This window comes from Mastigoproctus giganteus, chromosome 7, assembly GCF_048544385.1.
Source record: "Mastigoproctus giganteus isolate SK-2022 chromosome 7, ASM4854438v1, whole genome shotgun sequence".
Lineage (NCBI taxonomy): Eukaryota > Metazoa > Arthropoda > Arachnida > Uropygi > Thelyphonidae > Mastigoproctus > Mastigoproctus giganteus.
In genome coordinates this window covers 28,529,346-28,817,703 of record NC_143581.1, presented here as the reverse complement: position 1 = coordinate 28,817,703, position 288,358 = coordinate 28,529,346, and the positions used below count along the sequence as shown (strand labels likewise).

General features: G+C 36.4%; 2 protein-coding genes across 3 annotated transcripts; both read left to right on the top strand.

Annotated features, from left to right (window-relative positions):
• Positions 1–82,591: 82,591 nt before the first annotated feature.
• On the top strand, positions 82,592–180,193 carry LOC150082765 (endonuclease/exonuclease/phosphatase family domain-containing protein 1-like). Of its 2 annotated transcripts, XM_090377587.1 has the most exons (10): positions 82,592–82,745; positions 96,453–96,628; positions 106,189–107,228; positions 131,119–131,167; positions 132,070–132,186; positions 137,076–137,210; positions 157,947–158,052; positions 164,368–164,421; positions 173,795–173,920; positions 179,456–180,193. In XM_090377587.1, exons 3-10 carry the CDS (start codon positions 106,288–106,290, stop codon positions 179,794–179,796), a joined length of 1,869 nt encoding a protein of 622 aa, XP_090233713.1. In that variant the 5' UTR covers positions 82,592–82,745; positions 96,453–96,628; positions 106,189–106,287; the 3' UTR covers positions 179,797–180,193. The 2 variants fall into 2 exon arrangements, with proteins under 2 accessions (XP_090233713.1, XP_090233712.1); XM_090377586.1 differs by lacking the exon at positions 96,453–96,628.
• Positions 180,194–223,044: 42,851 nt separating this feature from the next.
• Positions 223,045–229,808, top strand: LOC150082764 (uncharacterized). Its single transcript, XM_090377585.1, has 2 exons — positions 223,045–225,688; positions 229,712–229,808. The coding sequence occupies exons 1-2, from the start codon at positions 223,484–223,486 to the stop codon at positions 229,715–229,717; spliced, it is 2,211 nt and encodes a 736-aa protein (XP_090233711.1). The 5' UTR covers positions 223,045–223,483; the 3' UTR covers positions 229,718–229,808.
• Positions 229,809–288,358: the final 58,550 nt, after the last annotated feature.

The following is a 288,358-nucleotide window of genomic DNA, read 5'->3' as shown; positions in this document are numbered from 1 at the left end:
CTCTTACCAGGATTAATTGCTCTCAGGAAGTAAGTGGATCTAGAAAAACTGGTTGAGATTAAAAATAATAATTGCACCGATGGAGGGGTGGCGAGCACGGTTTTTTATTTTATTTTTTTAATTTGCTGGTTCTGCCTGTGCCCAACATTGCTGTCAACTAATGGATAGATTCTAATTTCTACAAGCTCGGATTCAAATCCCAAACTCTTTCCAGTTATTCGAACACGTCAAAAAATAAATCCTATTTTTAACTATTTAGTAGAAGTAATGCCTCTCTCTCTCTCTCTCTCTCTCTCTCTCTCTCTTCACCGCGTGGGCAGAAGTTCACTTCGCTAATGAATGAATGTTACGTTGCCTTAAAGATAAGAAATGATGTAATGTCTTATCTAGTTCTTGTGGAGAAGGACAGCCAGTCTTGCTCTAGACGTCAAGATGTGTGTGATAAAGCCTTACTTATACAAATTGCCTTCCAATCCAATAAAAACGTGCAAGATGGAAGTTAAATAAAACTCCTTCAAAGAATTTAAATTCCACGCTGTTCCATTTTTGATTTAGAATCAAAAACTGTGCCTGATTAACATTTGAGAAAAATTAGAAACACAGAATATAAAGCCATTATTATAACTTTACATATTATTATTGTACTACATTAATTATATTATAATATTATGTTCTACTGAATTTTAAATAATTTGTTAATCTAAACCTCGTTTTAGTTTTTCATCAGAGGAGTTTAACCATACCTGAATGATTTCTTGACTGCTCCAATCAGATTTCAGCATATATTTATTTATTAAAAATGAACGAGTAAACCATCACTATAAAATATCTGTTCAGTCAAAGCCAATCCAATTAAAATAAATACCTATAAAACAAATTATAAAATAAAAAATTATATTTTAAATAAATATTTAAAACAATTTTCAAATACTTTTAAAAAATTTCTCCGTATATATTATCTGTAAATTGCGTGTGTTCTGTGGTCGATTTTCTGTTTTGCTGGATGAAAGACCCCCAGTTTCAGGGAGAAAAATCCATGCTATTCTGCTCGGGACTGATTAACTCAGCCACGTTGTGAAAATGGCCATAAAAATTCCTCGACTGAACTCGAACTCAAGTCTTTTCCACCCAGTATGGGAAGAACAGCGACTCCACCAACAGCAACAGAGTGCAAAAAGTCAGCTTTTACGTACAATCATTAAAATATTTTTAAAATTATTATAAATTATTAAGCAGTTCTTGGAGAGTGATTGTCCATTATGTCATCTGTTATAAAGACTAAACAAACTGGAAAGATACACATGTCAGATACAGCTTAGGAACTTTCAGTCGAAAACTGTATTAACCTTCGGAAAGACCCATTTTCTGTCCAGTTTATACTAGCATAAATTTCCATCCAGCCAAGAGAGGAGTAGTACAGCAACCTCTTCAAAGAAGAATATTCCAGTACATCGTTTCTTACATACGTTTATCTTCTACTACAGGATTCATTCTCTTGGAGTAATTCCTATCTTGGGAAAAGATTCTAATAAATATTCCTGTGGAAAGTTTATAATGCAAAATACAGTAGTAAAATTCCTTTGACGAAGAAGTCCCTTTATATCTGAACTCGAGATTAAGTAATGAGAGAATTAAGTTCAGTTGTGATGCAGTACTTGGTAATTCTGTCGCATGTGACGAAGTTGGTTGCACAATGAGTGCTAAATTTTTGCTATGACAGCCGACTGATATGCCCAATAACTATAATTACCTGCCAGTTGAAGTTAAAGTGAGGCCATCCTATGACAACAGCTCATTCGGTGAGTTACCACTAGCTGCGACTAAGGAGCCATAATATTCTGAATTATAGGTTGATTTAAAGCATTCCACACAGCGACAGCTAGTTAAAAAGACGCTGTAGTCATTAGGGTCTTCTGTCGGCATTTATCACAGACTCGGAGACACTTAATTATCTGAAAATGTAATATTGTAGGCTGGAGTTAATAAAACTACGTCAAAGTTCCCAGAAATACCTCTACAGTCTCTACTCTGGTGGACAAATGCATGCTTCCTTAACACTATGTTACACCTCTTGTCTACCTGAGGTGAAATGATTTAGTAATCGATATTTGCTGGGTGTACCCCATAACCTACGATCCTTCCTCCCTCTGCCCTTCTCATCGATGCACGTGTATTCCGGATTGATCTAATTTAATAGTCCCGAACAAGAAAATCAATTCCGAGAATCCAGTGGAGACCATGCAGATACTCTGGCGAGGAAAAAGAAATGTCTATTAAAATTAGAAGAGAGAGATCGAAGGTTGTTTGATGCTGGATAGCGAGAGTGGGTTTCTCATGATTTTAGCCATTTACTTTTCAGCCACTGAGTTGCAAGCAGGATGCACTATACACGGAGTGAGTTAAAAGTCTGGGCCGCTCCAAATACGTTCCTGGAGAAGTGAAAGCATTGCGGGAAGCGACTGTTATAACTAAAAACAGGTGTTTTGATTCCAGTGATGACCTGTACAATGTTGTACATGTTAGCGTCAAGGTCATGAATTTCCTGACTTTTGAAACGATAGCAGTTAGAGGAAATTTTAAAATCGAAAAGTTACAGAACTTGTCTCAATTAGCCAACAAACGTTTTCTTTCTGAAATATCAAGTGAATAAAACTAACTTCAACTGCCCCCTCAAGGGTGACCAGTTTTTGGTGGATTAATAGAGATTCAAATACGACCATCATTTTAAAATCATCTAATATATCCTGCGTCTTAAAAAGGGAAAATGTGTTTAAATAAATGTGCATTTAGTAACTAAAACCTTTAGAAAAATAGACTCAAATAGAAATATTTTGATGAAAATCACTAAAAATTTCAGTTTTTTTATGATTTTATTTTTCTAAAAGAGCTTTTGGGTTATGCTTTATAATTATATCCATCTGAGCTTTTTCATCTGAGCTTTTTCATTTAATAATTTCTAATGTAAATTTATTAAATTTGATATTTCGTTTTTTTATAATTGCAACTCTACAATGACCTTACATGTTTTCTGGTTTCACAGTCATGGCAGTTAAACAAGAATTTCTTTATTACAAAATTATGAAGCATGTCTAAATTATCCTAAGAACATTATTTCTGGAGGAAACCTTCAAATTTCTCCGTTAAAATTAAGGTAAGGTGAGTAACTAATGTATTTGAGGCATTACGTCAAAGCTAAAGTGTTGCGCGACCAGTAGATGTGTCAGAAATTGGATAAAAGAAAAACATAATAAATAAATTGACAGGCAGAACGAAGCAGGAACGGGGAAGTTTAAAAACTCAATGAGGTACACAATGAGGCCCAAGGAGTACACAGGCTTGTGTTCTAAAATAACGTGTCTAAAATATGTTCTTACTAAAATTTTCTATAAGTCTGTGTCAAAATTCCTGAGAACTGGAGAGAATTCTATCTTTCCTGTTACACAAATACAGAATCCAGCTTAATTTAAAGATTGGAGACTAATCTATATCTCCTCTTCCCTTCCAAACTATAAAAAAATTCTTCTGCAGTATAAAGTCCAAATGTTATTAGTTAATTCTTACCAAGTTCATTATGATAAAAAAGGGAATTCGCATATCACAAATCTTATCTACCACTTTCCTAAGTACTCAAGCTTTTAACTATCATTCTTAGCTAGATGATACTTTTGAAGGTATTAACCCTAAAACTCTTATGAGTTTTAAGGTTAATAGCTTCTTTGGCCTTGTCTTAAATCTACAAAAATCTGTTCATCTTTCACTCACGGGGTGATCTGCACCATTTCAGGTTAATCCTGTCATAGGAAATCTTGTTGTTTAGAAAAATTACGAACAGAAATACTTATTTAACATACAACTCCGTGATTTTACAGTCGGATTCTTTTACTGTGAGCGCCCTCTACAAAATATATCTCTTTTCTAAATTGTTTATATTTCTAGATTAAATTTTTAAAGCTGACATCATTTTGCACGGTAAATCTTCTTTTCTTTAATGATAATTCGGTTTTTATGTTGATATACGTGTCTTTGAGTTCTATAAAGGGAAATTACTTATTTTTACTCTCTCCGAAAACATCCTGCTAATGAGTCCACAACCAGTTTGCCTGCAGACATGGGGTACGTTGTCAGTAGTTCATTACGGGCTCAGTTGTCCGTGGCCTGCGTTGTAGACAATGATGTAAGCGTGTGGGATGGAAGGAGGCATAGTTTAATAGCGAGAAGGACTCCCACGGCCTCCTACGCTACGAGGTACCTACAAATAAGAGATTAGTGAACAATCTGAATGACCTGTAAACATCAGTCTTCTCAAATTTCTCTAAGGAAGTGGTAACTTTAAAATATCCTTCTTTCTGCAGATTCTTTGAAGTCACTACGCATGATTGAAGAGGATTATTATATGAGATTAAATTGTTAGCAAAAAATATAATCCAAATAGATATACAAAAATAAAATAAATTATATACACGAGAGTTAACCCATAAGTTCAGCCCCTCGAGGAAAGCACAATGTATATAAGCACCCTCCTTCCCACACCAGGTGGAAAAGGCCCAGGTTCGAATCCTATCAATAACGCCAGGAATTTTAAAGGGCATTTTTTCACAATGTGGCTGGGTTAGTCGATCTCAGGCGAGGTTTGCACGGTTTTTTCTCCCGGAAACTCTTTTGTCCAACAAACAGGCAAATCGACCACAGAATACACGCAATTTACAGACACTCTATATGCACGGCTTAATATGGTCTAAGTTACTGATGAACCTAAACCCAACAACAACAACAAACCAACCCATAAGTTCTAAGATTGACCAGGAAGAAATGTTTATATATTAATGGAATTAATATCATATAATAATCAAGCATTTTCATTCTTATATTGCCGGATCTGAAAGGCGACCTATTGCACTCAAAACTGGGAAATGGAGAAACTGGAGGTCACAAATTCCAAAGCCGGCTGTATAAGTGTAATGTAGGTTTGCAAGTGTTATGTTTGATGTGTGCTGGCATCTGGAGACTTCGCAGCCAGGGGGCAGCAGACACCTGGTCGATTGCCCCCTGCCTCCCAATCTCAGCCACGTGGAGGCGCTCCAGAAACTATCCAGGACGGGTCTCGCACCGGACTTTCCAGAAAATTCTAGAGAAGTCCATAAGAAACATTGAGCAGAAGAAGAAATAGTTGGTGAAGAGTGGGGTAAAATTGAGGGGGGGAGAGTAGACAAAAAGGTAAGGGAAGAAACAAGGAGACATCCCTAAGAAAAGTAGAAGTTACAAGATTAATGAAGGAAAGTAAAAGCAAAGAAAGTCTGGACAGTGGTGTCCGTTAATCTCACCCCCAAAAGGGTCAGCAGAAACTGGTCTCTTAAGAGGGTTGTCTATCTTCCCGCTCTGAGCCAAGCATCAGAACTAGCAAAGATCCCAACCCAGCTGGATTGCTGGATAAACAGGAGAGAGTTCCCACCTGTGGAGGTAGGGGTCAGCAGTTGATAAGTCCGGATGATCTGAAGTGGATAAAAATTTCAGTCCAGTGAGAAGTCAGTCCGGATGTGTCATTATAGGTGGTGAAGTCTCAGGTCAGTATCGTTTTGGATCAATGTTTGTAGTGGAGTTAAGTACTGATGTGCTGGCTACATTGGGTTCCATGCAAGCGAAATACGTTAAAATAAATGAATAGCGATTTGCAATATACATGTTATAATGATAGATGCGCTTCTTGAAAAAAAAAATTTAGTAAATTTTAAATACAACAGTTCTTAAAAGTAATAAGAAAGGAAATAGACTCGCATATTTTGCATAAATGGAATAATATACACGTATCTATACAACCGCATAACTAACAGCAATTACCATAATAATTAAGAAGTGGACAACTCTCGACCAAGGAAGCCTTCTGACATCATCATTCCAAAAACCATCACCAATGTCCATGATTTAATCGGGAGTGACTATAATCTGACGATTTTACAGATTGCCGAGAACGAAAACTTACCAACAACATTTGATCGGACTGTGACAAAGCAAGCATGTGGAGATGAGAATGGTTTCTATATACTGGGTTCCAAGACATTTGAGTCTCCAACAAAAGTTAATCAGCACAATGTGCCATTGGAAAATTTGCGCCTGTTCATCGAATCCAGAAGAATTCCTATGTCATTTCATAACTGGACAAAAAATGGGTTCACCACTTCTATCCCGAAACTAAATAAGTCACAATAAAAATAGTCATTCATGGAAGCTAAGTTGGCACAATACACCGCCGTTGCTACTTGTTTAGAAAGGTTTCAGTTCGATTCCATCGGGAACTGGAGGAATTTTTAAAGTTCTCTTTAACAGACGTCAGTATATTATGTCTGAAATTATGTATATTACTTGATTGGTTTGTTGGGCAAAAAACCCCGAGTTTGAGGGAGAAAACACCAAGCAACCCTCTCCTGAGACCGCTAATTCAGTCACGCTGTAAAAAAAGCCCATAAAAATTCCTCTCGTCCACCGGAATTTATAAAACAGGCAGTCAGATACCAAGGGATACTGTATGTGCACGCGTGCGCACAGTTCACCGAGAGGAAGGTTGATCCAACGTCATGATCTAAGTGACTTGGAGCGCGATATGTCAGTGGCGCCAGACGTGCTGGCGTAAGTATCGTAGACACTGACGCCGTGCTAGAGTTTTCACGCCAACGATGTTTAAAATGTACCAATAATGGACCATCAACCAGAAAACATTCAACCAACGGCAGTCCTGCGTCTGAAGACGACTTGTTGATGTGAGAGGCTGACAGAAGACGTAAAACGAGTCTAAGAGAAGGGCCACAAAGGGTCAAATGACAGCGCAGTACAACTCGCGTACTAAGAGGTATATCAGAACTCACAATGCTTCAGATCCTGTTAAGGATGGGGTACAGTAGTGTATGACCTCACCGGGTTCCAGCTTGCCAGCTGAAAGAAAAAAGGCAACTACGCGCACAGTGGGCACAAGGATCACCTACGCTGGATATTTTAGGATTGGAAAAGGTTGTTTGGTCTGACGAATCCCAGTTCCAGTTGCTGCATCCTGATGGTAGAACTAGGATATGGCGAGCAACATAAATGAATGACCATATAAATAAGGGTTGCCTGTTTGGATATCTAGAAAATCAAGTAAAATTAAATTATAATTTCCATTCGTTCGAAAGAACATAGATTTGTGATAGTTAGAACTGCTGTGGGGAGAACACTGAACCATTCGTGGACTGCTGATCTGTAAAAGTTTATTTAAGCACTAGATTTCTCCACAGCAGCCTTAGTTACCTACCCTTCCATATGCCAAAGTGCATTACGTCACAGTTATCTTTCAATACGTCACACATTTCCTAAAGAGACTCCAGTCTTTAGGAAATTAGGACCATTGGTCTCAATCGACCAATGAGAATCTTACTCGATGACGTTATTTATTTATTTCTGGATTAAAGTTAAAGTTCATATAAATTTTTACCGACTGATTTTATATATCCATTTGTAAACTGAATTTAGCTTTACGTCAAATTGAAATATATTTTTATATTAGCTCCCCTATGGGGGCCCAAAATATCTCTATCCATTTACTGTACAGAAATTTCCTACTTTCTTACTCTGATCTCAAAAAGGCCTTGTAAATGTCTTTTAATAAAAAAATAATTACCGTAAAAATGCAAATATTTTTGAATCGCTTTTTTCTTCGAAGACAGCCATGGAAGTAATTGCAAAAAGTATTGGAAACGTTATAAACAAGTGTGATCTCGAAAGTTGTGATAATGCACATTTAGGTATTTGTTGTTGTTGTTGTTGTTGTTTATCATTAAAATTCACAATATAGACTAAAATTGTACTCCTGTTAGTATTTGTCTTCATATTGTACTTTAGTGTAATAGTCATATATTCCTCTCAGAGCCTTATAAGCCTCAATCAGGTCACCTCTGAGGTGCCTGGTTGTCAAGCGCTGTAGCATAAGTCTTTCCTCATATGGTTGTCCTGCCGATCTCCTCATTTCAGTTGCCCGTCTTTGAACCTTTCAAGAAGCTCAATGTCTTTGTTCAGATGAGCTCTCCATACTTGAACACAGTATTCCAAACGTGGTCTTACAATTGCCTTATACAGGGGGACTATGACCTCCATATCTGTACAGGATAACGTTCGACAAATCCTGGGTGCCTGTTTACACTGCTCAGAAAACTTCATATTTGCCCGCATTATAACTCCCACATGCCTTTCTTCCTGTACTGTTTTTAATTCAACCCCACCAAAGTGTATCATTTATTTGTGGGTTGCTTGCATTTAGCAGCATTAAAACATAGCTGCCACTTCTCTGACCATCTCTGAAGTTCAAGTCATCTTGAAGGAGCACTGCTTGGTACTGATCATTAACTACTCTACCAATCTTTACGTCGTCTGCAAATTTTGTCATTAAACTTTCTGTCCCATTAAACTTTCTGTCCCATTGTCAATGTCATTATGAAAATCAGAAACAACAGTGGTCCAAGAAGCGATCCTTGGGGGACCCCACAACTGACATTCTGAAGAATATCCATTAATCACAGCCTTCTGCCCTGCAACGACCCAGCAGTCCATCTCAGAAATATAATAGCTCTGATTCAGCTCCCTTGAAAAAAAAAAAAAAAAAAAAATATATATATATATATATAAGCTAAATGTACGTGCAGAGCATCATTTTGGCTGGTGACAACGTTAATGAGTGGCAGTGACAAAGGACTTCAAAAAGTGACCTATTTTACTCAGCCATTATAATTCCTTGAAGCAGAACAAAAAGCAATTTGTATATACGCATATCTGGCTGTAAACCAAAACTCAAATAACCACCAATGCAATTTGGCCTGCCAAATGACTGTGTCCGCGTCTTCATATTACGACCCCATCCCCCACCCTCATTCCAAACGCTCATTTACCACGACAGATGACCTTTACGGTTCATTCTATTCTATCAAAACCCAGAATTTAGGCTTACGTCATCTTAGATCGATCTTTATTACCATTTCACTTTTTTCTGTTATCTGCTGCCCTCCCCCCAGGGAAAATATGCCCTCTTCCTGTTCTCTAAGCGAAAATTTAATATTCCCAGTAGATGTTTATTTAATTATTATATTTGTAACACTATTATATTTGTAATTATGAGGTAGCAGAGAAGGTGCCTTTGGTCTTTGCCTTGACTGGCTTTTTTTCTTTTCTTTTTTTTTTATTAAAAACAGCCGGCTTTAGATACTTAAGACGCCTGTTGTCTTGTTCCAGTGAAATCGTTTCTAATGTCCCCTTAATTATCTTTTGTTCTTGGAACCGGATCAAATTAACTAATCAGTTTATTTAACCTTGAAGAATTCTTCTTTTATTTTTATTATTATTATGTTTTTTCCATCATATAAACTTTTGACCTCGACCTCTTGTGGTTTTTCAAGTTCTTTCGTCAGTAAAGTGTATTAAATTATTTCCTTCTTTCTTTCTTTAATAAATATTGTTATCCTTTAGCCGACGAAAAACAAATAATTCCGAATCCATTCAATGTATAATGAATGAAGAGAAATCTCTAAAATAAAAACAATTTAAAGAAAAGATTTTTTCAAGATCTAACTTTGATGTTGGGAACATCGCAGATTCCTTCTATGGTTCTTAAATTCATATTCGATTTGTCTCTTATGTTCTGTGATCAATAACTGCCACGTTCCTCTGGTCACGTGACTTTCTTTTTCAATTTAATTATGTATACGTACTCCTGTGTACGTATACATAATTAATATGTACTGGCTTGGCAAATACAGAATAAATATTGCATTTCCCAACATTTCGCAGCAAAGTTAACTAGATTTCATGCTAATATGCACTCATGATCCAGAAAATTATGACCATCTATCTAATAGGGTGTTGGGCTGCCTTTCGCCATCATAGCTGTTTGCACACGAAGTGGCATCGACTCCACGAGACCGCAGAAGATGTATTCAGATGTCTTGGACTAGCTGGACAGAAACACGTCCGGAGTTCTGCAACGCAGAGAAGCATTGTCAAAGCTGAGTTTCACCGCATCCCACAAATGTTCGATGGAATTGACGTCGGAAGAATTTGGCAGCCAGGGGACACACGACAGGCTTGGACATGATCCTCAAACCATTCCTGCACAATGCAGGCCTCCTGACCAGGTGTGTTGTCTTGTTGAAAGAGTCCAGTGTCATCTAGATACACAGTCATTGTGTAAGTCAAAAGGACAAAACTTGATCCGAAACAATGCCAGGTAGGGTCTGGAGGTGAAGGCGTGTTCGATCGGGATGAGGGAACTGTTGTTGTAGAAGCAGGGTTTTAGAAGGATCAGCAACTACACGTCCCAGTTTAGGGTTTTAGGAGCATCATACACGGAATGATATGGCGAGGGCTATGAGAGAAGCAGTGATGTCCATGAAAATATCTTCCAAACCATGATACCACACCGCAGGCCTCTTTTCGCCCAACCATGTAGTCTGGTTACAGCTGTTCCCTTGATGTTCGAATACGCACCCGTCCATCGGCATAGTGGAACTGGAACCTTGGTTATCAGACCAAGCAACTCTTTTCCAGTGTCCAATGTCCAAGAACAGCACTCTCATGGCCACTATAGGCGGAAGTCGATGATGGTCGGTCAACATGGGCACATCAACAGGTCGCCTACACTGTAGGCCTATCGGCAGAGGGGCCGCTGATTGGTGTGCTCGGAAACGTTTCTCTGTGCGGCCTGGTTGTAGTCTTCTGTTAATTGAATGATCTTGAGCAGTCTATCGTGGTGGACAGCCAACCGCCGTTCACCTTTACTGTCAACCAGTGGTAGTCTCCACGTCCCAGCACTTTCGGTCGTTGTGCGTCCCTTTTCGGACCATTCCACCACACCTTCACCACGGCGCCTCTCGAACAGCCAATGCCTTCCAAGCGCCAGAAATGTTTCCCGTTTCAAACTCTATGAGGTCCTTTCCTCTCCCCCATTGCACGGGCTTCGTACTAACGAAATGACTAAGATTTCAAAGGTTTAAAAATAGTTTGGTGGATCAACAAACACAGATTTATGTCCATCCATATTTAGAGTCTTATAACAGGATGATCAGGAATGCGCGCATTGGGGAGGGATGCTCTTAGGATAAATAAATTTTAGAAATATATAAATATAACTAATATAATTAATTTTTAAAAAATATAAAATGTAAATAACATATATAGACATAAAATAAATAATAAATGTAAATCTATGTTTAAAAGCTGTCTCTTGTCGTTAATACCATTGTTCCGAGATTGTTATTTTCTAAACGTATGCACTTTATAAACACAACTTTATTATTTTTAGACAGCATGGGGCCCGATGCAATTGCACCATCGTAAAGCCGGCCCTGATAATAATCCAAAAGGACAGACACTTGAAGATTTCCTCGTTTGGAGATAAGCCAACTAAAATTATTAATGGTGTGTCAAGTCCATGAGCGCGCTGGCACAGTTTAAAAATGTAAATACGCTGATGAAAGTAATATCTATTCTCAAAATCCCTGTTAACATTTTCTAGACCGTTTGAAAAATCGTTTTTTCTTTTCTTTTCTATTTCTCTTTCTTTTCTTAATAAAAAACGGAATTATTGATCTTCAACTCAATGTTATTTCTAAATCTTATCAACATTTATGGATATAGAGGGTAAACGGAAATAGAGTCCCCCTCTCTTCCCCATAGATGGACACGAAACCCTGCATTCAATATTACGAAAGGCCGTCCCTTGAAAGAGATTTTACGAGCATATCTGTTTAATGTACACTAGTTCAACACAAGTTGCTTTTTTTTCCAAATCCGCTTGCCTGCAGGTGAAGTGTGTAAAGATTTATATGACATCCAGTAGTGTCCTATATTTAACTCGAGCGTAGATTGTATATTTATTTTTAAAATGCATAAATGTATACACACGGATGTTTCGGTTTCTATTCATCTTCCTACGATTTTTCGCAGTTTGCTAAGTTAAAAAAGGAAAAAAAATCATTCCGTTTATGTGTGTGGCGTACTCGCAAACCAACTTCACGAATCCGAACCCACACAGAAACAATTTCCAAAACTGAACACTTCAAGGTTAAGTTTTCTTTTTATTCTATGGTAGTACATAGTTCGTGTGTACCTGTCAAGGACGAAACTAAGTGAATATTCTAGTGCAAAGTGCAGGAGTTTCGAAAGAAAGATTTCGAAGCCTAAAAAGATTATCGTGTAATGACACAAATGCTCAAGACAGCACATTTTCCTTTTGTTTTTCCTTTGGCAAATATCCAACTGATATCTCAACAGGTTTGCGCGATAGCAAAGAAAATACAAGGATTGATTTTTATTTAATAGATTCATTTTACGCTTTAAATCCTCCTCAATAACTTAGGAAAGAGTAGAGTTCTTCCTTGTTCAAAGGTGAACTTTACTCCAGATATAATACACATTGGCGCATACAGTGTTTTTCAGTATGTACTGGTTCTGGAAATCTCTCAATCGGCTGATTGAAAGAATAAAATTAAAAATCTATTCGCAGTTAGCTCGATACACAACTTACCTCTCAGAATTAGTGAGATGGATAAGCTTGTATCTTTTTGCTATGTAACTCATTCGTGGCGCAGCACATAATGGCAGAGAGAACACCGCTTGAGGACCCCCTCCTTGTTTGCGAACAACAGTTTGCATCCCATTGATCTAGACAAATTCTGCGAACAGAAATCATATTCCGTAGAATCTATAAACTAATAAAATTAAACTGTCGAGGTATGTCTCAGGAGATCCACTGATTGTACCACTAACGTGAACCCCACCATTTGTAAATTAATAATAATACCATACCATACCCGTGGTATGGTATTATAGTAAATACGATAATTGGTCAGTACTATGGAAGGTTAAACTCAAACAATAAATCGTAAAAGGTACTGGGACATCATCAATTCATCCAAAACTTCATCAGTTCATCATTGAAGGAAATAAATAAGCAGGAATGGTGATTTCGGCAAGATTAAACCACCTGTAATTCAGCAAGAGCGACAATTGCAATATTGCGTGAACGTTCCTATAGTCAAATCTCGTAATGGACGCATAAAATAGTCTCCACGATCTTCACATTTATCAGAAGCAGACTCCTTTTCTTTTTGTTCGATTACATAAAGGAGAAAGTGTCCACAGCACACCACAGACATTACAGAATTTCAAAGCTAACACAAGAACATAATTAATGCCACAGCGAATGCAGTTTCGACCTCTGTAATGGAAAATGTTATTCTATGAACACGCCAGAGTATCATGGATCATGGTGGACACCTACCAGACATTATCTTCCATACTCAATTCATTTGTTTTTCATATATTTGAACAATGATTTCAGAAGCTTGTTCTCATTATTCAAAACACTACAATAAATCTACTAATCTCGGGATCGTTCTTTTTCCTGTCCACCAATGAGACTCCAGAGTTGAAACCGGGGTCTGGGTAGTGGCATACATTAAATAAAAAGCAATATACTTCTCCACAATCCATTTTTTTCAAAGCTTCCTCCTTTCCGAGAGAATTTCTGAAATTTATATTCTCTTCAATAACACTTTTGGAAAAATGAGGTTAAGGTAGGGTGACCAGATTTAAAATAATAAATAAATAACGAGACTTACCTGCCGAACCGGCAATGCGACACGTGAGGTTACATCATGCGAATGAGAAGGAAGTAGTCTCACGTGCAAATGAATGTGTTTACTGTAACTTAAGACAGTCTAAATTGTATAAAATTTCAGTAGTCTAGGTTTATTGGGACATGGCATTTGTGTAGATACTAAACAAACAACACACACGCATTTCCTAGAAAAGAGCCAATTTTATATTTAAACATTTCTTTGAAAAGACAGTTTGGTTGTTTAGTCTAATCTTTCTGTAATGCACTACGACGAAGAATACTCTTCATCTCTTTGAAAATGAACGCAAGTGTAAAGTTTTGTTTACATTTGATAAGAAAATGTAAAATATGTTACGTCCTATATTACTTCAATTTTGCAATAATTCTAGTTATTTACGAAATATTCGGTCAGTTTATAGATTGCGACAAGTAAACTATCTCATAGATGGCGCTGCATTGCACAACGAAAGCAATTGGTAAAAACAATACGCCATATTGAAAAAAAAGTTGGACATACGATGTAGGATAACAAAATTAGTCTAGTTTTAAGGCACAGTCTAGTTTTAGAAAGATATTGATTATTACCTGTAAAACTCTTCTTCTCTCTTCGTATAACCTTGAAAGACACTTGAACGTCTTACAATGACAATTATTATCGGATTTAAGATCCACCTAATTGGTATTATGTATCAACGACAAGTTAGTTGTAAAACCGTTAATAAAACTGATCCAGTGGGACGTTTTGTTCGAAAATATCCCACTGGATTGATAGTTCGAAATGATTTGAGATTTATTTTTTGAGTAGGTGTTATCTTGCGTCTAGACGAGGTGTGTCTAGACGAGGAACTTGATGGCACACTCCAAAAGTGCCACTTTCTTTAGTCTTACTTTTCGAGTGAATAAGAACAAGGAAAGTATTCGTCACAACTCTCGTGTTAATTAAAACTGAAGAGAAAGCTGTCTTTCCTCGAGACAAACTACTGAAGAATTAAATCAAGTATTAAATCGCGAATTAGGAAAGAAAGAATTAAATTACGTGTTCATAATGTCGGAAATAATTAATTTCACTACATAAAATATTCATTTGAACGTTTCCAAAGTAAACTTCACATCATTTTAAAATTTATGATTATTTTTAATGATAATTTAATTGATAATTATTTTTCTGTTGTTTGTCATTTTAGTCTGGTTCCTCAGTTTAATTTAATCCAATTCGAAAATTAAAGACAAAATAACTGCGCAGTTAAAAATATTTTGAAACGAAGTGCGCATGCTAGACTTTGATTGGATGTTAACAAACACGTGATTTTTTTTCTCGTTTTCAAAACAATGTTTGATGGTATAAAGTTATTCATGTTACCCATAAACTGCGCTATTTATTATCATTTATAATAAATGTTAATTAAAAGAATTAAAAGAAAAAGGAGGACTTAGTGATCTTACAGAATGTTATTGTAAATATTTTTAATTTCTTAAAGGAATAATGCATTTGCAGAAACAATTGCGTTCGAAATCCAATTTCAGAATAAGTGGGTTGAATGAAGCTGGATCTTGTCCTTGCATAAGTTTCTGGGACAAACATAATTTAAAATATGTAGTTCATGCAATGGTCATATCGTTCACACAGAACGAACTTTTTTCCTTTACAATGAGTTGTACTAGTATTGCACCACTTTCCAACACATCTTAAAGTAGTGCAATTGTTCGCTTAATCTTTTGAGGATGAAATGATATCTTCAAAAGGTTAATCTACCATTTATCTTCTACAATTTTTTTTTTTTAAATAAATGACAGATTAATGTGTTTGTTGAAAGTAGTGCAACATCGAGGCAACTCGTTGGGAAGGTCAAGTTCGTTTTGTTCTGCACATTCTGTATGCACTGATTTTTTTGCAATTAAATGAATCCTGCTGGCTGGGAAAAAAAACGGACAGGATGGTTCTCCAAACTTCATTGTTATTAATTAGATAAATTCATAATTTATTTTATTTAATTCTGTTCCCAGAAATACAGAATGGTATATAGTTATCTTTTATATACGTCATATTGAAGTCATTTTGCCCCACGATTTGAAAGAGGGGAAAAATTGATATCCTTAATTTAAATTTAGCTTTTCTTTTTGTGTGTTGTCTGAGAAAGAGCAAAGGTGCCATCAAGCGTTTAGTAATAATGGCATATTAATTAAATTCATACTGCACTCATTCATGTGTAACACTATAATAAGTGGCAAAATTATGCTTTGTATTCAGGTTCCATTGTGACGTTTGTTTTGTTTTTCCTTATAGTTATATTGGCCAGGAATGATCTCCTCTTGTTCCGCTGTGATCGATAAGAACGTAATGTAATGTCAGAAGCATTCATCTTTTTTTGGCCTGTAGCCAAAAAAGGTTGGACGCCCCTGATATCAAAAGAAAGACAGTCCTTCCAAATTCATGAAGTTCTTCAGAAAATATGTATTGAATACATTCTTATAAATTTCACATATACAATTTTAAAACTTAATTTTGAATCGTACTGCTCTTTTTGGATAAATCTCATATCTAATAAATGGGAGATATAATTGTGGGGGAGGGAATGGCGGCTCTTAATTCATACTCCTTAGGCTGTCTATACTTGCTTCGACTGGTGTCGTTTTTCGGAACTAATCCAAACACAATTTATATTTTTATTATATTATTAAAATAATAAAAAGAATATAGCTGGAGGTTCTTGTATTGACCATTTCTTTACGGTCAAGCAGATTCTGTAAAAGTGCCAAGCTACTGGACAGGATATAAGGATTAGTGTTTATTCGCTTGGAAAAAGCTTAAGACTGTCTCAAGAAAAATGCTGTAGAATGTCATGGAAAAAATGTCAATACAAAAACATAATTAGAAAAATGTACAAAAATAACACTTGCTGCATTAAAGTTCGGTCAGAAATATCAAAGAAATTCAAAACATCAAAAGGTTTGCTGTTTATTCCCCACCTTATGCAAGTTGTACCTGGAAGATGACTCTGGAGAATTCCTCCCAAAGATGCAGACCAATGGGATTAGTTGTGGATCAAAACGTTCACCTTTCAAATCTTTTGTTTGTAGATGACCAGGTATGATGACCAGGTTTGTAGATGATCGTGCAGGATGCTGACTATATGTGTAGAAAACAGGACAATAAACTTCGATAAGACGAAATATATAAATTCAACAGGGGACATTTTGAATATTAAATATCTAGGAGCTATTGTGCAAATGGACGGCTCATCTGAAGATGAAATTGCAAGAAGAATTAATGAGGGAAGAAAGGTCTTCGGAATGTTGAACCCAGTATTATGGAGCAATAATAATATTCTTCCATAAACCAAATGATTAATATATAATGCAATTTTCCAGAGTATCCTACTATATGGATCTGAGGTTTGGACTATAAAGGAAAGGCAAAAGAAGAAATTACTAGCTGTCGAGATGGATTTTGGAGAAGAGTTAGAAATGAAGATATAAGAAAAGCAATGGACCCTCAACAAAACATCATAAAACAGAAAAGATTAGAATGGTATGGACATGTTATGAGAATGAGAGAAGAGAGGCTACCTAAAGAAGCAATGGAAAAGAGAAGAAGACCTAGAAGCACATGGATGGAGGGAGTGAGGGCGGCTATGGAAAAAAGGAAATTGAAGAATGGGAGGATAGAAAAGAGTGGAGGAACAAAATTAAAAATATATATATAAAAAAGAAGTTAGGTCGAGGATGACCGTTGATACAAAGGAGAAGTCCAAGAAGATATTAAAATATATTTTGTGTATCAGCATCAGTTAACAGGTCTCCATATCTTAGCACGTGACAAGTTTCCCCCAACATTCGTAAAAGTGTCGTACACTACCGTAAAAGGACGAACCGTGAGCGGTTGGAGTCGATATCTTTGACACTGATCTTTTCCTCTGACAATGTGTAAACTGTCACGCAGGAAGTGGCAATCCATTATTCTCTCCTAAGAACATAATCCAAACTGACACGGGGTACTTGATAATTGATAAGTGACCTTAACGGTAAAGGAGACAGGGATTTGCACCTGCCACACAGAGTCAGCTTCTGTGTTTTTCATATTGGAGGTAAAATAAGCAAGGTTCCTCCAATAGTCAATGCAGTTCGAACGCAGACTTTTCGAGCATAGAAGACATGAAGTAAAATCCAAAATCCGAGGTCTCTCCACAGAGACCTCGGATTTTGAATAAAAGCAAAAAAACCTCAGGTTTTTTTTTTTGCTTTTATTCAAAATTTGTACTAAATTCTCCCTCACTGCTAATTTTCCACCAAGTTTTAAAGGTTACTTTTAATTAGAGGTATCGCAATTATTTTTATGCCTGCAATCGCTTCTCTAATCTAGGATCGATAAAATTTGTAAACTAGGAAGTGGAAGGCTAGATGAAGGAAAGTGCGTGCAGACAGGGAGACGCCAGCAGGTTGATAATTGACAAACTAGAAAAATGGAACTAATGGAGTATTGGGATAGAACTTTAGTCTAGTAAATATTTCCAAGTTTCTAACTGGTACTGTAAAATCAAATTTTTATATCAACGCTAATGTGTGAAAAATAAACTCTCTTGGACAGTTAAAAAAAAAAAAAAAGACAAGAAAAAGAAAGCGGTAAAAAAGTGGAAAATGTGTACTGAAACAAAAAAAAGTGATTATGCGCTCCAGTAAACATGAAAGGCTCAACGTTTTTATTTTTTACTCATGAACTTGTCCATTGAGTTCACTTAGCCTTGTTTACATACCAGACCTTGAAAATGTTTCGAGGTCTGGATTGACAGACCGTCGAGATAATTACGCGGGGCTAATTACAAACAAACAAATTTAAACGAGAATTCGGTTCATGCATTCAAAGCAAAATAAATTAACACGGCTTGAAATGTGTTCAAGTATTCTTGAACAGAAAAATTTGATTTTACTAGAATCTCTTGTTTTCAAGATCATATTGCTTCTCAGATTCGATTATTTCATTAATCATTTAATGTAAACGTTTTTATTAATTAATTTTAATTATGAATAATTCTATTCTCTTTAAATAAAAAATAATTAACCCGAAATTAATTAATACACCATCATTTGATTAATTATAGCGTGGTAGGCAATAAAATATTGAACGGATTATTTTATTTGAAAATCACGTAAAAAATTATTTTTTTATCTAAAAAAAAAAATTTAAATATCAAAATGCTGTTTTTTTTGCTGTTTTATTTTTTATAAAATAATATCAGATTAAAATTATTCTGCACAAATCATCTACTGCTTCGTAAGAGAATTTATGCAAATGAGATCAGACTACGAATCTTGTTTTGTACTTTCACTCTTTCCTTTTAAGTTAATCTTTAAAATACCATAATTAACTTTTAAAATATGTATTTATTATTTATTTTACACGTTTTTTTGAAAATCGTGTAAAATAAATCGTGTAAAATCGCAAAAAAATAAAAATGGGGTTTTATTTTTTAGAAAAGAATATCTGATTAAAATTATTTTGCGCACATTATTTTGTGTCGTTTTATTCTATCGCTTGTAAAGGAATTTTTTCCGTAATATGCAAATAAGATCAGACTACGAATCTTGTTTTGCACTTTAACTCTTTCCTTTTCGATTAATCTTTAAAATCATAATTAACTTTTTAAATATGTATGAACAGTGGAGATTTAAATCAATCTTTTTTTTTTTCTTATTTGTAATATTACCAAATCTTCAATTCCCTTCATTTCTTATTCTATCCAATTTTCTCCATATGCAAATATGCATCTTTTGAACAAAACTGTTACGATTTTCTGGACTGTGCAGACTTTCTGTTTTTCTCATCTGAAAAGTATATTCTTGAAGGAAAATGAATTGAAGGCGAAAGAAATACAATACTTGTATCTCCATCAGATCGATCTTAGGACATTTTTTATTTACTATTTCAAAATAAGTTTTCTGGTGAAGAAATGAAAAGGGGAAAAAAATGAAGAGAGAAGATATTGGAATAGCGTGGCAGATTGACAAAAATAAATAATAAGAAATTTCCATGCAGAAATTGCTCTTTGGAAACACAAGGAACCAGAGAATGCACTGGATTCTTCAGAAAGTGGTGAAAGAGAGAATTTAGCGGAGAAAAAATATTATGACTGTGTGGGAATAAATAATAAATCAAAAACTTCGAAATGGCTTTTGTATCTCATAAATTGGAAATTATATACTGGAATTTACATACACCACGCAATTTTGGTAGTAATGCATCAGAGCCGGCCCCAGGTCTATCAGCACCCTGTGCGAGATTTTTTGGTGCGTCCTCTTCAACTTCCTATTAAGTTTATGCATTATATTTTTACTATTAACTGAAAAATACTTTTTTATTTTAAAAAAGAAACAATGTATGAGAGCCTCTAAAGAATAGGATCAAATATATTTATTAACCACATTTTGCAATATAATAATGTTATTTATTATAATAGACGAGATTTACAGCAACTCAGTGAATTTGCGCCCCCTAAATGTTGGCGCCCTCATCGCACGAGCGCCTGAAAGCCGGCCCTGTAATGCATATCGAATTGGAGAAGCGTTATGCCGATAATGTCTTTCTTACTTAATTTAAAATACCATCATAGGTGATTAAAAGAACAAAATTATTTAGCAATTTAACCATTATTTAAATATCTAAACTTATTACATTTTTGGTAAATTAGATTTATCGTTAAAAAATGCAATCATACAATAAGCAGAAAGAAAATACGATGGGTGATCATTTAATTCGCGAACTGGTGCAAGATTTCATGTTGACCGCGCGAGCTTTTCATAACTACCGCTAGAGGCGCTTTCCCTGGTCGCTACTGAGCAGACTCTGTGTGAGCATGCCAGTACTTGTCGAGCTAGTGCTGCCTGAAGAGTTTTTTTAGCTGCACGTCACTAACGATCGTTTTGAAGCAAGTATCATGTCGGACATACAGATTGAACAGCGATATGTGATTGGTTATTGTGTCAGATGGAGCTTAAATACATCGGAAATAGTTAAAGAGATGAATGAAGCGTATGGTAATGAGTGACTTGGTAGGATGACCATATTCCGGTGTGAAGTGGTTTCTCCAAGACAATGCTAGGCCCCATACGGATAATATCGTGCAAGCATTAATCACTGCCATGGGTTCCGAGGTTCTGCCACATCCCCCTTATTCATCAGACTTAGCCCCGTGTGATTTCTTCCTGTTTCCACGTCTGAAGAAAGCTCTGAAAGGCAAGCGTTTCGAGCCCAACAACGATAGTACTTCGCAGTCTTTCGAAAAATGGCTTGCAAGAAGCGTTTAATGCGTTGGTAACGGTGACGAAAGTGTGTAAAGTTCAAGGGAGAGTATTTCGAGAAGAAGAAATCCACAGAAGATTCTTATGATGACAATTAAGATAAGATCTTGCACCAGTCCGAGGAATTAAATCACCACCCCTCGCATTTCATTATTTATATTACTATTTTTTTTATTTTATATATAAACGAAAACGAACTTTTTGCATCTGTTGGCAAACGACCTCAGTCGTTTGCCAACAGATGCAAAAAGATTTCTTTCGCCAAACGAATGAAATTCGCTTGGTTTTATACCTATTGATAAGAAGACTGGTCCTTTTCTTCTTCTTCTTCTTCTTTTATATGTTGGGGAAAAGGCGTAAAAAATAATAAAGTGCAGTCTTCAGTTTTATATTCCGGAAATGGGTTCGCATAAAAGAATGCTGGTTCATTTCAGTTCCTTTAACTTCTGAACTTCGTTACCCTTACCGCAGTAGATAACAAACACAGAAATTAGATAAGACAAACTTCTATCTTTTTTCTTTTCTGGACTGGATGAGAGAGCAGTTGTATGGAAGAGAGATTCAGCTTCCTGTCAAAACGCTACACTTGATAGAACTCCAGTAAAGGCAGTACAGCATTTAAAGATATGTGCTTCCACAGCATGACCGTATAAGTGGCGCGTTGCTTATTGATACGAACCTAAAAAAGAAAAAAAAAAAGAAAGTCAGAGTCCAAAACTATAAAAAGTGCACTAGAAGGTTCAATTTTAAAACACACTGCCAACAATTGTTACCAGAGGGCATTGCGTATTCACTATCGATTTGTCATTGTTAATTTATTTTTCTGTTTTAATTTGCTGACTCGTTATACATATTTAATGCACGTGCTGTATATATACAATATTAGGGGTTGTTGGCGTGCAAAACGTACTTCCGTGGAATATAACTCGAAGATAAACAGAAGAGAAAACACGATTTGCAGAAGCGTGATAGGTTTTGTGTTTTGTTGTTAGGACTAGCTGTCATGCAATGGTATTCTAACACTACAATGACGTGTAGTGGGGGGGAATAAAAATGTAAGGTCTCTTCCGATAGCCGAGATGAAAAGGAAACTGAGTTAGATATGTCTATTGGGGGAAGGGGGGAAGGAGGAGAGTGTTCGCAAGACGGAAATGTGAGTGCCATTGACCCTGACCGCAGGAAACAGCGGATAAACTTTCGAGTCGTGTGTGATGGTCTGAATAGAAGGATTTACGAAAGTTTGCATCATCTGGGCATGCGTCCAGCTATAAATGGTTTGGTAGTCACAAAAGTATTTGTCTAGTTCGTGGAAGGTTAATTATAATTGTTTGGAACCGTTTGCTAAAAGTAACGTGTGCTTGTCTGGTCCATCACGAATGTCTCCTCTTTTTATCTGATTCCATCACGCAAGGTCTAAATCTATGTGTGTAACAAGCAGTTTCACGAATATCGGCCTCGATATATAAACAATCTGTTATTTTGAGTTTTAGCGGGCAGATGTTGTTCTGATAAACAAGGAAAGAAACCCATTTTATCGTACAACAACTGCTGTGACCCACCAAATCAACCCTCGGAACCCCTCTTCATTATCCTTCACCAATGTGGCAGTTTTCGCCACTACTCCAAACATTATAACTATCTATACATGGCTAGACACCTACGGATTTTACTGTATATTAAAAACCGCAAGTGTCTAGCCATCCATTAGTTCTGTAGCTTTGTTCGTCCAAAGCTATATTTCTAGTTTTGAAATTCAGTCTACAGTTATCCAATCCTTTCAAATTTTTCTGAATAAAAAAATAAAATAAGTGAACGGGATCGAGTCCAGAAGAGAAAAAAAAATCAACCTACGTACATTATGCATTAACTCTGCAAACACACGTAGATCAACCAAATGGTACCACGTGATTATTTTTTCAAGTTTAACAAAACAAAAACTACTACACCTGTCAGATGATTTCTTAGTAGTGTGGCCTACAAAGATCATATATAAATGCCTCAAATGTGCAAATCAGTATGGAGAGAGAGAGAAGTTAAACATCCCATAGCATTTTCCTCTATACTGATAACTAGTTTCCTTTCCTACAGTTGGCTAAACATGTCGGACAGTTTTTCCTCATTTTTCTCCATTTTCAGGCGTGGAGGACACACACTACTGATGTTCAGGAATGTACTCACAGCAGGTTAAAAAACAAGAACAGGGGGGATGCTGCTGGTTATGACACATTTTCTATTTAACAGGGCTTCCTTTTTCAAAAAAAAAAAAAAACTTTCCTATTTTTTTTAAGGAATAAATTCGTGTTGGTTTTCCTGATCACGTGCTACCCAACCAAATGCCAAAAGGCTAAATAAAACGAAAATATATTATATCGTTATTAAAAAAAAAAAAACGGAAATGACGTCTAGAAAACGGAAGTGTATTCCTGAACAAGAAAGTTGTGGCTTGTATATAATATTGGAACAAGTTTTATTTAAATATACCAAGACATTAAGAGTGGTGTGTTTTGTGTTCCACTTTTAACAAAGGAACACGGTTCACATTCCTGTATCCTACCTGCGCGAAGGCATTGAAGCATGATATAGCAATCGAATGCATTCAAGGGCATGTTTCGCAAGATTTAACTCTTCTAAAAGAATACACTATCAGCTGAAAACGTGAGTAGGATATTCGACGCAGTTAATCGCTTTCCAGAAAGCATGGCGTGTTTGATGTGTCTACCAAAGCGTGCCAACTGTTTCAGAAATGCTAGCTTTATTACCCTCAGATTGTATTAAATATTGCACATAACTAGCGTGGATAAAAGGGGAGAAATCTTGGTCTTAGAACCGTGGAAAGTAAATAATTTAGTATCTAGGCGAACCTTTACAGGTGACCTTTAAATAACCTTTACAGTTGACATGATAGCCGTTAGTTGTGTATTTAAAATTCACACGCAACAAAATATTCACTCAACATTTTTGTAATGTACTTTACTTATTTCCTCTTGAATTTTAATAACAATTGAAAGATAACACTTTTTTCATAAACATAATAACAAAGTAGTAATAATTTATATATTTAGTAAACTGATAACAAAAAACTCTCAAGTTTCATCATGATATATATGAAAAAAGAAATAATAATTGCCGGATTGGTATAATTTTAATGAAATTTGCGATGGCGCGACAAATCGAACAGAGCCAATTATGAAAATGCTCCTTTTAAAATATAAGCGCATCTTATAGTCCAGAAAATACGGTACATATTACGAACCTTATGTAATAAAGTTGCCATCAGAAAATGTTAAATTTAATAAAATAAAATCTTATAAAAATCACTATGATCACTTTAAAGTAAACTGATTCGTTCTAGTCGGCAGAGATTCTAAATGTGTGAAGAATTGTGTTAATAGCGGAGGGAGGGAGGGGGAAGGGGCCCTTGAACTGTTCATAAAACTGCTTTCCCTTGAAATGAAGAAAGTATGTGCGCTCATAAATTTACCTTCATAAAATTTTAATTAATAAATCGTAGACAGAAATGCATTCGGGCAGATATATGTAGGTCATGCTTCAAGGTGCATGATTATAGGTTACTGAAGGTCTTTCTCAATGTACTAAGGGCAGACATAGTAGGCTGATACATGCTATTTCATGTCACAACTTCCCACAACTCAATAGCAGATTCTTTCAACAGTGGAAGATGATATGTAATCCCATGACTTCGCATTTCTCACTCCGAGATTGAGCTGTCACTTAAACACAGGAATATCGAGAAATTTCTGAAGTAGACTAGAACCAAGATGTTCCTTGGTATGATGTTTGAAGAAAATAAACTCAAAACCTACGCTGGTATGCATTATGTACTTTTCCGAATTGGAAATATGCACATAATGGGATCAAACGTTTCGTGGTATTTTCTTACCACTTCTTCAGTGTCTGCAAAGACACTAACTAAGGGTTATTATCATGGAATTCTTAAATTTTTTTTTAGTAGAATAATAGAATTAAAAGTTTTTAGTAAATCAAACGTAGATCTAATTCGAAGAATTTTGTTTTAAGGTTAATATTTTTATAGTAAATAATAATAACTCTAAAAGATCATATAACTAACCATCGTATATATTGTTGGTTATTTAATCTCATTATCAGGTGGTTTGGTGTAAAAGGATTAAAGGGATTATCTTTTACAGTCTCCATTTCGGGATTTACTTGTGCTCTGAGGAAAATGTTGATACACATCTAAGGACAAACAAACAAACTAAATTATATAATCTAAATAATATTGTTGGAAAACTTTACCAGAGATCTTCTTTTTTAGGTGGTTGGTAGGAATTGATCTAGGCTACTTCTTAGTTGGGGAGAGGGGGAAGTTATTTGTTTTGAGGGTTGATTAGCGGGTAACACAGATAATCACCTTCCTCCCCACACAGGTGTGGAAAAAAGATGTGGGTTCGAATGCCATTAATAACAGAGGACTGATAACGTTAATAACTTTGATGGACTTCATTTTTCACTTGACTGAATTAGTTGGTCTCCAGCGAGGAAGGCAAGGTTTTCTCACTCCAGAAAACGCAAGTTTTTCATCCAGCAAAATAGGCAAATCGGCCAGAGAACAACACGCAATTTACAGTTAGTCCCTTTGCCAACTCCTCTGACCTTCTTATGTGGTCGCATAGTATAAACAGAAAATTTATTTTTTATTTATCTTGCACCACACAGACTCAACTTCCACCTGAATTGATCTGATATGCAAACAGTGTGGCTACCCCTATCCACACTGTTCCCAAGCATGGATGCCTCTTGATTTTACTCTATCAGCATTGGCTCTCCTAATTAACGATCAACCCAAATTCGTTTAATTTATTTAAAATATTCCTGGCATTACTATTTAGAAAAATTAAATTGCAGAATTACAAAACTTCAGTACTTAGATCAAATGGACTCTTTTTAAAATAAAATCGTCAAGCAGGAGCATAACTTCAAGACTTCGGAAATGACACTGCATATCTACTTGGGTTTTGACCTATGGGCGCCATAGAAAAAAGGGTTACTGAATCCAGTTGGAAAATCTTAACGATGGTCTCCGCGATCCAAGAGAGTTATACTACAAATATTTTCTCCACTGCACGATAAGCCCCTCGTATACAAAATGTGCAAATAAGAAACATCCCCCGCCTCAACCTTCCCAGAGGTTTACGGATTCTTCTTCTTCAGAATCCTCTTTCAGAATTCAAAATTGCTTAAGATGGTCTAGATCTTACAGTAATTTCTCTTCACATAAAAAGTTTGTTATTAAAATCCTACCCACCCTCCCCAACTCATTAATACTTTTATACATGACAAACAAATACACTCCGTGAATGAGTCACTTTTAGTGCATACGCGTGCTCATGAATCATCCATTTGAAAGTACATTCACGAGAGTAATGCAATGGCAGCAGCATCTGGTAAAGAACAGCAGCTGTTGTTCCATAGATAGACACTGCAGTCATCCAGAGATCATTTTACAAGTTGCCGAGTTCTACGAGTTGGGGTATTGTCAATTTGCCATTGATACTAGCACAACACGCTCAACGAGTTTTTGTAAACCAATTTTGAGAAAAAAAAAACGATTAAAATCCAGTTAATTCAGAAGAAATTTTAAGGAACAGGCATTAAAAAATCGATAATTATGTTTTCTAAGATATATAAACATTTAATCGATATTCTTAATAAAGGTGTGCTTGGAGTATCAAAAGTAAGTAAATTTAACAATTTATATTCGATAATGTTTTTAATTAAAAATTTATTTCAAGAAATGTAGCATGCTAAGAGGATCATTTGATTTATTAAAACTTATCGATATAAAAATAGTGACTTATAACCTATATGAAAATATAGTGATTTATAACCAATTGAATGATTCACATGCATGCAGTTAACAAAAGATATAAATAAATAATTCTGGAGGTTATTAATTTCTTATATATATTTAATTAGCAACGTTTTATTCCTGAAATGTTTACGAATAAATTTCCAACGAATGGAAGTTTGTTTTTCTTTCCTTCAAGTGCTTTTGTACTTACTGTAGTAGAAATAACGATAAAAATAACCGTTAAATATTTCTAACTTGAGTGGGGGGAAAGAAATATGGAGATGATGCGCAAACAAATCAACACCAAGTTGCAGTCTAAAAAGCTCTACCTTACGACACCTCCCACATAAATTATGTTGTATGAATAGTCCTACAAGCGTGTGTCGAGAGAAAGAATAATTCAGTAATATTAATGAGGAAATGGCACCCGTTTTCCTGTAGCGATAAACAACAGTTTTTGGCAAGCAGTGATAGCAGTGTTTACTTTTTAGGACAATAGAGGGCGTTTTAATTAGATAACAATTTTGTATTTTTTAATTTTATTAAGAAATTAACTGTAAAAATGAATAATAGTTAAAAAAATTTATTCGTTTATTATTAAAAATAATAAATAAAATTAATTGAAATAAATTTAGCTCACTGCTGAATTAGAATTTTTAATTCTTTTAAGTATTTGTAAGGTGAGTGACTAGATTATGATCTTTTGCCTTTAGGGCTCGATTTGTACAAGTGTGACAAGGAGACCAACTTTTAGTTCTCTCTCTCTCTCTCTGTTCCGTTCTTTCTTTTACTCTGTATTTCCTTCTCTCCTTCAGACAGTTCATCCGGTGTTGCAAGACACGAAGGTTGTAGGCGTATGAGCAATTAGGGATAAAAGGGCAGTAGTTGAGGCAGCTATTGAATTGGACGTAAACAAGATTATGACATGTTCTCAGGTTAAGGACCTAGAACTCGAGGTTGATATACTCATGAAACTTTCACCGAAAGTGATTGTTTTTGACCTTGAAAAGACTCTTTGTAGTGACCATTTTCATATAGAACTGTGTGACAAAGGAACTTGAATGATCTGGGATTGAGGAAGGTCGATTCTGTTCTTCTGTTGCAGTGATGGCGAGGATTCGGGTAGGTCAACATATAACTTTGTGGCAGCTTCCTGGTGATATCAGGAAGATATTAATTGAGCGCTCTAGGGTGTTTGTAGATTGGAGTTCGTATAAGGTGCGGGATCTTATTGTTCCTACCCAAAATTATTGTTGCGTGGCCTTTGGCCATGTGGCTCGCTATTGCAGGATCGATGCCTTCTGCGATCATTGTGGGAGCAGAGACCATGACTTTAGGCAATGTCATGGTCTCTGCGAAAGTTTAAAACTGTTTGCGGAGGAAGATTCCTTCTCACCACACCGCTATGGATAAGACCTGTCCAGAATATGCTAGGGCATTAGATATAGTCAAGAGATGTACTGATGGTTAGGTCTAGCGGGATGTTGAATCACAGTTGCAATTGGTGGAATTACGAGAATTACCTTTTATTGTTGCCTTTTACTGGTGGGCACGAAGGTCGTCGCCTCTGTGTGGCTAGATTTTGATTGTAAGGCTCTATTTTAGGGGATTCTTTGGAGTGCAAATACAGTGATAGAGTCATGAAGATCTCTATGACGAAGCGCACAGGATGTGTAAAAAGATGACGCTTTGTGACTGTTAATTGAATGTGATTTGTTATATTATATTTATCTGTTTTTGCATATTATAAACTTATGTCACTTTAATTTTGTTAATTTAGATAGTAAAGACAGACATCTTCGTTGCGGGAGCGTGAGTGCCAGTCCCCGCCGATAGGCCAAAATGGTCACGATTCTTGTTTTTATTTCTGTTCATTTGGATTGATCCCAGTGAGGTCTCTGTTGATAATTCACCAACTAAAGTGTTTGAATTAATTCTACAGATGAGAAATAGTCGCATATAGGCGAATGACTTGGAGGGCGACTAACTAATAGCTCATTCAAATGAAATGTATTTCCTTCTCTCTTTCTTTTTCTCGCCCCCTTTTTTTCTTTCTCTCTCTCTTTATTTTCTCTCTCCCTCTGTCTTTCTTTCTTCCTTCCTTCCTTCTCTCTTTTTCTCTATCTTTCTCTCTCTCTCTCTCTCTCTCTCTCGTTCTTTCTCTCTCTTTCTGTACATCACTACATTTTTGATTATACCTTTCCATTCAATTATCAAAAATCCATAATCGATTATGTCCATCACTAACAGAAATCGCTTTGACTTAGTAAATTGAGCACATCGGAGAAGGAGGGGGGGGAAGGGTACGTATGTGGAAGCATACAATGCGCAGAAGGTTGTTAATACAAGGCCAACTTGTTAAAAGAACATTAAAATATACCAGCGAAGAAATAATATTTTGATTTTGCCGACTCTTGATCTCTACGAGCATACTTCCTCATAGCAACTAAGCATGAGGGTTCGATTAATTAATAGAACGATTAATTAATTAATAGAACAGTTAATTAATCGGTCAATAATCTCTGAGGGTGGATAGACATTAGCATTAGTAGAGGCATGCGATGCAATAAAGCAAGCTTATACAGCATCAGCCAAAAAAAAAACAAAAAAAAAACCTTCCCATTTCGCTCGTCCATTCGCTCCAAATGTTTGTCCACTCTTTCCTTGAATTTATTTAAGCTATCAACTTCCACAACGACAGATGGAAGTTTGTTCCAGCAACCAACTACCCGCTGCTGGCTAAAGGCAAATTTTTGCACATCTATTCGACAACTGTCTTTCCTCAATTTCAGTTTATGCCTCCTCAGGTTTGTAATCTGAGCAAGAGGAAAAATCTCATCAGTATTGAGCCTGCTCAATCCATTCAAGGCCTTATACACCTCAATCAGATCGCCTTGCAGGTGCCTTGTCTCCAGAAGCTGCAATTTGCAGAATTTAAGCCTTTCTTCATGAGAGCACCCCTTTGTTCCCCTCACCAGTCTTGTTGCCCTTCTCGGTACTCGTTCTAGCAACTCTACATCCTTCCTAAAATGAGACTTTCAGATCTGTACACAGTACTCAAGTTGTGACGTCTCTGAGGGTGGATAGAGATTAGCATTGTAGAGGCATGTGATGCAAGAAAGCGCATATGCCTCTACTAATGAGTCCAAACTCCCTGGATATCCTCTCTGCCCAGGGCCTCACCACTAACAGAAAAAGAAAAAAATCTATTTCATTATATTGAAAAAAAAAAAAAAACATATGAAGTATTTTCAACTGGACTTAACACTGCATTCCATGAATTCAACAGGTTTACGTAATCTGGAGGAAATGATTGAAAAGCTATGTTTTCTTCCCAAAACTGAAGTCTTTTCGCGTGGAACGTTATCTGACTTTCAATGCCGATTGTACTGCACTCAAAATAGTCACTTCGGAATGAAAAATGAAAGAAGTCAATAAGTAATTCCGGCCAGGAGTAGCCTCACGCCTGTCATTAATTCCAGAAATGGAACCAGGCCAGCGGTATATGGTTGTACGTTGTAGGTTACAAGCGTTCGTGAGGGATAATGATAGTCACGTGCCTACTGTACACACATTATTCTCGTTTGATAAAGACTGACGGAAAATAATCGACGTGAAGACTTCATTCAACGCTCCATTTCTTTGTGCCACTTGTTATAGAAGAGTGCCGTTTTTGACCCAACCGAATTATCGATTGACTGACGTGTTCGTTCAAATCCCAGCGCTCTTCCTGTTACTGATTTTGACGCTATGTCAGAAAACAAATCTGGATATGAATTAAAACAACAAAAAAAAAAAAAAAAAAACACGAATATATGTAACATTTTGGTTAATTTGGCGATAATTAATTAATGAATAAAGTCAGACGTATTAAATTTATTGTATTAATTAAAGATTTGATTTTCCTGAAGAATCCTCCTCAGGATGGTCAATATCTATCGGAAATCTCTGAAAGCTATACAGATGTGCACGATTTACGTCGTTTCAAATTATGTCGTCTCCATAGAACGTCGTTTCTAATTTAAAAACCTTTGATTCTTCTGCTTCTCTCCCCTTCTTTAAGGAGCTTTGTAACAAATAAGGCCCTTTGTAGGTCTTGATTGTTTTTTACCAAGTGCCTGGCCATCCTGTATTGAAGACCTACACTGCTCAACAAAATTAATAGAACACATAGAAAACGGGTGTAACTCGTGCAGCTTGCGATCAGGAGGGACAAATTTTGGTGTGGTGGTGTACCATAGAATAACGATGAAATGAAGAGACAGCAAAAAACTTCAGACGCGTATAAGGGACATTTATAGGAGTTGTATAAGAATTACCAAAAAAGATCCCATTATAAAAGTCAATATACCATGCTCGAAAATATGGTCACATGACATCATTATAGCGTATGGTCCCCGCCAACGGCTGACAGCGGGGAACTATGCTCGATATAAGGGTGTCTAAGATTCTGTGGCAACAAATCCCATTCTTCAACTTGCGCAGACCTTATCTCACCAAGTGACCGACGAGTTGGCTGTTGGCGTGCAATGCGAGGCCCAAGGGCCCACACATGTTCGATCGGATTTACGTTGATGATCGTGCTGGCCACGGCAATCTTTGGATATCTTCAGTTTCAAAACATTCCTCCCCCATTTAAGCTTCATGTGATGTGGCATTGTCTTGCGTGAAAAGAAATCTGGGCCAACTGCACTTCTAAAAAGTCGTACAAAGGGTTGAGGATCTGTTCTTGATACCTCTGCGCAGTTACGGTACCCCTATCAAAAACATGAAGAGGAGTGCGGCTGTTGATCATTATTCTGCCCCACAAGAGAACACCGCCTCCACCGTAACTATCCCTTTCTCTGATGTTGGAGGGATGATATCGCATTCCTCGTTGTCTCCAGATGAAATAACGTCTGGAATCTGTTTGTAGGCTAAAGCGGGACTCATCAGAGAATAGAACTGTACTCAATTTTGTCTCGCTTCACCGCAAGCTGCACGAGTTACAGCATGTTTTCTACATGTTCTGTTAATTTTGTCGAGCAGTGTAGATGACAACATAGAAGTCGCTTTCGTCCCGAATAGAACATCTTTGTTGCTTCCAATAGACTAAGAGGTCATATCAACATTCAAAACCTGTTATCTCTGGAGGTCCTCGCAGTAAACATTTACCGAAGTAGGCGGCAAGGACCAGCCAGCAGGATGGTGGAGATACAATATTAAGAAGCCCATAGACAACATTGCAGCATCTTCAGCAACTCAAGATTCATGTAATCAGAATTTCTTGTGATCGGAATAAATTTCCGAAGTAGAGAAGCGCAGTCGGGTTATTTTTGTTTAATATTTATTTAAAATTATTTTCTGTATTTTTTATTTCTGCATGTCTGGATATTGTCCAGTCCTACGCAATCAATAATTTCCCCTCCGTATATGGTGGGGTTTATGACCCAAAAACAACACTTCGACTGCTTCTCCTAGCGTGATAGCCTTTTCTACTAAACACTGTTTCTGAAAGAGGGTAGACTGTATTCATGTTGTAAAATCCTTTCATTTGCGTTACTGAAATCTGTGACCATCTGCGTGAATGCGCCACTCACGCAACATAGATAAGATTTTTTGCCTGAACGTTACTACATGGATTTCAGGAGTTGACCTCATCGCAGTAAGCTGAGACAAGAAAAAACTGCAGTCTAGCGAGGTTGTTTTGTGTCTTGAAAGAAGGCCATGAATTGTTGTGGGTTTTCTCTGAGGGCTTGACCCAACCGGACAAGTTCATTCACGAGTGAAGTAGGTTATCCTGGCTACTCTGCCTATAATTTACGAATTTGGGGTAAATTGAACCTGCAATAAACATAATGGCTTTCAACATCGTTTAATTTTGTAACTGGAATCTCATTAAAAATGGTGGGTTGCATGTCCCGAAGGAAGTAGCTGCCCACATGACATCATTTGTCGACAGCACAGAATCTCGTTCTAGTCTCTACTTGTTTTTTCAAAGAGTCCATAAAACTTTTGTATTATGGATGCAGATCCACTGGTGAACCAGGGAAAGAAATGGAAAATTTTTAATTAATTAAATTTAATTTATTATTAATTTAAATGTAAGTAAATTTTATTTTACATTTAATGCTGACCTTAATTATATTGATGATTGCTAGCTGCAAGACCTTCTTTTTAAGTAACTCAACTATCTGTTTGGTTAAATGATCATTTAACAGATATTTGAGATAATTGCCATTATTTTTTACCATCACAAATTTTAATAAGCATGTTTGATTAAAATTGAAAGATTTTTCTTAAATATTTAATTTTTTACTTTTAAAATTTTAAGAAATATTAAAGATATTTAAAGTAATATTTAACAGATTTATATTTGAAATATATTTTCAAATACACCATATAATACTACAGAACATCACAAAATAATATATCAAAAGAGGCAAAGTATACCACACGTGATTATGACACATTGGAATTAATTTCAAATTAAAATTAATTTATTTCACCTGCCCACCTACCGATGAGAGGCCAATAAGCTTCGAAATGGTCACCAGGGGAGCCTGATGCTGCCCACAGTTTCCGAGAATATGTAACCAGGGAAACGTTGTCTATTCGAGGAGTTTATGAGTGGTGTGAGTTGAAGGAGTTACTGTCCCTTTCATTCTTCTACACCGTTTCTTTTCTTCTTACCCTCCTACTATTACTTTCCTCTACTTTTTGCTTTCTAAGTCTAATAGGAACAAGTGGATAATAAAGATATTATCACCACACAAATACAACAATTTATTTCGCATTGATATCGATGTTCTTGGTAAATATTCTCGTACCAAACAAATTCCATTGAATACTTTCCTTGGATTTCCTATAGAAAAACATTAGAAGAATCTTTAACAATCTTAAAGCCAAGAAGTCGTCAGTTTCTGACAGTATTTCTCCACTTATTCTCGAAACCCATCCTCCATAACTCACGCTGGTGTTTCTCCTTCTGCTTGTAAATTTGCTCATATCCGGCTAAAAGGTGAAAAGTCTCTCTCTTCCAGTATTATTGCACTTACCTTTACTCCTTCCAAAGTAACAGGAAAATACATCAACTGCCAACTCTTAAACCATCTCGAAACTTTACACCTGATCTAAGATCATCAATATGGATTCCGTCAGTGTAGATCAACTCATCTGATAAGTTCGATGGAAGAATTCGATATCATTCGATGAAATCAAGCAGTTGGGCTTGACATTTTTATTTCTAAGAATTTTGATTGCGTTTAGCATAAAGTTCTTCTAGACGTTCTTCCATTTTATTGATGTCCTTCTGTTTTTCGAAACTGGGCAGATAGTTTTCTTACCGGCCACCAGTGGCGCATTATACCTTCATGGGTACCAAGGCAAAATGGAATTTGGGGACCCCATCTAAAGAGTGGGCCAAGAAAAAATGGAAGTTGGGGGCCCAACTTGTAAAATGGAATGGGATCCTCCATCTTTAGATCGGGCCCCCAAATTCCATTCCAAGGAAACAGTCTTTACTTTTTAAATTAACTCAACTATTTAAGGAAGAACTAAATATAAAATCATCAAAACTGGCTCAGTTTCCAATAAACATCACTTAAAAATATTAGTGAAAAACAGCAATGAGTTTTTGAAACAGTGATTTTGGAGCCCCCCACCCCTGATCGGGCCTTAGATGTCTTTTTTTTGCCTATAGGATAACTATAAGCTACTGCCGGCCATTCACTACAGTGAATGGTAGATGACGCTCTGTCTTTTAATTTCTCTACTAATGATGGTGTTCCCCAAGCTTATTTCCCACTTTCGCCTTGTATATTAATGACCTTCTTCCACTGACTGGAAATCTTGTCCACAGTTTTGCCAGTGATACTACACATACCTTCCAGTTTAACCTTACTTGCACATGCAGCTACAACTCGAATGAAAAAGTAAACTGCAACCCACTGCATCCTGCAGTGGGTTGCAGTTTACTTTTTCATTCCACCCACTGCAGGATGGAAGCCTCCTCTACAACTCAAGTTGAGGGAAAAATGGACCGTAATCTGCCACGCTGGTCCAGTGCGGGTTAACAGATCGACCGTATTTAGCAGTCGGGACTTGAATCCCGGTCTACTCAAAGAGCGTGAACTACTGCACTCCCGCTCCTGACCACTCGGCTAAATTTTGACTTAAGTCCATTCTGTCCACTCCCAGTTACACGGATGTTTCATTTTCATTCGCACCCTTCATTTGAATCAGCATTTGCAATTCCACCTCTTCTTTCGAAACCAGTTCGAACACATTCCTCAATTAGTCAGTATCCATTCACTGTCCAACTGCAACCTCACAGAAATAACATTTTCTCTTAATTATTTATTCCTTTCAATGAACAGAAGGTCATGTGATGTTTACACCATACAACCTTCTGTTCCTTAAAAAAGCGGAAACGTTTTGGATTGGTTCCGGATGTACAGTTCCAGAAAAAAGGAACTGGTGATTATCACCAGTTCCTCGTAGTTCCTCGTATTCTGTACCACGTACTTTAATCTTGTTTGTAGTATACTTACCTACTAACTTTCATTAGATGTCTTCAGTTATAGGGTAAAACGTTCTCGGAGGGAGGAGAGAGAGAGATAAAATAAATGCGTGTTAGGATAGTTGCGTGTCAAAGTAGGCTACGTTTTTCTCACTCCAGGGCATAGACATTTAGTTCACGACAGAAAAAAAAACTTGATAATAACTCCAGGTGCCATTAGATAATCCTAACTCTAATGAGATTTCTGTAGGACTTTTCGTTTTCTTTAGTGAAAAAGAAATGCTAATTGTGATGATTACAACAAACTGGTTTCCTTTTTGTCGTCTTCGCACGAAATTCGTGACGTGGGAATAGTTGGACAGTGAGAGAAATGCGTTAAATAGTGACGTAACTGATCAACCTTGAAAACAGGTCATGGTAATGCATGATGTCGTAAGCTGGAAAAATGTTACCTGCCATTATTATTTGCGTTATAGGTAGATATAATCAGAGATGACAAAAAGACAGCGATTGAATGATTAGGAGATAAAGATAAAAGAAAGAAAAAGAAACATGGAAAGACCACTTTCAGTGAAAGCTTCTCCTTTGGTAGAAGAGGAAACATTCTCATGATAAAAACTGGGAACTGTATGTTCAAAATTCCATGAGGAAAAGAAGAGTAGATTTCTATCTTTCTTTTTCTTGGTTGTATTACTGTTTTAAATCTTCTGATGTCAGTGCTTGTTTAAATCACGTCAGTGAAATTATCCTTTAATCCACACTCCACCTTAAAATTTCTTCTTTTATCTAAACCTTGATTTTCCAAAAAATGTGCTAAGGCTTTTCTAGAATGTTCGCCAACACTAAAGCTCGCAGTAATTAAAGCAGTTATTAATCAGTCCAAGGTAGATTTTGAAGAGGCTGAGAGTACAAAACTTGCCTCTAGTCCAAACGGTAGTCTGGTCTCTTGGTAATGCTTCTTGGCCCCAACTTTTGTCCATCCTTACTCCCATTTCCGTTTAAAGCCTAATGGTTCTGTTGCCTCCTCAGCTAAAGATAACGTCGAATTACTAGCATCCTACTTTTCTTCAAAATCTTGTATTGATGTTCTTGGAAAACTATCCTCCACCATTCCCAATACACTTCACTCAATCTCTCCTGTGATCTTCCGTTCAAAAAGGATGTCAGAAGAATTTTTAACGATCTTCTTTCCAAGAAAGCTTGTATCCTCTTGTACATTAATGACCTTCTTCCACCGACTGGAAATCCTATCCATAATTTTGCTGATGATAGCACGTTACATTCAGTTTGAGAAACTGCAATCCAGTTTGAGAAACCTTGTCCTGAGTAAACAGTTCAACTTCGCGAATATCTACCACCAGTTTTTTAAATGCTGATCTCCAGATAATTCTCCAACAGGGCAAAGATACCGTAGTTAATTTCAATCCTAAAATTCAGTCCTGTCTTATATCTCACAAAAAGGATTCCATGTATCTTCAACGATACTCAGATTTCTACACAAGATCACATATTTCTATTAGGGACCACTTTGACTTCTAATTTCTCTTGGCATAAACACATAACAAATATTGCTTCCTTTGCATCTAACAAAACTGTGTTTTCTCTTTCGCTCTAGGTGTGTTACTTTTCTGCTACCATGGAGTCTCTCCACTCTCTGTCTCATAGACTGTTTCTTGCATGCCTTTTCTGTAGATAGATCCGTGGAAACTGTTCTTCTGAATTGGCTTCTGTAACTCCCCTCTCTCTCTCTCATCCAACCCAGCCCGAACACGTGCCACAACCAGTCAAAACTGTTTGTTGTCCAACTTCAAAATCACAGAACCAATTTTTCTCCTTCCTCATTTAATCATTCAACTTCCGTTTTCTGAAATGCCCTTCCTCCACACGTATTTCCTGACATTTACAATCTACAGAAATTCAAGTTCAATGTCAACAAGTATTTCCTTCTGTCTTTTCTTCTTCTCAACCTTCAGCCCACGCACGCTACTAAGTATTATAGGTTCTAATACCTTTTGTGTTTCGGATTTTCATTAAAAAAAATTCAATAAAGAAATGAATCGTAAATTTCCTTAAAGCTCATAGTATGCTGTATTAAAAAGAGTCGATTTACACGATAATCCGTTGGGTTCAATTCTCTAAATCAATAAGAAGTTGGTTACTTGGAAAAAGGAAGAAAGAACTATGAAATGAAAAAAGTTCCTGGAAAATAGGTTTGACTGTCGATGCATAACATTTTTCAGATGAAGAGAATCTTAATTATCCAGAGTAAAAATAACGTTTATTATTAATATACGAGTACAACGCATCTTCTTCCATTGAAAGAGTTATTATAACTGGGAGTGTGACCTTTTTTACCATAATAACAGTGAACGTGGGAGTTTAAATCACCGCGACTTGTTTCAATGAACACATTATTTATGCCCAATGTTTCATCATCTTGTAATGATGATTAAATGTTTGAAAACAGAGGGCATTGTATATGACAGGAGACACTTAAGAACAGCTCTTATGTAACCAACGTGTTAATCTTTCAAAAGCAACAGGTGTTGGAATATATAAACGCCTCAGTAGAGAAGTTTAGTGTGGGCAGAAACTGGTTCCATGAAAGTGGGAATCTATCAGTAAAAAAAAAAAGGGTACTATTAAGGGTCACTCTAAGATGATTGATCATTCAAGGTTTGTCCATGAACATAAAAGGTTAAAATTTGCTCATTTCGCTCTTGGAATATTTTCTATTTATCCGTATATGGTAGAGGATGATTAAATTCGCTCAACCCAAGTATCAGCAATTGAAATTTGTTGATTATTTTACTATTAAATTATGCAGTCAAGTAATTATAATAACTGTAATGATAATAATTATAAAATAGACAATAAATGCACCGAGACTTTCATCATATTCGATTACATCTTTAGTTCTTCATTCATCCTGGGAGAGTTGCGTGAATTTTGAATCCCAGTGTGCACACACTGGGAAAAAAATTTTTCTTCGATATCCAGTAGGACCATCTTTTATAGCCTGCTTGTACACTTTGTGGTAGTGGTATGGACTGCACTTGGATAAGGAGTAGTCTATGTCCATATTTAATCCCATCAAGGTATTTGTAAAACTGTTGTATTTTGATCAGTAAAGAACTGCGAAAACAAACTGCCCTTTCAAACGTATCGCAGACATTCTCAGTTGGATTCATATCCGGAGAATTAGGCGGCCAGTGTAGGTGTTGGAAAACTTGGGAACGTTCCTCGAACCATTCAGATACAATTTGCGCAAGGTGGATAGCTGCGTTGTCTTGAAAGAATCCGTCCTAATCCTCATTAAAATGTTGCATTGTATGGTGAAGTTAGTCTGATACAACAGAACGATGTTCATTTGAGGTGACACGACCTTCTAACGGCATGAGCAAATCCACTCTGTACCAGAAGAACATACTCCATATACCATCTCTGGCCGCTTGAATGGTAAACATGACATTCTGGATGCATGGTTTCATGAGGTTCATGCCACACTTTCACCCTACCATTGGTTAAAAAAAAAAAGTGTAAATCGAGACTGGTCAGACTACATGATCTTTTATCCACAGTCTGGTCTTGGCGTTGGCAGCACCATTCCAATTGAATCTTTTGAATTTTTACAGAAACAAAGTCACCAAATCCCAGATTCTTCAACTCGCTCTGCATAGTTCGGTTGGAAATGGATCTTTCTTTGCCTAAATTGAATTTTTCAGTCATTTGCTGCACACGCACTGGACCTTTTTTATTCTGATGCCGAATTCGCTTTAAATTCCTGAGATCTCGTTCTTGGAGTACTGACCTCCTGTCGCATTTCTTCCTTTTTAGAGCAGCATTCTCTTTTCCACTTCCCTCATTGTGTACTTTTCAGATGGTTGCTTTCGACACACCAATGATGCCTTTGTTTTCTCAATTAAGTCTCCTGTTAAACGTGTTTCAGCAATAACATATATTTATGAAAATCGGAAAGATCACCTGTCTTCCTCATGACTGAATCCACTAAGAAGCCCAGGAAAGCGTACAGTATTTATCTGATGCCAAGAAACTTTGTGATCGTGACACTTTACATTTACATAACATACATTTAATTATCTGTTGACGCCAATTGCAAAAGGTATCCAATTTTTTTTTTTGGCAGTGAGTGTAATACAAGGTATGAACAAAAGTTAGAAATCTCGTGGAATATACGCAAAACAATAATGAGGGGTGGAACATGTTACAATTACGCAAAACAAAGATTTTTTTTCAAGCAGGTGGTGCATAACCTGTACTCCCCAGTATCATTTCACCAATACTTCAATAAATAAAGCATTTAATAAGTCACCATTTTGAAAATTTCCAGTTGGACATTTGGTAATTTTCCTCCTACCTGAACATATTGACTATGCGTTCCAGCTGTTTCCTGGAGTTCATTAGTTTGGTATAAAGCTATCAAGTGATCGATGGACGGTATTTGTAAAGAAAGTTTCAGCTGCCAGCACTTATTTCCCTTAAAACGTTTCAAATAATCGTCCTAATGGTTTCGATTCATTTCTTGGACTTATTCCAAAGTCTTAAGTACTGGCAAGTACAACACTTACTTCCGGTGTCTGGTGCCATTCCCGAAATAGTTACAGCGTGTAGTGGCATAATAAACAAAGTGACGTGTTAATTTTCTTTTCTTTACCAAAGGTGAACATTCTGGATTGTTTTTCGTAAGTGATTGCTCATTAGGTGCAAAAGAGGATCTACCCTTTCATAATGATGCTGGAGCATAATGATGTTCAAGGAAATTAAAAACAACTCTTTTGCATCGCAAACCGCTAAAATGAGATGGAAAAAAGAATTGACCAAGCATCAACTCCATGGTACGAGTACGTTTTTTTTTTTTAAATATTTTGACAAAATTTGACGAGGTTTTAGAAAGCTAACTCGCTTGTCTCTTAATTTTAAAATTAGTTATATTAGTTATAAAATCAGTTATAAGCATTATGTTAAAAAAAATTGGTGTAAAATAGTGGGCAACTTGGTTTAATCTCAATCTCTATACAACTTATCTATTGCCTGGACATGGTTCCTTTTTTGGGAAAGTTAAGCGAATTTGGAATCACTGAGCGTATTCTACGTACTAGTGGTTTCCCAGAAGATTGGAGCCATCTTTTTTATGGATGTGTTGAGTAATGTGACTTGAGGGGACCATTAATCAAAGAAGCTCCTAATCTCCACTCCCTTACTCCTGGATGTAAACAATTGTAAGTTAGTACAAAATAAGATTTTTACGTAGTTCAAAATTTTGCCATCCAACTATTCAGACGAAGGAGGACCTTGTTGCAGTTGGAGGAGCACGAGCCAGATACTGAATGACAATTAAAAAGGAATGCCGTGCTACATTAGAACGGAATATTATTATGGTAGACAGGGCAGATGCAAGATGAGCGATACCGTTGTGATTATTGGTAGGAGTTTATCGTGTTAACACTTTGGCTTCTAAAGAACCTCACGATACATCTTCCAGATGCCTCTTCCACTAATAGATGATTCAGAGCAATTGTTGAGGAGACCGCTGACGCTTTTCGGGAAAGCTTGTATAGAAGAAATTGGCACTCCGGTGGAGGATTAGATCACCACGATGAGCCTGTTGGATTGTATTGTGGTTGCTTCCTCGACGGATGACCTGTGATGCGGTGGTGTTATTGTGATTCCAGGGACTACGTGGAGACTGATTGAGGTATTCTCATTTACTGTTAACTGCTGTAATGTTGAGACTGCTCAGCTTTGAGGAAAAGTTGACTTCTTCATTATGACCACAATTCCTGGTTTAGACATCTACTTCCTGGATTGGGCTTCTGCTCATTTTGAATCTTCATAGTGGACCTACAAGTGTCAATTGGATCCTTGGAGATAGCCACAACCTTATGTTGGGACTTTATCGTCTCGACTACTCTTCTTTCTTAAGATTTCATTATTGTGCCCTCCTATGCTTATCTCACTCACCAGTGAGACTATTCTATCCTTATTCATTTTAGTAATCCTCCCTCAAGTTCTTATATACTTCAATTAAATCTCCGCTAAGGTCTCCAACTGCCAAGCTCCGAAGATCACATCTTCTAATAAGGATAATATCTACAGTTCTTCGAAAACCGAGCTCGACATTAGCTTGAGTTCGTTTTTTGGAACCTTTAACCAGCCATTATTATACTGTAATTATTATTATGATAATTTAATATAAAAAACCACACACTACTTTCTCCAATCTATTAAACCTCTGGGGAAAGAAGTTCGCCGCGATAATCACCAGGTTGTTTTGCCACTAGGAAGCGTTAGTGTTTCACTAAATTGTTATTTTTCTGTATACGAATGACAATAAATACAGGGCAGGTGATAACACAACACGTGTTATCCTTCATAATGTTCGTCAACATTGGCACCTGCTCTCAGAGGAGGTGGTACCGTGATAATTACTTTATTTACGCTGTAAGGATTTTATTGCCCAGATCTGTTAGATGCTATCAGTATCTTGGCTTGTAGATGCCACTGTTAAACCACATACCCCCCCCCCCACTATCCACTTTGTAAAACAAATTATCTTCAGCAGGCCACTATCACAAGAATGATGTGGCAAGCGAATCACACTAATCCGAATATCTTGACTGTTTTCCTTTCTGGAAAACTAAACACTATCTGCGGCAGAGTGGCTGTTCTTTTACTTTACGTGTTAAAGTTCTGGATTTGATCCCCATTTCTCGTTATTGTTGTTGTTGTAGTAGGATTTAGGAGCATCAGCGACGAAGGCCATATTGCTCAATGTATATTGTCTGTAAATTGAGTGTGTTCTCAGGTCGATTTTCTGTTTTTCTGGATGAAAAACCAGAGTTTCCGGGAGAAAAACCATGCTATCCTAACTCAGCCATATTGTGAAAAGTCCATAAAAATTCCACGCATCATTGGCGGACTCGAACTCAGGTCTTTTCCCCCCGGTATGCGGAGGACGGTGATCCTACCCACTAGGGCTCATCTCCTAGAAGAAACCCTTATTGAGCGAGTTAATAGCTCCGGTAAAAAGACTTTAGTGCATCTTAAGTCATTCTTCTCGCAAGCATAAAGAATATTTTTGGTATATTCTGCAGAGCATTACCACATATCATCTTATACACGTACTCAACTTTTCCCATCCTTATTTAAAAATGTGTCCTGAATCTATTTTAAAAACAAAACAGCACTGCTTTCCGGTGGTGATTATAAGATTGCAAACATATGGATGACATCAAACCAAGATTCATACGTTTTACTTGGATTCGACTTTGGTCATGGAGATACATTCTGCTCTCAGTGTAGGACAAGGACCGACTTTGGCTTGTGTCCAACTTGGAGACAAATGCCATTATCCAGTTTTTTCTAAGTTGCTAATATTTTCTTAAAGGTATATAGCATCACTCAAAAAGATGGATGCACTATACATTTAAAAATATAAAATATACTAGTTAATATAAAATACTAGCCTGTTGGCCAGGAAACCAAAACACTTCTGCCATTACTGATTATGGATATACTGAATCCCTCTCTGCCACATACCACCTGATAGTATCCTCTTCTAAGAACATTGTCCGTATAATAATTTTGATATGTGATTTTCCTGTAGCATGGTCAGTTTGAGCCTCTTTCTTCAGATTATAAAAATTTTAACTTTCTCTTTCCACTTAGGATCGCTTACTACGTGCATCATAAATGGACACTAGGTCAATGAATCAAGTTCTAAAAAGTAGGATTCATGTGTCGTAATAATTGCTATCAGTTAAATTCTTCATTTCCTGAAAGTAGTTTGTGGAACTTTAGGTCATTCTGAACGTGAAAGAGGCCATACAACCTTCTTTCCCTCTGTTTGCCATTTAGTATTAGTTAGCCAGTTTTGCTTGTTTTGAAATACATAAATAAACAAATTTCTGCTGTAACATCCAGGAAATAGTGATAAACACATCTCAGTAATTATCCCAAATGATTTTATGATGTGTATTCTACATGAGTAGAGAATAAATTTGTACAAAATATATTTCATTTTTACGCTGTCGGTGGGGGGTACCTGATAATATTATCAAAGTACTCTTATCAACCGTATAGAACAGGAATAAAACTCTAAAAACAGAATAAAAACTGGTCTAGCTTATCATTTTAGGGTAGTCGTGATCTCATGATTATAGCTCAATAAAATAATAGACATAATTATTTTCAAGCTCATTATAATATTGTTCTGCCAAAAACTTGATAGAGAATTTAGATTTTATGTTGCAACTTAATTTTTTTAGACACTAGTGTATTTTTTATATTACTCGGATTCGAAATATCACAGTTGTGTTTTTAGGCTCTTGAATGTGGTGTCGTTTATGAATAGGTACGTGTATAGAAAAATAAAAGAAGCTTAAAAGTATACGGGAGAAGAGCAATAAATAGTATACAGTTGTAATAATCCTAGTAATTAATTGATAATGAGATAACTATATTTACTTTTCACCTCAGTTAATCATAGAAAAAGGGAAAAAAATCAATTTATTTTGATATTAACTAATCTGTTATTCAGATTGACTCATCCTACACGTCTACTGACACAGAATTATTACTTTGTATCATCTGCAGACTTGGACATTAAGTATTTAAAATAAACAACAATTTTTAAAATTACCAGTTAATCTTAAAATTGTGAGCTTAGGATTGCAATTAAACTCGGAAGTATTGCGTACATCTGGAAATGCTGTTATTTTGGTGTTACGAAAATACGATGTGATATTTATGACATGCGCAAACGTTGCTTGAACTTAGCATTAGCAGTGACAAATGATGTAACAAAGAAAGCTTATACAGCATCCTCCAAAAAATATACACCTCAATCAGATCACCTCGCAGGTGCCTAGTCTCCAGATGCTGCAATTTACAGAACTTAAGCCTTTCTTGGTAAGAAAACCCCTTTGTTCCCCCTCACCAATCCCGTTTCCCTTCTCCTGTACTTGTTCCAACAGCTCTGCATCCTTTCTAAAAGGAGTCCTCCAGACCTGTATGCAGTACTCAAGATGTGGCCTGACCATTGCCTTATAAAATGTGATAATCACCTCCTTATCTCTGAGCAATGCAGACTGGCAGCCAGTCTACATTGTTCAGAGAATTTCATATCTAACTGCAAAATTAACCCCAGGTCTTTTCATTTTCCACTATCCTGAGTACTGCACCCATATGCAGTACTTTGCTTTTATCAAGTTCAGTTGTCATCATTTCTTAGCCCATCTGCCTAACTTTTCTAGATCCTGTTGCAGTAGCATGCTGTCATTATTGTCATTACCCACACTGCCAACCTTTGTATCATCTGCAGACTTGGACATTAAGCCTGATGTACCTTCATCAATATTATTGATAAATACAGAAAACAACAATGGGTCCAACACCGAACTCTGAGGAACTCCACTAATGCAGTGTCCATTGATTACCACCCTCTGTCTTCTCCCACTCAACCATCCTTTTATCCATTTTAGCAACTTACCCTTAATACCATTCTGATCCAATTTGTACAGTAGTCTTCCATGTGCAACAATATCAAAAGCTTTCCTGAAATCCAAATATATGATATCAAAATTATTTTTTGCATCCAGTTCCTTTGTGACCACATCATAGTATCCAATCAAATTGGTCAGACAAGACTTTCCCTTAACAAACCCATGCTGTGTTTATCAGTACAATTGCAGCCATGATCCTGCCATACCTCTTTTACCAGTGACTCCATTATTTTTCCTAGAACAGAAGTTAAACTAACAGGTGTTTAACAACTCGTGTCAACCTTGGATCCTCCTTTGTAAATTGGGGATACATCCCACATCTCCAGTCCGCGGGGGTCTTCCCTGAATCCAAGGATGCTCTCATAATTATGGCTAAGGGTTTGCTTACTTCCTTAACTGCCTCCCTTAATATACTTAATAACTTTGGAGAAAAAAAAACCTTAATAATAACTTTTTAGAATAAATCTTTAAAGTGATGTCATTTTTACTTATAAGTGCTTTGTTAAGTGATTATAAATTTGTTCGAAGCTCAAGCTTATTGATATTAGTTCCGGGATATATCTCTGTTTTCTCACCGGTTTTTACTTGGATAGATGTCTTAATACCATCACTTGAAATTCAGAACCATGCACAGCCTTGATCTCAAATGACCACAAGGGTAGAGAATTTGTCATACTACTGTCATTTAAATTTATAGTTTGATTATCAGTAATTACGTCACAAGGGGAAGTTAATCATATAAGTAATTCAAAAAACTGTCCACAGGAATTTAGAAGTAAATGCCTAAAAGTCCAATACGTTCTGTAGATTTAAAGACAATTCTTAGTATGAGTCTAAATGCCGCTTTTAAAAATAAAATCCGTATTTCATTATAAAAAATTATTGCATGAATAGTCAGTGCCATGCTGTAAATAATCACTAGCCATGCTGTAAATAATATTAGAATGCACTTCGAAAATGCAAATACAAACAAATGTAATTTGACAACTTGACTTGTAAATCCTGACTGTGAGTGCGCTCAGAAGGCCAGTTGGGTTTTTTGCATTTACTGAACATCGAGTGAGGCAGCAAAGAGACCAATATCGTTGCCAATAATTGAGTACTTAAAGAGTCAATATCATTGTTCGGTGCATCTTCTCCCAAGATTACACAAATCCCATTCCACAGTTATCCATAATTGACCATCACGTGATAAACATGTCTTCAGTACGGTGTAGAAGTTTTTAACTCCTGAAGTACATCTTTTGACTGATTGCACCGAAAATATGACGTAACTTGTTAAAAGAAATCATAAATGTGATTTGTTTTTAGAAAAAACGATGCGCAATAGAATGGTTTCAGTTCCATTTCCTCAATCAGTTTCCAGAAAAAAAGAAAGAAAAAAAAACCAAGAAGAAATTGTTGCTATCAAAGATTGTCTATCTCAAGTGCAATATTTTCGTACTTAAGCTGCATCGAAGAAAACATTTCCAGCAATTTCTTCGGATATCATCTGTCATAAAGTTTGATTAAAAGCTATAAACAAACCAACCATGACTACAGAAATAGGACATCGGAGTGCATTCATTCTCCTCTTTTTTAGAACATCTCAATAAAATTTAATTTTGTTTCCAAAAATTCCAGACCAAATACCAGACATCGTATTTTACATATTAGTTCTGCTCTGAATATCCAAACGTTTACATTTAAAGATAAACATTTAAAAAAGATCCTGGAACTATCACTTGCAAGCCATCTCGTATTGAGGATCAATAATTCAGTAAAATAAACAGGTTTTAGTTTCGCATTCGTTAGTTATGAATTTCAGTAATTTATAGCTGTAGTTTCCTTAAGACTTTGATCGCTAACAGATGTTCCAAAACCAGGCTCGTAACATCGCAGGAGCATGTCAAAGCCTAATGATCGCTGCAGAGATTTTCCCTTTCTTTCTTTTCTTTTTTCTTCTATCACTGTTTGTTCGTAGCGGACGGCGAGAATAACAGAGTTAATAGCTCCAGGAAGTAAAAGAGTTGGCTGATGTTAGCTCGTTGAGAATTTTAAGAAGTTAGGCAATAGGATACGTCTTCAAGCGGATCAGTGTGTCCAAAAGTTACGCAGTAACCCTATCGAAAGAGATAAATGTTGTCGAAAGGCTTGCTGAATTATGAAATGGGATGAACTTCGATCATCTGTGAAAAAGTGGGTGAAAATAAAAGATGGAGGGAATATTTTTTAAAAGGTAAGATGAAATTTATATCTCTTTTTGCATAAAATTTAGTATAATCTCACCACAGTCCGAATTCAAACCATGATAGTACAGAAACGAGTGAATGTTAGCTCTCGTGCAACTACCTCTGTTTTAATTATTTTTAAGTTTATGTTTGGGCTGAAATTTTTGAATTTAATGCTAAAATTATTTACGATTTTAAATTTTAAAATTTTGCCTAATAAACTGCTTTTTTTCTCAATGGGAAAGTTGTTCCCCGTCCTCGGTTTAGTCTATAAACGTCATTGGTGTACTTCTGAAACGTAAACCGATCATATTAAAGAAAAGAAAACAGACAATAATTGTATGTTATGTTCTCTCTTCATTACGCGCATTTAGCTATGCGAGGGTAGTTGTGCTGCCATCTCCTCATGCTTAAAACGATTTTTTTCTTTTCTTCAAATAAAATCGGTCTCCACTTATTTCAAAAATACCTTGATTTCCCATTGATTACGAATTGTAAAATCCCAAAGGCAAATCCAAGTCGACAGATAAGTCTAAATAAGTAGACACACATCTAGTAGAATGTTTATTCACACAAGGCACGTGTTGCATTAAAATATAGCTGCCACTTTTCTGACTATTCTCGAAGCCTGTTCAAGTTATCCTGAAGGAACGCTACTTCGAACTGATCATTAACGACTCATCCAATTCTAATATCATTGCAAATTTTGACATCACATCCTCTATCCCTTCGCCGATGCAGTTCATGAAAATCAGAAACAACAATGATCAAAGGACCGATCCTTGGGTGACCCCACTTTTGACGTTACACCAGCCTGAAGAATATCCATTAATCATAATCCTCTGCCTTCTGCCCTGCAGCCACCCTGCGATCCATTTTAGAATCTTTCCAATAAACCCAACTTGTTCTAGTTTTTACGAGTCATGTAAAAACTAGAACAAGCTCATGAGAGACTGAGTCAAATGCCTTGCTAAAATTCCAAATAAACTATGCCGAAATTGTTTCCAGCTCATGAGTCTGTTTAAAAAAAAATTACAAGGTTAGTTAAACATAATTTTCCCTTAACAAAACCATATTGTGTGTCCTTCAGAATGTCATTTTTATCTAAATGTTCCTGGATTGAACTCTTAATCATTGCCTCCAAGATTTTTCCCTACCACTGAGGTCACACTAACCGGTCTGTAGTTACCAACTTCACTCTTAGAAAGAACTTTATATATTGCTTATACGTGTCATTTCTCCAATCCAAAGGAATCTCCCCTGAGTACAATGATACCTTCATACTTAATCTCAACAGTTCAATACACTCTCTGGTTGCCTCCCTCAAAATTATTGGATATTTGTACCAATTCCAGGAGCATTATTCGCCTTTAGGCTTTAAAGTTTTTCTAATAAATTATCTTTCGAAATTTCAGTTGCACAACGTCTCCCCATCATGAAGGGTCTTTTGTCAGTAAAGATCGATGCGAAGTACATATTCAGTTCATCAGCTGGATTATCTATTCCATACCCTGCAACAAGGGTCTGATCTGATTCGTTTTCTTCCTTGTATTCACCTACATGAAAAACTCCTTATCCCTGTTCTTTTCTCTCTTAGCCATAACTTCTCATACTCAGCACTTGTCGCCATAACCTTTTCTGTGGTATTAATACAGATCAACTTGTAGCTGTTGTAGGCTTCAGTACTGTTCCTCGCTCTGTAATTTTCCCATTCCGTTTTTCTCTGCGCATTTAGACTGGCCAGCTCCATATTCATCCATCTCCGCTTCTATATTTTCTTAAAGGTATATACTCGTTCATGGATTCTGTGATTATTGCTTTTAAGATATTCCATAATTAGCCTTCGTGGGTAGCACAGTTGGTAGAATCGCCGTCCTCCCCACACCGGCTAAAAAAGACCCGAGTTCAAATCCCGTCAATGATGCGAAGAACTTTTATGGACCTTTTTCACATCGTGAAAAAGGTCCATAAGTCTCAGGCGAGGGTAGCATGGTTTTTTTCTCCCGGAAACTGATTTTTCGCACAGCAAACAGCAAATCGATCACAGAAACACATGCAATTTATAGACATTATATACGACGCGATATGGCCTGAGTCACAGATGCACCTAAACTCTACACCAACCAACCAACATTGGGTGGAAAACACCTGAGTTCGAGTCCCGTCGCAGTAAGCTGGGTTCAGTCTCATATTCCTGGACCCTGTGTCTTTAATTCTGGCTTTATGATATCGCGCATTATCGTGTTGGAAGAATCCATTCACAGGTCGATAGAATGTAACCATGAAATGAAACGCCTGGCCGGAAACAAGTTTCCAGATAACTTGTGGTATCCAAATGTGTTCCACCTATTATCAAGAGGGTAAAATTTGCACTAGAAAACACTCCACACACACACCATTATACCGCCACCACCAATCTTCATTGTTGACACCTGGCAGAGCGGGTCCATGGACTCATACTATTTTCGTTGTATCCTAATCATTCCATCAGTGAAATAGCTGGAACCGGGTTTTATCAGACCAGGCAACGTTTTTCCAGTCATGGGGTGCTGTTGTCCATGAACCCTCTGTAACCGTACCTTCTTGTTTTTCGCTGATAGGAAAATGATGAAGTAAATTGACTGAGTATAGTCTTTCTGTCGCCTTGCACAAGTCTTGTCAGCCTCGTATTGCCTTCCTCACCAACGAGCTCTTTCCGACTAAAGGATTGCCGTTGGCTGAGTGTCATTTAGTTATCGGGGAAATCTCGATATATCCGAGACACAATGGCAGTTGAAAATCCTAGAAGGGTTGTAGTTTCCGAGATACTCATAGCGGCACTTCTGGCACCGACTACCATGGCCCATTTTCACAATCATTTAAATGTTTCGTCTTGTCCATTCTTGCACATATTCAACCCATCTATCTCCATGATATATGTGTCCATGTTTATATCTATGTAATGAACTTGCGGCTCTGTTACTGAATGAATCCTTCATTTCTTGAAAACGGTAGGTGTACCTAATAAAGTGCCCACTCGGTGTAGATGAACGTAGTGTATGTTAAAGAGAGTATGTTAAATTCTTGTGTAACAAACTATGGCATGCATGTGTAGAGTAAACACGATGGATTTAGACATCGTAATGATTTGGATAAATCCATTTCTGGATTTGGAGAAAAAATTGTGTATGTTCTGTCAATAAATTTCAAATGCTACTTCGAACCGCCATATCTGAAGCAGGAAGTAAAGACCAAACCGACCATTTTTCTACAAGAAGGTGAGTTATCTTTTCTTATTTAAACCAGTTGCCATACAGCACAAAATTACTACATCAAAAATTGCAATTCCAGTTGAAATATCACAAATCATCTTAGATAATAAATATCTGGATTTCCTATAACTGTTAATATTTTAGATAAAAAAAAAAAAACAGATACAGTGTTATAAAATATAGATTTTCGTGTTGATACCAGTCGCTGTACACATCATTCTGTACAGTTTTTGTACCATGCAGGTCCTTATTAATAACCAAGCCAAAAATGTAAGTTAATAATTAAAGTGTAAACAAGCTAAAATATCTAAACGGAACTTATTGTTCGATTTGTGAATACTGTATATTGTTTTTGAAATTTCACACCACAAGTTGTATATGCAGTTCTGTTATTTATTCTATAATTTATTTATGGCGTGGCAAAACGTTTGTTGACGTTCGGAACTTGGTTTTCGTGACTTGAATAAGAATTCATGATTTTTACATTTTATTTCGAAATGCATTTACAATCCTGCAGTCTTGTGTACTAGTCACAAGATGAACCGTACCATGTTGCATCATCATATTATACAATTAAATTTATCAATCCAGGATTCGATTCTTAACGGTTTCTAGGTTATCAATGGTAAAAAATAATAAAATCTATTTTTATTATTTTTTACCTTTTGAAAAGTCCATGAACTTGTTTCATCGTTTTCAGGTCCTGAATCAATCCTCAAAGTATATCCCACATGTTAAGAAACGCACTGTATGTAGCGAACAAAAGCGGTCCAAGCGAGGAGCCTATAGGACTCCACAGATTGGAATAAATGATTTAGACAGTTTTTCATCCAATAGAACCACTGGTTTCCTGTTGATTAAAATTCTTACATACAAATAGAAGCTAAGCTAACCTTGTGAGTTTTAATTTAGTTGCATAGGGACTTATAATCTTTATTATCTGTGCCATTAATAGGATTTTATGTATCACCTGTACCCTTGCCGAGTTAATCTCATTTTTATTAAAGCTCTACTGGATTTCTTTCTACCACACTCCAACATTCTCTCCAAAGCACAGCTCTTTCACAGCGTGATTACCATTTCTAGATTCCTTGGCAAAAAAAGCCCTTCACTTCCAATTTTAATCTTCAATGAAATCAAGAACAATCAAATATAAATTTAATGACAACCACATTATCTTGCGCATTCTTCTACTAAATGTATCCGGACACAGTCACGTTTGGAGAAACACTGGTATTAATAAACAGAAGAAACTACAATGGGAGAGGTGTCCAAATACTTTTGATAGGGAAGTATATGACTGCGATAGCCAGTCCAACTCGCTTGAATTAAAATTCGAGTGATATTGATACAGTTTAGTAATATCCATTTTCTACACAATAACATTGTTCAACCCAAGTAACGTTAGATCTCGTGCATATGTACGAGATCGCAAACTGAATTTTGTATTTTTCTTTTATTTCTATTTATTTTATATCTATTTAATTTGACATTTTTATTTCTATAGCTCCAAAACTGAGCTGTTTGCTGTTCGTTATTTAAGTAAACAACCAACATTCAACAATTCGGATATTTATTTGGATCTAAATAAAAATATCAAATTGCTAGTATAGACACTTATATAATTTTATGTAACGTATTTATATACATATCTGAGAGAGTGATCATCGCTAGGTTACTTTTAATTTAATTTAAAAATCCAAATTTATTTAGATACCTTTCTTTTTCTAAAGATGCTTATATATGGTATTAAAAGACCGTATTATACTTGAAATGGCCAGGTGATGGCGCTTTACCTAAATTAAAAAAAGAATTAAATAAATAAATAATAACAATTAAATAAATAATAATAAACAAATAAATAAATAATAACAAATAAATAAATACTATTAATAAATATAAATAATTATAAATAAATAATAACAAGTGCTGGTTAATGGAAGTTCAATAATACTAAGAAAATTCGTTGTTGAGGGTGCAGAGTTCTAATACAAATTTCGATTTCTTTCTGTTAAAGCAAAAAATGTCGTGTGTGTGAGTTCTTTAATAGAAACAGAAGAAGAGAGAAAAATATTTGACAAGAAACATTTATGTGATAAGAGAAAGACAGAAAAAAATAGTGATACTCCCCCATATTCTTCCCCTTGAAGTGGTTAACTTTAAGCTGAGATTCAAGTTCAAGGTAACTAAAGTAATTACGATGCCAAACTCTTATCTATTTATGTACAGGCAAACTGCCAGATAAAAGAAAAGAAAGAAATAAAATGGTCCCTGAGTAAGATAAGTTGGTTGAATTGGACAATACATAGGATTTTATATATATTATAACCAGTTTTAAATACACTTTGAACATTGCCTATTACATGCACGAATGCCTCCAGCATAGGCTTTCATACTAATTTTATTTTTCGATTTTCGAAATACCTTTTATAGCATTTATCAATCGAAATACAGAGCTTGTTTCACTATTTTATTATTATTTTAAAAATAACGTGGTGAGTTTTTGTGTGGCGCTTTATTTGATTATGCGGGATGAATGCCAACTTTATGTATAGATGTGTACAAAAGTTGTAGTCACATTGTGGTGCTTTGTTATGGTAACCGAAATATGCTACATGGGAATGTAGCTTAAACAGAAATGGCCCTAAAAGTTGAAGCTGTTTCCTTCGGGAAGTGGGACATCCATTAAGGGGCAATTAGCATAATTATGCCTATGGGAGAGGAGAAATTGTGACGTCACAGTGGAACTCGAAAATTCAAAACATAAAAAATAATTGATTTTTTTTTTCGTGATACAAAAAAGAAAGAAAATCTTAAAAATTTATCGAATTTTTCACTACTGATTGTGTACTAACGATATAGGTAAGTTAACCAGTAAATTGTATTTTTTTTTTTTTTAAATAATGAAACTAAGTTTGGTTTAAAATATTCTAATGGCCGTACCATTGCTACGGTTGTTCAAAAACAAAATAATTTCATTATTTAATTTGTACACTTGCATTTACAAAAATGCACAGTTTGTTAGTTTTGTTTGTTTGTTAGTTTGTTATTTAGTTTTTAGGAGCATTAGCAACTAAGGCCATATTGCTCCGGGATATTCGGTGGTCATTCCCTGACCTTTTCCGTATTTGGTGGTGACGGGTTCGAACCCCGGTCTAATCAAGAAGCGTGTAAAAATGCACAAAATAGATGGTAATTACTATAAAGGTAAACTGCAGCCATCATTAGTTGCAGTGCTATCATTGAAAGCTCCATGAGGAAGCCTCACGATATCCGAGCGCATGTTTCCCTCAACATGAATCGTTGAGGAGGCTTCCATCCTGCAGTGGATTGATAATGGCTGCAGTTTACTTTTTTTTAACTCCGGCTCAACAGTTAACAATTGGTAGCATATAGGATCGATATTGGAATGCCTGGTTTTATCCCCGGGACCCAATCAGTCTAAGATTCCAAGATCAGTTGCGAAATACCCGGTGAGTATTTTGGCGATTTGTGAGAGAACCCAAATTCAATATGCGGCTACAGTGGAGAAAAATTCTGTAGGCAACTGAAGATCATTCCTTATATCCTACATAATCCGTGGTACCAATCTTACTGTTCCGTAAGAGTTTACGGAGAAGGGGTTAAACTGTGGCATCAACCCCAGGGGCTCACATCTGGTTAGTATGGACTTGGCACACCCAGGGTCCTGAGCTGGATATCATCATTCTTCTCTTTCTTAGTGATTCCCCTTCTACTTCTGATTCTTGTTCTCTCTATCTCCCAGGGTAATTCAGAATTTTTTTTTTTTTTTTTTTTTTGGCTGGTGCAGCATAGCCTCAGGCTTCCTTGCACCATATAGTTAATAATAATAATGAACCTTGAACTGCCTAGTAATTATCTCTACTATAGTAAAAGCCGAACGACACCTCATAAAGAATTTTGAAGTTTACCTGATGAAATAATTAAGCCTCAGGGAGCTTATATAAAAAGTTCTTTTTGAATGTAGGATTTCACAGACAACGATAAGAGTTCTTTCTCTTCTGGACAAAGTTCGATTTGTAAGATAGCACATATGTCTTACACAGTGTGATAGAAGCGCTCTATCTTACTTGTCTAGTTACTAGCTAGCGTCTACAATCTCTTGATGTTGTACTACTTTCAAAACAAATAGCATCACAAAAAAGTTAATTTACCATTTGTTTAAAAACTGAGATTCTGCTATGACCTGTTTCAGATATTAATGGTCCTCATTAGGTGCTCTGATTGAGGTGTTTAAGGCTTTGAATGGTTTGAGCAAACACAATGCACATGAGGGGGCACGAATTCAAATTGAGGAAGGACGGTTGCAGAATAGATGTACCATGTACAGAAGGTTACCTTCAGCCAACGGTAGTTTGATGGCTGGAACAATTTTCCATCCGTTGTTGTGGAAGTGGGTAATTTGAATAAATTCAAGGAAGAACTAGACAGACTATTGGAGGGGGGTGGATAGGTGAAATGGGATTTTTTTTACTGATGCTGCATAAGCTTGCTTTCTTGCATCATTTGCCATTATTAATACTAGTTCAAAGAATGTATCTCTTGCGAAAATGAAGGAAGAGTAAGGCACACGTATAGGCTTTACTGTTCCATAGATTCATGTCTCTGGCCCATATGTTCCCAAACTTTTATACCTTACTACGAGGGGTTTCCGAAAAGTAAAGTAACACATTTTCTCTCTCAATGATAGTTAATAATACGAAGTTGAAATTACACACCAAGAAATAAGTTAACATGTACTACTTCTCCACAAAGTCTCCAGTTTTATTGATGCACTTGTCCCAACGATGGATCAGTTTATCAATACCAGTACTGAAGAAGTTGGTTACTGCCCACACGCAGTAACCAACATCGCACCGCCTGATAAACTTCCTCATCCGTGGTGAAATGCTTTCCTGAAAAGTGTTTTTTTTTCAGAGGGCCGAACAAATGGAAGTGTGAAGGCGCTAAGAGGCGCCTCCGCAGCCAGGTGGGCAGGAGCGGCAGTGCGTAGCACACGCTTCTTGATTAGACCGGAGTTCGAGCCCGTGACCACCAAATACGGAGGATGCGGAAAGGAGCAATATAGCCTTAGTTGCTAATGCTCCTAAAAACCAAATAACAACAACAACAAGGCGCTAAGTCTGGGCTGTAGGAGTGGGGGGTGACAGTCTCCCAACGATTATGGAGCAACCACTCACGAGTGGTGTGGGCAGTGTGTGGAGTTGTGTTGTCGCGCAACAAAATCACGCCGCTTGTCAGGAGTCCTGGTCGTTTGCGTCAAACATTGGATTTCAGTTTTCCAACATTGCGCAGTAAAGCTGTGCATTGATTGTTCCTCCCATCGGCAAGAAATCCACCAACAGAACGCCTTGGCGATCCCAGAACACTGTGGCCATGACTTTTCGGACACTTGGAACAGTTTTGAATTTTTTCCGCACAGGAGATTGTGGATGTTTCCAGGTCATGGAGTCTTGTTTGCTCTCCGAGGTAAAGTGATGAACCCACGTTTCGTCTGCTGTGACTATGAGAGCGAGAAAATCCTCTCCTTCGTCGCTGTATCGCAACAGGTTCTCCAGACACATCCCCATGCGTTTTGCTTTGTCCTCCTCTGACAATTGTCGGGGCACCCAGCGGCAGCACACCTTTTGAAAGCCAAGGACATCGTGGACAATCGACTTACTCACGTTCACTATTTGTGCAATTTCACTCAGTTTCACTCGCCTATTTTCAAGAACGATGCCCTTAAATGCGCGAAATGTTGTCTTCTGTCTTGCTCGATGAAGGCCTGCCCGCCCGCCCGATGTCGATCTTCAATGTCAACGGCCCGCATTAAATTCATTGCACCAAAAACAGATCTGCTCCTTTGTCATCACCTTTTCGCCATACACAGCAACCAGTTCACAGTGAATGTCACTTGGTGAAGATCCTTTTGCTTGCAAAAAGCGAATAACTTCACGAACACCTGTTTTGGATCACACTCGCATGATAGCCGCCATTTTGCAACTGGAATCTGCTGTGAGGCGACAGTACCACAACACTGCACTGGCGGTCTTTTTTTTATATAAATTGATTAAATGGATGGAATAAAATTTAAATAATAGTGCAATTTCTCCCCCCCCCCCATAAAAAAACAAGTATGTGCCCCTTGGGGGAAGCTCTGCTTTAGCCCATTTAAATTTGTAAATAAAGATAAAATATCATTTCTCAAAAAAATTTCCATAATTTTTATGTAAAATTGAAAAATTTAATTTCAATTTATTTTTCTTAATTTTTTTAAATATTTTAAGCTAGTATTTTTAAATTTATCGATACCTTTCAGTTTTTTTTTTTTTTTTTTTTATAAATATTTCATTCTCGGATATTGCTGACAAGTTTATTTTTAGAAAGTGTTTCTTCATCTGACAACCAGTGAGGTTCTTACATTGTGAATAATGGAAAGAACATTTTCCTTCATTGATTTTTCTGAGTCGGCTAGAGAATTAGTGGAAATAACGAAAAGTGGAATTCCTAGAAAGCAAAATTCCCCTTTTTCCGAAGTATTTATGGTGAAAAAGAAAACAACGCTGAACAGAAAAAAATAAAATAATCGTTGTTGGTATGAGGAAAAACACGTACATCGCAATTGGAGAACCTTTTTTCTATGATATAGAAAATTTTAATGAAAACAGTTTTCAAAAAGAAAGATTGATTCCAGGCTAACTTTTTTTTTATGTTGCCAACGCAATTTCTGTAATTTAATTCTAATATATATATATAATAAAAACTCTGTTGAGTAGTCATTTTTCTTATTTATCACTTGTTTTTGATAGAAAGCGAAAAACTACAAATACAGAATAAACTAAAAAAAAAAAAAAATTATACTTCAGTAGAACACAGAATACTGAACGTGAACTGTTTCTATGGAAAAAAATGTAAATACGTATTGGATTTATTACTTTTCGCAGTTCCAAAGAACCCAAAGTGCATTAATACTTTAGAATAACACTACCTCATAAAAATATTAGAGCATAGCGCTGTCATGGCGATGGGAGTGTAAATTGTGCATGACGTCAAGAAGGCTGGATTCCACAATAAAGCGGATTCCACAATAAAGCTAAGATCGTTGTCGAGTTAGTTTAAGTCCTTTCATGAAACAAATTAACTCGGCACGGTGTTGGGGGTGGGGGGAAGGTAAAAGTTCTTGTTTAGACAAGATTTAAACTCAATCCAAAAGGCCTAAGTTCAAATTCTGAGTTCTAGAGTATCCAATTTTGAGTTATAGATTATCTGGCAAACCAAATACTCTACAAAAACATTAGTTATACCCACTGTGCAGACTACAGTGGCTATGATTGCAGGAAAATTATTATTTATAAGCTCTTTCCACTATAGCAAGGAGAGAGAGAGAAACAACTGGTGGTTCTTTCACAACCCTCCACACTCACACTATGGAGCGGAACACCGATTGAAAAACATTAGATTAAAATAATCATGGCCAAATTTTTATTTGAGATAAAATCCAATATAAAATTTGGTTGAACCAGCGTTTCCAGAACCCTAAAAGACTTGTCCTCTTATGGTTGGCAAATTACTCTATACTGAAGGAAACGACTATCGTTAAATTCGACACCCATACTGACCTAGTGCTTTACTTAGATTGAGGAACTGACGTTCAGCGACACTATTAATATCAAAACCAAGACGTATGCTGCAATATTGGGGATCAGGCAAACAGCTTGTAGGCAACAGAAGCCCAGATCTATGCAAATGTGAGGAGCAGAGCCTCATTGACTTGTTGTGATGAGGAGAGAGGTGTATAATCACCGTCCTCCTCACACTGGGTGGAAAAGACCTGAGTTCGAATCCCGTCAATGACGTGAGGGATTTTTATGTGCCTTTTCCATAACGTGGCTGAGTTAGTCTGTCTCAAGCGAGGGTAGTATAGTTTTTTTCTCTGGAAACTCTGGTCTTTCGTACAACAAATCAACCACAGAACATATGCAGTTCACAGACGTATTATATATGGTGCAATATGGCCTAAATTGCTGATGCGAACACCATTCTGTACAAAAGTAAGAAAAACAAAATGAAAAGAATAAACGCAATAAAATAAAATGAAGAAATAAAATCTAATTTTAATTGCTTTTTTTTAAATTGCAAAACAAGAATTTTAACTAATAAGGTATATAGTAATAAAAGTATAGAAATGTAATAATTTTAAAACGAAATGGCATTTTTACTATATTGCAAATAAATGAAAACAGTTGAATGAAAAGGATATGCAATGAATTGCATCGCAACCACCAGGCAGTCCTCGTTAATAAAGGCAGGACTAATCAATAACCCAACGTCTCATTAAATTATAAACAAGGCTGCCAACTCGGACAGTTACGTCTGTTTGAGTTATATTAAGATGTGGGGGAGAAAGTTATCCACGACCAGTTATTAATCACTTGCACTAAGATTAGGTATCAGTGTTTATGACATAAAGGCTAATAATGTTAATAAACTAACTTTTCGGAAAAGAAGACCAATAGCGAAGTATAGAAATCAAGTAACAAGCTTCTGCCTGAAGTTCCTAGTTGTAAACATTCATTACATACTTCCGGTAAAATCAACTAAACCTGTGCTGGAAAGGTTGCTCTCGATTATGAATCACGTGGTTGTTGCCGTAGCAACCGTTACAGAGTTAGATTCTGTGAGTTCCGGTAAATGGTGATATACTATAAAACTAATATTAATTCATGTTGCTTTTCGATAACAGGAGGAAAATTAAATAATAACGATAAAGCAAAAATAGTTTAAACACAATCCAATATTAAAACTAGTATAAAAATGCACTGTTTTTAATATTAAACCAAATAATATCAGTACGAATTGAAGGCTTTTTTTTTTTGGCTGTCATGACAACGGTCACGCTTTGATTGACAATGGCAGGTTGCATATCGTCTGGTTGTATCTGGTAACTGCGTAGTCATTAATTAACAAAATTTCCCTTTCTGTATTTTTAATAATTTTTATTCGTGTCCAGTTGTATTAATGTTTATTCAATTATCCATAATAATAATTATTATTAATTGAACGAAATTATAATTTTGCAAAATAATGTAAAAAAAAAATATAGTGGTTCAAAATGTTGCAAAATGTTTTCAGAAAACACTGTGACGTTCCTAATAATAAATTTAATCTTATCATTTTGGAGGATAATTTCTGAGACAGGATCGTACCTTTTTAGTGATAAGATTTGCCTTTGCAAAGTTATTCAATAAATCTTCTTTAAAAATGGATATAACAGAACAGTAGGTGGACTAACGCTTACCACGTTTAACCTTTATTCCGTGATACAAAATCTTTATCAAGCATACTTGACAGACTACTGCGTCATCTTTATATCATCATATCGCTTTTTATCTTTTATCTTTCTGGAGAAAACTTTTGTGAAAACAATAATGGAACGAATTAATTGTCGCCCTGGTTGGTCTTCTGTATAGAGTCCTTCTTGAGGTAGTTAAAACTGCTTTGTACGAGTTTGACTATGGTTTCAAATAATACAAAAATTAAATAGTTAATGGTTTACTTGTGTATTATTTAATTTATAATTCCTATGCTTTCTTTGTAGTATGGAGGCATATAAAACTTTAGTTTACTGCCATTACATATTCCTCGCTGGTCTTGGCTGAGTTAGTCAGCCTCAGGCAAGGACATCAAAGTTTTTTCTCCTGGAAATTCGGGTTTTTCATCCAGGCAAACAGACCAGTGACCACACTTACTTTATGAGCGTATTACCTATGGGTAGATAAAGTTGTTCTCGGCTAATTCCAACATGGACTGTTTTTTTTCTCTTTCTGTTATCATGCTAAGGCATAGTATTATTTATTTATTCTTTTTCTTTCATATGTTAATGAATTTATGCAGATATTGCAATCATAACCTGTTGCATATCCAGTCATTATCGTATTGTAGTGACACACTGATTGCAGTTTTGCAACAGTAATCTAAAAATATTTGCAGACATCTGCAGGATTTTAAAAAGACGAGCATGATAATGTTATTATCATTTATTAGATTGACTGTTGAACTATAACAAGCCCAAATGACATTCGTTTCTAGAGATAATTTGAAAGTATGAGATAGTAATATTCGTTTATGTGAAATAGCAATTGCTTTATCAGAAACGCATTAGCAATAATTTGTGCCATTAATAAAAATTCTTTGTAGCAACTCAGTAAATGTGAATGAAAAATTTAGGATTACATAGTGTTTTGGAAACTGTATGTAATAGTTCCCCACTAGCAACGTTTTCGTAAAGATCCCAACACTCCACTTTAAATAATTATTAAATTAAGAGAGGAACAACTCTATCAAAAGTAAATGAAATAAAATTAATTAAGTCTAATGTTCAAATGTTCACTAACAATTACTAATTCCAGCAGAGTTGTAATTAATTGTGGAATTCAAATGCATTGATGTATTATTTCTGCATGTGTTGGATAGCCTTTTGAAAAAAAATAAAATAATAAAATCAATATATGTATATATATATATTTATTTATTTATTTTTTTTTTTTTTAAATATGAGCATCCCGTTTTAAGGTGTCTTGGCATATATGCGTAAAGCGCCTGTTGTCGTCACTTAAAGGGCCGCTGTAGCCTAGTGGTCAGGCGCGCGGGTGCATAAGTACACGTGCCTTGAATTACCGGGGTTCAAGCCCGTGACTGCTGAATATGGTGCTGTTTCTTGTATTCTGTCTACCTTGTGAACTCCTCTAACCGTTTGGTCGTCCCGGAGTATAAACAGATAAAAAAAAAAAAAAATTGTCTGTCCGTCCGCATGTAATGACTCGACTCCTAGTGGATATATTTTTATAAAATTCTGTATTTGACTCTTTTAAAAAGATTTGTCGAATCGTCTCCACTTTCATTAAAATCAAACCAATAGAAATCATGAAATTTTTATTTTTTTGTCCATCTGTCCGCATGTAATAACTGGAGGTTAGATTTATATAAAATTTTATATTTGGTTCATTTAGGAAGATTTGTTGAGCCGTCACAAATTTCATCAAAATCGAATGAATAAAAATCCGGCAATTATAATTTCTTTGTCTGTCCGTCCACATGTAATAACCCGACTTTAGTGAATTAATTTTCATGAAATTTTATATTTGGCTATTTTAGAACGATTTGTCGAGATTTACTAAATTTCATTAAAATAGGACCGATAGAAATCGGCAATTATTATTGATTTTTTTCATGCATATCACATAAGCTGTCCATATATGTCGTATATTGTAGCTAAAACAGTGGATATGTTTATTGCTATGCGATGATTTGAGGAATAAATGGGCAATGTGGTGGATGCACAGAGAAACGCTCTCGGTTCGCTCATAAAATTAGTTTTTTTGTTTTTTTTTTAAATCGTATTATTACTAATTGTTAATGCTCCTGAAATGTAATGCACTGTATACATTAACTAACTTGGGTACACAGGGTAAAAAGATGAAGAATTTTACGAAATAGAAAGATTGTTAGTAACATATCTTAATTTTAACCATCAAGTATGTACATTATGCTACTGGTGAATCCAATGTCATGTACACACCGGAATGGACGAGAGCGAACAGTAACATTACAAATGCTCTCCAGTTCATTACAAGTCCTGTGTTTATATCGAGAGAATAAAACCATTAACTTTGCCTTGCGATGAAGAAATCTCAACTTCAGGTATTGAGCAACATGTACCAAATCGATATCCTATCTTTCTTTTCGATTTAAGGCATAATGGCTTTTTTCAAGGTCACTTGGGAAAGCAATCTTTTGGACGATAACGACATTAAAAAAAACAGGCTTTTCCTGTGCCGTTGATGAAATCTGAATATTTCCAATGAATTTTGGAAATGTATTTAACATTTCATTCAGAGCTCAGCTTCATTTACCAAGACGACGAAAACTGAAAATGTATTATCCTGTGGTTCAACTGCACCAAAGTCCAAACTCGTCACAATTGGCGGTAATCGAAACCAGCTAAAATAAGGCACTCATTCGTTTCCAAAATCTATTTCATTTCAACGACCATTATATACCCTATTCCACGGTACCCTATATACCAGACAAATTAAAATGCATCCATCTTAAAATTAAAATTAAATTGCGCTAATAAATTTGATCATTTACAGTGCACCATTTAACAAAAACTCATTTACCACTTCTGGTATTAAAAGCTACTATAAGTGTAGAAACACCGGTATCACCAAAGACACACCCTAGCATATAAATCAGCTAAATACTGGTGTTACAGCAGTTGCAGGCTCAGCAGTTACAGCAAAAGGAAATTAAGGCCTGTCTGACCGAAAAATACCATCAGAGACTCAGAAGCCTGATGAAAGCAAAGCTCAACGTAGGGAACACAGTTAAAGCCATAAACATTTATGCAGTCCCACTGCTAACATACTCCTTCGGGGTCATAGATTGGACTAACACCGAACTGGAGGATATCATGACAAGGACAATGATGACCAAGAGCCGCCAACACCACCCGAAGTCAGCCGTGGAGAGACTGACAATTGCTCGGAAAGAAGGAGGAAAGGGCCTGATAGACCTCATCGAGTAACAGAAAACAGCGATTGCTCACCTGAAGGATTACTTCCAGAAACACACAGCACCAGGCCATAAGGAAGATGAACAAGCAGTATACTCCACTCAACCTAAGCGAGGAGTCCCCTCCCAACCAGGAGGCACAAATGAAGCTAGAAATATGGGCAGAGAAGACACTCCATGGCAGACACTACAATGATCTCCATCAAGATCACATAGATAAAATTGCTTCAAATGCATGGCTCACGAGCGGGACGCTCTACCTCGAGACTGAAGGATCCGTGCTCGCCATCCAAGACCAGGTAATGAACACCAGAAACTATAGAAAATACTTCTCCAAGGAGCCCGGAGTGTCCGATGACACATGTCAGCGATGCCACCTGGCCTCAGAAACCAACACATCACCGTGTTGGATCGTTGACACGACCAGGTAGTCAGGATAATACATCAGAAGCTAGCAAGGAAATACCAGTTGATCGAAGAAAGTGTACCGTACTACAAGTACGAACCCCAGGCAGTACTAGAGAACCCAATCCACAAGCTGTACTGGGACCGCGCCATAATAACGGGATAAGACAATCCCGCACAACAGACCGGACATAGCCCTTGTAGACAAGAAGGAAAAGGCTATGGGGGAAAATCAGGAAGTACACGAACCTAAGACAGGAGATCAAAGAGATGTGGCATATGCAACGTTACGACCATCCCGATCATCGTGTAAACCACCGGTATGGTGCCAAAGACCCTATATAACAGCCTAGCAGCAATAGTCTCCCAGCGAACACCTACAAGGAACTCCAGAAAATAGCAATCCTGAACACCTGTTGGATAGTCAGACAGTTCCTCGACCATCAATAACACCAGACACAACAACAACCATCCTGTGTACTTGGTAGCAATACCCATCACGAGATGGAACTCCCAATCAGGGAGAAATAATAATAATAATAAAAGCTGTGCCTATTTCTCGTGTTTATATACGGTGTTTCTTAACATATGGATCGATTCAGGACTTGAAATCATGAAAAAACGTACATACAAACAGTTATGGAACTATGGCTGTTTGAATTTTTAAAACAATGGCTATGAAACTTTCAACAGTAAAAAGTATAAAATAAGAAAACATGTACTTAGTATGGATAAACATTTTATTAGACATATGTCTGTTCATTATTTATAATCATTGTAAACTCCATAGCTATTTTTTATAAATCATAACGCCATGATCCATGGATCCGTAACAGATTCAGAATAGCCCACACGTTTATACGTTCGTGGCCTAAGTATGAAGGATTTATTTGTGTAATCTAGTAACGTGTTACTCTTCAACATAGTTCCCTTTGAAGTCAATATAATTTTGTGCTGCAATGCGCTGATTCCAGCTGGAAGAAAGTTTTCTCTTAGGCTTTCAAGAATGCATCCGCTGCAGCAATGACGTCACTGTCAGTTGGGAAAATGGATACCAGGCAGGCATTTTTTCAAATTGGCAAATAGGTGGAAGTCCAATGGTGCTTGATCTGATGAATATGGGGGATGGTCCAAGATTTTAAAGCTACAGCCATATAGTGCAGTCATGGCAATGACAGACTTGTGAGCAGGCACGTTGTCCTGGTAGAACAAGGCTTCTTTGTTGAGTTTTCTTCGGTGTCTGTTTTTGATGTTTTCACACAAACGCCTCACAAGGTGTGCGTAATATTCCTGTGACTGACTGGCCTTTCTGAAGGTAATTCACTCACAACACTCCATCAGCATCCCAAAAAATCGATGTCATCACCTTGCCAGCAGAAGAAATCCACTTGGCTTTCTTTGGAGGGGCGGGAGAAGAAGTGTGTTTCCGCTCTTTGGATCGCTTTTTTTCTGGCTGAAAATGATGGATCCACGTCTTGCCCATGGTCACAAATGCCCATGGAAATATGCTAGATCTTCTTGAAAATTATGCAAATGTTTACTTGGTTTGACAACTCTTGTGCGTTTTTGGTCTGCTTGTCATCAATTTTAGAACCTATAGTGCCGGCACTTTTTCATAGCGAGAGCCTCTGTTATTATGTGGTACAAACATTCAGATGAGATGCGCAAACCGCTGGAAATGTACTGAACTATTACTCGTCGATCATTCATCACCAAATAATGCCCAATTCAACAACTTCTGGAGTGATGGACGTTGCAGGTCTTCCACAGCGTGGGTCATCTTTCAGGCTCTCCCTCCCCTCGTTTATATTCTGCTGCCCACTTCTTAACCATGAAATAAGAAGGCCCATCTTCCCTGAATGTTGTAATCATATCGACATGAATTGCCTTTGGTGTTAGTCCCCTTTTTCCCAAATAATTAAAAAAAAAAAAAAAAAAAAAAGATGTTATTGAAACTGCATGAAACTTGATGGGTTACTATTTAATGTGTTATTCTTTAAGTACAGAAATGTTTAACACTGTACCAGTACCCTTTCATACTCACGCCACGAACTTTTCAAATGCCTCTCATATGAACTTTTGGAATTCCTGCCAAAGTATGATGAGAATATCTTATATTATACCGTCTTATTTTTATAATTCTTTACTGCAATTAGCAGGAAAAATTAAGAGTGTACAGAACTTATTAATGCAATACTCACACGGCTTTAACATGATTTAACATGAGGTTGTAAGTCAAGTTTTATCATTAGAAATATGCAGTATAATTGAGCTTAAAAATTTTAAATAATGAATACAGATAACAAATAAAAAATAAATGCCTTTGGAAAATTCCTCAGACAGGCACAAATGCTGGGTTTAACAGGAACAAATAGAGGTAGGTAGTTAGGCACTGTTAACATTAGTGATATTTCTGAAAAATGAGTCTAGTGGCTCTATCCCCAAATACTAGAATACTTTATAGAGTTTCAGTATAGGATGGTAGCGTCACTGTCAATACGGGTAAAAGTAACTTCGTTCTCCTTGTAATTTGAATAATGCTGTTAACAGGTGGACATGGTCCCCCCCCCACCCCAAGGTTCGTTTTTCCTTCTTGGTTGTTTTTGGTTGCTACCCTCTTCCTTTCTCTTCGCATCTGCATTCCATCCACTTTCGCGCCTCCATTCACTTTCCTTTTATTTTTTTTTTTCTTTTTTTCATTTTGCCAGCATCCGCTGCCTACGTAGCTCTCAGCCCTGTGAACTTTTTTTTTTTTTTTTTGTATTTGTATTTTATAACTGCCTTTACCACTTCAGTCAAAGTTTTTTTTTTGTTGATAAAATAGACGAAGCTGACGTCTACAGGTCTTTGTGTATTTCGTATTTACCCTATTTTATATATATTGTACCATTTAAAATATTTTCAGTATTTTATTATATATAAACCTTTATTTAACCTTTATAAATCTTTAACCTTTATTTTAATAAATCTTTTATAATCTTGTCAGCACTTACAACACTTCTGTATTCATTTTAGAACACATTTTCTATAATTTATAGTGGTCGTTAGAGGTCGCTTCAAGAATTTTTGGAACATTCTTGATTAACATTGATTTTAAACATTAGGTGGCGATTAATCCATAATTATCCCATCTCTTTTATCCCCATAATTATTTTTTTTATCCGAGTATTTTAATTTTTCGTAGAATTCGCTTTATTTTTTTTTATTTTATAATTATTTTATTTATTAAGTTTTTTTTTTCAGTTCGCTAAAAATGTAATAACATTTCCAATTAATTTTTTAAATCAGTAGTTCATTTGTATTTACGTACTTAAGTTGAATCGAGCATGCGTAGTTTGAGTTCTTTTATGTCAGTTCATCTGAGAAAAATGAATATAGAAATCACTTAGCAAATATACTTATGAGTTTTGGATGAAATAAAATGAATTTTTAGTGTTATAAACGGAAACGATTCTTAAATTTATTTCTGATACGAAAACAGAAAATGAACAATATGAAAAATCTTAGGTTACATACCGCTTATAAAGTGAACAGAAAATAAATATATACTCGTGTGGGTATATATACAGTGGCGGACAAAAAAACTCATCTTAAAAAAAAGTACATTTATAGTGAAACGTATAAGATATTGTTTGATTACAGTCATTTTGTTTGTCGCAAAGCAAAGGTATTGCGTCAGATAACGCTTCTGTTGCATCAGACAGTATTCCATCAGCCGTTTCTATAAATACGGAGTTGGAAGGGTATACGCCCGCATTAGTATCCTGTTTTGAGGAAGTGTAAGCATGGCTCCATATGTTCAGTTGACACCAAGAAAAAAAAAGTGTAGGTGTTGCTTTGTCCCAGGAAGGGCTTTCTACATGTGCTGTCGCTGATAAAATAGGCTACCATCAGTCAACAGTCAACAGTATCCCGGGTGCTGAAATTAAAGCGTGAAACCGGTGATGTGAACAGAAGACCTGGATCAGGCCGTAAGAGAGTGACTAGGCCTTACCAAGATCGATATTTGAAACGGCTATGCCTTCGTAATTGGCATGCTAGTGCTCCTGATTTAAAACTGGACTTTGAGATGGCCTCTGCTGTTGAAACAAGTGCACGAATTATCGAAAGACGCCTTTCGGAATGTGATCTGCATGCCTATCAGCCCAAGAAGAAGCCTTTGTTGACCCAACAAATGAGGAAGAATCGACTTGCTTTGGCTAAAACGCATGTTTCATGGACAAAAGAGAAATGGGACACCGTCATCTTTTCTGACAAATCGAAATTCAACCTCCATGGCTGGGATGGGAAGCGATATGTCAGAAGACGAAAATCGGAGGCATACCATCCTGACTGCTTAACACCGACTGTAAAAGTTCCCCGCCGGTCAGATGGTCTGGGGATGGATAACAAGCAAAGGGGCGGGGCCTATTAAGTTTATTAACGGAACGGTTAATGCAGAAACCTACACTTCTATCTTGGAGGAGTGCCTGAAACCCGTTATTAGGGATCACTACACAGACGTCCAAAACTGAATTTTTCAACAGGACTCAGCATCTTGCCACACAGAAACATTGGTAAGTTTTATGCTATTTAGATTTGATGATGAGTTTGTTTTATTTTCTCACAAGGCTTAAACATACTCGCACTAATGTTTTCCTTCGTTTTTTGTCCCTTAAGATGCAGTCTTACCTCAGAAATGCTGGCGTTACAGTGTTGGATAGGCTCGGCAACAGTCTAGATTTGAACCCTATTGAAAATTACTGGTACATAATGTCTAAAATTACTCAGAAGAAGCCAACAAGTAAGATTCAGATGCAGGAGAGCATTGTAAGGGTGTGGTACCACGAAATTGAGCAACCGTATACTTAGAAGTTGATTAACTCTAAGCCAGATCCTTTCAAGGCTGTAATTGCAGCTCGAGGAGGAACAACAAAATGTTGAGGACTTACAGTACATAATACTATTACGTTAAATTGTCATTTCAATTTGTACACGTAAATGCAATAAAATGTATGTTTGGTTGTCATGATTGCTATTTGCATGATTTCTCATATTTCCATTAATTACGCATTTTACCCTTTGGGAAGATATTTATGGCAATTAGGTATATCAGGTGGAGTCTTATTGGATTTCATTCACAGAGATATACAGTATATCCCATCATCTAAAAAATGCATTTCGTACATTTCTGCAACCCAGCTTATATATATATATATATATATATATATATATATATAAGCTCATATTTTAATTTTCGTACAATTCGCCTTGTTATTTTATTATTATTTTATTTATTATTTATTTTTTTCAGTTCGCTAAAAAATAATACATACAGAGGTTTTCTAATAGAAAAAGAAAACTTGCGTGTTTTCCTTCTGCAAACATAGACGCTTTCAGGGGATGCATAACGTACAAAAATGAAATATGTATCAACAAAAAAGAAAATGTTTCTGTATCATGTTTTCAATTCTGTATTTACTTAATACAATAGTTGGTTTTATACAGGGGCGTAGAGGAGAGATGTTGTTGTAGGGTATTAGGACTAGGACTTTATTGCTCCGTGTATATTGTCAAATCTAAATTGAGTGTGTTCTCTAGTCGATTTTCAGTTTGCTGGCCGAAAAATCCGAGTTTCCGGGGAGAAAAACCATTCTACGCTCGCCTGAGACCGACTAACTCAGCCACCTTGTGAAAAAGGCCCATGAAAATTCTTCATGTCGACAGGATTCGAACTCGGGTCTTTTCCACCCAGTGTGGGGAGCACCGCGATTCTGCCAACTGTGCTCACGAGGACTGGGGAGATGGGTGACAGCTCCTGAATAATAATTGTACAAAAAGGGAAGTGAAAATTTACTTTTTTTGCGATTATATTTCTAATGGAAAATAGAAAAAGTGGACGCAGGAATTAACCCATGTCCCCATCCATCGTAATCCCTCACTATCATACAGACTTTATGTAGAAGTCCATCATACTAGGATTAAATGCAACATTCTCTGTTGATGAAATTTCAGTATAAGACACGGAAATTGCTTCTTCTGAGAGAAAGAGAAGAAATAAGGTGTTATGGTTTTTTTTATCAAGTATGTTACATCCTAACATGTTCATTGAAAGATAGGCCGCTTATAACTGAACAGGTGTGCTGCACTTGATCAGTTATAAAAAATGGTTTTTTTCTCTAATGTGTTATAATGGCACTGTTGACGATTGAAAGAGAATCACTTCATTCAAAGAGACCCAATTTATTACTCACTAATGGAACAGTTAAGAGAAGAAAGAAACATCGGAAACAATTCTAAAACGTTGTTTTGACGATTACATGACGCTGTGTGGTCTTGGGGAGAGGGCTTATTGCCATTCGCTATCTTTATAGCCCCATTCATCAGAGAATACTACATAAATCTAAACTCATTTACTCCCTACCTATCATTTATCACTAGATAGCGGGTACATCAGCTGCTAGCAGTTGAGTTGATAGTCAGCCGTTACCGTTAAGCACATTGATGTGAAAGGCAGTAGCTCTCTTGAATGTTCCGAAATGTGAGGATGATGTGCTTTCTCTCAATAGGAACCGACTACTTTCCTAACGGAATTATTGACATTTTAGGATATTTGTGGGACTTAAAATAAAATGTAAGGCTTAATATCCAGGGAAAACATTTTTATTTTATAATGAGTAAAGGATCTTGCATGGGATATTAATAACGTCAACATAAATGAAGGGAGGATGATTTTTGTGCAGTTATAAAGCACACAGTATGCAGCTAGTACAATAACTTGCTAAAAAAAATTCAAACTGGCTACATTCTGAAACTTCTGCTGATTCGGTCATCAGGATAAAACTAGGGGATTAATTGAGGCTATTCTCACATCTGAAGATGTGAAAACCCGCACAGGTGTATCTGAAAGCTGTTGAAAGTCTGAGAGGTTGTTGAAAATCTGGAAACTGGTGGGTCGCTTCGCTTTTTAACAGTAACTACTTTAGAATTAATGGGTCAAGTACTTTGCGACTATTTTTCTCGTGTTTTCTCCTTCCCCAGAGGTGGAATTTCCGGGATTTGATAGAAAGTCCATTCATTCTTTGGAATGTACCGAAGAGGTCAGTATGACTAGTTTGAGTAGAAAATATTTCTCTTGTATAGTTTCACCAGAACCCATTCTCCTAATGTAGGTAAACGATTTATGAATAATTAGGACGTGGAAACTAAATTAGAATAATGATAATTTGGTGAACGAGGGTTCTCATTAAGTTATCTTATTAAGAAAATGTAATTTTTCTACCTTTTTTCTGTTATTGCTATATTAATTAGTCTCAGACCTTAACATATCACGTCAACGTCTGAGATTAATTTTCATAGTACTGTAATAGTAGAAAAAATTTGCTGAAATATGAAATACAGTAAGTTCTGCTTAATTATAAGAACATATTTTTTTCTCAGAGGGCCCCAAAAAGTTTTACATAGCCCCCTGTGATCAATTTTGTGGGGGACTCGATTTTCTGCAATGCACTAAGTACATTCTAGATTAAAGTTGGGACTACAAAGTACAGTATTTTAATTTGAAGAAAAACAATTGTTTTAATGTCTATCAACCACAGTTGTCTGCAACACTGCACTTGCTGAATCTATGATCTCCACATGGTGTGGTAGTCTAATAATCAAACTTTTAGGGCCGCAACCCTCAGACTACGTACAAATTACAGACATACAAGTTAGCAATATATTATTTCTGTACGCAGTACAGATTACACTTGAGAGAAGGGAATAAAATGGAAAACTCGATGCCGGTGGTGCTGGAGTAATAATAATATAATTTTTATTTGTACTTTAAAGTGTAACTATTTTTAGCAGTGCCTGACTTTGTAAAAAGTACTAGTAGTCCGTGAAAGAAGGGATCGTGTATTTGGAGTACAACCTGGAATCTACAAACAAGTATTGAAGAGGAAATAGCTTGAAATCAGAGGTAATCAACTACGTGTGACGTATGTTTTGTTTTCCTACATATTTTATGAGAACGTCCTATGGACCGTAAAATAAATAGTTGCTCTTTTACCAAGACATTTTCATACTTCCAGTCTGCTACTGCCTATTTCAGAATTTAAACATTTAATTTGCTACTACTGTAAAAAAACATAGAAAAATTAGACAGATAGTCTGAAAAGTGAAATTGAAATTTTAACATTGATAAATGCAAACTACCAAATATGGGTAGAGAGTAATCCCAGAATAACAAGAGTGGTGTAAATATTTAGGGATAATTATACCGTCAGATATGAAGTTCTCTGAGTGGTGCAAATAGGCTGGTAGGACAATTCATGGGGTTCTATGAATGATATTCAGGATTTTGCCAGCAGCTACAGAGGCGATTATCCCGTTATATAAAGTAATGGTTAGTCAGCGACAGAAAGGCGGATTCGGGGTTTGCTCCAGAAACTCGGGTTTTTCGTCCAGGAAAAGCAAGAAAATCTACCAGAGAACACACGCAATTGATGGATATAATATGCATATGCAGATGAATTTGTTTTCGAATGACACTAATATCATACTTTTTTAAATATTGATATCATAGGATATAATATATACATGGGCTTATAAGTTTGAACTTGGGCTGCCCTAACAAGGCAGTTTTTTTTTTTAATATTAATATTATAGACAAACAGCATGAGTTGCGGAAAGTAGCTTATGGTCTTTCAGAGAAGCTTGATCGTTGTTCACCATATCAGCAATATGTCGCATCCATGAAAAATTGCTGATATGATGTACGAATATTAAACGAATGTCCATGAGAAATGCACACGTTTGAACCTCTCAAAAGCTATGGTAGCCGGTGTAATGAGATGGGAAAAAATGCAACGATGTAGGTGTGCGCCAACGGGCAGGCAAGAAAATAAAAATAAAAGTGATGGATGGAAATCGCTGATCCTGAAGAAGGAGATGGAAATGAGCCAATGCTCCACTTACGCATAGGCAGATTAGACGTGCCTATTTCCTCCCAGTGTTTGTAGGCCCTAAATAATTTTATTAAAACAAGTGGCACGTTTACATCACTAAGATCTTAAAATTTCACAGCAATGGATCCCAACTGATCTGAAGGTGCCAGCGAAGCGAAGCGAAGCGAACCAAATGAATTTTCTAGAAAACGTTATGTTGGAACTACATATTTCAACAGGACTATTAGTAAGTGCGTCACCCAGTCCGTAGGCAACTGTACGGCATGGATTTTAAAGATAGAGAAACTGCTTACAAGCCAAAGGTCTCTTGGTAACTGATGGTAACTAGCCCAATTATATTTTGTCTACAACGAAGTTTGGATGAATTGGGGATCATTAGGAGACTGATTCTCGTGGTTTGTACTAAGACCGTTGGTAACCGCACTTTCTTGTGCTTTGCTGACAAGAGTGGAATCCGCATTGGTCGTTAGCTGCAATATCCTATTCATGATAGCTTGCGTTCTGTGATGCCTCTTTTTCTGTTGTACTGTGTTGTCAAGTGACTGACTGTAGCCTTTCTGTTATCCTTCACTAGTCTTGTCAGCCTCTGTTGGCCTTGCATATCAACGAGCTTTTTCCGACCACAAGATCGCCAATGGCTGATATTATTTGTTTATTGGACCAATCTCGACACCCCCAAAAGTCATACCAGCGCACGTGGCGCCAACTGCTATCTCACGTTCAAAGTCACTTAAATCAAAGTCATACAAAAGACGTCTGTACAAATCGGGGCAATGTGGCTGTTTGTTATTTGGTTTTTAGGAGCATTAGCAACTAAGGCCATATTGCTCCGGGATATGCGGTGGTCATTCCTTGACCTTTCCGCATCCTCCGTATTTGGTGGTGACGGGCTCGAATCCCGGTCTAATCAAGAAGCGTGTGCTACACACTGCTGCTCCTTCCCACCTGGCTACGGAGGCGCCTGGCAATGTGGCACTAAGGATACGTTGCTGCTATGAATAAAGGGATGGTTGAATGGGAGACGACAGAGAGTAGTAATCAAAGAACATTGCTCTTCATGGACTAATGTTATTAATGTGGTGCCCCATGGTTCGGTGTTGGGCCCATTGTTGTTTACGTCTTGTGCTTTTTTTTTTTTTTTTGTTTCGAATTGTTTTCTATATTTATGAATGATATTGAAGAAGGTATATCAGGCTTAATATCCAAGTTTGCAGATGATACAAAGCTTGACAGGGTGGTTAATGACAGTAATAGTATGCTACTTCAACAAGCGGATGTTTAGGTATGTGGACATGTGCATATGTATAGGGCGGCACCTAGAACGTCTGTTCAACTCCGCCTCGTATTCGTATTCTGTGAAGAACAGTATCACTACAAATGGGCCAGGTATGTGTGTGATGTAGGTTTGTGTGTGTTCTGTCTGGCTGCTTGGCTACCCAGAAGCATCAGTCACCTGGACAGATGATTCTGGGTACTTGTCCACACCACGGGAAGGTGGGCCATTCCAGTATAGCACGCAATGCTCAAAAGAGACTGACCCACCTAGTTGATGCCAAAAGGTGGGCCAGGATCCTCTGAGGCCCAATTAGAGGAAAAGAAAGGAGCAAGAGAGGGAAGGAAAAAAAAAAAAAAAAAAACGGGTGGTAGACATCAGAGTGCCTGACACATGGATGACTGGACCCAGGGTATCCCAGCAGAACATCGCCCAAAGCATGACACCGCAGCCACCGGCTTGTTTTCGTCCCACGGTGCATCCAGGAGCCATCACTACCCCAGGTAAACGACGCACACGTGCCTGTCCATCCACATGGTGCAACAGGAAACGTGATTCATTGGAGCAGACGATCTTCTTCCAATCACTCAAGGTCCAGTTTCGATGCTCACGTGCCCATTGTAGGCGCTGTCGCCGGTGAACCGTGGTTAGCATGGGCACTCGGAGCGGCCTGCGACTAAGCAGCCCCATTTTCAGCAGGGTTCGATGTACTGTGTGTTGTGACACATTACTCCCGTCACCAGCATTCCAATTACCAGCGAGTTGCGCCACATAGCCCTTCTGTTGCCACGTATCATTTGGGAGAGCCTTCGCTCACCTTGAGCATCGATGAGCCGTGGTCGTCCAGCACCTCGCCGGCGGTTCGTGGGTTTCCCATCCTTGGACCACTTTCGGTAGGTACTAACCACGGCTGACCGTGAGCATCCCCCAGCCGTGCCGTTTCGGATATGCTCTAACCCAGTCCTCTGGCCATTGCAATTTGGTCTTTGTCAAACTCGCTTAAGTCCGCTGCCTTTCCCATCTGAAGAACAAGAGTAACACTGATTAACGGAGCTCAGTGTCAGGTGTTTTTTATACTGTGTCCCGACCCGCGCCGTAGTTCACCTGCAGTTGTTTCGATTTGCATAACGACTCGCTGGTCATAATGTTTTGGCTCATCGGTGTATATATACACGCACGCACTCCTGTCCCAGAAGGGTGCTTCTGGGGAAGGCAGTGTAAGGATCGTTCATTTGAATAATCTTTATATCATTATTGTTATTTAACTCTTTAATTCACAGTTTCCCACTGCAGAGCGTACTTAGTTTTTTTTTTTTTTTTGTGGGAGGGAAGATGGAAGGGGCATGTTGTATTAATTAAATTTTATTTCATTTTCTTCCATTCATTTCATTAATTTTATTTCAATCTTTGAGATCAAATATATTGATGAAATGAATGGAACAAAACGATGTGTACTCAGTTAAATTTTATATCAGATCTGTTTATTTGTAGTTGTTCTGGATGGGGCGCGTGAAATTTATAAAATATTTTAAGAAGGGGATTGAAGGTAATCTGTGGTTAAAGCAGTGTCGATAAATTTTTTCGTATTTTTTTTTTTTACTATCATGTATATGGTAATAAATTAACTATCTTGAACACACCTGATGTTTCAGTAAATACCACATACCTGTGAATCCGACTGCGTGACTGGCAGTGATTTAAAACTTCATTTGTAATCGAAGGGTAAATAAACAAAATCAGATGCATTGTTTTTGAACCTATGGAAAATAATGCTTGGGATGTGGATTTACTGATCTGTTTTTACGTTAGTGTTTTTCAACTGATAGGTGAAATTTAGGGTCTCCCCCCCCCCCTTTCCCTTCCCCAATGAAACTTTTTGCACTCAGTCAGCAAAATATGATTACTTAACAGCTGATAAAAGAGCAAACTGAATGATACGGCTTTTATGCAGAAGTCTCTTCTTGTTTACTTCAAAAAGGAAGACTACTACAAAACTAAGTTTACTAAGTTTCACAGTTAAGAGTGAAACTGGTAGTAATAGTCGTTAGCACCGTAATTAGGCCAAGTATGATTCACATGCATCGATAACTCTTGGTGACCTTTTTACTATGGTCAATGCCCATGTGGATAAGATAATCTATTCGCGGGTTTGACGTCTTTAGTTCGATGACTTACCCAGTACTTTGACACCTACAACTTCAGCGAAACGCCCTTCATTTTCATTTAATAGATATGATCTAAGAGTTACGGCATCTCGATGCTGTTGAGGAATAGTTGAACTAGCGGAATAAGTCAGTTGAAGACCTTGTTATTGGTAATGAAAGCAAGATTGTGTCGCTATTGCTCAGTTCATAAAACGATATGGAATTTGTACGTTTCTTTGCAGCACTTAGAAGTTGAATAATTATCTTTAGCAAATGGAAAGCCAAATATCAGGTAAGTTGTGTTTTTTTAAATGTTTTCAGCTGAATATTTTGAAGTAGTCACATGATTGTATTAATACTTATTCAAATAATTCACCTAATATTTACAACTGGATTTTACAAGAGTACAGTGGAATAAGGGGACGTCACAATTCCCCGAGGTAAGGGTTAATTTCTGCGGTCATTTACTTTATTTTCAGTAAAACTTTTAATCCAAAAGGTAATTTTGGGTTCCCTGTTCTCCGATCGCAATGCCCTCGGGGTTGGACTGGAGCGGAAAGATCTGCAAAAAAAAAAAAAAAAAAAATTAATCTCGGCCTCCTCCTCTGGGGCCTTGTTTTCTTTTGGTTGGATGTGTGTGGGAGGGAAAAAATCTATGCACCACTGCTGGAGTAATTTCCAAAAATGGCGGCATATATGTTCTCTTATGAGACACCTATGAACACAGAATTTGCTTATAACAATCCAATAGTTTTTTTTTTTATTTTGCATTTCAACTTGATTGCCATATCTCAGATAGACTGGGGGTTAAAAAAAGAAGAATAAAAAGGCGATTTAAGACTTGATAGCGGCTGCAGTAACAACAGTCGTGGAGCTTGCTGTTGAACGCTTGAAGCTAACAGCATCTTTACTCTTTAGGGATTTCGCCTCCCCTATGTTTTTCCTTAGTGCCGCACACATTGAAACTGCCTCAGGTGGTCTAAGCCTTGGTACTGAGATTTCCTCAGTTTCTCTTGCTTTTCCTCCACTTGCACGCTTTTAACAAAGTGAGCGAGATAGAAGAGATTTATCGACATATTTGCGACAATTTTCGCAGCCTTAAAAAATACGATTACTCTATTTATAACTGGATTTATAACCATCCATTATAAATGGATTTATGACTATTTTTAATTGTGGCTCTAGTACTGGCTGTGGAAAAACTAGTTGCAGTGAAGACAAATTCTTTTAGCCACCTCGGGGCCATATTGGAATATAGAAAGATTATTTTAAAAATCTTCTTTATCACGAAATATAAAATTTCTCAGAGCAAATAAAAAGTTATAATATCATTGCGAAAGCTGTTCAATTGCTTAGAATAATTCTAACTAAAAAAGAGAAATATTTTCAGCGCTTAAAAATTATTTTATGTTCGAATGACCAAAATAAAAGGAACTCATACGTCACTGTCCAGATTTTTAGCTGCTGATCTAAATACTCTTCAAGATGAAAGGAATTCTGGAAAATTGTGTATACACTGCATTAAATGGTGCCTTTACCAGTTACTTAGTCTTAAAAATAATTAAAACAACATATTTATAATTAAATCAACAAGAAATACAATAATAACAGTTCAACAGAATCGCATCGAAATTAATGTTACTTTGTAGTGAAGTAAACCTAACTATTATTTTATTTATTTATTATTTTATTATTATTTTTTTTTTTTGAGTGTATGCGGAATGCGTTCCTGGATCATTAAATAATAAATAAATAAAATATATTTCTGCAAATCCAAGGAGAAATGAAGCAACAGGATTTCAATAATAATACAATGAATTATACCACTACCCTTACACATTGAGAAATTATCTATAATTAAAGTGGTTGATCGATTTTACAACTAACTTTTCAAGTTAATTGCCCCATGAGTAGCAAAGTTGGTAGTATCCCCATCCACCCCACACCGGGTGGAAAAGACTTGAGTTCCGAGTCCCATTGATAACGGAAGGAATTTTTATGGGCCTTTTTCACAACGTGGATGAGTTAGTCGGCTTCAGGCGAGGGTAGCATGTTTTTTCTCTCGGAAACTCGAGTGTTTTGTCTGGCAAACAGAAAATTGACCTCAGAATACACGCAATTTGCAGCAGTACACACGAAACAACATGTTCTTAGTCACTGATGCTCCGAAAACTCTACTACATTCATATTTGATGTCGTACTATAGAAATTATGTGGCCATAGTTATACAAAAAAGTAGTTTCAAAATTCGACAATACAATTGTTAATATTAGTATAAATATAAGTAGTGGCAAATGATGCATGCAAAAAAAGGAGGCAAGATTATGCAAACAAAAAAACTGCCCATATCATCTGCCCGTTCCCTCTAATAATTTATCTAATCCTTCCTTAAATGCCCACACAAATAGCACAGTTAATTACCGTCCTCCTCACACTGAGTGGAAAAGAACTGAATTCAAATCCTTTCAATAATGCAAGGAATTTTTATGGCCCTTTTTCACAGCGTAGCTGAGTTAGTCGATCTCAGGAAAGGTCAGCATGGTTTTTCCCCTGGAAACTCTGGTTTTTTGTTCTGCAAACAGGCAAATCGACTACAGAACACGCAAAATTTACAGACAATATGTACGGCGCAATATGGTCTAAATCCGTTGCGCCGAAAAGAACAACCACAACAACCTTCCTTAAATGTATACAAATTAACCACTTCTCAACATCAGATGTAAATTTGTTCCAGCAGCCAATTATTATCTGGCTGAAAGCCAATTTTCGCACATCTGCCTTTCGACTGTCCTTTTTAAATTCAAAATAGTGTGCCCATATATATACTGTCCGAGAATGGCTAAAGATGTCAGCAGCATTATTTACTCAAAAATAATGCAAAAATAATTCAAAAAAGTAGTTTCAAAATTCGCCACTACAGTTATTATTCATTTAAATCCTTGAACACTACAAACATGTGTTTTTATGAAGCCTGATTTTATGAAACACCTCCAAACAGGTGTTTTTAAGAAGCCTGAGACTTATGCTGCACCAGCCAAAAAAATTTCCGAGTTACCCTGTCCGTAACCAGCTCTGGACTCTGGGTATGCCAAGCCCATACTCACCAGATGTGAGCCCCTGGGGGGTTCTCGCAGGTCTCTACTTTCTAAGTGCTGCAGTTTGCAGAAATTAAGTCTTTCTTGATAAGAGTACCCTTTTGTATCCCTGTTTAATCTTGTTGCTCTTCACTGCACCCATTTCAACCGATAAATATCCTTCCTAAAATGAGGCTTGTAGATCAGCATGTAGAACAACGCGATAAAAACCTTGTTCTTGCTGGGATATATATAATTGATAGAACCTCCTGAGCTGACCTGGAATTCTGTCTGTACCCAGTCATTTATAGTTAGTCGGACTGTAGAATTATCCCCAGATATTTACATTCTCCACCATCATCTTGAGTGTGATACCGGTGGGATGTTATTCTGGGATTACCGTTACCTATATTCAATCTCCTTGCATTTATTAATGTTTAATCTCAATGGTCAGTGGCATGCATGTGAGAATTGCGGTTTATTATAAAGCGTACGTGTCCACGAATTTTGCAGTCTTTTATGCTATGAATCAAAAATAGTTTGTCATTAAATATTACGCACTCTCCGAACTATCTACCTGGAGAAAAAAAAAAGGCCCGATATCGTGAATGGAACGAGGAAAATATTGGCGAAAAGTGCTAATTATGGATCTGATGGTAAGGTAGAAGTACAGATAAAATTCTATGGTTGTTTGAGCGTTTTTTTGGCCTAATTACCATTTTTATCGTAGTGTAGTAGTTCATATGGAACTGTTATGTATTATAACTGTTCAAGTGTGTGTTCACAGGTCGATCTGCATTTTTTGTAGGTTGAGCAATCTAGAAACATCATTTGGAACCCTATCTGATAAAGGGAGGTCTTGTCTGATCAATTTGATTGGATACTGTGATGTGGACACAAAGGAACTGAATGCCAAAAATAATTTTGATATCATATACTTGGATTTCAGGAAAGCTTTTGATACTGTTGCACATGAAAGACTACTGTACAAATTTGGAGAGGTATGGCATTAAGGGTAGTTGCTATAATGGATAAAGGGATGGTTGAGTGAGAGACGACAGAGAGTGGTAATCAATGGACACTGCTCTTCGTGGACAAATGTTATTAGTAGAGTTCCCCAGGGTTCGGTGTTGAGCCCATTATTGTTTTGTATATTTCTCAATGATATTGATGAAGGTATATCAGGTTTAATGTCCAAGTTTGCAGATGATGCAATGGTTGACAGGGTTGTCAATCTTTGTATCATCTAGATCCAGCCCATTTTCCCAACTTGTCTAGATCCAGCTGGATCTAGATAAGTTGGGAAAATGGACTGAGAAGTGGGAACTGAAGTTTAACATTGACAAATGCAAAGTACTGCATACGGGTAGCAATAACCAAAGAGAAACCTACAATTGTGTGGTACTACACTGAGGGAAGTGGAAAGTGAAAAAGACCTGGGAGTAATTGTGCAGTGAAATATGAAGTTCGCTGAGTAGTGCAGATGGGCTGCCAGGGCAGGTCGTGGAGTCTTGTCAATGATATATAGGAATTTTGCTAGCAGGGACAGGGATGTTGGTATCCCGTTATACAAGGAAATGGTCAGGCCACACCTAGAGTACTGTGTACAGGTCTGGAGGCCTCATTTTAGGAAGGATGTAGAGTTGCTAGAATGAGCACAAAGAAGGGCAACAAGATTGGTAAGGGGCACAAATGGGTGCTCTTACGAAGAAAGGCTTAAGTTCTGCAAATTGCAGCGCCTGGAGAATAACCACCTAAGAGGTGATTTAATTGAGGTGTATAAGGCCTTGAATTGGTTGAGCAAGCTGAATGCTGATGGGATTCTTGCTCTTGCTTAGATTAAGAACCTGAGGGGCACAGATTCAAATTGAGGAAAGACAGATGTGGAATAGATGTGCCGAAATTTGCCTTTAGCCAGCAGATAGTTGATTGGTGGAACAGATTTCCATCTTTTGTTGTGGAAGTTGATAGCCTAAATAAATTAAGGCTGAGCTAGACAGGCATTTGAAAAAGTGAAGGGGTGAAATGGGAGGTTTTTTTTTTTTTGGCTGATGCTGCATAAGCTTGCTTTCTTGCATCGTATGCCTCTACTAATGCTAATGCTATGTCCCCTGCCTGAGATCGGCGAACTACAGCCAAGAATGACAGCGCCTTTAAGAACTCCTCCAGTCTCGACACGGTTCAACGTGATTTAGTGGGTTTCATTTGCCCATAAAACCTACGTTTTATCGGCAAATGAAACCCAATAGGGTCACAAACTACTCGTAAATTTACACAAAGATCTATCTATATAAATTTAATATATCCATGAAGCCTTTAAGAACCTCAACTTCATAAACATGCAGCACTAAGAAAGAGAGCACGGAATCCCTCTTTTAAAATGGACAAATCATGATTTGTACTTTTATTGTTATCATCATATTATTGTTGTTATCATGTTAATAACATGATTTGTTATTTAAAATAGACATGATTTGTCTATTTTTAATAACAAATCATGATTTTAATAGGTACAAATAAAAAAAAAGAAAGAGAAAACGGTAAATACTCTTTGTGATAGATTAGTTTAATAATAATACCCAAAAGGCAAAACCACTATATTTTGGTTTTGCCTTTTGGATTCAGGGGCAGACTGACAGTCGCAAGGGATCTAGAAAATGTTATGAGGGAGCTCAGAGCTTTTTTTAACTTCATGTGTCCCACATCGATCGCGGTGGTTATGCAAAAGCTAGCCTTCTACATTAAGGGACTGTTTTTCGCACCCTATCCAAGTTTGTCGGTCTTGAGAAAGGCTTTCATATTCCCCTCAACCAGAACTGTTTTCCAATTGAAATGAAACAGGCAACTGACCATGCAGTAAAGCTTACTGATAGAATACACTTGTACTTCATGCCTTAGTTGCTTCTGTGAAAGAAAGTCATAAAAATCCCTCCAGTCTGACGTGAATCAAATTCAAGCTTGTTCCCCAAGATGCAGGAGAATAACAGCCATAGCCACTGTGCTATCCACGCACCATGACCAAGAGCTTCTTTCACACCAAAACAAGATTAAGCTCTAAGTTTAACATGATTTTTTTTTTACCGTCTGATGATTCTTTTATCAAATCAACATCAACTTTACCAGTGTTAATTTTGTAGCATTGATATTTTAATAAATTAATTTTTAATGTAGCCAGTAAAATTGTATTTTATTGCCTGGTGTTTATATTGTGACTAAAACTGATTACGTTCTAGATGTAGCTCATGTGCTCCTGCCTTACCTACAGTTTACACCCATGTAGCACGATTAGCCCAAACGTGCACCAGAATAAAATCGCTATTGCCACTGTTAAGTTATTGCATGTGGCCTGCTCTTCAAAAGAAAGAGCGAAATTAAACGTTTTCTTTGCTTCATCTTTCAACTCTCAAACACGCCATTCTCACTGCGGTCGTAGGAGTCAGTATTGGACAGGTTAGCTCTGGTTGCGGATATTGATTAATACTTTCAATCTTGAACCCTACAACTTGTTTCAGATTTAACAACATGCTTTTCTACCTTTTTAAGGAAAAATAAAAATAAAATAATTGAAATCATTAAACAAGCAAGCTTCCTAAAATTTAATTAATTACTTTAATGTAATGTAAACAAGGATTAAAAAAGCAAAAAAAAACGAATCAAAGCTATTATCTTAAGTGACAAATAAGGAAGATTTTCCACTCCAAATGGAATGCAGTTTTTTCTAAGGGAACAATACAATTAGAAAAGATTTACTGGGCTATAAAAGGGAATGTTTAGCACTAAAAAATATCAATCGGCTGTCACCATTGACACACACACAACTATAGTAATAGGAGGACGTACATAATCAGACTTTACCTTTACCAAGAAGAATCACGTGTTTTACTGGTTTCATAGGGGGCGCACTTGTATGTCAGCTGCTGAAAATCGCAGAGATGGCTCGTTGTGGAAGATGGAGAGGTGTGCATTTATTCTGTGCCAAAGAATGTGTATTTATATTCATTCATATGGATGTTGACTACGCATTTCGCTAAGCCAGTACTTTTGTTTATCTTTAACCGAAGAAATGTGTACTCCGTTTTGGAAAGCGATACTTTTTGGAAACGTAAGTAAAATCTTTTAACAGCAGCGTGTAACAAGGAAGGTACTGGGTGTGTGTGTAGCGCCTTCCGTGTGTTGTCATAATGTGTTCAGTTTAAACTGAATCGAGGTTTTCGCAAGAAAGCATTTTGCACAAATTTTGAATTTAACAGAAATATGCACTGTTTACTCCTATTTGTATGTAATTATAGCAGTTGTACGAAGCTTGCACTGTTTGTAAAAATTTATAAGCATCAATTTAGATGCACTATAATGGTAAGAATTGTTATAGCACAGTACTTCGATAGCGTGTTTAAAGTGTTTATCGTCCCTAATATTTAAATGTCGTTTGTTATTTCCCACTTGATATTTAAAGCACAATCTAACGTTGTTATTGATTTTGTTTTCAGTTTTTTTCATCGTATAAAAGTCTAGTGTTAGTATAAAGAAATTACTCTTTGTATGCCCAATACTTAAAATATCATCTAATCAATGCTTTTGGTTTTAAATAAGTTAGTGTTTAAAACAGGTGGGTGAATATTGAAGACTTGCGTATTTGAAAAAGGAAAAATAAATAAATAATATGTAGTTGTAAACTTAGATCAAGTACTGTCATTTGTACTGTGTATACTGATAAACTTTTGCATAAATATTTTTAAACTAGGTCCTGAACGAGTACGATAGGTATGTTTAAAAGCATAAAGACGAAAACCATAACTTATTATTTTTTTAACTTTTGTTAAGTTTAGAGCATTAATAATCCAAATAAGTGTAAAATTCGATATCGCCAATTGCCAGGGTTCATCGATACACCACAGCCTGTTGGTCTTCCACAAATACAGAGAAGTTGCCCCTGTTACCTACCTCCTTCGATGTTTCATGAAATAAAAAATATAGATTTTTTGCAAATTGTATCTCCAAATTATCTTTATTAAAAGATGATTATTTTTCTGTACGTAGTTTTATATACATTTAATAAAATACATTTTCTTTAGAACTGGCACTATGCCATGGAGAGTGATGTGGGACAGTGTATAGTGGTTTTCTGTGTACTTAAGCAGTGACATATGCAAACTTTTACATTTAGAAAATTGTATTTCGGTGTGTCAGATTAGAATACTATAAAATATAAGTTATATATATAATTAGAAATTATAATTATAAATTACGAACATTGTTTTATACATTTTGCATTTAAAATAACCAGGTGTCATTAATGATTAGTGTGATAGTCTGTTTTGTTTTGAACTGATTTCATTATTTTATAGACTTCAGAATATCAAATTTTATATAATATTACTGTTAAATTTAAGTGTAAGGCATTGTTTTAATTACACCAGAGAGACCTAATGGAAAGTAGTAGTCATGCCAACTTAGTTGTGCACAAATGTGTTTCTATAAATATATTCCAACAGTAGGTGAGGAACCCTTGGCCTTGAGGATCTAATTGAATAGCCCCAGCCAAAATCTTAGGACTTGTATAAAGATTTTGCATAATTGCATTTCTTTATAATAATCCCTTTGTTATTTATTGCAGAATTATAAATATAGAGTTTAATTAATTTAATGCTACGTTTAGAGAGTAATAAGATCTATAGTATGATAGGCCCAAAGCGAATATAAATGCTGAAATTTATTTTATATTTTTAAAAATTGCTGCATAAATTATTAAGATCTTGTGAATTTCTAACATCAGTTGCCTTTTTCTGCTACAAGACTTTAAATGTAAAAAAAAAAAAAAAAAAAAATTGAAGGCTACAGATATGTATTATTGAATAGTGAGTGAAAATATCAAAATGGAAGTCTTTTAGTGCACCTAATTTTCCAATTTCTATATTGACTTAGTTTAATTCAAAAGTAATCAGTGAATAACTATTGGTATTTAAAATGCATGAGATAGTTGGATTTAAAACTAGACATTTCTTATTGTTAGGAGAAAGATTTTCCATCACAGAAGTAATACATGTGTTCAGATCATACGCTGTATGCAAAGTTACGTTGAAACCTGTTAATTCCACAGAATACTTTCAAAATGCTGTGGAGAAAGAAATTCTCACAAGATGGTCATTAAATTTGGATGATGCTATCATTTTGTCTCTGATTAGAATTGCACCTTGTATTACATGTATTTTCAAAAATGTAGTTCTCCCCAAAATGGCATAACTTTACTGACCAAATGTGCCTATAAAACGTGGTATTTTTATGATAGAAGAGAAAAGTCAAGCAATGTTTTCATTCACTATTTATTTACAGCACATGGTTAGTGATAGAAAAATATAGGATTCTACTGATGCATTTCTTTTTAGTTTGTCTTAGCAAAGTTGTTTTCTGGTCATAGGCAAATTTTTGTATCTTATGAAAATGATGTGGTTGCAGAACTAATATTATTATTGAGGTGTTTTTTATACGTTGATAATGGCATTAGTATAGGTATTTTTATTTAATACGTTATACAAGGTGTCTTTCTATTACAGGGACTGATAGATGCTTGCATACAAACTTCAGATTTTACTCAGAATCTTACCGAATGAGGTATGACCTAGAGATAGTAAAGAAAAAATATACATTCAACATAAGGCCTATTGTACCTGTACAGGTTGCATATGTCTTAACTCCAGGTCTGATGTTAGCCATATATTATTGTAATTCAGATATTACATCAACTAGCCTTATTCCTATCACATCACTGTTATAAATCGATGATAATTTTGCACTGATATATTTTGAAATAATATTTAAGAGTATAAGGATATTTAGGTAACAGTAGAAAATTATTTAGTTAACTACCTAACAACCTACCATCATTAGCTGAGATTATAAATATCTTCCAAGGAACTAAAAAAAATTGGTGTAATTCATTCTAGTGGCAAGTGGTTGGATATGAGTGAAGATTCATCCATTTTTATAGAAGCTACCTTAATAACAGTTAAATATTTTTGTTTTTTGTAAATGCAAAAATTAAAATAGTTCATAGTAAATTTAAAAATAAAGTTTGTGGAAATGCATTATAGTAAATTGCATGCTCCCATCTCTAGGAAAGCATAAAACATGTTGCTTGTTTAGTATGGGTTTTTGCATATTGCAAGAGCTAAAAATGGTGGCATAAAATGGATTTCTGGATTGTTTCTGACAATTTTACAGTTGCTGACAAAGTATATTACTGCTCAGGGGCACTCATATTTTTGAAAAACAAAATCAATCTGGAAACGTTTTTTTGAATATCTTGCATATTTAAGTGATGTGATTGGAGTAACTTAGTTACTCTGTTGATAATATAGTTAATAGATTTGATAAATTTGAAGTATTGGGCAGAAAAGGAGGTGGGATTATGCTTCTGAACAAAACACAGATTCAAGAAGAGCATATCCATTGGATGGGGAAAGATCAGAATGATGTTAAATCATTCTTATGTGATATAAAGCAAACAAAAATTGAGTAGAAAGACTGCAGACTCAATTAATGCATTTGGTATGAAGATCTGTACAGGATGGACAAGGAAATCATATCTTATTTTGGAAGACTTGACTGTTTGGACAGATTTGAGATTTGTGGTTAAGACATGCATCTAGTATTAGTCTGTTCTTGGACCATCTGGATGGCTGCTTTTTATATTAGAGAATCAATATTTCTGACTTTGTTATTACTAAAGACTCTTCTGTCATTAAAAATCTTTGGTTTTGTTCCTACAACTAAATATTAAGGTACCTGCAGCAAGTGAAGATGCCATTTGCTGCAGTTACTTTAATGGTTAGTTGTGGGACTTATCTAAGGCAATTACAATTGTTAAAAGTAACAGGGAGGGTTTTTTCATGTTTTTAAAGGGGATTATATTGGCCTTAGATGACATTTGCGTGGGAGCAGCTGAAATCCCTGAGGAAAACACATTGTAAATGGGGAATGTTCTAGAAAATAATTCTAGGTGCTATATATTTTTAAAGGTATATGAAAGGGTCAGTGTAGTACCCAGGTTTTTCCATTAGGGGGAGCAAAGGTGACAAAATAGGCGTTTTTACTGTCTGTTTGTAATATGGTCTATTTCCCTGTCAAGAAATTGTGCACCCTTCCATAGGTGCCATTTGAGACAAAAATGTTGTAGGGGGAGCATTTTCTCCCCTGCACCCCCCTAAGTATGCTACTGGAAAGGGTAGGTGCTATCCACCATTTTATATATCTTTAAAAATATATGGCAAGAGTTGGAAACTGAAATGGATGATCAAAGACTTGGTAAAACTGGTATCAGGAAGGAAGCTGCTTGACATATCTGTAGATTATCATGAGATTCTGTGTTCAGTAAAGAATGTATTCATATTAGTAGTGACAAATGATGCAAGAAAACAAGCTTATAAAGCATCAGCCAAAAAAATAATGTGGTTCATTCATAAATGAATGAACCACATCACTTATACATCCCCTCCAATAATTTTTCCCAGTTCTTCCTTGAGTTTATTCAAATTATCCACTTCCACAACAACAGATGGAAGTTTGGTCCAACAATCAACCACCTGCTTGTTGAAGGCAAACTTCCACAAACCTTTCCTGCAATCATCCTTTCTAAATTTTAATTTATGCCCTCCCCCATGGATGTAGCTGAGCAAGAGGAAGAATGCCATCAGCATTTAACTTAATCCATTCAGGGCCTTAAACACATGTCAGGCTTAATGCCCAAGGTCTGCAAACTTGGACATTAAGCCTGATATACCTTTATCAATATCATTAATAAATATAGTAAACAACAATGGGCCCAATTTTGAACCTTGGGGGGAATCCACTCATAACATTAATGCCTGAAGAGCAGTGTCCATTAATAGCCTCTGTCTTCCCTCACTCAACCATCCCTTTATCTATAGCAATAATTTCCCATTAATGCCACTCTGCTTCAATTTGTACAGCAGTCTTTATTGTGCAACAGCATTGAAAGCTTTCCCGAAAACCAAGTATGTGATATCAAAATTAGTTTTTGCATCCAGTTCTTTTGTTACTGCATTATGTATCCAATCAGATTGGTTAGACAAGATTTCCCCTTAATAAATCCATGCTGTAACTGCAGTATAACTTTATTCTTATGTAGATTGTCCTTCATTAATCAGTAACTCCATTCTTTTTCCTGGAACAGAAGTTGAGCTAACAGGGCTATAATTATTCAAGTCAACTTTTGATTCCCCTTTGTGAATTGGGGATAGATTTGCACATGCCAGTCCATAGGGATATCTCCTTAATCGAAAGATGCTCTCATAATTATGACTGAGTTTGCTTACAACCTTGCTGCCTCCCTTAATAGAATGGGATAGATCCCATTCACCCCAGGCACCTTTTTTATGTTTATCCTCAACAATTACTCATCTACTTGCCTCTGAGTTATCACAAAATTGTTTAGCTTCCTATTACAGTGTGATAAACGTCTGGCATCTGCTTCTCTAAAGAATTCCTCATGTGTGAATTTGATGCAGAATAGCTATTCAGTTTGTTAGCAATAAGCATAAATGAATGAACCATATTGGTTCACTATAGGGAAGCCACAAAATCAGTATAGATGACCTAATGCAGATGCCAAGTTGAGCAGGTTTTTTGCATCCATGTTTATGAAAGAATATACTTTTCGAGGAGAGGATTGATAATTCTGCAATAAATAAATTTGTGATTAATGATGGTTTGCAGGAGAAATTATCAGGTTTAAAATGAAGAAAGCACAAGGAGCTGATAGTATCTATCTGGATGTCTAAAAGAATTTGGGATGGAATTCACTAGGCCTTTAATCATTAATAGCGGATGCAAAAGCATGACATCAAATTCTGCCCTTCCCAAAGAGTTCTGAATGATTCCTTGTGTTCTTTAACAACTATATACCATCTTATTTGTAGATCCCCAATGATGCTGGATTTGACAGTATGTCAATTTTGCCACCAAGTGGAAGCTTCCTCAGGTGATGTTTCAGAAGATGGGAAAATATGAAAATATCTCTCTCATACACAAAAGGAATTTTAAGGCAATTTGGACAACCATAGAGCACTAAGTTGGATTTTTGTGCCAGGAAAAAATTATGGAATCTGTGGTTAAGGCTGCAGTGCAAGGTCGCTTTGATAGTAATTTTATTATAAGAGGGTCACAGCATGGTTTTAAAGGAAGATCCTGTCTGACCAATTTCATAAGATATGAGGTAGTTACAACAGAACTGGATGCAAGGAATAACTATTTTGATTTAAGAAAGGCTTTTGACACCATTGCATGAATGTCTTATGCACAAGTTGGAAAGTGTGGTATTAGGGGTAGATTGCTATGGCGGATAAAGGAATAGTTAAACTAATAAAGGATATTGGTTATAAATGGGTGGTGTGCCACTAATGAAACTGGTGGTGGACCAGTTTCATTAGTGAGGCCCCTCGGGTTCTGTGCTTTAAGACCCTTGTTGTTTCCGATTTTCATGAATGATATTTGATGGCATTACAATATCAAAGTTTTCTGATAATATTGAAGTGGACTAGGTTGTTAACAGTGAAAACTAGAGTATGTTGCTACAGCAAGACAGAGAGAGATTATACAGCTGGTCTGAAAAATGCCAATTAAATTTTTAATGGTAGAAAAAGGAAGGTTCGGGATCACATTATGCAAAATTAAATTTAAAGGCCAAGGAAAGTCAGATAAAAGAATCTAGGAATTATAATATAGTCCAGTATTAAGTTCTTAGCAGTGTAGTAAGGCTAAGAGGACAAATCATGCTGTATACTGTCAGTGATGTAGAGCAGGGCTATTAATTTCAGAAGTACTTGCAGGATACACAAATGGTTCTTGGAGACTCAGGTGCTGCAACAGTGATTCTTGGATGCTCCTGGATGATACTAGTGTACACATAGCACAAATAGTATTATTGAAGAAATGTATTAAATATGTTCATGCATTTCTCCTTGCATAGAAGTATGTAACTTAGTGACCAGCAACATTTATGAAGGTCCATATAATTTAGGAATTTTATTTACATTTTATGTTAGTGTATTTCCTTTAAGTATCCCTATTTACAGAGATACTCTTAGAGTAAGAGACTTTATTCAGGATTTGTAAGCTGAACAATTTGGAAACTATGTATCTGCATGGGGATCTGACAGATGTGTTTAAGACCATAAAAGACTTCAGGTAATTTAATGGAGACATATTTTTCCCTTTTTGTTATATTGCAAACAAAGAGATGCAGATGTGAATGCTTAAATTAAAATTGGATGTAAAAAAATTTGTTTTTATTCAAAGAGTAATTACTGGAACAGTGACCAGTTGAACTCACAGGGTGAGATAAATTATGCATTTTTAAAGTGGGATTATATAGCTTTTTTAAAAAGTAAATAAAAATATGAAAATAAGGAGACTATTTTTGATGGTGGCAGATATCCTAGGCTTTGTTTCCTTGCGTCATTCTGCCATATACTAATACAAATTTTAATACTGATATTATCAAAGTTACTTATTACATTCCTTAAATTAGCATTAGTAAAGGCACATGATGCAAGAAAGCAAGCTTATAAGCATCAGCCAAAAAAAAAAAAAAAAACTTCTAATTTCACCCATCCACTCACTCCAAATGTTTGTCTAGTTCTGCCTTGAATCTATTTAAGCTATCAACTTGTAGCAAACAACCATATGCTGCCTAAAGGCAAATTTCTGCACATCTATCCTACAACTGTCCTTCCTCAATTTGAATTTATGCCCTCTCAGGCGATTATTCTGAGCAAGAGGAAGAATCCCATCAGCATTTAGCATGCTCAAACCATTCAAGGCTTTATACATCTCAGTCAGATCACCTCGCAGGTGCCTAGTCTCCAGACACTGTATTTGCAAAACTTAAGCCTTTCTTTGTAAGAGCTACCCTTTGTTCCCTTCACTAATCTTGTTGCCCTACTCTGCACTTGCTCCAGCAGCTCAACATCCTAAAATGAGGCCTTCATACCTGTATATGTACAGTACTCAAGGTGTGGCCTGACCATTGCCTTATACAAGGGGATAATCACCTCCTTATCCCTGCTAGAAAAATTCCTGTATATCATTGACAAGACAGACACCATGAGCTACTCATGCAGACCGTCTGTGCCGCTCAGAAAACTTCATATCTACCTGCACAATTACCCCTAGGTCCTTTTCATTCTCTACCACTCTCAGTGTAGTACCACATAGTTGATACGTTATTCTGCTTCCCATATACAGTACTTTACATTTGTTAATGTTAGACTTCAGTTGCCACCTCTCAGCCCATCTGCTCAACTTTTTTTAATCCTGTTGCAGCAGCTTACTGTCATTAGTATCATTAACAACCCTTCCAACCTTTGTATTGTCTGCAAACTTGGACATGAAGTCTGATATACCATCATTAATAAATACATAAAAAACAATGAACCCAATACTGAACCCTGAGGGACTCCACTAATAACATTAGTCCACGAAGAGCAGTGTCCATTGATTACCACTTTCTGTCTTCTCCCACTCAACCATCCCTTTATCCATAGCAATAATTTGCTTCCAATGCCACACTGCTCCAATTTGTGCAGCAGGCTTCCATGTGCAACAGTATCAAAAGCCTTTCTAAGATCCAAATGTATGATATCAGAGTTATTCCCTGCAGCCAATTCCTTTGTGACCACATCATAGTATCCAATCAAATTGGTCAGACAAGACTTCTCGTTAACAAAACCGTGCTGTGTCGGAGCTATAACTGAAGCCTTGTTTAGATGATCCTGCAGTTCTTCTTTAATCAATGCCTCCATTAATTTCCCTGGAACAGAAGTTAAACTAACAGGTCAGTAATTACTTGTTGCCCTTTGATCCTCCTTTGTGAATTGGTGTCACATTTGCACATCTCCAGTCAATGGGTACCTCTCCTGAGTCCAAGGAAGCTCTCATAATTATATGCCAGCTCTGGTGTTGATGCGGGTAGCTGAGAGCTGATGGGCCCCTCAATTTAGATCCTTTGAGGGCATCCGCCTTGTCTTCAAGCTCTCATATAGGCCCCATAACAACACTGAGTTGTCGCCTGATTTCCTCACACTCCTTACATTGTGCACACATAAAGACATTCCTCTTGGCAATATCATGTCCCATCCCTGATTGCTCGACAAACATCAAACAAGCAGTACATTTTAAAATCATCACTAAAAAAGCTATATTACATAGCTTTTTTAAAAAGTAAATAAAAATATGAAAATAAGGAGACTATTTTTGATGGTGGTTGATATCCTAGGCTTTGTTTCCTCTCATCATTCTGTCATATGTCTCTACTATTGCTAATTTTAACCGTATTCCTGTCCAAGAGGACAGGAATATGGTATACTGTATCAGTTTGATACTGATACTATCAAAGTTACTTATTACATCACCTGAGCTATAACTCAGTTATTATAAATTTTCATTTTAATATTGTTTTTGAGCTAAATCATAAATTGTGTATTTTTAAATTATTTTTTAATTTACTTGTTTAGCAAATTAATTGCATTTTTTAAAGAGAATCTATTTACAACTTTATATATGGAAGAACTTGAGTAAAAATGGTGGTGGTAATATACTTTGTATTGTGGAGAGTAGTAGTAGTGGACAAAACCAGTCATGTGCAGTAGACACAAAACACCTATACCTTGACACGAAAAAGCTGTCTAAACTCATTAAGTGGGTGTTAAAGTTCATAACATAGTTATAACACATGATAGTGCACCCACATTCCATTGCGTCATTCACATTTCTGGCAGTACTACTCCACAGTAAGGTGCCTTCATAGCCAGGTTGGCACAAGCAGCAGTGCGAAGCGCATGCTTCTTTATTAGACTGGGGTTCAAGCCCGTGAGCCACCAAATATGGAGGATGCAGAAAGGTCAGGGAATGACCACCGCCATATCCCTGGAGCAATATGGCCTTAGTTGCTGCCAGGCGCCTCCGTAGCCAGGTGGGCAGGAGTAGCAGTGCGTAGTACACGCTTCTTGATTAGGCCGGGGTTCGAGCCCGTGCCCACCAAATACGGAGGATGCGGAAAGGTCAGGGAATGACCACCGCATATCCCCTCGGAGCAATATGGCCTTAGGTGCTAATGCTCTTAAAAACCAAATAACAAACAAACCTTAGTTGCTAATGCTCCTAAAAAAATCCAAACAACAACAATTCCACAGTAAACATTATATAGACTTTACAATTTTCTTTTTGATGTGTAACTTAAAAATGGAATCTAGATGCTGATGCAGATATTTTGCTAGCTCTTTTTAGTTATACTACCACTTGCATGTTCTGTTGAAAGTAAGTATCTATATATGTACTTATTCAAAGAATTTTTTCCCAGTGTTTTATCTTCTCTTTGGTGTCATATGCATTATTCTAGACGACATTCTGCCACGTTAAAAAGATTTTGACAACAATAGTGAGTAATCTTTAATATTGTTGTCAGGGCTTAGAGTAAAAAACAACCTAAAATATTCTTGTTCTAGGGACAGCCAACACATTTTATTTTTATAACATTAAGATAAATGTAACTTGTGTAAAGACCTAATTATGCCTTTAATATGATTTAAAATGGGGGAAAAATCTGTTTTTTGTAAGGGGGAGCATTATGATTGCTGACAAACTGCAGGACCATCCAGACAGGAATGCAGTTGTGGCAAGCACAGCATGGATTTGTTAAGGGGAAATCTTCTCCGACCAATCTTATTGGACTATGATGCAGTTACAAAGGAACTGGATGAAAAAATAGTAATTTTGACATTGTGCACCTAGATTTCAGTAAGCTTTTAATACAGTTCCACATGAAAGACTGCTATTACAAATTGGAGAAGAATGGCATTAGGAGCAAATTACTGCTATGTATAAGGGTATGGTTGATTAAGACAAGACAGACAGTGGGGATCAATGGGCACTGCTCTTCGACTTGTTTTCTTTATTTATTAATGATATTGAAGAAGGCATATCAGGCTTAATGTCTAAGTTTGGATGATATAAAGCTTGGCAAAAATTAGAATAATTAGGCAAGACAGGCTGAGAAGTGGCAATTAAGGTTTAGCATTGACAAATACAAGGTACTGCCTGTGGGTAGCAGTAATCCCAGAATAATATATCAACTGTGTGGTACCACACTCAAAAATGTTCTTGTTTATACTCCAGCATGACCACCAAGTCAAAGGAGTTTACAATAAATCATGAATACAATCATTAATTGTATTTAGCAGTCATAGGCTTGGACCGCAGTTTATTCAAAAAATGTGTGCTGTTGCACTCTTGCTCCTGATCACTTGGCTATGTCAGGCCTAAAGGTAGTAGGGAATGAAAAAGACCTGAGGTAATTGTGCAGTTAGACATGAAGTTTTCTGAGCAGTGCAGACAGGCTGCTAGGATAGCTCATGGGGTTTTGTCAGTAATATACAAGAAATTTGCCAGGCAAAGATAAGGAAGTAAAATATTCTGCTGTATAAGGCATTGGTAGGCTGCATCTTTTGTACTGAATACAGGTTTGGAAGCCTCATTTTAGGAAGGATGCATTGCAACAGCCATAGAGAAGAGCAATAAGATTGGTGAGGGTAAAAATGGGTGCTCTTAACCAGAAAGACTTCAGTTCTGCAAATTGCATTGTCTGGAAACTAGGCAGTTGCAAGAGATCTGATTGAGGTGTTTAAGGCTTTGAATGGATCAAGTAAGCTAAATGTTAATGGCATCTTTACTCTTGCTCAGACAACACACATACGAGAACTTAAAGTTAAATCGAGGAATGATGGTTACAGGATAGATGTTTGAAACTTTTCCTTCAGCCATGAAGGAAAAGTTTCAAAAGTTTTCCTTCATGGTAGTTGATTGTTCAAACAGACTTCAATCAGGTGTTGAAGTGGGTAGTTTGAATAGATTTAAGGAATAATTAGACATATTATTAGAGGGATGGACAGGTGATGTTGGAAGTTTTTGTTTTTTTTTCTGATGTTGCGTAGGCTTGCTTCCTTGCATTAGTTGTTACCTACTAATGCAACAGCCAATTTTGCCATTTTGTACATGTTTTCCTAAAAGGTGTTGAAGAAGTGTTTGTATGAAACTGCTTACACTAATAATGACCAGTTAATATTGATTATTGTGTTTTGGCTAGTGTAATCTCCTTCAACGTATGCCTCAGTACAATGTTTTTCAGCCATGTATGGCCATTTTCCAGAATGTCAAATGATGCTCTTACTATTTTAACTTATTTTGTCATAAATGCAAATAAGTTGGCAGTACAAGAAGTATCTCTTTTTCATAAATCATGTTTGCATTTTGCTTTTGACTGATTTTTTTTTCCATGACCTTGACTACTTACTACACTGAAAATTCTGTACTTCAAAGGTACCATCTTGGAACTACTCTTGTGCAACAGCACTATTTGTCCTCGATTCCTTTGGAACCCTGCCAGTCTTTAGACTTTCATTAGTTGACTCTATCAGAAAATTACTGTTTTTTTGGTGTAATACTTTTATGATTTTTGAGATTGTTTCATTGATCTTTGTGATGTTCAGTAACTGTTTGTGCAGTGTTTTTTGAAGGTGTCACTCATTTAAACTTTTGCATTTTGAATTGAGACATAAAGGAAAGTGGATAAGGTTGGAGTTGATGAAAATTGTCTGGTGGAAGGCTTTGTTATTTCAGTTGGATTCTTTCCATGCCTTTACTCTTGATCACCATTTTTGTTTTTACACATAAAGAAAATTTACATTTTTTTTAGCATAATTATTTAATTAAGCGACTAACAGTTTTAAAAGTATATTGAATTTTTTTCTAAAACACTTTCTCAGTTTATTTCAGAAGATGCTAATCAGTGTTAAATACTAACAGGTGTTAACTGAGTTTTTTCTAATGAAAACACTTCAAAAAAAAAAGTTCAGAAACTGTTGCAGCCTTAAAGTGTAATAGATAAAATGCTTAGCATTAGATTAAAGTTGTTGGTATTTTTTGGGTTAAAGTATCTCGACAACAACTTCAGTTTTATATTTTTAGCTTCAGCTGATAGGAAAATATATTTTCATATTCTGATAATCAAAAACAGAAACCTTGCCATGGGTTATCAGTTCAATTTGGTGCGGCTGTACTTCAGTACACCTGCACTTATTTCTCCTGACCTTTACACCAACTTTCAATCATGTGATGCTTCATGTGTCTTTATTTAAGAATCATTAATGTATACAGGTGGAGTTGTTTTCTTAAAATTACTGTGTATTTTCTAGTTTATTATTCATTTAGAATGTCTTTATACGCATTTAGAAGATTTTTTTTTGAAGTGGCAATTCTTAGAATAATTATGTTATGCATTTGATATTTGTGCATTCATAAATAAAATAAAAGAAGCTGATGAGGAAATATATTTATGACACATAAGTGCAAGTGTTAGAACTGGAATAACTACTCTCTATTGAATAAATAAATGAAAAAGCTGTCAAGTGAGAGAGGATGACATATTTTCAAGATTCAGAGGAATAAAAGAAAAAAAATTGCATTGCATTATTTAAAGAAAGAGTAGTTGTTGTTTCCATGTGGTTCATGACCTACTTTTAGAGATAATCAAATTCCACCCTAAAGTTGGACAATTACAATGCACATTAGAAATAAAGTACTAAATGCAAAGTTTTTATTTAAATTGTTTGAATTAATGTGTGATATGTGTTTCTGTACATTGTCATTTTTTATTTTCTATATTCGCTGCATTGTGTAAACTATTGAGATACCAGGTCTAGTAGTTAATACCTCTTACATCCCATCCCATTTCTACTAGGATTGTTGGTCCTCCTTTGGAATTACTCACAACAAGAAGCCTATACATGACATTTATCTAATTTTCATATTTGCAGAATATTTCTGTGCACAGTGGTGAAATGCAGCATGGGTATGTCTTTCTCATTTTCTGCAGATATTTCAGATTCCAACCCATAAACATACCTTACAGTAGAGGTAAGGGGATTTTCTACCAATAAGCATTGAAATGTGAAATGCATGAAATGCCACAATAGTTGGTTATTTTTTTTCAACATCATAGAATATTATTAGTTAATAATATTCATCAATAAACAAGGTGCACATTAATGTAGAACTCATTTTTATTTCTCTGTAAATAATTCATTGCCTATAATGTATTTTCTTTCATTATTTTTGTATATTTCTCATTACTAAGTTATTAAATTTAAATATATCAAATGGTAATTGACTGTTAATGTTGATTGACTATGATATCATGATTCACATTTTTTTTGTGTCAAAAATGTTAGATGTATATAATCAAATAACTGATGAAATAAGTCAACATTACATTTATATGTGCACATGAGAGAGAGATATTGTCCTTGTGTTTTATATAGTCACATTCTAAATCCAATTTAGAATGTGACTAAAAGCTAGTCCAGTTTTATGGTTGTAGCTGTCACATATACTAGGTAGTTTCCAAGTTATGTTTAACTTCTGATCACATTAGTTTTCAAGTTATGTAGTTATCAAATTGTTATGTATCTGTCAATGGATTTACTAGTTTGTTTCTTTCATTGTTTGTATTATTCCCAAATTCTTAAACAGGATTAAAATAATTTTAAACATTTTTGTCTTTTGTTAATTCAAGAATTGTGGCCATACAAATGTTGCTATTTATTAAGAATAAATAGTTCAGGTTGCTGACACAAAATATGAGGTTTGGTAGTGCCTAGTTCTTAAAATATTTAAAGAAATTGTTTTTTGTGAAATATGATTCTGTGTTATTTGATATATTAACATTATGATAAATGCACAGGAAAACTTGTAATGTAAATAGGCCACTCTGTGCATGGCTGAAGATTTTAAGATAAAAACAAGGTTACTGTATGTGATGACATTCTCTGGGTGTCTTCTTCCTCCACCATGTATGCCTTGGAGACACTTTAGCACTAGTTATTTATGGTTACTTTTTTGCTTCTTTATAAATATTTATAAGTTTAGTGTTTATGTACCTTTGGATAATCAGCTCTCCAGCGATCTCTTCAGGTTGCTGACACCAAGTTATTATGTATATGGCATTATAACAAGCAAAGTAATTAATGTATGCTTGTTTTCATTCTGGCAAATAATTGGAATGATCTCTTTTACTAAGTTTGATAAGCCTGATATGCCCATGTTGATCTTGAATGTTGCTAACAACATAGTTGCAGTTTTTACTGATGAACCACTGTTTCTCTGCTTGGTATTGTTTATCATGAACTGTCGGAGCTCTATATAAGACTCAGTCCCTTTGTGACAGTATAGTGGTTTTGCCACTTGTTACTCATTTGGAAAGATCTAGGTTTGAGTCCCATTACAGACTGGAGGAATTTCTAAAGGCCTCTTCAGTTCGGGCTGTAGTTAGCTGATCTCAGGTAGAGGAAGAATTTTCTCCCAATGAGTTATTCCAGGTTTTCCAGCCTGCACAATATGAAAATTGGCTTGTGAACACACATTACACAATGTATGTAATGTGTGTTCATAGATATAATACACAATAATGCAATATGACCTTGCTAATGTGCCTAAAAACCAACAACAAACTTGAGTGCATTCAATGAATTAGGAATTTTGAACTGCAGACTTTGTACTCAGTTAAATTTCATGCCTATTTTGCTATTTAAAATTTTTGATTAACATTAACCTTCCTCAGCATTTTATTAGATTGTCTTTTTTTTTTTTTAGATAAATGACTATCTTTCTTCCTACCAATGCAAGAACTTTTTGTTTATTGACTCAAAAAAATGCTCTTTTCATCTTTCTTATTCTAATCCACATGATTTTTCTTTTAATTCAAAATAGAATTTTAACTAGTCTTTCCAGGCTTATTTTTCTGTTACTGTATCTAATATAGTTAAGGAATGAAGCTTTGTGGTAATTATCCATAGTAGATTATTCATATAATGACATTGACGAAGGGATAAAGGGCGTGATATCAAAATTTGCAGACTTCATAAAGATTGCGAGAGTCTTTAATGATAAATGCCAAGCAGGGCTCCTTTATGATGACTTGAACAGACTTCAAGAATGGTCAGAAAAGACAGTTATATTTTAATGCAGCAAAATGCACTGGAAATAGCAACCCCAAAATAAATTATACATTTGGTGGGGTTGATTACAAACAGTAAAAGAAGCATGGTATCTGGGAGTTACAATATAGGCAGACATGAAGTTTTCTGAGCAGTGTGAACAGACAGCCACAAAAGCCCATGTTGTCCTATTGAGGATTTATCAAACCTTTTGTGAGAGTAGGGAGAGGCCATAATTCCACTGTACAAGGCAATTGTAAGACTGCATTTGAAATACTGTCCAAGTATGGAGACTTCCTTCTGAAAAAAAGACATTGAACTTATAAGGATCCAAAGATGGGCAACTCGAATAGTGAGATCGGCAGAAGGATGACCATATGAGGAAAGACTTCAATTATTTGACAACCAGGGCACCTTAGAGGGGTTAGTAAAATGAATGAAGGCAGAATTTTCACTGTTATAAAGAATTCCAGCACTAGGGGACCATAAATTCAAATTGCAGGGGAACAGATTTAGACTAGATTGTAGGAAGTTTTCTTTTTGGCCAGCGAGTTGTTGATGATTGTAACAAATTGCCTTCTCAGGTAGTTGAGGCTGACAGTTTGAAGGAATTCAAAGGTCAACTGGATGGTACCTACAAGGAGGGAAGTGCATAATATGTATTTTCTTATCTACTTTTTTTTTTTTTTTTTTTTGGCCAGTGAAGCAAATGCCTGTGGCCTCATTGTACTATATGACTAATACTAATTAATTTTGTGATGAATCACTCTTTTGCCACGTGAATGATATAGCGTTAAATTAAGTGCTTAAGACACTTAATAAATTTACACTAAATTTTGTTACGGTGGTGATGTTTCAGGCCCCATTCTGAATCCTGTCATCAGACCATACGTTAGCTGTTAAGTTTGTCACACCATGGCTTGTCTAACGAGCCCTAAACCTTGTGTATTCCTCATGGGCACTTTGAAAAGATATTTTATTTTTATGTAGGGCTATTTTTGAAAAATAATTTGAAATATTAGAGACCTATTAAAATTTGAAGAAATAGTAATGAATCAAATAGCCTAAATAGTTAAAAAAAAGTAACTGTTGAAATATAAGTATTTAATGCTTTGAATGGATTGAGTAAGTTAAATGTCAATGACATCCTTGCTCAGACAACATTATTATTAACTATATGGTGCAAGGAAGCCCGACGCTTATGCTTCACCAGCCAAAAAAAAAAATTTCCCCAGTTACCCTGAGAGAGAGAGAGAGAGAGAGAGAAGTAGAAGGGAATCACCAAGAAAAAGAAAAATGATGATATCCAGCTCAGGACCCTGGGTGTGCCAAGCCCATACTCATCAGATGTGAGCCCCTGGGGGTTATATGAGGGGGGGGTGACATAAATTAAAATTTACGAAGGATGGTTGCAGGATAGGTATGTGGAAATTTGCTTTCAGCCAGCAGGTAGCTGATTGTTGGAACAAATTTCCATCTGGCATTATGGAAGTGGGTATTTTGAATAAATTTAAGGAATAACTAGGCTAATTATTAAAGTGGATGAACAGGTGATGTGGGAAGTGTTCTTTTTTTTTTTTTTTTTTTCCTCTCCCTTTTGGGCTGATGCTTTACTGTATATGCTTACTTCCTTGCCTCATTTGCCACCACTAATACTAATAACCAAAAACAATTTTAAAAAAAGTATAATTTGGGGGAAAAAAATACTAGATTTTTTAGTATATAATGCAAAACTGGAGTGTAACATTTAAATTTGAGCTCTTTTGAATTTTTAGAAGATAAATTTATCTTTCTGTGTAGACTTTGAGATCACATGTATTTGAGGATATGAAGGCATATCTACTGTTCTCCCTTATTTTATTTATTTATTTATTTATTTATTTTTTGCTACATACCCTCCTGACTTCTACCTTTGGTACTGTAATGGACCTTATATATGGCTTATAAAACTTCCAAAACTTTATCTTTAGGAATGGCAGTTCCATTCTGTCTAATCACTAATGGTCTGACATACCCCTCCAAAAACACTAGGAAAAATCGAAATGAGTTCTACATAAAAATCAAATTAAGTTTATAGATAGGATTGTTTCCTGACTCCTCTTTGGCATTAATAAATAAATAAAGGTTGACTTTAATATGCTATGTGAGACTTCCGAAAAGGAATTATCAATTTCATTTTGAATAGAACTTAACTTTATTTTTTGGCTTTTTCAGAGTCCCATCTTTGTCCTACTGATTCCCTTTTATGTATACTTTTTTGCTACTTTTGTAGCTGTTGTTGTGGTGGGGGTTTTATGGCTATAATGTGCCTATTCCTTTATTGTAATAATATATGAGAATTTCTTGTCACGTCGGAAAAGGCTGAAATCAGAAATGACTAAAAACTCCAATTTTCTTCAGAAAGTTAAAAAAATTCAGGAATATTTGCATTGTCACCAATGACATTCTCTAGAGTTATTGGTTTACGAAGGTTAACCAAAGATAGCAGGGTTGTATTTCTGTCTTGTTTATCCAAAATTCAATGAGAATGTGTTTCACGGTCAAATTTAGAGAATAATGTGGACACTGTGGTGATCATCTCCTGTGAGTAAATAAAGGTGAGTCAAATGTGTATGGCCCATTCTTGCTCTTGAAAGAAGTACTTCTTCTCGTCTTGATGAATGGACACTGGAATGCCAAATTCTATGATTCTGTTTAAATTTAAAGTTTGTTGTTTGTTTGAGAGTGCCAGAGTGCTGTTCATTTTGTTAGGCATGCACCATGAATGATTTGTGGATAGTCTGATGCTGGAACAGGGATATTGGTTAAATCTAAGGTAGTTGGATTTTTTGCAGCTTTATCGGCCAGTTCATTACCAGAAATTCCAGAATGTGCCGGAATCCAGCAGAAGGTGATCAGTTGGTGGCGCTCTTCAATCTGCAGTAATAATCTTCTAATTTCATTCAAAAAAGGGTGAACTTTATCTGAGGAGTTAGATAATGCCATAATTGAGCTGAGGGAGTCAGTGTAAATGACAAATTTTAATGAGCAGTCAGAACATAGATTTTCTAAGGCTAGTTTAATTGCATATAATTCTGCTGAGAAGATGCTGAATTCAGGTGGAAGGGATGCTGAAATAGTGGTATTTAGGAACACTGCTGCTGCTCCAACGTTTGAGTTAGATTTAGAGCCATCTGTATAAATTGGAGAAAAATCAAAATATCTGTGAGTGTGACTTGCATGAAGTTGTTTCACATTTGATGCTTGAAAAACATTTTTTCCCCACTGGCAAAGGTAAGTGTCACAGGTGGGTAGAGGAGTAAGAGTCCATGGTGGTGGAGCGCATGTTACTACCTCTTGTACAGGATGAATGGAAACATTCCAAACCTGCATCAGCTCAAGAAGGCAAAGACCAGCTGGTTTTACTATACTAGGCTTAATTCTGTAGAGGTTTTCTAATGGTGTCTGAATAGGTATGTCTGAATTGGATGCGAGGCACAACTTTGTATTTTGACAGCATACTTCAATAGCAGTGTTTTCCTACGTAGAGTTAAAGGGAGTTCATGAGCATCAACGTATAGAGGCTATGTGCTGGTGATGTTCTGAAAGCCCAAGTGCAATCCTCAAGGCACTGTGCGGTGCCTCCATAGTCAGGTGGGCAGGAGCATGTGTAGCACACATACATCTTGATTAGACCAGGGTTCGAGCCCGTGACCACCAAAAATGGAGAATGTGGAAAGGTCAGGGAATGACCACCACATACCCCTGGAGCAATATGGCCTTAGTTGCTAATGCTCTTAAAAACCAAATAACAAACAAACAAAATCAAGGCACTGTGCTGAACTGGTTCAAGCCAGCGCAAAGCACTTGCTCTGGCAGAATCATAGACAGGAGCACCATAATCGAGACAGGATTGGATTAATGCCCTGTATAACTGAAGTAGGGAGGTGCGATCTGCACCCCATGTTATTGCTGATAAAGTTCTGAGTATATTTAACTTTTTCAAACAGGAAGTACGTACATTTTTAATATGGTCTAGGAAATTTAATTTGTTGTCAAGGATTAAGTAATTTTGTAGTAGTTTCTCTTCTTGTATAATGTTGTTATTGTGTTATGTTTTGTAACCTTCCTTAATTCTTAATCAAATGTATGATTGTTCTGTGTGTTGGAATTTAAACATTGATGTAATTCTAGAAGGTGAGCCCCCAGCTGCCTACTGTTCAGGGCATGCAAGATTAAAGTACTCCTATGTATCTTTTATTTACAATAAATAGATATTTTATTTAATTATTTTGGTTTATGGTGATAATGTAATCTGATTCCTTAAGGATAGACTGACTACCCTTAAAATCTGTCCATAAGGATAGACAGGTTTTAACTTTATCCTACAGTTATCCACACTACAACTCAAGAATTACAATTATATTTGTGTTAAATATAAAATGTATTCAGAATATTTCTTATTTTATAGTATATAGAGTTTTGTGTTATAAAGTTTTCCAGAAGTTACTATATAGATTTTGGAAAGCATTAATGATGTTTGATGCTAATAAATTTGGGTCTTGACATTAAATATGCTTTCCTTTCTATAATATACTGTGTTGTGTTAGATGAGGATATATGCTAGCCATTCAGTGCCACCTAGACAAAAACAGGAATTTAATTTGCCTTGGAAAAGTATGTTGTGAGGTGATGATGTACATGCCACTCAAGGTCAGTAATGTATAAGTGGCAGAGAGTTATGAACTGTTTTAATGAGGAATGTTATGGCATAGAGGATTTATTTATCATATATCTGAGTTAGTTAAAACAATTTAAAATAGAAGCACATTGGCTTTAACATCAGTACATCACATTTGTTGTGCAGTAAAAAAAAGGAAAGTTGTAATTAGAAATTTCGGGAAAATTATTTTCCCAAAATTTCTAATTACAACTTTTATTTGCAATTTATATTAAGTGTAATAAATAATGCTATCTACTACTTGTAAAATATGGTGTAATATAATTTCATTTTGTTAATTTATTTAAATTATTTAGTCTATAAATGTATATACAATACATATGTGTACTGAAATATAATTTAAAGAGCTTATTATGGAATACAGAGTTCAGTTGGGCTGTGTTTATGCTTCATTTATTTTTAGTTTTCTGTTAGATGCATTGGTCTGCTCCAAAATACATTATGATGAAGATAAAAAAAAAGTTCTGTTTGTAGTTCATCATGACCACTAGGTCAGAGCAGTTTACAATTAATCATATTGATAGTGAATAAAATCACCAACCTTATTCAGCAGTCATGTGGGCTTAAAGAATACTCCACTCAATGTGTCTGCTACTGCACTCTTGTGTTTGACTACTTGGCTACTTTTCTTTCTATTTTCTATAATGTTTGCTTACTGTGAATTTTTTATTTTTTCAGTTTTGTTCTGTTCAATTCTTTGCATTTAACCTTAATCTATATTCTCTCCCCCTCCCCCACACGTATATAATTATTTGTCTTAGTATTTTTTCAACCACAGTATGTTTATTTGTGTAATTGTAGTGTGTTCAGAAAATATATTATTACTTTTGACATGTACAGCAATATTACAAACTTCAAACAATAGAAAGAAAACAGATGCTTCTGGTTTCAGAGGTTTAGTGTCAAACAACGTTAACTATAAAATCATTTTGTAGTTAATGGGGCTTGGTTAACTACAAAATCATTTTATAGTTAACCAAAAAAAAGTCATTTGACATTTTCTTGGTTTGCTGGAAATGTCTCGTTATTTTTAATTTCTATTTTTATGGTCAGTTAGCGTGAGATTTTTTTTGTTCATTATATAAATTACCTTATTAATTAAATTTTAGTTTATTAAGAGTGGTAAGGATTTTTGAATATTCTGTATGCATTATGCAGATAAATATAATATTCATATCCATCTGCATAATGTATACAGAATATTTTAACAGAATACCATCTAGCAAACAAGAAATATTTGGTTTTGTGCCTGCTATTTTATGTCAGGACTTAAAGTTGAATTTTACAAACATAACAGCACTGGAGTATTACATATAAGTTATCTCTGCATTAATTTGAACAGCCCATCTTCTTAGCTGATTAGCAGTGTTTTGTTTATTTGTATATGTAAGAAGTTGGCTGGGCAGTCAGAACTAAATCATTAGTTTCTTAGTCACTCACAAAGATTTTTAGACAATGAATTGATTTAGACAGTCATTTTTATTGTCCTTATTTGCACAAATAGAATTCTCATTTCACCAAACAAATGATTTTTGGCTTCATATCTGCTGTTTGAGTTCAGTGATTCATTACTGAGGGTAGTTCACAATTATTTGTCATTGAATTAAATTTTTAAGAAATTTTACCATTTCTTAGACAACCATTAAAAAGGCTTCATGTAAATAAGTAGAGTATAAGAAAATAAAAAGTACTACGTAATACAGCAGCATGTAGTACTATAATAGAATTGAATATTTTTAATACATTCAAATCACTAGCCGTTCTACCTCTAATTATGCTATTTATATAAGAGTCATTACAAAGTGGCTTTTAACTTCAAACATTAATAATGACTATTTATCATGTGAAAGGAAAGCAAATGTGAAATTTATATAAGACAGTTGTAATATTGCATTGGGAATACTGTGTCCAAGTGTAGAGACCTCATTTGAAAAAAAGGCATTGTTTCTTTAAGGGGTCCAAAGATGGACAACTTGCATGGTGATTTTGGAAAAAGGGTAACTATATGAGGAAAGACTCCAATTATGTGGGCTACAGAGCTTGGCAACCAAGCACTTTAGAGGGAACCTGATTGACGTTTATAAGGCTCTGAGAGGGTTTAGTAAAATGAATGAAGACAGAATGTTCACTGTTATAAAGAATTTCAGAACTAGGGAATTTCAGAGAATTTCAGAATTCAAATTACAGGGGAAGAGGTTCATACTAGATTATAGGAAGTTTTCTTTTAGCCAGTGAGTTGTTGATTACTGGAACAGGTTGCCCCTGCAAGTAGTTGAGGCTGCCAGTTTGAAGATTTTTTTTTTTTTTTTTTTTTTTCCCAGTGCAACAAAAGCCAGTGGCTTCTTTGCACTATATGGCTAATACTAAACAGCATCACAGTGAAGAGAAATATATTGGTTTCATTGGGGTGTTGTTTGTGTCTATCAGAAGCACTGCTTTAGGAAAAACAGAAAGTGGTGCATTTTTCAAGTGCAGAAGAGAAAAAACAGTATGTTTTTATTTGAGGAAACCACGTGTTTATATCTGCACCACAACAGAAACCCACCCTGCAGGCCCTCTGTTTATGAATGGCACAAAATTTTCGTGTAAACTGGGTGCTGTGTTGATGTGATAATAAAACTGTTAGGGCTACTGTGAACATTGGAACAGTGAGTGACATAGGCATATCGACCACTTATCTGAGATGTATGAAATTTTGCTTTTTTGATATATATTTGTCTGCCATAGCTAATTGGTAATTATTATTATTTTTATTTTTACAGAAATATCATTCCTCTGTTATGTACTGTTACTTGGAAGTTGATCTATGGATTGACTTGGAGGTTCCAGTTCTCATAAATTTATGATTACTAATCGTCATTATGGGCCAGTGTATCAGTGTTCCACACCGTCGAGCATCTTCATTTCGGGAAGAATCTGGAAGGCGATTCTACAAATCAAAAAATGGTAATTTAAGTGCCACATTTCATATCTTAGATTCTACCTTGAGATGGGATCTACTCAATGTAAACAGTGCAACAGAAGAGGAACTAATGACTCTTCGTGGAGTGAATCGTCTCATTGCTCATAACATTGTAGAATATCGCCAGGCTATAGGTGGCTTCCGAAAAGTGGAAGACTTAGCATTAGTATCCGGAGTTGGCGCTTCTAAACTTGAACAGTTTCGGTCAGAAATATGTGTTAATAATAAAAAACGTGGTGGTAGTTACTCATCATCACTTAGTCAGTCTATGGAGTCTTTACCAAATATTGAAAATGGCCCTCGTCCTCCACGCTCATCTCCTTTAAGACTAGTAAACATAAACACTGCAAATGTTTTCGATTTAATGAGTATAAGAGGAATGAAACAAGAAATGGCAGCAAATATAGTTCATTATCGTGAAAAGAAAGGACCTTTTAAATCAGTTGATGAATTGTTCAAAGTTAAAGGCTTAACCCCACAAAAACTTGCCCCAGTACAACTTTATCTTACTTTAGATCCATGCAATTTAGATAATGATTCCACACCAAATAATAGGATAAGGTCTAATTCCTTTAAGAAATCAAATCATCGAAGAACAAAATCTGTGCCATCTTCTCATTGCAATGGAAAAGTTCGAACTAATGGTGTGAATAACAAAGACTTCTATGAACTTCTGTCAAAACAGTGCTCAAGGCCAATATTAGAAAGAACTTTTAACTATTCCAGAAATAGTCGTCCAGCTCTCAGGGTGGCATCGTGGAATCTTCAAAAATTAACTGTAGAGAAGGCCAGAAATCCTGGAGTTCAAGAAGTTATATGCAGAACAGTGTTGGAAAATGGGTAAGATTTAATATTGAATTAGTAATAAAATATTTAGTTATTTTTATGAAACTAATGGACTATACATGTGTATTAGAGTGCATTTTGCCTTAAGTATTATAATCTTTGACATTAATCTTATGTAAATAAACATGCAGCTACAGACTAAGATAATCTGGTTAACCTCTTTCACTGCTTACTCGCTCATGTGGGAAACATATTTACTCTTAGCTAACTCAACTTGGCAGTGGAATAGATAGGCATGTGGAATATGTGAAGTGACTGGGAAAGAAAAGCTTGTAATCTTTATAGAGAGCATACAGACTAATTTTAGCTAACATCTGCAACACTTACTGTAAACTAGGTTAAAATGGATAATGCATAACTGTCCATATAATTTTGTTTTTATATTTTAAATATTCTCCCATTATACATGTGTGTATACTTTTTAAATGCACAGTCTAATAAAAGTTCAATTTACATTGCATTTAAATCTGAGTTATTTCTGATTCTCAATAACTCAGTGTTATTTTCTGAGTATCATACACCACTTTATAGTGGATGTTCTGTTATATCTAATATTCTGTTTCTGTGCTAAATGTTTGATAATGATATAAATTTTAGTTACAAACAAAAAAAGTTAGAAAATATTATCAAAATAGATATTGAATTATATAATTTCTATTGCTTAAATTATATTTTTCAATTTAATCATTTCGTTTTTCCATTGAATGCTTTTTGCATCTAATTAGAAATTTCATTATCGCTATCCTTAATTTGTCTCATCAGAACCTGATTATGAATTTTTTCCTTACCTAAAATTCTTACCTAAAATGCATTTCATTAGTTAAATGATTTTAATACATATTAGCATATATTATTATTATTATTATTATTCCAAAGGTAAGCATATATGGAAAGTTAACGGTTGTGTAGATTTGTAGAGTTCATTACTAATATTATTCTTTTTTCTCAGTTAATGAGTATGTTAATTATGAGTAAGAAGATAACTTATAATTACAGTACATAAAATAATAGATATATATAAACTTTTATATATAAACCTTTTTTTTTTTATATAAATGAAAGTCTGAGTAAGATGTATTGTAATTTCATTGCAATGGGGAGAAGTTGTAGCCAACTTTTCCCTGTATTGAAATGAAATTAGCGTAAACAAAGGATGTTGCATGGGTACTACATGATAAACATTGCAGACTTCATTGAATTTCTGAAATAAATTTCAATATTCCTTATGAAAAGAAATATCGAAATTGTGCAAAGCTTGAGTTATTCCAAAAAGAGATAATCTGGGCTGATTAGTGTTATAGGACCTGATGCATAATAGCTGCATGAAGCCACAGCTGTTGCACATTAGTTATTATGCAGAATAACTGTGTGTAGCCAGCAATTAATATTCTTTATAAAAAGAATAGAATATTTGGTCATTAGATTGACTGTCAATTTAAAAATTTGATTTTCAAAACAAGGTAAAATAGAATTATTTTAATATATATCAGAATGTGTGTTAATCTTGAAACCAGATAATTATATATAATCATAATTTATATGAAAATGCCTCACAGACAGAGCTTTCTTGTATGTTTAATGCTTGTACGTAATAACTTAAACTTGGGGTCTATTTTTTCATTGTGAGTATGAGGTTGACTAAAGCATGGCATCCAAGTACTGTGCTCCTTCTGCACCAACATAGAGTTGGCCTTGCATGGAATCATTAAGAAATATTAAAAATTTATCCTCCACATTGAAAAATTATCCACCATCATCCACTGTACCAGTTGAACTGACTGTCATAAATTCTATTAAAAAATTTTGAGTCTTATGTTATTTGAGGCAGTTATATGCAGTTGCAGATTCGGGAGGTAATCAGGATACCTCCACCAGTGCCTGAGTATACTGGAAAAAATACTGTTTTGTGATATTAAGTTGTATGTATATGATATAAATGGTAAAAAGTGAAGATAAATTCAAGCTAAATTTGAGCTTAGTTTTCAATTACATATACTGTATAATCATTGTTATATTGCTTCTCTGACTTAAAAAAAAAAAAAGTCTGAATCCACCCTTTTTTGATCAGGTAAACCCTCTGGTTAAAAAGCAAACAAAAAGTATGAATGAATGCATTATTCAGTGGGATAGCATTGAAATAATATCTTCAGATTAAGTTGCCTTACTGTTATGATGGTTATATTGATATTGCAGTACAGTACTTCATTTCAAAAGGGAAAACACTGCAATATTTTCAGTTACTGCTGATAGTTAACTAAGCAGTCAAGATTCAACCTTTACTCTACTTTTTTCAGTACATATAATTATGAAACCTGTTTTATTCTTGTTTCAAGATGGCAGATCAAAAAGAAATCCTCCTCATCAGGATACTCTAGATTCCTCTGTCAAGCTGGAAATATGATTTTAATTGGACTAAACCATAGGTTGCCAAACTTTTATACCTTGCATCTCTCGTAAAATATTTCATAAAATTCTTACCCCATCCCCACTTCTTGAACAAGTGCAAATAAAAACAGATTTGACATAAAATTTATCCATGAGTATATAGATTTTTATAAATTAATATATACTTCAGTATATTTAAATCTCAAAGACTGAAGTAAAATATGCTTCATACCTGCATTAATGGGATGGCTGTCCTTTTTTTGTTTAAAAAAAAAAAAAGATGCTTTGTGAAACCAAGATATACTCAACTACCCCAAACCCAAGTTTATCTTCTCACAGAGGCTTGTCCCATACTTGGGGAACCTTTGGGAGGTGCTTATAATTTCAATCATCATCATCTTGTTTCTGGATGATGTATTGAAAGACAAACACCTCAGTGATGATATCCTAGAAACCCATTCATATATACTCTAAGTTTGGTTTGGTTCAGATTGTGAACATTAAAGTTTGGTATAAGCCAACTCCATTTTCAGAAAGCAGGCTAAATCTCTCTCTCTCTCACAACCACATACACATATGGCAATTTTAAGTTTTATTGAGGAATAATTATTTGTTGTGCTTTATTATAAACAGTTAATTCATTTTTGTAGTAGTAACATTTCATGATACCATCATGCTTAACTGTAATGTCAGTCAAGATTTAGTTAGTTAGCTATTTACTTTGCCCTTCTAATAAATTTGTCCAATCGTCTTTACTGAAAATTGGATGGTTAAAAATGAAAAAAAAAATTCGCCCAGCAATTGTGGTTGAAACAAAACACAGTATTGCATAGAATACAATTTTTGATATTAAAACAAAATTTCTACACATATCGACACTCCTGTATCTATTTCTTCACAGCATGCAAACAGAAATTTGATCACAACCTCATCTGCAGTTTTCAGAACCAGTTTAGTACAGCTTAACCTCAGTATACTGTGGTACAATACATGACACAGGTGTGATCACATAATCCAAGGTGGATATTTAAAAAACAGCAGTTTATGTCAAAACTCAATTTTTTATTATTAAGTGTTTATCTCAGAAGAGTTGCTAAGTTGCTGATGAAACATAAGGTACTTTAATGTGTTTATTTATTATCTATTAAATGAGCATGAACTATGCTTAACCAACTCAGTGCAATGTCATTTCCAAAAAAAAAAAAAAAAAAAAAAAAACTTGTATGTTTTTAGAATTTGTAATCAGCTAGAGTTAGTGTTTTCCATAACTATACTGTACTGTGTTCACTACTGCTGTTAATAACTCAAAGAAGTATGTCCTTGGGAGAAAGAAGGAAAAAAAAAAAAAAAAAGTTCAGTTTTTACATGATTATTATGTGATTTTGTATGTAAAATGATTTCCAAGATGTGGATTTTTGCATTACATGCCAGTTTCCATGACAGCATTAATTACGTAACTCTGTGTGGAGGAATTACCTGTTAGAATAAAATAAAGCTATTTTTTGTAATTGAGAAATGTACCACTACTTATTTTAAAGTTAAAACTTTATATTGTGACTGTTGATTATTTTATATGACTGTGTTCCTTAGTTTTGAACAGGAATTGAGAAACCACCACTATGCAAACTCTGCTTATTTTTATATCATATACCATGTGTGGAGTTTGTATTGAAAGAGGCTTATAATAATGAGAAGGGTGATTAGCTTTGTTTGTGTTGGGCTACCTTAAATGTAAACAATACCTCAATTAATTGAATTTTTTTTCCAGTGTAAGTGTAAAAAAAAAAAAAAAAAAAAAAAAAGTGCTGAGTGTAATTGAAGGTATTCTGCTCCATTACGATGCTCATGGAAACCAAAACCTGGTACCCCAAATATGTGACATCATCTTTACTGATTATTATGTACATCTGCAAGGCTTAGATTATATAACTGAGCCATTCCTTATTACCTGTTTATGGTGTATAGCACCATAAACCGTTAATATAACTTGTCCCATGAGAATCCCCAGAAGTTATTGTATTTCCTCTCTACCTTGCTCTTCAGGCTGCTTCATATCTGAATAGAAACACTGCAAGGATAGGTTTCTCCTCTGCTTGTGACTGCTATTAGTATGGGATATCCCCAAAACTAGCAGTTTCCAACTCGCCTAACACTGCCGAATAGCATCAACAAATATTCTTACACTTCTATATTTAAAATTATCTTATCTCTCTAAAAATAAACTTCTATCTGCCTATCCCCCCCCCCTCCTTTTATAACTTCTAAAATACATATAATGGATATTCTTTAGATTGGTGTGAAGTCGGAGTGGGGTTCCCCAAGGATCGGTTCTTGGACTACTGTTGTTTATGATTTTCATAAACGACAATGGGATAGAAGGCTTGATGTTAGAATTTGCAGACAACATGAAGATTGGTATAATAGTTAATGACCAAGCAGCACTCCAACGGGCTGCAAGAATGGTCAGAAAAGTGGCAGCTATATTTTAATGCAAGGTCTTACACTAGGGGAACAACCCCAAAATAAATTATACACTGGGTGGGGTAGAAATAAAAACAGTAGAGGAAGAAAGGGATCTGTGAGTTATAATACAGACAGATTTGAAGCTTTCCGAGAAGTCTAAACAGGCAGCCAGAAAAGCCCATGGTGTCCTATTGATGATTTATCAAATGTTATCCTGTAAAGATACTGAATAAAGACATTGACTCAAAGGTGAGATTGGCAAAGGGGCAACCATACAAGGAAGACTCCGATTATGTGGGCTACAGAGCTTGGCAGCTAGGCACGTCAGAGGTAATCTGATTGAGGTTTATAAGGGTCTGAGAGGGATTAGTAAAATGAATGAAGGTGGAATTTTCACTGTTATAGAGAATCTTGGGACCATAAATTCAAATTATAGGGGAAGAGGTTTAGACTAGATTGTAGGAAGTTTTCTTTTAGCCAGCAAGTTGTTTATTGCTGGAACAGGTTGCCTTCGCAGGTTGTGTTGAGGCTGACAATTTGAATAAATTCAAAGGTCAACTGGATAGTTACATAACTATCCAGTTGTTATATAATTTGTATTTTCTTATCTACTCCCCCTCCACCTGCTAGTGCACCAAAAGCCTGTGGCTTCCTTGCACTGTATGGCTGTTACTATTAAATTTTTATTTATACTCTAGATATCAAAGACCAAGAAGAGTTTAACCTGTGGAAAATATTTTTCTGATTTTCACGTATCATTTAATTTGTTAATTAGTAAGGTAATAAAGTGTAAATCTGTACTTTATCGCTTTACTTTTGTAGCCTGTGGATAATATTCCTCTTATTTTTGTTCATTGGAATTGCCGTTAATAGAATTAAAATTCAATTCATCAATGTTGATCACAATCACCGGCACTTACTACATATCATAGTGAATGGCATTTTGTTATGGAGTGCCGATTGTACAGTGAACCAATCGTAAAACATGGGTCCACTGTAGTGAATGTGTTGTAAGGTGTATACAGCACAAACATGTGCAGTGCGTCTGTGGATCAACAAATATTGCCAAGAAAATGCGACATGAAGTGATTCATTCCCCCACCATTGTACCCCTCGGTACCAAGCACGAGCAACGCATGACCCAATGAGTACCCCTACCAGGGATCATTCTCCACCGTATTTAATAAATAAATTTCAATGGAAAAAAATTTATAATTCAACATGTCGAAGACCAATAGTGAGCGTTGTAAGGTATAGAGCAAGTATACATGCAATTTGACCACCGAAACCACCTCCATTGAGTAAAAAGGAGAGATTTAAGTTATTTTGACAGTGGAAGAAATTACAGCGTGCGATGGAATTGAACAAAGAAACCGAAGAAGGTTCATCCACATCTTCAGAGCCTTACAATTCCCCAGAAATGTTAGAAGTGAATTTGGAAGAAGGAGCCATGGAAGTTGATACTGCAAATGAAAACGATGAAGAGTCCCCAAAGCCCAGTCGTAAATGAAAAGCAAAGAAGCCAAAACCAACTGCCAGAAGTACTCTATCAAATTGTTCAACACGTAGTGGGCATATGCAACAGGATTTTAAGAAACACCAAAGCATCCACGCAGAGTTTAAATGTGCATTCCTGGATAATGATTACAGTTCAGTCTGTTCCATGTGTAATCGGCTTTGGTCCAAGAATGATGTGGATTGTAACAGCTCGAGATCTTCTTCAAACAGCATTTCCAAATGAGGATTTAAGTCAAATGTTGGCCTGTAACAGCTATCGTGGCTCTCTCAAGAACAAAGTGATTCCGGCTCTATCAAAGTCAAATGGTTTGAAATATCATCTGATGCCAGAGCACTGCCGAAACTAGATTTGGTAACAGAACGTCTCATATCTCTGAGGCTCCCGTTAATGCAGATTCATTGCCTGTGGCATTCATACAGCCAATATGGGATCCTTGGTCAAGTGATAAACGTTTGCCTAAAGAAGTTTCACTTAACTTTTGCTATTGCATGCTCGGCACATACACAATTTTTTTTTTTTACCGTGCAGCGCAGACAAGAAATTGGAAATTACAACTAAAGCCATTGTACATTGCTAAAAATTGAAGTCCTCAGTGTTTTATGCATGTCCTCATTAAATTTAAACCTGTGATTTATAAAAATAGCTCCAATGCTTGGTTGACGAATGATTTTTTGTTTCATTGTTTGAAATTGAGTATGTACCATCAGTGAGATGCCATTTGCTTTCCAAAAAAACTTGAAGAAAAGGCACTGTTACTGTTGGATCTTCGGCTGATGTCTCGATATCGAAAGATGGCAAGATGAGAATCATGTTTCTGCCACAGGACACAACTGCAATTCAGCCCATGGATTAGGGCATTATTCAAGCCTTCAAAGCATACTATTGTGGTGAGCTACTAGCTGGCATTGTGGAACTTAGAAATTCAAGTTCTATAATTTCTGAAAACATTATTGCTGAAAGACATGGCATATTATTGGATTAGCATGAGAGGAGAGTAAGTTCAACAGCAATTGAAAACTGCTGAAAAATGTGCATTGAAAAAGAAAAGATCACTAATAATAACCTTGAATTAGCAGCATTTTCAGAACAAGAAGCAAAGGCTGCTTGTAATGTACTTGATGGCAGTCTTGGAGCAAATGACCTGGCTACTTGAATTGAGGTGGTGTGCAAGCTCCAGTTGCGCATTACCTGAGCGAGGAAGAAATTACAGCCTCTTTGAACTATGGGAAGACCTTCAATAAACAGAAGGCCAGTGACATGGGGAGTGACTCAGAAGATAATGTCTGCAAATCAAAAGATAACTTGTATAAGGATGAAGCACCAGAAATTAGAATTAGCATTAGTACAGGCATATGATGCAAGAAAGCAAGCTTATGCAGCATCAGCCAAAAAAAAAAAAAAAAAAAAACCCTTCCCATTTCACCCATCCATTCACTTGTCCACTTCTTCCTTGAATTTATTTAAGCTATCAACTTCCACAATGACAGATGGGCACCTCCTTAGCCAGGTGGGAAGGAGCAGCAGTGCGTAGCACACGCTTCTTGATTACACCGTGGTTCAAGCCCATCACCACCAAATACGGAGGATGCGGAAAGATCAGGGAATGACCACAGCATATCCCTGGAGCAACATGGCCTTAGTTGCTAATGCTCCTAAAAACCAAACAAACAAACAATAACAGATGAAAGTTTTTTCCAGCAATCAACTACCAGCTGGCTAAACGCAAATTTCCGCACATCTATTTGACAACTGTCTGTCTTCAATTTCAGTTTGTCTCAAGTTTGTAATTTGAGCAAGAGGAAGAATCCCATCAACATTGAGCCTGCTCAATCCATTCAAGGCCTTATACACCTCAATCAGATCTCCTCGTAGGTTCCTAGTCTCGATTCTGCAATTTGCAGAACTTAAGCCTTTCTTCGTAAGGGCATGCTTTGTTCTCCTCACCAGTCTTGTTGCCCTTCTCTGTACTCGTTCTAGCAACTCTACATCCTTCCTAAAATGAAGCTTCCAGACCTGTATGCAATACTCAAGGTGAGGCCTAATACAAGGGGTTAATCGCCTCCGTATCCCTGCTAGCAAAATTCTTGTATATTGTACATTGACAAGGCTTAATGACCTGCACTGGCAGCCTGTCTGCACTGCTCAGAGAACTTCATATCTGACTGCACAATTACCCCCAGGTCTTTTTGATTTTCCACTTTCCCGAGTGTAGTACCATAAAGTTGGTATGTTTCTCTTCGATTAGTGCTACCCATATGCAGTACTTTGCATTTGTCAGTGTTAAACTTCAGTTGCCACTTCTCAGCACATCTACCTAACTTTTCTAGATCCTGTTGCAGTAGCATACTGTCTTTACTGTCATTGACAACCCTGCCAACCTTTGTATCATCTGCAAACTTGGACATTAAGCCTGACATATCTTCATCAGTATCATTGATGAAGTATATCAGGGGGATTCCACTAATGACATTAGTCCACAAAGAGCAATGTCCATTGATTACCGTGCTCTGTCTTCTCCCATTCAACCATCCTTTTATCCATTGTAGCAATTTGCCCTTAATGCCATACTGCTCCAATTTGTACAGCAGTCTTCCATGTGCAACAGTATCAAAAGCTTTTTGAAAAACCAAGTATACAAAGGGTACTAGGAAAGTTTTGCAATATGACGCAACAATGAATCACAGGAAGCTGCTTGTTGCTGCATGTTGAGACATGTTCATATGTGCATAGTAGCCGCCGCGCCAAGTCGATGGGCTCAGTTATTCATTAGTAGTGAGAGTGTAAAGTGCTTGCGATGGCATCGTGGTCACGAAATGAGATAAGGACAGTTTTGCGGTATAATTTTGTGCGTGGTTTAACCATAGACCAGTGCTTAGAAGAAATGACTCTTGCACTAGATGATGATTGTCCACATCGTACAACGATATTCAGGTGGTATAGAGAATTCCAAAGGGGAAATTTCACTCTGGAGGATTCGGAGAGGCCGGGAAGGCCACGAACGTCAGTTACGGAGGAAAACGTTACTGCTGTGAGGAAAATGCTTGACGAAAACAGGCGAGTGACCTACCAACAGATAGAGGATACTTTGGGCCTAAATGCACCAGCAATTCGTTCGATTCTGCAAGATCATTTGCACGTGAAGAAACTTTGTTCTCTCTGGGTGCCACATCAACTGACTGAAGAGCAGATGACACGACGTGTGACTTGGTGCCGGGAGATGTTAAAAAAGTTTGATAAGGGACAATCTCGGTATGTGAACAACATCGTGACAGGTGACGAGACTTGGCTGTACTATTACGATCTGCCGACCAAGGCTCAAAACAAAGTTTGGGTCTTTGATGATGACGACACCCGTAATTGTCAGAAAATCCCGATCTGTAAAGAAGAAAATGATAGCTGTATTTTTCAAATCAAGTGGAATTGTGGAATGTGTCGTTTTGGACACGCAGAAGACAGTCACAGCTAAGTGGTATACTGAATAATGCCTGCCTAAAGTCATTGGATCTATGAAGAACCTGCGGCCAAAGTCAAGAATGGACACCTGGTACCTCCATCACGATAATGCTGCAGCTCACCGCGCCAAAGCCTGCACCGAATATTTGACCACGACCGGACTGAAACTTCTCGAGCACCCTCCCTACAGTCCAGACCTTGCTCCCTGCGACTTTGCACTGTTCCCGCATGTGAAAATGAAGCTAAAAGGGAGGCGGTTTTCCAGTGATGAGGACCTTCTACGGGCTTGGGACAACGAGTGTGCTTTACTCCCTAGTGAAACTTGGCAGAACTGGTTTAAAGATTGGTTTTGGAGGATGGAGAGGTGTATTGAATGTAGAGGAAATTACTTTGAAAAAATTAAATAAACAAAGCTGTATTGCAAAACTTTCCTAGTACCCTTTGTATGATATCAAAATTATTTGTATCCAGTTCCTTTGTGACCACATCATAGTATCCAATTAAATTGGTCAGACAAAACTTCCCCTTAACAAACCATGCTGTCTGAATTATTACTGCAGTCTTGTCTAAATGATCCTGTAATTCTTCTTTAACCAGCGACTCCATTATTTTCCCTGGAACAGAAGTTAAACTAACAGGTCTGTAATTACTTGTGTCACCGTTTGATCCCCCTTTGTGAATTGGAGATACATTTGCACATCTCCAGTCTGTGGGAACCTCCACTGATTCCAACAATGCTCTCATAATTATGGTTGAGGGTTTGCTTACTTCCTTTGCTGCCTCCTTTAATATAACTGGATAGATCCCATCCACTCCGGGTGCCTTTCTTATGTTTAACTTCAATAATTTATACTACACTTTGCTCCTAGTTATTACAAAATCATTTACCTCCCTGTTAAAGTTTAATAAGCTTCTGTTCTCCATTTCCTTATAGAATTCCTCATGTGTGAATGTAGATGCAAAATACTCATTCGGTTTGGCAGCTATCTGAGCAGGATCATCTACAGTTAAACCATCAGTATCAAGCAGACTAATCTGATTCATCCGCTTCCTTTTAGAGTTTATATAAGTAAAAGTCTTTGCTGTTTTTCTTTGCATCCTTTGCCAAGGATTTCTTGTAATCTACCTTCACTTGCATAACCTCCTTTGTGACTTGATTACAGACTGGCTTATATCTACCATAGACTTCTGTGTTGCCTGATAATTTATATGCATCCCACGCATTTTTCTTCTCTGCCACAAGTCTCATTAGTTTACTGAAAAAAATACTGTTTAAGGTTTAGGCCCATTTGGGCCTAAACCTTAAACAGTATTTCTTAGTTGGTACGAAAAGCTTTGGCCCCAAGTGCCAAGCGATTCTGTGATCAAGTGACTTTGCTCTGAATTAGCGCTCTTTCTTGAAGTAGAAATCGTTTCCTTATTTAAAGCATTTATTAACACACAATTAAATAATCCATAGTAAAGAAAGCAACTTTACTAGATTAAGAAGGAAAGCAACCTTCTCTCTCTCTTTTATTTTTTGGTTATATATTAATTACTAACCTCCTAGTGCTTGGTCACAGGGGTGGCACTGCTCCTGCCTCCACGTGGCGGGGCCGGTAACCTGGAAGGGAAAAGCTCTCCCTTCCAGGGCGAAATGGAGCGAACTGACTCCAATACCCAGGAATCCACTGGGTCAACGGACCCGAATAGAACTGACCCAAGATATGAGAAATCTAGTTCTTTCGGAGACACCTCTAAGGCAATCAGAAAAGGCGATACAAATGACTCTGTCTCCACAAAGAGATTAAAAACAGACGTTAAAATTTTAATTTCCCCAACATACATTATTATACATTCAAAGACTGAGAAAGCGGTAGGGCAATTGTCACCCTTTCTCATACAAAAAACTCTTGAGAGTTATGTCGGCCCACCAAAACAAGTTAAAAGACTAAAATCAGGCGACATTTTGGTAGAAACAGCCAACGCTAAACACTCCGAAAAATTATTACAAATGACAACCTTTGCAGGAATACCAGTAACGGTATCCCCACACAATACATTAAATACCTCAAAAGGTGTCATTACGGAATGGGACCTTCTAAATGTGCCCGAAGAGGAAATTCAAATCGAGCTTCAGGAACAAGGAGTCATAAGTGTTAAAAGAATTACAATTAAAAAAGAAGGGATAATCACCCCCACCAGGAATCTGATACTCACCTTCAACACACCTAAAGCGCCCAGATCAGTAAAAGCTGGATATCTACACTGCAATATAAGACCGTACATCCCGAACCCTCTCCGTTGTTTCAACTGTCAGAAGTTTGGTCACTCACAGACAGTATGCAGAGGAAAACTAACATGTGCAAACTGTGGTTCGCAAGAACATGCCACTTCTACTTGCACAGCTGGAAACCATAAATGTGTAAATTGTAAAGGGGAACACACCGCATATTCAAAGGAGTGTGAAATTTGGAAGAAGGAAAAAATGATACAAAAATACAAAGCAGAAAATGGAGTTTCATATCAGGAAGCTAAAAAGGCGATTATAATAAATATAGCAAACAAACCTTCTTATGCGCAGATTACCACAACCAAAAAGGCTCCGGAAATTAAATTACCCAATTCAAAATGTTGTGGCACACAAACGGATGTCACAATCCCCCCAGGAGAATCCATCTCAGAATGGGTTCGTGAGTTTTACAAACCATCTCCATCACAAAAACAAGAAAAGATTATCAATACTCCGTTATCTTTCCCACCAGATAATTCAGAAAATGTAAGGAGAAAAGGAAACAAAGAAAAGCTAGGTAGTACAGGGAAAAAGATTTCAGAACAAATGGATACAGATGCAAGAAACCAAGGAGAGGAACCAGTCCTCGAAATCTTCACTGAAGAAGAAATGGATACGGGTAGACCATACTTTTCAAAGAAAGATAAAATTAAGGTAGACAAAGTTAAATCAGCCCCAAGGAAGCAATCCGAGGGAACATCTAACCTCAAATGACAGGTACAATTATCCAATGGAACTGTCGAGGTTTTCGCTCAAACACTAACGATGTTATAGACCTCATCACCCAGTATCACCCACTAAGTATCTGCCTACAAGAAACATATTTAAAACCACAGGACAATAGTATAATCAAAAATTATATCATATATAGAAAGGATCGCATAACGAATGGAACAACGAGAGGAGGAGTTGCAATATTAGTTAACAGACATGTACCTTCCCAAACAATACCATTGAACACACCATTAGAAGCAGTTGCAGCCCGTCTAGCAATAGGCTTCAACATTACCATAGCCTCAATATATATACCCCCTAATCAAGAATTCCAGTTTAAGGATTTCGAAGAGCTGATCACTCAGCTACCACCTCCATTCTTTATCTTAGGTGACCTAAATGGACATCACCCACTATGGGGCGATCCCAAAATAGACCAAAAGGGTAAGCAAATAGAAAAATTAATTGTCGAGAACAACCTAATGATTTTAAATGACGGCACACACACATATTTCCACCTTCCATCAAAAAGCAGTTCTGCAATAGACTTATCAATCTGTTCCCCAACACTGTTCCCTATGACTAAATGGAGCGTGCACGAGACTCCATTGAGTAGCGACCACTACCCTATTATTTTGAAAATCACGACGAAAACACCATGTCAAGTCAGTAGGCACCCCAGGTGGAAAATATATGATGCAGATTGGGAAACATTCAGGTTACTAGCCAAGTTAGACTGCAACATTATTAAACGAGAATCAGTACAAACATCAGTAGCCTATGTTACTGATAGTATGCTTCAAGCTGCCGAAAAGACAATACCTAAAACATCTTCTAACATTAGAATATATCCAAAACCATGGTGGAACAAAGAGTGCTGGGAAGCTAAAAAAGAGAGAAATAGAACCTGGAACCTCTTTCGCAGAAATCCAACAACAGACAATCTGATACAATTCAAGAGAGCCAGAGCTAAGGTCAGGAAAGTGCAAAAAATAAGCAAAAAAGCTGCTTGGATGAAATTTGCATCCACTATAACTATTTCCACACCAGCTACACTTATCTGGAAAAAGATCAGAAGGATGACAAATAATTCTCAATCAAACCCCTCTCCCTTGCTAGATTGGAAGGGACAGCTGGTTACAAATACCTTAGATATAGTCAATGTGCTTGGTGAAAATTTTTCGAATACATCTGCTAATTGTGCATACCCCACTGCTTTCAAAACATACAAGAAAGAGGCCGAAAAAATAAAACTAAACTTTTCTAGCAATCAGTGTGAACAATACAACTTGCCGCTCACAGTAGCAGAACTAAAACAAACTCTAGTGCAGGCAAAACACAGCGCAGTCGGTCCTGATGAAATCCATTATGCAATGATACAACAATTAGATGAACAGTCCCAATTAGCGCTGTTAGATCTATACAACAAAATATACTTGGAAAATTCTTTCCCAAAAAAATGGCACCACGCAATAATACTAGCTCTCCCAAAACAGGGAAAAGATCTATCAGACCCACAGAACTATCGTCCCATAGCTTTGACCAGCTGCTTAGGCAAGATCTTAGAGAAAATGGTCAACAATAGACTAACATGGTATCTAGAAAATAATGATCTTCTCAACTCAGAACAATTTGGCTTCAGAAAAAATCGCTGTACCTTGGATGTACTTATACAACTGGAAAATCAAGTAAGAAATGCGTTTCTCAGGAAACAACACCAAGTCATGGTTAATTTTGACATCCAAAAGGCATACGATACCACGTGGCGATATGGTATACTTAAAAGATTACATCAACTTGGCCTTAGAGGACATCTACCCCTCTACGTATGCAATTTCCTTAAGAATCGGACCTTCCAAGTTCGAATGAACAATACACTTTCCAATATATTTTATCAAGAAGAAGGGGTCCCTCAAGGATCTGTACTTAGTGCCACACTTTTTGCAATCCACTTCAGCACAATACTAGAACAAATTCCAAACAATATCTTCACAACTGTTTATGCTGATGATTTCAGCATTTCTTATCAAGCGCAGCATATGAGGACAATAGAGCGGCAATTGCAAGTAGCCATTAACAGAGTCATAAAATGGACAGAAAGAAATGGATATAGAATATCGGTACAAAAGACTGCATGTATACATTTCTGCAGAAAAAGGAATCTCCATCCAGACCCAGAACTCAGGCTGAAAGAACAGATCATCCCAGTTGAAAATAGTGTCCGTTTCTTAGGATTAGTTTTTGACAAAAAACTGACTTTCCTAGAGCATATCAGTCACATAAGAGTCCACTGTTTGAAGAAAATGAACATCTTGAAGGTCCTATCCGCTATATCCTGGGGAGCAGACAGGACAATCCTACTACGTTTATATCGCCTTCTCATTCGGTCTAAGCTAGACTATGGTGCCCCAGTCTATGATTCGGCAAGACCTAGTGCCCTGAGATGGCTCGATCCGGTACATCACTGCGCACTCCGTTTAGCCCTTGGAGCTTTCCGCACCTCACCCGTGCAGAGCCTGTACGCCGAAGCTCAAGAACCTCCTCTGCAAATCAGAAGACAAAATCAATTACTCTCTTATGCAGCTAAAATAAAATCCTTACCAGATCACCCTCTACACAAAACTCTTTTTACTTCTGAATGGGAACAACATTATCAGCAACAACAAAGAATCAATAAACCTGCGAATGTAAGATTAAAAAACCTTCTTCTCAGTAGAGAGCTTAACCTAGATAACATAATTCCGCTGACGAAGCAGTCTACCCCACCATGGATAATCAGACAACCTTTATGCGACTTCTCCTTCCACTTCTGGGACAAACAAACCCTTTCCCATATAAACCATCAACAGCTGCACGCTGCTTATAAGGCACAATTTTCAGATCATTGCTTTTTATATACAGATGGATCCAAAACTGATTCTCATGTGGGAGCGGCAGTTTACTTTTCTGACATCACATTGGCCCAAAAACTCCCAAAAGACTGTAGCATTTATACTGCAGAACTGCAAGCCATTATGTTAGCACTAAACGAAATCGACCATTCAAGTTTTCAAAACAGCATAATTTTTACTGACTCTCGTAGTTCCATGATGGCAATACAAAATATCAGTTCTAACAAACATCCACTACAACAGCAGATTCAATACAGAATATCCAAACTCCTTGAACAACATCGTAACATTAGATTTTGCTGGATCCCAAGCCATGTCGGAATACATGGTAACGAACAAGCAGACAGAGCTGCTAAAGAAGCCAACAACAATATTTCCGCATCAGAATATATCTCTTTCTCAGACTACAAACGCGTTATTGATCACAGTGGGATACATCACTGGCAGCAGCAATGGCAAGTACTTACCACTAACAAATTGCATCAGATTAAAAGATTACTCCAACCATGGAAATCCAGCATTCAGAAAAATAGACGCGATGAAGTGATACTTGCTAGGTTAAGGATAGGACACACATATTTCAGTCACTCTTATCTTTTGCGAGGAGAAGATCCACCCCTATGTCCTATCTGTCACACACAACAAACAGTAGAACATGTACTGATTACTTGTCCAGCCTTTGAAGATGATCGCCGAAACTCCTTCAAAGAGCTAAACAAACATCACTCCCTCACTCTCAAAACCATACTGGAAGATAGAAAAAATATAGCAGATGTTTTTCAGTTCCTCAAGAAAATAAATTACTATAATCAAATATAAAACTAAATATTACCTATTACTCTTGGAAATTATTAGCAGCAATATACCAATTAGAACAAAACCGATATATTAAATCTTACAGGCGCATTTTAGCCACAGTAGCTCTTGCGCCAAGAATTCTTAAATCAAATCAAATCAAATCAAACGAAAAGCTTTGTAGCTTCTAGGATTAATTCCTTGAATTCTTCCCATTTAGAATTTGCTGTTGGTAACATCATCAGTTGGGCCCACTATAAAGAATTTAAAAACTGTCTGAGATCATCATAGTCACCTTTATGAAAGCAAAAACCCTTCACTTTATCCCCGATGGTAGTTAAATCTTTAAGTAAATCCCACATTAGTACACACTGTGATCACTGCCACCTAGTGGTTCCTTTATCTGTAAATTTTTAATGCATGAATAAACACTGCTGATAATTCAGATCAAGGGTCTTACTCCTTCTGGTTGCCTCTCAAACATGCTGTTGTAGAAAACAGTCATTCAATAAATCCACAAAAGTCTTGCTAGTGTGCGAGTGACCAACCCACAAGTTCCAGTCAATATCTGGGATGCTTCCATTATAAGACCATCTGATTTAATTGCTGACTATTTCTCTGTGTAGTTGTTCATTGTACTCATCAGAGTCATTAGGCCTATAACAAACTCTTACCCTCATTTTTGCTTTTCTAGTAGTTTTGTCACACCAAATTGACTCAACATTGCACTGTCCATCTATGTGAACTGGATGCAATTCCTTAGATTTTATGGTTTCTTAACTAAATTGTTACTCACCAAATTGCAATTCTGCATTCCTTATATCTGTGTGACATCACATCTCTGATATCTCAACAATATCCAGTTTTGATGTCTTGACCAGCACTTCAGATTCATCAAATTTATTTACTATACATGTACTCCTTGCATTGGTGTACATGCAAGTATACATGTACCTGTTCTTACTTAGTTATCCTAACACAGCCCATGTATTTACCGTATTTCCCCATGTATAAGACGCACCTTTTTTCGAAAAATTTGGGGTTAAAAAACTGGGTGCATCTTATACAGTGGTTTTAGATTTTTTTTTACTTGCAGTTCCCGCTTTTTCTCGCTTGTTGTCTTTGCGCTCATTGTTTCGCACTTGTTACTGGTATATTAGGTTACGTTTTGCCACGTTCTGCCCAGAAATGGCTCAGAAAAGATTTTCGTACAGTGCTGAATTCAAGTTATAAGGAGTTGTATGAATTTTATGGTGAATAAAACTTGAGTTCAATAACTTTATGTAATACATTTTTTTTTTCAAATTTTGGGCCCCAAAATTCAGGTGCGTCTTATACATTGGGAAATACGGTACTTATTTAATGATGGCTTCCAGCAATTCCTCAAATCCCTAGCAGCTTGTTTTCCAGGCTGCTGCTCATTCCAATAGAAGCATTACAAGAATCACTTCCACCTCTGCCTGCAGCTACTGTTAATCTATTAGTCTGTGAATCCCCCCCCCCCCCAAGCTAGCAGGTTTCAGATCCACCTAACATTGCTCGATAGCATTAGCAAATATTCTTGCACCATTTCTATTTAAGTGAATTTCATCCCATAGAAGCAATCTCTCCTGTTAACAAGCACAGACCACTCTAAGAACCATAGCCAGGTGGGCAGGAGCAGCAGTGTGTCGCACACGCTTCTTGATTAGACCGGGGTTCGAGCCCGTGCCCACCAAATACGGAGGATGCGGAAAGGTCAGGGAATGACCACCGCATATCCCCGGAGCAATATGGCCTTAGTTGCTAATGCTCCAAAAAATAAAAAATAAAAAAAATAACAAGCAAACAAAAACAAACCACTCCAAAAAAAATTCTATCCTCCCAAGAGCCTTGCACAATCTCTCCAGGGCCGAATTGATTTACAAGGCTCTAATCGTATACTCCTTCCTATCATGTTTGGCCAGGTTTGCTGACACTTTCAAATTTAACCGTAAGTCGTGACTTTTTTTCGACATTGACCTGTACTTGTTAAACAAAGTCTTGGAAACATTAATGAGGTGAGGCCTGGTTAGAATGTTAGAGTAATAGTGAACATCATCGTTCATTGCATCTGACTGCTATTAAGAATTATGTACTGAAAAAATTCTGTCGTCAATTCAACCATTGTGTATTAGTAGAATGTAAAGGAGTGATATTACCAATACTTTATGTAACCTTTAATACTTTATATATTAAAAACTTTAATACTTTTAGTCTGTTATCATAAAACATTAGTAAATAAAGTATTTATATACTAAATAAAGTGTTTTTATGTAAAAAAAAAAAAAACGGGGGAAAAATGGTAAAATTATTTCAGCTATAATGCACTTCACTTATAACGTGATTATTAAAGTAGTTGCATGACTTCCACATTATATATATCGTGGTTGCACTGTTTCCCAAATTATTTTTTCATGTCTATGTAGTACTTCAGGGAAAAAAAGTGAAAAAGGTAAAAAAAAAAATCCAAGTTCCAGAATAGGCATAATCAAATTGAGTTCATTCTAAGGTTTTGACTTGTTTCTGAATTATATCATGTGACAGTGCTCCTGAGATTTGACCCTTTGTCTATATGATCATAAATCTTCCAATATCACATCTGTTTTTCTTTGAGAATTTTTGCATACAATAGATTACAGTACTAGAAATTCCAATTCTTAATAAATTACTCTCCACTTCAGATTTTGTAGTGTATGGGTTAACATGTCCATTGGCAGAATGTAAACTTCCATCAGAATGAACCTCAATTTTTTTTTTTTGCCTCAATGCAACTTGCATCCTTTCAATTGTGGTATATAAACAAGCATTGTAAAAGGAAAGGCACATGAAATGAACAACTGTTCAATAGTGCCACACTGATTGAACTATGGACTATTTGCAGTATGGCTTTTTGCTTAGTGTCAGTTGCACTGTGTAAAGAGCACTATAAAAGCTGTATACTTGTACAAGATGTATAAAAGCTTGGTTCACAATTTCATGTTCTTTGCTTTTGTTGAAATAATTTTATTTAGTTTAGTATTTTTTCTTTGCTTATAAAGTTATTTTATCTAGTTTATTATCTTCCACAAGAAGAAAAGGTAAAATTTTTTGAAGATTTTTCTTGCTGAATTTTAATTCTTAAAAACAAGATGTCATCCTTGGTGTGCATGTCTACTGATAAAATTTTGTATACAAAGTGTTTTATTATAAAATTTTACCCTAAAAGGTTGTTATAATCAGACATGGACTGGGTCAAAAATTCTTACTGGGGAAAACAAATGGAATGTATTGGAGGTCAGAGTGTAATATTGAAAATCACACTGGCCTCTGGCCCACCAGGGTTTCCTTGATAAGTCTTATGGCCAGTCTGCCTCTGGTTATAATGGATCCACTGCCTAGGACATAAGGAATTAAAGGAACAAGGATGGACAGTATATTGAAGCTGATAACAATGAATCAGCTCTTTATAATATATCATCTGATACTGAAATGGAATTCTATTCAAGTGATACAGATTCTGAATCTGGTTCAAATATATCTGTTGATGTTAGAATGCTACAACAACAAATGCCGGCATTACTTGGGGTGATGATTCTTTGCAGGTGAAATCCCTTCCATTTATTAAAAAGTAGTGCCTACTTGTTCTAGTACCCCAAGAGAAGGACCTCAAAAAAGCACTCTAAGGCACACAGAAAGGACCCTTGCAAATATATAGATGGCAGCGAACAATGTTAAATATCATTATCATTGCTCAGATGTAGGCAGCCACATTCTTTATATTATAACCTCATGATTAACATTTCTAGATGAAGAAGCTTATACTTCTTTAATTATTCATGATAGATTGACTATTTCCAATAGTGTTTGCATATTAAGTTAATACAGTAGTTGTCTAACTTGTTCAGGCGACAGGGCACCTGGGAGTCAGGATGCTCTTTGCAGAACACCATGAAATATTGATAACAATATTTCATGGTGTTCTGCAAAGAGCACCCTTGTATATTTAATTCCACCATACAAACTGAGAACAATTTTACTAGCAGAAAACGAGACCACATATGTATCCAAATCTCTGCATCTCAAAAATATAGCACACAAAATATTTTTGAAAATCTGGTGATGTAGCAGGAGATGCTATGTCTCCATAAAATGTAGCTGGCAAAAGACATAGCTGGTTGGATTTAGACACTTGTTCATTTGTTTTGTTGTCTCTGTTAAAACTTGTCAGGAGATAAGCAGCAATAGGTGCCAAAGATTTATGAAAAAATTATAACAGAAGAACTTCAAATTTAGGAAATTCTATCCATTAATTAAATTTTTCTGTAATTTCAGATAGATTGCTATTATTCAATTTTAGTGGCAGAACATCTCAGTCCAGCTTGTAGAACATTAATTTTGATTTTTTGGTATTGCTTTCTTACAATGCTTTATATATCTTCTTCAGTAATTAACAATATGATCACAACCATGTAACAAGAAAGTTGTTAATATCATATAATAATAGTATTACTTCTGAAAAATGCATAAGTAATGGTAAGGACTTGTTCTTGTGATCCACTGCCTGAGAGAATCCATGCAGCCTGCAGCTTTCAGCATTTTATCTGTTTTGACTCCTGGCAAAAATAGGTCAAATATTCCTCTGCTATGTTTAGAGGACAACAAATACATCTCAGCTGCAGGTTTTAGATTTTAATGGATAAAAGTTTATTTATCTGTCATATACTGCTGTCAGAGCTCTTTATAGTGGCCCTCTTTTTAATGTCCCACATGATATAGCATCCTTTGTGCATAGTGTAAAACATGGTGTTTTAATGGCTGTTTGATTACTTTCTAGTGTAGGTAAAAGAAGTTAACTGTTCTTGACTTTAAACTATTTTTTAATGTAGTCTCCTTGTAACCTAATACTCTTTGTCCAACAATTCTCCAGATTCATGATTCAGAGTCTTGTAGTCGTTTTCTTTGAAGGTCTTGAAAAAAGGAGTGTCAAATCACCTCAATATTGCAGTTTTGGCTGTGATTGGTAGTCATGAAGACATTTTTCATCCATAGTTACATATCCAGAAAGCTTTTAGGATCCGCTCAATAACAAACAAAAAGTTGCTTTGAAGTTTTGGATCGAAAATGTTTCTGACTTGTCAAAAGGTAGGGACTCGTGCAGAAACCATTGTCAACCTAATTCATTTGATAGAATGTTTTGCACCTGTTCAATTAAAATGCCTGTAGTTCACCATTTCATATGCTGTTCATCCATCACCATGTGATGAACTTTATTGATGTTTTCTAGAGTGGTTGCTGTTAGACATCCACTGCACTGTTCATCTTTGAAGTTCATTCTGCCACATTTAAATTCAGCCACCCAATATTCTACAGTTGCATATGACAAATTCTCCTGATGTATTTACCATCTCTTCACAAATATCCTTGCTTGATAATCCCTTTTTGTAAAGCTATTTTATTACAGCTCTGTGTTAATTTTTTTTTCAATTTATGTAAACTCAAACTTCAGTGATCTAAAAAAAAAAAAAAAAAAAAAGGAAAAATAGGTGTTGTAAATTGTTAGCTATAAATTTGCATGCATTCATATAAAGGTTCAAATTATTGGAAAAAAAAAAAAAAAAAAAGTTTGTTTACTGCATATAAAACCAGTATCTATTCATGCATGCAAGAAATTTAAGGGGTTTGGGTGAAGATTTATTGTCATTTTGGTGGATTAAATCTTTCTATACACCAGAACTGATAATCATGTTTCTACAATCTAATGAAATTTACATTTAAATCCTAAATCTTTTGATTAAACTTAAGACTTTAATAATAGTGAGGATCACTTTAGTACCTTTCAAAATTAGCTAATTTATTATATTGATAAAATCCAAGTCAGATTGCTCTTTTTTTTTTTTTTTTTTTTAATAATCAGTTAAACTCACATTGCTTAGCCCCTAAATGCAGGTAAATATCCTTTAAAATGCAAACTAATATATTAACTATTTTAATGTATTAGTTTATAAGTAAAATAAATGTTTCAAAATAAACAGAGCATTCTGCCTTCTATTCTGAAAGCTAGTAGTGATATACACTCAATGATCACTGAATTAAGACCACTCCAGCTGTAATGGACTGTGTCACATAGCTTGCAGTATAAAAAGCCAAACAGCCTTGTACATTAGAGCAGTTTGACTAGGTGCATATGGCCTCAGATGCCAATGTGCCTTTAAAAACCAACTCACCCACTCACATTAGAACAGTGGTAATTTGTATCTGGTCATGCAAGTCAAAGTGATAAAGTAGCAGTTATGGAACATAGTAAAGATATCACGGAGTTTCAAAAGGACATAATTATGAGAGCTTGACTGTCAGGTGTGCTTCCATATTGAAAACCATGTCTTGTTGGTTGCTCATGGCTCATTGTGGTGAAGGTGTGTTCAAAGAATGGTGTCAAACGGGTCAAATCACTTCCTGCCAACAGAACTATAAAGAATTATGCAGTGGATGTTTGTGGTGAATGAAGGGTGCAGTGCATTGTAAGGGCTCAGTAGCAGGTCACTGTGTTACAGTTGACATTGCAATACAATATAGGGAATGCAAGAACAATATCTCAAATATGATGATGATGCATCATATACTCAGATATATGGGATTCCATAGCAGATGACCCAAGAGACACCCTTTCCTCACTGCTGATCATCGCCATGCATGATAACAGATGCCTTCATACATGGCGCAAGCAACACGAGTTTACGGATCCATCATGCATGGCACCCACTATTCAGGTAGGTGACAGTGGTTCTTAATATGGGGCATCTTTTGTTGGCAAGAACTAGGACCCCTGGTGCATATGGACCAATGTTTCACTGGTGAGGTCTACCGGCAACTCTTATGAGACCATGTGCACCCTGCCACATTGCATTTTTTCCTGGACTAAAATGGGATCTTTCAAGGCGATAATGTGCTGTGTCATTTGGCCTGCACTGTGCACAAGTGGTTCAAGGCACACACAACGAAGATATCACCCATCTTGATTTGCCTGATCTCAATCCATTTGAACACCTGTGGGATGTTCTGGAAAGGGAAGTGAGGTGTATGAACACACAACCATCATCTATTCCAACACTGTGAAAAGCCTTGCAGGCAGCATAGGTACAGATCCCTATGGACATTTTCAGACATCTAGTGAAGTCAATGCCTAGGTGAATAGTGGCTGTTATCATATTTGATTGATCACTCAGTATATTTTTCTTCACTCTGATGCACTATTTTTTGTATTTTGTTATACAAATAATGCCACATTTATTACGTTATAGCTATGTTAATTTAAACTTTTTCCAGGAAAATAATTTTTCAAAGAATTTTATGATAGTGCAGATTATTTTTTAGCCTTCATTTTTCTGTTTTTAGTTTTAGTCTTCTTGCTGTTCAAGATACCTCTAAAGATGCACTATCTCTGGTAAGTCACCATCTATGATTCATCATTACATTATTTGTTTTTATTTTTCCCTCTCAAGTACAGTAATGCATTTATAAATTTCATAAAGCACCTACTGTGTCTGTAACAACCCAACTCCCATATAAAAACTAAACTCCCAGTTGGACATATTTCAATGAGGTTTTATATTTGGGTCTTTTAGAAAAAAATTTCAATCCCTCTGAACCAACAGAAATTCAGTAATTTTTTAAAAATTAAAAAAAAAAAAAAATTATATAAAATTTCAGGTTCTCTCTACATAAATAGAAGTGTTTCAGTGTTTGCTGTTACTTAACAAGGAATAGTCAGATTGATCCCAAATTTCAGCATATGTTCTGTTAGTTCCTGGGAAAGTACAGAAACCTATATTAGTATCAGATCTTCAAGCATTATTCAAAAAAAAAAGAAGTCAGATTGAGACCAAATTTTCAGTGTATGGTTTGCCAATCGCTAGTTGCCTTTAAAGATCAATTATAATTCCATATCAACCTGACCAATTCTGATTTCATATCCAACCCACCCACACAGAAGTGCATTATAGCCTTAGTTGCTAATGCACGATAACAGATGCACCAATAAAATCTAAACCCACCCACACAGAAACATTGCAATAAACTTGGAACAGCATTCTGATCCCTTTTTAAAATTTCAGAACTTCGAATATTCTTCTAGACCTTTGTACCAAATATCATGTTAAAAAGGACTGCTACATAAATCTCAATACACAACTACCCACCATGTGGTGAGGTTTTGTAAGCACTTATGCATGTTATTTAATAATTGAATGTGCCTGAAATGTAACTCAATGAATATGTTATACCTAATTTGTTATACATATGTTATTTCATAAGAAAAATTCAGTTATATAGTCAATTTTTATTTAGATAACATCAGAGCTCAATGATCCTCAGCTGCTCTCTGTGAGGAATTGGGATTACACTGGGAGATGGCATAGTGTTTCTTCCCCATGTTCTCCGAACTCTGAGGTTTCAAATCCAACAGTAAGTGCTATGTTGCTTTCATTGTATGCTTCACTTATTTTGATAACACAAATGATAACACATTTGTGTTATCAAAATGTTTTTATTTTATAGTAGTGATCGATGCTATTTAATAAATAAATATTAATTTATTGCATATTACAGCAAGCCCTTCACAACATGGCTAGTGGCAGATAATTTAGTACAGAGGAAATAAAAGATTAAATAATCAATGTACGCAGTAATATACATATGTGCATAAAACACAGAATATGAATTATATTACATTAGGCATTAAGTTTCTAATTACAGAGTTGGTTGAAGGCAGGCTACTGTTTGGCTTTCTTTTCATCTGATTGGAAATCTTACTTCTGAAGGCTTGAGAAATCTTTCAGCAATCAATGAGAATGTTTAGAAAATTTATGAGATGAAGGGGTGCATTCGAAAACATTCTTTCCATTTGCTTGAGTCAGAAGAGGTCAGATTTAAATTGTTGGTTTTTTGAATTGTCTCTGCTGGGAGCTGCTGTTATTATGCTGCTATATTTGGTGAATCACTTGCAGAAGTTATCAACTTTGCAAGAAGCATGATTCAGAGTCCAGGCTTGTTGATGATCTGTTGCAGCTGTTTTGTTTGTTTGTTATTTGGTTTTTAGGAGCATTAGCAACTAAGGCCATATTGCTCCGGGATATGCGATGGTCATTCCCTGACCTTTCCGTATCCTCCATATTTGGCGGTGATGGGCTCGAACCCGGTCTAATCAAGAAGCGTGTGCTACGCACTGCTGCTCCTTCCCACCTGGCTACGGAGGTGCCTATCTGTTGCAGCAGCTTTGTGTTTATTGGCATAAAGCTGTTGCCTGGATTGTTTGAGGAAAATCAAGTTTGCTGTTGGATCATCTTAGAATCCAATACTCTGTGGAAAGGAATTTCTTGATGGTTACTTGAAGTTCTCCAGACCAGATTTTGGAAGCATATGACAGTATGGGAAAGATGCATTGAATTTTTTGAGCAATATGTAAATAATGAGAATTAAAATAATGCTTTCTGTCTAGATGTTTGTGGGCATAGACATTTGGAATTGAGACTTGCAATTTTAATTTCTATGTGGTTTGGTTGTTTCTGTAAGCATAATTTATCTGAGTAGATTGTTTTGCATTGATAGTGAGATTCAATTCTTTCAGATACCCGATGCTTCTATACATCTGTAAATTCACATTCTGGCTAACTTTGCAAATATCATCAGAAGCTTTTGAAATAATAAATAGCTTAAATCATCAGTACTTGCTAGGATATTCGAATTTGCTTGCAGGAGTGGTTGTAGAGACACTGAAAATATAGTACTGGGAAGTACATCTCCTTGAGGAATGTCCATTATGGTTGACAAGAACATTGTTGGTACTAGTGAGAAAGAAGAGATACCTATGATTTAGACTGTGCTGTAGATAGGAGAATACTGCTGTGTCAATGAGAAAATGATTTTTTGATATCTCAACAGCTTTCCTGTTGAGATATCAAAATTCGAAAGCACCTTTGATGTCTAAATGAAATGTGGCATTGTGCCTTATCTTGAAACGCAGTTTGGATGTGCACAATGGTGTCAACTGGGCTTGCTGTTATGGAGTGGTGTGCTCAAGGACCAAAATACACATTGATGGGTGCATTAGTGAAGATTGTATTTTTATGGTATGGCAGCATAATTTTAACAATTTTTAAATAATTTTAGTTATTACTGACAAAATAGTAATTGATTAATAGCTTGTATGGTTGTTACTGCTAGCTTGTTTAGGAATCAGAGTAATCCTGAAAGTTTTCCATTGTCTTGAAAAGAATGGCTGGGAAATGCACCTGTTAATGATTTGCACTAAACAGTCAATGATGTATGCACTAGACAATTTAATAATAAAACTAGGAATGCCATCAGCACCTTCACTACTATCAAGGCATTACTGATTTATTATCTACTGTACTGTATTCTTTTTAGTTAAAATGTTCATCTGTACTGTATTCTTGTTAGTTAAAATGTCTTGTTAGTTAATTCACAATTAGTTAAACAGCAGGACTTGACTAGGAGGCATTTTATGTTGCACGCAATCTGCTTGTTTGTAAGAATTTAATTCTTGAAATTTATGCTGCATATCTTCAGCAAATATGGCAGACTTGCTTGTTTTTGTATTGCACTTTATCCATTCTACAACTTGATCATGCTCTTTTATTGTGTTTAGTCTGAACATTAAATAATTTCTATATGACTGAATTTTTTTTGAGCTGAAATAGTGCTCTGTTTTTTTTGTTTTTTTTTTATATTTTGTGTGTGCTAATAAAGTGCCATATTTCTCCCACTGTCTGTGGTATTTTTGCTTACTTTTAAAGTATGGTTTTAGATGGGATTTGAACTAAGGTTTGGAATGAGAAGATAGTCTTACAAGTTTGAATGCTGACTTTTTTTAGTTGATTGTATAGGTATATTTCTGAGAAAATCCCATGGGTAATATTTTAAGAGCTACAAACACTTTTCTTTCCAAAGGAATTTTATCGATGATATTCTTTTGGTGATTCTAGAGTGGGATGAGATTCTCCATAGTAAATTGGTGCTTGCAGTTTTATGCTTCTCTGGTCAGATTTAAATGAAATGTTGCTGCTCAGTTTTTTTTTTTTTTTAAATGGAAGATCAGAATAAACAAGACTGAGCAATTGATTTCCTCTAGTAAAAGTGATGTTGATTTTTTTTTAGCTCCTGGTGCTAATAAGGAGTTGAATAACTTCATTTGTAAATTATATTTGGGCAGGGGGAGATTAGAGCTGCCCATTATAATTTATTTTAATTTGAGGCTTATGAACAGTAGTAATCCATGTTATTACTTTATTAATGATGTTATCTGTAAGTCCAGGTGGAATATAAATATAAATTTGTAGCAGTGAATCTTTAACTTGGATTAGCAGAGAAATTCCTTCAAAGCTGTAGGTACTAGAGTTGTAGGCGTTCATAACTTTCAGGTCAGATTTTAAAATAACTGCTTCTCCCCCCCCCCAGCTCCACCTCTTCGATTAATCCTTGATGTCATATCGAAGGCTTAGTGTCAGACAATGTTAACTACAAAATTGTATTTTTGTTTTGAGACAACTTCAGTTTAACTTTATACAAATAACAATGCATATCGTGTCGTAGAAATGTATTTCTCTAGTAGTTTACAAGTTAGCTTGGACTATAAGGACACTTCTGGTAAACCAAGAAAATGTCAAGTGAAGTTAATTACAAAACTTTTATTACAAAATGATTTTGTAGTTAATGTTGTTTGACACTATACCCTCGATATACGGTGTGTGGTTGAGATTTTTTGGCAGTAGGAAAATGTCGTGTAGAGGTTCCTGCATCCACAGTTCAATTAAGCATATGAGTTGAGATTCTTCTGTTGATAATGCAATAAGCATAGACAGTTTTAATTTTTATGCTTCTCACATGTTGAATAAAAATGTTGAGATGTGCATTTGTGTCAGAAAGATGTTTGAAAACAAATGTTTTAAGTGGCAGGTTGAATGATTCAACAGATTGAGAATTAGATAGCTTTTTACTAGGGTTGTTGACTGTAACTCCAATAGTTCAAAAATATGGCATGATGATTTGGCCATATATCAGAGTTTAGATATTGTTGTTATTCTTTAGCTCAATTCTGAAATATGCGCCGACCGGGCTAGCCGAGTGGGTAAAGTACCTGCCCGGCAACCCAAAGGTCGCGGGTTCGATTCCCGCCTCGGGCTTGGATCAAAGTACTGCAAAAACCTTGGGAGGTGCAATATGGCCACAGAAGCCGATGCACCAACAACTACCAAATCAAAAAAAAAAAAAAAAAAAAATCTGAAATATGCATATGTGGGATGTTTGGTATTCATTTTGAAAGCTCTACTTGGTATTTCTAGCTCTAAAAGAAGATGATCCATCTGCTGGGAGGTAGTATTGGGATCGAACCTGATAATAAAGATATTATTAATATTATACCTCAAACTATTTTGATTTCTTATTTTAACGTACAACTGCACATTTCTTATTTCCATTATACTAACATATCTATTTCTGCTGGGAAACTTGGGATTTTTTAGGCAAGCTGCTATCGGTAAGCACTTTAGGAGTGAGATCAGAAGGATCACTTTGACACTGCACATACAAAATGTCAGGGGGTGTCTGTTGATTACTCATTATGTTGGGATTCAGTTGTATGTTTGGATCAGCAGCAAGTTGCAAGGAAGCTTGATTGCATTCACAGAGAGACATTGAGATAGAACTAGATTTTGGAAAATCACGCAGATGTTTTCGCATTTTTTGCTGGAACAAATTTTTCATCATCTGAACTGAGTGCTGGAACTGCAGCAACCTGATATTCACAAGGAGGTTGAAGGTTGGTAATAGAGGGTTCTCAGCCTTTGCCTTGAGATCAAGAAGCATGTGATAGAACTTATACTGCCAACCTTCTAACTGAAAAAGATGCTGTTTAGCATTAGTAGAGGCATATGATGCAAGAAAGCAAACTTATGCAGCATCAGCCAAAAAAAAAAAAAAAAAACACTTCCATTTCACCCCTCTGTTTGTAAAAATAATTTAATATCATCATTTTCTCTAAATTGCTTCCTCGGCATTTGTTTCAGAGTAGCAAATGGGCTATCGGCCTTTGGAGATGTAGGTGGAGGCATTGCTAGTTAACTTCACTGAATCTAATAATAAGATAATCCAATTACGTACTGTTTTAAGACATACACTACATTAAACAGCTTCCTTAGGTGGCATATTGAATAGGAAATTGTTTGTTTCAGTTCTGATAAATTTTGTTTTAATTTTTGTGTATTTATTCATTCACAATTCTACAGTGCTAGTTTTACATAAATCATAACTCATTTATGGTTAATTTATCTTTACAGAAAATTTTGCAGAATGGGTTTCTTTATGACAGTAGCCACGGAATAAAGTTACAAGACTCAACAATTGTGCCTTTACCTGTGGATAAAACAAAAGGACTAAATATAACTTCCCAGCCACTTCTTGGATGGTTCAGGGTAAGTAGCCATCCTTTTGGTGGCTATTGTTATAATGTTATAAAATAATATATGATAATAATTATTTATTTCACATGTAATAAAAATAAAATAAGTACATGATAAAAATAATGTGAAATGTTTTAATTTTTATTGAGGAAAAGCTTAATATTCCTTGAAATCACAAAACTAAATCCTATCCAATAAAGATATATATATATATATATATATATATATATATAAGCCTGTTCTGGCCGTTCGTGTACTGACACTCTTTTTTAAGAAGCAATGCAAAGCATTCTGATTAAAGGGATGGGTTTACATGCATGTTTAATTGCAGCATATGTCCCACTACTCTCATTGCACTGTGTATTAATTAGGGAAAGACATGTCATAAAGTTATGCTATCACAGTGAGACTTGGTTGTACACCAGCTGTAAACAGAAATATGAATAATACTTATGTAAATTTGGAATGGTATGATACATAACAATATAAATTTGGAATGGTATGATAAGATAATTTTTAAATAGGACAAAATAATTGAAAGCACTTCACCCTATGTAAATTTTGAATCTGTTTATTAAAAGCAGGCTCTTCTTCAGTGATTGCTGCCTTTTGCTACCTTCAACAAGGCAAAAAGATAAATTTTTTTGTCATTTAAACTGACATTATTTGACATTTTTTAGACTCATGTGAAAAATTTTTCAAGTAAAGAAAGTTAATAAAAAATTATTTTTGCAATACCTAGAGTTGGAGATTGGCCTAATAATAATTGTGCTATAATAACTTTCCAAGGTGCAGAATTGCTGACTCTAAGATCAGATGTATATACTTTTAACTTGTCCCAGTTAATAGTATTTTGTTTTACATGTATTACAGCCACTTCCCGACTAACATAATACTTAACTTACGGAAATTCAACTTTACATAGGTTTTTGCTGGCCAGTGCAAACTTTAAAAAATCGTAGAAATGTATTTTGCATCCCATAGGAATAAAATGAGGTATCTTGAAAATATCGTAATGTGAACCCAATAACACACTGTTTTTTTTTTTGGTAATTCATTCCAACACCTCGGAAGTTGAAATTTTAGCTATATAACTAAGCTATTTATCTCTCTAAAAGGTCATTTTTATAATGGAAATTGCACTACACTTTCATCATTATCATATGTTCTGTTTATAAGAATCAATTTTTGAACGCCTTTGTGATATTTTTCTAAAACATATTTCTGGAGGTCACTACCATAAAACAATAAAAACAATTTGCACTTTTTGGTTTATTTGGCTTTTCTGTTAGTGCAATCTATTATAAACGGGTAGTAAACTCGATATTATTGCATTTTCGATAATACTGATAACTGGAATTCTGTGGGTGTTTACGTTACAGTATTATGGTGAAATGAGTTCCCTTTCATTGAAATTTTCAATCATATAAAAAACAAATAAATTTTCAGAATCTTCTCTTCATTCCTATTTACTTATTACAATGGTGAAGGGAAAGGGACCAATGGAAAGTGCAAGTGCTGGCAGTGCTAGGAAACAAAACAAAATTGATTTAGAAATGAAGATGATTAATAAAGAAGTACAAAGCAGGACAAAGTTTGTCACCTATTGCACAGAATTAGGTCTCGTTTTAATAGTATTCAACTGTCAATTCAATAGTATTTAATAGTAACTGTCCCTTAAAATAGTATTCAACAGTGAATACTATTTTAAGGGACAGTGCACGTATAAAAGAACATGTTAAAGGAACAATGCATTTAAGATCAACAGTGATCACAAAACGGCATTTAGGTGCTATATAAAAGATAGAAAAGCTATTAATAATATGGATAGAAAATCAGATGCAGAAGCAAGTGCCCCTGAGTCCAATGGCCATTCAAGCAAAAGCAAGGAGTATTTATGAAGATGTTAAGGATAAGTGCAGTGAACCCCAAGCCAAGTTCGTGGCAAGCAACGAATGGTTCAACGAGTAGGTTCAAGCATCGTGCTGGTTTCCTAAACATTAAAGTATGTGGTGAAGTCACCAGTGCTGATTCTGCAGCTTCAGAGAAATTTTGTGATGTAGTGGGAAAAAACCCTTCTAAATCTCAACAGCCCTCAACTTCTGCAGTAGCATGCTTATCAGCTGGAGAGTTAATTCGGGCAACGATGATCGAAGGGTGAAGCTTGCTGATGTTATGCCTGTCTCCTTTCTCTTTTTGTAATTTTTCCTGTGCATGTGATAAAAAAATTAAATAAATAATTCTATTTACGTGTTAATCAAACATTTCTTTTTTGCTTCAATCACATTTGCGAGTGCTGCATAAGCATTTAGGGAAATTCCGACTTATGTAGAGTTTCGCGGACCGCAACCCTTACATAAGTCGGGGAGTGGCTGTATATGCAACACCTTTAGCCAGTTTTATGTTTCATACTTATATGAAAAATCAATTAAAAACAAGTGTGTCTGTACATGCACACATATGTGTTTATAAATGCATGTTCAAAAATAAATAAAAAATCAGTAAAATAACTTATAGAATATTTGCAAAATCCCCCTTTTTTTATTATTTTTTTTTTATCGTACGATCTGAGCAATACACGAAGGAACCAGTTTTTTTCCTGCTTGCTTCGTGTATCTTGGCCATGAGATCCAACTGGATAGTGTGGCACCACCATGATATCCAGGCCCGAGGCGGGAATCGAACCCGCGACCTTTGGGTTGCCAGGCAGGCACTTTACCCACCCTGGCTAGCCCGGTCGCCACAAAATCCCCTGAGATCCCCTCCATGGAACCACTGGTTCTGCAGAACAAATGTGAAAATCCACTGACATTCTCTCTGAAAATATATTCTTGGAATTCTGTAAATACGATCTATTGTATTGGAAAAATAAGATGTAAGGTACTGTGATCAGAGAGCATTCCTGTCTGACACCTTACTCCCAACAGTTTGGTTTTGCTCAAGAATTTGATGGTGTTATTCTTTTCAAATCAATTTGTCTTTACTTGTGGGTATCCCACACTCCTGTATATCCATACGTATTTCAGTAATTTTCAAGTTTCTGTCATTATCTATGTATAAAGAAGCCCTTGTATCTAATGTGATTGGGACTGGTAATTGGTCAGTTAAAGCAAGGAATCATAAAACAAAGTATAAATATGTACTTCGTGAATTATATTTTCACTTAAAACGTGCATGTACATTTATTTACATAAAATCGGCAATTTTTATCTGTTTAGATGATGTAATGTAACATTTTGTAGTATAGTCCCTCCATTTTTTTTTTTTTTATAAATATCATCACGAACTATTGAATTACGCTATTGTTCAATATAATGTAAAGCTGTACCTATGGCATTTTGGCAGCTGCATGAGATGAACATCGTGGCGAGATCCAATATCCCTTACATTTCGAGGGTACAGCTCTAAAACGGTGTTCGCAGGCCTGCCGTTAGTTAGTACGCTGGACCGAACCTATTGGTAACTCTCTAGGAGGCTTCCTGATCAGCTAGTGTATAATCTTGGTACCTCTACTCTGCCAGATATTGACTGGAGGGAGTCCGAGTAGTGTGTATGTGGGGAACATTGTTGAGGCCACGTTATGTCAAGGATCTGAGTATATTCTTACCATGTGTATGCCATATCCAAAAATTTCATTACTTCATACAGCATGTCCCACCCACTTTTTCTTACTATTGAATATATCATGAATTGTCAAACTGATAGAGCAAGCTTATCTGCGAAAAGATCTAAACCTCCCAAGCACTTCCTAATTCATTTCACAAATATATGTGGTCTCAATTCTAATCTCAACAATGCCCATTTCCACTTGCAGTCTGCCAAACCCCATGTACTTTTTCTGACAGAATCTCAGTTATTGGTTGATTCAACTACTGCTCATCTCAGATTCCCAATTATTCGCTGTATGATTCCTTTTGCCTCAAAGGTGGTACTTGTGCATATGTCCGTTCTGATATTCCCTGTCAGAGACTTGGCAATTTGGAATCACCTCTCTTTGATATTCTCTGGCTTAAAATCTCTCTACCTCATTGTTCAAATTCATCTGTTGTCTCTACCATTCTCCCAACTCCACTAATCACTTGGAGCTCTTTGACTTCGTCTCTTTGCAACTTGACCTTCTCCAGTCCAACTTTCCTAACAGTGAGGTAATTTTCCTTGGTGATTTTAATGTTCACAACTCCAGCTGGCTTCCATTTTTCTATTCACACTGACCCAGCTGATCGAGATGCTGAGGCTTTTGCAATTACTAATGACCTTGCACAGATTGTTCATTTAACTACAAGACTACGGACAATCCTAATCATACAGCCAACACGCTTGATATTTTTCTCACAAACAACCCTTCTAAGTACATGGATGAAGTGAGAGGTCCTTTAGGCACTTCAGATCACAACTTTGATGATTGTCTCTTCTCCAATGGAGCCTTTATCTCATGGCTGTTCCCAACCTCGTGTTGTTTGGCATTACAAGAATGCAAAATGGGATGACCTGCAAGATTTCTTTTCTTCTTTTCCTTGGTCAGATTACTGTTTCAAAACTTCTAATGTCAACGTTTGCTCAGATCGTGTCCGTGAAATTATTCTTGCAGGAATGGAATCCTTTATCCCACACTCCACTTTAAAATCTCTTCCTTTATCTAAACCTTGGTTTTCCAATAAATGTGCTAAGGCTGAGAAGAATGTTGCATATCATAATTGGCTTATTTCTAATTCTTCAATTTCATTTTCTGCCTACACCAAAGCTTGCCACAATTGTAAAGCAGTTATTAATCAGTCCAAACTAGAGTTTGAACAGGTTAAGAGTAGAAAACTTGCTTCTTGCCCTAATGGTAGCCGAGCATTCTGGTCTCTCTTGCCAAAGCTATTGGCTGCAACTTTTGCCCATCTCTGCTCCCACCTCTGTCCAAACCAGATGGTTCTGTTGTCATTTCAGCCAAGGATAAAGCTGACCTGCTAGCATCCCATTTTTCTTCCAACTCCTGTATTAATGATCTTGGTAAAACACCTCCCACCATTCCCAACATGCTCCATTCAATACCTCCTGTGGCCTTCCGTCAAAAGGATGTCAGAAGGATTTTGACGAATCTTGATGCTAAGAAAGCCCCAGGTCTTGATGGTATTTCTCCACTTGTACTCAAAACCTGTGCTCCTAAACTTACTCCTGTTCTTTGCCGCTTTTTTCCACTTTCTTATTCCAAAGATGTTTTTCCTTCTGCTTGGAAATTTGCTCATATCCAGCCAGTTTCTAAAAAGGGTGACAAATCTCCCCCATCCAATTATCGTCCCATTGCAATTGCTTCTAAAGTAATGGAGAAATCAGTTTTTTTTTCTAAAGTAATGGAGACATCAGTTTTTTTTTCTAAAGTAATGGAGAAATTTCTCTTTCTAAAGTAATGGAGAAATCAGTTAATCACCAACTCTTAAACTACCTAGAAACCTTCCATCTGATCAACGATCGCCAGTATGGATTCCATCAGTGTTGATCCACTGGTGATATTCTGGCTTATGTTACCCATTTATGGACTAATTCAATGGAAAGGTTCGGTGAAATACAAGTAATTGCTCTGACATCTCAAAGGGTTTCGATCGTGTTTGGCATAAAGGTCTTCTAAACAAGCTTCCATCTTATGTTTTGCCAACTGTTTTTAGTAATTGGTTATCCAGTTTTCTCTCTGATCGCTCACTGAGGGTGATGGTAGATGGCTCTCTGTCTTCTAACTTCTCCACTAATGCCGGTTTCCCCCCAAGATTCAGTTCTTTCCCCCACTCTTTTCCTCTTGTATATTAATGACCTTCTTCTATTGACTGGAAATCCTATCTATAGTTTTGCCGATGATAGCACCTTGAATTCTACTTTCCATTTTGAGAAACCTTGCCCTGCTCAATCAGCTTCCAACTTCTCGAAAATCTGCTACCATTTCCTTAAATGCCAATCTTCAGGTAATTCTCCAGTGGGGCAAAGACAACTTAGTTGATTTCAACCCTTCTAAAACTCAGTCTTGTCTTGTATCTCGCAAAAAAGGGATTCTTCTGCTCCTATGCTTGCGCCTCCGTAGCCAGGTGGGAAGGAGCAGCAGTGCGTAGCACACGCTTCTTGATTTAGACCGGGGTTCGAGCCCATCACCACCAAATACGGAGGATGCAGAAAGGTCAGGGAATGACCACCGCATATCCCCGGAGCAATATGGCCTTAGTTGCTAATGCTCCTAAAAACCAAATAACAAACAAATAACAACAAACAGCTCCTATGCTTATCTTTAGTGACACTCCGATTTCTAGGCAAAATGATATATCTCTTTTGGGGATTACCCTGACTTCTAATCTCTCTTGGCACAAGCACATTACAAATATTGCTTACTCTGCATCTAAAAAACTTGGTTTTCTCTTTCACTCTTGGCGTTACTTTTCTTCCAAACAGCTGCTCACTGTGTATAAATCGCAAATCCGCCCTGCCATGGAATATTGTTCCCACATCTGGGGTGTTGCCCCCAAAACGTCTCTCAGGCTTCTTGATTCCATTCAGAAGAGGGCAGTTAGGTTAATTAATGATTCATCTCTAACAGAGTCTCTCCGCTCGCTGTCTCATAGACGTACTGTTTCCTGCTGCATGCCTCTTCTACAGATAGGCGCCTCCGTAGCCAGGTGGGAAGGAGCAGCAGTGCGTAGCACACGCTTCTTGATTAGACCAGGGTTCGAGCCCGTCACCACCAAATACGGAGAATGCGGAAGGTCAGGGAATGACCATCGCATATTCCGGAGCAGTATGGCCTTAGTTGCTAATGCTCCTAAAAACCAAATAACAAACAAACAAACAAACAAACAAACAACAATCTTCTACAGATACTTCCATGGGCACTGTTCTGCTGAATTGGCTTCTATAATTCCTGCTCTCTCTTTCAAAACAATCCGAATATGTGCTGCCACCAGCCAACATCCATTTACTGTCCAACTTCAAACTCACAGAACCAACTTTTCATCTTCCTCGTTTATTCATTCAACTGCTGTTTTCTGGAACAACCTTCCTTCATACGTATTTCCTGAAAATTACAGTCTACAGAAGTTCAAGTCCAATGTCAACAAATCTTCTTTCGTCTTCTCAACCTCCAACCCAAGCACGGTACTAAGTACTGTAGTTTCTAATACCTCTCGTGTTTGGGGTTTACATTAAAAAATAAATAAATATGAGAAATTTTTGGCTCTAGATTTGATTCAGTCTCTTCTTCATATTTATATCCATCTGTTTCTGTCATAGTGTGTATAATAACTGCATTCTCCATAATTTCATTGTCCACAAATCAGTGATGATTTTTTGGAAAACATGGGTGAATCTGCTGTTGTACATCTTCATGCTTTGTAAATCTTCAGAATTTTTCAATATGTTCAAAATCAGTTAATAAACTATGTTTCTCATTACATTCTTGTGGTTCAAGGCTTTCATTAGCATTATCAATATTAAGCCAAAGTTTTCTCCAAGATTTACTAAATGTTGAACTTGGAATTTCGTTCAATGATAGTGTTATATTGTAGACAACTTTGGCAAAGGTAAAGAAAGGTTCTATGTGTAGAAAGAAATTATATGTAAACTACTGAAACTCAATTGGCAAACTGCTTTCTGTTAAGTCCGATTGATCTGAATCATTACTAAACCTAAGATGTTATAGTCTTTTACACCCATGCACAAATCAGCTTATCGTCTATTAATCACATCATTCAAAAATAAGATGTGACATACTGGGATCAGAGAGGATTCCTGTCTGACACCTTTATTCCCAAGAATTTGGTTTGGCTGAAGAATTTGATAGTGTTATTCTTTTCAAATTAGTCTGTATTAATTTGTGGATATCCTACTACTCCCATAAATTCATACATATTTGAGTAATTTTCAAGTTACTGTCATTATCTCTGTTCAACAGAAGCCCTTGTATCACTCATTCACATGTTCTTATTCACTGCTATGGTAAACAGTGTTAATTTTATGCAAGCCATTTGTGAATTGTGTATATTACCGAAATAAACATGTTTGGTTTGGCATTGGGGCTTTTCTTCATTTTTTTAATTGGTCCTTTGAACATTCCTGTCCAGCAGTTAGTTAAATACTGCTTCCCTTCCCACCACAAAATATTCATTTCAACAGTGAGATATGGTAGGAGTACTAAGTCCCCCTCCCCCTTCCCTGGCTTTGTATAAAAGTTGGGAACTGAAATTCACTTAACATTATCAGTTATATAACTGATTCACAGTTCCCAACTTTTATACAAGAGCAAAAGGGAGGGGAATTAGTATTCTCCCATACTTCATTGTTAAAATGAAATTATATATCTTATAAGTACTGAATAGTACATCAGTTTACAAATGTTAAAATGCTAGGTGGGGAATGGTGATTGCAGTTACCCCCCCTCCCACAAGACACCATTCTGCGATAACACCCACAAGATGTTATCGCTGAATGGAATCTCATGGAAGTGTCTGAAGAGAAAATCTGTTCTGAATTAAAACCCCAAGGAGTGATAACTGCAAAACAAATATTCATGCATAGGGATGGGAATCTTGTTCCTACCAGAAATATCCTGACATTTAATTCCACAACATCTCCTAATGAGATCTATTAAAAACCAAATCAATGAATCAAGCCTAATGAGATCAAAGCTGGCTATATTTAATTGTCCAGTGTGTCCATATGTCCCAAATCCTTTAAGATGCTTTTAAGTGCCAGAAATATGGACACTCACAAATGGCCTGTCATGGAGCCCCTTGTATGTGCTTGACGTGCTGAAAAGGACCACAAAACTACTCGAGTTCAGCCACAAAATCCACTTGTATTAACTACCCTGCCTACTCACAAGCACGCCAGAGATGGAAAGAAGAAAACAAAATTCAATGACTTACGGCAGTGCTGAACATTATATCAGGAGACAAGATAAGCAATTAAACTCTTAAATATAAACAAATCTACTTATGTTCAGAAAGTAGCAGGGAGATGTTCCATTGGAACCCAAACAGAAATGACTATCCCATCAAAACAGCCATTCACTCTCATCGTGTGCTACCTGTTAAGCTTGCAAGAACCCACACAGAAAAATCAGTCCGCTGCCACTCCCATATGTACCTCCTAATACTTCACCAGTAACAAAATAAATTGCTGGAGAAATGAATAAGAGGCATGAGTGCCTCCGTAGCCAGGTGGCCAGGAGCAGCAGTGCGTAGCACACGCTTCTTAATTAAACCGGGGTTCGAGCCCGTGACCACCAAATACGGAGGATGCTGAAAGGTCAGGGAATGACCACCGCATATCCCCGGAGCAAAATGGCCTTAGTTGCTAATGCTCCTAAGAACCAAAATATAACAAAATATACACCCTAGTTCCCAAAAAAAATGGATGTCGAGGAGGAGGTACCAGATGAGTCAGTCTTGAAACTCTTTGCAGAGGGAGAAATGGACACAGGACAACGACCATACTTCCCCAAAAAGAGAGAAATCCAAGACAGAAAAGTAAGCCGTCGGCACTTTGGAATCTGCCTGATGGACCTGCCAAACCAAAAAATGGCTGAATTCTTACAGTGGAATTGTCATGGATTCCGATGAAATACTGATGACTCCTCAAAAGCATGAGAGGAGGAAACATATTCAAAGGCAAATGAAAACCCTTTTTTTTTTTTTTTCATAATACTACCATTGTACTGGGGATAGACCTGCCCATGGTGGAGTTGTTATCCTTCTTGGGGAGGATAGCAACTCCCCCAACATGTTAAAGGATCTAAGAAATGATAATCTAAGGATTCTCATTCTTATAGTGGGCCTTCACCATAGAAAAGTTAAACAGCTCTTACCAATGCAATAACTGCTGGATCTCATCCATTATGAAATGATAAAACATCTGTCAGCAAAATCCATGAATCAACTACAGCCACTCCCAAATCGGTTGTGTTCTGCAGAACTCTACGTAAGTCCGAATTTCCCTAAATGCTTATGCAGCACTCGCAAATTTGATTGAAGCAAAAAAATGTTCGCCAGACATATAAATAGAATTATTTATTCAATTTTTTTATCTCATGCACAGGAAAAATTAAAAAAAGAGAGAGAAGACAGGCATAACATCGACAAATTTTACCTTTCGAGCATTGTTGCCAGAATTAGCTCTCCAGCTGATAAGCACGCCGCTGCGGAAGTTGAGGGCTGTGGAGATTTAGAAGGGGTTTCTTCCAACACATCACAAAGTTTCTCTGCAGCTGCAGAATCAGCACTGGTGACTTCATCGCATGCTTAAATGGCCATTGGACTCAGGAGCACACTTGCTTCTGAATCTGATTTTCTATCCATATTATTAATAGCTTTTCCATCTTCAATATAGCACATGAATGATGCTTTGTGATCACTGTTGATCTTAAATGCGTTGATCCTTTAACATGTTCTTTTATACGTGCACTGTCCCTTAAAATAGTATTCACTGTTGAAGCAGCGAGACCTAATTCCGATGCAATAGATGACAAACTTTGTCCTGCTTCATACTTCTTAATTAATCATCTTCATTTCTAAATGAATTTTGTTTCGTTTCCTGCACTTTCCATTGGTCCCTTTCCTTTTACCATTGTAATAAGTAAATAGTAATGAAGAGAAGATTCTGAGAATTTATTTGTTTTTTATATGATTGAAGATTTCAGTGAAGGGGAACTCATTTCACCATATTGCCATAACTTAAAAACCCACAGAATTCCAGTTATCGGGATTATTGCAAATGCAATAAGATCGAGTTTACTACCCATTTATAATAGATTTCACTAACAGAAAACCCAATAAACCAGAAAGTGCAAATTGTTTTATGGTGGTGGTAGTACCCTCTAGAAATGTGTTTTAGAAAAATATCACAAAGGCATTCAAAATTGATTCTTATAATGGAACATATGATAATGATTAAAGTGTAGTGCAATTTTCATTATAAAAATTACCTTTTAGAGAGAGAGATAGCTTGGGTTATATAGCGAAATTTCAACTTCCGAGGTCTTGGAACGAATTACCAAAAAAAAAAAAAAAAGTGTTATTGGGTTCACATTTTGATATTTTCATGATAGTTCCATTTATTCATATGGGATGCAAAATACGTTTCCACGATTCTTTTAAGTTTGCAATGGCCAGAAAAAACTTATGTAAAGTTGAATTTCCGTAAGTCGAGTATTACGTAAGCCGAGGAGTGGCTGTACTCTTTCTGTACAATAGAATCTTTCTAGAATAGCAATTTCTGGATTCCTAGCATAAGGGAATCGTACTTGTCTTTCCTAAGCCAGGAAAATATTCAAAAGTCCAAACAAACTACCATCCTATCACTCTGACTAGCTGTCTGTGCAAAATCCTGGAGAGAATGGTCAACACCCACCTTATATGGTATTTGGAGGCAAATAGCTTCCTCTCCAGAGTGCAGTGTAGCTTCCAAAAGAACATTTAATTAGGTTGGAAACTTCTTTCCGAGATACCTTCTTAAAACGAGAATATCTGGTGTCTGTGTTCTTCATTATGGAAAAAGCATATGACACAACTTGGAGATCTGAAATTTTAAAAGACCTTTATAGTATCAGCCTTAGGGGGTCATCTTCCAACTTTTATTAGAATTTTTTTATTCTGCTGTTCCTTCCAAGTTTTTAAGATCTGCCTTCTGGCCTTTTTGCCAAGAGGAGTGTGTACTCCAAGGATCAGTTTTAAGTATTACACTTTTGCCATCAAAGTGAATTCTATCACAGAACAACTTCCTCCAACTGTAAACTGTGCACTATGTGTTGACAATTTTAGCATATTCTCTCAGTCCTGCAACATGCAGTTTATCACCCTGAACTCATGGGCAGTGAATAATGGCTATAATGTCTCTCTCTCTCTCTGTAAAAGACTGTGTGCATACATTTTTGCTGCAAGTGCAACCTTGGCCCTGAACCTGAACCGAGACTAGGACAAAATGCTATTCCAGTAGTACCTGTGACTAGAATTTTTTGGGACATATAAAAATAGAAAGTTGACCTTTCCACAACAGGCTTTATCCATCAACTATGTGCAAAATGCATAAGAGGCTTAAATACCTATGTGCAATTTCATCCAGTTCTTGGGGTGCTGACCATTGCACCTCTACCATGCATGCCTGTGATCTAAGTTAGATTACAGGTCCCAGGTATACACATTTGCTAGAATCATCATATTCCAATGGCTGGATCCCATCAGATAATTCCTGTTGCTACTGGAGCATTTCAAACGTCCCCTTTCGAGAGCCTCTATGTCAAAGCTAACAAACCATCATCTCTTCATAGGAAACAGTTCTCTACAGAATGCTTTCAAACTGAAATCCCTGCAAGACTACCTCACGTGGACATTTATTTTTGAGCCATGATTGATGGAAAATCTTTATTACACCCATCAGACTGCCAACTGTCCCTTTGTTATTCACATCCAAGAGCTGCTCACAGAGCTTAACATCATGGTAGACAATGTTGGCCTATCACCAAGGCAACTGCTTCCACCTTGGCATGCTCAAACACTATCGTGCAACTTCTTTGTTAGCAAATAGAGAGACCACCACCCCAAATTATGTCTACCAACAACTCTATGCTGCCCACTCTGAGCTGAATACTCTGATTTCTTGCCTGCCTTCACTGATGGCTTGAGGTCAGAATCTTCTGTGGGGGTATACTGCCATCTTCCCAAATAACACTACAGTAAACCCCCCGCTATTTGTGGGGGTTACGTTCCTGAGAAATGTCGTGAATACCGAAAACGCGAATACTGAGTTATGGCTCCCACAGTAATAAAGGGGTTCCGTTCCAAAGTATGAAATATATAAGAAAAACTAGTCTAAAATTTTGTCTATGTATGTATGTATTATATGTACCTTCATAATATGACTATGTACATAGACAGTGAAATGCAAGCATATGGCATCGAAATGAAAATAAGAAATAATTTAATATTAAATGTAATATTTATTAGAAATTTCAAACAAATCTTTCAAACCAGCGCCTTTGCTTGCTAGCAAAAAAAAACATCCTGCCAGTGCTATCACCAGTTTCGCTAAAGTGTTGATAAAGGAGTTTTGCCTTTTCGCGAATGATGAGTGAACTTAACAGAATTTTATTTTGAGGTCGGTCTTCTATCCACAGATTTAAAGCTTTTCCATTTTTTCTAATTTAACATCACGAGTTAGAGCAAATTTTTGAAACAATTAGCGCGTTTTCACGGACACTACGGCAGATTTTTTCTTCCGATTTCTTGATTGATCGTACTGTTGACTCATTGATTTTATAATGTTTTGCCACTGAGGAGACACTTTCACCATTAGAAATTTTGTCTAATAACTCAATTTTATTCGCTAATGTCATCACCTTCTTTGATATTTTCACATTTCTCTTTTTATTCGTAGCCATATTTTTGTAGGGGTTAGAAAGAACTTGTCCACAATAAAGTCACTTTCTTCCGTTAACACACTCGAAAAAGTTTGTTTTACACTGCAAAACGGTAGATTTATCATTTTTGTAAGCATATCAATTTATAAATTGATAAATTTATTCAATTTATAAACATATAAATTAAAAGCAAACGACGAAACCTTCCATGACAAACGCATAACACATACCGAACAAGGATTAGCGAGAAACATCCATGCTTGCGATTTTGTCACCCTTCTCCCCCCCCACCCCCTGAGCACTGTTTTGACCGGGAAAGATAATTTTAGCCACGCCCATGTTTTTTATGGCGGAAAATATTCACGGCGCTTTAAAATTCACATTTTTTTAGGTTTCATTTTATATTAAATCGGCGATCGCGAATACGCGAATACAGATACCGCGAATAGCGGGGGTTTAATGTATATCCTAGAAGATCCCTGACAAATGCAGCATATACTCAGCAGAGTTGTATGCTAAGAATTAGCCTTGGACCAAATCAAAACTCACAATTACCAACTCTTTAAGTATACTACAGGCTTTATTCTGGATGAGACAATCCTCATCCATTCCTGACCCAGGTCCAGTAGATGTTACATTTTCTTTCCAAGTGTTCTTTGATGTCTGTTTCTGCTGGGTTGCAAGCCACATTGGGTTCAGAGATAAAAATGAACTGGTGAATGCTTCAGCCAGATCACCACAACTCCAGAACAGTCCTAGCCTGTTCATCCCCTATACAGACCACAGGTGGGTAATACACTCAGAATTGCTTTCCCACTGGCAACAATTTTGGCATGGGCAGGTGGCAAACAAGCTCTATCAGATTAAAGCCTGGCAGTCTAGTTTGTGCAGGAACTGCACAGAGGAAGTTGTTCTTGCTCACTTCTGCATAGGACAGTCATCTTACCCATTCATTTCTGCTGAGAGCAGATGACTGTCCTACGTGCGAGCAATGTGACACCTTTTGAACCATAAGACATATTTTATGAGCATCCACTTTGTAAGCACAAACATCTTTTATATTTCACTGCTCTTAGCCATCTGACTGAGCCTTATACACTCAGTCAGGTTTTATCTGACAATGTCAATGTATCAGCCATTTTTAGTTATTTAAAATCTTTAAATCTTTTCTCACACATTTAAAATTTGCCATTTAAGTGAGTGTGGTGAATACAACACACATTAATATATGTACAATACAGAGGGCTGTTCAGTAAAGAATGATCATAATTTTTTTTTTTCACAACATACTGTTTATTAATCATCCATATTTTTATAGTCCTTCTTAAAGTAGTCCCCATTTGATGAAATGCACTTGCTCCAATGTTTCTGCCATTCTTCAAAAACGTGGAAGCCATTTTTTGACATGCTTTTGTGAATCACCTCCAAGGTATTTATGACTTCTTTTTACGACTGGAAACATTTTCCTCGCAGCTCCTTCTTTAACTTTAGAAATAATAAAAAAAATCACAGGGTGCAATGCCAGACTGTAAGGCAGAAAAGGAACACATTTGACATTAATGCTGGCTAGATACTTGATGACAGTATGGGCAGTGTCTTGCATTGCTGTGATGCAGCATCCACTCACCTGTGTGCAGTTGTGGTCATTTGCAACAAATGTGAATACAGTTCTGTAGTGAGTTCCTTTAACAGTCGTATGATGTGGGACAACAAGCTGGTAAACCGTTTCTTGAATGCAAAAAAAAAAAAAAAAAAAAAAAAGAGGCCCATAACTATTCCTGCAGAAGCCACACGTTTTGCTTTTTTTTTTGGTGTTAGTGATGGTATAGGCTTCCAAGAAGAGCTTTGTTGCTTTTTCTCTGGATCAAAATGATGATGTCACGTGTCATCCACCATTATCACCTTGTGCAGAACATTACCATCTTCAGTAACCATCTATTGCAGCTCCTGACAAACCTCCATACGAACTTGCCATTGCTCGAGTGTGGGTATTAGCATTTAACATTTGTAGAGGCATATGATACAAGAAAGCAAGCTTATACAGCATCAGCCAAAAAAACCTTCCCATTTCACTCATCCATTTGCTCCAAATGTTTGTCTAGTTCTGCCTTGAATTTATTTAAGCTGTCAACTTCTACACCGACAGATGGAAGTTTGTTCCAGAAATCAACCACCTGCTGCCTAAAGGCAAATTTCCATACATCTGTTTTACATCTGTCTTTCCTCAATTTGAATTTAGATTCAAATCACCTCGCAGGTGCCTAGTCTCCAGACACTGTAATTTGCAAAACTTAAGCCTTTCTTCATAAGAGCAACCTTTTGTTCCATTCACTAATCTTGTTGCCCTTCTCTGTACTCGTTCCAGCAACTCTAAATCCTTCCTAAAATGTGATCTCCAGACCTGTATACAGTACTCAAGGTGTGGCCATTGCCTTATACAAGGGAATAATCACATCCTTTTCCCTGCTAGAAAAATTCCTGTATGTCATTGACAAGACATTATGAGCTACTCTTGCAGACCGTCTGTACTGCTCAGAAAACTTCATATCTGATTACACAATTACCCTCAGGTCCTTTTCGTTCTCTACTACTGCCAGTGTAGTACCACACAGTTGATACATTACTCTGGGGTTACTGTTACCCATATGCAGTACTTTACATTTGTGAATGTTAAACTTCAGTTGCCACCTTTAAGCCCATCTGCTCAAATTTTCTAGATCCTGTTGCAGTAGTGTACTGTCATTAACAACCCTGCCAACCTTCGTGTCGTGTGCAAACTTAAACATTAAGCCTGATATTCCATCATCAATATCATTAATAAATACAGAAAACAAAAATAGACCCAATATTGAACCTGGGGGAATCCACTAATAACATTACTCCACGAAGAGCAGTGACCATTGATTACCACTCTGTCTTCTCCCACTCAACCATCCCTTTATCCATAGCAGCAAGTTGCCTCCAATGCCACACTGCTCCAATTTGTGCATCAGTCTTCCATGTGCAACAAAATCAAAAGCCTTCCGAAGATCCAAGTATATGATATCAAAATTATTCTTCGCATCCAGTTCCTTTGTGACCACATCATAGTATCCAATCAAATTGGTCAGACAAGACTTGCCCTTAACAAACCCATGCTGTGCCTGAACTATAACTGAAGTCTTGTCTAGATGATCCTGCAGTGCTCCTTTAACCAGTGCCTCCATTAATTTCCCCGGAACAGAAGTTAAACTAATAGGCCTGTAATTACTTGTCACCCTTTGATCCTCCTTTATGAATTGGAGTCACATTTGCACATCTCTGGTCCATGGGTACTTCCCTCAAGTCCAAGGAAGCTCTCATAATTATGGCTAAGGGTTTTCTTACTTCCTTTAATGTAGTTTTGGAATCCAGCGTGCACAAACACGTGTCGTAGTCAAATGGTCATAGATTACTACGCTTCCTACTGATGTTCTCAACATCTCTGCCAGTTGCCTTACTGTTATATGAGCCGACCGGGCTAGCCGGGTGGGTAAAGTGCCTGCCTGGCAACCCAGAGGTCGCAGGTTCGAATCCCGCCTCGGGCTTGGATCAAAGTACTGCAAAAACCTTGGGAGGTGCATTATGGCCACAGAAGCCAATGCGGCAACAACTACCAAAAAAAAAAAAAAAAAAAAACCTGTTATATGACAGTCTTCTCTCACAATTACAGAAGTAGTGTTTATATTTTTTGTGATGGCAGCAGTGGTTGGAGCTTCAGGACTGCTGATTTTTGTAATTGAATCATGTCCTTTAAACATTTTAAACTACCTGCTGACTGTGCTATATGGAAGTATATATTCACCATAAGCCTCTTTTGACACTTCATATGCATCAGCTGATGTTTTCTTGAGATGGAAAAAAAATTTGAGAACAGCATACTGTTCCTCACATGTCACATTCATTGTTATGTAGGCTAATCTGAACAGGCATAAACTTTACCAACTGCCAAGGTCACACCATGCATATTAGTCAACCGTGCAGTTGCTCATTAGTGTAGCATAGTTTGGGCTTAAATTCTGCAGATCATCTAGCAGCAGCAAGTAGTATGGTTGGTTGTGAAAAATTATGATTATTCTTTATTGAACAGCCCATATATATAAAAGTTGTATTAATATTAAATTAAGTATGCATAAATGGATGTGAAAGTTACACAAGGTGCCAGTAACTATAAGTGTGAGGAAAGTAGAAAAAGAAGAGTAGTACTTTCACTAATCTACTACTCTTCTTTTTCTGCTTTCCACACCCTTATAGTTACTGGCAACTTGTGTAACTTTCACATCCATTTATGCATATTTAATTTAATACAACTTATATATGCTCTTGCATCCTTTAATGCTGCTTTGTGCTTTTAGGTGCATCTGTCATACCTAATTTATTAATCTTGCATTCACTGAAACCATTTCATCAACTGTATACCTCTTTTCTACGTAACTCTTTAAATATTACCTTCAAAGAGTTACATTGAATACCCATATATATATATATATATATATATATAAAATACATTAAGTAGATGTTTATGCATGGAAATGAACTAATTAAAATACGGTGTACCCTGGGAGCGATATATGTTGTGAACGAAGGTGGGAAGAAAGGAACCAGAAAAATAATTGTAACGATAGAAAAGTAAACAAAATGAATATTTTTGAAGAGACGACCTAGGTGGAGATAGCATTGCAGAGTCTGGAGATAGCATCAACTACTGCAACCACTGCTAAAAAACATACATAACAGCAAAATCATAGGCAACAACCTACCTGTATTAAAATTTTTGCAGAAGAATAATAATATTAACAATATACAAACCTTTGATTTCCACAGCCTATTTACAAGTATTAATCAAACCAAACTAAAATCTGTACTCAAAGATATTTATGCTAAATATAAAGATTATATATCCTGCAATACCTATTACTGGAACAACATACTGAACTTGTGTATCTCCAACAATTTTATATATGACGGTAATACAGTGTATCAACAAACCAATGGAACACCTATGGGCAGCCCAGCCTCATGCATAATAGCCAACCTATATCTATATTGGTCAGAGACCTCATAGTGATCAACTGCCCGAATTTCATCAAGGATTATGGACACTTGTACCCCAACGAACTCGTACTGGAAAAAACAAACACCTTTGATACTGCAGCCCATTTCTTGGATCTAGACATTAAGTTAAAGAACAACGTAGCCTCCATCAACCTGTCCAACAAACGTGAAGCTTTCAACTTTAGCATAGTCAACCTTACACAATGGAATTCAAATATTTCCAAAAAAGTACATGCCAATGTTATTCTAGCACAATGCATCAGAATAGCAACCATATGCAGCAATAATGAAACAGCCATTGATAACATCAGGATATTATACAAGAAACTCAAAAACAACCTTTTCCCTATAGCATATCTGCGCCATCATATCAGTAAAGCCCTTAACATATTAAGGCACAAGAATCTAAAAGATATTAATATAAATAGCATTATCGACATATAATTAATCCCATACACATCAAGTATATATATACTGTAAATACAATACACTAGGCCTCTGTGGTGTCTTACAGTCTGGAAAACTTGTACCCACCAATTGGCCCATTACAGTGTATTTATCTTGTAATTATGTTCATACTTAACTTTATTTAAATTTTATATTTAATTACATTATGCCACTTGGTACACAACTGACCTTAAATACATGATGCACTACTCCCAGACATTCGTTCAGGGTCCTAACTATAGGAACGGGTTTGCAACCCCGAACCACCCTAGCCCAACTACATATTTCTACCATAATCATCTTTCCACTTTACTAGCCTCTACATCTTATGCCCTGTGAGCCATTAGTTTACCGAACGCGAAATCAGGGCTCTATTTTTCTAACTTTACCCAACCTATTTTTCGCCTTAACAAAGTTTAGCTGCCTTCTATCGCTACTTTGTCAGCTATTATATTTCTTAACTATCCCGGGCAGTTTGAGCATCATGTACTTAACCTAGCGTAGCTTCACCGTCCACATTATTTCAAAAAACACACACCAAAATTTGTCTAACACTAGGCGCCGCTAGCGTACCCATGCATAAATACACTGGTAACCCACTGACACAGTCTTTTCTGTCAGTCCGGCATGTAGTGGTAAGTTCTTGTCATTCGGATTTTCCTTGCCTTTGTCTTTGCCTTTTCTACTTTCATAGCATTCCACTTACTTCTGTAAGGTCATCCATGTTCTGTATGCTATAACTTATTAACACATTATGTAATTGCAATCTTGATATATTGTTATTCAAATTTTATTCAAAATTTTAAAATTGATATTACCACGTGGACTTTCGCACATGTACTTTGACATACAGAGCATGTCGGAAACAGAAGTAAGAGCATTGTTGTCTTTTTCATGATTTTGGTGGATGACCTCTGATGATGACACAAAAATTATGAAAGACTCTGCAATGCTATCTCCACCCAGGTCGTCTCTTCAAAAATATTCATGTGGTTTACTTTTCTATCGTTACAATTATTTTTCCGGTTCCTTTCTTCCAACCTTCGTTCACAACATATATCGCTCCCAGGGTACACCGTATTTTCATTAGTTCATTTCCATGCATAAACATCTACTTAATGTATTTTATACTAGTAATATTTTATATATACATTATGGCTGTAGGGTACTTTTGCGATAGCAGTGTCCCTGATTCATAATTCACGTTATTATAATTCAGTCTTATCTAATCTTATTTAATCTAATTCTTAATTTTCTTCCCCCTATAGCATATAACTTCTCTATTGTATTATTCTTGATGATTATATATATATATATGTAGTAAACTCCTGTTATAGCACTTTTGAAGGGATTGGGCCCACAGAGTGCTACAAGTTCTCTCCTTCTCCCTTTTTGGAAGCTATTTTTCATCAATATTTTGGTGGATAACATTCACTAAATATAAGTTAAAATCCTGCCCACTTAATTAATGTACTGCACTTGCTTTTTTGCAACCTTCAAGTCACTCTTAAGAAAATGCTTTACCACAGGCAGACATAAACTGATTGAAAAAAATATTAATATCAAAACAGTAATGCGAAATGAATCTGAATTTCTCTGGAGCTGAAACTGATTGGTCCTGAAAAATTATTATTTTAATAACCAAAATAGTAATGGGAAATGAATTGCAGCTTCTCTGGCTTATCAACCATCACTTTTCAGGCTCAGCTCTTATGATACTTGTGAATTCTGTGCATTTATAAATAGATTGGGTAATAGCATTGTTTAGAAAAATATCCATTCTATGTTAACTTTGTATGATATTGGCTGTTTCTTTACTGCTCTGCTAGTACTGTTTCATTACTCTTCTTTTGTAGGTAGGCCAGATAGACTTCTTTGTGGTTGTTGTTAACATTCACAGTGATGGTTCAGTTGCAACTCTTCTTCCCCTTCTTGTAGATGCCTTAAAAGAAAGAATTCCAGGTATATGTTTTTAACTATACTATCACATCATTATAATTATTGCAATTTATTATAGAGAAAACTACAGAATTTGTTATTTTATGAAAATTTACTTGTAATGTGCATGTCTTCATCTACATAATACTGATGTCTAATAGAATAAATGTTGTGACTCTCTCCTTGTACTTGCTTTTACATGTATGCAGAACTCTCTAGTTGCTGATTCTTTTCTGTATGCTATATGTGGGGGGGGGTATGACAGCCTTAAATTACAACTCTGTATAATATTAGGCAAGTTTGAGTCAATGGCCTACAGAAAATTGAACTGGAGGCTTGACAGAGATTCAATTGTCTGATTCTGTGCCGAACGACGCTCTCCTGAGTACGATTGCAGGACCAGATCTTTCAGTGCAGAATGTTCTGCTTCGACTGAAGGTGATCTTATTGGGAAATTCAATTCTGAGTGAAACTGGAAATATATTCTGTAATAAAGACAAATGGAACAGAGCCAGAGTATATCACCAGGTGTGAAAATTGACAGTATGACTAAGCAGCTATCAGTTTTTAAGGGTATGTACAGTGATCCTTTGAAGTACTAATGACTTGAAACATAAATGAACTGATGACTCGGTCAAGGGAAATGTGATAAAAACCTTGTGGATTAAATGAAATCTTGAGGGTTCTGTAAATCTTGGGGGGGGGGGGAAGAATATTTTTTGGCCTGTCCTGGTAAATAGAAGATAGTCTTGCAAAGATAAATTCATTTGAACAGAAGTGGTGCAAGGATTTTTGATGGTGTCATTGAGGACTCCTTAAAGGTTTGGGGTAAACAGCTAATTGGGAGGGGGAATTAGAGGAAGTCATTGGGATTATGCAGCTTATTGGCATATCTGTGTCCAAACTGTAATTGCCTTATGCACAGAAAGAAACATTTGAAATAGGGGAAAAAACCAGCAATCACATACTGCTGGAAAAAAAACATGTTTAAATAATTATAAGGAATGTATCTGGATTGCAAAAAGCTAAAAAAATACTTACTCTAATTTGTCAATATGTAATGCCAGGAGTATTATAAATAAATGAATTTGAGATTTTGATTAGGTCAACCAATGCTGATATAATGGGGCTAACGGAAATGTGGTACCAATCAGAAATAGAGGGTGAAGAATATTATTATAATGAGTATACAGCCACTCCCTGACTTACGTAAGGGTTGCATTCCACGGAACTCTGCGTAAGTCGGAATTTCCCTAAATACTTATGCAGCACTCGCAAATTTGATACAAAATATTGGTGAGTAACAGATGGCTGGCTCTCATGAAGTTTACTTTCAGGCAGTATATTGCAGATAATTAGAATGAATTGCCTGCCATGGTGGTCAAAACAAAAGCTTTGGTAAAGTTCAGAGTAGAATTGGATAGCTACAGTGACCAAAAAAAATTATTTTAGGATATGAAGGGCATTTGCAAGTTGATGGAATACAGTACCGAGGTAATACAATACTCAGGTATACCATCAAGCCTGACTGTATGACTGAATCTGCTTTATTTACAATTTTTTCACAGTAAGTTGTCTTAAAGAGAAGTGAATTGGACTAAAAACAGACTGTCATATTTTTTAAACATATAATAAACAAACCTTTTGGTGATTATTTGTTTAAAAGTAGACTCTCTCTCTTCTATCTTTTGAATGCCTAGGAGGACCACACATTCTATAAAATATAAATTAGTATTACTAATTTATAGTTCCCTTCTTTTGTCCATCAGAAAAATAATTTTGATGACAGGTGGTAGTGACATAGAGGTATGCCTCAGTTTTTAGAGAGATTGTGACAAATACTCTATGGGGATGTATGTTTTCCTAAAGAAAATAGAATCTCCATCCTGCCACTGGACATGTTTCATTTATACAAATTTGAAACAGTTGCTCAAGATACCACAAGTAATAGGGAGCTTGATGGTATACCAAAGTATTGTATTACCTCTATACTGTATTCTGTCAACTTGAAAATGCCCTTCATATCTCAAAATAAATCGGTATGCAACATTTGTCGAGGTAAATTTGAATCAGTCAACATTTTTGAGGAAAATTGAGTAATACTAAAAAGTAAGGTAGAATGTGTACAAGTTATGAATCATTTCAGAAGATTGATACAAATACATACTATTCACATTACAATAAAATCATTTATTATTCAGCAATATATTACAGCACTTTGATCACATGTAACACTTGTAAGTGATGAAGGCCCTGGTAAAGATGCTGTAACATTGCTGGATATAAATGATTTTGTTGTTGAGAGTGGTTGGTAATTTATATCACTCTTTATGGATAATCCCCACAAACAAAATGACTCATTTAAAGTCTTGATTAAAGTTCAGAATATATTATATAGATTTTGATAGCTCTAGGGTTTAATATATAATATAAAGCTTAAGATGTAGAAGTGCTCAGCTACTAATTTACTCATCATCAGGAGATAAATAAGTCAGGAAACATTTCTGATTCCACAAAAACATTTCTTGAAGAGCCATATATAGAAGTTTCAGCACATGCTTAGGTAGGCAGTTCCTGAGTTACTTCAGTACTGTGCAGTATGTAACAATTAGGTAAAGAAAGAAGCAGTGAATATTATCTAAAATATGTAGTCTGATACATTACCCAAAGGTACTGAAGAGAGGTAGAAAATTTACTATAAGCAAAAGCTGATATCCATATGAAAGATTTAAATGCAAGGAGAGATGATACTGCCTCAAGGAATTAGAAAAGAGTATGTAATAGTATAAACATTAAAATATATCCCAAGTTACAAAGAGAATGTTTTAATTATAATAGAGGATGTGGAGCAGCATGAATTTTGTTGACACAAGTGTGTAAGGATGCTGTAGTATATTTAAAGTTAGAGTGAAAATAAAATAAAAAGCATTCTGTATTTTTGTATTGGTATGTAGTACTTTGATAAAAAGGTAAGATGCTATGTTTATATATTTTTTAAACATACAAGAGTTTTAAGCAAAATTTAACTGTCAAGCAGGGCACTGGGTGGATGGAATCAACCAACACAGAAAAATGTGTGAATTTTAGCATACTTCTATTGTGGCATTTGCCCCATCTACAATGTTAAAAAAAAAATTTCTTTAAGCCTCTGTTTCAGAGTTCAGGTGATCATTGTGTTAATTTTCCATAAAGTTTGGTTTCATTTTGATTTTGTTCACTTTGCATAGTTGAGAATTGGACATTAATTTTAAATTATACTTGGCCTTAGCCATTCTTTTGATTTCTGAATTATATATTTCTACATTGCATTGCTCTCCTTATTGCAGTTATTGGTGTTACTATTATGTCCTTAGTTTAATATATATGTATATATACCGTATATATATATATTATTTTTTTTCCCCCTTAATATATATTGTTGTGATATCAGAGACATGGCATCCCACACACATATATGCAGTGCAGAATTGGAATTTGGGGAGTACAGTGTGTACAGAGAGGATAGATGGTAGGAAGGGAGGAGGAGTTTTGCTGTTAGTTAAGAAACACACAAAATCTAAGGAAGTAAATACATTGTTGTTGAAATTGGTGGACAGTGCAACGTTGAGTCAGTTTGGAGTGACATAAGCACTGGGAAAGGGAAAATGAGAGTAGGAGTGTGTTATAGGCCTAATGACTCTGATGAGTACAACAAACAACTGTGTAGAGATATAGCATGGGCCAGTAAATCAGAAAGTCTTGTAATGGAGGATTTTAACTTTCCAGATATTGACTTGAAATACTGTTCAAGATTTAGACCTAAATGAATGTCAGATGAACTGATGAGGCTCATGGCAGAGAAGAAAAATGCACAAGATGCATATAAATTATCAGGTGACACAGAAGCCTCTGGTAGATATAAGCTAGTCTGTAATCAAGTCACAAAGGAGATTAGGTAAGTGAAGGCTGATTATGAGAAATCCTTGTCAAAGGATGCAAAGAAAAACAACAAAGACTTCTTTACTTATGTAAACTCTGGAAGGAAGAGAATGAATCAGATTGGTCCACTTTATTGATGGATCGACTGTTGATGATTCTGCTCACATAGCTAACAAACTGAATGACTATTTTGCATCTTGATTCACACATGAGAATTCTTTAATGAACGATAGGGCAGAAGTTTACTAAAATTTAACAGGGACCTAAATAATTTTGTAATAACAGAGAGCAAAGTGGAGGAGAAAGTGTTGAAGTTGAACATAAAAAAAAGCTTTGGGGAGATGGGATCAATCCAGTTATATTGAAGGAGGCAGCAAGGGAGGTAAGCAAACTCTTAGCTATAATTATGAGAGCTTCCTAGATAAAAGGGGATACATTTGCACTTCAGATATAGTGTCTAAAACATGGATTGGAGATGTGCAAATGTATCCCCAATTCACAAAGGGGATTCAAAGAGTGATGCAAACAATTATAGACCTGTTAGTTTAACTTCTGTTCTGGGGAAAAATAATAGTCACCGGTTAAAGAAGAATTGTAGGATCATCTAGACAAATCTGCATTAATAGTTCAGACACAGCATGGGTTTGTTAAGGGGAGGTCTTGTCTGATCTTGGCACCTCCGTAGCCAGGTGGGCAGGAGCAGCAGTGTGTAGCACACGCTTCTTGAGTAGACTGGGGTTCGAGCCTGTGACCACCAAATACGGAGGATGCGGAAAGGTCAGGGAATGACCACCGCATATCCCCGGAACAATATGGCCTTAGTTGCTAATGCTCCTAAAAATCAAATAACAACATAACAACTTGTCTGATCAGTTTGGTTGGATACTACGATGTGGTCACAAAGGAACTGGATGCAAAAAATAATTTTGATATCATATACTTGGATTTGAGGAAAGATTTTGATACTGTTGCACATGAAAGACTGCTGTACAAATTGGAGTGGTGTGGCATTAAGGGTAAGTTGCTACAATGGATAAAGGGGTGGTTGAGTGGGATATGACAGAGTGGTAATAAATGGACACTGCTCTTCATGGAATAATTTTATTAGTGGTGTCCCCCCAGGGTTCGGTGCTGGAACCATTGTTGTTTTGTATGTTTATCAATGAAGGTATATCAGGCTTAATGTCCAAGTTTGCAGATGATAGCATAGTTGGCAGGGTTGTCAATGACAGTAAAGACAGTATGCTACTGCAACAGGATCTAGAAAAGTTAGGTAGATGTGATGTGCTGAGAAGTGGCAACTGAAGTTGAACATTGACAAATGCAAAGTACTGCATATGGGTAGCAGTAACTCAAGAGAAACATATCAACTGTATGGTATTACACTCGGGAAAGTGGAGAATCAAAAAGACCTGGGGGTAGATATGAAGTTAAGAATGCAATCACTGTGTTAAGTAGATGCTACTGCTAAAATAATATAACTTTTTATCTGGAGCTTTAAACTTTTTCCTACAATTTTCTTCAATGATTATAAAGATGCTAGCATAAGAACTGGTTTAAATGTACTTTTGAAGCACTTGAGACAATTACTGTATCAGTAAGTGCAGTGGCATCTACTGATGAAGTGGTTGTCTCACGTGTTTCTTATGATGTCACTGTTACTACTTATTTGCACATTGTGAACACATTCTGATATGTCACCATTATGTGATGTGATTCACAGAAAAAAACTTACTGCTGTAATACCAGTCTCTTTGTGAAAGTTTCTGTTGCATTCTGTATTATTCTTTAGTACTGCACTGCTTGTCCTTCTAATCATTAAAATATATGTTAAAAATATTTCTAACCACTCGTAAATTTTTGGGCTACCTCAAATTCCTTAACAACTGACCTAGGCAAATGTCAGTACCAATTGAGAAACACTTAACCCAAGCACGGTACTAAGTACTATAGGTTCTAATACCTCTCGTGTTTGGGGTTCACATAAACAAAAAAAAAAAAAAAAAACTTAAGTTTAAGTGTAAATTTCATGTTTACACTAAACAGTTTAGTGTAAACATGAAATTTAACAGACTCTTCATGAAACAGTCAACTGATGATGATGTGTGTTTCTAATGCCTTCATAAGTGAAATAAAATCTTGAACAAATAAGGCATTCCATCTTTTAGACACTATATCTGAAGTGTCTTTTCTGTGCTAACTTACTCAAACTTAAGTGTTACCAGTACTTATTGTTATCATTAAATAAGTGTTGAATAATTTTTTTTTTTTTTTTCTAATTTTTTTATCTCAGAATTACTATGGTTGTTTTTTTTCTAGTGTTTATAAGCACTAATTTCAAAATGTACATGAAATTTATATGTATAATTATTATGCAAATGATTATTTATAATACTAAATACTTGTATTTTCTTTTATTAGGAGAACAGTATATTTTTTTGGTTGGAGATTTTGTTTTACCTCCAGGTCATACAGGTAACAAGTGTTTTCTTTTTTTAAATTAAAGTTTCTAAAGGTTTGCTAAAATTTTGTTGCAGTAAAGATTTAGTGGTGTCCATATTATCATTTTGAATAGTTATCCTTCACTAATCACCATCCTCTCTCATTGTAGTTTTGCTTATTCCCATTTTTTTTTTTTTTTTTTTACTCAATATGCAAACAAATGATCAATTTTGCTGATCTTTGTCTGCTTATTTATGGTGTCCGTTTACTTAGGTTTGCCATTTGCTAACAAGTTTTTGCTATTCAAAGATAATGCAGTGATTTGACATTCAAAGGAATTCCTTTTATATTCAAGGAGTATCTCACACATACCTATTAATCTTTGCCATAAATTTTATTTGTGCAATAGTAACTGCAGAAATTGATGCAGTATTACATTTTATTGTGAAGTGTCTGAGTCCATATATTGTTGATCCATTGGTAACTATATTCAATGCAATCCTCTCAAAATAGACATTTCCTCATGCATGGAACAAATACTCCATCAGACCATTAGAGAGAATGTCAGTACCCATAGCACTCAAGCAATTCTACATGTGTTAACAAAGCATGGTGGTATTTCAAAATATCACCATGCAATAGTTAACTGCTCTACTGTTACAAATTTCCTGGTGATGTCTAACCTTGCGCTCAAAGCTTTTGATGATAAAGCTGACTTAGCCATTCTATACGTTGACCTGGAAGCAACCTTTGAATAGCATCAATGGTGAAACACTTGCACTGCTGGAATTGTTTTCCACCTTCTGGGCAATATCCTGGCCTTTATAAGATCCTTCCTCACATGCAGAACTACATACCTCAGGAACAACAAATTAGTCCACGCTATAAAAATTACTCATGGAGTGGCACAAGGAGGTTGTTCAGATTACTCTTCCTGGCTGAACCTTTCATCGATGCAGTGAAGATATTTTGGTGTATGCCAACAACATCAAAATATGACCACCATCCTGCCAGCAGCTGATCCAGCTAAAATTACCAATTCTATAAATATCAGGATTGCTGAGTTAGCTTTCTACCTGGAACAGTTTGTGCTGCATCTAAGCCCTTGTAAATCTGCAATGATGATATTCTCTTTAAATTTGCCACCTGCCAAAATTCCACACTCTTTCCATAGAGCCCAGATCTCCATAGTGAACTGCCACAAAGACTTTGGGATTATTTTTAACCCAAGGCTTAGGCTCCATCAGCATATTGAGGTGCTAGTACCAAGAATGTGTAGCCTTAGATGATGCACCAAACAAAACCTGCTGTATGCAAATGACTTGAGAACAGAAAAGAAATATAAACATACTATAATAATTAATGATAAACACCAGCCAAGAAATTAAACTAAAAATTTAATTTCTCGGTATATAATATAAACAGACTGTAATTTATCCTGCAGTACTCTATGCAGCAGAAATTTGAGCATCAGCAGCCCTGACAGTAAATAAAAAAATCTGTGCAAAAGAGTATGTGGACATATGTTTTTGTATAGGGCCGCTCCTAGAACGGCAGTTCAACTCCGCCTCTTATCTCTGTGAAGAACAGTACAACTGCTAAAGTGCCAGGTGTGTGTGTGTGTGTGTGTGTGTGTGTGTGTGTGTGTGTGTGTGTGTGTGTGTGTGTGTGTGTGTGGTTGTTGTTGTTGTTGTTGTTGTTGTTGTTGTTGTTGTGGTGGTGGTGGTGGTGGTGGTGGTGGTGGTGGTGGTGTCTGGCCACTTGGCTACCCAGAAGCATCAATAACCTGGAGAGATGATTCTGGGTACTCGTCCACACCACATGAAGGCGGGCCAATCCCAATTGTGCTTGTAGTATCTCAATTCGAGACTCTGTCCCATCTGATGCTGCCAAAAGGCAGGCCAGATTCCTCCTGGGGGCCCACTCCAGAGGAGAGGAAAAAAAAAGAAGTTCCCCTGGTGTATTTATAAAAAAAAAAAAAAAAGTTCCCGTGGTGTATTTATAAAAAAAAAAAAAAAGAAAGAAAGCGTGGGTTAGTTGGAGTTAGTTTGACAATGAGGGCTACTGAGGTGCTGATAAGTTGATGGACCTGATCTGGAGAGAAAGCAGGTATTTTGCTCTTGAGGCAGTCTGTATTCTTGATACTGGACATATCAAATAGTAAGTGATGTAGAAGGGTACTGACTACTTAAGTGGGCCCTTCATAAACATCACATTCCTTCACAGGTATGGACAAACCAGGTGGTGAGACAACAGATAGAGCTGCCAGGGCTACCAACCACGATAAACAGCAGAAGGTTCAAAACTTCTATCAAACTGCTAATTGTCATCATTCATTCCCAAATTTCTGGAATCTCTGTACCCAATGCACCCCTGCACAATCTTTGAGGCCAACTCCAATGCTGCTGCCGAAGTTGCATAGGCTTAAATTGTGCAACAGGTTCACACCTGTGCAGTCACTACCAGCCATTCAAATATTGGAACCAGGTGAATTGAATATGGATAAATTGCAACCCTCCAGATATAGCTCTGTTTACTCAGTATATAAATGGCTCATTGCATTTGATGACACTCATATATATCTCTCTCTCTCTCTCTCTCTCTCTCTCTCTCTCTCTCTCTCTCTCTCTCTCTCTCTCTCTCTCATACAAGCTGTGACTAATAGGGATCTGATACAAGCTGTGACTAATAGTGTCCACAAAATTTGATTTGCATTTAAGATGGCAAAGCTCAACTATGTTATGGAACTATAATTGCATGCTTTGGCAGTTGCATCAACTATAATTGATTTTTGCATATATTTTTCTAATTATAATTTTAATGTAAACTAGGGGGCTTCGCCTCCTGCTCGCTTCTTTTGATAAAGTAAAATAAAATACTTACAGAAGCTTTTGACACTGTATGTGTCTCTTTCTCAGCTATGAATAAATACATTACATATGGAAATCAAGAATGGTACCATGTGGTCATGAAGTTTATCTAGCATGACCACGCTGAAACAGAAGCTTGTTTTACCATAGTAAAGCAAGCTTCTGCTACGTATTACCATATAACCCACTTCCTTCTTCTTCTACTGAATAAATATCACTAGGAGGAAAATTATTTTAATGTATAGAAAGATATCACACAATTTGCACTTAAATTTACCTTTCCACTTTTTTTAGAAACTTGTGAACCTAGTTTATATTATTCCTAGCTTTCCATTATTGCAACTGTTAACATAACATATTAATTTCCCTTTTGCTAATCTCTAATTGTATGTTGGTGTACACTCAACTTGTCAAACTCCTAACCTTGTAGGCTGTGATAGGTGTTTGTTAATATGACTACTGCAAACACAAATTGTACAGAAGCTGAGTATGCTAGGCCCTTCAAATCATTATATAAGAAATTAATTAGCTAATGTATGTAGTGTGTTACATTTTGGAAATGTTATATTTTTTCTTAAATGATTTTTTTTTTTTCTATGATTAATAGAGATGGAAAGTAAATATCGTTATCTCCTTATCAATTAATTACTAAGTTATAACTTTATAGAACACCAAATAAAACTCTGTAGGTTTTGTTTTCTAAACTTAGCTATTTAGTTTAATTACAACTGTAATTAAATAACATAATTAACATATTTATTAATCTCCTCCTGTATTACTCTTTGTTATGTCTCTTAACTCTTTTTTTTTTTTTTTTAATTTTGTCTTCTCTTTTCTCTCTGTATATATGTATCCCTTCACAAGTGACATCGCATTCACAAGTCTTGCACAATAATACACATGAATTATGCATGGACTGTCTAAAACTAACAGTAATGCATTAAAAATGCACCTAAAGAAAGACTGTTTTTTGAAAGGGTCCAAAGACTGGGTAACTTGCCTGGTGAGATTGGCAAAAGGGCATCCATATGAGGAAAGACTGTGAATATGTGGGTTGCAGAGCTTGGAAACTAGGCACCTTAGAGGAGACTTGATTGAGGCATTTAAGGCTCTGAGAGGCATAAGCAAAATGAATAAGGATGAAATTTTCAGGGTTATAAATGATTCTAGAATAAGGGGCCATAATTTCAAGTTATGAGGGAGTTGTTTAGACTTGGATTGCAGGAAGTTTTATTTTAGTCGGTCTGGTTACCTACATGGGTGGTAGAGGCTGACAGTTTAGGAAAATTCAAAGGTCAGCTGGATAATTACCTACAGGAGGAGAGAAAAGGAAATAGACACATAGGTTGTCTATTTCCTTTTCTCTTATTATTTTTTTTATTATTATTATTTTATTTTTATTGTTATTATTTCGTTTTGTTTATTTTTGTTATTTTATTTTTTTGGCTGGTGCAGCATAAGCCATAGGCTTCCTTGCGGCCATTGCTAATACTAATACTAAAAACTAGTTACTCTATGAATTTCTTTTTACCATAAAAATTGTATAGAAAAAGAAATAATAATTGCCAAATTTCTATTTATCTGATTTTAATGAAATTTGGTTTTGTCTGACAAATATTTTTGATAAGTCTAAATATAAAATTTCATGCAAATCTGTCCACTGAGTCCCTCTGTTACATGCAGACAGATGGATGTGGTGAAGACAATAAGTGCTTAGCATTTATGTATGTGCGAATGCATCCTAAAAGGATGCCAGTAATATTTTGGTTGACTTCCGACTTAGTGTGATGATTTGCCATCATTTGAGGTAACCCAACAAAATGTTATGGATCCCCAACAACACTAAGGGACATGGCAGTATTTCCTCAGTTTTTTGTAAAATGTGTGGAGAAAGCATTATGACAACACTAACATGCATAATTGATTTGTCCTTCAAGAGAGGTGTCTGCTCGTTCTCTCTCTTCCCCTCTTAAAAAGACATCTCCAACAAGTGCTGACAACTCTGTCAATTTATCTCTTAAATTAGCTAAAATTTGAAATATGCTAAGACAACAATTAATAAATTTCATTAACCTTTCTGTGGATATACAGAAAAAAATAACTGTCAAATTATTAGAATACAAAGGTTTATATTCAAATTATGAAAAATCTGAAGTTATATGTTTTGCTAATTCCATAAATAAAAGTAAAATTCATTTCAATTACATAGTTGACAGTACTATAGTAGAGTTAGTCACAAGAAACCTGTGTATGCTGTTTTCTGATAATGCCTCATTCGATGTGCATATTAACACAATGACCAAATATGCCCTCAAAAAAACTCTGTTTTCATAATGACACCTGCAGACTTTAATTGCCCACATCTCTTTTTACATTCCTATAAAATTTACACCTGATCTAAGTTAGAATATATCTTGCAAGTGTAGTGATCACACTTTGGATTGCTGTGATTGAGAAAGTTCAAATCCATGTCCCGAAATATTTATGCTATAAAGGCAGAATAGATTATAATAGAAAATCTTATCTCAATTGGTGAAAATTTTGGTATGAGTCACTCCAAGAAAGAACAATTAAAGTGGATATTATTTTACATTGATCACACTTTGGATTGCTGTGATTGAGAAAGTTCAAATCCATGTCACGAAATATTTATGCTATAAAGGCAGAATAGATTATAATAGAAAATCTTATCTCAATTGGTGAAAATTTTGGTATGAGTCACTCCAAGAAAGAACAATTAAAGTGGATATTATTTTCTGGAACAAGCTTATTGCTAGCATAATCAGAGGTGAAGATCTTGTTGTGCTGATACAATTTAATGTGCTACCAAGAACATTTCAAGGTAATAAGCTTCCATTCCAAAAATATGCAAGGACATATAGTGGATATTTCAAGTTCATAAACAAGAACAGCAATTTGCCAATAGACTAAACATGTGTTTAGTGTTTGAAAAACCATCTACACTCAAAGGGAAACTAAAGAAAATTAAGATATAGTCTCTAAAATTATTTATGCATCTTGTTTATAAAAGTATGTGCATATCAGATCATCAACTTGTAAGTACTTATTAAGTCCAGAAAAGTAAACACAAATGTATAAATTTTAAAAAATTATAAATAACTAATAATAAAGCAAATAAGAAAGAACTATAAACAGATAAAGTAATTATTAAATGACTCTTGAAATACTGTCAGTTCTACTATAACATGCATTTTTGCAACGCAACTGATATATTAGGGAACAATACAAGTATAACATGATTTTCGTGTTGGTTCTTGTGTGATTTCATCTAAGAGTAACACTAAATGAATGCAAAACCCAGCACTAACCTGAATGTGGCATCCTGCGCAGCAATAGATACAAGTTTATGAAGCTTAAAAAATGTCAAATGTGTGAGAGCTATATTTCCCATTTACTGTAGTTGTATTGGTCAGAGACACACTATTGTCATTCACTGTATTTATGAAAATGTATGAAATTACAATGTATGAAAAAAATTTCATGAGGCGTGATGTGTGAGCAGAGGAGCACATTTCTAGAGATCACTACCATAAAATAATAAAAACAATTTGCAGTTCCCGATTTATTGGGCTTTTCAGTTAGTGCAATCTAATTATAAATGGGTAGTAAACTCGATCTTATTACTGCATTTGCGATAATACCGATAGCTGGAATTCTGTGGGTTTTTACATTATTATGGTGAAATGTGTTCCCCCCCCTTTCCATGGGTGCCTCCGTAGCCGGGGTGGGCAGGAGCAGCAGTGTGTAGCACATGCTTCTTGATTAGACCGGGGTTCAAGCCCGTGACTGCCGAATATGGAGGATGCAGAAAGGTCAGGGAATGACCATCGCATATCCCCGGAGCAATATGGCCTTAGTTGCTAATGCCCCTTAAAAAAAACCAAATAATAACAACAACCCCCCTCCGTGAAATCTTCAATCATATGAAAAAACATAAATTTGCAGAATCTTTTCTTCATTCCTATTTTTTAAGCTTTGTAAACTTGTCTCACTTTTGAAATTTATGCATCCCATGTTCGTCGTTATTGATTGCTTATCTTTTTTACTGTTTTAAATTTTACAATAAAAAAAAAAGAAAACGTTATTGAACAGAAATACCAATCAAACTTCACATCTTGTTAGGTAAAGTGCTATACTGTAATATTTATTTATTTATTAGAAATTTAAGATGTTTAAACCTGTGTTAGCAATTTTATTAGGTTTCTAACTTTTTTAGTGTTTTACTTACCAGGCTGAACATTTTTTTTTTTTTTTTTTTTTTGAGTGCTCTGCCCCATCCCTATTTTTCCCATAAGCCTTGTTGGTTTTAATGCGCAAAATACCATAACGCGGAGATTTTTAGGAACACATGCACCGCGTTATAGCAGAACTGACTGTAAAAGTTATTTTTAAAAGAAAACAAAGATGGAAAAAAAAAAAAAAAGATAAACTGCAGCCATTATCAACCCACTGCAGGATGGAAGCCTCCTCAACAATTCATGTTGAGGGAAATGGACCATAATCTGCCATGCTGGTCCAGTGTGGGTTGGCAGATTGACCATATTTAGCAAATGGCAAAATACAGTTTTTTTTTTTTTTTTGTTTTTTTTTAAATGATTGTGCTTTTGTGAAATTGTAAATTGACAAAAATTTTTTAAATCTAATTGTGTAGACCTCAAAGTACAAATCTAACAATTCTGATGTAATTCTGTTAATTTTTTTTCCTGTTTAGATGTTTTAACTGTGTGTGATGGACATTAAAATAAATAAATATGCAATAAATTATTTAATGAGTTGAGGTTAAAAACATTTAAAACATATCAAATAGCAAAACAATTCTTTATTATTAACCTATATCTTCATACAATAAAGTAATATTAATGCAGTTACTTTTGATATACTGTACTTGCTATAAATTTGACTGTATATGCAGACACGTACTGTACGTGAATTTAAATTTATTTTTAATATACAAGTATGAAAAGATTTCACAGAGCTATAGTAACAATACATTACAAAATATAACATTATATGTAATAACATTAAATTAACAAAATTAATAGTTACTTATTTAGGATTTAATAAGGCAAATGCATTATTCACACTTTGCCATACGTTCACTAATAGTGACAATCAGCTAATGTTGTGAAGCCAGTATCCTTTGAAACAGCGGTCCTGACAGCATCTCAGATTTTTAAATGTATAGTGAATTCAACTTTCAGGTGATGTTATACAGTTGAAAAAGATATAAACAACTTACACAGAATGGTGGATAATGGAATTTCTTTTTAAATTGAACATAAGCCAGGGTTGTAAGGTTGAAAACTCAGCCCTTGGTCTTCACTGAGAGGAACATCTCTCCACAACCAAAATTGAATGCAGTTAACACATATGAAATTTGAATTCCTTCTGAATACTGTGTTGAAATTCTCTTTTAAGACGATGGATTTACTGTTGGCTCCACAGAATGGAGCCTGAGTTCATGTTGCTAACATGACAATGAGTGTGCTGAAAAGATTATTTTCTTAGAGCTTTCACTATCATGAATTCCATATCTTGCATAAGTCATTTTTTTCTGTGGGGATACTTGAAAGAGAAAGCACATGGAATCAGAACAGAATGTTTGAAATTGTTGTTGCCAAGCACTGTGTGATCCAACTATATACAGCTACTGAATGATTGTGGGTGGGCTTTTAGTTCGGGATCAATGGGAAAAATAGATAAATTAGACACTTGTCATCTTGCTTCCAGGAGTTCATTTAATTTCATGTCTCTAACCTTTTTAGCGCCTCCGTAGCCAGGTGGGCAGGAGCAGCAAGTGCATAGCACACGCTTCTTGATTAGACCCGGGTTCATGACCACCAAATACGGAGGATGCGGAAAGGTCAGGGAATGACCATATCAGGGAATGACCAATATGGCCTTAGTTGCTAATGCTCCTAAAAAAAAAAAAAAAAAAAAAAAAAAAACCATCTCTAACGTTTTGCAACACCAATGTACAATCCACTACTTTTGAAAATGAAGAAACTCTTGCAATTGAGTTGTGGCTTTTGGTGTGCAAAGAAGTTATTAACAGCATTTTTTTTTTTTTTAACATTGGCTTCTAATAATATTAATTTTAACAGGGTGTACTTCCAGCACATATGGTGAAAAGAAGTTGAACAACTTCTTTTCACCATATGTGAAAAGATAGTCGAGGAACAACTTGTTAAGTAAAGATTCTTTCATTCATTCCTTCTAATAATGAGCATGAAAGTATAGACATTGGTCTGTGCTATAAATGTATGTACTGCCTGTAAACAGCTGTCGATAGTCTGGTTGGTTGCCTTGGTAGAGCTAGACTACCAAGTTCAAGTGTTGTCAGTTCTGTTTACCACTGAATTCTGTCTGTGGCCTTATATAATATTTGCACTTTTATTTAGTTTCATGTAGAATTTCACTGTTTTTGTATTTTTAGCTGTGATGATAGATATTTAAAAATAGTGATATATGCAGTTTCCAACTATTCTTGTTTCTCTCTTCTTTTTTTTTTGCAGTATTTGAAATATTAACTATTCAGGGTTATAGCCACTTAATTCCAGCAGGTACTGTCACTAATATGGTTAGCCAGCAAGAAGATTGCCATATGTGGGGTAGTAAAAATATTCAGAAAGTTCTAACAGGTTAGTTTGTTGATCTTAACTTTATGAAAACTTTGGGAATTAGTTTACAAAGCGTGAATTTAAAAATTATTTAAATTGGTACCATTAAAAATACAGGGTGAGCATAAAGTCTTTCCCTGATTGAGAAAAATTATAACTTAAAAACTATGCTAGATAGAAACTTGCACCTTGTGTCATAACAAAGGCCAATGCTTAGAGCTTTTTTGCACTGTATAGTTGCACAATCTGTGGATGATCTAGGTAGCAATGCATCGCTATAGTGGATACTTCATAATCGATACATCGCTGCAATCGCCAGTATTAAAATGGTGTCGATGAAGGAGAAAGCTCAATGTGTTTTGTGGTTTAATGAAACAAAATCGCCAGTTACAGTTCAGCAGAACTTTAGAAGAGAGTATGGGTGAGATCCACCAAATGTTAAAAACATCAGATGTTGGTATGCAAAGTTTAAAGAGACTGACAGTGTTGGGGACCTTAAGAGAAGTGGTAGGTCTAGTATGAGTGAAGAGACTGTTGATGCTGTGCATGATGCTTTTGACTGCAGTCCTTGGAAGTCAACTCGTTGTGCATAAAGAAAACTTGGCATACCTCAGAGGACAGTGGTTAAAATTTTGCACAAACGGCTTCATTTGTATGCATATAAAGTGCAAATTGTTCAAGCCTTGGAGCAAGACGATCGTCCCCGACGTGCAGCTTTTGCTACAGAGATTCTGCAGCGAGTTGATGAAAGCAATGATTACCTTAAGCGTTTTTGTTTTTCTGATGAGGCTACCTTCCACACCTCTGTAAAGGTAAATCAACATAATGTCTGTATTTGGGGGCCAGAGAACCCACTTGTTGTTATTGAGAAAGAGAGAGGGACAGCCCTAAAGTGAAAGTTTGATTGGACATGTTGGAGTAATACATTGCATCTCAGTTAGAAGAGTTTCAGCCATGGGTAATTTTCCAACAAGATGGTGTGCTGCCACACTGGAGTTTAATTGTTCGTGAGTTCCTGGATGCAGCGTTTCCTAACCGATGGATTGAGAGGGATGGTCCAACACCATGGCCAGCCTGTTCATCGGACATTACCCCTCTTGACTTTTTTTTATGGGGGTATATTAAGAACAAAGTGTATTTGACTCCAGTTCGTGATACTGAAATTTTAAAGGCGAGGATAACAGATGCTTTTGTGACGGTTGTTGAAGAGAAGTTGGAGAAAACATGGAGAGAAATAGAGTATAAATTAGATGTTCTCCAGGCAACAAATGGAGCACATGTAGAAGTGTACTGAAGAGGTAAAAAAACTTTTTGAGTTGAGGTAAAATTTGCAAAAAGCTGTATATTTGTACCCAGCATAGTTCTTGTGTAATAAATGTTTGAAATCAGGGAAAGACTTTATGCTCACCCTATACAATTATGATGTAACTCAAAAAATCAAGGAATTTTTTCATACTATTGAAAAAATGTTATTTAAATTTTTAAACATTATTTGATGAAGATAGTTATATGGGATAGTAATAGCAATAATAGATGAAGATAGTTATATGGGATAGTAATAGCAATAATAGATGAAGATAGTTATATGGGATAGTAATAGTATATTTCAGGATTTGCCATATAATCCAAGGAAGCCACGGGCTTTTGATGCAATAGCAAAAGAAAAAGAAAAAACGCCAAGTATATAAGAAAACGCAAATTATATGCTTCCCTCCTCACACAGGTAAGTATGCAGTAGACCTTTGAATCTATTTAAAACTGTCAGCCTCAACTACCTGTGAAGGCAACTTGTTCCAGCTATCAATGACTCACTGGCTAAAAGAAAACTTCCTACAATCTAATCTAAAACTCAAGCCCTGTAATTTAAATTTATGTCCTCTAGTTCTGGAATTGTTTAGAACAGTGAGAATTCCACCTCATTCATTTTACTAATCCCTTTCAGAGCCTTATAAACCTCAATTAGGTCACTTCTGAGGTGCCTGGTTTCCAAGCTCTGTAGCCCACATAATCGGAGTCTTTCCTCATATGATCGTCCTTCTGCCAATCTCACCATTCGAGTTGCCTGTCTTTGGATCCTTTCAAGAAGCTCGGTCTTTTTTTCAGTTTAGGTCTTCATACTTGAACACATTATTCCAAATGTGGTCTTACAGTTGCCTTATACAGTGGGATTGTGACCTCCCTATCTCTATGGGATAGTGTTCGATAAATCATTGATAGGACACCATGGACTTTCCTGGCTACCTGTTTACACTGTTCAGAAAACTTCATATCTGCGCATATTGTTACTCCCAGATCCCTTTCCTCCTCTTCCACTGATTTTAATTCAACCCAAGTGTATAATTTATTCTGGAGTTGCTATTCCCCAAGTGTAAGACCTTGCATTTAGCAGAATTAAAACATAGTTGCCACTTCTCTGACCATCTTTGAAATCTATTTAAGTAATCCTGAAGTAGCGTTGCTTGGCACTGATCATTAACAACTCTGCCAATCTTTACATCATTTGCAAATTTTGACATCACACCTATCCCTTCATCAATATCATTTATGAAAATGAGAAACAACAGTGGTCCAAGAACTGATCCCTGAAGGACCCCACTTGTGATGTTACACCAATCTGAAGAATATCCATTAATCACAACCCTCTGCCTTCTTCTCTGCAGCCACCCAGCAATCCATATTAGAATATTACCAGGATAAAAGTATGGTAGCTTGGCTTGGACAGTTAAAATTAAGGCTGAAAAATTACAGATTTTCAAATGAACACAATATTTCAGGAATTAGGTTAATAACCTTGAAGTTTATTTACTCTAAGCACAACCTTTATCAATCTTTTTTTCCTGCAGATTGCATACTGCAGTACCAAAATAAAACCAGTAATCCTACAATTTACAAACACTGTGTAAATAAAATGTTCCTGAAAATTAGTTAACAAATCGGGGCTGCTTTTCTCTTACCCATAGTGATATATGGAAGGAAGCATTTAAAGACAATTTTTTGCTCTCAAAAATGGTGATCAACAACGAAATTTGGTTATTGAAGTGGCTTCAATGATAAGCTCAGTTACTTTCCCACTTTTTCTAAGCCTAGTTTAGGAAATGTGGGAAAGTAACTGAGGTCAAAATCCACTGTCTCTTCCTCACTTTGGAGTTGCCTCTTAGTAGGAGCCAACTATATATCCAATCAATGATTGTAGGTGGGTTGTTGGTTTAAGATCAATGGAACTAAATTGGATAAATTAGAGGCTGAAGTCTTTTCACTATGGTGGGATGAAACAACATGACATGGCACTTACTGGCTGGGGCATTGTGTTGGTCAACATATTCCCCACTGTGCTTATCAGTGGAGCAGGACACAGTAGTAAAATGTGCAAATGAAACAATCAAAATATATAACATTAGTGTTAGCAGTTTAAATAACGAAAAAGTGGAATTAGCAGAATTAGGTTGATGTGAAATCAGTATAGTAGTTATTACAGAACCCAACAGGATTTATAAACAAAAATTACACTGTGAAGCAAATTTTCAAAAAAGGATTTGTCTGTGTACATTCTTTAGCATTTTATGTATTTCATTACATGCAAATTCTGCATGTGACTTTATTTTGCCCAGAAATGAAAGAGAAGTAAATATGCAGTAATAATAAGATATATAAGATTTATTAACATAACTTCTGTAAAGAGTGGAGTATTAATATTTGCTACAAGTAAAGTTTAAAAAAAAAAAAAAAGAAATGTAATTAAAAAAGTATAAAAAATATTTCCTTAGAAGTGTACATTTGAATGTCTTTGTCTTTTGTGGTCACTGTGATCATCCTGAACCAAGAACCAAATATAATTGCCCCTCATATCTTCATATCACCTTCCTTGGCACTCCCCCCCCCCTTTGTATCTCCTGATAGAATCTCTGCCCATACTCCTTGCTAACATCACCCAGATTTGGTCTGAAAAATACAGGTGAGAACACAAGAAGTATTGGAACTTGATTTGACATTCTGCATCATCATAAACATCCTCATATCCATCTTTAAACCACTTGTGCCATTCAAACACACTGGTACAACCTAACATTTCATTGCCATAAACAGTTTTTAAGATTTGATATGTTTCTGTTGCAGATTTTCTCAGTTTAAAGTAAAAATCTGATATTCGTTTGTTGCTCCATTACAAAATCATGACAAAGAACATTAATGATACTAACGAAACTGGTTTTTACTTGCAACCTGTCAGCCTAGTGGACAGTCTCTGTACCACCATCTGTTCGAGGAAGGTTGAACTACAACATACCACTTCTCTAATTTTCATACTCATTGTACATGACTGCAACAACACCAGTCTGGGAATACTTTTTCCAATCATATATTTAGATTGATCACACAACCACTAGTTGCCATTGTCAGAGACACGAAATATGAAAATCGCATTAGAAGCAGCCTGTAGTTAGCATGACTGCACCAGAAATGATGAACTGAGTGTGGAAGAAACATTTCACAGGTATATATAGCTACCTGACTTGCAGGTCTCAGCATGTCTGAATGCATCTTGGCACATCTATACCTGTCAGTCACAAAGGAAGTAGTACACATATCAGATTGTTTGTTGTTTGGTTTTTAGGAGCATTAGCAACTAAGGCCATATTGCTCCGGGAATATGCGGTGGTCATTCCCTGACCTTTCCGCATCCTCCATATTTGGTGGTGACGGGCTCGAATCCCGGTCTAATCAAGAAGCGTGTGCTACACACTGTTGCTCCTTCCCACCTGGCTATGGAGGTGCCACACATATCAGATATACATGGAATGTGTATCTAAGAAAACAGTTCTTACTGTTTGTTAAAAAGCTGTATGTGATAAGTAAAAATGGTTGGATTTTTAGAATTAGCACTAGAAGTACTAGTGCTATTTCTAAAAATCTAGAAATACTATGAATTTTGCAAACAAATCTGTGCAGACCAATATTATTTTTGATTAGAGAAGTATAGCCACCATAAAAAAATTCTTTACTGCTCCATATTTGTGTAAAGTGCATTGAACACCCATTCTTGTGTTGATTTTCCATATTGTTTTTGTTTCTCCTTGATTTTGTCCACTTTGCTAGTCCGAGAATTGGCCATAAATTAGTTGACAATATTTTTGTTTACAGATCACAAGACAGCTGTCACTGAGGATATTATTTGTGTCATAATTAAGAATGAAATTAAGTGTTCTATTTAAACTATTGTTTTCCTGTTTTCTCAAAAAAAGTCTGATTGGTGAACAGAATACTAGAATATTGGATTCCTCGTAGTCAGTTTCTACAGATTTGGTTCTGTCTTGACTTATAATGCTGATATAACATGAATAGAATTATAGAATTTATTTTGTAAGAATGAAGTGGGTTATTATTTTTACCATTTTCTCACTCTTCTCACATGTCTTTAGACCAGCATGATTTTAAATTTAATTTATTAATGAGAATTGCAATAAAATACATAATTTTAAATCTAGTTAGTTTACAATATTTAATTTCCATTGGATATCTGAAATACAAATTGCATATTAAAAAAATATTGTTTTTCCATAGGGGAATGTGGAGTAGTGAAGGATGGTTTGAGTCATATAGCTATTCCAAAGGGATGGCAGCTAGGAGGAACAGTAAGTGATAACTGCCCTCTCTGGACAGAAGTGTATACTCAATTGGATGTAGTCATCACAGATTCTCCTGTTATTAATGGTATTCGTAAAGTATCTACAATTCCTGAAGATGAGGATGCTGAACAAAGTGAAAGTGCTGCTAGTATTGAAGAAAGTGTAATAGATGAAAAACAGAAACCTAAGTGGACTGAAAGTTTAAGCAGAAAACTTAAACAGAAAAATGGTATAGTTGGTGATACAAAAAGTGGGAGTAAAGAGAATGGGTTATAAACTTGACAGACATCTTTTAGGAACTGTGACTGCCTCTTTTCCTTTCAACTGTTTAGAAGTGATTTCAGAATTTGTTCTTTTCCAAGTTAAAAGTAATAGACATTTTTACAGTTGTAATGGTGTGTTAATTTTATTTCTTCATCCATTTTTTATAATATATACAGTACCTTATTTGTTTCATATGCATACTTTGTACATTTTGTTTGTGAGTCCTAGGAGGTGGGGGGGGGATGTTTCTATTTTTCAGTTTTTGAAAACTTTATATTCAGTAATACTGCTCCTGTATTTAATATTTCCTAAATTTTAATCTCATTAAATATTCCCTCATCAAACCCGAGGTACTCTAATAATGTCATATCTAATGCAAACTGTGAAATCTGAACTTGTTTTCGTTTTTCAAAGATGCTCTATTTACCATTGTTGTGGTATATATTTCTGTATATAATATTGTATAAAGCATTATTTGATGTGTAAAATAAAATAATATATTAACAGAAATTATGAAATAGTAAGTGTATGCAGATTAATTGCATTGCCAAAATTGTTTTTCCTTTTCTTTATTTATATACGTACATATGTATATATATGTATCATAAATATATATATGCATGTGCATATGTATATATATAGATAAAGTTTGCGATGGGTGACACAGTATACTGTTTCATTAGGCATTTTAAGCTTTAGAGAGCACGAAATGTTTGGTTGGAAATTTTACTGTAGTAGACTGTAGTATATTGTTTCAAAAAATAAATAAATAAAAGAGGGGGCTGTCCAAATAATGCCTTTCTTGTTGATATGTAGAAATATGTATATTATATATATTTAGCACTTATATATGGAACTTAAGCAAAAGAAAATCAAGTCTGCTGAAAGCGTTTCTTGCTGTATCCTTTTAGGGGACTGCCATGCTCTCACTGCAGGAACTAAAAGTATATTTTTTAATAGTTTTTTTGATTTCCACGCCATTAACTGTTTTAATTTCAAAACAACCCACACATAATTCTAGAATCAGAAGAGCATATTAAGATTCCAAATGAATGATTACACAGAACTTATATCCGAAAATATATTTACTCTTATTAGAGAAAAAGATTTTTTTATTATTATTATATTTATGGTTATCACAATGGAATTATGGCAGATACCAGAATATAAAAAGAAATTTATTTATAAAAGTTCAGGTTCTCTAGCCAACCTGTGTTTCTGGCAGCATTCACTGAACTAATCGGTTACGCAAGAAATTACAAAAGTATGCCATATCTGCATGATGAGAGCATTAGCAGATAAAGAAAATAATTAGGTATTAAGATTATCCTGTGAAAATATTTAAAATTTTATAATTTTGTGCCTTACTTTTATTTTTGTATTACAAAAATGACTGGTATTTTGTAGGTTTTAGAGTAGACAGAACAACAAGTAGACATTGGAGGAAAAGTAAAGTACTTGTGGTGTTTTAACAGAACTGACAATAATTTTAAAATCCAATATACTTAATAAGAATAAAATTATTTTTTATTAAATTTTTTGCATTCCACTATATAGTTACAATTATAAGTCAGCTGAATCCATTAATATTGTTAGATTTATTATCTAATCACTCTCTTATAGGCCAGATCTCATAGTCAACCTTTGATATTCATTTGCTTTTATACAGCAACTTCATAAGGTATGTTGTATTTTAATTCAGAGTTACTTAGGAATTAAAACTTGCTTTTGTTAAAGCATATTGAGAAATAAACTTTGAAAATTTTAAGTGGATCTTTCTCTGTCAACCCTCAAAACAGATTTTAAATAGTTTTGTAAAAGCAAATAAATATTAAGGTCAGAAAAATTTTTTATTTCATTTATACCTTTATTGCTGTTATTGTATTTAATCTGTAGTATGTACAACAAATTGCTACCGTGTAGAAAATTAACCATAAAAAAATATTTTTAAAAGAAAAGTTAGTGCATGAAGATTTTGAAAATACTGTATATGTAAAAAGTAAATGATAATATTCCAGTAACAGAAAAAGGTAATGAAATGTGAAATTTTTTCACTTTTTAAGAAATAGCACTCTGAAATCATGGCCAGAGATTTTGATAAGTGAAATATTATTTCAATGGCAACAAATAAATTGAATACAGTTTCCAGGTATCTCACTTTGGTAAATGTATGTTTATCAGTTTAGTGAAGATATTATGAAAGGATATTCTTTTAAGACAGCAAGATGTGGACTATCAGATGTATTAAATACTGGTAAATAGATAAAGTTAACTCCACAACCTTATTTGTATATTATGGCTATATGAAGTTCATTAATTTCTCCATTTTTGAGTTGCTTTCAAAATTCAGTTTGTTTCTGAAACTACTTAAAAACTTGTTTTATTTTAATAAGTTGGAAGATTGTTATGTAAATAAACTTAAGAAATTTGTATTGCTTGTGTGATCTATGCCATACACTGTAGTTAGGAAGTATACAATTTTATATTTTTGCATGCCTTTACTTAAGAAACATTCTTTAAATTGATTTCAAAGTGTAAAGCAAAAAAAAATCTAAAAATGCTTTTTTAATTTTTTAACAAAACAGAAGTTTGCTTAAACAAATATGTAAAATTTTCATATATTAGCAAATACGATTTTTAAATGGCGGGCTGTTATTGCTATCGAAAAGTTAGCATAGTATAAATGTGGTGGCATAATTTTAGCATTAGTAAAATGCTAAAAAAATAATGGCATTTAATAATCAAAATAATATTATTATTATTTTGATTATTAATATTTTGTTATTAAGTATTATTAATGTTTGTTATTAATAATATTTGATATTAATATTTTAATATTATTAATATTTATTTTTATATTAAGATAATTTTATTTCTAAAGGAATGTCCCTTTACAGCTATGCAGCTAGAGGTTACATGAACAAAAAAAAATGACAAACTATATACCATTTATGTACAGAGTAGTCAGGCAAGTTAATACAATAAATGCCTTAAACCAGCTTCTGGTTTATATTAGCATTAGTAAATGCATATGATGCAAGAAAGCAAGCTTATATACAGTATCAGCAAAAAAAAAAAAAAACCCTTCTCATTTCACCCATCCACTCACTCCAAATGTTTTTCTAGTTCTGCCTTGAATCTATTTAAACTATCAACTTCTAGAACGACAGATGGAAGTTTGTTCCAGCAATCATATCTGTGAGAGTGGAAGACTTGTGGGTTTTGTCGTTGGACAGCTTCTGGAAGTCTATGGATAACGTGTTAAATATTTCAATAGAGTTAAATGGAAACATATAGTCCAAGGAGGTCATGTTACAGAGCTTAGATCTATGGGAGTGCATTGTTAAGGCTTCTATTCCGACCTGACGGTCTGGCAATGATCTCCCAGATATTAGGAAAGTTTAGTTTTCTGGACAGGAGCTGAGTGAAGATAACAAGGTTCCAGAGATGATGTGATACCTCCATGGTAGCACATTTAGATTGGAGAGCATGACAGATTTTTAAATAGTCAGTGGCAGACCTGCAATCTTATTCAGCAATTTTAAATTCCAGTATTCAAGGGATAAGAACCTGATTTGGTATGATGGGGGTATTGAGGACCATATAGTAGAGGCATATAAGGGAATAGGGATTATGCAGCGAAGAATATAGTTGCTGATAAGATGCAGATTATGATAATTGGAGATCTGTTTCACAGCCAATATAGTTGAATGTTTTTTTTTCCGAGTGGCATTAAAATGAGACAAGAACATAAGGTCTTAGTGCCAGATGATGCCCAAATCTTTATGCTGATTGACTTTTTTAAATGGAGAATTTCCAATTATAATATTCACATCATTCATATTTCTCTTCTTGGTTATAGTAAGTTGAGCCTATCTTTATCAATAGGAAATTATAAAAAATAAATGAATAAAAAACTCATAGGTAGCAATCAGCTGGAATTTTTCAAGAAATTTGCAGTGTCTAACTTTTATTCATACAAAAATAAATGGACATCTATGTCTTGAGTTATGAAAATTCATAGAAAAACTTTTGCATTTATTCATGTATTGGAATATAGCATAAAAGAATCACTTTACCCAGCTTCTCTCCCTAAGCCACCAATGGCATTTCCTTACATTGCCTGCATCTCAGACCAGCCTTAACTAAAACTGCAAAATGGCTGCAAGAATAATTAACAGTCTTGAAGGATAATCAAAAAATTACCTTTTCTTAGGGACAGCACAGCAGTGCATCATATCTTTGAGTTTCTGTATGTATACTTACAGTAGACCTACAGAAACTCATAAAGATATGACGCACTGCTATGTTGTCCCTAAGAAAGTAGTGTAGTGTCATTTTTTGATTATCATTCGAGACTGTGTTAATTATTCCTGCAGCTATTTTGCAGTTTTAATTGGGGCTGGTCTGAGATGTAAACAATGTAAGGAAATGCCATTATTGGCTTACGGAAAGAAGCTGGGCAAAGTGGTTCTTTTATGCTATATTTCAGACATGGCCAAACATTGGCTCATGAGCCATGTGCAACTCTTTAACACTTGAATTGCAACTCCCCAGAAAATATTGACTGGAAAAATAATTCATGTCTCAAAATAATATCTTGATTAACAGGAAATTATAAATAAATAAAAAACTCATAGGTAGGAACCGGTTGGAATTTTTCAAGAAATTTGCAGTGTCTAACTTTTATTCATACAAAAATAAATAGAGATCTGTTCCGAGTTATGAAAATACCAAAAATCCACAGAAAAACTTTTACCTTTATTCATGTATTGTTTTTCACAATTGGGAAAAAGTTTCACCTCCAAAACATACATTAACCTACATTTTAAATAGACTCTTAAGATGTGAAAAACTCCAGTTTTTCTGCATTTTCTCCATTTTACAATGGATTATAAGATAGTAATTTTTTTTTAACTTTTTTGTTTTATAATGTGTGTTAAGATAGTTTTTTTTTTTTTTTTTACTTTATTTATTAATGAGCATACTAAATGTACTTAAAATAATGCTGTTAATTGCTTTTGAAATTAAGACATTCAAGCTGTCTTTTAAGCCCTGAGTTTCATTAACTTTACTAATGGCCATGAACCACAAAGAGTGAAATCTGACTGCCTTTACTCATTCAAACTCTGAAAGATAGCACATGTTCCCACCGTGAATTGTATGATATGAACCTTTCAGGTAGGTGAACCTGAATATGATTAAGTACTGCAATTGCGTGAAACTATCCAATAGATAATTAGGCCGCTTTATTAGACACCCCTTTTTGTGTTTCCTTCATTATATTCTAGAGGGGAAACTATATGACAGTTCTGAAAAATACAGTAGCGCAAATATAATAAGCATAATATTTCAAGTTGATAAGAAAAAACAACTGAAATAACAGAGAAATATGTAAAATTTAAAGAAGTCTTTATACTCCCAACTGAATACTTGTTATATTTGTCTAAACGTTTAAATTGAAAAATATTTAAATAACTGTGTTAGTCCATGTAAAAATCTTTGTTCACATATCACTGTCTTTTTGTTTGTGTCACAGAAGCAAATAAAACATTTCACTTGCTGTTTTGTCAATTTGCACTCTGAGACCCAGCTTATGGATTTTCCTGTCCATTATATCATATAGATTTTCAAATAGATAATCTGGAAAGCTTGAATATTATCTCACACTGCAATTACATTATTTTACTTTGTAAATAAATATAAATTACACTCGTATCAAGTGGAGAAATAAATGGCATCAGTGTAAGTACAGTATGAGACCAGCAATAAGAAACAGTACATATCTCATGGCTAGAAGTGTTTTTATTTATTTATTATTTATTTTTTTTCAATTAGGTCTTGAGACCTGTATAGGTGATCTCAAAATAAAAATTGTAAGAAAAATTGATTTTTCCATTTTTTTTTTATGTGAACAGTTAAGTATAAGGGTTAGGCACCATAATAAAAAAAAAGTTGGTGGCCCCCACTTATCAGTCTTACAAGAAATATTGTTGTGCAGTCCAAGAATCCTTCCAAACATAATGAAGCCTAATAATTCTACCACTAATCATTTGATAAGTAGTTTGCAGGAGACTGGTAGTATTCAGGACAAAAACATGGCCTCTCTAAACTGGTATTAATGGGGAAAAAATTAACCAATGTTCATATTGCACTTGAGAATTCTCTTCAAGGATGTCAAGTTGAAACACCAATGTCAATTGTCATAATGGAGTACTCATAGGGCATTTTCTGTAGTTTTGTAATTTTCGGTTGGTGTTAAACCAGGTCTCGTTACATTAATCATGATGCCCAGTCACAGAGCCTTCCTATATAATACAGTAAACTCTATATAAAATCTGCCACTTTACAAGCCAGAATTCTTTAAAATCCAGCATACTTAAAAAAAAAAAAAGTTCGGGAAATATTAAGAAAGCAATCCAGCACTCATATCAACAATTGCATTTGTCTTTAAGAATCTCTGCAAAAAAAAGAGTGACATTTCTTGTCCATTAATGTGGTTTGGCAGACATCAGAATTTTAAAATCCATAGATACTACAATGATCTTAATTCTCACAGCAGAACAAACTTGCCTTTGCAATGAGTTTCCCTGATATTCTACTACCTTCATACAAACAGCCTCTCCAAAAGGTTAATTGGCAGTTTGTTTAAAAGATGAAATTCCTGTTGTAGCCCACTTCAAGAGTAATTTGATCCCTCATTGCATGGAAGGTAGTCTCTAGTGACAACATGCAGACAAAACAGCATAATAAAGGCATATGATGCAAGAAAACAGGCTTATACAGCATCAGCCAAAAAACAAAAGAAAACTTCCCATTTCACCCATCTATTTGCTCCAAAAGTTTTCTGGTTCTTCCTTGAATTTATTTAAGCTATCAACGTCCACAATCGCAGATGGCAGTTTGTTCCAGCAATCAACCACCTGCTGGCTAAAGGCAAATTTCTGCACATCTATTCTACAACTGTCTTTCCTCAATTTGAATTTGTCCCCTCAGGTAATTAATCTGAGCAAGAGGAAGAATCCCACCAGCACTGAGCTTTCTCAAACCATTCAAGGCTTTATACATCTCAATCTGATCACCTCGGAGGTACCTAGACTCCAGACACTGCAATTTGCAGAACTTAGCCTTTCTTGGTAAGAGCAACCCTTTGTTCCCCTCATCAATCGCATTGCCTTTCCCTATACTCATTCCAGCAGCTCTACATCCTTCCTAAAATGAGGATCCAGACCTGTACATTTCCATGCTCAAGGTGTGGAAAGAAGTTCAGTATGAGCCTACATGCAGTATACAAAATCAGTTTTAAAAGGTATAATGTTGAAAGTAGTGGAATGCCAGGGAAATTCATTATAAAGGCAAGTTTTTTCCTGTTGTGGGAATTAAGACCATTGCATTATCTAAAGGAAGCAGTTTAAATCCTGCTTCCTGAGAAACATGAAATGGCAGGACAATTATAAATGTTTACAGATATAAGTCAGTTGCTTGTACTTATGCTTAATATTTATTAAAATCTGCCCTCTGAAATTGCTCAACTACTAGATATACTTCTCCAAAATTTAAAAATCAGTACCTTTCAATCCCTTGAAGTGCCAGATTTTAAAGGGTTTACTTTATTTTGAATTTTAGAGAATGTCTGTTCTTTGATTCCAAATAACCAGTTTGTTGAGAATTGTTCTTTATTTTCCCTCAAATTTCTTTAGAGAGCAGTTCCAAAATTATTCACACCTTGTCCAAGCCCAACGTGTTTTTCTGCTCCCCTCAAAAGCTTTTGTGCATGAACAGAGCCTTCACTTTTTTTACAGTACTTTAGGAAGTAAATGAGAGCCAACATTATCCATGAACTCTTCAACTTGCCTTTGTGTGTAGAGCAGTGGATAGCATTGCTGCTCTCTTACACACTGTAGAAGAAGCCTAAATTCAGTTTGTAAAAAAAGCAATGACCACCACGTTGAGAACTACTTTTATTAGAATGTCTTGAGCAAGGGCTACTTCCCCTTCCCTAACTAGAAATTGAAATTTTTCATCTAATAAACCAATTGACCATGGAATTGCATGAAGTTTACAACAGATATCATATAATAACGCCTTTTGGCCTTCAGCATAATCCTCAATTTCCTTATATCTTAAACAAATGAGCTGAAAATACAATACCTGTTATTTTGTTCTGGGGGGAAAAAATCATGTCTGTTGATTCCGATGGATCAGAATGAACTTCAGAAACACTTGCGGTCAAGTAGCCTAGAAATAATAAAACGGCACAAATTGCTTTTGCTAAGAAAATAAGTAAAATCCTCCCCCCTTTAGTGAATGGACTCCCGATTTAGAAAGTTAAAGAACACAGATCTTAAACCTTATCTATAATTAAACTTTTTTTCATTTTCATCATTTTAAATACTAAAAATAAAAAACACTGCACTGCTGTCTGAAGAATAGAAAAGGAAAAAGTTGAGAACAATCGCTGCTACCCCTTGTGTTGCCATTCCACACTACCAATTATCTCAGATGTATTTGCTTTTTGATTGGATTTATAACAAATGAAACATATCCAGTGCCTCGAAGAAAATTGTTTTCTCTCTTCTTAACATTGAATCCTCAAAGACTGCTCATTCAGAGACTTGGTGTTTAAGCACATCAGTGACCTTGGCTGTATTATACTATTGTGTGAAATTTGAACTGTGCTGGTTCAAATTGTACTGTGTAAAGAGGAAATGCAATCTTCAGTAACTATTTTGAAGTTTTAGACCTTGTAGCTTGCCCATTGCTACACCATGAAAAAATAGCTCTCATAACTATGCTACAGTAACCGTTTAATGGATTATTGCATAATGATCAGCTGATGTCAGCCTAAAAAATTAAGTTATTGCAGAAAATTATTTTAATACTCAATAATGCACTTCTTTAATACTCAATGCTTTTACACTGAAAATGGGAAATTGTGCCTGAAAGGTTGCAATTTATAACATACTGACAGAGTATTTGCTGTAGGATTGCACTAGTATATTATAATACAGTTAAAATCAAATAAAATTTGCATTCTTTTTATTACTAAGGTGGGAAAACATGTTTATGTCACTAATATTAAAATAGGGAATACTTGAACCAGCAAATTAATAGGGTTATAGTTAAGGCAGGGTGCTGTTCTGCTCCTGCAAACCTTTAACCACCACTATTTTGAAATAAATATTAAAAAATTTTAAAAATAAATAAAAGATCAAAGTAACACCCACTTCCAAAGGAGTGTGAACACGACTCCTTGCCCAAAGAGAGACGTCCACACCACCAAAGAATGAGTGCCACTTAAATAATAACATAAAATAGAAGAAACAAGGAACGTATAAATACAGGCAGTTCTCGCTTTACAAGTTCCCGGGTTTACAAGTTTTTTTTCCCAAGTATTAACAAAAATCAAAAATATGAACATTAATTGCAAAAAATGAATGTTAAACATTCATAAATACTGCATTCCAAACCATGTGTGTAGCTATACAATACAGTGTACCCCGCTTTACGATATTAATCAGTTCCAGAGACACCATTGCATCATTAAAATATCGTAATGTGAACCCAATACCACATCTTTTAAGGTCACAAAAGGTGATATTGTTGCACAGGTTGTTGGTACTAATGATATCTAATGTAGATGATCTGAGGATTTAATTAACAATTACAGAGCAATGTTAGGTTTGAAAATGAAAGTGTTTGCAATCCTGTCCAGACACAATAGGAGGGACTACATGTTTGAGAACCTTATAAATCAATTTGACCCTGGAGAGACTGTGCAAGGCTCATGGGGTAGAATTTTTTCTCAGTGGGGTCTGTGCTTGTTGAAAGGAGAGAATGTTTCTGCAGGGATGGGATATGGTTTAAATAAAAAGGGTGCAGAATATTTGCTGATGCTATCAAGGCAGTGTTAAGTGGGTCAAAAAACTGATAGCCTGTGGGGGGGGGGGGATACACAGATTAACAGTAACCACAGGAAGAGGTGAAAGTGATTCTTGCACTGCTTCTATTAAAACATGCATCAGCCTACAAAGCAAGGTGTTGGAGATTTCAAGACCTGCTGGATGTCCTCATGGAACAAGCAAATACATGACTGTGTCAGGGTTGCTAAGAGTAAAAACAGTTACAGGTCTGCTTGCATGTACACTAATGCTAGGAGAATAAAAATAAATTTGAAATACTAATCAAATGCAGATGTAGGGATATCGGAGAAGTAGTGTCAGGCAGACATAAGGGATGCAGAATTTGAATATGGGGAGTACAAAGTCTAAGAAAAGACAGAACAGCAGGGAAGGAAGGGTTATGCAGGATATAAGGCAGTGCATTCAGTGCACATGGATGGCCAGTTCAATGTTGAGTCAGTTTGGTGTGACATAAGCACTGGGAAAACAAAAATGGGAGTAGGAGTGCGTTACAGGCCTAATGACTAATGGGTATAACTGTATAGACATATTGAGTGGGCCAGAAAATCAGAATGTCTTGTAATGGAGAACTTGAACGTTGCAGATATTGACTGTACCTTGTAGATTGGTCACTCGCACAGTATCAAGACTTTTATGGATTTATTGGATGATTGTTTTGATTTTGATAAAAGGCCCACTACGTAGCAGTGAATACAATGTACTGATATAGAATTTACTTAAAAATGCAACTACTGTGAAAGGCAAGGGAGAGGGTTTTCCCTTTCAGAAAAGTGATTGTAGCAGTCTCAGACAGTTTTTAAATTCTATGCATCTGGAACAAACTGAGGAAGTTACCAATGGCAAATAATAAATGGGAAGCATTCAGGGATGTTATTGTAGAAGCTACTAGGTTTTTATAACAACTAAAAGATACAGTTCAAGGTATTGACCTAAGGGATATCAAATGAACTTATGAGACTTCTGGCAGCAAAGAAAAATGCATGGGGTGCATATAGATTATCAGATGCCTATAGTAGATATAAACTAGTCTGCAATCAAGTCGCAAAGGAGGTTAGGCAAGCAAAGGCAGATTATGAGAAGTCTGGAAAATAATGCAAAGAAAAGTAGCAAAGATTATTTATGTAAACAGTAGAAGGAAAGGGTTGAATCTTGTTGGTCTGCTATATATGAATGGATTAACTGTTGATAATTCTGCTCTGGTTGCTGACAAATTGAATGGATATTTTGCATCTACATTCACACAGTTTTTTTAGGGCTAGGGATGCCAGAAGTGATCAAATTCTGGCAGAGAGCTGAATGGTTTTGTGATAATTGGGGGGAAAGTGGAGGATAAGTTGTTGAAGCTTAGTGTAAAAAAGACATCTGTGGAGGATGGATCTATCCAGTTAAGTTAAAGGATGCAGCAAAAGAGGTAAGCAAACCTTTAGCCAAGATTATGAAGCATCGCTGAATTCAGGGATTAGAGATGTGCAAATGTATTCACAAAAGGAGATATGAGTAATTACAGACCTTACATTCACTTCTGTTCTAGGGAAAATAATTCAGTCACTGGTTAAAGAAGTAGTGCAGGACCATCTCTACAGGAATGCGGTTATACTTCAGTCACAGCATAGATTTGTTAAGGGATGATCTTTTCTGACCAATATGATCAGAAACTATAACACAGTAAGAAAGGAACTGGATACAAAAAATAATTTTGACAACCATATACTCTGGTTAGATGTTCAGTGCCAGGCCTATTGTTGTTTTCTATATTTGTGAATGATATTGATGAAGGCATGTTGTGCTTAATATCTAAGTTTGCAAATGATATGAAAGTTGGCAAGGTAGTAAATCACAGTAATCAGGGTATGCTACTGCAACAAGATCTAGACAAATTAGGCAGATGGGCTGAGAAGTGGCAATTGAAGTTTAATATTGACAAATGCAAAGTACTTCATAGGGGGGGCTGTAATCCCAGGTTAATGTATCACCTGTGTTCTGCCATGCTCGGGGCAGTGGAGAATGAAAAAAGACCTGGAGGTAATTGTGTAGACAGGCCGCCAGGACAGCTCTTGGGATTTTGTCAATGATATACATGAATTTTGCCGGCAGGGACATTGAGATGAATAGCCCATTATATAAGGCAATGGTTAGGCCACTTCTTGAGCATTGCATAAAGGCATAGAAGCCTCATTCTAGCAAGGATGTGGATCCGTTGGAATGGTGCAGATAAGAATAACAAGATTGGTGAAGGGAATGAATTGGTGGTCTTACCAAGTCAGGCTTCAGTTCTGCAAACTGCAGCATCTTGATACCAGGTACTTGCAAGGTAATCTACATTAAGTTTATGATTTTTTCCATTAAATTGATAAAAAATATTGGCCCAAAAATATAATATCATGAATTTGATAATTAAACTAATGAAATTATAGTGGTATCATATTAATAATTTCAAATTATAATATACAATATTTATTAAATTATATGGAATTATTAGGATTATTCTGTCTTACTGTATTATTAGTAGATGTAATCTACTAATAATACAGTAAGTTAATGCAATGGTCAAAGTGGATCCAGCAGAACAAATTTTGCCTTCGTAATGAATTAGCATTGGTGGGGAAAGCTATCAGGATCATGATTTTATTTCCAGATTTAAAAAAATAACAGAAAATTTTTAAAAAGTGGCACTTGTCAGACATCATGCTATCAGAGGGAGGTTAATGGTGGGGTATAGGATGCAATGGATGTAAATGAAGGAAAGGATGGCAGGCACCTTCTATTCCCTAAAAACAGAAACAAAAATCAAGGTGAGTAAATCAAAACCTGCACTACTTAGAAAGTCAGATACTGGATTTACTAAACTCAAGTAATAAAAGATAAATTCTTACAATGGAATTGTCATGGATTCCAATGAAATGCAGCTGTCAAAATGCCCCTGCATAAACATGAACCTGTCTGCTTTTGTTTGCAGAAAACATATTTAAGGGAAAAACCCTATCCTGCAAAACTTGACATCTGTAAGGACAGGAAAGGAGAAGTCCCAATCCTTGTGGGGCCTTTCACTAATTTAGAAGCACTAGCAATTCATTTAGCACTGGGGTTCCTCCTCACAATCTGTTCTATAGGGTGTCTCAAAAATATTGGTACAAACGTTTAGGGGAGGTAGGTAACATCTAAAGGAATGTGAATCACATAGGAACCCATAACCGGAAACGTCACGGGAAAGTAGTAGCAGAGGCACAAGAAGCAGAAATGACACAAGACTAATTAGTGGCAAACATTTATTTGACATAATATTAACAATGGAGTATGAAATGGATGCATTTCATGATGTCACAACAGATGCTCGAAGGTTCCACCATGAGACGCGATGCATGCGTGACACCGACGCAGCATGGATTGGCGAACATGGTTGAACACACCTGGAGTTTCTTGGACAGTATCAGCAGCGCAGATGAGTCTCACCACGAGATCCATTTCCGTCTCCACAGGCGATCCATACACAATAGATCTGAGGGCTCCCACAGAAAAATCAAGGCTCAATAAATCAGGTGAGTGTGGGAGCTGGGCAACAGGTCCACCAATCCATCGACACCCAAAACGCCTGTTCAAATGGTCACGAACACACCTTCCATAATGGACAGGCGCCCCGTCATGTTGAGTCTCACATTTGCTGAAACATCGTCAAGTAACCCTGGTAGAACTTATTCAAGAACGATCCGATATTTAGCAGAGTTCATGCAGGATGGTAACAGGTATGGGTCAACTAAGCAGTCACCGACCATACCTGCCCACACATTTATTGCGAAGCGATGTTGTGCTCCATGGGGGTGCACACCGTGTGGGTTGTCGTGAGCCCACACATGAGCATTGTGCTGATTGAATAAGCCTTCCCGAGTGAAATAAGCCTCATCAGTGACCAAAACATAAGCTGGAAAATTCAAGTCTTGAACACTTTCTTGGAGAAACCACTGTGCAAAAGCCACACTTGCAGGATGACCTTGGAGGAGCAGTAACTGAGCCCTTTGGATATGAAAGGGGTGTAAGGAATCGTCGTGCCAGACATGCTGTACACTGCAACGAGACACTCCTAAGGCAGAGGCAACGGCACGTGTGCTGCTAGTAGGATTATTCTGGACGGCATTCAACACACTTTCTTCCATTGCAGGAATTCACGTCGAACATGGTCTGCCTGCACTACGCCTGTTACCTCTAAATGACCCATAATTGAACAAATTTTGATGCGCACGCGCAAATAAACGGTGGTCTGGTACATGTCTATCTGGGAAGCATTCTCCATAAATTCGTTGAGCGGCTTGTCCATTGCCCTCTGCTACTCCATACACTAGGTACATGTCTGCCAGCTCACAGTTCGTATATCGATGCATGCTCTTCGTGCAGCAACTACTGCTTGAATGAGTAAACCAGAAATTTTCCCTCTCGCGAACTGATGAACAGTGCCGTGTACCGACTTACAGTGACGTTTCTGTTTATGGGTTCCTATGCGATTCACATTCCTTTAGATGTTACCTACCTCCCCTAAATGTTTGTACCAATATTTTTGAGACACCCTGTATATATTTGCTTCCTGGGAACCAACATCTTCCAGACAGATCTTGATGATTTATATTGCAACTGCCCATTTCATTTCTACTTGTAGACTTTAATGGACATAATACCCTATAAGGGTAGTGCAGAAATTAATGAATGAGGTTGTAGGGTTGAGTGTATTTTCAGCAATAACAACCTTAATTCATTAAATGTCTGAACAATGCCTACCTATACATTCTCTACCATCAATCTCTCTATTTGCTTCTCTTCCCATCCCTGCCTCCTCTACTCTCATGGAAAGAAACAGAATCCATATGAACGTGATCACTTTCCTATACTATATCGGGCAGACCACCCTCATATTTCTAAAATCCCATGATGGTAGTTTGATCAAGCAGAACAGAGCAAGCAAAACTTACAAAATTTGATCCCGTTACAATCCAGCAGGAATCAGTTGATGCCGTTTCAGAGTGTATTATCCATGTAGTGAAAATGCAATCCCAAAATATCCTCCAGATTTCCAAAGCTGTGGTGGAACCAAGAACATAAAGAAGTAAGGACACAGGTTATAGGGCTTGGGGAATCTTTTAACATTACCCCACCATTGAAAATATTATAGCTTTCAAATTTCCCCATGCCAAAGTACAATTTATATGTTGTCAGAAACAAAAAACATACTGGGTTCGCATCATCTATTAATCAGACTACCACAGTCATCTGGGATAAAATTCAGAAAATGAATGTCAATATAAGTCATATCCTTCATCACTATTACAGCATAATGGATGTATAGTTCAGATCCAACTGCTGTTGCCAACTTTAGGAGGAGTATTTGCTAACTCTCTAGAACATGGGCTCACATTTGGTGAGTATGGGCTTGGCACAACCAGGGTCCCGAGCTGGATATCATCATTCTTCTCTTTTCTTGTGATTCCTTTCTACTTCTCTCTCTCTAAATTTTTTTTTTTTTTTTTTTGGTCGGTGCAGCATAAGTCTCAGGCTTCCTTGTGCCATGTGGATTATAATAATAATAATAAATAATAATAATAATAACATCACAGCCCTCCAGAATTCTGAATCCCAAAAAACCTGCTGAGAAACAGACATTCAACTGATGAATTAAAGAGCCAACTGATGTCAGCAGTTGGAGAGTTACTCTGATAGTGCAGTAATTACAGATATATGATCTCTCCAAAAGGTTATTCTGCCAATTGCCCTACCATCAGAGGAGAAAATAAATTGTTATTTATTTATTATTATAGTAATAATAATACATAAAATAGAAAATGTGTTTGAAAGTTGAAACTAAGCAATGGGACAACTCGTGAAGGGAAAGTGTAAGCTTCTGTGAGCACTGAGATGATTACATTAACACAGCAGTGTAAATCCAACTATCCTATTTAATTAATTGCAATCATTTGCACACCCATCAGAAAAAGAAATGTGGAATTATTTATACTTAAACTGTTCAAATAAATGATGAAAATATTTTGAAGCACTTTATTAATTGCACATCTTATAATTGTATAATTAATACATTATTGTTAATTATATAATTAATTATATTTTATTATTATATTATATATATATATAATATTTACGTTATTTCTAGGAAGCACCATTACAAAGACTGGAGTGATAGACGAAGAAATAAGTAGAAGGATACAAGTGAGTGGAAATTTCTATAGACAGACAAGAGATCGGATCTGGAACAGGAACATATCACTGAAGTGTAAGAAGGCTATATATCAGGCCTATTATGTACCAGTTCTGACGTATGCATCTGAAACTTGGACTATGAGGGAAAAAGGATGAAAGCAGAATTCAGGGGGAGAAATGAGATTTGTGAGGAGATAGCTAGAAAGACAAGACGCGACAAAATCAGGAATGATGTGATTAGGGAGAGAATTCAGATTGAAAAACTCCAGGACAGGATTGAAAGGTCCTGTTTGAAATGGTTCAGACATGTAAAGAGGATGAACGAGAGGCATTTGCCAAGAAGAATGTTTGATTTACAATTAAGGGACAAAAGACCAAGGGAGAGACCAAGAATGAGATGGCTAGACATGATAAAGACCGATGTCATTTAAGAGAGGAGGAAACTGGAGTGAAATCAACAACAGAGAGAAGTACACAAACAGGGCATGGTGGCAAGGCTTCGTACGTTGACCCATGTAATAGCGGAATGATGACAGGTGATGATAATGATGAATGTAAATAAAATATAAAATTTTAATAATATACTAGGGGCTGCTCGCCAACCCCATGCACGTTTTTCTATGTAATATGTAGAGGTATGACAGAGTAAGTCAAATCTTTTTCTATGTAAAGATTGATCAAAGAAAGTGTATCGTATTACAAGTACAGGCCATACTAGAGACCCCCAACCCACTATCAAACCTGTCAAAATGCACTGATTGATATCTAATTTATATATAAAAGAAAATAGAAAGTGTACAAAAAAACTATAAAAAGTAAAATTGTGTGAATGTTGAGTGAATGAAAGATATTATTAATTGCATGTTCTATCTTAGCCTCTTCACTGGACAGACTGATGGCTATGCAGGCCCTCGGGGGCCTTATGGTTATCCCAGCTAACACTATGCTATAGCTTTTCCTAAGTGGCATGGTGTGGAATGCTGACACTGGCCATTAGGGTAACCCCCAGGCCAGTGTGGGATAGAGCTGCAAAAAGCATGCTCCACCATAGGAATCTCTTTCCCTGTTCTTTTATTCCTAGAAAGTGGGTGGTGGGGTGAGCCACCACCCACTTTCAACTCCCACCCTCTGGACCAGGATGGACATCCTGTACAAGGGGTCCCTTTAGTGTCTCCCCTTTTAAATCAGACAAGTGCCTCAACTATTGCCCCCTTTCTTCTCTATCTCTTTTACCCCACCCTTTTCCTATCTCCTCATTATATCCTTTCAAAAGAAAATAATTTTTTTTCTTTTCTTTTTTTTTTTTTTTTGACTCTCCCTGGATGCCTAGGCTACCCCAGGGTTCACCCCGCCAGAGCTTGCTTTCTTCTCTCCTACAGTGTCCTGGCCCACCTCCCTGGGGTGGTGACGGAAACTGGGGGTGTTAGTGGCTCTCCACAGGCCCCCAGACTAAATGGCCAGAGGAACAACACAACCCATGCTAATACTTCACAAAACACACACCCTTGGCCTTATGCAAAATATTGTATTCTACACAGAATACAATAATGAGAAGTTGGAATGAGAAGTTGAGAGTAAGAATGAGAAGTTGGGGAAGACCCCCGGTGCTGCCAGACAAAAAACACTATGATTGATATCTAATCAGCAAATGATCTAAGTAATTATTTACCTGTGCATTTGTAGTTCGTGGCATTCTCAAGGTCGAATAAATATTACTATGTAATTATTTACCTGCGTTTACATAAGTCAATTAGGAAAAGGCCTTTTGCTTCGGGTTCCAAAATGCATGAGGAATATTGTTGCATCCGAAAGAGCAAGACTAAAATATTTAACTGAAATATACAAAAAATGTTAAAATGGAACACAAATATCAGAGAGCGAACCAAGTGCATGAGGTTGGTGAACGTTATGGAGGCAGTTATCAATAATTAATTACATTTGTAGTGATGTAATTGCCTCGCTCTCTTCTCCCATTGGCTCGAATAAATATCACTAGGAGATAAACTTTTTTAATATATAGGGGGCTCTGTCCCCCTTCTTGCTTTGTTCACCAACCTCTGCTGATGTAGACTCAAACGAGAAAATGTTCGAATCTACATCAGTCCTTTTCACTCTTTTAGCTCTTTCCAACAGCAGTTCTCTGTAATCATAAATTCGGAAAATTAAATGCACAAGGCATAATCCTTATGGGTTTTGAAAATGTTTTTATTTTTGTGCCTTGTGCATTTAATTTTCCGAATACGTTACCACCACACCCTTTTGGCATCTCTCATAATGCGGATATAACTTCACAACTGAGATGGCTTGTTGTATTACCTGGGTACCTGCCCGCCCACTGATGATGAAGCCGCACAGCTTCGAAACGATCATCTGGGTGGTGGTACCGCTGAAAATAAATAACAGTAGTCTTCTCTACTAGAGAAGCATTATTTATTTGAAGTAATTCAATAGTAGCTATCTTGTTGTGAAGGCAACCACATTATGAGACACAATTAAAACGATGCCTTCAACGCTACAACCGTAGCTCATATCTATGGGTTAACTATGGTGTATTTACACCGATATTATATAGTAATCATAAATGTACATTTGGCCAAATTGTGGAATGTCTCTAACAGATAATAAACTCATCTTTCCTTTTGCCACAGCACCTCCTTGTATTTGCACTGTATAAGGGCCGCTGCCACCTTGAAATCCACATTTTCGGCATTAAAAGATAAAGGCATAAAGATTGTTGTAGACTCAAACGTTTTCTCGGAAGCATCTTCCTTTTTCTGTGTTGTCAAAAAACGGCGTCTTTAAAGAGTCTGGATAAGTACTGCCATTGACAAACGTGTCTTCCTTCTGTGACAACATGAATGTGCGGCTCTTCCGAGTTCGCTGTGAAGAGATAATCTGCCACAATGTTGACATTCGTCTACCATATCACCTCAATCGCAATATGATACTTCAGTGGTTTCTTCGTTATCAGGATCTTCTGAAGATCTTATGTTACATATGAGCCATTTAACGGTTTGCTGATTTTCGGCCTGTTTTTCATCCATGTTAGCTACCTGCTTCCTATAGCACTGATTTTCCACTTGCTCCATCATCATTGAACTTATTCTATGATTAGTTCGTAACCTTTCGCCGTGTTTCTCTCTATATTTCTGTAACGACTCATGACACGTCGTTTTCTCTCGAAATTGGTGATTGCCAAGCTAGGTCGCGGCACTGTGTTAATTACTATGTTAGTACTTATAATTAGCAAATCAAACAACATGGATTCCAGACACATCTGTCGAAATGTACTGATTGATATTTAATCAGAAAATTACCTATGTAATGCATGAGCAATATTGTTGCATCTGAAAGAACAGGACTAAAGTATTTAAAAACTACAAATATTTAAAATATTTACAAAATATTAAACCATTTACAAATATAAAAAACTATATCATCAGCTAACATTACAATGGAACATCAAATGGTGCTGGCTGTGATCATGTATTAGACAGCGAACCACATGCACAAGGTTGGTGAACGTTATGAAGGCAAATATGACTTGAATAAGTGACATAATTTTCCTGTCCTCTTCTCCCATTGGCTCGAATAAATATCACTAGGAGGTAAACTTTTTTTTAATGTATAGAGATTATAAATTACAATTAGTTATGCAATTAAAAATGTGTAATTAATAACATTAATTATAGTATATTTGGATGCATTATGTTCCTTATGCATTTCTTTTAATTTTAAATATTTTATTTTATTAAAATAAAGTATTTATTAATAAAAAACCACTTCAAATCAATAATAAAATTATTTGTTTTTTTGGTTTAATTTCACAGTGGGTTCTTCAAGATATTTCAAATTATGTGCATATAGATGTAAAACATAATACAGAATCTAGAGTCTGCCTGAATATGTCATTTAAAGACAGAATATTAGCATTAGATGCAAAAAAGCAAGCTGATACAGCATCAGCCAAAAAAAAGAAAAAAATGACACCTATTCATTCGCTTCAGTAGTTTGCCTAATTCTTCCTTGAATTTATTTAAATTATCAACTTCCACAATGACAAATGGAAGTTTGTTCCAACAATCAGCAACCCATTGGCTAGAGGATAGAGGAATAATCCCATCAGCATTCAAGTTGCTCAAACACCTCAAATCAGATCACCTCACGGGTATCAATCTCCAGATAGCTGCTATTTGCAGAAATGAGCCTGTCTTGATAAGAGAACCCTTTGTTCCACTCACAATCTCATTCTTCTCTGTACTTGTTCCAGCAGCTCCACATTCTTTTCCAAAATGAGGCAGAGATCTATATGCAGTACTCAAGATGTGGCCTGACCATTGCCTTACGCAATGGGATAATCACCTCCCTGTTAGCAAAATTCCTGTATATCATTGACACCCATGAGCTGTCCTGGTAGCCTGTCTGCATTGCTCAGAGAACTTTATATGTGATACCCCAGGTCTTTTTCATTTTCTGCTACCAGAGTGTTGTACAACAGAGTTGGTACATTACGCTGGGGTTACTGCTACCCAATTCAGTACTTTGCATTATCAATGTTAAACTTCAGTTGCCATTTCTCAGCCTATCTGCCTAACTTTTCTAGATCTTGTTGAAGTAACACAGTTGTTAACCACCCTGCCAACCTTTGTATCAGCTGGAAACTTGGATATTAAACCTAATATTCCTTCATCAATATCACTGATAAATACGGAAAACAATGGGCCCAACACTGAACCCTGGGCAACTGCACTAATAACATTAGTTTTAAGGGAACTATGAATAAAAGAAGAAAATAGGCATGGATTAGCTACAGGTCTGTTGTTGAGAACTTAGGGAACAACAAGGATCCACACTACAAGAATATAGTTGAAATGTTGGCAAACTTCAAGAAGCTGGGCTAAAACATGAGTGTCAAGGTACATTTTTTACATCCCCAAATTGATTACTTCCCAGAAAATGTAGGAAGTGTTAGAGAAAAAGAGGATGAGAGGTTTCACCATGACATTAAAGGCATGGAGATGAGGTATCAGGAGAGGTGGAATGTCAACATGATGTCTGACTGTTAGTAGATGCTGAAGAGGAACTGTAACATTGAAGGATCTGCAAGAAAATCAAAAATTTTAAAATTTGACCCACCATAGATCAGTTTTTAAAATGACAGGTAAGTATTTAGTGGACTTTTTACCACACTCCCCTTTTTGAGTGTTTTCAACATGTATTTAAATATAAAAGTCTGGTAAAAGTAGCATTTTGTTATTATTTCAGTGCACACATTCTGTCAAAATTAATAAACATTTGTGAAAAATCTAATTTTCTTCCATAATTTTTGAAGAAACCTGACGTGATGGAAACAAACAGAGTCATTTTTTAAATCAGCATTAGAAAATGATTCAGAGACCCTTTTCTTAGAAAAACATCAGTGATTTTTTTCAAAATGCAGAGTAGTGTTATTTGTCACGCTTGATTAATATTTGAAATTTGTGTAAAATCAGCTATTAAATGTTGCAGATGTTTCACCAAATGAAAAAAGTTGTTTCTGGTTAAATTAATAATTTGAAAATTTTTAAATAATACTAAATAGGTCAAGAAATCATATTGGTTTAGTCTTCCCATGAACTAGTAAAAAATCTGATGTAATTTTGATGGTTCTGTGGGACTACAGATTGGCTGATTATTCATCATGTTGAAGAAATTCAACATGATGAATTTCTTCATCATGTGTGAATTTCTTCATCACTTCTTCATCAAGAAATGTGTACGGCGAAATATTATCAAGTTTCAGGAGTCAACTCGAAAGGGACTTGCCACCTCAAAATAACAAAAATTACTTCTTACACTCTCACTTATGTAGTTAAAGTCTGTGTGTTGTTGTTAACAGTGCATACTATTGTGTGTGTTCTACGGGCAGTTTGCCCATTACTGCACAAAAATTTCCCTACTAATTTCCAATTTTTTCAATTGTGTTGCATAAATACAGAAGATAAATATTTTTGTTTCCTTAAACAAGAGCTTAGCCAGCTTTAAATCCATTGATGATATGCACTCTCCAGTCAAAATATTATGACCACCTACCTAATATGGGTATATTAGGTAGATGGCCTTCTTTGACCACAAGGCGAGGCATGGACTCCCTGAATGGAGATGTTTAACCATATTGCCAAGACTGCATCCCATAGTCCAGCAACAGTCTGTGGTGGAGGATACAAACAGCAGATTGCCGAATCATGTAATCCCAGAGGTGTTCTATTGGATTCATATCTGCCAAATTTAGCAAACCACTCTCGAACAATACTGGCAAAGCATCAGGGAGAATTATTCTGCTGGAACATACCTGTGCCACTGTAGAAGACAGTCACTATAAAGGAGTGCACCTGATCAGCCATAATGGATAGCCAGTTTTTAGCATTCAGAGTGCAGTCTAGGAGTATGAGGATTTGTTCCTATAGATTTCAGGGAAAACATCCCCATGCCAAAACATTACTGCTGCCTGCCTGCCTATTTCTATTAGATCAGAATGCTGGAGTAATTCCTCTCTGCAGTTTGTCACTGTACCCTCCATCTACCGTCCATACAACATAGCACGAAATGTGGTTCATCAGAAAAGGCAACTTTTTTCCCATTCATCAATCAATGGTCCAATGTGCTGTTCATGTGCAAACTTTGAGTATTGTTGGCAATAGGTGGCCATAACCCCAGGGGCTCACATCTGGTGAGTATGGGCTTGGCACACCCAGGATCCTGAGCTGGATATCATCATTCTTCTCTTTCTTGGCGATTCCCTTCTACTTCTCTCTCTCTCTCTCTCTCTAGGGGTAATTCAAAAATTTTTTTTTGCCTGGTGCAGCATATTGCAATAATAATAAGCAAATCTAATTGCACTATATTGCAATAATAATAAGCAAATCTGACCTTGACTGGGTGCCTATTGAAGAGGCCCATAAGGAGGATGGTTTATTGGATTGGGGTTTTAGAAACAACACTGGTCATACCCTGGTAAAAGTCCATGATCAACAGTTCCACTATTTTCCATCAATCAGCTTTCAAAAAGCAAGCCAGTTTACATTTACCATCCATGACCATCAGTGAGGTGTGAGAGCCTGCCGCTGGTCTGGCAACTGCTGCTCTGCCCACTTTTGGACCACCTTAACTATAGCAGTCTACAAACAGTCCACAAGATTCACAGTTTCTATAATACTGTCACCCTACAAGTGGTACCCAACAATTATCCCTTTTTCGAAGTCTGTCAGATCAGGTCCCTTGTCCATGTCAATCAAATAGTTTGTGTGGACTACATGCCACAAAACTGTTTCGCCACTACACGTGTACCACCAGACGGGAAGTAACAGCCAAATGCTAAAACACGGAGGTAGTCAATGTTTTGACTGGACAGTATATGATTTCTTGTTCCAGGAAGCACGTACCACCATAACTTATTACATCAGACGACCACTAAAATGCCAAATATTCTACTCTTCACATCTATACATACAAGAACTCTACAATTGGCATTATTGTTTATATCCAGTGTGACTTCCTGTTAACTGTAAAAACAATATTCAACAATAGCCAGTCAAGTGTATTAGGTGCATGCATGGATTTCATTTGCCAAAATTATTTAATCAGAAAATGGATTCATTTGTTTAGCCACAGTTTACATGATCCATTTTCTTTAGTCCTGTGTTAATTATTATTCTTCTATTTATTTATCTTCAGATACAGGCATACACGGTTAACTGAAAAAGGTAATATCAGGAATCTTCTGAAAGATTGCTGGCTGGTCCTTGTTTTGTGGGCTTTTCTACTATAGTAAAAAAATACTATATTATAATACTTATATTCTTTTCTCCCTCTCTCTAAAAGACAAAAAAACGTTATGAGGCCCATTCTGTCCTCCTATGATTTTTTATGTTTATTTTTAATTATTTAATATTATTTTTTTCGTTCAGCAGTATTTGAACTGCTCGGTTATACGAACGTGTGAATGCACACAAGACAAACATCGCCTCCACAACGAGTTGCCATACTATTGTACTACTCTCAAAAAATTACTGCAGCAATAGGTCAATTGGCATTGCAGAGATATAGAAATTTGTTTTTCCAAGAACAGGCATAGTGACACTTCTACAGATCATTCATGAAATAACTTTGTGTAAAGAATGGTTCTTCTCGTCTCTAGCAACCTAATTAAAATAATAAGTTAAGTTACTAATATTGAAATATTGGCAGATTTAAGGGAAATTAATTGAGTGGGCTACTTCCTCTGGCATATCGGACTTACTTTCAAACTAACCAAGGAGGCCCATTGAGCTTCGGGAAAAAGAAAAAAAAAAAAAAAAGAAGACCAGATCAGATATCGTCCGTGAAGGTGAATAAAGTAGGAAACCACAAAGCACTAGGTTGATCTGGGATGAACAGCAGAATTTTACTCACCACTTCTGAAAACCAAGGGGAAAAATAATTACTTTAAAACTCGGTTATGGTAGTACCCAACGACCGGAAACAGCAGACAGTATTAGTATTAGCAATGGCCACATGGTTCAAGGAAGTATGGCTTCTGCTGCACCAGCCAAAAAATAATAATAAATAAATAATAATAATAAATCATTATTTATTCGAGACGTGTCGACATTAGGCTGTCGCTGGTTAGGGATTCTTGTCGTGCCGTGCTTTAATCGTAATATAGTAAAAAAAAAAATTGTGGTGGGAGATAAATTTCTTACCTATTTTGTAAGAAATTTATCCCCCACCATGCCGCCGCTAACAAATATGACCCTCGTGAGTAACGCAATTGATACAATCGCCGTCCTCCCCACACCGGGTAGAAAAGACCTGAGTTTTCGAATCCTGTCGATGACGTGAGGAATTTTTATGGGCCTTTTTCACAACGTGGCTGAGTTATTCGGTCTCAGGCGAGGCTAACATGGTCTTTTCTCCTGAAAACTCGAGTTTTTTGTCCGGCAAAGAGAAAATCGACCACAGAACACACGCAACTTACAGACAGTATATACGGAGCAATATGGCCGTAGTCGCTGATGCTCCTAAAACCCTACTAAAACATCAACAACAACTAAGAAATATGAATCAAACATTATTTTTATTGTGTTCCACTCCAAAGTTTCTCTTCTGAGATTGTCTCTGCACTTTCGGTCAGTTACACAATCATTTTAAACTTTTCAGAAACACGTCCACAGCACTGATATTATTGTAAAAGCTGGAAATCCGGTAAACGGCAGCGAGGGAAGTAAGCAAACTGTTGGCCATAATTATGAGAGCATCCATAGATTCAGGGAAGGTCCCCATGGACTGGAGATGTGCAAATGTATCCCCAATTCACAAAGGGAGTTCAAAGGTGACGCAAATAATTACAGACCTGTTAGTTTAACATCTGTTCCGAGAAAAATAATGTAGTCGCTGGTTAAAGAAGTGATGCAGGATCACCTAGACAAGACTGCAGTAATAGTTTAGACACAGCATGGGTTTGTTAAGGGAAAGTCTTGCCTGACCAATCTGATTAGATACTACAATGTGAACACAAAGGAACTGGATGCAAAAAATAATTTTGATATCTTATACTTGGATTTCAGGAAAGCTTTTGCTACTGTTGCACATGGAAGACTGCTGTACAAATTGGAATGATATGGCATTAAGGGCAAGTTGCTGCTATGGATAAAGGGATGGTTGAGTGGGAGATGGCAAAGAGTGGTAATCAATGGACACTGCTCTATGTGGACTAACGTTATTAGTCGAGTACCCCAGGGTTCGGTGCTGGGCCCATTGTTGTTTTGTGTATTAATTAATGATATCGAAAAAGGTATATCAGGCTTAATGTCCAAGTTTGCAGATGATACAAAGGTTGGCAGGGTTGTTAATAGTAGTAAAGACAGTATGCTACTGCAACAGGATCTAGAAGAGTTAGGTAGATGAGCTGAGAAGTGGCAACTGAAGTTTACTGCATATGGGAAGCAGTAACCCAAGAGAAACGTACCAACTGTATGGTACTACACTCGGGGAGGTGGAGAATGAAAAAGACCTGAGCAGTCAGATATGAAGTTCTCTGAGCAGTGCAGACTGGCTGCCAGAGCAGGTCATGGAGTTTTGTCAATGATATTTAGGAATTTTGCTAGCAGAGACAAGGAGGTGATTATCCCCTTGCATAAGGCAGTTGTCAGGCCACAACTTGTACAGGTCTGGAGACCTCATTTAGGAAGGACGTAGAGTTGTTATAACGAGTACAGAGAAGGGTAACAAGGTTGGTGAGAGAAAGAAAGGGGCACTCTTACCAAGAGATGCTTAAGTTCTCCAAGTTGCAGCATCTAGAGACTAGACACTTGCGAAGTGATCTGATTGAGGTTTATAAGGTCTTGAATGGTTTGAGCAGGATCAATACTGATGGGATACTTCCGCTTACTCACATTAAGACCATGAGGAGACATAGATTCAAACTGAGGAAAGAGTTGTAGAATAGATGTGCGGAAGTTTGCCTTTAGCCAGCGGGTAGTTGATTACTGGAACAGACTTCCATCTCTTGTGGAAGTTGATAGCTTAAATAAATTTAATGCTCAACTAGACAAACATTTGGAGTGGCTGATGCTCTATAAGCTTGCTTTCTTGCATCATATGCCTCAACTAATGCTAATGCTAAAAACTGTAGGATTTATCAATTCGCTTTGATAAGAGTCCGAAATGCGGACTTTTACCAATAAGCTTTGGTAAAATTACGAAATATCAAACTATATTCCCCACACCGGGTGAAAAAGACTTGAGTTCGAATCCCGTTGATGATGCGAGGAATTTTTATGGGCCTTTTTCATAACGTATTCCAGTTAGTCAGTCTTAGGAGAAAGTAATTTATTTCTCCCTAAACTTGTTTTTCGTCCAGCAAATCGGGCGCAGAACACGCAATTTACAGACATTATATACGGCGCAATATGACCTTAAGTTGCTGACGCGCCCAAAACCCTATAAAAACCTAAGTTAACTATCAAACTATATATTCCTCATCAATAATTCATTCACTTTCACAATTTTTCAACGAGCGTGGGGAGGAAATATCTCCTATCCTGGCAAGGTTGCCAGGGTAACATATTCACTGTACAGGAAGTCCTCGATATTCGTTGTACCCACCTTCTCTCCCTCCGTCAACAAATGTATATTGTCTGTATGTTGCGTGTGTTCTGTGGTCGGTTTTCTGTTGTCTGGACGAAAAATTCAAGTTTCCTAGAGAAAAAACCATGCTGTCCTCGCCTGAGACCGACTCAGCCACGTTATGAAAAAGGCCCATAAAAATTCCTCACGTCATTGACGGGATTCGAACTGGGGTCTTTTCAACCCGGTGTGGGGAAGACAGCGATTCTACCAACTGTACTACCCACGGTAGCCAAGCGTCAAGGAGCAATAATATTACAGTTAAAGACACGAAAAGATTTTCGTAACCATACATGAACCATATTTAAGTTCAAAAAGGACAAAAGAAATAAAGCAAATACAAAAGTTCGGTTTTCTGAACCTCTAAACCTCTGTCATTAATAGCGTTCTGTTTCACACCCACAATGCACAGAGATGGGGGAACCCCTGGTGCATTTAACACTAAACACACACTCTACACTCTGTTACAGAGAATTCCACAACTTAGAAGAATAAGTTCAAATTACAGCAAAGGTTAAGATTAAATTGTATGAAGTTTTCTTTTAGTCGGCAAGTTGTTGATTGCTGGAACAGGTTGCCCCACAGGTATTTGAGGCTGACAGTTTCAATAAATTCAAAGGTCAATTGGATAGTTACCCGGGTTAGGAGGAAAGCGCATAATTTGTATTTTCTTATCTACATGTTTTTTTTTTTTTTTTTTGCCCGGTACGGCTAAAGCCTGTAGCCTCTTTGCACTTTATGGTGGAAATTATTACTATTACATCAACTGAGGTTACCAAGGTAATTACTAGAAGACTAGGGGGGGGCATCTCAGGTAAGGCTAGCCCCCAATAATAAAAATAACGTTGATTTTTTTTACTTTTACACGATGATTAAAAATTAATGATTCCCAGGAACACTACTTTAATTCCCCTTTAACTGCTTTAGCCTTCCCCTTAGCCTTACTTGGACGGATCAACACTGCGGTCTCAGATTTTCACTTTAGAAAATCCTAAGACGCCTCCAATTATAATGCAACCGGCCAACATCTGTTTTCCCCCTTCTACAAGGTCATTTGAGTATTTTGTTGGTAATAAGCAGTCGTTTTAGACGAGAGGTTCCCAAACTTTTATACCTTTCGCCCCCTTAAAATAATTCACAAATTCCCTCCATTTTCCCGAATAAGTGGAAATACAGAAATTTGATATAAAATTTAGCTATTAGCATACATACTTATTTAATCTCGAATATTTAAAAAGAACACCCTTCATACCTGGATTGGTGTGATAGTTTGTTCATACGTTAAAATAATTCACAAATTCCCTCCATTTTCCCGAATAAGTGGAAATACAGAAATTTGATATAAAATTTAGCTATTAGCATACATACTTATTTAATCTCGAATATTTAAAAAGAACACCCTTCATACCTGGATTGGTGTGATAGTTTGTTCATACGTCGCTAAAAATAGTGCTTCATAAACACTACGCGCCCACAATAAAAAAACACAACGTCTCGAACACGACTGCTCGTGAACGACTTACGATACTCAAGTCACATAAGGGAGAAACAGTCAGATTGGCCAGCTGCCACGCCACACTTCACTATCGTTCTACGTGCTTTCATGTGAGTGCGATGAACTCGGTCCTAGAACTTAATTATCAGCGATAAACTCCATTCTTTGTGTTTAAAAAAATCATGATGGTGGGCCACCTATCTGACTATTTAAATCAAAACTTGCCATTCGTATCAGAGTTTTAATTTTGTGAAAACAAGAACATTTGGTAGAATCGTCGTCCTCCCCCACATCAGATGGTAAAGACTTGAGTTCTACTCCCGTCGATGACGTGAGTAATTTTTATGGGCCTTTTACACATGATTGAGTTAGTTAGTCGGTCTCAGGCGAGGGTGCCATGGTTTTTTTTTTTTTTTCCTGAAACTCTGGTTTTTCGTCCAACAAAGAGAAAATAGGCCATAGAACACAGACAATATACACGGAGCAATATGGCCTTCGTCGCTGATGCTCCTAAAACCCCACAACAACAACAACATCTATCGTCGTATTAAATAAAAGAAAATTACTGGCGTGATTTGGCACTAAAGAAAAGATGTTAGCTGTGACCTTGGTTACATTTGTTCCCCAGGATGCTAACTCCATACCATCTGTTTCCAAGGGAAGTTTAATGGTAGGATCCAATTTCACGATTAAACATTTGTTCATTACTGTACAGTTGGAATGAAAAGACACATCTGTCAGATGACACATAATCGCTGACATCTTACACCGCAGCTTTTGAAAACAGGTATCCATAAAATTATCCTTGTTCAAGAAGAGACTAATAGTGTCTTATGCTCCATATTAATCATGCATTCAATAGTACGCGGACACTGGTAGGCTCATGACGATACGAGCTCATATTGCTATAAAAAATTATACAGCCTGTTCTTACTCGTTGTCCTGGCTGCAATAAAACTCTTAGATGGAAATTCATTTATATTATTTTTATAATTTGATTTAATATTTGGTTAAATATTCCAAGTGGAAGAAAAAGATCGATAATGATCATTTAAACCCTCCTCTAGCTGACTTGTTGAGAGGTGCAGGTGGTGTTAATTAGGTGTGTTCAAGGTGAAATTTGCAGGTTTGGATGGAATACTTAGAATTAATTCTGAAGGAAACCCAAAGTTTTTGCTAGAAATTGGCTAAATTGCAACCTCAAGTGAAAAGGCTTTATAAAGTTCTTCCAGTCAGATATCGAACTTAAACCTCTCCAAAATAGTGAAAAATAGTGCATTTTGAAAGATGACAATTTGCACTCTTTGCCAGGAGATGTGTGACTGCAGATGATAGTGAAAGATCTTTTATGGTAACAGCAGGTTGGTCAGCAGTAGTTTTGCTGAAGAAATGCTCTATTTGGTGATTCAGTAGCCCGAGAATTTTGCTTCTGAGCTCTAAAAGGATTGAATCTGTGGTTGAGCGAGCAAACAGTAGGAGGATAGCACAGTATAAAATTGAACTGAAGTTCAGTCAAAATGAGACCCGTTTGAGTTAGACTTTCTTCTTTGACAATATGAAATTTTTAGAAATCTTCAAGTACCGTGTTAATAGACTAGAAAAGAAACTTTCTTTTTTGTTACGCTCGGTAGTAGATCGATCTGATGCAGCATAAATTCGCTTTCTATCTATTATGTGAGTCGACTAATGAGACATTCTACAATATATTGAGCAGGCATGGCCAAGGGCGATCCCAGGTAGAAGCAAAAGAGGTTATAGTTCCCGTTATGATCAAATGATGTGGTTTCTTTTTACTGCTACATGATGATTAAAGCATAATTTTAATCTCTAACAGCTTTAGTCCCCTCATTTAAAAAATCCTGGGATTGCCCGTGTGTGTGGCAATCATGACGCCTGGAGAGGCTGGCGTTGTAAGAAGTGCAACTGGGTCAGCATCGTCTTGAAGGGATGTGAGGTGGCTGTAGCCTTCGGGTGAACAAGGGGACACAGATTTTGTGTCCCCTTATAAATAATACTACGAAATACTATGATATAAATATACGATATAAATAATAAATATTAAACCAAGCGAAAAACAAATTGGCTTCATTAAACGGCAGACGTACAGATTTCAAGATCCTCAGTTCTCTATGCTCCTATTCAAAGCAACAGTACACCTTATACTGGGATTCGATTTTCCTATATGGAACCCACACTATGCATATTTGATACAGCAAATAGAATTCATCCACTATCTTTCCAGACGTTATCCCATGTTTTACTACCGAATTTTCTACCCGAACCTCTGTTCTTACTTCAAGCTTCAATCTTTGGAAACTCGGTGAACTGTTCTCGATCTAAAACTGTTGTACCATATCTTTACTGGTTCAACCTACCTACTGGATCTTCTATACCATATTGATCTTCACGCTCAAGAGGTGGCTACTAGACAGAAACTCATGAACAAGTTTGACCCTGATATGGCTGTGGAGAGAAAAGAGTTTCACAGAATTATTTGAAGTAGGTTGGCTGACTGACGGATGAGTTCAGGGTTAACACCTTGAACAGTGGCACTCTCAGGATTTTCTGATTTTCTCTTTTATTTATATCATAGAGGGGACTATAGCCGTTTAGCCCTATCTGTGACCACCACTGTTCTTGAATGAGCATCTTTTCTGCATTCACCAATCCTTTGCCGAAAGACAATGCACTCAATTATGGAAAATTATGCGATTATTTCATTCGGTTATGGAAAATCATTCGATATCATTAGAATGATTATAAGTTTGTTGCTACTAATCATTCGATTATGCCTATTACTAGTATTTGGGAGAAATGGAGCACTGTCAGAAGCAACGTATGAACGAAAGCAAAACATCAAGAGCACAAAAAACACCTCTGGTATTGGCGCGCACGCGCACTCAAAATTTATTTGTTTATTGGGGATTCTGGTGTGAAATAATGGTAGGGGCAACAGAAAAAAAGACTTTTCTGTTCCATTGTATCCCCAGTTCCTCTATGATTATTTTGTCTGGTGCCCAAATTTATAAATTCATCCCTTTAGTATCCTAATATTTGTTTTTACTTTTTATAGTATAATCTGTTTACAACAGCATTATGTGATGTCTATAAATGACGTGAATTTTGTAGTCAGTTTGCTGTTTTCTGCTGGATTTCCCTGGAAGAAGAAGAAGAAGAAGAAGAAGAAGAAGAAGAAAACAGGCAACTTCAGATCGACTAAAACTTATTCCCGTTGTGAAGAAGAAAAAAAGAAGCCCTTAAAAGTTTTGTCGCGTCATTGATGGAGTTTGAACGTCTGTCTTTTCCAGCTAGTGTAGGATAACGCTGTTATACCCACTGTGCTACCTATGAGGATCAGTTTGATTTGTTTATTGTATACTGCGCAGTTTTTTTTTTTCTTTTCTTTTTCTCTTTGTATTGAATTTCAGAATGCTTTCTCTTAAAGTTGGAGAGCTGTAACAATAGTCAACAACCTTCTATACACATGCGCATTGTGCTAAGGACAGAGCAGTTACTGTTTGAAAGGCGTAGCGAATAGTGCTTCTTTTGAGGTTATTTTGACATATTTCCTGTGAGAACAATAGTATGTTATCGTTACTAGCAGTTCGGCCTTGGTGTTCAGATTTCTCTTCGTCTTCCGATGGCACACTGCCAATGTAGAAACGTTGTCATTCGCGTTGTCCGATTAAAATATTGCGGAGTACAGGGAAGGTTAGGAGAAAGCCAATTTAGGCCTTGAATGTCTGCAAGCAGATTTGCGATACGACTCCACGAACCAGTTGCTTGTTTTTCTCTGACCTCGAGAGAGGCGCCCGAATTTAAAAACAAATAAATGTAATCTTTATTGTGGCACATAAAAATGTGGCACATAAATCCCTCCACGGATAAGGAACTCGTTGGGTTTACAAATTTGAATGATTCTGTCATAAATAAAATATATATATACACAGGTAAGCCATGGGCCTCTTATAAGGAACTGCAAATATGGACAACTGTTTGCAGTCCCTTGTAAGAGTCGCATTAAATGATGACAGTTCTATAAACATTTCACCATTTGAAGCAGAAAGGTGCAGGTAATACCAAAGATGGTGATGTGGGCACTGTAACTGGCTACGGGGAAGAGATCTCTATGGACAGGTGGTTAAGGAGAATATGCTTTCCGTATTTTCTCTTTCATTAACTTTTAAAGTCCGCATCTGTTTTACTAAGGGTGTTTGAGCATTTAATTCGGAAGGAATCTGTGAAGAGTGTAAGTCAGTCCGTGTGACTGACGCACATTAGGGAGGATCTAAGGCAAGGCTGTGGGATTCTCCAGGAGAACGAGTCCCAGATGTTACGTTGGCAGATAGATCCTATTAGCATTTCGGCCATGAAGACTATTCTCCATTCACTAATAAAGGAAATCATCCTTCTGATTGACAAAACAGCTGCTTCAGTGGTGTCCTCGTGGGTAGCACAGTTGAGATAATCGCCATTGAATTCAGATCCAGTCAATGACGCGAGGAATTTTTATGGGTCTTTTTCACAAGGTGGCTGAACTTTTCGGTCTCAGGCGAGAGTAGCATGGCTTTTTATCCAGGAAACTTTTTTAGGCATGAAAAAGCCTAAAAACTTCCTCCAGGAAGGGAAATTACTGAATAATGAGCTAAGCACTGAACTTTAAACTGGAATCTTGCTTTTGAGTTGTATAACCATTCTCCACAACATTCAGCGATCCATCAAATGATCACATAATCCGGCATACTTCCGAGTAAAGTAAAATGGCTACTTTGCATAAGTGTTGTACAAATATCTTTTAATACGGTCGACTTTTCAAATATATTTATTACCAAATTAAATCATCACTCACTATAAGGTACAGGGCAGATTCAGATTTAAATCAAGGTGTACACGGAAAATTCCTTTTTATCTAATGTAAGTGAAGTCTTTGAGTGAAAATTGCCTAGGGTCTCCAAAAACCGATAGACGGCCCTGATAAAATTATTACTAATTCTTATTTAATTGTGCATGACTTGTATTTTATATTTATTATTCTTTTTAAAAAAATCCTTATCCAAAGAGGAGATACGTGGTATTAGGTGAACGAATAGAGTGCTATTTACTTTCGAAAATCGCTTGGAAGACATTAAAAACGAGTTACTTAAATGACTGATCACGTGATCCTACCAGTGAATTTTCGTACTTCCGTACTGCGGACGAAAGACGGGGAGTGGCGAAGGCCATCAGGCGAAGTGTTGCGTTTAATTTAATCTACGAATGGTAGTTCTTTACTACAAAAAAAAAATAAAACAACATAAAAAATATTCGAAGAAATGGCTCTCGTAGTTCGAAATGCTTGGCTACCGAGAAGACATTAAACTAAGTTTCTAGTATAGTAGTTAGCGCCTGGGGAGCGTTTAATGCAACTGAAGACTGTTGTTGTTGTTCTTGTAGGGTTTTAGGAGCGATTAAGGCCATATTGCTCCCTGTATATTGTCTGTAAATAGCGTATTTTCTGTTTGTTGGAAGAAAAACTCGAGTTTCTGGGAGAAAAAGCCATGCTACCTTCCCATGAAATCGACTAACTCAGCCACGTTGTGAAAAGGCCCATAAAAATTCCTCACGTCATGGACTCGAATTCAGATTTTTTCCTACCAATGTGGGGAGGTTGTGTTGTCTTACGTCCAAGTTATGGGAATTTATTCGTTTAATCTTTTACACGTATTTTAAATCAGAATTGTGTTAAGACTTGGTCTTACATTCTCTTATTGTAATGCTGTATAATACCACTGCAGAAAAACTGAGGGACCAGAGGTAGGAGGTGGTGGAAGGAAGAGGAGAAGGCAATCTCAAAAAATATCGCCTAATCTTTGGTATATTGAGCAACAGTAGAAAAAATAATTTAGCATTGCCACATAAATTGACAATTTTATCTAAAACTTCCTATTTATCCTTTCTTTTTACGCCACTTTGACAATTTAATAAAATAATTAAATGCTACAGTCGGAAAAGAGAGATTACATAGCTTAACTGGCTAATAGCCACATCATTATTGTCAAGTGCCGAATTCTTGATGTGTTCAGACTTCTTGTTTAGTCTCACCATCTTTGAAGGCTTCAGAAAAGGAGGTTCTATCCTACCCCATACATCAGATGAATTCGGTGCTTCTTTTAACCAAACCAAAAACTTATGCATACTACTCCTTATTCATTGTCTTACAACGCCTTGAACAACACAACAATAGTAACACGACTGCTTGCGAACGACTTCAGATACAGAAATGACCTTGTAGAGGGAAGTGGTCACCTAAGTCAGCTATTACAGCGCGTTGCATCATGATCCTACATGCTTTGACATTCTTGTAATACAGTTTATTTGATAAGATGTACTTTTTTCGATGCACTAAGTCCTGGAACTTAATTGTCAACTTTATATTATCAGTACAGTGTAAGGTTGACTTGCCATCAAGTTGAACAAACGTTGCTCCTGGAACAGAGAAATATTTTCAGAAAAGTTTTCTGAAAAAATTCATTTCTTCAGAAACTTTGACTCCATACAGCGTATATTATCAACTAAATGTTAGCGTAAAATTTACAATGAATGAATATTGTCGGCAAGTTAGTTTACTGCAGAAGGGTATCGTTAACAACATTGGCCATCTGGAGTTTTAACTTAATGGATTATGGGCTTTAATGATCTGTGAAACCTTGAGGCCTCATTCAAGCACTAATGTCGCTTAATGGGTTCCCATACAAAAAGAAAAAGAAAGTGCCAGTGTCACTTGACTTCGTTAATGGACCAAAGGGTACTCCAATAAATTATACGTATTAGGCTGTCACTTGTTTGCGTTGTAGAGGAGTTGTTTTAAGATTATACATTTAAGAATTTTAGGATATCTAGTGCAGGCATTGTTATGAAAGCAATAGTAATAGTACTCGCTGTATAGTTCAAGGAAGCCACAGGCTTTTTCTGCACTACCAAAAAAAAAAAAAACTAAAAAAAAAAACAAGTAGATAAGAAAACACAAATTATATGCTTCCCTCCTCACACAGGTAACTATCCAGTTGACCTCTGAATTTATTCAAACTGTCAGCCTCAACTTCCTGCGAAGGCAACTTGTTCCAACAATCGACTCGCTGGCTAAAAGGAGACTTCCTACAGTGTAATCTAAACCCAAACCCCTGAAATTTGAATTTATGGCCCCTAGTACTAAAATTCTTTATAAAAGTGAGAATTCCACTTTCATTCATTTTACTAATCCCTTCCATAAACCTCAATCAGGACATCTTTGAGGTGCCCCGTTTCCAAGCTCTGTAGCCCACATACTCGGAGTCTTTCGTCATACACGGTCATACGTATATGGTTGTCCTTATGCCGGTCTCACCATTCGAGTCGCCCGTCTTTGGACCATTTCAAGAAGCTCAATGTCTTTTTTCAGATTGTGTGTCCATACTTGAACACAGTATTCCAAATGTAGTTTGAAAACTGCCTTATACAGTGGGATTATGACCTCCCTATCTCTACAGGATAACGTTTGATAAATCAACCATGGGCTTTCCTGGCTACGTGTTTGCACTGTTCAGAAAACTTAATGTCTGCCCGTATTGTAACTCCCAGATCCCTTTCCTCCTCCTCCGCTGTTTTTAATTCAACTCACCAAGTGTTTAATTCAAACCACCAGCATTAAAACATATGCCACTTCTCTGACCATCTTTGAAGTCTGTTCAAATCATTCTGAAGGAGCGCTGCTGGCACTTATCAATAACAAATCTGCCAATCTTTACGTCATCTGCAAATTTTGACATCACGCCTTCTATTCCTTCGTCGATGTCATTTATGAAAATGAGAAACAACAGTGGTCCAAGAACTGATCCTTGAGGAGACTCCCCACTCCTGATGTTATGGGAATCTGAAGAATATCCATTAATCACAATGCTTTGCCTTCTGCCCTGCAGCCACCCACATATCCATCTTAGAATCTTCTCAGTAATCCCAACGTGTTCAAGCTTATACAGCAACCTCCCATGAGGGACCGAGTTAAATGCTTTGCTAATCCAAATAAACTATGTAGAATATCCCCTAAATCCAGCTTATGAGTAACCGTGTCAAAATAGCCAACTAAATTAGTTAAGCATGATTTACCCTTAACGAAGCCATGTTGTGTGTCCTTCAGAACGCCATATCTATCTAAATGTCTCTGAATTGCCCTCTTAATCACTGCCTCTAAGATTTTTCCTACCACTGAAGCCAGACTAATGGTCTGCAGTTACCAACTCCACTCTTAGAACCGCTTTTATGTATTGGCGATACATTGGCACTTCTGCAATCCAAAGGAATCTTCCCTGAGTCCAAAGATGCCCTCATATTTAATTAGCCTGAATTGTTCAATACACTCCCTCGCGCTCTCCCTCAAAACTACAGGGTATATGCCATCAACTCCTACAGCCTTTCTTGCCTTTATGCTCCAAGGTTTTGTAATATACAATCATCTGTAATCACGACATCTCTAATTTCGTATGGTTCAGCCTCATTTCCACAGCCTCTTCTCAGCATGAAGGGTCTTTCGTCAGTAAAGACAGATGCAAAATACCTGTTCAAAGTCCCCACTTCTCCAAAAGAAGATTTTGCTGTGCAGTGGTGGAACACTGATGATATCGTCCATTATGAGCTTTTCTTTTCTGGTGAGTGTTTTTGACTTATTTTCGCTGTTTTTCCGCTACGAGTGCAGCTTACCCTTGTGAAAAAGGAAAGAAATGAAGGGTCTGAAAATCTTATTTCTTCTCAGATTACCCAGAGAACAATATGGTTAGTTATGGTTACAAAGCAACATGTCTACCAAGAATGAATTGAATTAATATTAATATCATAATCGTTAAGTATTGCAAAGAAGCGAACTTTTTCAACATTTACTAAAAAAATGGGGGAAAAAATTCTAACGTTCGTACCTTCCCCGTCGCCAAAGAGTGCCTATTCCAACAATGTGCAAGAAGCTTCCAGAATATAAACTTCATGAGATCCAGCCTGTCGTTGCTCTCCCTGGTTCTTCTCCCTTCTACCAATAAAATATACCTCCTTCATTCGTTTTACTGGCGTCCTTAAGGGTCTTATGTTCTTCTATCAGGATTCTCTAAGATGTCTAGTTGGCAAGTTTTGCAGTCTGAACCTTCTAAGCCGTTCCAAACTGGATATCGATTAGATAATTGATTTTGGAATAAACTTCCACCTAGTCTCACAGAAGTTGGTTGAAAGTTCATCTAAATTTAAAGAGGGATTGGATAAATAACTGGAAGAAATATGTTAAATGAGGTGAATGAAGGTGATATGAGTTATTTTAATTGTGTTGTCAGCAGTTTCAATCATTGATATTATTGGGAAAAAAGTAAATGTGCAAAAATATACATTTTTAGAGATGATCGTCATAAACAAAACTATTTATTTTAAATAATTTTTAAATTTACTATTTATTTTTTAGATAATTTTGCTTATTAAATACAATTTTATTTATACGCCTGTTTCTTTTTATAAGATGGCATCCCTAATAGTCACACCGGCCAGTTTAAGGGTTTGACTTTATGGCTTATGAAATATAAAAATATCATTATAAGAATGCCATTTGAAGTTTCAGAATCCCCGGTATTAAATATATTCTTCCACTCTAATATCCAGTGTTGTGTTTATGTATTTTCTGGTATTTACAATTATTTTGTATTTTACTTATTATTTTGCGCGGTTGACTACCTAAATAAACTGGACTGAAATTGAAATTTCTGAAATTCATTCCATATGGAATAAGAAGGTACTCAGACCTGCTTGTGGATATTGAGGTGATTATAGGCATGTATGAAACACAATACAATTCGATTTAGTGATTCCATATTAGTAGAAAATTCCACATATTGAAAAGAGTTGTTTATACATTATATTTAAATATAATCCAATGATGGATTGGATATTCTAATTTGGGAATTTCATTTTCATTTAGAAGCACTAAATTTCTTAACTCCTAGGGTGCCTTTGTCACATCCCATTCATCCCAGCATGAAAAACAGACTCCTATTTTACAAAATTCCCGTTCGTACGCTGCTGTCGTACAAATATCACATGTTACAAACGCGTCTCAATACAGTCAAATATTTCCACAGAGGACTGGACCAGCTCGCTAATCGCACAATAAACTTAAGATAAACAGCCAAACCAAACAAATAACACACCTATGTTGATTACACCAGAGCAAAGTTCCGTCCACCAAGTTCGTGCCAGTAATTTCGTGATTTATCTTCGTTTTGAGACCAGAGGAATTTTTATAGCCTCTTCGGGGATGTTATTAGCTAATCAAAGGAGGATGCAGTTGGGTCCTTTTTTAATTTTGAGGAATATATGTGAAGGAAGTTTGTTCCAGAGAACGGAAGTAGAAGAGAGCAAAAGGTAGTTCTGTAAGTTTGGAGTTGGATAGTGAATGGATGCTGACTGGTTGAAGCACTTTCTCGGACTGGTTTTATTTGTGATGTACATATGCCAAGTGAAATTAGAAGTCAGGGTAAATCCCTAATAGAGATATGTGATCTTGTCTAGAAATCTGTGTCATCGAAAAGAAGCATAGGATCAGCTCCTTTTTGCAAGATATAAGAACAGAACTGAGTTTTAGAAGGATTGAAATTACCTTAAGTTACCTTTGCTATCTTTGCCCCGTTGGAGAATTACTTGTAGATCAATCAGCATTTAAGAAACTTCTTAAATTTGAGAAGTTGAAGCTGTTTGTGCAGAAAGTCCGAAGTGGAATGCAATGTGCTATCATCAGTAAAACTATGGATAGGATTTCCAGTCAGTGGAAGAAGGTAATTAATATACAAGAGGGGAAAGAGTGGGCGAGAGAAATTAACCTTAGGGATCGCATCGGCATTAGTTGAGAAGAAAGAAGACAGAGCCATGTACTATCAAAGCACGCACTGCAGTGGGTTAGAGAGAAAACTGGCTACCCAACCGCAAAAACAGACGCCAGTTCATAAGATGGGAGCTTGTTTAGAAGACGTTTATGCCAAACACGATCAAAAGTCAGCTCTTTTTCTATTTTTTATCTATTCATTTTTTTCATCGAGTCCGTTTTTAATCGCCAAAAGCAAGCCTTTAAATATAATAACAACAAACAGTTACTATTACTGTCTATTGAATATAGTATAAGGGGCTTTCCAGATGGAGCTTGAAATTTGAGATCCTACTTATCAAAATGTAAGGCATATTGTAGGAAGACGTATTTATGGAAGTTTACAACGCTAACTCACTTTAATACAGTACACTCTTTAACTGTGCGAGTATTTCGGTTTATATATATACACACACATACATGTATATATATGCATACAGGTATATATAGCAGCACTTCGACCTCAGGTGACTTCCAGTCATTGTTCCAGTCAGAGTCAAACTGATAGCGTATGCCTCATCTTTCGTTCCCTTCACGTATTTAGCACTGGACAGCCTTGACCTGTCAAACAGAACTTACACGTGTTATCGATCTTTTACGAGTGGAAAATCCCCACAGCTGACGTGTACGCACAGTCAACCACGTGGTCCGGTGTTTGTGACAACAGCGGCTCACTTAGCTCGCTTATCAGAGAGGGTTAAAAGCTGTAGTAGCGCTTGTGTTTTTACTTCTAAGCAAATCAAAATCCGTGGGCTAAAACATCAGAGGGGTTGCTTGTAAGGGGCAAAAATTGTACTTGAGATGCAAAGGATTAAAAATGAAAGAAATGTCGGAAACAGGAAGAGAGAGACGCCAGTAATACAACTGGAAAGGTTGTTGGCTTCGGTCAAATGCTGAATGCGCGAATGGAAAATTTTCACTATTTGGCCTAGATATTCTCTGACCAAATAACCCCTAGTCAGCTCTCTTGAACAAACTGTGTGCTATCCAGTAGTCCAATTTAAATTCAGCGCATTTAAATCTAAATTCTTTTTCAATTTTGAACATTTGTTTAGAAAATTCTGAACCTTTAAATGACTTAGAAATTATTCTTAAATCTTAAAATATTACCATTAGGTGTATTCAAAATCAAAATAGGAATGTGTCTTGTATTTCTGTAAAAAAAAAATAAAACATATTTCTTCTTTACAAAGGAGTCTAATAAGCGAAAAGTGGAGACAAAGTTAACGTTGGTTACATGAAGAAACCTTTCATGCGAAATATTTGGATCAGCAGTTTCCATTTGAACTGATATTTAGAGCAGATTAGTCTAATGAGTGAAATATGAGTGATTAGTCTAATGAGTGAAATAGGTTTCATAACATTGCTATCAGAAAGGGTCGGCACCAGACCTGTGAACTTGCTAATAAATGGAACAAGGTTATAAATCTATTATATCATACATTTTAACCTTTCAAATGTAAATGATATTCTACTTGTAATAGATAATAAAAAAATAATAATAAAATAAATAAAGAAAGAAGAGATATTCAGGACTGGGGTACACAATTTAATTTTTAATAAATTATGAGCTTCTGTTATAATTATAGAGAATTAATAAAACAATAAGGGTATATAGAATTTATGTAGAATTTAATATAGAATTTGTGTACAACTTCAAAGTATTTAAAATCGCAAAATAATGGCAGATTTCATAAAGGATTACATTAAAAGATGTTTTTGACATGAAGTTGGAAAGCAAAAATTTATGTCTGCGCCATCTAACGGCAACTGAGAATAAATATACGTAATAATTAAAATAATTAAATATCGTATTGAATTATAGACGTCATCTAATTATCGTATTGAATTATAGACATCATCTAATTATCGTATTGAATTATACCATCATAAATCATATCTATATATAAATAAGATAATTCAATATGTAAATATAAATCATATACGTATTAAATTATACGATCATAAATAAATAATCATAAATAATTGAATTATAAGCGCCATCTAACGATAGTCTAATAAATTACGTAATAATAAAAATAAATAAATATCGTATTGAATTATAGGCTTAATCATGTATAACGAAAACAATGTAATAATTCATCTAAAATAAAATTAATAATTCATTCTAAAATCAATAATTCTAAAATAATTCATTTAAAATAAAATTTTTAAAATTCTTTCTTTATTAAATTATTTATTAAACATAAGAAATTCTTTTCAAAGCTTAAAATTGTATATAAAGGTACATACAGTTAAGAGGGTTATATTCAAAGTTAATAAAGGGAACCCCGATTATTTTCATTTATATCAACGGAGTGATTCTTATTTTTGGGCCAGCAACAGCCCATGACGGCTTCCAAATGGCAGCCTAGTTCTTATACCCACTGATGGTAAGAACCACCTGTTTATCATTTTGTCTGATAACAGGATAGTTTCAAAGTAATTTCGTAATTTTGTACGCCCTAGATTTGACCACCTGTGCTATGTGTAGGTTGTCATATCCAAGAATTTAATCAAAGCCAATAAAAATTATTTCCTTCTAAACAAACCATGGATACTGCTCGACTTGGTGATTACCTTTAAGAATCAGGTTTCATTCATAAATGTAATTTACATACAAAACACATTAAGGAGAAGAAGAAATGTAACCCTATAAGCTTTGGGCATCCTTATATCACCACAAACAGCTGTCAAAAATTATTATTTTTCTAAAAAAATACTTCCTTGTATAGAGTCTAAGCCTACTTATGGATGCCGACAGTAAAATAAATATTCATGGCATTACGGTTTCCTAATTTCATTAGGCATTTATTCAGTTATAAAACTTGAAAATTAATGTCAGTAGGATAATTTAAAATTTTACTCTGCTGTTTTACTATTAGTACACGAAAATTACTTTATACAGAGATATTTTTTTGCATTTGCGCTAAAAGAATTGGTTTTAAATAATTTACTTTCACAATTTTTTTTAAAATTAGTAAGATTGAAAAATTTTCTACTTCTATAAATAATCATAATAAAAAGATAGAATTAGAAATTGACCATATTAAAAATTAAATTTTTCTTAAAGTAGCCAATAAAGCAACAAAAAGTATGCATATATAAGTATGCAAGAAATAAAATGATAATCAATATACAGGTAGTCCTTCATTTACGTTGTTTCGCTACAACGACATCAATATTTTATAGCATAAGAGAATGTTAAGAGAAGTTTTAATAGAAACATTGAACCCAGGGGCACGTTCACAAATTACAATTGAACTTTTTGAACCTTTCGCCCGAGGGGAATATTCATCCAATTCGAAAATCTGGCTCCTGGTAACTCTCTCAGTTCTCTATAATAATCAGGTGGTTTCTAGTCTATGTTGCAACTTTATCTGTTAAAACTAACTGTCTGTCTGTCTCTACATCTGTCTATCACTCTTTTTCTCTCATATACCAACCAACTAGCAACTATAATCGCATCTGACCTATCGCAGAGTACAGAAAAACAAAGCCAATTCCTTTTTCGCTACGATATTGCTCTCTATGTGTGAAATTGTAGGCTATCAACATGCGGTCAAACGAACGGAATTATGGGAAATTTCAATGATGGCGACCAGCAGTAAGCAACTAGTTTGGCGTGGTATGCAGTCATAAAGTATGATAGCAATATACGCGTATTAGTATCATGTGTGAATACAGTTGAACATCCCGTTTGTTAGTGATTTCTCGGGGGTACAAAAGAAGAGTTAAAAATAGCGGAGGAGAATGACGGAAACACAAGATGGTTCTAGTCGGCAGAGGCGAACGCTGCGCCCTTGGCGTCCTAGGGAAGCAGAAGCTAGATCCCACAGTCGGCCGTCAACTGTGGCTTTGCCATACAGTATTTCGTAGCAGAGGACTACCGTTCATTTCGTGGGCTGCAGGTGCATCCGAAACCGGTTGGAACTTCAATTGTAAAATAGGAACCGTGTTAATAAGAGTGAGTACACAAAATTTCTGTGATTCGAAGGACTTCAGATTTGAGGCGTTTGTCATAGTTCAAAGGAGTGTGCAATGCTAGCATCTAGCAGTCGAGAGGTGGGTGGCCTTTTGAAAGAATGGCAAAAAATATGTTTCGTGTGCGGAAGCAACGGTGGTACTTACATCCTCTACTTCAAACCACAGAACGACAGTCCGTATTTTCCTTTTTTGGAATACCACGTGAAACCGAAAGGAGCTGATAAACCCAGTTCGGACGGGACAGTTTTGTCATGTGCAGTTTGTTATTCGTTTCTCTTACAGCAGTGGAATATATACGAGACACGTGACACCCCTCTAAACAAAAGATATTATTGGTTAAAGCGCACGGACTGTGCACCATTTGTCGGCATGGATGTGGGCATCCAAGACTGTTATCCTTCCGATAGTTTGGACAGGGTACAAAGGGATGAGACTTGCGAAAATCAACCGGAAATGATTTCTTTCTTTAAAACAAACAGTGAATACTTTTATAAAGGACGTATAGACTTCGGCTTTTCGAGTCTTTTGAATGATGATTACAACGAAGATGGTGTTTTGGATTTGAGCTTACCAAAACGTCGGTGTATGACCCTGTCTTCGCAAGTTCTAGAAACCGTGTGTTATGTTTGTGGCGATGATCAGACGATTTCCTTACAGAAAGTATCAACAAAACAGTCAGGTAATAACCCCTTCTTTCCAAGTTTACTGCTTCATCCTAAGCCTAACAGAGCCAAAGCGATCGATAATGGACAGGTGGAAGTATGTGAAATATGTTACAACCATCTTTTGGAGCAATGGCAAGCTTATGAAAGTCAAAATGTACCACCCACGGAACGATTCTACCGGCTACGTGTAGGTAGATCATCCCAAATGGATTGCATATCGGACGATGGGACTTTTATTTGCTTCACCTGTGGGTTGGAGTACAATTTATCCAATCGTCGCTTTGTCAATGCCCGACCAGGTCCAGATGGAGAAACTTCATTTCCATTTCTGGAAAAACTTAGTCCACCTGTGGGTTCGCATCCAGTAAATAATCACGGTAAGGCTTTGCTGTGTTCTTTTTGTTATAAATTACTTATGCGGCAATTCAAAGTTCATCAGTTAATTGGAACCCCAGAAGAGAAGAGAGTGTATACATTTATAAATGACGATTTTCGGAACATTAGTAATAAAAATAACTTGAGGTTATACGGATGCTATTTATGTGGTACTTTAGGAACTGTGGACAGTCTTCATTACGTTGATACATTAGCAAGAAATGGAAATATGTATTTTACTTTTCTGCAAGATTTTATACCACCTATTAGTGCTAAGGCCATGGATCCAAATGGACAAATACAGGTGTGTACATACTGTTATTTAGCCTTGAAAACTCATTGGGAGTCACTGGAAGTGAAATATAGCCCAGAATTCCAAGACAAATGTCCAGTCTTAGGAAAAACTAGAGCTGTGTGCGGTATTTTGTCTAATAAACAAACAGCTAATGGATCTATTCAGTATTCTATATTGGCCCGTTCTTCATCGAATAGATATTTGGACAATATAAAGAAAAATGCAGTGTTAACAGCTAGTAATCCAAATGCTAGACCAAGTATTTTAACCAGGAACCATTCTGCGAAACCTGACGACTTTTCTCTTTCCAAAAATGTCTACATATCAGCGCCTTTAGACTTATCATCATCTATTTCTCCTTTGAGGATTGCAGTCACCTGTTTTGTGTGTAGTGAATATTCTCCTTCGGGGCATACGTATTCAGTAGGAGCCACCCCGAAACAGAGAGCAGAAAGTGCTGCTCAGCACCCATTTTTCCCATTCTTGATAAACTTGGTGGCTCCTCAAGGTAGTGAACCTCTCGGAGACGAGAAGAGAGCATTAGTGTGTGTATTTTGCTACCACTCCTTGCTTGCTCAGTGGATGGCTTACGAAATATCTCCTCGTGAGGAAGATCATAATCGTTGGCAAAGAAAATACAACACCCATAATTATATCTGTTACATATGCGGCATAACCACATACAGGAAAAGGGTGCGTTCGATAACAGTGAGGGATTTTCCTTTTCTTAAAGAACATCCACGCCCTGCCGGAACCTTAACTTTAAACTCTGGTGAAAGCGTCGTTACTTGTCTCACGTGCTTTGAATCTCTGACGTCTCAATGGAAAGATTACGAGCGGATGAAACTCCCCGTCGAAATGAGGAAGTATAATTGGATAGTTTTACCACCGCCTCCTAATGATGAAAACATGAAGAACGATCATGTAAGTTTATATTTTAAGTCCGAAAAAAGAAAAATCTTGCTCGTGCAGTAAAATTTACGACCTGTTGGAATTTAAACTTAAGCACAAAGTTTAGAAGAATAACATTCCTTACTTTTTTTACCTCCATAGAGTACGAGGGAATAAAATTCAAAAAGTTATTTGGTGTTTGCTTTACTAATTGCTGAAATATGTATGCAAATAAACAATTTCCAAGCTTTTACTGTTTCCTTGCTCTAATGAAATGACATTCCAGAACCACCCCCTGGAAATCCATTAATTATAATGATAAACGTGCCCAGCTACCCCGAAACCATTAGGTTATTGAATTTGCTTTCAACCAAAAATTGGGTACAAATATTTTGGTATGTATTCCAAGTTCAGAAGATATTGCAGAAGTTATTGAATATGAAGGATTTATTATTAAGATATATTAAAATTAACTAGATTTTATTTGAGCTTTTAATATGGGATCCTAGAATTCCTACAGAAATTTAAAATGTAAACAATATAGATTATGCTTGTTCGTACCCAAACAAAAATCAAAATAGCATTGAGTTTACGCCATTGTCCACCATACTATCATACCACGTGAAATTTTAATAAAATAGGCTTTATTAAACTCATATAGAATACAAACTCAATTTTTACACTAAATTGTTAGCAGGTGACGTTTCAGGATTCTTACCGAATCCCGTCATCAGATCATAGAAGGAAGAGGACGTATTCATAGGTCTCTATGGATACGTCCCTCTTAAAAAAAAAAGTTACTTTTTCACTTTAAATGACAGTTTACTCCTCAAAATAATATTTTGATTTATCAGGAAATATTAAAATTTGATAAAAAATAGAAAATTGTGCGCGAATTTCTCAAAAGAAATTTTGGACACTAATTCCATCTTTCACTCTTATAGAGATATATTACAATTTAAAAAGTATTAGAACACGTAATCATCATATGACATATACAAATGATGATTTTTTATAATCGATTATAAAAATTTTCGATTGTGCCTGTCACTACTTAAAATTTTAGGCTTACAATTCTGGTTCTTAATGGAAAAGAAAAGCCACATCTGTAATGGTATAGCAATCTTTCATATGAATCATTCACTACCTTCACAACGAGGTGCTTTGGTATTACACTACTTAAAAGAGCACTTTCCACTGAGAAATTTGTGAAAATATTCAGTAGTGCAATACCGAGGCAACTCGTTGCACAAGCAGTTGTAGTCCGTATGAGAAATTGTGCTGTTTTCAAGACTTCTAGTTCTTCTCTTTCCCTTACCTTTTCTAATTAAAATTATTTTGGGATATCCCAATTCGAAATTAAGAAAAGGATCTGGTTTATGTGCTGCTGTCATTTATTTGTTTACATTTCACTAAGGATGAAGTTTCGGATTTCGAAGCTGTACAGGTAGTTAAACTTCTCGTTTTTCCCTTCTAATTTACTATTGTTAGACTCTTTGCTTTTCCTTGTCGATATTTACACATCGACAGGATATGGAAACACATCCTTTGACGTCATATTCGTGTCCTTGCTGGATAGACTATACTGTAAATTGTTATCATTACAACTACAGTTTAAGGAAAGAATCTAGTCTATCCTTTACTCCTTCACTCTACGATTGACCTAATTGGATCAGAAAACCAACCATTAATTGTTAAACGAGTAAAAGCAATAGCATATAATGCTTTATAAAAGTCCACCGACATAAAACCGACCTTATACCCCACTCCCCCTACTTCCTTCTTCAGAAATTCAATATCCTATCAATCTGTATACTTATTTGTCCCCGAGTAATGTAGCCCTAAGACTGAGAGGATTAACACCTTTTGCACATCAAACTGTGACCAGATGTTTCTTAGAACTTAAGCATGCCCTTATGGAGTGGGCAATTCTAACTTCCAGTTTCGATATATGACTTACTCCTTGACAGAATTCCAGTCCTCAGCCATGATTATCCTGCGTGACGCAGAGAGAGAAACCTGCGCAAACCACAAAAAAAAAAAAAAAAAAACATAAACCGGAAACCATCAAAATCTTTGAAATACCCTACCTAATACTACGGGTTTCCGCCTATCCACAAGGTTATTCATATACCATTGTCCCCACTGTATTCCTAATCTGAAAACTTTTCGTTTTCTATCCCGAAAAGGCTCAAAATGTGGTGGCCCATATGGATCCTGGAAACCCTGTAATACTGTTTCAACATACTCGTTTTCCTAAGGCAGAGTTTCAACCCCCCCCCCTTCCTGACAGTGTTAGAACCTCTTCGCCATCTACAGCCTCTCCTTTTGTTTCAATACCCTCACTGGAATCTGAACTCAACCGACATTTATAAACTCGGTACACATAGCTTCTTCCACATTTGCCACCCTTTTCCGTGGTCTTCCTAGTAGTTCTCAAAATCCACCACTACTCTCCTAGAAATCCTAGAAATCCCGAAAGAGGTTCTTATTGTAATCCTAATCCTGCTACCCATTCTCAGAAATCCTCCAGAAACTACTTCGATATTTCCTATTTATATATCCCAATATTTGAATGAGATTGGGAAGCAAAATTTAAGTTCTTCACTTTAAGGTATTGAATTTTAACTATCTTAAGATCAAAACTTGTCGAGCTTTATACTTACAAAGTATTTTATAATAAGAATACTAATAATAAATGATGTACCTTTATTATTATTTAACTTTATTTAACTAGTGGGAGTAAAAACTGTTAGTTGCCACATCAAGTGCGAACTTGAGAAACAGTTGACAAATATTTTTCATGAATGAAAGAAATTAAAACTAAAAATTAAATAAAGAATTTAAAATATTAAAAATCAAATAAGTGGGATGGTTTACAAATTCATTATTTATTTATTTTTATGCGAGTTCTCTTTTTATTCCATGGAGAAGCTTGTATAAATGTTATATATACAAAGAGATTTCAAGTTGCTTGTTGTGTTTTGGTTTTCGTTTCTTGGATGCAACTGGAACGAGAATGTGACCTTTATATACATCCCAGTTCGCTAGGTAATTTTAGGGTATCATCTTCTTCACTGGTCCAACCTACGGTTGGGTCAGGTGAGTCAAAGCCTTCCATCTGTCTTCCCAAATCTTGTCTTCTATCATTCTCTTCCACCCTTCCATTTAGGGCCAACTTTTATGGTGACCTTCCTACAATTAGGGTTACCAACTTTTCATTTGCCAACGTTTCATGTTTTTAGGGTTGTGTAATTGTCTTCAAACTGCATAGGATTGTTGTGTCTTGCTTTTCATTTCTTGGATGAAACTGGAATGAGAATGTGACCTTTATATACATCCCAGTTCGCTGGGTACTTTTAGGGTATCATCTTCTTCACTAGTCTAAGACTGGAGAAAGGGTTTTACATAAAACCCTTTCTCCTTGAAGAAAACATTTCTGAGGACGATTTATTCTGCTTTGCGTACTGGAGTCAGCTTTTGTTGGATGGAAAGACTCCTTGCTGCAACCTGAACATCAGTTATCTGTAATATTTATGGTTAGCACAAATAAAGTGAGCTTCCGGGTACGTGTGAATGACTTGAACTTTCTGATATAATGTTTTCCTCCTTCGTTTAATCAGAGTGCAAAGTACCCCCTACAGAAGGGAGAAAATTTGTTTTTCTAGTGTCATTACTTAACTTCCTGCATATAATATCTGCTTTCTCTAGCTAATTAATTATTAAACAAGTTTATTAATGACCTATAAAAATATTTTTGTGTTTTATTCACGAGAGTTTGATAATGATATTGTATTATTATTAAAACTTGATGATTTTTCTGTATTTGAAATCACTTCAGTAATTCATAAGCAAGAGAACAAAATAAATTCAGTTATACGTTAAATAATTTATTTTAAAACTTTATTTAAGAAATATGTTTATGCTGTTGCCCAAGATTGACTTCAATTAAGGAATATTAAACGATTATTATAATAAATGAAATCATTTATTAAAATTATGAGTTTTACTTATAAAATAAGAAGTTACTAAAAGAAGTTACTTCTCTGTTTACAGGGATAAAATACTTAGGAGATGGTGAAGCGTACAATCAAGATGGAGCCGGTGTATATATATATATATATATATATATATATATATATATATATATATATATATATATATATATATATATATATATATACTCTGCTTAATTTCGAAAACTTTGTGCTAAACTGCTGAAGATTTCTGAAAACTCTAAATTGTGACATGAAGATATGACCGTTGCATATTCAATGGTGATAATTTCATTAGAAATGTCTTGTATTAAGATAGAAGTATTTTTTCTGTTTTAAGAAATATATGCTTGTGAAATTGGTCACTTATTATTATAAGTGATTGTTATTGATTATTAAATATATCGTTATTATTTATTAAAAATGTACGAGTATTATTTATTTTCCATTAGCGTATATAAATTTATAGTTTTAAGGAACACTTCCATGACTTATATCGATAGAAGTAAATTATAAAGGGGAAGAACCTGCCCAAATTTCAGGGGTTGATTCCTTGGGTGAGTTTAAAAAGTTATTGGATAATAACTGCAGCGCTGTCTGATTGTGCACGTGTCATGGTCTAGTTCTTGCACACGTCCACCGAGCTTACAGTAGTCAACTTTTCTCGTTGGGTGCTCGCCAATCCTGATGTGTGTGCAGATACACTTTACCGAAGAGTGAATAATACTCGTAATAAGCATGCATGGCTTAGTGACAACCTACATGAAACCAGTTAATAGAACCATGTGTGTTCGACGATCATCTCAGTAAGCAGCATATGTATTTCCATCAATGAATCCAAATTAGTGAATTGGTCAATGAGGTCCTTTATTCATGGCCGACTAGATCTACCGAGGATTCACCCTGAAGTTTGACAGGTTCCTCCTGGGATACCCCCTATATGCAGTTAAAAAAACACGTTCTAAAGAACTATATGGAGGTAAGGCGTGTCCGCCAAATCCTATTGCCCATCAAACTCCCAAGAAATACATATGGAACTGTACCAATTATGGAAAAACACCATGATTTGACATCAGTTCTCCCTCTCCCACAAAGAAGCTTGTTTGTAATGAAATTAATACTCTTTGGAATACATAAACACACAATAAAAATATCTCATTGTGTCTGTCTGTCTGTCTCTCTAACTTACAGTTTGTAGTAACTGTCTGAACCTCTACGAACTAGATTTAATTGCACTCATCAGCAGCTGATGTCCTTGTTTATTGAAAATCACGAATTGCATTCATTTCATCAAAATTGATAAAAAAAAACTAATAAATAAACACTCAAAAAACATTGATATTTATTTATGTTACTGAATAACTTTGGATTTTTTTTTTCTCAATATTCATTACGTCCCTGAGCTTGTAGGAAAAATAAATATTTTATCAAAAATGTAACATGACCTCATTAGGTTTCTGATACATAAAAAAAAAAAAAAAATGCCTTACAAAAACAGTGAAGCTGTCTTAAACAAACATTTCATTGCTGATGCAGTTCCATTCATAAGTATTTGTGAGACGTTTCTTTATGGAATGGAGGTTAACTTGGTGATCTTTTGCCCTATTATACGTCAGAGCTGTCTTAGTAGTATTTCCAAACATTTTGCTTATTCGACTTACAAGTTAGTAACTTTAAAAACAGATCATTATTTCGAAACAACACACTTTTTTAGACACCATACACACAGACTTATATTATCTCCTGTAATTGGGGCTCTCAAAGCCCAGCTTGGTGTTGAAATAATAAATAAATAATAAATGAATGTATAAATAAATATATAGTAAAAATCCATAAATAACTAAAATAAAAACTGATTTAATTAGCATTAATTGTTTGCTTATTTATTTTAATTAATTTATTTAATTTATTAAAATTATTTATCTATCTATCTATCTATCTATCTATTTTTTTATTTAATTTTGATTGATTAATTTCATTTATTTTAATTTGTTTATTTAATTTATTATTTAAATAAATTCATTAATTTATTATTTAAATAAATTCCTAAGCTTTATTTTTATTTTAATGGATCTTTTTTTATAGCATTCATAAATAAAATTCTTCAGTATTTCATGACAAAATATTTTTTTTAGGAATATTTTTCTAGAAACTCTTATTGGGTTTGTTCAATGGTGATTACAACCATCTTTATGGCAACCATCTTACTCATAGGGACGAGATTACTATGGCAACCATCTTACACATTGGGAAGAGATTACTATGGCAACCATCTGATCGATATTTTAAACTAAGAGAAATCTCTTATTATCTGTTAAAACGGCGGTGGCCTGCTAAACTTATAAATGTATTATTTAAAATATAATTTAAAATTTTAAAAATTCTCTAAATATTTTAATTAATTTGTAAATACTTTTAATTTAAATTATATATGCTTAATAATTTTTGGACACCTTTTGCTTTTATTTTAAAACTTCCAGTTGCTGAATGTGTCTATTTTGTTTAATGTTTTTTGTTGCGTAGTCTGTAGGAAAGAGAAAAAATGTTAGGAAAGAGAAAAAATGTGGGAAAGAGAAAAAAAGTTCTTTTTTCTATTTTCTTTAATAAGACGTCTATAATTTTTTTGAAGGTTATGCATATAATCTAAATATTCAGGGGTAGTTCATTATTACTGATACCACATCCATGCCTCCAGGATGGACGTGGTAGTTGGCCAATATCAACTACAATACTATGAAGTACACTCACTGGGTAAAAAATTAGAAACCTTTATTCAGTCTCCAAATTACAGCCCGTTTACGTCGTGGCATTGATTCCACTAGGTGTCTGAGAAAGCCTAGCACTAGATTTTACCATTCTTCTATCAGGACATTTCTCAACTGCTGTATTATGGTCGACAGAGAACTGAGAAACCAAACTTCGCTTTCTTCATATCCCAGACATTCTCAATTGGATTTAGAGTTGGAGAATTAGTCGGCTAGTGTAGATGCTGGAAATCTTGGGAATATTCTTCGAACTATTCAGATACAATTTTTGCACTGTGGATAGTTGCGTTGTCGTCTTGAAAGAATCCATCGCAATCTGGGTTGAAAAATAAAGCATTACAGGGTGAAGTTGGTCCCATACGATAGAAAGATATTCATTGGAGATAACACGACCTTCTAACGGTATGAGTGGACTCAAAACATATCCAATAACATAATACCATTTATGGCCGCGTGAGTGGTGGATATGAGACAGTCTGTTTGCATGGCTTCGGTGGTCGCAGTTTCTCCGACCCTTGCCAAACCATCTCCAATTCCACCCCCAAACAATTTCACCATTATTTGCACTAACTCGAAGAATGCCAAGTTCAACACACCAATTTAGAACAACCTTCGACTGGTACCCACCAATGTTATAAATCATCTTTCACAAGACAAGACATCCTCATCGAGAGCCAGGGTCCAGCGTGCTTTTTCAGAGTCTTCTACTTTCTACAAAATATCTGAACAGCGTCCAGTATACAACCTTAAACTGCTCAAATTGCTAAGCTTAGACACTCAAAATACCTAAGTCCCTACAACCTGTAACAAGCGAAGAGTAGAATTTTGGCATTATCTCAGTTTGAGCCCCTGGGTGTGCATCAAACCCAAAATCCATTGCTCATCTCCCCACAACCAAGATTGTACCACATGATTAGCCTTTCCAGTAATAGTAGCACAAATTAGAAGCCAAACTATATTTTAAGACTTAACTTAGATATTAAGCCTGATATACCTTCATCAACATCTTTGATTTTCTAAGACAACGAAGAATGTTGTACGATCCCTCCAACATCAGAGGTGGAGGCGGTGTTCCCGTGTGGGGCAGAATAATCAACGGCCTCTTCATGTCTTTTATAGGAGTACTAACTGCGCAGAGGAACCGAGAACAGATTCTCGAACCCTATCTGCGACTTTTCAGGGGTACAGTTGGCCCAGATTTTATTTTCATGCGCCACAACGCCACTACACATAGAGCTCAAGTGGAATATCTTGAAACTGAAGATATCCAACGGCTGCCATGGCCAGCACGATGATCCGATCGAACATGTGTGGGATGCATTGCACGCCGACAGCCAACTCCTCGGTCATTTGGTGAGTAAAGGTCTGCGCAAGTTGAAGAATGGAATTTGTTGCCACAGAATCTTATAGACACCCTTATATTGAGTATGGTTCATCGCTGTCAGATTTAGCCGTTGGAGGGATCATACGCCGTATTGATGTCATGTGATTATATTTTCGAGCATCTTGTATCGGCTTCTATAATGCGACGTTTTGGTAATTTTTATACAACCCCTGTCTCCCCATTTCATTTTTATTCTATGGTACACCACAATACAAAATTTTGTCCTGTCAATTGTAAGCTGCACGAGTCACACCACGTCCACAAGCGTCTGGCCATTATTTCCAAGTACATTCCAATTTCTCCCTCCACCTCTGGTCCCTTGAAAATCCACTGATCCTTGCAGTAGACCATACTCCTTAAAAAGAACACCTAATTCGTATTTTCTTTCTCGAGCTAGTTTTCTACTTTTTGAAAAATACCAAATCTCGGCTTTCAGCTGAATCCAAGACACCCTTTTTTGCAAACTTCCTCCTAAATAAACAACCATCAAATCTTGTTTTAACAATTGGACATTCGACCTCGAACAGCCCTGTCCTGTTTGATAAATTCAAATTTTTTCCAAATATTTAAATTTAAATTTTCTAAAAAAGGGGAAGGGGCCAGAGATTACTGTTACACCCAACGAGTAAGTTTTAAGATGTTTATTGAAGTGCTATCACATCGATCTACACTTAATACAGTTGACTACGTTCAAAGGTTCTGCCCAACCATTCTTCAGGCCTCTAAACAAAGCTTGATTACTGGTACCCTAAGTTCATGTATCAGCAAACAAGTTCTGTTTAGGGGCTGAAGAATTCAGAAGTCAAAGAAATTAAAGTGAATTTCATATACTATTACCATAATTTAACATGCAAATTCCGAATAAAAATAACTGTGGCTACTGACCCATTATTTCAAAGATATCCTTGTGGCTACCATTTTTTCTTTCTTTTTTTTTTTTTTAATTGCATGTAGCTACTATCCCATTATAACCGATAAGGATATGCGTCACTGTTTATTGTTTTATCTTTTTTGGCTACGATCCTGTTTCAACTGGTTCTTTGTAATCAGCCAGTCCTGTTAACTAAATACTAGGTTACGTGTTCTCTTGACAGATTGCGAAAATAAAAAACCCATCAGTCATCAAAGAAGACTGAAAACCAGTTGAAACAGGAATTATCGTAGCATGCAACTGTTATCATGCAAAAACAAAATATTTCTGAACAAAAAGAAAAACATTCTGGGACCCAAAGGGGTCTCAGATGCACGAATCGAAAAATGGACTAATTTTTTTGTACATCTAGATGGTGACTTTTTTGTTTACATTAAATAAAGTTTATGCTATATTGATTGTGTTAACCCTTAACTTAAATGATTGTAAGTGTATTATGTCAGTAGAAGTGTGCGTTCATGAGTTGAATTGCATGTTGTGCGGGCTGAAAAATCCGGAAAAACTAGGGGTGAAGAATTCTACTCCTCCCTCCCCCCCTTCTGAGATCGGCTACCTATAGTCTCTATTGAAGCTGACTTTAGAAATTCCTCCACTTTTTTTACTGGTTAACTAACGAATTCTCTGCATGATGAATGGCTGGAGTCCACTTCTGCTCCTGCCAACGCAGTTGGCAAGAAGCCTTAGTTGTTGTGTTTCTTGGATTTGACCCTGCAATAACACCTTCTTCCAACTTGGTTTTGTTGGTTAATATGAGTAACATCTAATAGGGTTAGGGAAGGACGTTACATGATTTCTATCCATTTAAATTATAATATATTTAAATTACCACTCTTATACCACGTGTAGTTTTAATATATTTTATTTAGATGTTACCTAAACTAATATAGATTGAATTGAGGAATCGAGTTTTAAAATAAATAAATTTTCTATTTTCTTTCTTGGATTTTAGAATTTAAATTTAAGTTGATCATCCAAGACCAACCCAGTGCTTGTGGAGTCTTACTTTATTAATAATGGCACCTTCATGGATGATATTTGATCTGTTCATTTTCTTGAAGGTCATTAGGCTCTTGGGTAGTTTCAAAGTGAGTCTGATCTGCAAAAAGTCTGCTATACAGACTTTTTAGATCTATACAGATCTAAAAAGTCTGTATAGCAGTAATTGTAGATTGTCTTTATTTCTCTGTCAAACAGAAAGTTTTCAATTATGTTGGACCATTTGCAACTTGGTCCAAATGGCTGCAGGCATCTCGTTACCACATTAAGTCCCAATCAGAGAACCAATTGAAAATCGTTGGGAGCAGAGGAAATCACCATGCACTGACCCTGTTGACATGACACAACCTTTATGGCGGCACAATGAACCACCTTTCCAGCATGAGAGAATTATGACCCAGTCAGAAAGCCGTTGGATGGCACAAGGAACCACATTTCTAGAATGATGAGAAAGTGAAAATACTACAAGGAGCCACATTTCTAGTATGATGAGAAAGTGAAAATACTACAAAGAACCACTGATTCAATAGACACATGAAGCCCTGCCTCGTGCGGCACATGGAATCACAATAAGTATAATTATTTTATGTACAGCAATCTTTCAACGGTAAAAGGAGTTACAATTAGGCCAGAGTTAGCCAAGTGGTCAGGAGCCAGAGTAACACACGTTCTTTGAATGGACTGTGGTTGAATTTACAATTAATCATGAATTGTATTCATGTTTTATTGTAAATTCCTTTGACCTGGTAGTTGTGCCGGAGTGTAAACAACTTTAATTATGCAAAGACGGAAGCAACCACTCACAAAAGAAACTGAACCTTACATAGAAGTGACTTTCCACTGATATGTCCTGTTCTTGAAGGATGTGATGTGGAAGTGGACACGCACCCGAAGATAAAAACAGAGAAAACCACATCTACCCCCTCTCCCACGCTAAAGCACTCCAATTTTACGTCTTCCCACAAAGCCCCGTTGAAACTATTTCTCCCGGAAACTGTGGTTTTTCATCCAGCAAAATATAAAATCGATCTCTTCAGTTCATAGACACGAAGCAACAGTAGCCGATGCTCCTAAAAACCCAATAGCAATAGAGAGAACATCCCCCCCCTCTCCCACGCTAAAGCACTCCAATTTTACGTCTTCCCACAAAGCCCAGTAGAAACTATTTCTCCCGGAAACTGTGGTTTTTCATCCAGCAAAACAGAAAATCGATTTATGCAGTTCACAGACACGGAGCAACATGGCCCAAGTAGCCGATGCTCCAAAAACCCAATAGCGATAGAGAGCACATAACACGCTCCCAAGTTTCTAGTTGCCCAATTTTTAATTATTATTGTTATTATTATTTTTTTTTAATATTTGTAAATCACATCCTTCCTATGTATCTTTGCCTACCAATATTCTCTAAATGGATATACAGTATTTTCTGTTTTCATTTCGATATTCTATGAATTATGAAACAATTTTTTGTGTGGAGGTTAACAGACGCTAGGCTAGCAAAAGTGTCTACCTTTCTTCTGAGAATTCCCATTCCCACATGGCGTCTGTGAGATGCTAGCCATAGAGTTTTGATTTCGCAGGTAAAATGCGAATTTGAAGATTCTAAAAAATACGATAATACTTTCTTTATTATTATTATTGGTTTCTCTTGTTAATTTTCGTTCGATATTTTTAATTGGGTTTACCAAATCATAATTAATAGATCACTGTTTTCAACTCAGTAAAGAAAGTTAAAAATTATTATTTTTATAATTAAAACAAAAAGGGAGATCTCACAGACGCCAGCGAGCGTATTTGTTAAATTGATAGCGAGAGGGGCGGAAGGTTAATTCTCTAAAAGATTACGCTATACCATGAAGAAGAAGAAGGTAACATAGCCTCTGGTGTACAATTAACAGATCTAGTGGTAGTAGTCCACAGAGGTGGTCTAGGGATTTCTTGAAGGGGAGGAAAAGCTAAAGCAGTGTTCTTGGAAATCATTAAGATTTAATCATCATGTAGTGGTGAAAAAAAAAATCCGATGTTATTTTGATTATTTGGGGCGGCTATAACCCCAATAGCTCTACCTGGAACCACCCCTGCTGGGACCTCAAGCATGTTTTCTTCCATTTGTCGTCCATGTGGACGACAAATGGAAGAAACTCCATCTAACTTTTCACTGTGGCTCAGTGAAAAGTTAGATGGAGAATCATTTACGCCTACACTTTCTGCTTAATGGTAAACGTGGTGAAATCGCAGATAACTCCTCTTTTGACTAGATGCAAAAACTAACCTACTTTAAGAGGACAGTTTGTTTACTTTCCATTCATTTTCCGACCCTTTTACTTACTCCCCACTGGTATTTATATATGTAAAGTCAAGGACGAACCCATCAAGGTAGATGTTTGGTAGTAAATTATACCTGGTGGGTTATTTCCCATCGCTCATGCAGGGAGATGCGAGAGTTAGGCACCAACCTGCTCTAGGTCAGTAAGGCAATTACTTCGCACTTCTTTAAAAGGGTTGAAAAACAGTAAAAGTGAGCTGGTGAAAATGTAGTCATCATTAACAAATCAGCTCCAATCTAGGACAACACCATGTTTTGAGTTCCATATAGATGGTAATATATCGTAGTGGTCTTTTGAGGGATTTCTTATATGGATTACAAAAAACAAACGCGTGATCTGGGTCATCGTAAAAGACTTCAGGACTTCATCATGCAATACTTTTAGCTTTTAGCCAGTACATCTCAAATAGTATATTTAGAATATATCAATATAAAAATCTGGCGTGGAAGAGATAGTCAAGAAGCTGTCGATAAGTATACCTCAAAAATATCTGTTATTTCGATAATCTTAGTTCATATCAACTGTTTTTGCAATATCTGATGTACAAAGGTCTCAGCGGGCTAATACCAAGCAAATAACACCAACAGAAGCTAACTATTTGACATTGCAGAAAGAAACTTTTCAAGTATCTGAGGAGATACTTCAAAAGAAGTATGAAATTTTTATTTTTGCTTTCAATTTTTTTTATTGAATTAAATTTCTTATCGAGGCTGAATAACATCAATTTGTGGACTTCAACAGGCGACAACGTGTCGTGCCTGACGGAGATAAAAGGAATTCTCTCTTTCTCTTTCAGTCTCTCCACTGCCGGTAAGAAGTGGCTGTTTTATTCTCGAAGATTTGGATAAATGCCAGCAGGAGTGTGTTCGCAAGGCATAAGGAAATGTCGGCCAGTCATTCGCTTACACTTTATTTCAATTGCAGAAATTACCAGTTTTAACTGGTTCACATGCATCTTACTCACACTATTCGAAGCGGTGAGTGAGCGTGCGTGTGTGCAAAGGCGTTCTAACGTCTTCGATGGAATGTTTGTTCACGGTATTATTTTTTATTTATTTTTTCTTACAGCAAATATTCATAGGAATAAAGTCAGCTATCCAAGTTTCGTGATTGACTATCCTGCATTTTCCAGTTTTCGATTTGTCATCTTTCTTTTTGTTATTTACATTTTTCTTTTCTTTTCTTTCTTTTTGTTATGTACGCGTGTGTGTGCAAAGGCGTTCTAACGTCTTCGATGGAATGTTAGTTCGCAGTATTATTTTTTATTTTTTTTTTCTTACAACAAATATTCATATGAATAAAGTCAGCTATCCAAGTTTCGTGATTGACTATCCTGCATTACCCCAGGGGCTCACATCTGGTGAGTATGGGCTTGGCAAATCCAGGTCCTGGGCTGGATATCATTATTCTTCTCTTTCTTGGTGATTCCCTTCTATTTCTGATTTTTGTTCTCTCTCAGGGTGATTCAGAATTTTTTTTTTTTTTTTTTGCCTGGTGTAGCATAAGCCTCAGGCTTCCTTGTACCATATGCTAATAATAATAATAATTTTTCATTGTTCGATTATTTGTCACTTTCCTTTTGTCATTTACATTTTTTTCTTTTCTTTCTTTTTGTTATTTACATTTTTTCATTTTCTTTCTTTTTTTAACTTTTATTTTGTTTTTATTTTTTCTTTAAATTCTATTTTGCTTTTTTATTCCTCTTAATTTCTATTTTTAATTTTTTAAAAATTTATTTCTCTTCGTTTATAGTTCATGTTTTTATTCTTTTATTTTTCTCTCTTTTTTTAAATTTCCGTTTTACATTTCTTCTCTTTGTTCTTTGTTTTTTTCTTCTTTTTTTTTCTTAATCTTTCTTCTTTAATATCTATTTTTTTTCTTTTAAAATATTTTTTCTTTTAAAATACTTATTTTTTTATTTATATATTTTGTGTTTTATTTTTCTTTATATTATAATTTATATTTTGTGTTTTATTTTTCTTTATATTATAATTTATATTTTGTTTTTTCTTTTTTTTAAATTTATATATATTTTTTTCTTTCTTATTTAATTTCCGTTTTTTTTTCTTTTAATTTCTATTGCGTTTTCTTTCATTTTTTAAATTTTTTTTTTCATTTTTATTTCTTTTTGATTAGTTTCTATTTTTTTCTCTTCGTTCTTTAATTTGTTTTTTTTTTCTTTTTTATTATTCTTCTTTCTTTTGCTTTCTAATATAATTTATATATTTTTTTTCTTTAAAATCTATTTTTATTTTTCTTTCTTCTTTAATTTCTATTTCATCTTTTTTTATTTTTCTTTCTTTTTTAATTTTTATTTCATCTTTTTCGTTTTTCTTTCTTTTTAATTTCTATTTCATCTTTTTTCTTTTCTTTGTTCTGTAATTTCTGTTTTTCTGCTTCCCTCAAATTTTTCTATTTTTTTTCTTTTACCTTGTGTTTTATTTTTCTTTATATTTTAATTTATAATTTTTTTTTAAATTTATAACTTTTTTTTTTACTTTTTTCTTTTTTTAATTTATATATTTTTTTCTTTTTTTTGATTTATATTTTGTTTTTTTTTTTCTTTTTTAATTTATATTTTGTTTTTTCTTATTTAATTTCCGTTTTTTCTTCTTTTAATTTCTATTTCGTTTTTTTCCTTTTTTTAGTTTGTCATCTTTGGTTTGTCAAAATAAAGAAAATATAGTTATTTTCTGTATTTTTCTTTCATTTTTTTAAATTTCTGTTTTTTTTTTTCATTTTTATTTTCTTTTTCATTAATTTATATTTTTTTTGTTCTTTAATTTCTGTTTTTTTCTTTTTTCTTCTTCTTCTTTCTTTTTATTTATAATATAATTTATAATTTTTTTCTTTAAAATCTATTTTTATTTTTTCATTAAAATTTATTTTTCTTTCTTCTTTAAATTTTATATTCCACCCTTTTAAATTCAATTTTAATGTTAATTTTAATATTGAATTTTTCATTTAATTTTTATTTTCTACCTTTATAATTTTTATTTCTTTTTAATTTCTATTTCAACTTTTTTCCTTTTCCTTTGTTCTTTAATTTCGGTTTTTCTTCTTCCTTCAATTTTTTTTTTCATTTAGTGATTCTTTTACTTTCTCTTTTTTCTTTTGATTTCTATTTTTTCTTTTATTACTCCCCATTTTTTCTTTATTTTTATCATTTTGCTTTTTATTTTTTAATTTTCTTTTTCTTTTTGTATGAAAGAAAAGCTATTGGACCTATTATTCTTGTACTGTAATCACTGATTTCAGATGTCACATGACAGGAAATGCCAATTTACCTGTCACGTGATAATCAAAGTAGAGGAAGTATATAATTCAGACTCTTTTCTTTTAGTTTCGTATTTGAAGTGAAAATGACTGAGGTGGGTTCACTCAGTTGAAAAACTATTTTTCAACAGGTGGAAGCGATTTTCTACTCGTTGAAACACTGAAAAGCTAAATGATTTATTTGCAATTAATTTGTGATAGACAGATAGATTTATCTATCTGTCTATCACAAATGTAGAAGGGTGTCTAAAGGTCAAAGGGCAAATAAAGTAGATATTTTTTACTAGTGGGGATTATCAAGGGTTAGAGACAAGTTTATTTTCAGAAGGCTAAAGTCCAGTACAGCGCATCGAAATTTAAATAACTAATATTCCAATAATATTTAAAATTGCGATCTCGATACTTGTTCCCTCGGTGGCATAAATTGTATTAATTAACTTAATTTTTAATTTAATTATGTATTAAATTAAATTACTTAATTATTTTTGTTTAAACTGAATTATGATTTTTTTTCTCTTGGGTTCGGTCCTTATTTCCATTATACTAGAGTCCCAGATTGAAAAGGGGGGTTCAAATCAGAACAAAGGGGCTCCTTGTTGTAGTAAATAGGACTGAGGGGAACAAACTTTAATTTTTTCGCCCGGGTGCATTACTCTAGGACCAACTTGCCCACTCTTTCACAAATTTAAAATTCGGCACCCTCCGGGATTTAAAAAGGTGCCGGATTTTAGAAAGGTACACTCCACCTGAATGTTTGGAATCACAGTGTATAGCAACAGTTTTCTTATTTTTGAAATTAGCTATAACAATGTATGGTTTCGTTTGAAATACATCACGCTACAAAGTATTTTAAGATTTTTTATTAAGCATTACTGATTTTTCATCAAAATATCTTCCACGACTTTGCTTATTGGAGGCTTGAGGTGGTGGGACCCATGTTTAGTCTTCAAAGCCAAGTTTCTGTCAACCCCGCCCCCCATCTCTTTCATCTTGCAGTACGATTTATGTTTTTTGAGGTTATAATGAGCACCATGGCGAGATCCAAACTTCCTTACATTTCGAGGATACAGCTCTAAAATGGTGTTCGCAGGCTGGCCACTAGTTAGTACACTGGATCGAACTTATTGGTAACTCTCTAGGAGGCTTCCAGATCAGCTAATGTATAATATTGCTGCTTCCACTCAACCAGATAGTGATGGAGGGAATCCGAGTAGTGTGTATGCGGGGGACATTGTCGAGGCCACGTTATGTCAACGATCTGGATACTTCTTACCATGTGTACGCCATATCCAAAAATGTCATTACTTCACGCAGCGTGTCACCCCCACACAATTGAGAGGGCGCTGAATCTCTTTAAAAGTTACAGCTGACAGTTACAGCTCCGCAAAAACGATAAGTGTTTGCCTTTTATTTACATGATTGTTATTTTATATTGTACTTAATAAGTAGTCATATAGTTATAGTTACGCTGGTTATTTTTTATTTTTAATTTAGATAAAGAGTTTTTGTGGATTTTACTTACGATAGGTAAAACCGTTATTTCGTTCCATTTTGTAGCCATTGTTTTTGGATATAGTGGTAGGGAATTCAAATTTTTTAATTGAGGTAGCTAGGTAGCTCTAACGCATAATTATATAGTAATACGCTTCACTGTTTCTATTTAATAGTTTCTATTCAAATACTATTGATATTTAATTTATTGATTTTATTAATTTAAACTACGATGCCCCAGACTAGAGCAGCAAAGCAACGGGCACAAAGTGTCAGGAGTGCTGTGAATCGGGGGAGAACTGAGGGGGGCAATTCTCCAACGCATCACAGCCTAAAAAAATGTGCAACTTGTGAAATGTTTGCCGAACTCTCTGGAACGGAACATGATATTGCCATGGGGGATGTCTTTGTGTGTGCGCGATGTAAGGAGTGTAAGGAAATCAGGCGACAACTCAGCGTTGTTATGGGCCTATATGAGAGTTTGAAGGACAGGGTGGATGCCCTCGAAAGATCTAAATTGAGGGGCCCATCAGGCTCTCAGCTGCCCAACTCAACGCCAGAGCTCACTCCTGGGCATCAGGCAACACAGCGGCAATCTTCAAAGCAGAATGCGCTGGTCCCAAAGGAACTAGTTATTGTTGGTGACTCTATTGTCAGGGAGACGGGGAATATATTTTGTAAAAAGGATAGGTGGAACAGGACCAGGGTATGTCTGCCAGGGGCAAAGGTTGATGACGTTGTAGAGCGGATATCATCTTTCAAGGGCACAAAAGGTGATATAGTTGTACACGTTGGCACTAATGATATTAAGAGTAGGAGACCGGCGGAATTACTCAACAAGTACAGGTCACTGTTGAAAAAAAGCCGTGAAGTAGGGTTGAATTTGAAAGTGTCTGCAATTCTGCCCAGACACGATAGGAGGGAGTACATGATGAGAGCCTTGTCGATCAATTCGGCCCTGGAAAGATTGTGCAAGGCTCAAGGGGTAGAATTTTTTTCAGCCTGGACTGTACTTGTTAACAGGAGAGATTGCTTCTACAGGGATGGGATACACTTAAATAGAAAGGGTGCAAGAATATTTGCTGATGCTATCGAGGCAGTGTTAGGTGGGTCGGAAAACTGCTAGTTTGGGGGGATACAAAGACTAATAGTTTAACAGTAACCGCAGGCAGAGGTGAAGGTGATTCTTGCACAACTTCTATTAGAATAAGAAGCGACCTGGAGCGAGGGGTGTCGGGGGTTTCAGGGACAGATGGCAGTCATCATGGAATAGTTGGGTATATGGGATGTGTTAGGGTAACAAGGAATAGGCATAGGAGCATGTATGCTTGCATGTATACCAATGCTAGAAGTATAGTAAATAAATTTGATGAATTTGAAGTGTTGGTCAAGACATCAAAGGCGGATATTGTTGGGATATCAGAGACGTGGTGTCACACAGATATAAGGAATGCTGAACTGGAATTTGGGGAGTACAATGTGTACAGAAAGGATAGACAGGACAGAAAGGGAGGGGGTGTTATGCTGTTAATTAAGAAAAACATAAAATCAAAGGAAGTGCACCCAGTTAATATAGATGAACAGTGCTCTGTTGAGTCAGTTTGGTGTGAGATAAGCACTGCGAAAGGAAAAATAAGAGTAGGAGTGTGTTATAGGCCTAATGACTTGTATGAGTACAATGAACAATTGTACAGAGAAATAGAGTGGGCCAGTAAATCAGAATGTCTTATAATGGGGGATTTTAACTTCCCAGATATTGACTGGAACTTGTGGGTTGGTCACTCACACACTAGTCAGACTTTTGTGGATTTATTGGATGATTGTTTTCTGCAGCAGCATGTTCGAGAGGCAACCAGAGAAAGTAACACTCTTGATCTGGTTATCAGCAGTGATCATTCGTGTATTAAGAATTTGCAGATAAAGGAACCACTAGGTGGCAGTGATCACAGTGTGCTGAAGTGGGATTTACTCAAAGAGGTAACTACCGTCAGGGGTAAAGGAAAGGGTTTTTGCTTCCGTAAAGGGAAGTACAGTGGTCTCAGACAGTTTTTAAATTCTGTACAGTGGGATCAACTGACGATGTTACGAACAGTAAATTCTAAGTGGGAAGCATTCAAGGAATTAATCGTGGAAGCTACTAGACTTTATATACCGATTAAGAAATATCGTTCAAGGTTTAGGCCTAAATGGTTATCAAATGAACTAATGAGACTCGTGACAGAGAAGAAAAATGCATGGGATGCATATAAATTATCAGGTGACGCAGAAGCCTGTGGCAGATATAAGCTAGTCTGTAATCAGGTCACAAAGGAGGTTCGGCAGGCGAAGGCGGATTACGAGAAATCTTTGGCAAAAGATGCTAAGAAAAACAGCAAGGATTTCTTTACTTATATAAACTCTAAAAGGTAGGGGATGAATATGATTGGTCCACTTGACATCGATGGTTCGACTGTTGATGATCCTGCTCAGATAGCAAACAAACTGAATGAGTATTTTGCATCTACATTCACACGTGAGGAATTATTACAATTTGAAAACGGAAGAAGGTTATCAAATTGTAGCAGTGTGCTTAATGATTTTGTAATAACTGAGAGCAAAGTGGAGGAGAAATTGTTGAAGTTAAACATAAGAAAGGCACCTGGGGTGGATGGGATCTATCCAGTTATTTTAAAGGAGGCGGCAAAGCAACTAAGCAAACCCTTAGCCATAATTATGAGAGCATCCTTGGACTCAGGGGAGGTTCCCACAGACTGGAGATGTGCAAATGTGTCCCCAATTCACAAAGGTGGATCGAAGGGTGACACGAGTAATTACAGACCAGTTAGTTTAACTTCTGTTCCGGGTAAAATAATGGAGTCGCTGGTTAAAGATGCATTGCAGGATCATCTAGACAAGACTGCAGCAATAATTCAAACACAGCATGGGTTTGTTAAGGGAAAGTCTTGTCTGACAAATTTGATTGCTTATTATGATGTGGTCACAAAGGAACTGGATGCAAAAAATAATTTTGATATCATATACTTGGATTTCAGGAAAGCTTTTGACACTGTTGCGCATGGAAGACTACTGTACAAATTGGAGCAGAATGGTATTAAGGGTAAGTTGCTACAATGGATAAAAGGATGGTTAAGTGGGAGAAGACAGAGGGTGGTAATCAATGGGTGCTGCTCTTCGTGGACTAATGTTATTAGTGGAGTCCCACAGGGTTCGGTGTTGGGTCCACTGTTGTTTTGTGTATTTATCAATGATATTGATGAAGGTATATCAGGCTTAATGTCGAAGTTTGCAGATGACACAAAGGTTGGCAGGGTTGTTAATGACAGTAATGGCAGTGTCCTACTGCAACAGGATCTAGATAATTTGGGCAGATGGGCTAAGAAGTGGCAACTGAAGTTCAACCTTGACAAATGCAAAGTACTGCATATGGGTAGAAGTAATCCCAGAGAAACGTACCAACTGTGTGGTACTACACTTAAGGTGGTAGAAAATGAAAAAGACCTGGGAGTAATTGTGCAGTCAGATATGAAGTTTTCTGAGCAGTGCAGACAGGCTGCTAGGGCGGGTCATGGGGTTTTGTCAATGATATATAGGACTTTTGCTAGCAGGGAAAAGGAGGTGATTGTCCCTCTGTATAAGGCAATGGTCAGGCCACGCCTTGAGTACTGCGTACAGGTCTGGAGGCCTCATTTTAGGAAGGATGTAGATTTGCTTGAGCGTGTACAGAGAAGAGCAACACGATTGGTGAGGGGAATGAAGGGATTCTCTTACCAAGAGAGGCTTAAGTTCTGCAAATTGCAGTGGCTGGAGACTAGGCACCTGCGCGGTGATCTGATTGAGGTCTATAAGGCCTTGAATGGGTTGAGCACGCTGAATTCTGATGGGATCCTTCCACTTGTTCAGATTACGAACCTACGGGGACATAAGTTCAAATTAAGAAAGGACAGATGTAGAATAGATGTGCGGAAATTTGCCTTTAGCCAGCGGGTGGTTAATTGCTGGAACAAACTTCCATCTGTCGTTGTAGAAGTTGATAGGTTAAATAAATTTAAGGAGGAACTGGACAGGCATTTGGAGGGAATGGTGTGATTTTTTTTTTTTTTTTTTTTTTGGCTGATGCTGCATAAGCTCCTACACTTGCTTTCTTGCATCATGTGCCACTACTACTACTACTACTACTACTACTAATTTTTTGTTACTATTGAATACACTGCGAACAGTCAAACTAATAGCGCAAACTTGTCTGTAAAGAGATCTAAACCTCCCAAACGCTTCCTAGTTTATTTCACAAATATATGTGGTCTCAATTCTAATCTCAACGATGTCCATTTCCACTTGCAGTCTGCCAAACCCCATGTACTTTTTCTGACAGAATCTCAGTTATCGGTTGATTCAACTACTGCTCATCTCAGATGCCCAGATTATTCGCTGTATGATTCCTTTCGCCTCAAAGGTGGTATTTGTGCATATGTCCCTTCCGATGTTCCCTGTCAGAGACTAAGTAATTTGGAATCTCCTCTTTTCGATCTTCACTGGCTTAAAATCTCTCTACCTCATTCTGTCAAATTCATCTGTTGTCTCTACCATTTTCCCTATTTCCCAATCACTTAGAACCCTTTGACTTCCTCTCTTTGCAATTGGACTTTCTCCAGTCCAACTTTCCTAACGGTGAGGTAATTTTCCTTAGTGATTTTAATGTTCACAACTCCAGCTGGCTTCAGGTTTCTAGTCACACAGACCCAGCTGGTCGATATGCCGAGGCTTTTGCAATTACTAATGACCTGGGACAGATTGTTCATTTACCTACAAGAATAACGGACAATCCTAACCATACAGCCAACACGTTTGATCTTTTTCTCACAAATAACCCTTCCAAGTACACAGTCGAAGTGAGTGGTCGTTTAGGCAACTCAGATCACAACTTGGTGATTGTCTCTTTTCCAATGGAGCCTTGTCTCATGGCTGTTCCCAACCTCGTGCTGTTTGGCATTACAAGAATGCAAAATGGGATGACCTGCGAGATTTCTTTTCTTCTTTTCCTTGGTTGGATTACTGTTTCAAAACTTCTGATGTCAACGTTTGCTCAGATCGTGTCAGTGATATTACTCTTGCAGGAATGGAATCCTTTATCCCACACTCCACTTTAAAATCTCGTCCTTTATTGGAAAACCTTGGTTTTCCAATAAATGTGCTAAGGCTGTTCAAGAGAAGAATGTTGCATATCGTAATTGGCTTGTTTCTAATTCTTCAGTTTCATTTTCTGCCTACACCAAAGCTCGCAACAATTGTGAAGCAGTTATTAATCAGTCCAACTAGATTTTGAACAGGCTAAGAGTAGAAAACTTGCTTCTTGCCTAATGGTAGCCGAGTATTCCGGTCTCTTGCTAAAGCTTTTGGCCGCAACTTTCGCCCATCTCTGCTCTTCTGGCAAAACTAAATGGTTCTATTGTCAATTCAGCTAAGGATAAAGCTGACCTGCTAGCATCCCATTTTTTTTCCAACTCATGTATTAATGATCTTGGTAAAACACCTCCCACCATTCCCAGCACTCCATTCAATGCATCCTGCGGTCTTCCGTCAAAAAGATATCAGAAGGATTTTGATGAATCTTGATGCTAAGAAAGCTCCAGGCCCTGATGGTATTTTTCCACTTGTTCTCAAAACCTGCGCTCCTGAATTTACTCCTGTTCTTTGCCGCCTTTTTTCACTTTCTTATTCCAAAGGTGTTTTTCCTTCTGCTCGGAAATTTTCTCATATTCAGCCAGTTACTAAAAAGGGTGACAAATCTCTCCCATCCAATTATCGTCCTATTACTTCTACTCTTTCTAAAGTAATGGGGAAATCAATTAACCGCCAACTCTTATTAAACTACCTAGAAACATTCCGTCTGATCAACGATCGCTTGTATGGATTCCGTCAGTGTCGGTCCACTGGTGATATTCTCGCTTATGTTACCAATTAATGGACAAATTCAATGGACAAGTTCGGTGAAACACAAGCAGTTGCTCTCGATCGACTCAAAGGCTTTCGATCGTGTTTGGCCTAAAGGTCTTCTAAACAAGCTTCCATCTTATGGTTTGCCAACTGTTTTTTGTAATTGGGTATCCAGTTTTCTCTCTGATCGTTCACTGAGGGTGATGGTAGATGTCTCTCTGTCTTCTAACTTCTCCACTAATGTTGGTGCCCCCAAGGTTCAGTTCTTCCCCCTCTTTTCCTCTTGTATATTAATGATCAAATATTTTTCTTCACTTGATCCTTGACCGCAAATGCTATCGATAGTTTTGCTGATGATAGGATTGCATTTCACTTTCCAGTGTGAAAAACCTTGCCCTGCTCAATCAGCTTCAACTTCTCGAATATCCGCTACCAATTCAATAAATGCCGCTCTCCAGGTAATTTTCCAGTGGGGCAAAGACAACTTAGTTGATTTCAGTCCTTATAAAACTCAGTCTTGTCTTATATCTCGCAAAAGGGATTTTTCCGCTCCTATGCTTATCTTTGGTGACACTCCGATTTCTAGGCAAAATGATATATCTCTTTTGGGGATTACTCTGACTTCTAATCTCTCTTGGCACAAGCACATTACAAATATTGCTTCTTCTGCATCTAAAAAACTTGGTTTTCTCTTTCGCTCTCGGCGTTACTTTTCTTCCAAACAGCTGCTCACTCTGTATAAATCGCAAATCCGCCCTGCCATGGAATATTGTTCCCACATCTGGGGTGGTGCCCCCAAAACCTCTCTCAGGCTTCTTGATTCCATTCAGAAGAGGGCAGTTAGGTTAATTAATGACTCCTCTCTAACAGAGTCGCTCCACTCGCTGTCTCATAGACGTACTGTTTTTGCTGCATGCGTTTTTTACAGATACTTCAATGGGCACTGTTCCTCTGAATTGGCTTCTATAATTCCCACTCTCTCTTTCAAAACAGTCCGAACACGTGCCGCCAGCAGCCAACATCCATTTACTGTTCAACTTCAAACTCACAGAAACAACTTTTCATCTTCTTCGTTTATTAATTCAACTGGAACAACCTTCCTTCATACGTATTTCCTGAAAATTACAGTCTACAGAAGTTCAAGTCTAATTTCAACAAATCATCTTCTCAACCTCCAACCCATGCACGGTACAACTATAAGTACTATAGGTTCTAATACCTCTTGTGTTTGGGGTTTTCATAAAAAAAAAAAAACGAGATGTTATCAGTGTCTTACACAAACGTAACATTCTGGAGATTAATTTATAAGTGTCTTGACTAACATTATTCCAAGCGACCTACGAGGTTTTCCCATAAATTTTGTGAAGATGAGCAGACTTTACAGACTTGAGGGTCTACATGATCCCTCAAAAGCTCTATTCAGTTTAGGTCAGACGATTAAGGTGGCCCATCATAATTTGCAATACTCGGTACCGTTGTTTAGTTGCTAGAAAGATCCATGTACACCTTAAGAGCTGGGCTTCGGGTTATTGTCTTGTTTAACATAAAGTTTCTTCCACAAAGTCGAAGTCCACAAGATATTACATTATGTTCAACAATGTTTTTATAGCCTTCTTTTCTTAAAATTCCTACAATTCTAAAGATGTCACCCACTCCAGAAAAACTGAAGCAATCCCAGTTCATGGCGGAACCACCACCGTGATTGATTTCAGGCAATAAACAATGCGGCCCCATTTTCTCTTCAGTTGATCGTCTCAGATAAATTCTATGCTTGTATCCCAAAATTTAGAATTTCAATTCATCAGTCCACAGTGCGTTTTTCCACTCTTTAGTCGTCTAATGCTGATGGCTCTTAGCCGAATCGTACCGTTTCTTTCGATTTTCTGGTTTAATAAGGGTTTTCGGACGCTACACTACCTTGAAGTCCTGCTTTTTTAAGACGAAGTTTTTTAGTGGGAGTTTCTCTGTTCCTATTGAACTCAGCTCGGATTTCAGGTGCAGCAAATCGTCGACTGCATTTAGAAATCAGTGTTATGGTCTTATCTTGTTACACGCGGTCACCCTGACCATGGTTTGTCTTTTAAACTGCCAGTCTTCTTGAATCGTTGAATGGTAGTTAGTACTCCTTTAAATGAAACACCTAGTTTTTTGCCAATACTTCTCGTTATAATAGCATTTATTTTTTCAAAACTCAGTTCCTTATTCCTTGCCATATCTATCAAGAAACACACAAAACCTACACCAAACACTCTTTCTGAATGAGGGTGATTGATTTTAAAAGTTACAGCTCTTACTCCTCAATTTATACTGAAAGGACAGAATTTATTGGAAACCTGGTTCCTGGGCAACACGACACTGTCACCCTTCTTGCTAGTGGATGAACCCACCGTTAGGCAGGTATATAGATGCACTGCATCACTGGATTCACGTAGACGGTAATTCGATGTCAGTATGGATAAACGTCGTGAGTTAACCGACTTTGAAAGAGTGATGATAGTGGGTGCCCAACGCATGTGTCACTCTATCGCGGACGTGGTACTGATTTTGCACTATCCCCGTTCGACAGTATTAAGAGGGAATCGGGAATACGCCATTTCCGGAATAACATCTCATCGTAGACAGCGCTGTGGGCGGAGAAAGGCGGTGGATGAACGTGGCCGTCGACGGCTGTCTCGCATTGTTTCAGCCAACCGGAAAGCGACAGTGGCACAAATCACCGCCGACTTCAAAGAGGGAGGTACCAGAAACGTCTCCACCAAGACCATCAGGCGATCATTAGCTGCAATAGGTTATGGGAGCCACCACAGTCCCATTGCTAACACCACGACATAGGACTCTAGCCTCAACTGGGCTAAAGAACATCGGCACTGGACCTTGGATGATTGAAGACGAGTCTGTCTTCTGGTCCTATGAGTCCCGTTTCCAGTTATTTCGAGCGGACGGGAGGGTGCGTATCTGGCGGAAACCGCACGAAGCTATGCGCCCGTCATGTCAAAATGGAACTGTTGAGGCAGGTGGACGGTCGGTAATGGTCTGGGGCGTGTTCAACTGGCACACGTTGGGACCTAGGGTACGTCTAGACTCATCTCTGACGGTCTAGGTTACCTTGCAGACCATCTTCATGGTCATCGTGCACCCACAGGACAATCGACTCTTCCAGCAGGACACTGCACCTTCCCACAGAGCCATGGTGACTAGAACATGGTTTGAAGAGCATTCCGCAGATTTTACCGCCATAAAGCAGCCTCTCCGTTCAATGAACATGAACCCTGTGGTGCATATTTGGGATGCAGTGGAAAGGTCCGTCGACCTTTGGATCCGCCACCCAGGAATTTGACAGAATTATGGACAGCAGTGCAGCAAGCATTGATAGAAATACCTGTAGAACGCATTCGTGAACCAGTGGTCTCGAAGACTCGCCGTGTGACTGCCCTTATCCGCGCAAAAGATGGGCCTACCCGTTAATACACGGGTGTGCAAAACTTAAGGACCAACACTATTTTTAAAGGTTACAACCACAAAATCTTTACTTAAGGCACTTGTTACTGATGAGAGTAGATTCAATCTCAGCAGCGATTCTGGACGTCAGCTAATCTGGCGAGAGATTGGCACACGGTATCACCCCGCAAACATCACTGAAAGGGATCGATATGGCGGTCGAGGTGTTCTCATCTGGGGAGGCGTTATCTTGGATGGACGTGCCCAACTCCAGATACTGGAAGGAGGTACTGTAAACGGTGCACGCTACTGTACTGAGGTAATCCTTCCCCATGTGCGTCTGTTCCGAGGTGCCATTGGCCCCGAGTTCGTGTTTATGGATGATAACGCCACACCCCATCGCACTGCAGCTGTGATATGCTTTTGGAAAGTGACATTGTTCGTATGGATTGGCCTGCCCGTTTCCCCTCGATCTACATCCCATCGAACACATATGGGACGCTCTGGGGGGACGTCCACACCCACCAGAAAATGTTCACTAGCTGAAGATGGCGCTGACAGATTTGTTATTTGGTTTTTAGGAGCATTAGCAACTAAGACCATATTGCTCCGGGGAAATGCGGTGGTCATTCCCTGACCTTTCCGCATCCTCCGTATTTAGTGGTGACGGGCTCGAACCCCGGTCTAATCAAGAAGCGTGTGCTACGCACTGCTGCTTCTGCCCACCTGGCTACGGAGGCGCCGCGCTGACAGAGGAATGGACGATGTTACCGCAAGAACTTATCAACAACATTGTTCTAAGTATGGACAGGTGGTACAAAGCCTGCATTGCCATTAGGGGTGGCCATATCTCCTACCGAGGACCATCTCTTCCAGTTGTTCCATCTTTGGCAATGATGCATCTGTGTCATGGCAGCCAGTGCTATGTTGCCATTTTTGAATAAAGTCCCTCTGTACCGTTTTGTTTCCTTCATCATTTCTGTACCTCACGAGGTTCCTTTGGTATGCTTTTTTCATATCCAGGCCCCTCCTATGAGAAGCTACAGGTGAAAACCTGACTGATTCTTAAATTTTGCACACCAGTGTAGGTAGGTATCCTATGATTTCTGTGCAATCAGTGTATATTATTACAAAACACCCTACAATCTTCTTTATCATTGAAACAATACCCCCACTTTTCAGAATATTCCAGGATCATCTAAAATGGTCTACCACATTTAGGAGTCTTCTACACCTCTCTGGAAAATTCTAGAGATTTCTTAAATATTATTTAAGTTCTTTGTTTTTATACATAATAGAAAATATTTTTATAAAAATTGGCAAACAAGTTGATCCTATTTTAATAAAAACTTTGAAAGTTAAGAAAATGAAATGTGATTCCAAACTTTTAGGGGGAGTGTATACATAATGATTTTACAATAGACGAAATTGCCTTTGCAGCGAGTTGCCCTGATATTGTACTTGTTTAAACAGACAGCTTAGCTGTATTACTGCTTTCAAACCTGATTTCTTTTATCTCAGTGTTGTCACTAGAGGCCACCCGCTGTCTAATGAGTAACCAGTTAGTCATGAAACAAGCTGTCATGGCAGTCCTATACGATTTAAAGTAGTGCAATACCTTGGCAACTCGTTGCAAAGGCAAGGTTGTTCTGCTTTAAGAATTAAGACCATTGAATTATAAATAACACCTTTATTAACAGAACAAGTAAATTTTTACTATATATTATCAATGAAAAATAAATACTGAAACGCTAAATTAGGCTTTAAAACAAGTCCTAGTAGTATCTAAACATACTTATAATCGCGATAAAATTAAACCTATAGATTAACACACTTGCTAAAAGGGGTGAGTCCAGTTCGATGATCGATTCTTCGTAATCTTTGCATGTCGTAACTTGGAAACACGCAAGCAAATTATTTGATAAAATATTCCCGATAATCGAGTCGTCTTGCCTAACCCACTATCTAACTAGTCCGCCTACAATTCGACGAATGTGTTACCCAGTTATTACCGGTTACTCCTTACAGCCCACTTGTAAGCGTCCTGTATTTACCGACTGCAGCTGGTTGAGCTCACCGCCCTAGTAGAAGACAACATCTGCATTGCCATCCGGAATGCACGTGCATGTAACCTTGGGAACTCCATGATAACTAGTAGGAGCACGTAATCGGTCTCCAGCTGCTCCTTTGCCAGCTTTTAAGTCGGTATTTCTAGAACAAATTCTTTCTATTTATTGCTGTTACGCTATTTTTCAGTCTAAAACTGCACGTAGCTTATTCGGTCATACAATGAAGTTTTCAAACAGATAATTGCTTATTGATTAATACATATTTATTATTCTCAATACGTGTTTACCCAGATTTCTATCTCATATTCCTGTATTTGAGTTATTAGAACATGACTTGAATAATTTATGAGAATATAATAAAAAAAAGAGGTTTGATTAAGTTGTTTGCCACTTATCAACACCAGGTATATATTTTCAAATTCATACAGTATTCTTCCCTTATAAAACAATATTTTCTTTAAATTGTATTATTAACAAATTAAGCGAAAAATGGTCTGATCCCAATATAGACTTAAATTACTTTATAATTATTTGTGTTTTTTTTTCTCTCTATACTCCATATATTTTCTAATAGCTGTATTTCCAGATCGCCTTTGCATGGCTGTATTGATTATACTAAAATTAAAATAATAATGTACTAAAGTAAATAATTTTTAATTAAAATCATAAGTTCACTATAAGTTGTACGCTAGATATATTTCAACTGAATCAGTCACAAACTTTGCTGAAAAATGTGCCACCTGGTGTCAAAAACATTTATAATAAATGTTTATAAAAATATTTATAAAAAATGTGCCACCTGGTGTCAAAATTATGCGGAATATGAAATTTTGTAATTTTATTAATTTAATTTCGTATGACGTGTAATCGATAATGTTTTTTTTTTTTTTCTTATTGTATGTATGATATTGGGATATTGATCAAAATGCGGTTAAAATAAAAATTCTAAATTGTTTATCTGAGTAGTATAATTTAAAATTTATAAATTAATAAAGTAAAACCTTCAGCTATTAGAATCTTCAGATATTCTTATAAGAAATATATTCAAATATGCGGTAATAAATATACAAAATATTATCCAAAGCATCTGATCATCTCTGTAATTTGGAGAAAAACCGAACAATACCACGTGTTAATGATAGGTACTAAAGGGGCTTGAGGAGCTATAGTCACACTTATGATGAAAATAATCTGCATTTTTTACTGCTACATTTGGGGGGTGGGGGATTAAAGCTTAATGATTTACCAGAACAGTGCTTTAGCCCCTATCTTTAACTGCTTCAGCTCGCATGGAAACGTCATGGTGCTACCAGAGCCAGGAAACGTTCGGACAAACCGCAGAAACCAACCTCAGGGCGCTTAGAAGAGTTATTCGTAGGTCCCGTGTCATTGAATACTGTCGACAAAGAGGTCAAAGGGGTCACAAGAACTTGTATTACTTCTCTGAAGTTTTCTAGAAAATGCTTCTCGTGTTTTGGACTTGGACCATCGGTTGCAGTTCATGGGACAATGAATGCCATGCGTTAGATTGGCATTCTAGACAATTCTGCTCTTCCTATACTGTGGGAGCAGTATGGAGAGGAGACTTTTTTGTTCCAGCATTACAATGTACAAGCCGGCCAACATGTTTACAATCCATTGTTGAACTGACAGCTGTAAAAACGGACAAAAATGCAGTGTGAAATTAAGATTAGACCGATATGTTATTGAATATTGTATCAGTTTTAGGCGCATCAGCAATTAAGGCCATATTGCGTCGTATTAACTGTCTGTAAATTGCATGCGTTCTGTGATCGATTTTCTGGACAAAAAACTCGAATTTTCGGGTGAAAAAAACATGCTGCCCTCGCCTGAGACCGACTAACTCAGCCACGTTGTGAAAGAGGCCCATAAAAATTCTTAATGTCATCGACTGGATTCGAACTCAAGTCAAGCTTGAGTCAAGTCAACTCAACCCATGCATGCGTTTGGTTACTTTTATCAATACAGTGTATACTAAATTAAATAAGGCAATAAAAATAAATTGATTCAGCCTCATGTATTTGGATTATTGTAAATTAATGAGTCGCTTCGAATAGTTTTGAACCTAGATATATATTTTTTTAAAATGTGATGATCTGATTTAAAGTTTCTCGGCAATGCAGAAATGAATAAATTATATCCTTTCCCCACTATTTTTTTCTTGTTAGATAAACCTGAATGGCTTATCTTTAGCTTCTTTTCCTTCAAAAGCTCCCTTAGACCTCTACGGTGATATATATTTCAGCTTTAGAAAATCGTAGTGTCACAACACTTAAAAACAAAGTTTGTGTTGGCAGCTGAAGACACTATATATTCAGTATTGAACGTTCCAATATTTCTGGCTTAATTTTTCTCCTAGGACGAGCTTACATTCAGTGGACGACTTGGAGAGGACCGTAAAAGTTCGCATGAATTATTCATTTGCTCTTACGCTCGAAAAATTTATTAAATCCAACGTTTATCCACGGGCTTTGAAAGGCAAAATGCTGCCAGTATAATTTTATTACCTCGACGTCTGGATGTAATGCGAAAGAGAAACAGATGTTTCACAATTGATCAAACTGCTACGTTATCATAAAAGCGCTGTTTATGAAATATTCATTATTTGAGCAACTCTGCACAGTTTCGTGTTTTTACCGCCTAGTAAATCGCGGGTCTTAAATATTTTAACGTAATGATATAACAGAATTTCGAAATGCCAAACATAACTGAGATGAAGGAATCCATTTTGTTAAATTAAAAGAATGTATGGATACTCTCGGAAAGAGTTCATTTTAACCTGTCGACATCCAACAATGGTAGACCGGTACGACTTTAAAAGATGTTCATTTATGCAAGATGACAAAAGGGTTCTTTCCGTTTCTTAATGTAGTAACAAAATTGTAAATACCTGAAGAATTGCTGTGGCAATAGTATCAGCAGTGACATTTGATCATCCTCTCCAATAATTTGACTAATTCCTCCTTAAATATAATCAAACTAGTAACTATAGATGGAAGTTTGATTGAACAATCAGTTAGTCTCAGTTTCTGGCTGGAAGCAAATTTTCCAACATCTAGCCTGCAGCCATCCTTTTTCAATTTATATATCCTTTTGTGTGTTTTCCGAGGAAGAGTAAGGAATTGTTGTTGTAGTTGGGTTTTAGGAGCATTAGCGACTAAGGCCATATTGCTCCGGGTATACTGTCTGTAAATTGGGTGTGTTCTGTGGTCGAATTTCTGTTTTCTGGATGACAAACCCGAGTTTCCGGGAGAAAAAAATCAGGCTATCCTCGCTTGAGACAGACTAACTCAGTCACGCTGTGAAAAAAATCGATAAAAATTCCTCCCGTCATCGACGGGATTCCAACTGAGTTGTCTTCCACTGAGTGTGGGGAGTTCGACGATTCTACCAACTGTGCTACTCACGAGGTTAGGAAGTAAATGCTGGTGCTACTCACCAGCATTTACTTGACTCAATCCATTCTAAAAACCAAGCATCTGGTCTCCTCGCAAGTGCCTAGTTCCCTAATTCAATTTGTAGAACAAAAGTATTCTTGGTAAGCATCCTTCCTAAAATACGGTTTCCAGGCTTTGTACAATACTCAAGTTTTCACTAATCATTGCCTTTAACACGAGATAATCACCTCCTACACTCTGCTGGAAAGATTCCTGCAGACATGAGCTGTCTGCACTGCTCAGAGAACTTTATGTCGGACTGTACAGTTACCCCCAGGCAGGGGCGAGCCGTACAGAGGGTGCAAGGGGGTGCACGGCACTCGGGCGCCAACATTCAAGGGGTGCCTGAAAACCTGAAACTTAGATACACATATGAAAATTTTAAAGGAGGCGCCAAATTTAAATTGGCATCCGGGCGCAACATACCCTAGGAATGCCCCTGCCCCCAGATCTTTTTCGTTCTCTTCTATCTTGAGCGCAGTACCGCTTGGGATTTTTGTCTTAATTGGCATGTTATTCTTGGATTACTGCGCTCGTGGGTAGCACAGTTGGTAGGATCGCCATCCTCTCCACACCGGGTGGAAAAGACCTGAGTTCCAATCCCGTCGATAATGGAAGGAATTTTTATGGGTCTTTTTTCCAACGTGGTTGAATCAGTCGGTCTCAGGCGAAGGTAGCATGGTTATTCTCCCGGAAACTGGGGTTTTTCGTCCAGAAAACAGAAAATCGACCTCAAAACACGCGATTTACAGACAATATACAGTGAGCAACAATATACACGGCCTTAGTTGCCGATGCTCCTAAAATCCAACAACATCTTGGATTACTGCTACTCATATGCAGTACCATGCATTTGTCAACGTTTAACCTCATTTGCCACTTCTCAGCCCATCTGGCTAATTTCTCTGGATCTTGTTTCAGTCCTCGGTAGCACAGTGGTAAATCACCGTACTCCCCATGCCCTGTAGAAGAGGTCTGGATTAAAATCTTGTCAATAAAGTAAGGAACTGTTAAGGTATTTTTTTTTTTTAACTGTGGCTGAGTTAGTCGGTCTCAGGAGAGGACGGCAAGTTTTTTCTCGAAATCTTGGGATTTTTGTCCAGAAAATCAGGCAAACCGATCAGAAAACGTACAATTTATAAGACAGTATACAATGGGGTGGATGTTTGCCTTCTCCAATAACCCTAATCTGAAATATTGTTAGGTCTTGTTGCAGTAGCACATACTGATTACTGTGATTAACCACTTTGCCAACCTTTGTATGATCAGTAAACTTAGATACTAAGCCTGATATGCCTAAGTATCCCTTTATCCATAGCTGTGACTTGCCCTTAATGACATATTGCTGCAGTTTGCACAGCAGCGATTTATGTGCAAAAGTATCAAAAGCCTTCCTGAAATCCAAGTATACGATGCCAAAATTATTTTTTGTATCCATTTCCTTGGTCACTGCATCATAGTAACTTATAAGATTGGTTAGACAAATCCATGTTGTGACTGCAGTATAATTGCATGTTTGCCCAGATGGGTCTGCATTATTTCTTCAACCAGTGACTCCATAATTTTCCCTGGAACAGATATGAAGCTAACATGGCTGTAAGTACTCATATCGCCTTTTGACCCACTTTATGAATTGGGGATACATTCGCACATCTCCAGTCCACAGGGACCTCCCCCAAATCCAAGGATGCTCTCATAATTATGGCTAAGGATTTGCTTACCTCCCTTAATATAACTGGATAGATTCCATTCACCCCAGGAGCCTTTTTTATGTCCATCTTCAAAAAATTTTCTTCCACTTTCCTTTCAGTCATCACAAAGTCATTTAGATTCCGTTAGAGTTTAATAAACTTCTGGCATCCCGTTCCTTAAACAATTCCCCATGAAGATTCAAAATACCTGTTCAGTTTCCGCAACCTGAGCAGGTCATCAACAATTATCCTATAGACATCAAGTGGCCCAGTGTGATTCAACCCCTTCTTTCTATTGTTAATATAAGCAAAGAAGTCTCTGCTGTTTTTCTTTTCATTGTTTGCCAGAGATTTCTCATGGTCTGCCTTAACTTGCTTAACTTCCTTTGTGACTTGATTACAGACTAATTTATACTTACCATAGGCTATTACCTGACAACTTATATGCATCCCATGCACTTTTCTTCTTTGCCATGTATCTCAATAGTTCATCTGACATCTGTTTAGGTCTATGTCTTGAACAGTATTCCTTCATTTGTAGGAAACGCCTAGTAGCTTCTATGATTACTTCTCTTGAATGCATCATATTTAGAATTTGCTGTTGGCAACATCATCAGTTGGTACCATTGCACAGAATTTAAGAACTGTCTGAAACCACTGTAGTCACTATTACATAAGCAAAAGCCTTTCCCTTTACCCTTGACGGTAGTTATGTCTTTAATAAAATTCCACATTATTACACTGTGATCGCTGTCACCCAGTGGATATTTTACCTGAAGATTCTAAAAACATGAAGAATCACTGCTGATAATCAGATCAAGAGTATTACTCCCTCTGGTTGCCTCTGGAACATGCTGCTGTAGAAAGCAGTCATCCAAGAAATCCACAAAAGTCTTGCTGTGTGTGAGTGACCAACCCACAAATTTCAGTCGACATCTAGAAAGTTAAAATCCCCGTTATGAGACGTTCTGATTTGCTGGCCCATTCTACTTCCCTGTATAGCTGTTTGCTATGATCATCACAGTCATCAGGCCCATAAGGTTCAGTGCTGGCCAATTGGTTTGTGTATTTATCAATGATATCGATGAAGGTATACCAGGCTTAATGTCCAAGTTTGCAGATGATACAAAGGTTGGCAGGGTTGTTAATGACACTAAAGACAGTATGCTACTGCAACAGGATCTAGGAAAGTTAGGCAGATGGGCTGAGAAGTGGCAACTGAAGTTTAACATTGACAAATGCAAAGTACTGCATATGGGTAGCAGTAACCCAAGAGAAACGTACCAACTGTGTGGTACTACACTCAGGGAGCTGGAGAATGAAAAAGACATGGGGGTAATTGTGCAGTCAGATATGAAGTTCTCTGAGCAATGCAGACAGGCTGCCAGAGCAGGTCGTGGAGTATTGTCAATGATATATAGGAATTTTGCTAGCAGAGACAAGCAGGTGATAATCCCTTTGTATAAGGCAATGGCCAGGCCATACCTTGAGTACTGTATACAGGCTGGAGGCCTCATTTTAGGTAGGATGTAGAGTTGCTAGAACGAGTACAGCGAAGGGCAACAAGATTGGTGAGAGGAACAAAGGGATGCGCTTATGAAGAAAGGCTTAAGTTCAGCTAGTTGCAGCATCTGGAGACTAGGCACCTGCGAGGTGATCTGATTGAGGTGTATAAGGTCTTGAATGGTTTGAGCAGGCTCAATACCGACGGGATACTTCCGCTTGCTCAGAACCTGAGGGGACATAGATTCAAATTGAGGAAAAACAGTTGTAGAATACATGTGCAGAAGTTTGCCTTTAGCCAACCGTCACCCATGTCAACTGGATGCAATACCTTAGATTTAATATTCTTCTTAACTAAGAGCATAGCCCCTTCACCTCTAGTGTACTTCCTGTACACATTCACTTTCTTACCTGGTGGTAAGAGAGTGAATGTGTTCCTGGTAAATTATTCTCTTTGCTATCGAAGAAAGCGGACAGAGTGATTTCTTCTGACGAAGACAGTGACTATTCGCTACATAAATGACACTACTACCACCAGCTTCATAACCAACGAAATGCCCACTTTTAACCCTCCTCTATTCGGTGACACTCGTTTATTTTGGCACATCCAGGCACATCCTGAAATCATCATTGATGAACCAACAACGGATACACTCATTTGCTGTATCCGTTGGCTACAAGTGAGTGTTGTATCCGTCAAAAAATTAGAAAATCAAAATTAGAAACCTTTTGCAATTGGCGTCAACAAATAATTAAAAGTACGGTATGCAAATATCAGCAAATATCACATAAATACTGTAGGCTTTCCTGGGGCTTGTTAGTGGATCCGATCATGGGGATGACAGATGATCTTTCTGATTTTCAGAAAGGTGCTATTGTAGGAGCATATTTAGCGGGAGCCACAATTGAAAAAAACAAGAGAAATCGATGATGTGTCGAATGCAAGCCACACAAAAGTATACCATGAGTGAAAGATGAAAGAAGACTGCAGCTCTAAAACGAATAGATCCAGCAGTCAGTATTCCAAGAACGAGCCAGCAGGAGTTTAAAGAGAATTGTGCGTCAGAATATAAAGTCCAGTGTGGCAACAAATGATTTTCAACACCTATCCTAGCTGACTAATTCTCAATAACTGAATCCAGTTGAGAATATCTAGGATGTATCCTAGACATTCTCAACTGGATTCAGATATTCATATGTATCTAGAATGTATCCTATACGATCAACATATCTTAGAATGTCTAGGATACGTTGAAAGGGCAGTTCAATTTCGCGATTCTTCACAGCCATAATACAGAAGCTGACGAATATCCTGATAGAAGAATAGTCAAATCTTGGGCTAGATTCCTTCGGATACCCAGTGGAATCCATGATACCACGTGTACGGGCTGTAATTCGAGCAAAAGATGGCCCTACTAGATACTGAATAAAGGTTTCTAATTTTTTGGCTAGTGAGTATAATGGTCTCAACCTCATTTTGGATGTAGGCAAGGGTAAAATCTCACTGGGAACGCAATATATAATTAAGACCAAAGTGTAGTACTTCTTCCACTTTTAAACTCCAAACTTCAACATCCCAACACCACACAAAACAAAGAGGCATAGTTTCACGGTCCTTCCTCCATCCTTGTAAGTGTCTGAAGGAAGCCAAGTTAATTCCACTAAATATCTTCGATATTGCGACCCACTCTTCAGCTAAGACATCTAATTATGAAACGGTTACATACAGTTCCCCTGTATGCATTTTCAAAACTGTTTGGACCTCCCAAGAAAAAAATGTTTAGTAGTATACAAATCAGGAATGTACAAAATGTACAGTAGTTATTTTCAATTTCTGCAAGGCAACATCAATAAAGTACACTATGGATATGAAATACAAAAAACAAAAAAAAACTATTATCTTAGGCCCCCGAAAAATTAAATTCATATGCCGTGCTGTGTGTCTTATGTCTGTTAATTGTGTGTGTTCTACGGTCAATTTGTCTGTTTTGCTGGACGAAAAACCCGTTTCTGGGCAAAAAAAAAAAGCTTGCTATCTACGCCTGAGACCGACTCACTCAGCCAGAAAAAAAGCCCATTAAAATTCCTCGTGTCGTCGACGGGATTAGAACCAGGGCCTTTTCCACCCGGTGTAATATAAAATACAGCAAGCTACACAAGCTATACTACGCCGTCCTCCCCACATCGGGTGGAAAAGACCTGAGTTCGAGTCACGTCGATGATGGAAGGAATTTTTATGGGCCTTTTTCACAACGTGGCTGAGTTAGTCGGTCTCAGGCGAGCGTACTATGTTTTTTTCTCTCCCGGAAACTCAGGTTTTTCATCCAGCAACACAGAACACACACACACACAATTTAGGGAATAATTCACATGGGCCGATGTGGTTTTCTCAGGTAACTGTAATATGGCAATTTTTTAAATGAAAAAAATATAATTTCATTAATTATATATGCAACAATTACATAATGTAACTAAGTTACAGTAAATTACCAGGCAACGAATTAAAAATACATTAATTACTTTTACAACCACTAGATGTCATCACTGTAGGGATTCAATTTCCGGCATAGAATTTTTATTTTATTACAATTGAAGTTACACAAAGCGGTTATCACACAGATGTTATTCTTTAATTAATTGTTAATTAAAGAATAACAATTAGTGAATTTTATTAATGTTCATTTATATTTAGTTATTTTTCTTTGTTTTGAGAAATCGATAGAGAGTACATCACTTTGGAAAAAAAAAAAAAAAAAAAAAAAAAAAAAAAAAACGAGGACTTTTTCTAGCACACTACTGAAACCAAACTCTATAACTGATCGAGCCGCCATCTACTGGGCTTAAGTGTTACTAAACAAAATATTTAAAAGAAATTATAATTTTAATTGGATTATTGGGATTATTTGCCAAATTTAGAAAATGTAAAGTATTTAATTTAATTCTCTGAGAAATATTATCATACGATTATTATCATTATTATTATCTAGATAAACTCATCGAAAATTCTCGAATAATTTCACTTTGTATAATATTTCTTTGGAGCACATATATCTAAAAATATGGAAAAAATTTAAATAATATTATAAATCTTAAAAATATTAAATATTAATATATTTTTAATGTAAATAAAAATAATATAAAATATTAAAAAAATATAAACATACTTTAATTTGTTCTTAAGAGCATTCAGTTTCATCTTAAGGTGGAAGCTTGTTCATAGAAATGAACGTTTCCACGTAATTCTAAAAACTAAGGAAGGATACGCCTAGTGGACGTTCACGCCTTATCACATTATGAAGAGGAATATCACTGCTTGTACCAAAACTGCACGGTTAGATTTTATTTTATTTTTTTCTTCTCTTTAATAAGATGTATCACTACTCCTGTGGTAGCATGTTAGTTCGTCGACCAGTGTTGCTCTTTCCAATTTGAATGCCACCAAAATGGCAGGAGAAGCTCTTAATATTTCTGTTTGTCGTATGGCTTGTGCAGAGCGTACGTAAACGGAATCAATATTAAAAATTGATTGATAGAAGGATCATGATTTCGAATTTAGAGATGGGAAATAAGTGGCAGTGGAAAAATGCTTTGTCTGCGATCCTAAATATTGAATCTTTCAAATATCGTTCACTCTTTTAATCAAGTGAAAGAAAAGGAAGGGCTGAGATATATTACCTGTTCAGCAAGAATTTCATTATTATGTCAGTCAGTAGCTACCATCGAAGCTACTTCACGAATGCAAAAACTCCAATTTCGGTACAGCTCAGGAAGTAAAACGTCTTAAATAACTGCCTTAAGCATTTAAGACGAGCAACATATCTCAGCCAGTTAAACTCAACTACTTTGTTGCAATGAGAAACTGGCAGAGAACTTCAGCTCATATTAGATTATTCTTCTAGAAATTTTTAGGGAAGAATAAACAAATATAATTGCCAATTAAAGACTTCGTATTACTTTGGTATTGATTTGTTATTAATTGGAAATTTTGATATTAATGTTTACGTTAATAGAAATTAGTTTATTGATTAATTTACGTAGTACATTCAAAAAGTTCCCGGAATAGCACGCTGATATTTAAATGGTTTGCGCTACGGCCCATAACACCCCACGAAACCTTACCGCTACGGCCGTAAGGTTTCGTGAGGCGTTGACGTTGATCTTGGCGCGCATGAATGGCAAGTGGGAGCTGGCTAGAGCACTTCATTCGTGTGTCACAGCTGATTAATTGAGGAATGTCGCAGTGTAAACAGGGTGTTAGCATCTTGTCTTCTTCTAAGTAGGGAGAAGTGGTACAGGGACGCTGCAAGCTTACAGAAAGTTTATGGAGATGATGCTTTGAAGAAAACATTTTATTAGTGGTTTAATCAGTTTAAAAATGGACAGGAAGATGAAGGTTGCAGTGGACGCTCTTCGACGTCAAAGAAAATGGAGGAACTCGTGCGAATGAATGTTGTTGAGATTGCTTATGAAGTTGAACTGTTTGTAGGCTCAGTACACAATTCTGGTGGTAAATTTAGGGATGCGTTGCGTGTGTGCAAAGTTTGTTCCACGTTTGCTGTTTGATCAAATGGACTGCAGAAAAGCCATCGCAGGTGATTTGTTCGAAAAATCTACTCAGGACCTCAGTTCCAAAGAAAAGTGGTTACTGGAGATGAGAGTTGGGAGTTCGCCTAATCCTGAGACCAAGGTGGAATCATCCGAATGCCACACAAAATGTCCCCAAGGCCCAAGAAGTCTCGTGCAACACAATCCAACTTCAAAGTCATGGTGATCGTTGTTTCCGACGATGAGGGCAAAGTGCACCACGAATTTTGTGATTGGGATAGAAGCATTACTGCTGTTGACTTCACTGAGGTTTTTACACGTGAGAAAGAAAAAATGGGAGAAAAAAAAAAAAACAGAACAGGACAGAAAGAAAGAAATAAAGAGGCGAAATAAATAGAAACCACAGAGGGAAGATAGTAGGGATTATAGTTGTACAAATACATTGGGAAGGGAAGAGAATATTATCTTTACACTTCAATGTAAAGGCCAAATCAGAAGACAGTTTTACTGGAATACCAAAAACATACACTGAGTGGCTATTTTATTAGTACACCTACCTCAATAGCGAGTAGCGTTGTGTATTTGATTGATATTTATTACATAAAGCGGTCCCAGCCAACCAATGGCAACCCCGCTGTCAGTTACACATAATTCAGCAGTACTCTTATATACTCCCTCTCCTGTTTACCCAAGTACAGGGAGAGAAAAAACCTGCCATGACCAAAAAAGATTGATATGAATAAATTGAAAAATAATCAAATTACATAAAAAATAAAATATACATATAATTAAATTTCAGACAAAGTCCAAACTTCATCGGAAAGATATGCATCTGTTCACAGTCTGTTGGAAAGCCAGCAGCGCTAGGAGCTGCCGAGAAGAGAAATACCAGCGCCAGGAGCTGCGGAGAGCAGAAACTCCAGCACAAGGAGCTGGAGTTGCAGTGGATATAGCAAACTCAAGCCTCCACGATTTCACAGAATTCTAGATAATTCGGCATACACCATACCACATTACAAATCCAAGGCTTCCAGATGCAGAAGAGTCTTCCACCTAAGAAATATTGCAGTTGCAAAGGCTTGGAAAGCCAAGAAGTTCTCCTGTTTATCAACTAGAATTGTCTCGCAGCCTTCTGCCATAAGATTGAGATTACTAACCCGAGATACCAATTCAATTCGTAGATCGCAGTACTCCTCACAGTTGTACATAATATGTTCCCATGATTCTCTTTCGCCACAATTGCAACTAGATCTTTCATTAATTCCCAAATCATGCAACTTGGCATTAATTGAACCATGACCAGTTAATAAGAACATAGCTTGTAAGAGTGGGGCAAACCATTTGAATTTTATCGAGACTGCATTTCTTGAATCTGGGAAAAATTTTTGCGTAATCTGCCCTTTATCACAAACACTCCACCGCTCTTGCCAGACTTTTACCAAAGCATCCCAAATTCTTGTCCTTTCCTTCCTGGGATCTGCCAAAATGTCCACCTGTATATTCAGAAAAAAACAGGGAATGCCACGGCGGATGAAGTAAGCCAATGCACAATACAATAAATGCAGATCAATAGGCGATTTTCCAGTCACAATCTGCAAAGCTGGGATCGACACAGTTCTGCATGCCATGCACATTCTAAGGAGCATTACTCTGAATGGAACTGAGCTTTCTGGTAAATACTTTTCCACTTACATGTTCAAACCAAATTGGTGCACCATACGTTACAATGGGGATAAATACACATTCATATAGCAAGTTCAGCACCTTACCTTTTATTCCCCAGCCAACTCTAGTGATTCGAGTAATCATCCCAATAAATTTCCTCACCTTTTCTGATAGATAAGTAACATGTGAGTTGAAAGTCAAAGATCCGTCAAACATAATGCCTAGATATTTTAATTGCCTTGCCGATTTTAGTCGACCCATTCATTCTAACAACTGGGGGTCTTCTACTTGAAAATTGATCCTTAAAGACCATTGTCCTTATTTTGGTTCCTGATACAGTGAGTTTATGTAACCTACACCAGTTATTAAGTTCAAACAAAACCTGCTGTGACCTGGTTTCTAGTTGCATCCGTCTATTTCTTTCAATAAGCAACACAAGATCATCGGCATATGCCACCATCTCTGTATGCTCGAAGTCCCTACGCAACTAGTCCTCCAAAACTAGGTTCCACATTAGTGGTTCAAAAACCGATCCAGGGGACCTCTCGTACAATAGAATCAACCGACGACTTAACAGTCACTGTACGGTGCGTGAAGTAGTCCTTTACCACCCTAAAGATTTTAGTTGAACAGCCTGAAAGTCTCAACATCATAAGAACGCTGCTCCATTGAATGGAGCCAAAAGCTCCCTCAAAGTCAATAAAGATTCTAAGGACATACTGTTCGAGCCTAATATATAGTTTCGCAATGCCCGAAGCGCGTCTTCTGTTCCACGACCTGGAGTAAAACCATATTGTCTGTCAGACCAGCCTAAGTTTTTTCCAGTATAGTCAGTAATCCGTCTCGCCAGCATCCTTTCAAACACCTTTCCTAATCCAGGGAGGAGGGCAATAGGTCGATAAGATCGTGGATCATTCTTTGGCCTAAAAAGCTTCAAGAGCGTTGTGTATGTGGACATGTGGACATGTGTTTTTGTAAAGGGCGGCTCCTAGAACGTGAGTTCAACTCCGCCTCGTATCTCTGTGAAGAACAGTATCACTACAAATGGGCCAGATGTGTGTGACGTCGGTTTGTGTGTATTGTGTGTGTGTTCTGTTGTTCTGTTCTGGCCTCTTGGCTACCCAGAAGCATCAGTCACCTGGATAGATGATTCTGGGTACTCGTCCACACCACGGGAAGGTGGGCCAGTCCCAATGGAGCACGTACTGTCTCGACACGAGACTCTGAACCACCTGATGTTGCCAAAAGGTGGGCCAGATTTCTCTGGGGGCCCACTCCAGAGAGGGGAAAAAAATAAATAAATAAAATAAAAAATAATAAATAAAAATTAATTAAACTAAAAACAAAAACAAAATATGTTTCCCGTGGTGCAAAAAAAAAATAAAAAAAAAATAATAAAAAAAAAATAAATAAATAAATAAAAATAAAAATAAATTAAAATACTGTAATAATAATAAACAAATAAATAATTATAATAATTCCCCGTGGTGAAAAAGAGAATATATTAAATAAATAAATAAAAAAAAATAAAAAATAAAAAAAATAATGAAAAAGAAAAAAAATAAATAATAAAATAAAATAAAAATAAAAAAAAAATAATAATAATAAATAATAATAATAATAATAATAATAAATAAAAATAAAAATAAATAAAGAAAGAAATAAGTAAATAAATAAAATAAAAATAAAAAATAAATTATAATAAATAAATAAAATAAGAAAAATAAAATAAAATAAATTCCCTGTGATGAAAAAAAAAAAAAAAAAAAAGAAAGGGAGAGCTGTCTGGCACCAATGATAGTCCACATCCCAGGTGTCAAAACAGAGCACGAGTAAAAAAAAAAAAAAAAAAAAAAAATGAAGCTAAGTAAATGAAAAAAAAAAAAAAATAAATAAATAATGATAATAATAATTACAGAATATTTAAATAATTTTAATCCCACAGTGAAGAGGAAGATGTAAGTCGGGGTGCCAGCAGAGAGAGAGTAAGAAAAAAAAAAAAAAAAAAAAAATGTGAGAGTGGTTATCTATCCTCCCCAGAGTGAGAAAGAAGAAAAGGTGAGCCAAGGCTGCTCCTAGTAGCAGGACCCGGAATCAGTGCAGAACGCAGGTTAGAGGGAAACAAAAAATAAATAAAAAATAAAAATAATTAAAGAATAAATAAATAATTTTAATCCCACACCCTGGCTACAGTGAAGAGAAAGATGTAAATCGGGTGCCAGCAGAGAGAGAATGGAAAAAAAAAAAAAAAATGGGAGAGTGGTTATCTATCCTGCACAGAGTGAGAAAGAAGAAAAGGTGAGCCAAAGCTGCTCCTAGTTCCAGGGCAGGACCCGGAACTAATGCAGAACGGAGGTTAGAAAAAAAAAGAAAAAAAAAAAAATAGTCAGTAGAAGGGGTGACTTTCAGTTGGCAGTGGAATTGTTAATGATCGGCATTTCCACGTCGGTGATTGGAGATCAGTGTCCTCCTCCAGGCAAATACCTCAGCTGCAAAGGTCTGGAAGGCTTCGAGGTTGTTTTGGGTACATATCAGTTGATGCAGATCTGCTGGTGGGAAGTCCTGGATCTTATTCTGGAGACGGTTTTTGATGTCGTTGTAATGTACACACTCCAGAAGCAAGTGTTTCCAACTTTCACTTTGTCCACAAAAGCAGTAGGGAGTGTCGATGAGTCCCAGTGTATGCAGTTTCTCATTTAGAGAACCGTGTCCGGTAATGAGAAAGGAAGATTCGAGGCTGAGGGAGAACCATCGGGCGTTATTTTTAGTGGTTGCAAAGGTTACCTCCGGAAGAAAACTCCGAGTTACAACCCCTACAGTGGAAGAATCCCATCTGGTCTGCCATACATTGAAGAGTTTATTGAGACATCGAGATTTCTCCTGCTTTATATCCGTAGTTAGTGAGAGTTCTATATCCAGGATCCTTGCCGGAATACCTTTTTTAATTCGATAGCAGAGCCCCTTGTAGATTGTGTAAAGGTCGAGAGGGAGGGTGCCTGCTATAACTTGGAGAGCTGCTGTAGAGACTGTACGGCAGATTCGATGGGTCGCCAGTAACATAGCTCTTTGAATAGAGTTTAGCTTTTCTTTCATCTTAATGAAAGAGCGTTGTGTAATCATTTCAACATTGTAGTAAATCTTTTCAACATTGTAGTAATGCCGAAATGATTTAGGCACGTCAGCAACTCAGGCCATACTACGCCGTATGTAATATGGCTGCAAATTGCTTGTGTTCTGTGGTCGATTTGCTGTTTACTGGAAGAAAAAAACCACGCTACCCTCGCCTGAGACCGAACTCAGCCAAACTGTGAAGTATGCCTATAAAAATTCCTCGCGTTATTGGCGGGATTCGAACCCAGGGCCTTTTTCCACACGGTGTTGGGATGATTGCGAATCTACCAACTTTGCAACTCACGAGTACCCATCAAAGGGTGACATGAATAATTACAGACCTGTTGGCTTAACTTCTATTCCAGGGAAAATAATGGAGTAGGTGGTTAAAGAAGAAATGCAGGACCATCTAGACAGGAATGTAGTTATACTGCAGCCACAGCATGGATTTGTTAGTGAGCAGTCTTTTCTGGCTAATCTGATTAGATACTATGATGCAGTAACAAAGGAACTGAATGCAAAAAATAATTTTGATATCATATACTTGGATTTCAGGAAAGTTTTTGATACCGTGCACATGGAAGACTACTGTACAAATTGGAGCAGTGTGGCTTTAAGGGAAAGTTGTTGCTATGGGTAAAGGAATGGTTGAGCGGAAGAAGACAGAGAATGATGATCAATGAATAATGCTCTTCGTGAAGTAATGTTATTAGCGGAGTCCCCTAGGGTTGAGTGCTGAATCCATTGTTGTTTTCTATATCGATTAATGATATCGATGATGGCATATTCAGGTTTATTGTCCAAGTTTTCAGATGTTACAAAGGTTGGTAGGGTGGTTAATAACAGTAATCAAGGTAAGATACTGCAACAAGATTTAGAAAAATTAGGCACATGGGCCAAAAAATGGTGGTTGAAGTTTAAGATTGAAAAATGCAAGGTACTTCCTTTGGGGGAGCAGTAATCCCAGATTAACGTACCGTGTGATGGGAGTAGTTGAGAAACAGCTGCAGAGAAGGGCAACGAAATTAGTGAAGATTCTGCAAATTCTGTAATTCAGTACTGCCAATCGCAGTGTCTGCAGACTAGTCACTTGCAAGGTTATCTGATTGAGGTGTTTAAAGCTTTGAATGGATTGAGCAAGCAAATTGCTGATGTGGTTCTTCCTCTTGCTCAGACTACACACCTGAGGGGGCACAAATTCAAACTGAGGAAGCACGGGTTGAAGAATAGATGTGCGGAAGTTTACTTTCAGCCGAGAATAATATTTTTTTTGGCTGAGGCTCTATATGAAGAAACTATTATACCCTCAGGTTCGCCAGGGCGGGGCCTCAAGGAGTCCTGGAGTCTGACAACTGCCTTTGTATGCTCGTTAATGATAATCTGGGAGCCGCTCGGCATTCTCAGTTAGTTAATATCGCGCTAATCTCAGCGTCTGTAAAATAAAATAATCAAAATTAAATTCTCAAATGCATAATTCCAATTTGGTTAGAAATTTATAAAGACTGTATTTTGCGCATGTGCATTCTGTATGGGTTTCAAAATTCCTCTTTTAGCTTTAACAATTTTGAAGTCCATTAACACAGCAAAAGAGGGGAATTTTCCAAAATGCTTCATTATGTAGATGCATATTCGTAACGGGGGGATGTATTTCAACACTACTAATGGCGTTTTATACTCAATTAAAGAGGATTTTTATCTCCTTTTTACCATCCCCAATTGAAGTTCTGCAGACTGATATTTTAGTATCTAAGAAGCGCTTTCTTGCATCTTGGCACTGTTTCTCTGGTCTAAATACATTTGTCGTGTGTAATTTAGGTTTTATTATGGCGCGTCCTGTGCCATATATTTAAGTGTTTGTCTTACTTCCCACTTAGTATAATTATTTCGAACACTTAATGCAATAATCTAATACAGTCCCTCAATCTCTGTTGTTTTCCTGCCGATAGATGGCACCACTACGCACTTCAAAAGTTAAAGCAAACTTATTTGGGAGCATCTTCACTCTGGAAAAATATATATCAGTGGAATTTACTTTATACGCGTGAAACCACTTTTCTAATGCGGTTCCAGTGAGGAACCATTGGGACCCGCATTACAAATACACGTCCATTTCAATACAATTACAAAACATGTTTTATATTTTTTGATATTTATGAAAATTTTCGTCTACAAAACCCAATTTGGATGCATTAAACTCCATTGGATGGTTGCCAACTCTGATTATAAGCTGTCCTTAAATTTCGTTTTCATTTGGGGAAAAAATCTATGCGGATGCTTTCTGGTGGTGATATAAATTTCACGAGAAGTTTTCTGGTCTACAAAGAATCTATAATCAATGGATTCTTTGTAGACCAGAATTTGTTAGCAGGTAACGTTTCAAGATTCTCGCCATCTTCAAATCATAAATGCTATGGAGAAGGAGATGTATGAACATCTTCACAACATGAAATTACTATGAAATTAATTAAGAAATTACAAGTATAACTTTAAGTTAAGTAATGTATATACTTGCATTAATATAATGTTGAGAATACAGAAGATTTAGAACTCTATGGTCAAGTTCGACAACAAGTTAGGTAGTAAATAGATACGTCACAATTATCGCTACATACACTTTGGAGGAACCGGACTTCTTACTTCCTGCACTTTATTCAAACAACAAAACCTTGCCTCGTGAAGGGCTGTATATAGAGAACCAGATAACATACGGTCCGAGGTCATCAAGGCCAGATGGAGGAATAATCCTGGTTCCAGGCTCTAGACTCCTGGTTACAGTTTGACTTCAGCCGGAAATTCTGTTGGAGTTGCAGATATCTGGGTGGCGTACCGTCTCAAGGGCTCGACGCTGTTCTGCTCTTCACCTTGTTGGAGATCAACAAGGATCTCCAACAAGGTGAATCCAGAAAAAACACGAAAGCTCTTTCACATATATGTATACCACATGTCCCAGGCATCATTAAAAAGATAGCGAAAGCAGCCAGAACACAAAGAGTCGCTAGCTTCTTCCCTTTAAACAATGTCTCAAATTACCAGAAGATAATCCAAGAAGGCCGATATACCACATAAGATGCGGCTGCGGAGCAATATACATTGAAAAATCCTAGAGGAGTCTTTAGCCAGAATTGAAGAACATAGGAAGGATTTGCAGTATGGTAGGCCCGACAGATCGGATACTGCCTACCATGCATTCCAATGCGAAAATCTCTGGGAATTCGAGGACACTTCTGTACTTTAAGGAAGCCTTTTTTATTAAGCTCTTCAGTGACTTTTCCATTAACAAAAAAAACAGGGATCAAATTTTGATAGCCTATATTTTAACATTTTATAAAGAACAATAGAAAAGGAAACAAAGAAACAAAAAGTAGTTTGCCAGCAGTTGTTAGAGGAAATCTTTACAGCAATTGTTAAAGGGAATGCACACATAGATTTATTGCAAGGGGATGGATTCCCCACCAAAGTGCAATCTATATTTTGACAGCAAAGATTACACAACGTTACTTTATGGTCACCCTATAACCTTCGCTACTTATTTACAAGCATTTCCTTTTCTCTTCAATACCAATTAATCAATAGGACAGACGAAAAGAATTTTTTAAAGACAATCACAAAATAGCCAGGAATTTCTGAAAACTATCGCCACTAGATGGCACAAATTAGAAACTTCACTCATGGATGGTAAAGAAAATATGCTTTTAATTGCGTTTTAATTAATTATCAATTTTTGTGAATATTTTTAAAATTTTGTGGAATTTTTGGTAATGCAAATGTTTCTACAAACTAATTAGGAAATATTTAAAAAAAATAAGTAAATAAATAAATATAAATACGAAATGGAAGATTAGTTAATGAGAAATTGGAATAAAAAATGAATTACTTTTAATGATGACACTTCGAAAATATGTTTCTAATATTTTTCCAAGCCATTATACACACGAAAGAATGTAATACTAGAAAGTGAACTCCACTGATGAGTAACTGCCGTCTGACGGGCTATGGATATTGGTGGAAGCCTTTAGGCATGGTAGCTACTGTTGAATAACAGATTGTGACATTCGTGCATTCCTTCCACCCACAGCTTCCAAAGCACTGAAGACAGCGGACATCCCTCAGTGGTTTATAACATTACACTTGGAGACGCCTCCTTTCTTCCCCCATTTCCTCCTACCCCCGCGTGCACGTGCTGGTTTCTGTACACCATTCAGCTGATGGCGTCCATATAAATTACGACTCCCTGGAGATCTGGGGTAGGAATGCAATCAACGCTAAAGTGGGGAACGGGTGCCTAGGTTTATCGTTCCGGGGAGGAAGATTCTTCTTAAGTGTTCCGGAGAGGGTTCTTCCTAACACCATGCTCAAATTCCATCTTACACTACGCCACACTGCCCATTTTGTAGGTGTTTTATTTCTAGGTGGCTATTTTGTCTTTATTAAGGTGCCAGAGGGGTTGTTTTGCTCTGCAGAGGTGTCTACATGGAAGAGGGGAAAGATGCCACTGCGATTTACGGGGCTGACTTCGGAAATCCTTAATTGTGACAGCAGCCCAACCGTGTTTCACATTACTGAAGCATCAGCCCATGGCTAGGCTACAATTGGATATCATTCTGATCATGATGCGCCATTATTTGGCTGGAAAGGTAATTCTGGGGCTGTCTAAAGGGAGATTAGAAGCAAATTATCGTTTTCGTAGACGGGCCTACAGATCTATTGCAGCTAGAACTGGACTCCACGACAATGATCAGTATTGTGCCTCCCATCGTTGAAATTGTCCGACTCAGAAGGTTAAATGTTCAAATCTTGCATAAAAACAGCTGTCCATATGCCTTCTTCCCATCCAATGAATAGTGATAAAGGCCGCTGTATATCGTGATAGCAAATGAAAAAAGAGGACAACTGAGGATTTTTTTTTTTTTTTTATTAATTAGTGTGGAGAGGGTCCATGTTAACTTCATCAATCGTATTTCCTCAGCAAAAAAAGTTTCCCATTTTTAAATCCTATTATCATTCAAAAATACATTACCAAAAATTCTACATTGTTTTGCTTGGAATAGACTTATTGTCTAATCTTACTTGACACAAACGCACCACAAAGATCGCTCCCCCGTTATTTTCAAAAAAAAGGTAAAGTTCTCTCTTTCGTTTCCAGCATTATTTTTGTTCTAGAAGTTGCTAACTCTGTACAGATCATAAATTTTTACCATGAAGGAACACTGTTCCCCCATCTTGGACGTTGTGCCATTCTTTAAAACCCATCGACTCTATCCTACCTCAGGTTAATTAATGACCCATATTTTACAAGTCTTTTTCTCTCTCTCCTCTCTCTCATACAGTTGCTCTTTCTGCTGCATGCCTTTTCTATGGATATTTTCATGGAGACTTATTAGTAAGGCATTGATGCAAGGAAGAAAACTTTTTTTCTACATCAGTCTAAAATAAATAAATAAAATAATAATAATTCAAATAAAACAGAATACCTTTCCCAGTACCACCAGATAATCATTCAATTCTGCTTTAAACTTAGTCAGATTCACTGCTTTTGCCACTCTGGGAAGTACAATCCGCTGCCTACAAGTGAACTTCGTGAAATTTTATGTTTATGTCCCCTGGTTCTTTGCTTATCCACAAAGGAGAACCAACCTTTCTGATTCATTTTATTCTATTCCTTCAATGTCTTATACACCTGAATCAGATGTCCCCTTACATTTCTAGTCGTCAAACAGCAGACTTTAAAAAAAGACATAGAACACTTCTGAGCTCTGTTTCTTTTTTAAGTGCGTTTTCCAGACATGAATGCAATATTCCAAATCGTTCTAAACATCGCATTGGATAATGTCTTTCTTCCTACTAAACAAAGACTACAAATCATAAATAGAACATCCTGTGCCTTCCCAGCCACCATTGCGATGAAAATTCCATCTCAGATTGAACCATAACACCTAAAACCATTTGGTCTTAACCGCTGTTAGCACCTCTCTCTACCTAGCTTACACATGACTCCAGAATTTCTGTTCCCCAATTTTTCCGGCCATGTATGCAATAGATCCAAGTCTTTTTCGCTATGGCTCAAGTTCGATTTGCTAACCACTTTTCCCACCTTTAATTCGTCAGAAAACTCCGGCAGTTTCTCTTGGAGACCTTCGTCGACGTTATTTATGAAAATTAGAAATAGGAGGGGACCCAACATTGATCCTCGATGGTCCCCACTTGTTACACTGGTCAATTCTGAAAACTGTCCAATCATAACAACCCTCTGTCTCCTATTTTCATCCAGCCTACAGTCCAAGGTACAGGTACCTCCACCTTATTTTAGTTTATATAGCACCCTCGTGGATACTACAGTTGGTAGAACTGCCATCCTTCCCACAGGTTAGAAAAGTTCTGAGCTCGAATCCCGTCAATGATGTGAGGAATTTTTATGGGTCATTTTCACGACATGGCTGAGTTAGTCGGTCTCAGGCGAGAGTAGCATGTTTTTCCTCCAGGAAACTCGGATTTTTCATCCAGAAAACAAAAAATCGACCACGGAACACACCCAATTTACAGACAGTATATACGGAACAATATGGCCTCATTCGCTGATAAAGTCGCTCCTAAACCCTACAACAACCCTCCATTCCAACCAATTAATAAACCTATTGGATTATTATCTTCTATCTCGTATTTACATATGATAACTCTTTATCCCCGTTCTTTTGAATTAGCATCTTTAATTCCACCTTGTTTTTTCCAAAACCAGTCCGAAAAAATGACTCAGCTACTCACCATCCACTGCCCACAGCTACTCAACATTCACAGTTCAACTTCAAACTTACTAGACCAATTTTTTCTCTTCTCCATTTACCCCTCCTCTTCTTTACAAAAACCTGACTACTTATGTATTTCCTGAAAATTACAACTTGCAGAAATTTATATTAGTGTGGATCCTTTGGGCGCATGGATAGACTGAAGGTCAGGAAATGCGAAGATCCATCTTCCCTATCCTCAATCTATCCATGGTATTAGAACATTAGAATTCTGAAACCGTTAACCAAATCAGAACACTCCACTCGGAGATCTACGACTTCTATCTATGATAAACAGGGTGATACGGGTTTTGTAATGGTTCTGCAGTTGCTGTCAACAATTGCTACTCACCACTGCCGTTATTAATGATATCACCTGGAAAGAATGTCTCTTCCATCAAATGGGCACTTGTGGGCAGCACAGTTGGTATAATCATCATCCTCCCCTCACCAGGTGGCAAATACCTGAGTTCGAATCCCATCAATGAATCCCGGAAATTTTTTTGGACTTTTTCACAACGTGGTTGATTTAGTCGATCTCAGACGACAGTAGTAGAGATTTTTCTCCCGGAAAGTCGGGTTTTTCGTCCAGCAAACAGTAAATTGACCACAGAACACATGCAATTAATAGACAGATTTATTATATACAGCGCCTAAGCTGATGCGCCTGAAAACCCTACAACTTTAAAGAACCTATACAAAAAAGAGTGATGTCTCTTTCTCTAAAAGATGTTTCAGGAGCGCCTTTAATCTGTTTTTGCCGCCAGCAGGATTTAAATTGGATGTACAATGATGTATGCAGCAGAAGCTTGCATTTATACGGAGTTGCCTTGTATTGTACTATTTTCAACCAGATGGCTTCCCCAAAAGGTTAATTGGCCATTTTTTAAAATATGAATGTGCTTTGATGGCTTCTTTTTGGACTAATTGGTCCCTCATTAGATAGAAGTTAGATTCTGATGACAACACTCAGAGAATACAAAGAAGTTGTTTGACGTGAGCTGCCATGAGGTATACGAAATAAATTTTTAAAGTAATATATTACTATAGTATGTAACATAAAACTGTTTTGTCAGAGTGTTGTCACTAGATGTTATCTGTTCTGATGAGGGACGTGAGACAGGTTGTCATAGCATTCTTACCTTTCACACAAATGCCCATTTAACAGAGGGCCCAAGTCAAGTCAAATTGCAGCAACGGCCCAAACATGATCTTTAAAAGCCCTACCATGCTAGCCATCAGACTCCCTACCTCCCTCGGCCTCCACACAGTGGAGTTCTGACAGTATGGTAGTTTTGCCACTGCCAATTAACCTTTTGGCAAGGCCATCTATTCGAAAATAGCGCAATACCAGAGAACTCGTTACAAAAGCTGTTGTGCGTGCTGTTAGTATTAAGACCATTATATTATCGATGCAGTTTAAAATCTTTTGGTCACAAAAACAGATGAAAGGATACGATAATTGTACAAGTAGCTTATAACTTTTCTAAGGCCATATAGCTTTAGCTATATTATAACTTTGAATTTCTCTCTTTTGGTGCTATCTCTTTACTATTTTATTTGTCATAAATGTATATAGATGTAAATAAGTTCAGTTGCTGGAGATTAATATTAACTGAAATGTGCCTCTCCAAAACCACTAGATATGCCCATCTAAAATGCGTCAGCTCTTACTTCCATGGTGGGTTTTAGCCTTCTAAACGATGTTCCACCAGTAAGCCCTCCCAGAAGTCAAACTTCTCCAACTTCTTATTCTCATGATCTTTGTCCTCTTCTATGTCATCCATCCATCTTTTCCGCGTCTTCCTCTTACCCTCCTACCGGTAGGTTTCCATTTCATTTATCCTCTTAGTTGTTCTGCTGTGATCCATTCTCATAATGTCCCAACCAGGCAAATCTCTGGCTCTTCACAAATCTGACGATGTCTGCACCCTGAAAAGATTGTCAAGTTCATGGTTCATTATGATCTTCCAGGATCCATCAATGTCTTGTACGGGCCCAAAGACTTTTCGCAAAATTCTAAGCTCGAATGCTCTCAACAACTGCTCATCTTTTCTCGTTAATGTTACTCCTTTATGCCCTCTACATCCTGAAATTGAGAGCAGTTTTCACATTGGGAAAGAGGAAGAAGTCCGCTATGCTAGATCGAAAGAGTAAGGTGGACGGTTGATCTGTAAAACGTCATGTTTCGTCAGAAAAAGCGCGGAATTTATGGGACATTGTCGTGCAACAAGAACCAGCTGCTTTTCTCTTGAAATTGCGGCCTAACAGGAAAATGCGCTTCAGTAGTCTTTAAGCGCCTGTACTAAAAATTCAGCATTGACTCTCCCCTTCGGGTACAAATTCCATGTGAATTACATCCTGTTTATTGAAAAACATGATCAGAATCATTTTGACTTCTGTAAACGAAACGTTACGGACCTTGGCGATGATTTTTTCTACTGCAACGCAACTGGTTGTTACTTGCAACCTGAACAATCTCTGCACCATCATCTGTTAAAGGAGGTTTGAACTATAACACTGAACTGAATGTAACCGCAACAGCACCAGTCCGGGTACTTCATTGCCGCACCTTGTACGACCACTTAAGACAAAAAGGTAATATTTCTTGCTGCCGAGAATGAATATAAGTAACTCTGTCAGGTATTTACCACTGTGTTTCCCAAAATGAAGCATACAAGTACAGAAACCTTTCAGCAGAACAGTGCCTGGTATTTCACTATATAGAATCACCAAAACAAGACTCCTTTCCTCCTCGTTGGGTCGATACTAAAAGGGTTAGATTAGAACTTAAAGCATCAAGTACGTTTGCATAATATTGCCCCTTTCCAGAGAAGCCGCTGAACTGTCCGATTCGTCCGTAACTACGACACTATTCCAGCACACCCTCGGAACGCGTGAAAAGAGAAGGCGCCGTTTATTCGAAATATGTTCGAGGGCGCGCATGGCCAGTACACACTTAGTGTGGTTATTGTGGCTGTATTACGGACAGCGTGCTCCTTTATTGTCGATGCTGGACCCAGGTGTCAGATAACCAGCCTCTGTCGGCAATCCCCAGTGAGCTTTTAGTTTCGTCTCATCAGTCTGGTAATATAATCTGGAGTGGCTGTGAGTCGTCAGGGGATTATAGCCCCTCAGATCTCCTTAACGGCTTGGCTTTAGTAGAGGATTGAAATAGAGTTGCCAGACACAATATCCGTAAAATGCTTAGCCTCTTAGAGGAATGGTGAGAGAGAGAAGAGAAGGAAAGACATATCCGGACACAAGTTCTTACAGAAGACAAAATCTCTAAAGTTGCAGTTATTATTATTTTTTTTTTAATGGGTCAGAACTGGCCGGTTTTATGTCACTATTACTTGAACTGTGTAAAGTTGACAATGAGGGTAGTTAATGGAGTTCTCCTGTTGGCTGGACACAGGTGTTCTGTGATGGCTGACTAGTTTTACAATGTAGTATGATTCAGCAGACAACAGTTATTTTTTAACCAACACAAAGCCCGAGCAGTCAGTGTCCTTCATGTGTCTTCTACACTAATGTTTATTAGTAAACATAATATGGAATGAAAAATACGCTAATTCTAGAGACGTTGTTGTCTCTGACAGTGACAGCACTTAAGATTTTTATTAACTCAGGCTCTTTGTAATGTGGTATATTTTACTACGTCCTGAAACAGTGGGGAACTACGGCAGAATAGCCAGGGGAAGGCCCCCCCCCTGGGTACGTACACCACAGGGGCCTGAGAAACGAATCAAAAGTGTGAGAGTGAGGAATGGAGAGAGAGCTATTAGCAGTTATAATAAGAACAGAAACATATTTGTGGAAGAAGCAGTTTGGTCCCTGTTTCATGAGTTATTTCTTAACTATTTGTACGCAGTTAAGGTTAGTAATGTATAATTTTGTTAATTTAACATGGCCCTTAATTAATGTTATCGTAATAAATAATAATACATGTATCGTGTTTAATCAAAAAAAAAAGGGTCGATGATATAAAACAGCAAAATATCCGAAGAGACTATATAAGCAAAATTTGATTATTATTATTGTTGTTGTTATATTATTTCTCCCTGATGGAGGATTCCACCCCGCGATGGGTACTGGTACCAAGTGCACATGGTGGTTGTTATGTCTGGTGTTACTGTTGGTCAAGGAACTCTGACTATCCTACAGGTGTTCAGGATTGCGACTTTCTGGAGTTCCTTGTAGGTATTCTCGGGGTGACCTATTGCTTCTAGGCTGTAATGTAGGGACTTTGGCACCATACCGGTGGTTGACACGATGATGGGGATGATCCTTACTTCTTGCATATGACACATCTCTTTGATCTCCCGTCTTAGGTCCATGTACTTCCTGATCTTTTCTTCGTAGGTTTTCTTGAAGTTGTCAGTGTTGGGTACCGCTATGTCAATCAGATACGAAGCCTTTTCCTTCTTGTCGACTATGGTTATGTCCGGTCTGTTGTGCGCAATTGTCATATCGGTTATTATGGTGCGGTCTCAGTACAGTTTGTGGGTTGGGGTCTCTAGTACTGCCTGGGGTTCGAACTTATAATACAGAATACTTTCTTCCATCAACTGGTATTTCCTCCTTAGCTTGATGTATTATCCTGGCTACCTGGTTGTGTCTACGAGTGTACTCAGTCTGGGTGATCATCTTGCATCCCGCGGTGATGTGTTGGATCGTTTCTGAGACCAGATGGTACCGTCGACATGTGTCATCTGACACTCCGCGCTCTTTGGCAATGTATTTTCTATAGTTTCTGGTGTTGATTTCCTGGTCTTGGATGGCGGGCATGAATCCTTCGGCCTCGGTAAAGAGCGTCCCGCTCTTGAACCATGCATTGGAAGCCATTTTATCTACGTGATCTTGATGGAGGTCATTGTAGTGTCTTCGTTGCCCATCTTTCTAGCTTCGTTTATGCCGTCTGGGCGGGGACTCCTCGCTTAGGTTGAGTAGGGCATGCTGCTTGTCTGTCTTCCTTATGACCTGGTAAAGTGCTGTTTGGTTTTTCAGGAAGTAATCCTTCAGGTTAGCTATCGGTGTTTTCGGTTGCTCGATGATGTCTATCAGGCCCCTTCCTTCCTCTTTCCAAGCTACTACCAGTCTCTCAACGGTTGGCTTCTGGTGGTGTTAGCGACTCTTGGTTATCATTGCCCTTGTCTTTCTCATTATTATTATTGTTGCCCTTATATATTATTTCTCCCTGACTGAGGAATTCCACAGTAAAACCAGACCCAAGTAATTCAACATACTTTTCCATGCACGCTTTGTGGAGACTCTACACATTCACATGCTTTCAAGGTGGAGTTGGACTTATGCCTGGGAGCCACCGTGATTAAAGAACACACACACGAGTGTTTAATGATATGCACAAAGTATCTAAATATATGTAAAATCATGTATATACTTTGATGTACATAAATCTTGACACTGTATATTGTGTGCATTTAATAAATGAATGAAATGAAATACCTCGTGACGGGTATTGCTACCAAGTATACAGGGTGGTAGTTGTTGTGTCTGGTGTTACTGTTGGTCGAGGATCTCTCTGACTGTCCTACAGGGGTTCAGGATTGCAACTTTCTGGAGTTCCTTGTAGGTGTTCGCTGGGAGATCTATTACTGCTAGGCTGTTATGTAGGATCTTTGGCACCACACCGGTGGTTGACACGATGATCGGAATGGTCGTTATTTCTTGCATATGCCACATCTCTTTGATCTCCTGTCTTAGATTCGTGTACTTTCTGACATTATTATTTCTCCCTGATTGAGGGTTTCACCCCGTGACGGGTATGGCTACCAATACACAGGGGTGGTTGTTATTTATTATTATTATTATTATTATTATTATTATTATTATTATTATTATTATTATTATTATTATTATTACTGAATAATATTCGAACGAAGAATTAAAAATAAGCAATGCTAATTGAACTCAAGCTTACGGTACCACAGATTGAAATAAAAATTTATTAGAGTTTGTACATCACTACTTTTTAAATATGAATGGACACTGAAAGGCAAAGACGAAAGACACTGTAAATCGTTTCAAAATTAAAAATAATAATAACCCAGCACAGTGTTAAAAAAAGAACTAACATTTGAATTTCCTTCAAGTCATTTGAATTTAAATTTAGAAAGTAATTTTAAATTTAATTAATGTTATTATGCAGTTAAGAGAAATTATGAATTCAAGTCAAGAAAGAACGAAGCAACATTCGTAATATCAGTCATTTAAACGTACCATCAACGCTAATTAAAAATCGCATAACCTGTGGCGCCACCTGTCAAAAATTTGCTTTGAGACCGTTATTGATTGCAATTATTACGTCAGTTTTTATTTATTTATTTATTTTTCTATGGCACACCAAAACTTATATCCGGATATCTGGTTCCAGTCGAAAATCGATCCCCCTTCACATGACTTCTTAATCTGATCTTATCTCGTCTTCAGTACTCCGCGCGAGCGAGCGAGCCGACCCAGAAAACAAATACACCTGCCGCGCGCGTCTTCCACATTCAATTCCGTCTGTTCGCGGTGCGCGCGTCCTATAAGCACGTGTTAGAACGGCGGAGAGACTTTGCCGGTGCTGTGACATTTATAAATGTGACTGGCTATTGTGCACAGAGACCTCGTCAAAGATAAAGTTGCCAAAAAGCCGCTAGGCCGTGTCAAGATCTTTATGACAGAGTTGGCCGTTAAACCGTAGCGGTCATCTATTGCTATAAATGGCCGCGGGTTAACGTGTTGAACCTCGTGCCATCTGTTACCCGGGTAACGGCTGTGTCCTCACTGATCGATAGCTGGTACTTCGTAGGCGGAGTGGCTTATGCTATGCCGTACTCTACGGAATTGAGTCTTCTTTCTTATGGGTTTTATTTCGGCTTCAATAAATGCACTGTAATACGACTGGAAGCTGCTCTTTCCGCATAACAACAGATCGACTGCACTCGACACAGCTGGCCAAGGGATTTATATTAAAAAAAAAAAAAAAGGATGGGGGGACATGATACCTTGGGAAGTACGTATAAATGAGCTTTTACTAGGAAAGTTTTAAGCAGTTTGCGTGATTATAAAACATCCATTCTAAATTGCGTGCTTCTAATGAATCGAATCAAACTATGACACTCCTAGGGCATTATGGGATAGCAGAAAATGAAAGAGCAGATCTTGCGGTCAAACAACTAGATATTACCATTTAAAAGACTTTTCAAATTCCATATACCGATTATAAATATATTATCCGTAAAGCATGTTACAATAACTCGCATCACTTACCTGTATCTATTAACAGTGCTCCCCAATGCACAGGTACAACTGTTTATCGTTTATTAGTGGAACGTTTGCACTTTCAAAATATTCGCTCAAACATCATTTACTAATGCACAGCCATCACTAACGTATGCAGATTCTTGGATATAACCCTAATAAGAAAGAACTGTTTACCTTCCTAAATCATATAGGAAAATATCATAAAATATAGTTATTAAAATAAAGTTAGTATTTCATATTCATAATTAGAAACACACAATATAGCCCTAGCAACCTTTGTTAATTAAATTCAACAACAACAACAGCTCAACGCGATTTTAATTAATCTTTGACTCTAAAAAAAAATCCAAGACGCCATCTACCGTCACAAAAGCACAATAGCTAAAGCAAGAGAAAAATTATCGAAACTAATATTTAGTGTATTGTGAAAAACTACTTAAAACTCTTTTTATTAGAAAATTAAGGCAGTAAGTTTTAAATAATGCAAAAATAAATTATATGATAACATGTTGTGAATAGAAATTAAAAAATTATTATGAAAATCAGTAAACTTTACGGGCTTCTTTCAGATCATGATTAATTACATTTATTTATTATTTATTAAGTTGAAACATCTGGAGTTTCCCGAGGGCTCTTCTGTGCACTAACGAAGATATAGCCAATCACGTGCTTTCTTTTATATTTCCGATTTTAACATCATTATCTAGGATTGGCTATTAAAAAATCTAGAAATCAGCAGAGAAATTTAATTACAGTTTTTGCATTTAAAAAAATTCCAAGACGCCATCTATCGTCATAAAAGCAGAAAATCTAAAGTACGAGAAAAATTATAAAAACTATTATTTGGCGTATTGTAAAAAAACTACTTAAAACTAATTTTATTAGAAAATTAAGGCAGTAAGTTTTATATAATTACAAAAATAAATTATATAATAATAAGTTGTTAATAGAAATCAAAAAATTATTGCAAAATAAGTAAGGGTTTCTTTGTGATAAAGATTATTTACATTTATTTATTATTTATTAAGTAGAAACATCTGGTGTTTCCCGATGGCGCTTCTGTGCACTAATAAAGATACAGCCAATCAAGTGCTTTCTTTTATATTACACGATTTTAACATTATCAAGGATTGGCTATTGAAAAACCTTGGAAAAAAATAAATAAAGTTGGATTAGCAGTGAAATGATACTTTTATTTAGGAATATTCGTTTCAGAACATTTCTTTTTAATTATTTTAATACTTTTCTTGTATATATTGAAAGAAGAGAAAGAAAGAAAGAGAGAGAGAGAGAGAGAGAGAGAGAGAGAGAGAGAGAGAGAGAGAGAGAGAGAGAGTAATTATATGTAACAAAGCTTCCAGTAACAGGAGAAAGGTTCATCTGATTCCAACTTTATCCAGTAATTACTTTGCATTTCGCCAAAGCTAATTAAGGATTCTTAAAATAGATAAAAAGCATTTCTTTTATATCGGGCGCCACCTAACGGTACCGGCGTTTCCTACGAATTTCTAATTTAAACGAACTTTTTTTTCCCTTCCCCATTATTCTCTCTTTCATAATTACTTTCGTGATTCTACTACTGTGAAGACTTCAAGATTATTTGAGCGCAGACACCCACTTCTTAGATAAATTGAAACAAAAGATTCTTGGATGCGTAGAATGTTGCAGCAGTACTGCTTTCTTCCTTCGTGTGTGTGTGTGTGGGCAATCCAGTTTAGAGAAGAAAGACGAAGCCTGTGTTCAGATATAGGTTTATAACAACAGTAAAAAAAATAATAAAGAAGGTAGTAGAACATTGAATGTATAGCGATATCTCTGGTTCTCATACTGAAAGGAAGAGGTCTGTGATTGTATTAACCAACACCAGAAATAGTGATGGAAGATTGTATGATTTATGCGTCAGCACCTGAAATAGGATGAAAATTACCAATTAAATAATATCTAATTTAAAAATTAATAATTAATTCCTAATTATAAAATTAGCATAGATTTTAATACACCAATGGTCAGAAATAAGTTTCATTGACTGGCCGGATGAAAAATCTTTAACGATTTGAACCAAAATTTAAAAAAAAAAATGCAAGAACCATTGCGGTAAGAAGCTTATGAAGTTCCAGAGCTCTTGTGCGATTGGCTTTGTCACATCAACAATTTGTTAGTGCATGCTGTAGTAGTCTGTTTGAGTCCCCAGAAGTCAAGAGTGGTCAATGTTGTAAAAGAATCCACAAATAGGGGTTGATGAGTTGTTAATCTAATGGTATCACTTTTTCGAAATGATATGGCTAAATATTTCTAGCTCAGATGTATTGTCGTGGATATTAGTGCCCAAAAACCTCATTATTTTAATATATTTATACTTTCACTTGCCGCATCAGCATACGGCTATGTTTTCATCCTGATGTAAGATGAACAGCTCATTTGTCAAAATATATTTTACACATAGTTAATTGCATTTTAAAGTTCTGTTTTCAGTTTCTGACGGTCAACGATACATTTTGGTTTGCATGCTTCTTTTAACGGACCGAAAAACATTTTCCCCATAATGAAAGTCACGACATTTGCTTCAAACTTTAACTAATACAGTAGTTTACGACATTTTTGATTTTGAAATTCATGTTACGTCCATGAATCATGCATACACACATATATCGGTAAAACTTCAAACGCATCAAAGAGAAGAACATCAAAGGATACAAAGAAAAATTACAGAAGAAGATGATTTTATCCAGTCGGGAAAACGATATCTGAAAGTGAAATGATAGTTGTTTGTTACGAATTCATCATATCAATAAGTCTTCAGATTCAGAACTTGTAAGGAACTCTACGAAATTAATCAGAAACTCCTGAATGCATCCTCCGATTGGTCTGTCGATGAATTAACATTACAGAGCGAACGCCATGTTTTGTATAGAGCCACTTGTACAAGAAAAGAGCAAATTCTCTAAAAAATTCTCACAGGTCGCTTTCTGTACCTAAATATCTTTTACATTAATCGAAAAATTATCTCTTCTCTGGATTGTTTCAGTGTCTTTTGAAAACACATCAAGAAGGATGGAAATTGCTTGGAATAGAATATATGAGTAGTTCTTCTAACCACATATACAACATCTGCAACCAAATCTAAATTCCTGGAGTTGTGCCAGTGAAGATGTTCAAACCATTCTGTCCCTTTTCTTTAGCCTAGCTCTTTCGCCCTCCATTTCATTGCTATAATTTCATTACTCTAATTAGCTCTTCAGTAAGTGCGCCACTCAACTAAATGTTCCGTTCTTGTGGGAGAAATAAAAAATATAAAAAAACTCGAGTCTCAAACAAGTTTCTTGCAAATTATTCACTTGCCATCCTCTTTCTCACTCTCTTTGTGTGCTTTACTTTTATCGAACCGACTAAGAACGTGGGAAAATGAAAAAGTCGTTTACATTAATCTAGCAGCCTTTTCTAAAACTCCCTGATGTATAACTTTTTTTAAAAAATCTTTCCCTCTCTAATTCACTAATTGAGATAATCGAAGTGTTTCCCGTTTTAATTAGCAGGAGAGAATGCTTTTTTGTGTTCGCGCTACAGAATGGTTCCACGCGAAGAAGATGCTTTTCTATTCCAGTATACTTAAATTTCAGGTAAGAAAAAAGTCAAGAAGTCTCTTTTCTTCAGATCTGTTGATTATCCCCCTCCCCTAATGACTCTCTCGATCTCTTTCTTTCTCTCTCTCTCTCTCTCTCTCTCTCTGATATCCTTTGAAAATTCTGCCAATTTATTCTCTCATTAAACCATTATTTATAGTTATTAATCTTCCAAAATACATTTCTTTACAAGGTACCAATTTTTGTGCTCTATTTTTTAATTCTTTACAGAAATATCCAGTCGCCACATTATGCCCAACACGTACCGATTCTTTGGTCAGGAAGTCTTAATCGGTAAGTATTTTAAAAGTACGTTGCGCATTTCTTTTGGTCACGTATGTATAAATCCTCGAAATTAATGTAGTAAGCTGAACACTGGAAATGAATACAGTATTGAAAAACATAGTCCCAACTTAAATAATAAATATTACCTAAACCAATTTAGTCTATTTTTAA

Bases quoted from the DNA above. Each gene is read 5' to 3' on its own strand.
- LOC150082764 (XM_090377585.1), top strand. From the start codon at position 223,484: ATGCTAGCATCTAGCAGTCGAGAGGTGGGTGGCCTTTTGAAAGAATGG.
- LOC150082765 (XM_090377586.1), top strand. From the start codon at position 106,288: ATGGGCCAGTGTATCAGTGTTCCACACCGTCGAGCATCTTCATTTCGG. The intron at 107,229-131,118 runs GTAAGATTTAAT...TTCTGTTTTTAG, and splicing joins AGAACAGTGTTGGAAAATGG to TTTTAGTCTTCTTGCTGTTC. The intron at 137,211-157,946 runs GTAAGTAGCCAT...CTTCTTTTGTAG, and splicing joins CACTTCTTGGATGGTTCAGG to GTAGGCCAGATAGACTTCTT.